A 288358-nucleotide genomic window follows, 5' to 3' on the forward strand; every position below is an offset into this window, starting at 1 on the left:
GGCAGGAATTTGGGACACCTTGAATGTCAAGGAGTTTGAATTTTATCCTATAATGAATAGCAAGTTATTAAAGGATTATGAGCAGAGTGACCAGATCAAACTAGTGTTTATCTCAAATATGTTTCAGATAAATTTAGACCTTAGGGAGCAACTAAAACAATCCAGGTATGCAAAGAAATGAATGAAAGCAGGGATTGAAAGATAATGACCTTATCAAGAGAAAGAATCAGCATTGCATTGACTAGGCTCCAAGATTTTGAGTATTGGTAACAATGAAGTATTTGACCAAAAAGGGTAATTCTATGAGAGAGGACAATTTTTAGAACAAAATGATTTTAGACAGGAAGTTGAATGATCATACCAGCTAATGATATTTATAATCATTAAAATCTCAAGTTCAGTCTGAAGACAGAAAAGCAAAAGGTTGTGGGCTGACCTTGGGCTGCAACTGTATTTATGGGTTAGAATGAAATCACTATGGAAAAGCGAAAAAAAGAAATGGTACAATGAGTTAGGTGTCACATGGGGGCCTTTGGAGAAAATGTTCATAGACGCATGATTCTTGGCTTCAATAAGAAGGCTACATTCAAAAAACAGGGAAAGTCAGGCCAAAACTATGTTTTCAGGTTTTTTAATGACTGACAAAATATTCCTAAATCAACCTTTTATAAATAAAAAAAAATAAATATGTTTCATCTGAATTCACAAAGACAAACCCTGCTGCAAATACTAAGTACAAATTATTCTGTACTGGACATGGCAAATCTGATTTAGTACAAATTCAGTTTTTAAAAGGACCCTCTTTCCAAATAGTGTTCTTATGTAACATTTAATTTTTATGCCTATTATTTCAATGACACACCTAGTTTTTGCTTTTCTAAGCACTGTTCCCTACATTTTTAAAGCATATTTTATTTCAGAGTGCAACAGAAACTAGCTTGTGGCCTATTAAGCTACTAGGAAGAGCATCGTTTATGCCACTGTATGCCTTCTTAGGCCATTTATCATTTCTCTACACTTGATTGCTCACTGGCTATTCAAAATTGGAATGTGATACAGCAGTTCTGTCTGAACGTGTACCAACCTGAAACTCACATGGCTAAACAATTATGGCTAAACTATTTTTGTTACCAATTTTAAATATTGTTAAAGAATTCTCAAAGGAGTAAGGTTAATGAGCAAGATTAAAATGGCAGCAGCAGATCCAATTGCGTTTTCTTTTTCATAAGCCTAAAAGCATCGCGGTGTGTTTCAGAGCTGCTTCCTCTACAAATTCTGCATCCACATTGTCATGTCCTTCAAAAGGATACAGGGCTGGAAAAAAATGGGGAGAGGGCAGGGAAAAAGGGTTACCATGGGTCCGTGAAACATTTATAACTTTGTGCTCACAGCTCATTAAAATCATAATTGTATTTTAGTAAAATGAATTTTTTAAGAATGTGTTCTTAAATTTAAACTTCAGCACCAAGAACATTTGCATCAACCAAATGGGCTTTAAACCTCTTGACTCTTTTAAAACTTCAGAGGTGATTATTTGGTAATTTACTCTAGGTAGTAAATTTGGTACTGCTAATGTAAACCAATTGCTATAAGGGTCTACTTGTATGTTAAAAGGATTTTGGAAAGAAGACAAAGAAGTGAATAGGGAAGGACTGATGTGTCAAGGGAAAAGTGGTAAGACCCTGAGAACAGGGGAGTAAATTACCTTGATTGGAGGACTCTATATCTGTCAGAATTTCAATGAAGTAGTTCAGAGGCAGAAATTCTACACTGAACGATGACTTGTTAATCATAGAATTCCGAGGCTAAAAGGGAAACCACTTCTGGTGTAAGCTGATTCTCCACAATAAGCACAATTTTAAAATAAAGTGATAAGAACTGTAATTGCTGTCCATACAGATATGTTGTCACGGGCAAACAGGATCCTAAAAACATTTAGTTGGCTGTGCTTTCAGAGAAACTCACCTGTTTCTTATAGTTCTGAAGCAGTCGCGTCACGTGGTTCCGCGAAATGATGTTAGAACTCATAGGATGATCCCAAAGTCTACAAATCTTCTGCCCAATAAGCTATTATGCAAATTGAAAAAAATGTAGCGAATACCACACACTATATTAAGTAAACACACCTTATATCTATTCATAATTTTAAAAGTATTATTCCAAAGTAGCTGGTTAGTCTCCAGGCCCTTGATGATTAAGGACCCTTGGAGAAATGCCATGTTCCTATGAAGTTTCTATGAGGGAGTAAATACTCTCTCAAACGCTACATTGAGGAAAGTGGTTTATACACTGATGTTGCCAAACCCTTTTACTGAAATGGAGTTTATCTGCTGCTCTTCAAAACCAGAGATGGGCATGCCAACTCTGATGTTTTGACCGGAAACTAAGGGGGGTACGCATGTTTATATCAACTTCTCTGCCATTGTCTTGCCTAGAAAATTTTAATTCCCTAAGAGTACTGGGGAAATAAACAAATTTGGAGACCAAATTAAATATTCAGCAATGTTTCCCAGAGAGATCTAGCTATGGAAAATATGCTTTGTTTTCTATTCTTGCCTTTGCTTCAGTAAGCCTGTGAGTGAGGGGCAAGGGCCACTACAGAGCAGGGCGATTAGGTCCAGAAAGGTAACAGACAGCCGTTCGTGAGAGGACAGTGCCAGAGGTGCAAGTGTGCAAGGCATGTACACAGCAGATGGAGCTGGCTAAGGCTCTCCAGGTCAGGAAGTTTGCAGAGTTAGAGGCTCGGAAGACCTTGCTGTGGAATTTCATATTTTCATAGTATCTCTGACTCTAAGTGTTGATATTCCCTTGTGTTTCTCATTCTTCTTTTGACCTAGGAATGTCTTCCTACCATGTCATATTTTCATAGTATCTCTCACTCTAAGTGTTGATATTCCCTCATGTTTCTCATTCTTCCTTTGACCTAGGAATGTCTTCCTACCATGGTAGAAATGCAGTAAGGGGAAATACAGGTCTAGAACCTTCTGTCCTCACCTGTATTCCAATGTATCCAAGTTAAATCTGTTTAAATGCCAAAAGCACGTTTCCCCTTCTCCCTCCCTCTCAGACTCAGATGTAAATATTAGTGTGGTTTCCTAAGAGGCAAAAATGGCTTAATGTTCTCACTGGACTGTGCCAAGGCAGTGCAGAGCCAGAGAGCAAGTGCTTTGTAGGCCAAGTGGGAAACAGCTAACAGAGGGCTGGGGACGGGTGGGATTTCTTGGAAGTGTTGAAAAGTGAAACAATTCAATTGACTTTAACCCAAAGCAAGTAAATGCTCTTTTTGCAAGAAGAAATTGAAGGAGGGTAATGCCAAAGCTTAGGGAGAAAATAAAATGTAACTCAGTATTACCGGAGGAAGCCGCACAATGATACTGAATTTCAGTTTTTCATTTTTCTCTGTATTATCCAGATCTACAAGAAAGTTAGAGATTAGCAAATGAAACAAATACCCATTTTGATACTTTAGCAAGTTAATATTAATACTTGAGTGGTTCATCTTGATAGGACATATCCCAACTGTGTATTCTCAAGCTAATCTAACAGCATTTTGGAAATTTTACTCTGACTCTCTGAATAAAAAGGGATTTTTCTATAACAGGCTGCCAGGTACAAAGCAATTTTATTGACTAACTTAAAACAGAAGGTACCTTGAGGAATGACAAATGCTTTCATATAAACAAAAATCATCTTAAAATACAATTGAATAATTTGAGTGATTATACTACAGAATTTAAAGTTCAAATTCATTTAATTGCCCCTCTCAATAATTTTCCTTGCATTTCTAGTCTAACTTTGAGATGACAGAGTTAATCAGCTGAAAATAAGCCATTTCGTGACATTTTCTTGAGAAACAAGCCTGCAGAGGTTCCTAGCCTCAAGTGCCCTCTTGCACAGAAAAGGAATCTAATAGTTGTATGTGGATTGAAAAGTCCCTTAGGACCTCGTGAAGGGCTCAGAAACCTTAAATTGGCCCAAAAGATGATTACAGGGAATGGATTGTGCTCACAGGACCAGCTGTATAATTTGTGGGGCTCAGCACAAAATGAACACGAGCAAGCCCTCGTTCAAATACTACTAAGAATTTCAAGATGTAATGCAGCATTAAACTGAGCAGGGCACTCTTCTGAGTGCAGCCAGGCTCTTGGTGACTGCACAGGTTGCACACCCAAGAAGCTAGCCTTGGTGGTGCTCAGGCTGGAACTAGCACTCTGGCAAACTCAGGGCTTCTTACCTTTCATGAGCCTTATGACAGCTGTTTCAGTGAGAAGCAACACTCCACTGTCAATGCAATGCAGCAGGTTATGCAAAGGGAGACACTGGACCCCGAGGATGGTGTGCAGAGTATGAAAACCTAGGATGAGAGATCTGGAGGGTAAACACAGTCAGCCAACATCTCCAGCAGCCCCCGGGGAATGGATTAGATCATGTTAATAAAGCACTTAGTTCAGTGCTTGGTGCCTGGAACCAACTGAATTTCTTGAAAACAAGGTCCAAGTTTCCTTCTCTGTATTATTCGTAACTAAATATCACGCTGGGTCTATAGTAAGTTTCCGGTAAGTATACATTCCTTGCTCCTTGGGTCTCTTCCTGCACAGAAACAGAGCAAGGGCCTGCTCAATGGTTTTACGGTTTGATATGTTTGTGATTCTACAGTAAGATAGCAAAAGAGTACAGAAGCATTTCAGATTTCGTATGTCCAGACTAAAAGGTTGTTGGGATGAGGACCATTTTGCTGAAGGGAAACAAATTTGGACCAGAAGGCAATAGTTTATATGGCTTATCTCTGGGTATGCCCTAGAGAAAGGCTTTTAGAGTCTACTTGGACTAAAGTATAGAAAAGAAAGAATTAAGACAATATGGCCAGATAGTAAATTTATAGGAATTCAATTGAGAGGCAGGCATTCTCAAGCCTGTCTCACGGGTAGAGCTACCCACAGAAACCCAGATCTCTAAGTATACTACTACTGACAACAGATAAAAACATCATGCATGGGAGAAGGTATCAGACCAGGAGAGAATCAAAACAGCTCTCTTGGAAGTGATGGCATTTGCGGGGAGCTTCAAAGGACAGATGCAATTCCTATCAGTGGAAATGAGTGCGGACAGTAGAAAAAGCCAGGTTTGGCATGAGCAGCCCTAGGCCAGAATCCAGCTGTATTACTCACCAGCTGCAGGCAACTAAGCCTTTCTGAGCCTCCATTTCTTCATCTCTAAATTGGAACCACCAGTACCTTTCCCACAGGGCTGCTTTGAGAACTAGAGCCAGGTCTGTGAAGAGCCTAGCATGCAATATAACAATAGCGACCCATACTGGACATGTACCAAGGCTTTCAACCTGTGTCCTGGCTCATCTGATCCTCATACAAAAGTATGGGGTGGGAATTACTAGATTCCCATTTCATAAATGGAAAAACCAAAAGCCAAGATTCACAGGAGCTAGGCAACTTGCCCAGGATCACAGAAATAATAATGTGTAAGTTGAAATTTGCATCAACTGTGTGATTGTAGGGTAGGCTTTCAACCATAATGTCACTGTTAATAACTGGCAGCTGTGTTAATAGAACATGAACAGAGGTCCGAAGATGAGAAAGCACAGGGCATATTCAGAAAATAGTAAATGATCCAGCTGGGTTGGAATCATATTAGAGGAGAGAAAGATTAAGAGGTAAGGTTGGAAAAGCTAATTTATTCAGCACATCCCTTCCACACACCTGGCAAGGGGCTAAGAGTATAAAAATGAGCAAAACAGGCACAACTGCTGCTCCCATACACCTTGCAGTCTGCTGGGGGAGGCAGACAATCAATTACAAAAAATAGACATTTTTAAAAATGTGACCAGTTCTGTGCTTATGAGTGCAGGTGACAGAGGTTGAATGCTGAATGATAGAGATTTATTAATTTGAGAGACTTTGAGGAGGTAATGAAAGTTTTTAAGCAGAACAGAAGATTTACCATTGGGATATTAATATGGCAACAGGCAAAGAATGAGTTGGAGTAATAATTTGCTACAGAAGGTATGAAGACCTGTAGAGAAGCTATTGCCTGAACGTGGATAAGAGGTAATGGAGGCACTGAATCAGAGAGGCATGGTAACATGTACAGGCTTTGCAACTCATTGAATGTGGGAATGACTGACAGAAGAATCATAGCCTACTCTTGGGAAGGTACCTGACAAAAGGATGATGCCCAACGAGCAGGGCTTGGATTCAGAGAAATCATGGGATTTTCTCTCTCTAAACACATGAATCACAAGCCATGGGGCACAGTCCTAAGTCCTTGTAACATCAAGGGTCAGATGAAGTACAGGCTCTGCCCACAAGCATGTGTTAATGGGCTAACAGGATGAGTCCACTAGCTTCCCTGAGTCCAAAAAAACTCCACTATTTTACTAGTTAATTAACAACAACGTTTTTCAAATGGATTTGGAAATTCTTCACAAAACTATTAGTAAAAAGTTACAAAATTATTTCTGAAGAAAAGTTTACACTAGATTATTGATGATATTGATTTTCTGGATTCAAATTTCCCTCTCCAGCCCTGTGTTCATATGCTAAAGGTCCCTGATGACCCTTCATCCTCTATCCCCAGGGCACAGTCCCAAGTTCAGGGACCTGTTCTTGGCCTCTATACATCAGCTCTGAGCAACAGAGCAAATTGGCTATAATTAGTCATCAGCTCCACCCAACTTTAATCCTCATCTTCCAGGGCTCCTGGCCTCCTCTAGCCAGCAAGTGCAATACAGTTCCTTTTTTTAAAAGCAAATGCCCTAGCTCTAAACCCTGACTTCCTTTTTGTGTTCCCCATTCTCTTCTTAACTTTAACCAATTCATGTTACAAGTCTCTGACAATCGTAACTCAAACAGTCATCATTAGTCCAATAGGCCTGGAAAGCAAGCACACTTACGCATGTGCATATAGAAACACCCTGAATTCATACAAGCATGCACATGCACACACACACATGATCCAGTGTCACCTCCCCCCTCTATTTCCATGTCACATGATGGAAATAAACATTCAAGAGAAAAGGAGAGAGCATGGAATACTATGCAGCCATAAAAGAGGATGAGTTCATGTCCTTTGCAGGGACATGGATGAAGCTTGAAACCATCATTCTCAGCAAACTATCCCAAGGACAGAAAACCAAACACCACACATTCTCACTCATAGGTGGGAATTGAACAATGAGAACACTTGGACAAGGGTTGGGGGGGAACATCACACACTGGGGCCTGTCGTGGGGTTGGGGGCTGGGGGAGGGATAGCATTAGGAGAAATACCTAATGTAAATGACGAGTTAATAGGTGCAGCAAACCAACATGGCACATGTATACCTATGTTACAAACCTGCACGTTGTGCACATGTACCCTAGAACTTAAAGTATAATTAAAAAAATGAGAAACACCTTTTCCTTACCTGACCCACAGACACAAGCCATAAGTCTACTTATAATAATTCTCGATCACTATGGATAACATCTTTGTTTTCCCTCCTTATCACTGTGAAGGAATGTGAGTTGGGTAGAAAGTGGATTTTTATGATCTCCAGGCGTAACAATGTCCCCAGTAAGTCAGTTTCATTTATTTTCAAAAGAAGCTTGAATATCTGTAATGAACAAATCTAAAACTGTCAATCCATTTCCCTACCAAATTTTTTGTGTTAACAACAAACAATTAAGAATTTAAGCCACAAAGGTAGTTTTCCTGTAATCCTTCAATCTTTCTAGGGTGTACCTCATAACTCATATTCCATTGGGATAATTTTAAACCATCCATTCCCCTCACAAATGGTCCCTTTCAACTCCTTTTGTACTGCCATACAGACAGACATTAAATAAGGTGGATGAAGAATGAAGGATTCCAAACCGTATCAGATGTGTCATAAATGCAGAGCAGCATATGCTGTAGGGATTCTTTAGGCCCATAAATAGCCCATGTTTCAACATCAACTAATTCAACTGGAATATAAAATTCAAGAAGCAGCATGGATTTTGGAGCCAAACTGCCTGGATTTGAATATCAGCTCTGTCACTTAATAGCTATGTGACTTTAGGCAAATTACTCAACCTTTCTGGCCTCAGTTTCACCATCTATAAAATGGGAATAATATTAAGTGGAACCACATGAAAGTGCCATTTTTGTTGGCCAAAAAATGGTTGGGCACTGACAATTTAATGTGGTCCAACTTAAGTTTCTACCAGTTAAAATTTTATGAAAATTAAGTGTACTAATTTGTGTGTACTTTCAACAGTACGTGGCACAAAATGAGTATCATATATATGTTGGCCTAAAATGAAGCAATGAACAAATGATGAATGGATGAATATATATGAATGAAGTAACTAAATATCAGCTGATATGTAGTTACAGCTATCATAAAGTTTAACACTCATTAGAACTTTATATGCAATAATAAATCCATTCATGTTTAGGCAACTAATCTTCAAAAGCACCAAGAACACACAATGGGGAAAGGATCGTGTATCTCTGATAAATGGTGTTGGAAAAACTGTCCATAGGCAAAAGAATGAAATGGGACCCTTATCTTTACCATAAACAAAATTCAACTCAAAATGCATTAGAAAGTTAAACATAAGACCTGAAACTGAAAAACCCCTAAAAGAAACATAGAGGGAAAGCTTCTTGACATTGGTCTTGGCAATGATTCCTTGAATATGACATCCAAAGCACAAACAATGAAAACAAAAATATGTAAGAGGGACTACACCCAACAAAAAAGCTTCTGCACAGCAAAGGAAACGATCCTGGGCCTGTTGTGGGGTGGGGGGAGGGGGAAGGGATAGCATTAGGAGATGTACCTAATGTAAATGATGAGTTAATGGATGCAGCATACCAACATGGCACATGTATACATATGTAACAAACCTGTGTGTTGTGCACATGTACCCTAAAACTTAAAGTATAATAATAAAAATATATATGTATAAAAGGAAACGATCCAAAGAGTAAAGGCAAAACCTACAGGATGACAAAAAGTGTTTGCAAACCATATATCTAACAAAGAGTTAATATCTAAAACATATAAGGAACTCAAACCTCAATAGCAAGAAAACAACCAGATTAAAAAATGGGCAAGGGACTTGAATAGACATTTCTCCAAAGATTGCAGACAAATGGCCAACACTTATGTGAAAATATGCTCGACATCACTAATCATCAGGGAAATGCACATCAAAACCACAATGAGGTATCACCTCACATCTCTCAGGTTGGCTACTATCAAAAAACCACAATTTAAGTGTTATCAAGAATGTGGAGAAATTGGAATCCTTATACACTGTTGGTGGGAATGTAAAGTGGTACAGCCACTGTGGCGAACAGTATGGAGGTTCCTCAAAAAATTTAAAAAAAAGAATCAATATATGATCCAGTAATCTCATTTCTGGATAAATATCTGTAAGAACTGAAATCAGGATCTTGAAGAGATATGTATATACTCCCATGTTTATCACAACATATTCACAATAGCCAAGATAGGGAAACAACCTAAATGTCTACTGACAGATGAAGAAAGTGTAGAATTTACAATGGAGTATTACTCAGCCTTAAAAAATGAAATCCTGCTCCATGTGACAACATGGATGAAACTTCAGGTCATTACACTAAGTGAAACAAGCCAGTCACAGGACAGATACTGCATGATTCCACTTACATGCAGTATCTAAAGTAGTCAAACTCATAGACACAGAAGGTAGAACAGTGCTTGCCAGGAACCGGGGAGTAGGGGATAAGTAATTGCTGTTCAATGGGTATAAAGTTTCAGCTATGAAAGATGAGTAAGTTCTAAAGACCTGCTATCCAACATTGTACCTATATTTAACAATACTGTATTGTGCATTTAAAAATTTGTTAAGAGGGTAGGTCTCAAGTGTTCTTACACAATAAAAAAATGAACTGATATGTAATGAGCACAAGACAGTTTATAGCTAACAGGGGCTTATTTCTCATAATGGATACTGATTTCTATGTACATCTTCCCAACTAGACTCTTACTAATCTTTGTAATTGCTCTAATTTCTAGCACGTTACCGGTCATGTCATAGTTGCTCAACAAATATTTGTTGACTAAATGAACAAATGACCAATTAAATGAATGACTGCATATACATCTCCCCAGGATGTTTTGTGGCCTGACTTGATCCTATTTAAAAATTCCAAGGGAATTTTTTAGCCTCCAAGCGTATAAGAATCAGTTCAATTCTTGGCACCAAGCCAGACCGACTTCCCAGTGTTAATCTTCAGACATCTCAATCAGATAAACTAGGCCTGGAGACATCAGAGACAGAGCTCCCTGAATTAGTTCTACTAGTTCAAATTATCCTAGAAAGCTGCATGGGGTAAGCCTAGGTTCCCTAAAGTTAGTAATAAGCTACATCATAGTTTAGTAGTCAGAGGAGCTCTGGTCAGCAGAGACCAACCTAAGGGCCCATCACTCACAGTAACACCAGATACACAATTTCTCATACACAAGTCTCATCATCAAACTTATAATGTACCAAAGGCAAGGGCCCATATGAAGAAGAAATAAATTTATTATACCAAAGGACAAAAGAGCCAACACTTACCAGGAGGCAGAGGTAAAAACAAACTGTTTGTAGCTTCCAGAATCCTGGTCATGATGTGAAAAACTGCAAATTCAGCAGCACTGCCACGACTATTGCTGGGTAAAAAAAACAAAGCAGCATGTCAGCCAAGGAGCTCATCTGTGATGCTCCATTTGTCCTAAGCAGTGGCTTTGAGTACTACACAAGGGTTCATGCTAATCATGAAATGCTATGCCTTGTAGAAAGCCCCATAAATATGAATGTGACCATCGGCCTAATGCCTAGAATTTAATCAGAGTAGGAACATATGTTACACATTGTATTAAGTGAAATTCCCCTTCTTGGCAGTACTGGGCTCATTTGTCCCTCCCCTGTCACCAACCATGTGCCAGGGAAAGAGGATGGGTAAAGTAACGGGCATAACTTTGTTTTAATTTTAGCTTTTATTATACATTAAAGGGTACATATGCAGGGGGGCATAACTTTAAATGCTGAGTATAGAATTAAGCTAGATGGTGTTGAAGCTGGTGAGAACTGATTTGAACTAGTGCATTTCAAAAGGGTTTTGCTACAACAGAGTTGTTTCCACTCTTTGTACACCATGATAAAAGTGAGAAATACTTGCGTACAAGTGGAGAACCCAGGAATGAAGATTATGTTTCCTCCAATTGGTTTCTACGATGTGGCAAATGAGATCCAGCTGGAGGGTGAAGACAGTCCATTAACCATTGCTCCATTCCTTCCCTCAAGGGCCCCACAGCTAGGCCTCCACAACTCAGATAAGCATTTCAGGGCAGCTGGCATTCAGGCTGCATCCAGACACACAACTAGCCTTTCTGAGGTCAATTCTGAAGCACTGAACCCAAAATAGAAAGACTGAAAATGTGCACCAGAAACTAACAAAGCATCCTCTGTTTGTGTGGGCAGTGCCCCAGCTCAGCCTCCCCAGCCCAGCTAACTGGCCCCACCACTCACACTTACAGACCCCCATCCATCAGTGAAGGTAAAGTGCTACAGGGTTTGCTCCAGGCCTGTCACAACGCAAGAGCCAACAGTGGACAGTCAGAAGAAAAGAGACACAGAATGGAGGTCATGATCATGAGCTGTGAAGTAAGACTGGTATCAAGTCCAGATTCTATACATTACTAGTTGTGTTACCCTACACAAGTTACCCACCCTCTCCAAATTGCAGTGTCCTCATCTGTAAAGTGAGGGGAAATATTTCATAGGGTTTTTGTAAGAATTGGTTAGCACACTGACTGGAACTAATCAACCAAAGTAGGTAGCCTTCTTTGTCTTAGAGCTTTATCCAGAAACCCATTCTAACGCTGCAACGAGTTTGCCAGCAGAAGAGCAGTCCCTATGGAGTTGTTATCAGCCACGAATCCACACATTGTGTGGGCTAAAAACGGGGCAAAGCAGAAGGATCTCCATAGACTCACAGGCAAACGCTATCCTTGATACAGATCCTCAGTTTCTCTTTGGCTGAAATTAAGTAAGTTAACATGTAACCAATATAATCAGGTTCTGCAGCAACTTCCTTGGATATGTTTTAGAAAGGATGCCAGCCACTCTCCTTAGAGGGGAGCAGAAGGCATGACTAGTGGCTGCTGGGCAGGGGCAGGGAGATGTGGCCTCAATCAGTGACTGCTGAGTCAATGTCAGGGACCTTGAGTTTTCTGAGACTTCATATGTATCGTTTCTGGGCCTATTGGTTCTACAGGCTGTTAACACAAACTAGTGTTAAAACTTATGTTATTAACAATGGAGAAAAATGACGCTTGAATGGAAACCCTTCTTAGCACTTTGGGAAGTAAGATTTCGAGTCAACAGAAATAAAGGTGATAGGTGGATGTGTTAAATCACTGTGTGTTGTGAGTTTTTTTTTTTTTTTTTTTTTTAAAGCAAGTTAATGTCAACATGGGGAGGATCAGTAACACATTCATCAAGTGAGTTCCTTGGTACAGTGCTATTGAGAAGGAGACTTAAGAAAGATTCAAATCCCTGATTATAAATATCACTACATGAGAATACTAACCTCTCCTAATATATTAAATACTATGAAACTCAAACCTTACTATAGAAATTCAAATATATTACGTAGAAACAACACTAATGGCTGCAATAAAGGCAGAAAACTTGAAAATTAAACATGAAATGATTAAATCAGGATTATAGCTAATAAATTTAACAAATCTTCCAGAGTTCAATGGAAAAATATATGTTCACACACTGGCTTATTTGCATACTGGTCTTATACAAATTTGGAGAAATAATGGAGTGTTCTTTCTCTTTCTGTGCAAACATTTTTTTGAATTTGTCAAACATTATTTCTAGACTCTAAGCAAGATCAGGCCTCAACTCTCTATGCTTTTTGAAAGACTCAAGACAACCTTAAAATTCAATCTAGTCCTATCACTACTATTTACACATACAGTGGTGTTACTAATCTGGATCACAAAATTTCAGTAAGTGGCTACCAGGTAAGGAACTGCCAATCTCAGCCTCACATGGTAGTATTAATACAAGTGAGCTAGAATCTGGCCTACTTAGGCTACTGGAACTAATTAAGATTTGAAGTTCAAGTTCTCTCCTGTCTGCATAAACCTCCATGTACAGAAATCATCTACATGGAGCTGGAAGTTGCCAAGATGAGATATTAACATTTGGCAAGCATACTAAATTCATTGTCCTATGCATCCATGGGTATATAATCAGTATTTGAAGGAAGGGCAATAAACCACTTTCCAAACCAAATGCTCTTTGTTTATGGTCCTTATTTCCCTTTTCTCAATCTACAGCACCAAATACTGATTTAAGAACGGGAGATCTCCAAAAATCTAATTTGAAAAACACATAAATGGGTTCCCTGCACCACATTTTCAGAACTATATGGGGAGTGGGGTGAAGGGGCATATGAGGAGAATAAAAAGCAAGACCAACCAGTTTTGAAATGTAGTCCAGAACCATCTGTTCAATTTTCTTCTTTTCTACACCCTGTAGGTGTCTCAAAAAATGGTCTTTTAGCTCAGACACCATCTGAAAACAGGATATGCATTAAATAAGTCACAGCCTACCCACTCATACCTGCAACTGGTTTGAATTAGATCCACTTATTAACATTCTTCATCAATATAAAAAATACTGGATCTGAAGGTCCCATCAATGGAAATGCATAACTCTCAGTATTTCTCTGGTGAGCATAAATAAGGGGTCCCCAACATTTGCCTCAAAAGGAATTACTTATGATTCACCCAAAGCCCCGTGAGCAACTGCGAGTAAGGCTCTAACTCTGACGAGAATCCTCCAAAGAAGACAGTGAAAGTCACCAACTTAGAAGTCACAGGCTTTGGGATCTACCAAAGGATTAAAGTCTACTTCTCCTAGAGTCCTGGGGGATTAACAGGAACAACTCTATATATAGAATGACTGAGCCAATGGGGGCAACAGTTTTGGGTGTTTTGGAAGGACAGAAGCAGGAGTAAATGGGAAATAATCAGGTACTTCCCTCTACACAGTGGCCACAGACACTCAACACAGCCCCTTGACATGCAAAGGTAATGAAATATTCATTCTGGTGCCTCCAAATAGGTTTGTTTCTATACTCGCTTTGTTTGATCATCCTTGGGCCTCCCCACTTCCCCAACCATTAGCATTCCCAGCCTTCCCCACCTTTTGCTTTTCTCTCTCCTCCTCCCTCCTCTCCCTTTTGCCCAGACAACACGCTCAGCAAGAGCAGGATGCCAGGACCACGTTTGTGCCAATAAACAGCCCAAGGGAGTTGTACAGCTTATATCACCCATGCACACATCTTCTATTTTAGCAGGTTCACATTACAATACCCCGAGTAAAACCAAGTCCACAACCTTCAAGGCCAAGACATAATGGTACCTTAATTCAATTCAGTCTCATGCATGTGCCAATTAATTTGGCTTTAAATAAAAGATGCTTTCTGTGTAATACATAGTGCATACTTCTTTGTGCTTTTCAATTTTTCCATGAAGATAAAAATTAAAATCACCCATAATCCTACCACCCATATTAACAATTGCGTTTTTTTTTTCCTGGCGTGCACACCCATTCTAATGTTGCATGTTTGTCGTGTAAACATTGTTTGCCATACTTTTTTTTTTTTTTTTTTTTTGCTCTGTCACTCAGGCTGGAGTGCAGTGATGCGATCTCAGCTCACTGCAACCTCCACCTCCTGGGTTCAAGCGATTCTCATGCCTCAGCCTCCCAGTAGCCGAGATTACAGGCACGTGCTACCACGCCCAGCCAATTTTTGTATTTTTAGTAGAGACGGTGTTTCACCATGTTGACTAGGCTGGTCTCGAACTCCTGACCTCAGGTGATCCACCCACCTCGGCCTCCCAAAGTGCTGGGATAACAGGTGTGAGCAACAGTGCCCAGCCATGTTTGCCATACTATTTTAATGGCTGTGCAATATTTAATTTTATAAAAGTACTATAATTATTTCCTTCTTGTATATGTGAGATTTTTCTTTTACTATTGTTGGCATATCTAAACTAACCTCTCCTAATATATTAAAAACTATGAAACTCAAACCTTACCATAGAAATTCAAATATATTATGTAGAAACAACACTAATGACTGCAATAAAGGCAGAAAACTTGAAAATTAAACCTAAACTAATAAATAGATTATCCCATTCTTAAGTCCACATGGTATTAAAAAATATCTTATTAGGCTTTCCAGATGTCTCTTTAATCAGCTTTTTAAAGGTTTTGGATTTATTTACAAATTCTGCTTTTCAATTGAAAATTTATTTTGATTCATATTTTTTTGGTCATCCTAGTATTATGACTTCTTGAGAAAAAGTACTTTGTTCTGTTGTTTTTATGTTGTTGTTTTGTGTTGTTTTCTGAGACGGAGTCTCCCTCTGTCGCCCAGGATGGAGGGCAGTGGCGCAATCTTGGTTCACTGCAACCTCCACTTCCTGGGTTCAAGCGATTCTCCTGCCTCAGCCTCCTGAGTAGCTGAGATTACAGGTGTGCACCATCATGCCCAGCTAATTTTTGCATTTTTAGTAGAGACAGGGTTTCACCATGTTGGCCAGGCTGGTCTCGAACTCCTGACTTCAGGTGATTCGCCCACCTTGGCCTCCCAAAGTGCTGGGATTACAGGCATGAGCCACTGTGCCCGGCCTGTTCTGTTGTATTTGAAACCCCAAATACAAATGCCACAAAGATGCAGCTCTTTCCTTTTTTAAAGCACTCTCAACACTATACACTCCTTTTATCATGGTTTGTAAATTACATATGTATTGGTGTGATGCATGTGTGTCTTCCCCCTTTGACTACACATTCCAAGAGGGCAGAAATCATATGGGTTGCTTACCACTGGGCACACAAGGTCCATAATGCTGGCAAAACATACTTGTGCAAAGAATAAAGAATAAGATCAGAATGAGAAGCCCACTGTAATCCTTTCCCCTTGTCTTAGGGTTCCTTGTTTGCCAGCCCCTAAAGAACCCACGTACCACTTACCAGCCCCATGAGCAGCCGCTGGTGGCTGTCTTCCTCCTGCAGGAGGGGTGTTAATCTTGGCCCTGAAATGAAACAGAGCAATAGTTAGGCTCTGAGCAGTTTTCAGGAGATGGGTTAGAAGGAAGAAGAATCAGCCTGGGTTTCCCTTCTCTGAGTCATTGAGAAAACATAACACAGGATGAAAATTTTTCATCACCTAAGTGTGACCTAGTCCTACAAGGTGAACTTATCAGAGCTGTGTGAAACAGGGAATGACCGAGAAAGAAAGAAACCAACACATTCCTCAACCCCAGTAGGCTCTAGCTTTGATTTTTGTTCAACACTAAAACTCACTGCTAAGAACCTCTGCTCCACTGGAAACAGAGGGACTTGGGCCTTCTCTTAACCCTTCTGGGGTCATAAATTGAGGGAACAGCGCTCGGTGGAAGGACTGCATGGCTCCCTTCTACTTTCTGAACCCTGTAGTTCAGTAGCCTTGGGAGTTACTGAGCTGAGGGGGCCAGTCAATTACTGCAGCAAATAATACTAACTGGCACAAGTTATCAGACTACAAAGGTAGTTAGGTAAAGGTGGAAAAGTGATATGTTAAATCAAATGGTACCTTCTCCACCATGATTTGCAATGCACACTACAGTGTAGTGGCCCTAGGGGCAGACAAACCCAGTCTTGCTGGAAAATCTGCCCCAAAGCGCTTCTAACTTCTTTGTATTCCATTCTTTTCTTCTTAAATACTTGAGATCCAGTGCCAGGCAAGAGGGCAGAACCACCCTGCTCAGTGGGCTGGCAACTCCTTCTGGGAGGGCATCGATATCTCTTGACCCCCCGGGATAAATCTTCCCTGGATCCTACACAACCCTCGTGATTGAGATGAAACAATTTAACATGTGAATCCAACAGCCCTGCATTTCACAGAATGTTCTGTTTCAGGCAGTGACATTCTTTATGGGGAACTAGTATACGCAAAGCACGTGCAAGGAAAGGGAAGAGTTTCCTAAAGTGCATTAAGATAGACTGACTAGTAACAGGATGCAAACGGCCCTGACACATACAGTAGCTCCATAAGCAGGGCAGGAGGGGTGGCACGACAGAAACCTCAGCCAGACCAGCAACGTTCCCCGTGTTGCGAAACCCCCAGCAATGCAAGGATGATAAGCCTGAAACACACACACACATGCCCGTGTCTGGCAGGGCAGATCCCCTGGCTTCAGGGATTGATGGCCTGGTAAGGCAGAGGCTGGTTCCTCCTGGGCTGGTCAGTGAGCCCAGGCTCTGTCAGCCTAAGCTGGATGACAAGTGCACTGTCACAGTTCACTGTGCTGTGTGCACAGCTGGAGGAGGTGCAGCAATGCACTGTATAAAATAGTTTCCATTAGAATCACCCAACATCCAAGCCCATAAAACAGGAGTGGGATATAAAAACAAAAGCTTATTTAATGAAGGCTGACCTTCATGAGGCACGAAAGTGTTCTTCTGGCAACTACAAATAAGCCTGTGCCTGAATATGCTCAGCATTCCCCTCCCCTGGTTTCACTTGGCCAAGTCCCCTTTGTTTATCAAGACTTAACTCACCTGTCAGCCCTCTGGGGAGCCTCTTCCAACCTCCCTCCCTCCTCCAGCCATCCCCGCTCCTAACCTATCCTCTCACTCCCCGCACCTATGGATTATATAATACCTGTCATTTGGTTTAGAAGCCACATGTTAACATTTCTTCTTTACACACTAAGGAATAAAGCAGCCACCTCAGGTACCCTCATGTGCTAAGCACTATGTTAGGTGCTATCTGCATTACCCCATTTAGTCTCATTTTCTCCTCACTCCCCTAAGGACAGTGCACAAATGGGTAAGTGACTTGCCCAGGAGCACATGGTTCACACAAGAGGCCATGCTGGAATATAAGTCCAGCTCTGTCTAGCTCTCAAGCCTGTGCTCTTTCCCCCAGAACCACACTGCTTACCTGGAAGCTCCTCATCTTTATGCCTCTAGGACCTGTGTGCCCAATTTTTAACCCAAATGAGAGGCACAAACAAGGCAAGACCCGGTAGGATCAGACAGCTAGAAAGCAAGCAGCACCAAGCCAAGGGAAATGCCAAAATGCATCCTGTGGGCACAGCCAGAGGGCAGCTCTGTATGACAGGAAATAAGGAGAACCGCAAGGCCATCACCCAGGGACTCCCATCGCAAAAGCACATTCAGCAGCTGTCCCCGGAGGTCCTGGTGCCTAGACAGACATGGGAAGAGCCGTGCGGCCACTCTAACAGCAAGATATTAAAAGGTGCTGCCTGCACCACACTACTGGAAGTGATTCTCTTGCCAACCCACAGTGGTAGGAAGAACAGTGCTACAAACAAAACACTGACTGGAACCCAGAAGGCTTTATTACAGATCTTTTCTTACCCAAATTTCTTGCTTCTAGGTTAGAAATCACCCTACGAAGAAATTAGCCATGTTATTCACAGACAGCATTGCTTTTAAAAAATTTAAAGCCACATCATACAAAGATATCCTCCTTTAAAAATTCATAAAAACCACTGTAGAAACTATTCTCAAGCTGCTGAAAACCTCAAAAACTTTGATCAATGTAGTGAAAGCCACATTAGGCAATTAAAAAATCTCAAAACCCTTTAGTGCCAACAACGGCAATAATTTAGAACAACTGTAGCTCTCAGTTATTGAAAATAATGGGGACAGAAAATAGAACAGAGGTTGGAATGGGGCCTATACTTTTAGTACTCTGAGATGACTCATATATCCAGAAAATAGGCTTTCAAAATAAAAGCAAGCTCACTAGCCCACTGACACTTTAAAAAAAAAAAAAATCAACCTACTATTTGCCTTTCTCTCCTAAAATGCTAATAGGAAATTTCTTTACCAATTATCCATTGTAAACATCTATCCGCAGGTTACAAGTCTATAAGGTTCAACATATAAGCTTTTCCCACCAGAAATTCCAGCACCAAATTCCAGAATAGGGTCCAAGTGGCTGCATTCATGAAGCTGACAATATTATTTTGCTGGGGATATGCAACAAAAGTAAACTACTTCTATAAAAGGTAGCCAACAAAACAAAGTAATTGTAAATGTCAACCATCTTACAGATATGATAACCTCTGCTTTCACTTACTTTACTGCATTATCAAGAATATTCCTCACGTATGCCGCAGACCTTCTTTTTCCTGTTTTCTAGGAGTGAGAACACGTCAGAAATGTGGAAGGTAAAGGTTTTATCGGTGACTTTTCACGTCAAGGATATAATGCAATACAGTTAAGAGCATCAGAGAGAAGAAATATACTTTCCAGGTAATCAGAACACCTAGATTTTTTTTAAAGTTTTAAGAAATATTTTATTCTGAAACAATTACAGATTCACAGGAAACTGCGAGTCAACTATATACTACACACAACAACACTAATCTACATGCAGCGATACTAGAGAGAGATGCAATGTACCCTCCACCCAGTCTCCTCAGTGCTTATATCTTACCTAACTAGAGCACAATATCAAAATCAAAAATTGACATTGGCACAATGTGTGTGTGTCATTCTATGTCATTTTATCATGTTTAGATTCATGTCCCACAATGTACCACCACAATCAACACATAGAAGTCTTCGATCACCCCCAAAGATTTCCCTGGGTCACCCCTGGACAGTGAGTCACGTCCACTATTCTCCCTCCAACTACCCCAACCCCTAATGACCACTAAGTTGGGAACACCTAGATTTTTTAATATCAATTTTTAACTACATAAGTAACCTGAGAACACATCTGAGACATGGATATTAATCATACTTCTACTATGAATGTGCTGTGTGTCCCCTTAAACTTTCTGCTTTTCAGTTTCCTCCCTAGGAGAACAGAGATCATAGAAGCATCTCTGCCCATTGAGATCAGTAATGACAATGATCAAGTCCCTGGCAATTGGGAAGAGTGCTGCACATGGAAGCCAGCCTTATGATTTAAAGGCATCACCTGGATCCAGTCCACTATGCCTCGCTGCTGGCTTTGTTCTCACTGACCCACTCATACCTCTTCAGAGATCAGGTTGTGCCACTCTCTCCTGACCACACTGTTGTTATAGTGGAAGTGTGGCTTGGCGTACTTAACATATTCTAGGTTGGAGTTCAGTTTTTCCCAGTAGCCCTTAAAGCTGAGCACCTGTAGGAGACAAAAACATCAGTGGCCTTCAGAGGCAGGCCCAGTGGCCCAAACCACCCAGTGAGTATTACACAAGCCTTATTTCCCGAGCTCTCAGGGTCCACATTTCTGAGTGAATACTTTGTACAGAAGATGGCATTCTAGACCCAATAGGGATTCTAAAATAGACTTAAAGAATCTTCTTTACCCACTTCATTTTCTGTCTCTTTTTTTTTTTTTTTTTTTTGTCGTTGTTTTTTTAAACCACATAGAGAACTGCTGCTCACTTCCCAAAACCAACAGGACTTCCCCAGATTGAGGCTTAGCAGGGAAACCTGTATTAAACACACTGAGTCATTTCCTCCCTTGAGACCCGTTTTTATGACTTAGGTGGTGTCAACAGTGCCATGTTCACTAAGAGAAAGTTCATTAACATTTGGATAAATGGAGTAGGCGTACTTTCCTGCTAAATTTATTTACTGCCCAGGACATTTTTCAAAACCTAGGAATCAAAAAAAGATAAAATGAACTAATTTTACATTGTCACATACACCAAAACAGAATTAGTCAGCATTCTATCTAGATCTTTGAATTATTGATATAATTGTACTACCCTGAAGCAAGAATGTATCCATTATATTCATTTTTAAATAATAAAATGCAATGTTAATACGTTCTTAGTGTTGACCAGGTGCAGTGGCTCATGCCTGTAATCCCAGCACTTTGGGAGGCTGAGGTGGGCGGATCACGAAGTCAGGAGATCGAGACCACGGTGAAACCCCGTCTCTACCAAAAATACAAAAAATTAGCCAGGTGCAGTGGCGGGCGCTTGTAGTCCCAGCTACTCAGGAGGCTGAGGCAGGAGAGTGGCATGAACCCAGGAAGTGGAGCTAGCAGTGAGCTGAGATCATGCCACTGCACTCCAGCCTGGGTGACAGAGCGAGACTCCGTCTCAAAAAAAATAAAAATAAAAAAATACATTCTTAGTGTTGAAGGATATTCTGACACAACTTGGTTTTAAACCAATAAAGGTAGACTTAGGATACTTTTTGCCAAAATATGTGCATTTACAAATGATTTGACTGGGGCCAGAGATGTAATGTGTGGTCATAAAACTAAGTGAACTATTGCCTGCCAAGGTGACAAGACTTGGCTGAACTGCAAGAAAAATAAGAAAACTTAAAAACAAACAAACAAAAACACCTCAATCAAGAAAAATGCCCTCATGTTAAATTATAGCACATTATTACCATTTTTATTCAAAAGACAGTCATAATTGGTTTGAAATGTGTTTTGGAGTATCAGTAAAGTAAGTAACATAATATTAAAACTTGCTCTTTCAGAAGCCTGAAATGCCCATCCAGCCAACATCCCTTCTCCCAGAGACAGAAAAACTCTTCCCAAGAAAGTCTCATGTCCCGGGGAAAACAGGAATCAAATCCCACTCCTCACTTGACTCACCTCACTCATCTTTTCTTTCCCTTTCCATTTATTTATAATGAACGTACACTTATCCACCCTTTGGGTCTTCTTTGTATTTAAGAAGAAAAAAAAAAAAAAAAAAAGACAAGACAAATCCTGCAGACGTTTGATGGAATTAGGTCCCTGACTGGAAGTCTCTAAAGCTTTCTTGCTGTCCTAATCTGGGCTCAGGCACAGGAGTGCCAAAAGCCAGAAAACTAATTGGTGTTGTGGTGACATCTAGTGTTCAGTTGAGCTATTAATTCCTCCTGCTTGGCCATAAGAGTCCCACCCACGCAGTTCACCCAGACCTTGCCCAGGACAGGATATGGGAGGGGAGAAACTCAGATGCCCTCTAACTGTCATCTGGCCCCATCCCCTCAAGTCAAATGCTATCCTGTTGTTAGAAGTCCCCACTCACTGCAGCTCCTAAGAAAAGATCTCTCCCAAATTACCTTCCTTCTTACTCCATTTAAAAAATCCCTTTCCTCATAACCTTTTGGGGAGGTAGGCACATTTTTCATAGTTTTGTTTTATTTTAAATTAACAAATAATTGTATATATTTATGGGTTGCAATGTGGTGTTTCAATACATGCATACATTGTGGATTTATCAAATCAGGCTAATTAGCATAGCCATCTGTCTGCTAAGAAGAAACAGATCAAACAGAGCTCGCCACATGTCAGTGGACAGGCTTTCCAGGGGCTCCAGCACCCACTGCCTGAATGTAAAATAGAGCATGTGTTTGTATGAGCGCTCTTCTGGGTAGATGGTCTATAGCTTGTACCAGATTTTCAAAGAAATCCATGGCCTAAAATAGACTAGAGTTAGAAGGAAAAAGATCTGAATTTAAAATAAAACAAAAATTAAAATTTACACTTAAGTAAGAAATACTGTTAGCCAAACATCCCAAAAATATTTTCACACGAACTTACATGTTTTTTAGGAGGGGGGTCACTGGCCTAATATAGATATTAGATATATCTATAATATCTTACAGATATTAAGATAATACAGAAAAATCTATATATTTCACTATTTGGTATCCACTAGAGAAGTGATCTAACTTTTTTCAGTTAAGAAATGCGGCCAGGTCATGCCTGTACTCCCAGCATTTTGGAAGGCAGAGGCAGGCGGATCACAAGGTCAAGAGATCAAGACCATCCTGGCCAACATGATGAAACCCCATCTCTACTAAAAATACAAAAATTAGCTGGGCGTGGTCGCATGCACCTGTAGTCCCAGCTACTTGGGAGGCTGAGGCAGGAGAAACACTTGAACCCGGGAGGCGGAGGTTGCAGTGAGCCAAGATGGCGCCACTGCACTCCAGCGTGGCGACAGTGCGAGACTGTCTCCAAAAAAAAAGAAATGCAGAGATTATTCTAAATTGGAAGGTCTATTTGGAAACTTGGAAAACAGAGATGGAACAGGGGAGGGAAATGGATTTGAGTCAGTGAAGGACAAGGAAAGGATATTCCAGGTGGGACTCTTTGGGTGTGAGCAAAGACACAGACTAGAAGATGGATTCGGGGCTCAGATCTGAGCCAGAGCATCAGAGTCAACAGTACTTCATTCTCTATGGTGAAGACAATAGCCTCCAGCATGTGCAACTCCCAGCCTCAGCTGCCCATTGGAACCACCTGGGTCCCATCCCCAATTAGATTTAATTGGCTTGGGGTATGCCTGAGCCTTATGAGTTTTACAAGTTCCCCCAAGGCATCCTAATGTTCAGCCAGGACTGACAACAGTGAGCATGTTCAAGTAATCCCGGGCACCCCACCCTCAAACACTTTACTCAGTCTATACACCTCTGGCTTAAAGGCTATATAAATCACCAGCTGTCTAAAGACTTCTGATTGTGTGGTTTTAAAATAGGAGATATAGTTAAAGAGGTAGTTAGGGCCAAATCTTTGAGGGATTCTGAATGCCAAGGTGATACCAGCATGCTCATTATCCCAGAGAATAAAGGATCTCCCACATAACGTTTTAGATGTTGTAACCCAGAATGGAGGGGAGGGGAGGGGAAGGGAGAGTTGAATCTGCACAATCCCAAGAGCCAAGACACACCATCGCACCACTATGCTCTAGGATGAGACTGGTCAAGAAACAACAGATGCTGGTGAGGCTGTGGAGAAATAGAAATGCTTTCACACTGTTGGTGGGAATGTAAACTAGTTCAACCATTGTGGAGGACACTATGGCGATTCCTCAAAGACCTAGAACTGGAAGTATTATACCATTTGACCCAGCAATCTCATTGCTGGGTGTATACCCAAAGGAATACAAATCCTTCTATTATAAAGCTACATGCACGTGTATGTTCACTGCAGCACTATTCACAATAGCAAAGACATGGAATCAATCCAAATGCCCATTAATGATTGACTGGATCAAGAAAATGTGGTACATATACACCGTGGAATACTATACAGCCACAAAAAGGAACAAGATCATGTCCTTTGCAGGGACACAGATGGAGCTGGGAGCCATTATCCTCAGCAAACTAACAAAGGAAGAGAAAACCAAATGGCACATGTTCTCACTTATAAGTAGGAGCTGAACAATGAGAATACATGGACACAGGGAGGGGAACAACACACACTGGGGCCTGTTGGGGGGTTGGGGGAAGGAGAGCATCAGAATAAATAGCTAATGCATGCTGGGCTTAATACCTAGGTGATGGGTTGAGAGGTGCAGCAAACCACCATGGCATGCGTTTACCTATGTAACAAACCTGCATGTCCTGCCCATGTATCCTGGAACTTAAAATTTAAAAAAAAAAAAAAAAAAAAAAAAAAGATGAACCTGGGAGCACAGGAAATCACTGTCAATCAGCTAGCAGTTATCCAACAAAGCAAATACTGTACTCATCAGGAACAACAGCACCACAAAATGAAAGCCACAACTGCCCAGGAAGCCCATCACCGGCAACTCGAAAAGAGCTAATAAAGCTTTAAAAATAAAACACAAAAATGCTGTATAAGAAACATACCCGGCCAGGCATGGTGGCTCACGCCTGTAATCCCAGCACTTTGGGAGACCGAGGCGGGTGGATCACAAGGTCAGGAGATCGAGACCTTCCTGGCTAACACAGTGAAACCCCGTCTCTACTAAAAATACAAAAATTAGCCGGGTGTGGTGGCGGGCGCCTGTAATCCCAGCTACTCTGGAGGCTGAGGCAGGAGAATGGCATGAACCCGGGAGGCAGAGCTTGCAGTGAGCTGAGATCGCGCCACTGCACTCCAGCCTGGGCGACAGAGCAAGACTCCGTCTCAATTAAAAAAAAAAAGAAAAAAAGAAACATACCCATGCCAGATGCAGTGGCTCACACCTGCAATCCCAGCACTTTGGGAGGCCAAGATGCGTGGATCACTTGAGCTCAGAAGTTCGAGACCAGCCTGGGCAACATGGTGAAAACCCGGCTCTATTAAAAATGCAAAAAATTAGCCCGGCATGGTGGTGTGTGCCTGTAGGCCCAGCTACTTGGAAGGCTGAGATGGATCACTTGAACCTGGGGAGGCAGAGGTTGCAGTAAGCCAAGAACATGCCACTGCATTCCAGCCTGGATGACAGAATGAGACTGTTTCATAAAAAGCACGGCAAAGAAAAATACCCCTGAATTAGAGACAATGTTAGAAGCAATCACATCCTCAAGGAATGACCTGGAAGCATTTTCCTACATAAAGGGGAGTTTTTTCTCTTAGGATGACCTGAAATAATTGCCAAACACAGCCCATCACAACTATTCACTGAACAAAAGAACCAGTGGGTTACATTAAGGAATTGTTTCCCATTTATGATTTGGATTGCCAATTGATCCAAAAACAAACAAAAAAAAAAGCTCTGTGGTACTGGCTCATCTGCAAATTACTGCCAGAAAAAAAATCTGCCTTTCATTTCTAAAAGGCACTCTGGCTTTGGTCCTACTTCTGCTGATTAAGCAGCATCTTCTTACAGAGAAGGCAGCCAACTCAAAGAGAACCCTTTCCTCTGTGTGCCAGGACTCAACTAGCACAGCTAAAGCATCATCCAATTTGGCTCTTCAGTGGATTCCATCTCAGTATCAGCTTTTACTTAACAACCCAGAGAAACACAGTGACCCACTACCTCTAAGCATTGACAGAATAAATAGAAAATGTTTGTGTGTACATAAAGCTAGGAAGGCACTAAACTAAGATGCTCTAAACAGGAACACTCATACACAGGGCAAATGACCAGAACTCCTGAGGCTGCCCACTTAGGGAAACGCATGCTGCAATTTCAAGGTCTCCTGAATATAATTGGACTTGCTCCTTCTTCCCCAATATCTAGCAAAAATTTCCACTTACTTGCCCATCTGGGTAGTTCTATTAGCCATTTTTAATGGATTGGATTTTTTTCTAAAAATGAAATCACTAAATATGGCTCTAAACTATTCCATCTCACAATCAGCTTATGCCCTGAGAAAGTCAATGCTAAGCTCTTTCCCTCCTCTCAGTCTTGAGAATGAAAAACACCTGTCCCCAACCAAAACTATGAATAAGACCAGCACAGTGTAGTAGGTGGTAGAAGAGGAACAGAAACAAGAATCCTCCATCCTGGGTCTGTTCCTCAATTTCATCATCTAGGAAGTAGGCTGAAGACACCTCCATTGCTACAGAAACAACAGGAATGATATCACTAGCCTCAAGCTCTTTTTTTTTGTTTTTGTTTTTTGAGACAGAGTCTCCCTCTGTCGCCCAGGCTGGAGTGCAATGGCGCAATCTTGGCTCACTGCAACCTCCACCACCTCCCAGGTTCAAGCACTTCTCCTGCCTCAGCCTCCCAAGTAGCTGGGACTACAGGCGCCTGCCACCATGCCCAGCTAATTTTTGTATTTTTAGTAGAGATGGGTTTCACCATGTTGGCCAAGCTAGTCTCGAACTCCTGACCTCAGGTGATTCACCCGCCTAGGCCTCCCAAAGTGACGGGATTATAGGCATGAGCCACCGTGCCCAGCCAGTATCATCTTATTTTTTTAAATCTATGCTAATCTACCTCTAATGAGTATTTCTTTGTTGCATCATAAAATTAAGGTTTATGGTATCCACTGGCCTCACTATAATTAACTGTTCCAGAAAATATGTGCAAACTGAACTTTGGGAAATCAGTATTTCCCACATAACCAACTAACACTGCTATTGATGCTACATCTTTGTCAAAGCAACAATTTTTTAAAATTGTAAACTATTATACTGTAATTATACCATTACTTCAGACCACTAAAAAACTTTTTATTTAAGTGATCATGGTTGTCTGTATTGTGGGGTCAAGTCTTTTGTGTTTCACTAAGCAATTAATTACATTCATGCTCTGCCCAATTAAAACTTTGTGTTTTGTTTGTGAGGTGGAGTCTTGCTCTGTCGCCCAAGCTGGAGTGCAGTGGCACTATCTTGGCTCACTACAACCTCCACCTCCCAGGTTCAAGGGATTCTCTTGCCTCAGCCTCCCAAGTAACGGGGGCGGGGGTGGGGTGGGGGGGGGGTTACAGGCGTGTACCACCACACCTGGCTAATTTTTGTATTCTCTGTAGAGACAAGGTTTCACCATGTTGGCCAGGCTGGTCTCGAACTCCTGGCCCCAAGTGATCCACCCGCCTCGGCCTCCCAAAGTGCTGGGATTACAGGTGTGAGCCACCGCACCCAGCCTACAACAGTTTAACACCAGTGAAGAAGCAGATAAACAAGTCTCTGGAGAGCAGCCCAGGTATAAACTACTCTTCTCCCAGTTGCTCAGGGGCATCAGACCACTGATAGACATTGGCAGTAACACCCTCACATCTGAGTGGCCATAAGTAGAAGGGAGCAGTAAGTTTTTGTCCTTCCCAGTCTCTGAGTCAGGTAATCAACAATCTCTAACAAGTGATGAAATACACTACAGATGTCCAACTTAAAGACTGTGGTAAAAATATCCCATTTCTCCATTTGTAGCATGCTCATCTTTTATCTTTATATTTAAGCTATTTTCCATTTTTAAAAATCCATACATGCTTCCTGTGGTTGAATAGTTTTAATGGTTTTTCTTCTCATAAAATCAAGGGCAGGCCAGGTGTGGTGGCTCATGTGTGTAATCCCAGCACTTTGGGAGGCTGAGGTGGGATGATCCCTCGAGGCCAGGAGTTTGAGATCAGCCCCAGCAACATACCAAGACCCTGTCTCTACAGGAAACAAACAAACAAACAAACAAAAATTAGCCAGGCATGGTGGCATGTGCCTGTGGTCCCAACTACTTGGGAGTCTAAGGTGGGAGGACTGCTTATGCCCAGGAGGTCGAGGCTGCAGTGAGCCACTATGGTACCACTGCACTCCAGCCTGGGTGACAGAGGGAGACCCTATCTCAATCAATCAATCAATCAAAATTTTTTAAAAATAACCATAAAATCAAGGGCAATTTTTAGCCTTTTATGAAAGTTGCCGTTTCCCTAGAGCAATCCACAGTTTACAAAGGGATAAAATCATTCTTAGGAAGGATACTCTTAATGACATTCCTTTTAAGGCAAGCACCTTGTTTCAACATATTTCCTGTTAGTGTTTTTAAAATGACTTTGAGAACTATTTATAAGATGAGGAAGTCCTTTGTCTCTCTAGGAAAATTTTCTGATTTAACCGGTTTATTCTGCCCAAGATGTTCATATAGGTCTTAGTCTGTTACAGCAGGTACACCAAAATACCATAAACTGGATGGCTTATCAACAAATTTATTTCTCACAGTTCTTCCGACTGGAGTGCCCAAAATCAGGGTGTGGTCAGATATGGTGTCTGATGAGGGCCCACTTCCTAGACTGCCATGTGTTCGCTGTAACCTCATGTGGCGGGAGGGCAAGTTGGCTCTGTGGGGTCTCTTCTATGAGGGCACTAATTGCAATCACCAGGGCTCTGCCCTCAGAAATAATCACCTCCCAAAGGCACCACCACCTAAAACCATCACCTTGGGGGTCAGGACTTCAACATATGAATCCTGAAGGGATGTAAACATTCAGACCATAGCAATATTGCAATTTATTAAACATTTGTATAGTGTTCCACTTTATACTAAAAGGAAGTGCTTCAGAATGCAGACAGAACAGGAGGAAGGTACCTATTCAGTTCCCACACACACACCCCCGCCCCTCTCCTCCCTTAACTCCTTATCAGGGCACTTATCTACTAAGGAGAAAAGAAATAAGTTTGGTCAGAGTAAATAGGGGTACCTTGGTCCTCAAAGAAAAAATGTGGAAGCAAGCACACACTCTTACGTAATTTGTGATTGAGGTCACGAGTGTCCAGAGCCACCTCCTGTTGGGTAAGTATGGCAAGAACAGTCACATAACTGAGACTAGGGAGAGAGGAGCTGAGGGTGGGACATGCTCATGCAACCAGCTCCATCCCTCTATAATTAAGTTGGGACTTGGGGGTAGAAGAAGTAGGTTAAAGGTGAAGGTAGCAGCTTGGAGTGAATGGGTGGTATTACGCGAGCAGAGATGAGGAAACAAATGAGAAATAGCAGGATCAAGTGTCCTGGGAATGAGAATCTCCTGATTAGAGTCTCCCATGCTGAGCATTTGGGGTAGGTGGAGTTGGTCAAACAAAACCCAGTACTATCTTCTCCTGAGTCCAGGGCTAGTCCCAGCAATACACCTCTGCCTTCCTTGATGGATCATGGCTGTGTGCAGAGGGTCATAGAGAGATCTACAGTGCCTCATACTTGTCCTCAGTATTAATAACTACTAGCAGATGAATACATGTGGAGCCAAAAGAGCCCCCAAGCATGTGTGGAAATGATGAATGGGAAACAACTGTCTGCAGAGCCAAATACAAAAGCTATGGGTAGAGGAGAAAAACGTGAGGAGAAAGAGGGAATGTAAAAGGAGGACAGAAACACATGGAGGACATAAAATACTCCATTTTACACACACCCACACACAGAAAACAAACAAGCCAGTGCAAAAAAGAAGCGACTTTGTTCCTAAGCAAAGCTAAATCATATTCTTAGAAAACCTAATAGGTAAAAGTTAATAGGACCTTTCCATCACTCTTTTATACTTAACTTTTTAAATGAAAATACACAATGTTGATAAGGGTATAGTAAAACGGGTAAACTCATAAATCCCTTGTAAATGTAAATTATCCCTTGTCAGGCCTCTGAGCCCAAGCTAAGCTATCATATCCCCTGTGACCTACACGTATACATCCAGCTGGCCTGAAGGAAGTGAAGAATCACAAAAGAAGTGAAAATGGTCGGTTCCTGCCTTAAATGATGACATTCCACCATTGTGATTTGTTTCTGCCCCATCTTAACTGAGCGATTAACCTTGTGAAATTCTTTCTCCTGGCTCAGAAGCTCCCCGACTGAGCACCTTGTGACACACGCCCCTGCCCATAAGACAAAACCCCCTTTGACTGTAATTTTCCACTACCCACCCAAATCCTATGAAACAGTCCCACCCCTCTATCTCCTTTCGCTGACTCTTTTTGGACTCAGCCCACCTGCACCCAGGTGATTAAAAAGCTTTATTGCTCACACAAACCCTGTTTGGTGGTCTCTTCACACAGACACACGTGACATTTGGTGCCGAAGACCCAGGACAGGAGGACTCCTTCAGGAGACCGGTCCCCTGTGCTTGCCCTCACTTCCGTGAGGAGATCTGCCTACAACCTTGGGTCCTCAGACCAACCAGCCCAAGGAACATCTCACCAATTTCAAATCGGGTAGGCAGTCTTTTCACTCTCTTTTCCAGCCTCTCTTGCTACCCTTCAATCTCCCTGTCCTTCCAATTCCAGTTATTTTTCCTCTCTAGTAGAGACAAAGAAGACACATTTTATCCGTGGACCCAAAACTCCGGCGCCAGTCACAGACTCGGGAAGATAGTCTTCCCTTGGTGTTTAATCGCTGCGGGGACGCCTGCCTGATTATTCACCCACACTCCATTGGTGTCTGATCACCGTGGGGATGCCTGCCTTGGTCATTCACCCACATTCCCTTGGTGGCAAGTCAATTGCGGGGATGCCTGCTTTGGCTGCTCACCCACATTGCAGCCCAGGGCTGCTCACTACCCCCACCCCTTCTCCGTGTCTCTACCCTCTCTTTTCTCTGGGCTTGCCTCCTTCACTATGGGCAACCTTCCACCCTCCATTCCCCCTTCTGCTCCCTTAGCCTGTCTTCTCAAAAACTTAAAACCTCTTCACCTCTCACCTGACCTAAAACCTAAGCATCTTATTTTCTTGTGTAACACCGCTTGGCCCCAATACAAACTTGATAATGGTTCTAAATAGCCAGAAAACAGCACTTTTGATTTCTCCATTTTACAAGACCCGGATGATTTTTGTTGAAAAATGGGCAAATGGGTCTGAGGTGCCTGACTTCCAGGCATTCTTCTACACATTGGTCCCTCCCTAGTCTCTGCTCCCAATGTGACTCATCCCAAATCTGTCTTCTTTCTCTCCTGTCTGTTCCTTCAGTCTCCACCCCAAGCTCTGAGTCCTTGAATCCTCCTTTTCTACAGACCCATCTGACCTCTCCCCTCCTCCCCAAGGCTGCTCCTCACCAGGCCAAGCCAGGTCCCAATTCTTCTTCAGCCTCCACTATCCCACCCTATAATCCTTTTATCACCTCGCCTCCTCACACCTGGTCTGGCTTACAGTTTCATTCCACGACTAGCCCTTCCCGACCTGCCCAACAATTTCCTCTTAAAGAGGTGGCTGGAGCTAAAGGCACAGTCAAGGTTAATGCTCCTTTTTCTTTATCCGACCTCTCCCAAATCAGTTAGTGTTTAGGCTCTTTTTCATCAAATATAAAACTCAACCCAGTTCATGGCCCATTTGGCAACAACCCTTAGATGCTTTACCACCCTAGACCCAGAAGGGCCAGAAGGCCGTCTTATTCTCAGTATGCATTTTATTACCCAATCCACTCCCGACATTAAATAAAGCTCCAAAAATTAGATTCCGGCCCTCAAACCCCATAACAGGACTTAACTAACCTCACCTTCAAGATGTACAATAATAGAGTAGAGGCAGCCAAGTAGCAACATATTTCTGAGTTGCAATTCCTTGCCTCCACCGTGAGAGAAACCCCAGCCACATCTCCAGCACACAAGAACTTCAAAATGCCTAAGCCACAGTGGTCAAGCATTCCTTCAGGACCTCCTCCCCCAGGATCTTACTTCAGTGCTGGAAATCTGGCCACTGGGCCAAGGAATGCCCACAGCCTGGGATACCTCCTAAGCCGTGTCCCATCTATGCGGGACCCCACTGGAAATCAGACTGTCCAACTCGCCCAGCAGCCACTCCCAGAGCCCCTGGAACTCTGGCCCAAGGCTCTCTGACTGACTCCTTCCCAGATCTTCTTGGCTTAGCGGCTGAAGACTGACGCTGCACCATCACCTCAGAAGCCTCCTGGACCATCACAGATGCTTTTGGCAACTCTTACAGTGGAAGGTAAGTCTGCCCCCTTCTTAATCAATACAGAGGATACCCACTCCACATTACCTTCTTTTCAAGGGCCTGTTTCCCTTGCCTCCATAACTGTTGTGGGTATTGAAGGCCAGGCTTCAAAACCCCTTAAAACTCCCCCAACTCTGGTGCCAACTTGGACAACATTCTTTTATGCACTCCTTTTTAGTTATCCCCACCTGCCCAGTTCCCTTATTAGGTCAAGACATTTTAACTAAATTATCTGCTTGCCTGACTATTCCTAGGTTACAGCCACACTCTCATTCTGCCCTTTTCCCTAGTTCAAAGCCTCCTTCGCATCTCCCCTTGTATCTCCCCACCTTAATCCACAAGTATAGGACATCTCTACTCCCCCCTTGGCGACCAATCATGCACCCCTTACCATCCCATTAAAACCTAATCACCCTTACACTGCTCAATGCCAATATTCCATCCCACAGCACACTTTAAAAGGATTAAAGCCTGTTATCACTTGCCTATTACAGCATGGCCTTTTAAAGCCTGTAAACTCTCCTTACAATTCCCCTATTTTACCTGTCCAAAAACCAGACAAGCCTTACAGGTTAGCTCAGGATCTGCGACTTATCAACCAAATTGTTTTGCCTATCCACCCCACAGTGCCAAACCTATATACTCTCCTATCCTCAATACCTCCCTCCACAACCCATTATTCTATTCTAGATAAACCTAGTTGACCCCATAGATCCTAAATCCTTTCCCCACTCTCCTTTCCATTCCTTAAAAAACAGCTCCCACACTAGCTCTCCCTAACTTATCACTCCCTTTTCATTACACACAGCCAAAGTGCAGGGCTGTATGGTTGGAGTTCTCACACAAGAGACGGGACCGTGTTCTGCAGCCTTTCTGTCCAAACAACTTGATCTTACTGTTTTAGCCTAGCCTTCATGTCTGTGTGTGGCAGCTGCCGCGCTTTAATACTTTTAGAGGCCCTCAAAATCACAAACTATGCTCAACTCACTCTCTACAGTTCTCATAACTTCCAAAATCTATTTTCTTCCTCACACCTGACGCATATACTTTCTGCCCCCCTCCACTACCTCTCAGCAAGCCGAACTCATTGCCTTAACTCAAGCCCTCAATCTTGCAAAAGGACTACGCATCAATATTTATACTGACTCTAAATATGCCTTCCATATCCTGCACCTCCATGCTGTTATATAATAGGCAAAAAGAGGTTTCCTCACTATGCAAGGGTCCTCCATCATTAATGCCTCTTTAATAAAAACTCTTCTCAAGGCCACTTTACTTCCAAAGGAAGCTGGAGTCATTCACTGCAAAGGCCATCAAAAGGTGTCAGATCCCATCGCTCAAGGCAACGCTTATGCTGATAAGGTAGCTAAAGAAGCAGCTAGCATTCCAATTTCTGTCCCTCACTGCCAGTTTTTCTCCTTCTCATCGGTCACTTCCACCTACTCCCCCACTGACTAACTTCTACCTATCAATCTCTTCCCACACAAGACAAATGGTTCTTAGACCAAGGAAAATTATCTCCTTCCAGCCTCACAGGCCCATTCTATTCTGTCATCATTTCATAACCTCTTCCATATAGGTTATAAGCCGCTAGCCCATCTCTTAGAACCTCTCGTTTCCTTTCCACCGTGGAAATCTATCCTCAAGGAAATCACTTCTCAGTGTTCCATCTGCTATTCTACTACTCTTCAGGGATTGTTTAGGCCCCCTCCCTTCCCTACACATCAAGCTTGAGGATTTGCCCCTGCCCAGGACTGGCAAATTAATTTTACTCACATGCCCGGAGTCAGGAAACTAAAACACCTCTTGGTCTGGGTAGACACTTTCACTGGATGGGTAGAGGACTTTCCCACAGGGTCTGCGAAGGCCACCGTGGTCATTTCTTCCCTTCTGTCAGATATAATTCCTCGGTTTGGCCTTCCCACCTCTATACAGTCCAATAACACACAGGCCTTTACTAGTCAAATCACCCAAGCAGTTTCTCAGGCTCTTGGTATTCAGTGGAACCTTCAGGCCCCTTACCATCCTCAATCTTCAGGAAAGGTAAAATGGACTAATGGTCTTATAAAAACACACCTCGCCAAGTTCAGCCTCCAACTTAAAAAGGACTGGACAATACTTTTACCACTTGCCCTTCTCAGAATTCAGGCCTGTCCTCGGGATGCTACAGGGTACAGCCCATTTGAGCTTCTGTATGGACGCTCCTTTTTGTTAGGCTCCAGGCTCATTCCAGACACCAGCCCAACTTGGACTGCACCCCAAAAACTTGTCATCCGTACTATCTTCTGTCTAGTCATACTCCTATTCACTGTTCTCAACTACTCATAAATGTCCTGCTCTTGTTACACTGCTGGTTTACACTGTTGCTCCAAGCCATCACAGCTAGTATCTCCTGGTGCTATCCCCAACTGCCAGTCTTAACTCCCTTTTAGAGTGGATAGATGATCTTTGCTGACGGGGTACACTCCAATACTTTCACCCTGACGAAGTCCTATTCTTTACTTTTATACTCATTATTATTCTTGTTCCCATTCTTATGCCACCCTCTACCTCTCCCCAGCTATCTCCACCACACTGCCAATCTCACTCTCACCTAGCCATTTCTAATCCTTCTTTAACAAACAATTGCTGGCTTTGCATTTCTCTTTCCTCCAAAATCGCTGAGGCCTCAACTTACTCACTGCAACAACAACAACAAAAAAAGAAAGGACTCTGTATATTTTTAAATGAAAAGTGTTGTTTTTACCTAAATCAGTCTGGCCTGGTATATGACAACATAAAAATCTAAAGGATAGAGCCTAAACTTGCCAACCAAGCAAGTAATTATGCTGAACCCCCTTGGGCACTCTCTAATTGGAGGTCCTCCCAATTATTAGTCCTTTAATATCTGTTTTTCTCATTCTCTTATTCAAACCTTGTATTTAGTTTCTCAATTCATCCAAAACCACATCCAGGCCATCACCAATCATTCTATACGACAAATGCTCCTTCTAACAACCCCACAATATCACCCCTTACCACAAAATCTTCCTTCAGCTTAATCTATACCACTCTAGGTTCCTATGCTGCCCCTAATCCTGCTCGAAGCAGCCCTGAGAAACATTGCCCATTATTGCTCCATATCACCCCCAAAAAATTTTTGCTGCCCCAACACTTCAATGCTATTTTATGTTATTTTTCTTATTAATATAAGAAGACAGGACTATCAGGCCTCTGAGCCCAAGCTAAGCCATCATATCCCCTGTGACCTGCACGTATACATCCAGATGGCCTGAAGGAAGTGAAGAATCACAAAAGAAGTGAAAATGGCCGGTTTCTGCCTTAACTGATGACATTCCACCATTGCGACTTGTTTCTGCCCCATCTTAACTGAGCGATTAACCTTGTGAAATTCCTTCTCCTGGCTCAGAAGCTCCCCCACTGAGCAACTTGTGACACACGCCCCTGCTCATAAGAGAAAACCCCCTTTAACTGTAATTTTTGACTACCCACCCAAATCCTATAAAACGGCCCCACCCCATCTCCCTTCGCTGACTCTTTTCGGACTCAGCCCGCCTGCACCCAGGTGATTAAAAAGCTCTATTGCTCACACAAAGCCTGTTTGGTGGTCTCTTCACCTGGACGCACGTGACATCCCTTTCATTGAATATCAATTTATCACAAAATAAGAATCAAATGCTATAAAAATCGTCATAGCCTTTCACCCAATGTTACCTCTGGGCTCTTAACCTTAGGGGAATAGATCAAAAGAAAAACTGTATGTATAAAAATGTTCACTTTGGGAGGCCGAGGTGGGCAGATCACCTGAGGTCAGGAGTTCGAGACCAGCCTGACCAACATGGTGAAACCCCGCCTCTACTAAAAATACAAAAATTATCCGGGCATAGTGGTGCACACCTGTAATCCCAGCTACTCAGGAGGCTGAGGCAGGAGAATCGCTTGAACCCAGGAGGCAGAGGCTGCAGTGAGCCGAGATCACACCAAAGCACTCCAGCCTGGGCAACGAGAATGAGACTCCATCTCAAAAAAAAAAAAAAAAAAAAGAAAGAAAGAAAAAAAATTCTCTGCAACATTATTTCTAACAGCAAAAAGAAATTTTTTTAATGGGGGCTAGGGACAAACTAAATGTCCAAAAAACAGAAGAACAATTGAGTTAAGGCACTGCAACCCAGCAGGGCATGGTGGCTCATACCTGTAATACCAACACTTTGGGAGGCCGAGTTAGGAGGATGGCTTTAGCTTAGGAGTTTGAAACTAGCTTGGGCAACATAGTAAGACCCTGTCTCTACCAAAAAAAAAAAAAAAAGTTTTAATTAACCAGACATGATGACATGTACGTGTAGTCCTAGCTACTCAGGAGGCTGAAGCAAGAGGACTGCTTGAGCCCAGGAGTTCAAGGTTGCAGTGAGCTGTGACTATGTCATTGCACTCCAGCCTGGGCAACAGAGTGAGACCCTACCTCAAAAAAAGAAAAAAAAAAAAGTATGACATACTTATTGTGGTGTTTTGTATGTATTAATTTTCATCCACCCACTCCTGGTTCACAATGCCCATAGCCTTTGTTACAGCCTGATGTTATAATATCGGGTATTTTAGGCTTCGGGACCAGGACTAGTCTCGGGAAACTCTCTCTCCTGCCTTCCTTTCACCTGCCCTAAGGCATGACTCTCCCCTCCACCACTCCCCACCACCACCCCCCGCCCCACCCCCCTGCCTTTCTGATTGCAGATCTTAAGACCCTCCCCTAAGAGGGTCCTGCCTCATACCCTGGAGGGAAGGAATGCTTCCATAAAAATCCCAGAAGACTGGGTTGGGGAAGTTTCCCCATAGCTGAACAGGTGGAGGTTCCTGGAGGGTGGTGAATCGAAAGAGGGCATGGAAGCTCCACGTCCCTTCCCCCATACCCCACTCTATGCGTCTCTTCATCTGTTTCCTTTGCAATATCCTTTATAATAGGCCAGTAAACATGTTTCCCTGAGTTCTGTGAGCCACCCCAGCAAATTAATCAAACCTAAAGAGGTACCGTGGGAACCCCAACTTAAAGACAGTTGGTCAGAAGTTCCAGAGGTCTGGACTTGCACCTGTTATCTGGGGGTGTGGAGGGTAGTCTTGGGGACTATGTCCCCCAACCTGTGGGATCTGACACTGTCTCTAGGTAGATAGTGTCAGAACTGAATTAAAGGACACCCAGCTGGTGTCTGCTGCTTGGTACATGAAGAATTCCCACACATTTGGTAACAGAAGTGTTTTTCTGTGTTGATGATTATTGTTGCAGTGTGAGAGAGAGGGAAAACACAGTTTGGACAGAGTTTTTCCTCACACACTTACTAATTTAAAATAATAAAAAGAAAAAGACACTGCCATCCAGTGGAATCCTATGGAGTCATTAGAAATTATAAGTTTACATAGCAACATGAAAAAATGTTTACAATAACATAATTTCTAAAATTTATCTAATATCTGTAGATCACAATTACTACTGGGTAAAATATGCATACCTATAACAAAGGCCAAGAGGAAATGGGGGAGAAGAGACAGTTGGTACATTAGGAACTGTAGAATTATGGATGATATTTCTTTCAAAATTTTTCTTCACTGGTTTGTTGTCCATTAAAAAATTATGGTCCATCATGGTGGTTCACACCTATAATCCTAGCACTCTAAGAGGCTAAGGCAGGAGGATGACTTGAGGCCAGTAGATTGAGATCATCCTGGCAACATAGCAAGACCCCATCTCTACAAAAAAAAAAAAAAATAAGAAAAAATAAGAAACTGGATGGGTATGGTGGCTCATGACTGTAGTACCAACCACTCAGGAGGCTGAGACGGGAGGATTGCTTGAGCCCAGGAATTAGAGATTATAGTGAGCTATGATCATGCCACTGCACTCCAGCCTGGGCAACAAAGAGAGACCCCATCTCTAAAAATAAATAAATAAAAACACATTATGGATTTGGTAAGACTAGTAGAAAAGGCAGAAACAATAAACAATAAATAAAATGAATGGGTGGAATCTTTTAAAACACCTTTTAAACTATTAATAAAACCTTTCTTTTCTCTTCATCTTCATATGTTAGTAGGACTTCACAGTAGTCCCATGCTTTTGCCTGGAAACACAGATCATCAGTCTATTTTTAAGGGATTCTTCTTAGGACCAAAACCTAGAACCACTAACCTGGCCCCCGATCTACCCTCTCTTGCCCCCAGTGAATCACTGTGACCTAAAATGCCACAGCCTTCCCCCAGCTGTCCAGGCCCGGCCTGCCCTTCACAGATACAAAAGAATCAAATGGAAATAAAAGGCGTCAGCACCCTGAGCTCCCTGCTGCCAGAAGTTGAGATTTCCCAGTCTACCTCAAGCTATGATTAACAGGAGGCAATGCTAAATGCCAAAAACAACAAAGGAGCTTCAAGGAAACTGTGCTAAAACACTCCCCCTAGTTTTAACTACATACATATCCTTTTCTACTCACTCCACCCCATTCTCCTATGGTACTCCAAAACTATTGTGAAGCCACCAGGTTGCAGAAAGACACTAACAGCTACAGCTTAATGTTCAGAGGTTGATGAAGACCACATAGTGGGCCAATACAGATCACTCCTGAGAAACAAAAAAGCTGTTTTTACAACCAGAAGGAAATTAGATAATCCTAGCCCACATTACTTAATGGTTTTAAGACTGGAAATTCTGTGTGTGTGTGTGTGTGCACGTGCACGTGCGCAAGCTCATTTTGAGGGAGTAATAGTGCAAATAAAGTAAAAGCAGCTACCAGCCTCTCTAAAGATCATCTACAAGACCTCCCCCAGTACAGCCTGTTCTGAGGTACAGTGGCAAGTGCTGGTTCTGGAAGGTTTAAGTTGAGCACCGTAATTCTCTCCTATCTTCAGGAAACTTCCTTCAAAGAGCATTCCTGAGAATTGCCATAATACCATACTCAGTGATCACTCACCCATGTAGGAAGGATTCTCCAGAAAACCCACCCTACTGCCTTGCCCTCCCCTCCCCTGCCAATTTGCAATCCCTTTTGGAACCACCATAATACTCAGGCAGCAGAGCTTTAGTCATGTATCTGTACTTTTGTTTCTTGCTGTAAGGGACCTACCTTCATAAGAGGCAATGCAATGTCTTCTGTCACAAGAGTTATTCCAGGAATTTCCTATAGTGGGGAAAAACACACACACACAGCTGCTCAGTGTATGAACTACCACTAGCTCAAGCTTTCAGGGAGTGTTTTCTGCACAGACAGAAGCTGAGGGCAGCTTCCAGCTTCTAACCTCTACTTTAAATAAACCTTGGAGGGCATAAATAACAGTGAATATAGCCTATCTCTTGCCTCAGGAAAGGACACATTCTTTAAAGTCACAATTATAATAGGTGACAGGGTCTCTAAAGTAAAGGAAAAGACTATTACAAAGAAATAGAGAGCAAATAGGGTATTTTTATACATTTCTATTAAAGAACGAATGAGGCAAATTATGTTTGCACCAAATGTAACGATAAAGGGGAAATGTTTCATTATCAATACTCCTTCCTCTCTCTTCTTTCACTTAAATGTATTATAGTTGGCCCCTACCTCACTAGAAGGAATCAAGACTAACAGGATTCTTGCATGACTTGACTGGGTAATTTTTCTGTACCTCATTGTCCTCTGTAATTTCAGAGGTAGGAGCCCCCCATACCCAAAGGACTATAAATCATGCTGCTATAAAGACACATGCACACGTATGTTTATTGCGGCATTATTCACAATAGCAAAGACTTGGAACCAACCCAAATGTCCAACAATGATAGACTGGATTAAGAAAATGTGGCACATATACAACACCATGGAATACTATGCAGCCATAAAAAATGATGAGTTCATGTCCTTTGTAGGGACATGGATGAAATTGGAAATCATCATTCTCAGTAAACTATCGCAAGGACAAAAAACCAAACACTGCATGTTCTCACTCATAGATGGGAACTGAACAATGAGAACACACGGACACAGGAAGGGGAACATCACACTCTGGGGACTGTTGTGGGGTGGGGGGAGGGGGGAGGGATAGCATTAGGAGATATACCTAATGCTAAATGACGAGTTAATGGGTGCAGCACACCAGCATGGCACATGTATACATATGTAACTAACCTGCACATTGTGCACATGTACCCTAAAACTTAAAGTATAATAATTAAAAAAAAAAAAAAAGTTTCTGCAGCAGCCAGGTGCAGTGGCTCGCGCCTGTAATCCCAGAACTTTGGGAGGCCAAGGCTGGCAGATCACTTTAGATCAAGAGTTTGAGACCGACCTGGCCAACATGGTGAAACCCCGCTCTACTAAAAAAAAAAAAAAAAAAAAATTAGCCAGCCATGGTGGCAGGCGCCTGTATTTCCAGCTACTCAGGAGGCTGAGGCAGGACAATCACTTGAACCTGGGAGATGGAGGTTGCAGTGAGCTGAGACTGCACCATTGCACTCCAGACTGGACGACAGAGCAAGACTCCGTCTCCAAAGAAAAAAAAGAGTTTCTGCAGTGCTATCATCATGGCAAATCTGAAAGGTGAACAATTCATTTCAAGAAGGGCAAATGATAGCATTCTGCTAACTAGTGAGTGTTAAAACAGAAATTTAATAAAAGGATAAACTTTCAAGATTGCCTTTTATTCACTATTATTTTGAAAAGTGTATCTGTATGTTAATTATGTAATTAGCCTCTCATCTGGTCAAATCAGCTTTCATTTCCTTAAAAAAAAGTAGATAAGTATATAAGAAAATATTTTAGGAGATGTAATGTAGAAATAAAAATTGATATTTGTCTATAATTTAAATGACCGAGATTTTACTGATATAGAATATTCCTGTAAAAAAGGGTATCATGGGGACAGAGAAATAAGTTTTCAGAACATGCAAACAACTAAGTTCTTCAATGTGACAGTTGAAAGCCGTGATAAGAATCTATTGTGTGCTTCATTTATCACTACAGAGGATACCTCAAAAAAAATTAAAATTTCATTACAGTTTTGGTTATAAATAGCATTTTAAAAGAGGTATAGTTGTTTGCAAAACATAATTCAGGATTATCTATGTGTAAGGGCATCACATTTTCTATTATCTTAAAAAATCCAAGTCAGTTGTCTCCTACAAAAATGTGAAATCCATGTTTTCGCCTGTGGAAACTTTTTATTAAGGTTGTAGCATTAAGAACATTTGCAGATAAGAGAAAAATAAATGATTTGCATCACAGCTAATGATAAGCATAGACTGATAGATTTTCAAGATTAGAAGAGACCTTTAAGGTAACCTAGTCCAACCACAAGAAGTTTAAAGCAACATGGCAAACCCCAAGATTAGTTCAGTACAGGGAGGTTATAACCACAGGTTTCTTTATATCGCTCTTCTTGGACTTCCTGATGTCACCCTGTGCGTGTCCACAATAGCTGCTCCACCCTGCACAATCTTGAGAAGTGCAAAAGGGAAGCGTTACCCTCAGGGTGATATTCTCACACCACATCCAATTAACATGTGGCTCAGTCTTTTAACACAACCCTGGGAACCAGTGGTCCCAGCTGCCTCCTGGACACTTTGAACACAGGACATAACAGCAGGGGGTTGGTAAGGGAGGGAGCGGAGATGTGCATTTCCTGACTCTGGGGTGGTGTAACCTGCAGACTTCCTGCCATGTGACCACAGGGTCTGCATGTCTATTCACATGTGTTCCAAAAGAAAAACGTGGGTGCCTAGAGAGGGAACAAGTTCAGGCCTTTCTTTCCCTTAAATTCTAAGGTGGGGCATAAAAGTCTAATAACCACGACAGTAAAAGACAAAGAAAAGGCCTTTAGGAAAGCACTGCCACTGTGCATACCAAAAATTTAGAAATTAATCAAACACACTTGATACATCTTTTTTAAGGACTATATTTAGACAGGGTCTAAACATAAAGTGTCACCATTTACTCTAGTACATATTTTCCTATGACTGTGTTATTTAAATTCAATTTATTTTTCTAAGTACCTTTTTGATATAAACTTCTGCCTCAAAAGCAAGCATGTAGTTCTAATATCTAAATAAGAAACATGAGGCAGAACTTTTTCAGGCACAGCCTATGTACGGTTTTCACTTGCTGGGCCAGCAAAGCTCTGTCTACTGTACCATATTCAAGAGAAAATGAGCAGTGTTTTAGCTCAGCACATCCTAATTTAAAAGGAGGGAGTCAGAACCGACAGGGAGAAAAAGTCATTTGGGGTGAATGTGCCTAAGATTGCTGACTTTTACTGATCCTGAAGCTCTAGAGTTATTACAGACTTTTTAATGGGGCTGGAAAAAGGGGTCGTGAAGGTCCTTATCTACCAAGTATGATAGCAGCAATCCACCCATTCCTCACTTATAAAAACTCAGTACATATTTTAATCCACTCTAGTCACTTAGAAAATAAAAATACCATGATAGAGGTTTAGTTCTGCCTGGTAATAGGAAGAATAATAAATACCCTGTGTACCTGCTCCTTTGGTTTTACTGTTTTTATACAAATACTTTTGGCCAATAGCAGGGATTTGCTATTACTTTTCTGCCAAAAAAAATTCAACTGAGTTCTTTATCAGTCAAAACAGTAGTGAAATCACGACCTTGATGGCTATAAGAGAGGTGTCCAACAACTGACCCACAACTGTGAATTGATTTTATTTGCATACAGCATACACAGTGTTAACTTACTGTATTCCAAGTGAGCACTGAGGAATGTGGCAATAGTTTGTCCATGTTACTTGTCTCTGAATATACACTCCAGTATGAAGAAGCTGAGTAGATTTTTTTTGAAACAGGGGGAAAAAAGATGTGGTTTAATAAGATGATGACAGCATTGTAATGCAACCAAAACACGCAAACCAACAAAGTTTTCATTGTCTTATCCCTCATCCTCAAAACGGTAACCATCATGATTTTATCTACTGACTAAAATGTTCAGGTTCTGCTTTTTACAATGAGAAGAATAACTTAGTACCATATCTACCCAAATGACATTATATCATTTCATACGAAACCAGCCAACACAAAACTGGGCTAAGAAAGTTACATCTTACTGGAAAAAAAAATCACTAATAAGGTTATAGAATCAAGATCCTATCTTGTATCTCATCAATCTCTGTACAGCCATAGTTTCTTAGAAAACCACAAGAGAATGAAATTTAATTAGCTGCTGACTCCGATAGAGTTTTGTTTTTTTTTTTTAATGTGCTCCAAAGTAGCATTTGGACAGGTTGAGGCATTCACTATCAATTTACTGCTTTCCCTCAAGCAAAAAGGTCAAGTATTCAACTTAAGCTGCAACATCAGCAACACTTACCAATTATAAATTCCTGAATGAGGTCAAATGAATGGCAGGCAGAGACATTCTCAGAAATCCACTGAATAATCTTTAAAAAGTCAGACAGAACTCTGTTGGTATTTAAATCTGCTCTCTGCCTCCACTACCAAAGAAGTACAAATATACATGAATCTTTTGCATTCTATACCTATTTTAGAATTGCCTAAGAATATACTCACTTCTATACTATCTTCAAGATACATAATGCAATTCTGGGTAGGTAAAACGGTATTTTATAAGTGAGATCCTTTTTATACATCTTTTTAATAAATCTCCTTGGCTGGAAACCAAATAAACGTTCCTCAACCTAACGTTTGTGCAAGAATAGGTCATGTTATAGCAAAGCACCAGTGGAAAGAGCCGTGGGATACAGGAAAAAAAGAAAAACAAAACCACTAGGCTTGAGGGCAGCAGAGCTGGGTGTGAATTCCAGCTGGGTCCTGGGTGTGAATACGGACACACCAGTTAACCTTTGTGAGCATCACTGTACTGCCTCCTGAGGGAGGGATAATCCCTGCTATACCATCAACTCGCTCATCTCCATAATCATCCTCACCTGCTAGAGGAATGTTTTCCATCTCAGCACTGACAGATATTATAAGGCACGCCTAACCATGGTGCACACTTGCACTTCTGCTCCTACCAGTAAGCTGTTTAATTCAAAACCGATTTATGTTATTGTACTTATTTTCAAAATTAGGTAATACGATATTACTATCGACAAGTAAAATGTGGATGCAGAGAGTGTCATTGGGTCAGTAAAAGTTGAATGCTTTGTAAAGAGTCAAAGGCATGTCTCTAAAACACTAGAAAATTAGGTTTAGGGGAAACAACTAAAAAAGATTGGGTAAAAAATGCCTGGTATACACAGCTTGCTTTGTAAGGGTCTTTAAATTACTATATCCTTAGAAATAAAAATTTTTAAAAAGTAACAGGAAGTTAGAGGTAACTCATTACTAGTGCTTTTATGCATGAAAAATGATGTTGAACTTCAATTAGCAGATGCACAAAGAAAGGCTTGAGTCAAAACATGGGTGAATAATGTACATTGTTATGTTTCAGGTTAAAATAAAACGTCTAATGTCTTTTTTTTTTTTTTTGTAGTTAACCAGCCACTCTTTGATCTTAACCACATCTGATAAAGAGATTTTTCTGACTTCACAGGATAGCTGTAAAATAACACAGAATGCACGTGGAAGTACTTAATAAACTCTAATGTGAAATACAAATGTAAGCTATTTTTATTACAAATGTAATAAATATCTGCCACCAGATTTTAGTCCTTTTGATAATTATAGATCAAATACAGACCAGGAGAAAAAGTAGATATTTAAGAAACGCATTATTTACTGAGCTCTTCATTGAAATATTACTGACATAGCTAAACTTTTATTCCCAATATGGAAAAGGGGGTACCCAAAAGAACAGAAACACCCTGAGTGTGAGACCTGGTAGGGATCCATAAAAAAGCAGCGCAAAAGATGACGATGTCAGCAGCAAGGCCACACACCTCAATTAATTGTTACTAAATAAAAATAACTCCTGACCATTTTCAACCACAAAATAAATATGTTCAGTGTCGTCTATCTGCCCATTTTAAAACATGAGCTATCTTCTCACCTGGGCTTCCAGGAACTGCGCACCTTGACCGCAGTAGAGCGCGCAGTGCAACGCAGCCATCTTCTCACAGTCTAAGCAAGTGTTCTGCAGAAGCTGTAATAAAGACGACTGGCTGAGCAGTGCTCTATAGAGCTTTCCAGAACAACAATCCAATACCAGGGACCCTGACAATGACTGTAAAGGGCAATGAGGTAGCATATCAATCATTTCATTATTTCCTGGCAAAAAAAAAAAAAACAGTAGATCAGCAAATAGAAGAAACTCCTTTCACCCAAACATAGATATTAAAGTCAAAACAAACTCAAATGGGCCACCTCTACAAGAGAAAAACTATAGCCGTACCTGTCAGAAAGAGATTGTGGCAGATCAGGTCTGGATGTTGAACATTAAGTAGGTGGAAGAAATGACCAGGTAAGTAAACAGCCACATAATAGTCTATAGAAGAGAAAGATTTACATCATCTACATGTGGTAAAAGCTGCACAGGTACAGAATGTCACATTATCCCTGCTTGTCTCTGAATATCTCAAAAGGCAAAAGTTTTACCAATGTAATAAGCTATCTAATGACAGCCCGTTTTTTTTTTTTTTTTTTTAAGACAGGGTCTGACTCTGTCACCCAGGCTGGAGTAGCGGTGGTGTGATGTCGGCCCACTGCAGCCTCAAACTCCTGGGCTCAAGTGATCCTCCCCACCTCAGCCTCCCAAGTAGCTGGGACTACAGGACTGTGCCCACAACACCCCACTAATATTTTCTATTTTTATAGAGATGGAGTCTCACCATGTTGCCCAGGCTGGTCTTGAACTCCTGGGCTCAAGCAATCCTCCTGCCTCGGCCTCCCAAAGTGCTGGGATTACAGGCATGTTGCCCAGGCTGGTCTTGAACTCCTGGGCTTGAGCAATCCTCCTGCCTCAGCCTCCCCAAATGCTGGGATTACAAGCATGAGCCACCACACCCAGCCACATTTCTCTTACTAGGTAAACCTCATTTATTTCCATCTTTGGCTAATTTTCTTCAGATATTTAGCTATGGTTATCTTAATTTATACCTGCAGTTTTGTTTCTAAGTGATTTGTGGCTTTATGTGAATCTAAATGATCTCAGAGCAAATTAGAATAAAAATATCAAGCAACACGAATTATTCCTTAATTTGATAAGCTGGAAATAGCCTATATTGGGAATTTTCTTCATAATTTCTGCCAGTTTCGGGAAGCTCTAAAATTTTGTTGCCCATGTTTGTCCAGTGATCATCATTATCATCATCAGTAGCAGGAGCATTTTGTTTAGAGAACCTTTAAATCGATATTCATCAGAATAATCTCTGCAGACACATTGACACTTTGTGAAGTACTAATTTATTTCCTTGCATATCAAGCTGACTAGAATTCACACCTTCAGTCCCTGCACTAGATATTTTTGAATCAAGAACATTTGTACTCAGATGGAGACAAGGTATAAAAAATAGGTTTCTGGAGAATGGAAGGGTGGAAGTAGCCCTTGCCAATACTTTTTCTAGGATCTTAGAAAACAGAAATTCACACAGTAGTAATTTTATATAGATGAAACATTTAGATTATAAGTGAGCCAGCTAGACTCCTTTTCCTAAGAAGTGAAGGAACACATGCTAATCATTTGCATAGAAGGCGTTCTGTGGAAAGGGAAGAGGATATAGAACTCAAACCAGTTGACTTACAAGTGTCCTTTCAGTCAACGTGGATTAAATGATGCTAAAGTGCTTAGCACAAATGGTTGCAATCATCTTATTATAGCAACACTTTACTAGAAAACCACAAACAACAATACAGTGGGACATAATGGAAAGGGTATCGGCATCAAATGACCTAGTTACCTCCCAGCTGTACCACTTAACTAGTTAATTAGGATGGCACTATGTCCGTGGGGTGGTGGCATTTGAAAATATATGACAGTGATTTGGGTTGTTAACATCATTGAGGTAGTGAGAGGGAGATTCCTATTTGGCATTTGGTGAGTAGGCTCTAGGGATGGATGTTCAGTCCCTCAATGAACAGGGAATTTTTGTCTCACCAAAAGGGGCAGTAGTATCTGTGGTAGGCTGAATGATGGCTCCTGAAGATATGCACGTGCTAATCCCCAGAGCCTGTGAATAGGGTAAAAGAGATCTTGCAGATGTGACTAGGATCTTGAGATGGGGAGACTATCCTGGAATATCCAGGTAGACACAGGTAGGCACAAAAGTCCTTATGAGAGGGAGATTTGACTAGAGAAGAGAAGACGACCATACAATGAGGAAAGTAGTTGGAACGAAGTGGCCACAAGCCAAGAAATACTAGCCTCTAGTCAGGGGTGTCCAATCTTTTGGGTTCCCTGGGCCACACTGGGAAGAAGAAGAATTGCCTTGGGCCACACATAACATACACTAATAACAGCTGATAGCTAAAAAAATTAAAACCTCAAAAAAATAATGTTTTAAGAAGGTTTACAGATTTGTCTTGGGCCACATTCAAGCCATCCTGGGCTGTGGGTTGGACAAGCTTGCTCTAGAGGCTGGAGGGAGGACGCAAGGAACAAATTCTTCCCTGGAGCCTCCAGAAGGCACTAGTCCTGCCCACACTTTGGTTTAGCCCCTTCAAGACTCATTTCGAACTTCCAACTTTACAGAACTTTAAGAGAATATTTGTGGTGTTTGAAGTTCTAAGTTTGCCATAATTTGTTACAGCAACAATAAACTAATACAGGATATGCTAACTAGCCTGATTTGATCATTCCACAATGTATATAGGTATCAAAACACCACATTGTACTCCATAAACATATACAATTACTATTTGTCAGTTAAAAACAAAATAAGGTAGGGTATTATTTTTATTGGCTGGGCACGGTGGCTCACGCCTGTAATCCCAGCACTTTGGGAGGCTGAGGCAGGTGGATTACTTGAGGTCAGGAGTTCGAGACCAGCCTGGGCAGCATGACAAAACCCCATCTCTACAAAAAATATAAAAAATTAGCTGGGCATGGCGGCATGCGCCTGTAATCCCAGCTACTCAGGAGGCTGAGGTGGGAGGATAGTTTGAGCCCAGAGGCAGAGGTTGCAGTGAGCCAAGATCATACCACTGCACTCCAGCCTAGGCAACAGAGCAAGATCCTGTCTCAAACAAACAAACAAAAAAGTTTGCTGGGAAGATTTGATGAAATAACTCTGTATAAATTTGTTATATTTTATTTGCTGACTTTTCTAATAAAGATCTTATATGGAGAAGAAAAGGTACTACACATAAGCAGAGGCTATACCTACATTCATATGCCACATGTAAAATGGATACTTCTTATAATTTCAAGAAAATACTTTAGTCACTTATATTTAGTTAAAACTTTAATGTTTGAAAACATTTAGACTGAAGTTTTATATTTTTAAAAATATATCAAAAATGCTATAAGATAAAAATCAAATTCTATGAATAAATATTTTTAAATTAAGTACTCTAGGATTGTAACACTGACAACACTAATTATCTTTTCTAGTTTGGGCAGTTATGTTGCATACCGTTTGGGTGACTGATGGGATCATTTCACTTCATTTTCTCTCAGTTTATTCTGGATTGCATTACAGAAAAATACTAGAACAAAACCTCTAAACAAAACACTTGATAAAGTTTTAGTTGAAATAAAATGCTAAGAAAACAAAAATTACAAAATGTTTAAAGAAACTATTAATAGGCTAGGCACAGTGGCTCACGCCTGTAATCCCAGCACTTTGGAAGGCCGAGGCAGGTGGATCACGAGGTCAGGAGTTCAAGACCAGCCTGGCCAAGATGGTGAAACATCGCCTCTACTGAAACTACAAAATAATTAGCTAGGCATGGTGGCGTGCGCCTGTAATCCCAGCTACTTGGGAGGCTGAGGCAGAGGTGGAGGTTGCAGTGGGAACCTTGAACCCCGGAGGCGGAAGTTACAGTGAGCTGAAATTGCACCACTGCACTCCAGCCTGGGAGACAGAACAAGATTCCATCTCAAAAAAAAAAAGAAACTATTAATAATCTAGTGTCCCTTATAAAAGACACTGAGGTAAGCCTAAGCACAGAGCTCACTCTTTCTGAGCCTCAGTTTCATTATCTGTAAAATGGAGATAATATCACCAATCAGAATTGCTGTAGGGAGCAAGATAACAAGTAAAATACTTAACATACACTATTCATTAAATAAATAGTAGCTCATTATTTATAAACATATCTTTCTTACATAGAAGTGTCTGGGGTTCATGGAAATTTTCAAAAAATTATTCTTTAATATATTAATCAATATAAGCCCATTTTAATAGGGTGACAGTCCAGGGAAATTGCACGTAATAGCAAAAAATATATTACTCAAAACAATATTGTTGTCATAAAAATTACCTGTACAGCAGTTTTAAACTGGGCTATGATTTTGTGCCTATAAAATATGCTTAAGAAGGAAAGACAACATGTTTAAGATAGCCTATTTTTACAAAGCTTATATTTCTGGCCTCTCCACACGCTAAAGACCACAGATTAAATCTTGCCTGCCCTTTGCAAGTCATTCCCAGGGGTAAAAAAAGGAAGGATACCTTTGCCCTCACAAAGTGCTGTTTTCATAGTGGAAAGTTTCCCACATCACTCTTGAGATGGGATGCTGATAAAGCATTGCTGATAAGAATCAAGTCCCAGACCCAGGAAACCTTCTATAATATTTCTCTCTCTTATCACAGGAAGCAGTAGAACCAGGCTTCCCTAAGGCAATTTCCCACAAATTCAGAGATCATGTTAAAATTTGCCCATACTGGCCCACTCAGCGTAAGTATCCAACCTCATCAATGGTATCATTCAAAATAAAAATAACTTTGCTCAGTTTCCTCACATTGCACTCTCTCAAACATGCATCATGACAGTGGATGGACTGTGGAATAGGGATGGAAAAAGATATCAAAGAATTACATGCTCTAAACCTGAAACTCCTTTTTTAAAGGAAATGTTCCATATGCCATGTTCCATATGTAAGCAAGTAAATCATTACTTAGTCTTGTGCTAAACTTTGTGCCCCACATCCTAACTGGCATGGAAAAGCAGCTTTCAGTGGGGAGGTACAACAAACCCTTTCTTTATTTTCCTCATTATACTCAGGTTCCCTTCGCCATATTTACTCAATGAAAACAACTCAAGCTGATCCATAAATCATTAATGGGACTTGGAAACTTTTCAAGATTAGCAACAGGAAATAGACAATTTCCCAGAGGCCCCATCCTCTCTATAATCAAGGGATAACATGATGTATTATTTCTCATGGGCTATTTGGGAACATCTCATACAAGTTATCATTTTTATGTTAACAAATAGCTTTTTAGGCTGCTACCAAAAAACATAAGAAAGCTCACAGCCTAGGTTCTCTAAAAAGGGAAGATACAACCCCCAACCCTTTTCAAGCCAAAGGCTAAGGAGTTGAGAGGCAAGGGTGTGTTCCAGAGAAAATCTTCTCTCATCAGATTTCAAGTGGGTCATTGATTGTCATCACAATCCGAGTCTCAAAGAGGCATGAGAAATGGGATAGTATAGAAGGCTGAGGTATACCATGCCTAGGAACAAGTGTTCAGAGCAGGGGGTGTGATCTCTCCATCACTCACCAAGGTTGAGAAAAGTAATGCCCTTTGTCATGTGTGACCCAACATTCTCAAGAGAAGTGGTGAAGGTCTTGCTGTGTCCTGCAAAGAGAGAATATGAAGCCAGAGAATGTTAAACAAAGAACTGGAACTCCACCCAAGGCAGTGACTATGTAACACACTATATTTTCAGTGACCATGAAACTGGTAAGCAGGCATCTTCAGACTTCTAGATTTCATGGTTCCCCTCATTCTCCAAAAACCAGCATTGAAGGCAGATTATCTGAGTGCAGTCACACTCCAGTAGTTGCTCTGGGCTTATTATAATCTTAGACCATGACAGGTGGATTGTTCAGGGAGGAGAGGATCTGAAGGAATTTACTTAAAGATCCAAGAGATAGAGATGACCACATGGCTCATTGGCCCACATTCCTCAAGGCTCACCGCCACACACGTGCAGTCATTAAGACCCTCTGAGACTTCTCCAAATCACTTACAAATCCCACTTTTAGGTAGGAAGGGAATTAGTCGAGCTAATAACCTCAGTATATTGGCCTTTCCTCTCTACTTTCTAACTCTTAATCTTCAGAAAAGTTTTATTTACTGCCTTTGATCAATAGATTAACCATTAGAAAAATGTGTGAAAAATTTTCCACAAAAATCTCAAACTTATACAACTTAAGTATGAATAGAATATATGTCTAGTTCTGAAGTTACTTTAGCTTCTCCATTAAGTTCTTAAACTTTTTTACCTTAATCTCTAACCTGAGGAGGTAATATCAGGTCCATCTATAGAATAAGCAGCTCTGGTGTGGCTTGGCATAATTGTTTTTAAATATTGGAAAAATCTTTATCTTTAAAAAAATTTAAATACACCCATAGTATATACTGCACAAATACTCATTTTAAGGAATTAAACAAGCAAAACAATAACTCCTTAGCATGGTTCAAACTAAAACTACTACAGGGCACACTGTGATTGACTACAGAACCAGGAGAAATTAGTTAGGCATTTGACTGCTTCTCCCTAGATTGTTTATCAATATCTTGGGCCATAGATGTGTGAAATGGAATAAATGTATCTTAGATCTAAAACCTGTTGAGGTCTGAGATCATGGATGCTTTTAACTGAAACCCTATTTAACTCTGTAAGTTAAATCTATAGATACTTTCCAAATAGCGATAACTAAAAAGCAAATAAACACACTTTGGATAAATACCTTCCTTAGGATTGGTCCACAAGCCTAGAAAAATATATAGGCCAGGATAAAAATATATGATATATAAAAATAACTAGCTAACTTGATACTCACCATTGACAACTTTCTTCAGGAAATATATATCCTGTAAGTATACAGATATAGAATGAACTGATAAAAATTGATTCCATGGTAATAATACTCTCAGCCGGGCATGGTGGCTCATGCCTATAATCCCCACACTTTGGTAAGCTGAGGCGGGTGGATCACTTGAGCTCAGAAGTTCAAGACCACCCTGGGCAACATGGTGAAACCCCATCTCCACAAAAAATACAAAAATTAGCTAGGCATGATGGCACACGCCTGTAGTCCCAGCTACTTGGTGGGCTGAGGAGGGAGGATCACTTGAGACCATAAGGTTGAGGCTTCAGTGAGCAGTATTCATGCCACCGCATTCCAGCCTGGGTGACAAAGGGAGACCCTGTCTCCAAAAAATTACTAATAACACTGTTAAGAGCTATCTAATTTGCTACTATTTGGAAAAAGTTATTATGTAAAAGTAACAAAGAAGACATGAAAAGTACCTTTATGAATGTAAAACACTGAATATGTGATTTGTCCCCAAGAGGCACACTTCGGGCTGTAACATACACACAAACTTCCTAGAAGAAAAAGGATATTTAGTAGAGTTTAACAGAATCTATGTCATAAATAAAGTTTCCTAAACCACTTAAACTTACTTCTATTCCTTTAGATGTCCTGTCTCATCTTACCTCATAGATTATTCCCAAGTCCTAGAAGTGGTCTATTAACAAGTTGCTAAGAAATTTCAAAGCAGTAATTTTTTAGTGCACACTATATAGCAACATATTGTGGCAGGCTATTGAAGGATAGGAAAATGAACACAGATATACTCCTGCATATGAAATAATGGGGTTCTAGACAGTTTCCAAAGCTTCATGAGATTCTCCTAGTAAGCATGCATTGTCCTCCCTTATCTAGCTTGTCACCTTGCAATTATTACTAACAGCTGTGAACACCAGTTTATCAAAAATGTGTTCATTTCACAGAAAGTTACCAGTCTCTAGTTTATCTTGATTGAAAGGCAAAGTGTGATCTATCTTATGGGTCAGTGAAAACAAATGTGGCATGTGAGTCCATATCCATCCGTAACTGAGTCACTGAAGGCATTGGCCCAAGGCCAAAGGAGAGCTCTTGGCATAGAGTGGCCTTTCCAGGTGAGTCTTGACCCCCTTCACTTACCCCATCACTCCAGAACACCCTCAACTTTCCCCACCTCTCTCAACGCATGAAACTGTACATTATCTCTAGCAGCTGCTGCTGTATGGACTAATGTCCATCAGTGACCTACATACAATTGAGGACAGTATGCTTAAACAGGTATGTCTATCATTTATGTGATTAACTGAAATAGGAGATTGACAGGTAGAAAGTAACTTGACAAGGAGTCAGGAAACCTGAGTTCTAGCCCCAGAGCTAACGTTAACTAGCTGTGTGAATTCAATCGCTACTCTACTTCAGTGGATTTCAATGTTTCCTCTACTTTCCTTCATTAGTTTCTTTATCAAAGAATCGTGGTAGAAAAAAAGTCAGTTTCCCCTAAGAGGGCTATTCAAGGACATTTATAAGTATTCTGTTATAATATTTATCAATTATGACTTTTTAATGACATTTAACACTGCAAAGTATTGTCAGCAGTACATTTTATTGCAATTATCTTAAACACAAAATAGCAAAAAAGAATAACTTCATCAGATAACATGGTAACAATTCTATTAGATGTAAAATGACTGTTACGGTTACTGAGCACACAATAACAACTTTTCTTTACAATTACAGCTGACTCATGACTCACTGAGAATAAAAGTAATCTATCACTAAAGTATAAACAAAATAATAATTATAAGAGTTACAAAAGTCTCATATACCACTTGGACTGCTTTCATACAGTAAACATTATCAGCAAAAAACTACTTGTTTATCCATTCTTTTATATACTATAATCACAAGGAACATGAAATTGCTTAAAAAAAAGACTTTAGATTCTCTAGTAATAAATAAAAATTAAAACAAGGTACCATAATTTTCCTTTAGAAGTAGTTTTTTAAATGATAATGAAATACTGTCAAGGGAGCATGTGCTTCTTACACAATTCTCAAATAGTAGTGAATGAGTCAACTAACACAATATCTCAGAAAAATTCTTTCACAGAGGGTTAAATATATTCATACCTGTTCACCCAGTAATTCTTTTAGGATTCTATCCTGGGAAATGAACATGATGGCAACATAGATCATAACCTCCATTCTAGCAAACTATCTGCACTCCATCCTTTAGAGAATGAAAGTTTTTCTCATTTTGAAAAAAAGTAAGATGTACATTCTCAGTAAACTATCACAAGAACAAAAAACCAAACACCGCATATTCTCACTCATAGGTGGAAACTGAACAATGAGAACACATGGACACAGGAAGGGGAACATCACACTCTGGGGACTGTAGTGGGGTGGGGGGAGGGGGGAGGGATAGCATTAGGAGATATACCTAATGCTAAATGACAAGTTAATGGGTGCAGCACACCAGCATGGCACATTTATACACATGTAACTAACCTGCACATTGTGCACATGTACCCTAAAACTTAAAGTGTAATAATAAAATAAAATGAGATGTAGAATAAATGTACCTAATTACATATTCTAAGAACCATATCCAGAACTTATAAGCAAATATTTCCAAATTGTTAGGTCATGCTTAGTTGCCCCACCCAATCCCAAAGGGAAAAAAAGACACAGCAAGTTGAAATGGTATGTACACAGGCTCTGTGAAGCTATCCAACAGAACTGTCTTTGACAATGGAAATGTTATATACCTGTATAGTCCAATATGGTGGCAACTAGCCACATGTAGTCACTGAACACTCAAAATGTGGATAATATGACTGAAGCACTATTTATCTGAGACAAAGTCTCACTCTGTTGCCCAGGCTGGAGTGCAGTGGTGCAAACATGGCTCACTGTAGCCTTAACCTCCCAGGCTCAAACAATCCTCCCACTTCAGCCTTCCAAATAGCTAGGACTACATGTGTGCCTGGCTAATTATTTTATTTTTTTTAAGAGATGGAGTCTATGTTACCCAGGGTGGTCTTGAACTCCCTGGGCTCATGTGATCTTCCTACTTTGGCCTCCCAAAGAGCTGGGACTACAGGAATTTTTTTTAACTTCTATTTTCAGTTCAGGGGTACATGTGAAGGTTTGTTATATAGGTAAACTCATATCACAGGGGTTTATTTTTACAGATAATTTCATCACCCAGCTATTAAGCCTGGTACTCAATAGTTACTTTTTCTGCTCCGCTCCCTCCTCCCACCCTCCACTCTCAAGAAGACCCCAGTGTCTGTTGTTCCCTTGTGTTCAGGAGTTCTCATCATTTAGCTCCTACCTGTAAGTGAGAACACTAGGTATTTCGTTTTACTGTTCCTGCGTTAGTTTGCTAAGGATAATAGCCTCTATCTCCATCCATGTTCCCACAAAAGACATGATCTCATTCTTTTTTATAGCTGCACAGTATTCCACGGTATGTATGTACCACATTTTCTTTATCCAATCTGTCACTGATGGGCATTTAGGTTGATTCCATGTCTTTGCTAACATGAATCACGCTGCAATTGACATTTGCATACGTATATCTTTATGGTAGAATGATTTTTATTCCTCTAAGTATATACCCAGTAATCAGATTGCTGGGTCCAATAGTAGTTCTGCTGTTAGCCTTTGAGTAATCACCATACTGCTTTCCACAATGGTAGAACTAACTTACACTCTCATCAACAGTGTATAAGTCTTCCCTTTTCTCTGCAACCTTGCCAGCAACTGTGGGTTTTTTTTTTTTTTTTTTTTTTTTACTTTTAATAATAGCCATTCTGACTGGTATGAGATGGTATCTCATTGTAACCTCTATCTGCATTTCTCTAATCCTCAGTGATACTGAGTTTTTCACATGCTTGCTGGCCACATGTCTTCTTTTGTAAAGTATCTGTTCATGTCCTTTGCCCACTTTTTAATGGAGTTGTTTTTGTCTTATAAATTTAAGTACCTTGTAGATGCTGGATACTAGGCCTTTGTCAGATGCATAGTTTGCAAATATTTTCTCCCAATTCTGTAGGTCGTTTGGTTTACTCTGTTAGTTTCTTTTGCTGTGCAGAAGCTCTTAAGTTTAATTCGATCCCATTTGTCAATTTTTGCTTCTTTTGTGATTACTTTTGATGTCTTTGTTATGAAATATTTGCCCATTCCTATGACTAGGATGGTATTGCCTACGTTTTCTTTCAGAATTTTTATAAATTTTGGGTTTTACATTTAAGTCTTTAATGCATCTTGAGTTGATTTTTGTCTATGTTGTAAGGAAGGGTTCCAGTTTCAATTTCTATATATGGCTAGCCAGTTATCCCAACACCATTTATTGAGTAGGGAGTCTTTTCCCCATTGCTTTTGTCAGCTTTGCTGAAGATCAGGTAGTCATAGGTGTGCAGCCTTATTTCTGGGTTCGCTATTCCATTCTATTGGTCTATGTGCCTGTTTTGGTAACAGTACCATACTGTTTTGGTTACTGTAGCCCTGTAGTATAGTTTGAAGTTGGGTAACATGATATCTCCAGCTTTGTTCTTTTTGCTTAGGTGTACCTTGGCTACTCAGGCTTTTTTGGTTCCATATGAATTTTAAGACAGTTTTTTCTAGTTCTGTGAAGAATATTGATAGTTTGATAGGAATAGCATTGAATCTGTACACTGCTTTGGGCAGTATGGTCATTTTAATGATATTGATTCTTCCTATCCATGAGCATGTTTTTCCATTTCTTTGTAACTTCTGATTTCTTTGAGCAGTGTTTTGTAATTCTCATTGTAGACATCTTTAACTTCCCCTCCCTGGTTAGCTGTATTCCTAGGTATTTTATTCTTTCTGTGGCAATTGTGAATGGGATTGCCTTTCTGATTTGGCTCTTGACTTTGCTCTTGTTGGTGTAAAGAAATGCTAGAGATTTCTGTACATTGATTTTGTATCCTGAAAGTTTGCTGAAGTTGTTTATCAGTTGAAGGAGCTTTTGGGCTGAGACTATGGGGTTTTCTACAGAATCATGCCGTATGCAAACAGGGATAGCCTGACTTCCTCTCTTCCTATTTGGGATGCTCTCTTGCCTGATTGCTCTAGCTATGACTTCCAATACCATGTTGGATAGGAGTGGTGAGAGAGGACATCCTTGTCCTGTGCCAGTTTTCAAGGGAAATGCTACCAGCTTTTGCCCATTCAGTATGATGTTGGCTATGGGTTTGTCATAGATGGCTATTATTTTGAGGTTTTCCTTCAATACCTAGTTTATTCAGAGTTTTTAACATGAAGGGGTATTGAGTTTTATCGAAAGCCTTTTCTGCATCTATTGAGATAAATGTGGTTTTTGTCTTTAATTCTGTTTATGTGATGAATCACATTTATTGAATTGCATATGTTGAGCCAACCTTGCCTCCCAGGGATGAAACCTACTTGACTGTGGTAGATTAGCTTTTTGACATGTTATTGGATTTGGTTTCCATGTATTTTGATGATTTTTGCATCAGCGTTCATCAAGGATATTGGCCTGAAGTTTTCTTTTGTTCTTATGTCTCTGACAGGTTTTCAGTATCAGGATGATGCTGGCCTCATAGAATGAACTGGGGAAGAGTCCATCCTCCTCAATTTTTTGAAAGGGTTTCAGTAGGAATGGTACCAGCTTTTCTTTGTACGTCTGGTAGAATTCAGTTGTGAATCCATCAGATCCTGAGCTTTTTTCGGTTGGTAGGTTATATATTACTGATTCAATTTGGGAGCTTATTATTGGTCTGTTCAGGGAATCAATTTCTTCCTGGTTCAGCCTTGGGAGGCTGTTTGTGTCCAGGAATTTATCTGTCTCTTCTAGGTTTTCTAGTTTGTGTACTTAGAGGTGTTCTCAGTAGTTTCTGATGATTATTTTTATTTCTGTGAGGTCAGTGGTAACATCCCATTTGTCATTTCTAATTGTGTTTATTTGGATCTTCTCTCGTCTTCTTAGTCTAGCATGGGTTCCTGGAGTTGTACATTTACTCACCACTTCCCTGGGTGGTGGAAGTTCCCCTGGCTCTGTGTCACTCCTAGGTGGGCTGTCATCCTGCCTTGCTTTTTGCCATTCTCCATGGGTTAAGTTGTTTCCTGGATTAGTCCCAATGTGAACATCTGGATGATTCAGTTGAAGGCGCTGCATTTACTCGCCCCTTCCCTGTGAGAGTGGCACTTACGCTTCCCTGTGAGAGTGGCTCACATTAGCTGCTTCTAATCAGCCCTGGATTTTTTTCTTTCATTTTAATTAATGTAAATTCAAATAGCCACATGTGGCTATTGGCTACCATACTGGACAACACAGCTCTAGAGCACTGGTTCTTAACCCTGACAGCACATTAAACTTACTTGGGATCACAGATGCCCAGGTTCCACATCAGAAGAATTAAGTCAGAATCTCTGGGGGGTGAGACTCAGGCATTTGTATTTTTTAAAGCTCACTAAATGATTCTAACGTGAACCCAGATTGAGAACCACTTTTGAAATCAGCAGATTTGGATGTGAGTCCTGCTTTTGGCTTACTAAGTCTATTGCCTCAGGCAAGTTAATTAAATTATCTAAGCCTCAGTTTCCTCATCTGTAAATAAAGAAAATATAGAACTTATTTCATAGGGTTCTTGTGAGATAATTAAATAAGATACTGTGTATAAAGAGATTATTATTGTTAGATTGTTAGTTGCAAAGAAGTTATATCTGGCTATAAAGGTTAGCTGGTGTTATTCCATAACAGTCTTGCTGCTATTTACAAGCTGGGGAAGCATGCTCTTAAGGGTGTATCCAGAGATGTTTAATGAAATTCATCAATGATGAAGATAATATCTCAACGTTGGCTAGCCTTGGGGAAACCATTTGGACAATGAAAACTACTGTGGACAAAGTTTTCCAAGGGAAATTATGTTATTGGAGCAATTATTAAAAGGCTCTATAAAGTGCTAAAACATAGGCCTAATCGGGAACTTGTGAAGAGCAACTCGTGCAGTTATATGAATAGGAAGGAGAATTTACACACTTCCCTACTCACTACCCTCCCAGTAGGTGGTGCACAAGAAAGAATTACAGCCACTGACTTAGAACACACAAGAGCACTACAGCTTCAGAGTTGACTATTAGGTAGGGAAATAGTAAGATATGCTTTCAATGCTTAGAAAGTCTGATTTATCCTTTTTATTAGAAAAATATATATAAACTCATGTTAAATAATACACAAGTGGCCTGACAGCAGCAGTGGCAGCAGCACTTTTGCCCACCACCAATCTCATGAGCACGCCCATCCCTAGATTGTAACCTCTAGTTCCTTGGAAGACAGCCGTCTTTATTTCTTAGTGCTGGGAAATTCAGGACAAATGTTTTCAAGAATATAAAAAGTAATGGTGAAAGGACAAAATAGCTTCTGATGACCAAAATGTGATAGCAAAATGTCAAATATTATTATATCATCATCATTAATGTAAATAGTTGAAGTAAGTTTGTATAAGGGCCTAAGTCCATCAGCATTCCTTTCATGAACCACAGTTTCTGGCCTCCATGCCAGTGAAGAATTCAGCTTTCTGCTATAGAGGGAGTCACATTTAGATTATACTCTTTGCTTCCTTCTCCTATCCTATTTTGCTGGAATAGATTTTGTTTAACAACAAAGGTAAAAAAACACTTTTGAAGAGTAATATAGGAAACACATGAACAATTTCTTAGTCAAAAAACAAAAGGTTGCTTCTCTGGCTTGTTTCATCTTAAATCTGGAAGCATCTCATTTGAAACACGTTTTTTTATTTTTTCAAAGCTGATTGTGAAGAGTGAAGCTTATTTTCTACCCTTCCACACACTGCCGAGAAGGGGAAAAACAGATTCTTCCACAATTTATGTCAGATAAACCTAACATTTTATTAAATATGTCATAACTAGCCCCATTTATAACTTACAGCTAGTAATGGTCACGAGAAATTCCTGTGGAAATAGAAAAAGGAATAAAAAGCCACACTGGATTAAAGCCAAAATGATTGTTCATATCCAATAGATTTAAAGCAAAGTACCAGGGGCCAGGCGCGGTGGCTCATGCCTGTAATCCCAGCACTTTGGGAAGCCAAGATGTGTGGATCATCTGAGGTCAGGAGTTCGAGACCAGCGTGGCCAACATGGCGAAACCCCGTCTCCACTAAAAATACAAAAAAAATTAGCCAGGCATGGTGATGTGTGCCTGTAATCCCAGCTACTCGGAAGGCTGAGGCAAGAGAATCTCTTGAACCCGGGAGGAGGAGGTTGCAGTGAGCTGAGAGAGTTCCATTGCACTCCAACCTAGGCAACAGAGCAGAGCAGGACTCCATCTCATTCATAAATAAATAAATAAAGCAAAGCACCAGGGAAGAACCCACCCTGCTCCCTCCATGTGAGCTCCGGATCCCATCCCACCTTCTAAGCAAATTCACTATACCAGTTATCCTCTCTGCTATGTATTTTCCTGTTTCCTCTCCACTCAATATATGCTGTGAGCATTCAAACATCCTAGAGTCTGTACTGTCTTAAAATATTCCCTAAATCCTATTTCCCTTTCCAGCTGCTGCCTCTGTCATGTCTACACATGCTGCTATGACTTTTCTCAATTCCCATATGCCACTTAACCCAGCATAGTCAAGATTTCACCTCAATTCCACAACACAAACAGCTCATAGTAATCTTCATGCTACTAGACACAGTGGACTCCACCTCTCACTACCTAATTCAGTCATTTCTTTGTGAAACTACCCTGTGCCTTCAGCTACTACAATACCATACTTGTTTTGGTTTTCCCTTTCTCTCTCTCCAGACATTCTTTTTTCCTTTTCGTTTGGATGTTCCACCTAACCTTTATATATTTATGTCCCCAGATCTTATTCATAAGTGTCCTCCCTCCTGACCAAATACCCCCTCCTATGCCTTCAAATGCCAGCTATAGTCTAAAAACTTCCAGATTTATTCATTGCCAGTCTTGACCCCTCTTCTAAGCTCCAGATCTTTTAGTCAACATGTCTAAAACAAAACTCACAATCTTCCTAAGCTCCACCAAAACCCCTATAACCTCAGTAAACGACACTACTGTTCACTCATTTGCTGATGCCAGAAACCTGAGAACCATTCCTCTAATTTATAGCAAATTATCTTAATTTCATCTCCAAAATGCATCCCAAACCCATCTAGTTCCTTCCACCTGTACTGCCCATCCTAGTTCACCCTTATTTCAAACACAGGACTAGACTTAACTGCTCATCTTCCCACTTTTTCTCTTGCCTTCTCCAATCCGTCCTCCATCTTTTTTCTTTTTTTTTTTTTTTTTTTTTAAGACAGAGTCTTGCTCTGTTGTCCATGCTGGAGTGCAGTGGTGTGACCTCAGCTCACTGCAACCTCCGCCTCTTGGGTTCAAGCGATTTTCCTGCCTCAGCCTCCTGAGTAGCTGGGACTACAGGCACGTGCCACCACACCCAGCTAATTTTTTTGTATTTTTACTAGAGACGGGGTTTCGCCATGTTGGCCAGGCTGCTCTCAAACTCCTGACTTCAGGTGATCTGCCCGCCTCGGCCTCCCGAAGTTCTGGGATTACAGGCGTGAGCCACCGTACCCGGCCCAATCCATCCTCCATACAGCAGCCACAGTGATCTTTTGAAAATATGTATCTAATCATGTTACTGCCTGCACAGACGCTTCAGTGAAGGAGTATCAGTGAATCCTAAAACTGACAGGTGAAAAGCTGAGAATAGAATAGTCACATGGTGACAAAGTACCATCCTATAAATTACTAATTCAGAGGTTAAAATGTGCCCTCATAAGGGAGACATACAGTAGTTACCACTTAACCAAATGACCAGACTTAGCATCACTAACAGTAGGATATTCTGACATTATAGGCCTCCTGATCTGATACAAATGAAGTTCACAACATCACCTGTGAAGTACTCTCACTAAAAATGCTTAACTTATGTCTAACTGTGCCTTTACTCAGTTGTGTGTAGCTTCCAATTTACAAATAATGTATAAAGGAAAAAGTTAAATGCCTATGTAAGTAAACAATTGGATAAATCCAGAACGTGGATCATTCTACAAGACAAATGGCCTGGACTTTTCAATATGTCAATGAAAAGAAAAGAAAGGCAGGGAGTAGGACATGAGAATTGTTGCACATGTTAATGCAAGACTATGAAGATTTAAACGGCCAAATGTAATGTATGAATCTTGATGGAATCCTGACTTTAAAAGTTATATACATACATATTTATTTATATATACACACATGACGTTTTTCAAGAAATTATGAAAATTTGAATAGAAAATAAAGTTTATTGATTAATGTGATTAATTTATTTCAGTAATAAGGGAACAGATTATGTAGAAGAGTGTCCTTAATCAAAGGAGGTGTGTACTGAATTATCTACTGGTTAGGTGTTATGATGTCTGCAACCTATTTTTGAATGGACTTGGTCAAAAAATAAAATGATACATATATATATAGTGAGAATGATAAAGCAAATACTGTAAATGATATGATTGTATAAGTAAAAGGTAAACGGATGTTCATTACATTTTTGAACTTTACAGCGAGCTTGCGCATTCTCAAAATAAATTGTATAGTAACAAAAAATACCCTTCAATGACTTCTCATCACTCTTAGGATAAAGTCTAAAATCCTCCCATGATCCACAAGGTCCCACATAGCCTGGCCCCTGCCTGCCTCTCCAGCTTTCTCTCTCTCACTCACTCTACTTCAGTGACATGGTCTTAGTTCATACATATCCTTCAAGTCTCTACTGAAATACCACGTCCTTGAGCTCCCTAGGACTGGTGTATGAAGGGATGAGTACAGCTGAGGGATACCTGGGATGGACAGGAAAAAGAGGAATGGATTATGCAGGAGTGAAGTGGGAAAGGGGGCCATTTTCAGGACTAAGAATGGAATGGGATGGAATATCTTGGAGGGAGGCAGAAATGAGGATGGACTGGCTGAACTAGAACATGGTTGAAGACACTAATATCTTCTATTAAACCTCCATAAGTTTTCATGAATTCCTATAATGCTCATTCATAATATGATTCTATTTAAATACTAAGTGTGCACTTATGTAATGTCTAAAATCTGTGCCAAATAGTAACCTTTACGCTAATAAAGATTAGGGCAGTTTTACTTATCATATCCCCAACACCTAGCAAACAGTAAGTCCTCAGTAAATGTTGGCCTAATGGGTGAATATCCCACAATAATTTGGCTTTAAAGGAATACAATTTTAGTCCAAATGCTACTTAACTCAAGTAGTAAATGTCCATTAAAGTTGGGATATTAAAAATGGCTATTACATGCAGTTATCAGAGCTGATTATTTAGATGATTATTAAGGTTAATGAGCAGTTTTTCACCAGATTTATTGAATGTAATCATATTCAACTTCTCTCATCTTTAGGTATTTTTCTTTACCCTCTGCATTTTTTCTATCTATGAAAACTGGTATTAAGGAACAAAATATTTCACATTAATAACTTTATGTCAAGCTCTGATTGTTACATTGGTAGGCTGCAGCATGGCTCTTAAAGCCAGGTACGTAAGTTTAGAACCAAACACATCAGTAAGCCTGACACAGAAAGCACAGCCATCGCTGTTAGTCATTTGTTAAAAGATGAAGCAGGTGAGAAAATGTAGATTGGTTAAATACAATCCATTTTCTCTGTTAGAACCATACAAATAATAACTACTAGAAGAATAACTCTGCTGTTAAGAATAACTGTGGCTTCCTCAATACAGACAGTGTATATTTAAAATTAATGAAGATTTGATACATGACAATCCATATGATCACCGACATAAAAATGTAGCTCTGTTCTATTTTCAGACTCCATATAGCTAAACAATGAGTAAATTTTGTCTAGAACTCAAATACGGTTGAATAAATTGATAAATACAACCCTAGTTTACCTGTATGGTTGGTAAAAACACACAGAGTCAGGTGTTTGGAAAATTTATCTCGGTATTGATGATAATCACATCCAAAGTTGACAAGTCTAAGAACATAAAGAATGAGAAATTATTGAATGCATTTAAAAATACATCCCTTCATAAAGGATGTGAGTAACCACTAAATAATATACCCACAGAAGTAGAAACACATTCCTGAGAAATTTAAGTAGATAACTTTTTTTGGTTAATAAATTCTGTAGTTTTTTCAAAATACATGGTATATAAATGGCATCAGCCTGATAACAAGGAAAAAATATTACTTTCATCTTACATTTTTATAACTTTTCTGATATAGAGTAATGCACACACTAGTTTCAAAGTAAGCACAGCTAAATGTTCATATATGATGAAATAAAGCTAGTGAAATACTTAACGGTTCAGGATTATCATTACTCTAATTTAGGAAGATTTTCATGTCTTCTACATATTGATGGCCTTATGCTTATTTTTTCAGAAGCATCTCATGTTCCCGCTACATGTAAAATAGAGTGGGAAAAGGAAAAAAACCTTGTCTTTTGTGTAAAAAGGAAAACAGAAAAAAAAAAAAACCAATTAATTCAGCTGAGCTACAAGTGGATTGACCTGTGACATCCTCTTTGATGTCAACAAAAAGGGTTTTGATGTTTGATTGTCAATGTAGCTCTCTGAACCATCGAATCCCTCTATTTAATCGCAGGGAGAAGGGTATATCCTTATACCAAAATAAATGGAGATGCACTACAGAAATAAATGGCTAAGAAAATCATACAATTGACCTTATATGTAAAATCCTGGGTTCATGTTTGATAAAGTTGTTTATATTTGCTATGGAGAATGGGAATACAAAAAAAGATGCACACAGAATATCAAACTCTCTTTTTATCTGCATAATATAATGTACGAATAAATATAATCATTTTGCCCACAAGTATCTATAAAAATTAGTAACAACCTATGAATAACTTACTTAAATCCTGAGTTGCTTAATGATATGTCCAAGGGTACTTCAAACTGTCAAAAAAATCAAAGAAAATGAACCCAAAATGACAGAAAGTGATGACAGTTCTGAAAACCAGAGCAAGCCCAAGTAAACCAGAAAAATATTATGTTTGCCTAATAATGATATTTAACCATCATTGTCTTCAGAGGTTATTATACTCCAAATCCATTGCATAGAAAGTCCATTGAAAATACTCTGGAATTTACATATAATCATGAGCTTGATGTTTGTTTATTTCTTAAAGGGCTAATGCTTGACAAACTTTGTCTTAGATTTGAATATCAAAAACAGGTTGTACAATAGGCCAATTGGAAGCAACCATCTTTTACAAGACATAGATGACTGAGTAAGGAAGGAAGGAAGGCCTGGGTGTCTTTAGAAGGAGAGCAGAGGGCAGGAGGGGTAAGTGCAATTCTTGCAATGGCATAACAATCTGTATTAGATAGCAACATTAGTCCTACTCAAGAAGAATAGGCCGGCATGGTGGCTCACGCCTATAATTCCAGAACTTTGGGAGGCCAAGGCAGGTGGATTGCTTGAGGCCAGAAGTTCAAGAACAGTCTGGCCAACATGGTGAAATCCCATCTCTACTAAAATATAAAAATTAGCTGGTCATGGTGACAGGTGCCTGTAATCCCAGCTACTAGGGAGGCTGAGGCAGGAGAATTGCTTGAATCCAGGAGGCAGAGGTTGCAGTGAAGAGAGATCATGCCACTGCACTCCAGCCAGGGCAACAGAGTGAGACTCCGTCTTAAAAAAAAAAAAAAACAAACAAAAAAACAACCACCATATTGTTCATCACAAAGATATTAAGAACACTTCACCACAATTCTAATTTTTTTTAATCTTTTTTTAAAAAATTCAAGTTCTTAAATTGAAATTTTCCTATTTTTAGAAGTTTTTTTCCACTGATAGAACACAATGCTAACATTCCAAATAGCTTTTTCAGGGGTAACGCTAGATTTTGGTTAAACTATACCCTCTCATTGACTTGTCTCTTTATTCTCAAATCCACCATCCTCACAAGTCCTTTTGGGTCAAATAACTTATAACCCCTTAAAGCTATCTCTTACAGACCCCATCAATTATTAGGTTGGTGCAAAAGTAACTGCAGTTCTTGCCATTACTTTTAAATGATTAGAAACTGCAATTACTTTTGCACCAACCTGACACCTTCTACTAATCCCCACTTACACATTTTTCTTTGATGTGAAGCATTTAGTTACTGGACATTTCTGGTGTGTGTTCTTCTAATGACCTACATTAACTGGATTTGTTATAGAGTGGAAACCTGGAGGTGGCAAGAACTAATTTTACTTGCTCATACGAGTAACTAACACAACCATCAGGAATGCTAAAGCGCTGCTTATGATAACAATTCTCTTAAAAGAGAGTAATCTATAGGCTGGGCGCAGTGGCTCATGCCTGTAATCCCAGCCCTTTGGGAGGCCGAGGCAGGTGGATCACGAGGTAAGGAGATCAAGACCATCCTGGCTAATACAGTGAAGCCCTGTCTCTACAAAAAATACAAAAAAAATTATCTGGTCGTGGTGGCGGGTGCCTGTAGTCCTAGCTACTCAGGAGGCTGAGGCAGGAGAATGGCGTGAACCCAGGAGGCAGAGCTTGCAGTGAGCCGAGATCGCGCCACTGCACCCAGCGTGTGCGACAGAGTGAGACTCCATCTCAAAAAAAAAAAAAAAAAAAAGAGAGTAATGTATCATAAACTTTCCTGTAGTGTGATCATTTTCTGGACTTACCATTAAGTTATAGCTCTCATCAGCATAAAACTGGATACATTTTAAGATACTCCTTGATTTCTAAAAGAGAAAACAGAATGGCATATTAAAAAACCAGGAAAAAAAGAAAAGGAAGCAGTCAAGAAGCAAAACTTCACTATTTCCATCAATGAAAATGTAATGATTAGTGAACTGCAGTAATAATAATGTCAAAATCAAATTGTTCTTATAAAAAAGAGTGCTGGGGCCAAGCACTATGGCTCATGCCTGTAATCCATGTTTTAGGAGCCTGAGGCAGGTGCATCACTTGAGCCCAGGAGTTCAAGGCTGCAGTGAGCTATGATCACACCACTGCACTCCAGCCTCAGCAAGAGAGCAAGACCCTGTCTCTAAAAAAATTAATATTTTTGTAAAAAAAAAAAAAAAAAAAAAGGAGTGCCCGTGAACTAGTTTTTTTACCTTCAGGTCAATGTAATATAATCTCTGTTCTGACATATCCCACTGAGCCCAAACGAAATCCTCAGCTATTCTGTCTCTTGGGAGATGGCCAGAATTTTTAATCACCTAAAAATGCAAAAAAAAAAAAAAAAAAAAAAGTATGAATAACTTTTAAAGGAGAACATATCTGGAATTCATAATTATTTTCCATGTCTATCTTTATGATACATGTAAATATTTCCACAGTTCACTGTTAGAAGCTCCCCACCCCTAGTATACACAGTCTTTCCAGAAATGTTTTAAGACATAATTTCATTGCCTCCTCTTCTTCCCACGTATAATATATGATTTTATTCCTGCTCTTAGTTTAGCAGACAGGCTGAGGCTGTTGAAGACAACACCACACCTCCCACAAATCAATAGCTGCATTAATAGAAGATTCGGAACTTACTGTTCTGTACCTAACTCTCTTAAGTCAAGCCTCTGCAGACAAGAGCCCTCCACTACCAAAGACAGAGGCTGTGATGCCAAGGAAAAACTCAGGCCTGACAGTGGAAAGTAGTAGGCAATGACCCCAATTTGGCCATAAACCAACCATGCAGCTTTGGGCATGCCTCTCACCTTTATGTCTTCCATGATGAGTATGATGATATTGCCCATCTCTCAGCAATACTTAACTACTCATTCTTCAAGACCTGACTTACACATTGTGTTCTACACAAAGCCTTCCCTCACATCCCCAAGATGTAGTATAATCCTCACCTGTTTTCCAATGGTGCATTGGCATGCTGCTTTGACAATTACATTTTAATTAATGCTATAAGCCTCCCCCAGTGAGTACGCACTCTTCTACAACACGTTTCTATTACCAATGCATTGACTGTTTCTAGCATGTAACAGTGCTCAAGGAATGTTTGTTTGGAAGGCGGAAAATGGGCTGGGCACAGTGGCTCATGCCTGTAATCCCAGCACTTTGGGAGGCCGAGGTAGGTGGATTACCTGAGGTCAGGAGTTCAAGACCAGCCTGGCTAACATGGTGAAACCCCATCTCTACTAAAAAAATACAAAAATTAGCCAGGCATGGTGGTGCATGCCTGTAATCCCAGCTAATCAGGAGGCTGAGGCAGGAGAATCGCTTGAATCCAACAGGCGGAGGTTACAGTGAGCCAAGATCCCACCACTGCACTCCAGCCTGGGTGACAGAGCAAGAGTCCATCTCAAAAAAAATAAAAATAAAAAACAAAACAAAAAACAACAAAAAAAAACAAAGGCAGAAAATGAAATAAGGTGTGCAAGAGTAAATTTGAAATATTTGTTTACTAAGTAACAAAGTCAGAACTATGGAACATTAAAATCAGGAGATTCTAGAAACCATGCAATTCAACCCCTTAACAGGTAAGAAAACTGAGGTCCTGAGCAGTTAGATTAGGCTGCATAGTTAGTTCTGCAAGGTCTGGAATCCACGTCCTGGAATCCTCCCAGTGCCCTTTCAGTGCATCAGCTGACCTCGAAATAATTTAACAGAAGCAGTTAAGAATTAACTTTCCTCAAAATGCTTATTAAGCAAAAGTAATCTACATTGAGGTAGATGAGTAAAGAATAAGGACAGGTTAGGGTAGAAGAAATGAGGAAAAAAGGAAACACCAGAATGGTCCATATTCATGCCTAAACCCTCCCTAATCCTAATAGGGATTTCTCCACCGATGGTAACTTGCAACTTGAGGGGGGCCATGTGGCATAAAGAGTTGTAAACCACTATTTCCGCTTACCCTGTCCATTATATTTAGACAAGAGGAAAGTGATGCCAGAGAAAAGATCCAAGAGGACCTGTCTGTCTCTAAACCTTGGACAATCATTTTTCTGAAATTTGTTGAGTTGGAGTAGATCTGAGAACCGTTCCAGGTAAAGGTATGTACTAACAAGAAAATGAATGTCAGATTGTGGCATACCCAGGTTCAAATCTCAGTTTTGTTCCTCTCTAGATCGAGTCACCTCACCTCTGTGAGTCTTGGTTGCTGTCTTCTCTGTAAAAATAGGGATAAGCCTAATACCATCTCTATCATGCAGGGATGTTGCAAAGAATATGTGGAATTGCATATTCTTTGCAACATCCCTGCATGATAGAGATGGTATTATACTTATGCTGTGTGAAGCTGTCATCTAAGCCTTTAAGAATGAAGGCAGAAGTACTTCTTGGAAGAACACATGTGAATTAAGGAATGCTGAAGCTGCACCATCCTGAATTGCAGAATCTTTTCTGGGCTGCTGACAGGTGTCCCCACCATCACTCTTCCCAGTGTGTGTCTGTCTGCCTCTCTCTCTCTTTTTGCTCTCAAGCCCTCTTCTAACCAGCCAGTCCCCTGTCTATGCTCACTCTCAGTTCCTGACCCCAACTTGCTGATTTATTTCTCTCCTAAATTCTCATCACTGGCTTTGGGATTCAGCCTTGATCTTTCCTCTTGGGCTTGACCCTCTTCTGACTCCTGGCCCTCTCTGTCCTTGTGCTCCCATCCGTCTGTCCTTGTTCTCCCATCTACTTAGCCCCTGCGGGACAATGGTAGCCCAGAGCTCCAGTGACATACTTTCTCCTGGCAATTTTCCAGCCAGGCTTCTTGATTTGAGGCTTTCAATAGCTGATACACAATTGATAAATTCCATTTTCTGTTTCAATTTGTTCACTTAACTTTAAAATCTTCAGAGAAATGTTAAAATCTTCAGAGACAATTTTGATGCAGACTAAATATTGAAGAAAATCATTTTTAATATCAATAACATATTAAGATCCTATACAAATTATCAAGAAAAAGACAAGCCAGTAGAAAAACAGATAAGGATGCAACTAAACAATTTTCAAAAAAGCAAATCAAATAGCCAGTAAGCTTAGGAGAAGATGCTGAAATGCATTAATATTAAGGGAGACACAGACTAAGATAATATGCTATCAACTTAGACTCATCCAATTGGAAATTTTTTAAAAGGTAAACATACCTTTTCGTGATATGAATTGAGGGAACATGTACTCTTACATTTTGCTTCTAAAACTGTCAATTGTTAGAAGTTTTTTTGGAAAGCAATCTGGAAAAATCTGTTGGAATTTATTAAATGCATGTACCCATCGAACAATCCATCCCTGAGGATTTAGCTCAAAGAAATACATGTACCAATACATAAGGCTATAGGAAAAAAAGGTTTAAGATGATTTATAATTCAAAAGCAAAACCAAAAAACTGGCAATTTAGTGAATGTCTATCCACACCAGGGTCTATTATCTACTTCTAAAGAGACTGAATTGGAGCTATTCTAGTTTACTTGTAGGTAATGCCACAAAGCTGAATGAGTAAAAAATGAATAATAAACCCCTGGGTGGGTAAGAGGTGGGGGTAGGAGATTAGTATTAGTGTGGAAAAAAGTATGATACATACCAGGTTGTGAACAAAAGAGATTAAAAAAAAAAGTACATGTGGAAAACAAGCAAAAAAAAATTATACTCTATGAAACCCATATATGGCATGATACATAGTATGATTGTATATATGGTATAAATATATGGTATGATCCCATGATATGCATATACGTACATATGAAAATTAGAGTAAATAACCAATTAGTTATATCTCTATTTTAGTAACCCATAGGGATACTCCTGATCTTTTTACCTGCTAAGCAAAAAGTAAACACAAAAGCAGCAGGTAAATATATGTATTATGATTCTACTTTGGTAAAAACAATTGAATCCCCACATATGTGCATCTAACCTTGCATAGGTTTGCACGAGCAAGGTAAAAGCTGTGGAAAGACACACAGGCTGTTATTAGCTACCTCAGGATACTGAGATTGAGGGTTGAGGTAGAGAAAAAGGGGATAATTAACTTCATACATATTTGTATCATTTCACACATTAAAACAGCAAGTCTATACTTCAAAAGTCATCAAATAAAGAAAACATTATATATCAATAACATTATCTTTAGCAGTCTAGTAATGTACTTCTTTGTGGGGAAAAAAAAACCTATGAAGCGAAAAGAATTTCAAATCTTTACCACTCTATTTCCATCTTCTTGGGCGACATGGATACGAAATTGTTCAATATCTTTAAAAGAAAAACAAAGAAAGATAATTTAACCTTAAGGAAATATATGAGTACTATTTTTGCCTAACTCTTGTAAAAACATTGTTATAAAAGCAATGCAGATTGAACAACTGGCCAGAAAAACAACACTATCACAAACTGTAATCTCACAACAGAGGTTCAAAAACTTTTTAAAACCCATTTTTCTCCATCCTCCCTTTACAGTTAATTTCAAGTCCTGCATTTATTCTGCTCCTCAATATCAACAATACATGAAGTATTTAGCCCTCCTGCTTCCCTGGGTTCCCTCAGCAAGTACTTGACTCCCCTATACCATCAGCGTTATATAGGGCTAACAAGGGCTTACTTAGCAGAGTTTATTCTTCAATTCCCAAATACCAAACACTTGTTTGTATGAACATACCAGATAAAAAACTCATTATACAAGACATTTTGGGGAAGCATTTTAATAGAGGTCAATTTCATGTGAACAAAACCCTGAACACTAAAGACAATCTGTGTAGATGGTCTCTTTCTATCAGTAACAATTTGAATTCAGCCATATTTACCTTCTGCTGGTCCTAGTTACAAAACTGAGCAAGAGCTTAGAGACTGAACAAAGCCTTACCCCTCAAGCCTGTCCTTCCAACTATAAACTAGCAGTTTCATCTTGTAATGCAAAAGACAGCTTACTAGATAAGCTCCACCAGTAAATTCTGTCCTTCCTCTCCCTCTCTAACTTGAAACCATCATGGAAGGACATAACCTTTTATGTCCTAAACTTATTTGCCTCTACCTGAACCTGTCTAAGTTAGTAGGTCTTCTCAAGTTCTGCCATGGGATTCTTCTAGCTACTAAAATCTTCCCCTCTCTCCATCCAAGCATCTCCATATTATAGTTATCCACTATGACAGACATCCAAAAGACAGATGAACTAAAAATGACAAAAATGACCCATGCAACTTTCTACAAACATTCTACCATGGGACAAAATTGCAGATCCATGTATGCAAGAGCCCATCATTCCCAGGATGAGAAAGCTGAACACAGCCAAAGGGAACACCACTTGGGGGCCAAAGGAAAAGCCCTTCCCAAGGAATTCCAGGTCTCATATGGACATCAAAGCTTAGCAGACCCTTGGCAATGGCAGGTGGATATCTAGAAGATTCAATCATGTACCACACTAGGAGACGATATGCCATTCATGAAATTCCCATATTCCACCTAAAGATACACTTACATTTCTCTTCTGAAATCAGTAACAGATGGTTCTCTGGAAGAGGATGACTTTCAATATGTGGGTAGAGAAACTGTAAAAAAGAAATTAATCATAATTGTAAGCAACTATCTTGCTTGAACAAGTATTTCCAAAGTTGTGTTTGATGACTGTACTATTACATACCATTGAAGAAACTGGGAATCACAGAAGAGTTTAGGGGAATCACCTGCACACACACATTGCAGGTCAAAGCAAGCAAGAAAACAGAACACTTTCAGAACCTCAGTTTTCCAGAGGGGAATTGATCTCAAATACAACACTATCTTCACTTATTTTAACAGTAAGGCTTCTGGCTGGGCACAGTGGCTCACACCTGTATCCCCAGCACTTTGGGAAGCCAAGACAGGCAGATCACTTGACCTCAGGAGTTCAAGACCAGCCTGGGCAACATGGCAAGACCGCATCTCTACAAAAAATACAAAAGATTAGCCAAGTGTGGTGGCACGTGCCTGTAGTCCCAGCTACTCAGGAGGTTGAAGTGGGAGGATCACTTGAACCCAGGAGGTTGAAGTTGGAGTGAGCCAAGATCATGCCACTATACTCTAGCCTGGGTGATAGAGCAAGACTCTGTCTAAAAATAAAGTAAAATAAACAGTAAATGTTAAGGTTGAAGCTAATTCTAGGGATGGTACTTCCTATTTGGAATATTTGATTCTGAAACCAATCAGAAACAATGCAAACAACATTTATACAAAATGTTCTATTTCACACACACACACACACACACACACAGAGGTCGATATAGTCGTTGTGCAACTAAACCTAGTATATAATTTGAGAGCCAAGTAAATATATTCCCCACGACAGCTTCCAAAGTTCCACATCCAAGAGACAAAGCACAACATAACCAGAATTTGTCAAGAAAGAACAGTGAGTCATGGTGCCACATGAGTTGAGAATTTACAAGTCTGAAAGCACAGAACGACTGTCACCAGGAAGAAAAGGCTTAAATCCACCCCATTCCTCCTTCTCTGTGCTCTCCCATATAAGCCCACCACTATGTGTCTGTTTGCAGGACAAAGTAGGCTGCCAGCAACACAAGTCCTGACCCCGTCGGCTGTGATAATGAGGAAAAACTGGTCACAGGATGACTCAAAAGGGCAATTGTAAACCAGCCATTTCATTTTGCAGCATGAAAGACCCGTGAATTTTGTTCTTTTCCTCACCCAAAACTTGAAAGTAATATAAAAGGGCACAACTTTTATGTCCCAATCTCCGAGTCATTAGTCTCACTAAACTTAGGACAATTTTTTATTATTTCCTAGTGTCCTACCTTTGCATAATATCAGATTAAAAATAGTACTAGTCAAATTTTGGAACATTTATAGTTGAGTTCCCTTTTAGAAATGAAAAGCAAAACATATGCTTCACAGCAATAAAGTCAAAATTATAAAATAGCAATGCAGAATTCAGCTACAAAAATAATACAGAACTAATTGTCTCATAATTTGTAAAATGTCACACATCAAACAAGATACTTTGTATACCAGAGTTGAGGAAAAGCAGAGATGAATGACACCACATATAGGATGGGAGAACAAATGTTCAGTGCCTCAAAATATGGAGATATCTGCTGCTATGGAAGATGGTATGGCCTCCCGGTCTACAGAGGTGGCCAGGGCATGCCTGCTTAGGAATGTGACATGGACTGAGGTGCTGAAGAGGTGTAACTGCCAACCTCTAAACCTCTGCCTGGTCTTCCTGTGACAATCAGGGAGAATGTTATTTTAAAAGTCCCGTTCAGGTAGGTGTTGTTTTTCTTTCTATTATAAGGTGGTCCTAGAGTAAGGCCTGGAAGCCAAAAGTAGACAGGATTCAGACACAGCTCTGCAAAAGCACTCAAGGTTATTTTTTTTGTATTGTAAGTAGGATTCTATGCAGATTATATTTACTTTGAAAAATTTATCTTCACAAATATGGAGCTAGACTTAGAATGAATATTGGTCTTTGGAGGTCTGTAGTCTCGGTGTGTAGAGGGTGTGTAATTACCCACTGGAACTATCTTGAAGACACACCTTGTGCTGGAAGGAAACACTCAAAGGGTCCCGGATTGGGATCCAAGCCCCACCTGCCACTCCTGCTGAAGCTCCTCTGTGTAGGTTGTCAAGACTACACATGCAGAGTTAGGGAAATGTGCTGCTGGAGATCACCATGGATGTTTTTGTAAGAAAAAGGAAATTGATCCCAGGGCAAGACCAACTCAATGGACAGTAGATGTCATTTCTCTAGAGGCAGGAGGGAGAAGGCGGGGATTTGCCACTGGGGTTTAGAGGAGTTTCTCTCTCCAGAGGCAGAGACATGGGGGCAGAAGGCAGGGCTAGGGACTAAGATGGGTCCACAGAATTAGTACAAGTTTTACTTTATTTGGGTTGGGACTTTTCCTTTGGCCTATAGATGCTGTCCTGTTCCATGTACTTCTAACTTTTTTTTTTTTTTTTTGAGATGGAGTTTCGCTCTGTTGCCCAGGCTGGAGTGCAATGGCACGATCTTGGCTCACTGCAACCTCTGCCTCCCAGGTTCAAGCAATTCTCCCACCTCAGCCACCCGAGTAGATGGGATTACAGTAGCATACCACCACGCCCAGCTAATTTTTATATTTTTAGTAGAGATGGGGTTTTGCCACGTTGGCCAGGCTGGTCTCAAACTCCTGAGCTCAGGCAATCTGCCCTCCTTGGCCTCCTAAAGTGCTAGGATTATAGGCATGAGCCACTGCGCCCAGCCACTTTTAACTTTTTAAAACTGAGTTCACATAACATAAAATTTACCATTTTAACCACTTTAATATATACAATTTTTGGTAGATTTTAATATATTCGCAATGTATACAACCACTTGCTTTTAAAAACTTTTCCCCTTTCTATGCTCCAATTCCCTTTAGTTACCCCAATCCTTCAGTCATGTCTCTACCATCTATATGGCCCTAACAAGATGCTAAGGAAGCCAAAGAACAGACCAGAAAAGAGAAGTGTGCTCTGTCCCCAGCCTCCCCACATTGATGACAGTGTAGACGGAGTAGCTTCCTGAGGGTAGGAGAATGCAGCTTGGGAGCTTCAGGCCAGGCCATATCTGGAATTGAGGAGCGACCACAGTGCTGTCAGGAGTGGCGGGGAAATGCGCAGCTGAAAGGACTGGCTGACAGGGGAGGACCCTGGGAAGAGAGAGACAACCCTCTCCCCTAACCCACTGGAATAGGGAGGCCCATAGGGTGGAGGCTGGTAATAGCTTGGGGGACAAAAAGGCAGATACTTTGAGTGGTGCAAATTGACTCTGGCTAGACCAAAAGAAATGATATTTTGACCCTGTAACAAAATGTGAAATTAGGCGAAAGGAAATTATGCTGTAGCACTGTGTGAACACACACAGTTCATTCAAATTATTTGCAGTAGTTATGTTCTGTAAAGTCACCACAAATGTCGTATACTGAATACTGAACCATTGTTTCTAGGGAAATACAAAGGGAGTTGATCATAATCCTGAAAGACACAATCCCAAATGCCATAATCCTAAATATTGAAATCCCAAAAGATCAAAATCCCAAAAATATAATTCTGGAAGAAAATAATTTTAAAAATTATTTAAAAGATGTATTGACATTTTTAAAAGAAGACTTATCTGAGAAGCAAAACACAAAAGAACACTTCATAGTCCACTTTATACAATAAAATAGGCAATAATAACATACACAGTTTTGAAAGTATAGACACTCGTGTATACTAACTATCCTGTGATCATGGCTTTTGGGACTGTAGACTTTTGACCTTTCAGGATTTCAACATTCAGGATTATGGTGTTCAGGATTGTCTTTTGGGATTATGATCCAAACCCAAACAAGGATAAATTCTTGGAAGCCTCTAGTCACAGCATGTTTGTCAACAGATCAGTATATAATTTTGTTTTGTGTGTTTCTATTTAAAGACACTCCTTAACCTCATGGCCAACAGCATAGTAACTCATGCCTGAATGAAGCTTATCTGAAACACATGTTTTCTCCCTAAGGCATCTGACAGCCTTCTTGCACTTAGGAACACTAGACGGTGCCTCAGCGCTATTCCTGGAAGCCGTTTAAACTGTGAAATCGCCAGGAAAAAGCACAAAAATTGAAAGATGGAACTAGGCCATGAAAACAACTGTCATTTTAGTATGAGAGCTAAAGCAAAAAAGGCAGGGCATCACCGTGTTCAACCTCAATTGCGAATGTGCATGTTGGGTGACAAATTCTTTCACCACTCAGCATGTATCTGCAAATAACTGACGAAGTACTATAAGTGTTTAATTTAGGGGTTACAAATAAATTTTAGGAGCAGCAGAATATGCAAATATGGAATCTGCAAATAATGAGGAATGACTGTATCTATGCCACCTACATTATACATGCAGTTTCTGCATCAACTCATGAAGTTGATAAATTCAGGGATTAAGCCATTTAACCATAGATACTTAATCTGTCAACCATGCAAATACATTATATTGACCATTTTAAAGCTTACCTTAAATGTGTTTTAATATTTGATATTTTATCATGAGAAAATATTACATTACTAAGAAACAAACAGAGTTGGTGGAGCTAGCTTCGAGTTCTTAATTTCCATGCTTGCAAACAAAGAGCGGATACTTCCAGCCATAGTAGTCTACAAGACTGTTCTGAGGATTAAATATGATAGAGTGAAAGTACTTTGTAAACCCCAATTCTTCTAGGCTGCATGCCTTTTGATTAATGAGATAAGTGATAAATGGCATGCTTACTTACCTGAACCCAAATATAGCTATCCACAGCCTTTAGAACCTTCACATTGTTAACAGGGTGGATTTCAACCAACAAAGTCAAGCACTTTGATCCTACAGAGAAAAGAAGGCTTTTAGTAACGAAGATTGTAATATCACACATTATTTTTTCCAAAGCAAGGAGTAAGAACAATTTCCGGTAAATCCTACTACAGTGACTATAAACTAATAAAACAATTCTACCACCATCCTAGAGTCCTGTGAGGAGACTGAAACTGTAAATCTGTTCCCAGTTCTACTCTCTAGGATGTGTAGCGGCTCCAGGACCCCAAAAGAGCAATCAGCCCAGCAAAGGACCTGCCTTCCACACCCTCAGGAGCCCTGAAGAAGCTGCATTTTATTATGAAAACCACAGGATACTCAAGAAATGCAAATGTGAAAAGGGAAGTCTTTGAACAGCCCTGGAAACAACAGTAGATACAAGGGAGACAAATTTCAGATTATAAGAATTCTGCATTTACAGAAAAGCATCACATTTAAAACACAAGTGGCTTCTGAATTCAAAGATCACTGTATATTACTTTGCACTCTCACCAGCAACATATAAGAGGGCCTAACGGGTTTCTAATGGATATCATTTTTCCCAATTATCACAATTCTATGATTTGCAAAAGCAGACATGTCTGAACTTTCTGAAAATATAAATATGCTAACTATTGTATTAGCTATTCTACCAGGGGGAAAAAAAGGTGATTTTCTTAAAGTTTGACTTTAAAGTTTGACTTTGACATTTCTACAAATTCAACAGAGACACAGAAAAGATCTCAAGGGAGAAATCAATGTGCACGGAGTGAAGAAGTTGTTTGTACTCACTCCATGCCATTTTTAGCATAGCTCCACAAGCCCTCTAGGCTTTTAAGTCTAAACAAACACAGTGCGATTCTCTGTCACTCCAATTCGGCAGCACAATGGCAAATATTGTTTGTGTAGGAAAATAAAAAGATTTCTGATACATGAACATGTTAAGGCTGACAGTATCTATCATTAGGACACAGGCTGGGTTTCCCTCAGGGACAGTGGTATAGCACTGATAATGACCCACTTACTTCTTCAGTGTCACATCTGAGCAAATGCCATAAAATACAGCAATCAGGAGGAAGTCCATGGACACAGGCTTCCCCGCATGGAGTTACCAAAGATATCTAAATTTAGGTCAAGGTTCCCCTTCCCCCAAGATTACACCGTAGAAAAGAAGGACTGGCCTTATATTTGAGCTTTTATTGAGACTCTAATATGATCCAGTGTCTCTCAGTGACTTCACTGTGAAAAATAATATACAAAATTTGGGGATGGCACAGAAGCGTGGAATTTAATCAGTGTTAGTTTTCAATATTTAAGAAAGCAACCTGAGAGCACTGCTTTATTTTTTGAAAAAAGCAAAGAACGTAAAACAATTTCTGAGCTATGTCCTAACAACTGGAAGGTCTGGATCTATCTATAAACATGCCTTTTAAATATTACTTGAAAAAGACAGTAAGTGAGTTATTATATTGAATCATATAATATACATACTACAGAACAAATGGAAATCCAATGTTTGGTAAATGGGTGCTTGTGGCTTAGGATGAAAATCCTAGTGACAGGATCTTACAACCAAGGGTATGGATGAGTTACTTTGGGAATCTACTTGATGACTCAAAAAATGGCTCCAGGAATAAGAAAGACATTGGTGTCAAAGATATTTGTGAAGAAAAATAGAATAGAAATGCTCTGTTGAGAGGTGAGTATGTGGGGGGGAAAATGAATTTTTCTTATTGTTATCTTAAATGTGTATGACTAAATTAGTATATTAAATAGCACGAACTGACATTTTTTTGACCTAAAAGTATGCGTGTGTGTATGTATGTGTGTGTGTATATATATATATTTTTTTGACCTAAAAGTATGTGTGTGTGTATATATATATATATTTTTTGTTTGTTTGTTTTGTTTTGTTTTTTGTTTCCATCCTGGTTAACATAGTGAAATGCCGTCTCTACAAAAATAAAAAAAAAAACGCGTCATTTAGCATTAGGTATATCTCCCAACGCTATCCCTCCCCCCCTCCCCACCCAACAGTCCCCGATGTGTAATGTTCCCCTTCCTATGTCCATGTGTTCTCATTGTTCGATTCCCACCTATGAGTGAGAACACGCGGTGTTTGGTTTTTTGTCCTTGGGATAGTTTGCTGAGAATGATGGTTTCCAGCTTCATCCATGTCCCTACAAAGGACATGAACTCATCATTTTTTATGGCTGCATAGTATTCCATGGTGTATATGTGCCACATTTTCTTAATCCAGTCTATCATTGTTGGACATTTGGGTTGGTTCCAAGTCTTTGCTATTGTGAATAGTGCCACAATAAATGTATGTGTGCATGTGTCTTTATAGCAGCATGATTTATAATCCTTTGGGTATATACCCAGTAATGGGATGGCTGGGTCAAATGGTATTTCTAGTTCTAGATCCTTGAGGAATCACCACACTGTCTTCCACAATGGTTGAACTAGTTTACAGTCCCACCAACAGTGTGAAAGTGTTCCTATTTCTCCACATCCTCTCCAGCACCTGTTGTTTCCTGACTTTTTAATGATTGCCATTCTAACTGGTGTGAGATAGTATCTCATTGTGGTTTTGATTTGCATGTCTCTGATGGCCAGTGATCATGAGCATTTTTTCATGTGTTTTTTGGCTGAATAAATGTCTTCTTTTGAGAAAGTGTCTGTTCATATCCTTCGCCCACTTTTTGATGGGGTTGTTTGTTTTCTCTTGTAAATTTGTTTGAGTTCATTGTAGATTCTGGATATTAGCCCTTTGTCAGATGAGTAGGTTGCGAAAATTTTCTCCCATTCTGTAGGTTGCCTGTTCACTCTGATGGTGGTTTCTTTTGCTGTGCAGAAGCTCTTTAGTTTAATTAGATCCCATTTGTCAATTTTGGCTTTTGTTGCCATTGCTTTTGGTGTTTTAGACATGAAGTCCTTGCCCATGCCTATGTCCTGAATGGTATTGCCTAGGTTTTCTTCTAGGGTTTTTATGGTTTTAGGTCTTACATTTAAGTCTTTAATCCATCTTGAATTAATTTTTGTATAAGGTGTAAGGAAGGGATCCAGTTTCAGCTTTCTACATATGGCCAGCCAGTTTTCCCAGCACCATTTATTAAATAGGGAATCCTTTACCCATTTCTTCTTTTTGTCAGGTTTGTCAAAGATCAGATAGTTGTAGATATGCAGCATTATATCTGAGGGCTCTGTTCTGTTCCATTGGTATATACCTAAGCTAAATGACGAGTTAATGGGTGCAGCACACCATCGTGGCACATGTATACATATGTAACAAACCTGCACGTTGTGCACATGTACCCTAAAACTTGAAGTATAATAATAAAAATAAAAAATAAAAAAATACAAATCAATTACAAAAAAAAAATAGCTGGGCATGGTGGCACACGCCTGTAGTCCCAGCTACCCGGGAGGCTAAGGCAGGAGACTCGCTTGAAACCAGGAGGCGGAAGTTGCAGTGAGCCAAGGTTGCGCCACTGCACTCCAGCCTGGTGACAGAGCGAGACTCCGTCTAAAAAAAAAAAAAAAAAAAAAAAAAAAAAAAAAAAAATTAGCCGGGTGTGGTGGCACTCATCTGTAGCTACTCGGGAGGCTGAGGCAGGACAATCACTTGAACCCAGGAAGCAGAGGTTGCAGTGAGCTGAGATCACACCACTGCACTCCAGCGTGGGCAACAGATGAGGCTCCGTCTCAAAAAAAAAAAAAAAAAAAAAAGAAAAAGAAAAAGAATAACCATATATTTGGCTTTTTTTTTTAAGCAGGAATTTGTACCCAAAGGAGACAGCCAGCTATCAGCAAGATTTTCTTACCTTTAAAATGGGAAGATCTTTGAAGGCAGAAAACACCTTTCTACACTAATTTTTCCCTTCTCAAGTACAACCCAGACATTTGACTAATACTACTAGCATAATAAGAGCCAACCTTTGCAAATAGTAATTTCTCTCAATAACATACCATGTGCTTTCACAGTGAAAAAGGAAGCATCGTGAATTAAGATTCTAGAGACATCAGTTCTAGTTTCAGTTCTGCCATTATCCTGGTATTTACTTCACAGCAAATCACCAAGCTTTCCTAGGCCTCAATGCCTCATTATTAAACATAATAAAACATGCAGGGCAAGGTGCTCACGCCTGTAATCCCAACACTTTTGGAGGCCAAGGCAGGAAGATCATTTGAGGCCAGGAATTTGAGACCAGCCTGGGCAACATAGTGAAACCCCATCTCTACAAAAAAATGAAAAAAATATTAAGAACAAGCTGGACATGGTGGTGTGTGCCTATAGTCCCAGTTACTCAGAAGGTTGAGGTGGGAAGATCACCTGGGCCAGGGAGGTCGAGGCTATAGTGAGCCATAAGAATGTCAGTGCACCCCAGCTTGGGCAACAGAGCAAGACCCTGTCTCAAAAATAATCAGAATAAAATGAAAGACCAAAGAACCAGATTACTTCTACAATCCCTTTCAGCCATAAAATCCCATTATTCTATGAGGTGCTAAATTAAGAATTTTGATGGCCGGGAGTGGTGGCTCACACCTGTAATCCCAGCACTTTGGGAAGCCAAGGCGGGTGGATCACCTGAGGTCAGGAGTTCGAGACCAGCCTGGCCAACACGGGGAAACCCCGTCTCTACTAAAAATACAAAAATTAGCCGGAAGTGGTGGTGGATGCCTGCGGTGCTGGCTACTCAGGAGGCTGAGGCAGGAGAATCTGAACCTGGGAGGCGGAGGTTACAGTGAGCCGAGACCACACCATTGCACTCCAGCCTGGGTGACAGAGCAAGACTCCATCTCAGGAAAAAAAAAAAAAGAATTTTGAGAATCAAGATATCAGTGGAGACTGGACACAGTGGCTCATGCCTGTAATCCTAACATATTGGGTGGCTGAGGTGGGCGGATTCCCTGAGCTCAGGAGTTCAAGACCAGCCTGGGCAACATGACTAATCCCCTCTCTGCTAATAACACAAAAAATTAGCCAGGCGTGGTGGCGCACACTTGTAATCCCAGCTACTCGGGAAACTGAGGCAGGAGTATCGCTTGAACCCGGAAGTTGGAGGTTGCAGTGAGCTGAGATCACACCACTGCACTCCAGCCTGGGTGACAGAGCAAGGCACTGTCTCAAAAAAGAAAAGATTATCAGTGGAGACTGGGAGACCATCACTGAAGGGGAAGACAAGACCAGGCAATATCTGGATACCACAAGGAGAGACAGCAGGATCAGGCAGAGGGATAGACATGACATGAGGAGAACGGAGGTGAGCAAAAGACCATGGTGTGATCCAGGCACATGCTGTGAAATGGTGACAAGGATGGGAGAGTTCAATATGGCCTGGTTCTGAAGGAGCTCTGGTTATTCAAGCTCTTGAACCGAATCACAGCTTCACAGAGCATCTGTGACACTTGACTGTCTATGATGGTGAGAGGGAGTTCTGGAAAATCTCAGTGGCAATGGGGCCCCTGACCCATATGGTCACCCCAATTGCTGCCCAGTGGAAATCTGCTGTGACTTGTGGCAAATGCAACTCCACAGGGGAGGATGAAGGGGACAGCCAGAGCCTGGTTTCCTATGGAAGTCCATTTTCTCAGTAAAATATTCACTCTGCCATCTCTACAGCCAAGAAAAGGAGCATTACTGATTAAAAAAAGAAAAAAAAACTGCATTGTAAAGTATGTGGATCAAAGAACCCTGTTTACAAAAAAATGGTACAATTTGTCTCATCTACAGTGGAAAAATCTTATTTTAAGCAACAGTGTTAAACCCCACCTGAGACAAACCACATCTTATAATCAAATGGCTTGTAAGGCCATTTGATGGACAGACAAAATAAACGTTTCCAAAATATTCGTTCAAATAAAACATTCTAATAAATCCTATAGTGCTTTCTGGTTACATCATCTGAAATCTTTACTGAACAAAATGAAACCTTCCCATGATGAGCAATACCTTTCATATACTGATGACTCCTAAATGTGCCTCTCCAGCCGTGACCTCTTACCTGGCCTTCTGACTCATCTCCAAACTCCACCTCACATCTCCACTGGGATGTCTATTAGGCATGTCAAACTGAGCAAGTCCAAAATGAAACTCTTCCTTCCTGCCCCTCCCATACACACATACACACCCACATGCCCTTCTACCTGTTCTAGCCAAAAACCTTAAAGTGAGTCACGCTTGACTTGTCTCTTTTTCTTATGTTCCCATGAAATCCGGCGGCATGCATGCATATATATATACATATATACTTTCTTTTTTTTTTTTTTTTTGAGACAGAGTCTCACTGTGTCACCCAGGCTGGAGTACAGTGGCACGATCTCTGCTCACGGCAACCTTTATTTCCTGGGATCAAGCAATTCTCCTGCCTCAGCTTCCCAAGTAGCTGGGATTACAGGCGTGTGCCACCACACCCGGCTAATTTTTCTATTTTTAGTAAAGACAGGGTTTCACCACGTTGGCCAGGCTGGTCTCAAACTCCTGACCTCAGGTGATCCACCTGCCTCAGCCTCCCAAAGTGCTAGGATTACAGGCGTGAGCCACTGTGCCTGGCCAAGCAGCCAATCTTGACAAGTCGATCTTTTGAATACAGCCAAACACAGCCACTTAGCCCTTGCTTCACTTTACCAGTCCAAGCCATTAGACTGTAATAATTCTCTCCTTGCCCTGCCGCAGTCCATCTTCCACGCAGCAGCTACAGCAATCCTTTTATGAAGCAAGTTAGATCATGTCCCTGCTCAGTATGCGTATCTCTTCCAATTTTACTAGGAATGAGGGCCACACCTTTACAATGGCCTCCTTGAGTCTACGTGATCCATCTGCACCTCACCTCTTTTTTCCTTTGCCCTCAGTTCCTACCACTCTGCCCCTTGTTCACTCCACTCATCTCACTGACCTCCTCACTATCCTTGAACAGCGAGTCTACCAAGTATAGTCCTGTGATGACTGTTTGATCTGCCAGAAATGTGCTTTCTCCATAGCCTCGTGCTTGTTCCATCCCCACCTTCAGGTCTCTGTTTAAACATTCCCCTAATGGCCTTTCCTAGTATCATTCCCCAGATAAATTAATTGGACTCAAATCTCTGCTTCAGGCACAGTTATGGGGAAATTCACACTAAGATAAGAACTTATCTCAGGGAGCAATATAACTCTAGGATCACTCTAGCCAGCATTGGCATAAGAGACTGGGAAAAATGAAACAGGGAAGAAAAGTATACCAGTAAATGGGGCATTATCAAATTAGTGACCACCTTGGATTTTAAGCTGCTTGGAGTACACCTCACAATTACCCACTTTAGAGATGGAAAGGAAGACCATTTATCTTTCAGCTCCTTGCCACCATTGGTCATGGGTTATTCTCCTGGGCATCATGCCCAACCATACTTCCAAGCTGTACATGTGTAGGCAGTAAATAGATTTTCCCAAGTGCCCTTGGCAGAAAGCAAGACACAGGTAGGGCAGCTGAGGCAAGGCACTGTCTCACTACACCTAGGCAGAGCTGGCCAACATGATAAAGTTGTGAGGTATCCAACACAATAACCAATAACGTTCATTGCACTGTTTCTAAAGATGCAAGCAGATCATCTCACTATAAGTGCATCAAACTTACAAGACTGAGCAAGCATCCCTGAATAGACTTTAATGTTGTAATCAGGTAAAATTTAAAATTGGCCTGAAAGTAAATTTTATAATCTACATAATCATAAAGGACTACTGTTCTGTGTGACAGTCAGGCATAGATGGTGAACAATAGACAGATGTAAAAAATGTAGTTACTACTCAGTTTCCCAACACAATAAAGAATTTTTAAGGCTAAAAAAATAAGGCTCAAGAAGAACTGGGAGGCACAGGAGCCAACCCAAGTTTCTACACAGATGCCCACCCTCACCACCTCCAGGAACACAGCAGCTAGGCCTTTCCTCTTCTTGGAGAAATGGGTCTATTAGCCCAAAGGTCACAGCCATATCCTGGGGTTTTGCCCATACCCTTGTTTTAAGGGTCAGAACACTAATGTCCCAGATCGTATTTCACTTAAGCTATTCCAGTTCCATCTCCTCTGAAGCAAGCCCTGCACTTAATTCTAAAAGGAGCAGAGAGTGCTGACAGTACTGGGAAAAGGAGGACATGGCACCAAAGACGGAAGGGGTTGTTCTCAGTATATCATGGCAGGGGGAGGGTAAGGATGAGCAATACAAATGATGAGATTTCAGATGAGCCTCCTGCCCACCAAATCTCCCATAAACAACTTTACTGAGGCCCCCAAGAAGGTCCCTTGCAGACTAGGCTCTGGGGAAATGTGTGTCATGAGAAGCCTGGGAGTGCCTCACAAGCCTCATGTGGAAAGTAAGTACAAAGGGTTTTTCCATCACATGCAATGGCAGGAAAATACATCTGAGTGGGAACTATGCTAACAAAAGAAGTAATTAAAGAAGGAATTTAAGTGTCAAATAAACAGAACAGATGGAAAGCACCTGGGAGCAGAATAGTAAGAGATTGATAGGAGACCCACTAGGCCAGAAGTTGACAAATGGTAATCACAGGCTGGCTCCAGCCCACAGGTGGTTATTATTGTCCCAAGTACGATTTTTAAATAGATTCAAGCCAACATTTACAAATTCGATCTTTACAAAAAGCTCCAGACTTCCCTTGATAAATTGAAAAGCCAGTTCCACTGGACTTGCTAGTGACAACAAAAAGCTAGAGCTGAGTAGTGGCTCCCCTTCTTGAAAGTCCCCCATGGGGCATCCCTACCCTACTACTAGTCCCTATATCTCTTGAACTTTTTTTTTTTCGTTAAAGAAAAAAAATATTTCTTGGTTTCTATGTTAAAAATGGAAAAAAAACAAAGACATTCTGCTGGTCACTTGATTTTTTTCTTACATTCAATCTGCTTCACATATTTACATGGTCTCTCTGGCCAATGTATGCATTTGCAATTGAAACCCCAGACTAGACTGAAAGCCCCATGAGGGTAGATGCCTATACCTCTCTTACACACCATTGTATCCCCAGTACCATGCATAATGCCTGACCCCCAGCAGGCACTCAATACTGTTGAGTTATAGACAGAGGGATGACTTACAGCAGTTTTTAAAAGGTGGTGGGGAGGGGCCAGGGAGCATCACATAGCTACAAAACTATAAAGTGGGCCTTGGCAAATGAGCAGAATTAATCTTTAGTATTGGTGTAGTACTTACAATGTGTTAGGTATTAATCAATACCTAACCAGATATAAGAAAAGATGCATTCTTGACTTTCCCTATCTTTTATACCAACATCTGACCATAGGTTTCTACTTCAGCATTTATTTAGCCTGCAGGTACTAATTACCATCTTAATACTTCTGCTGAATCACTGTTAGAACATTGTCTGTCCTTTTCTGTTTGCTTGAAAAAAAAATTTTTTTTAAGTCTTTTTCATGCTTGACATGACCTTTGCCTTTTATTCTGAGATACGATAAGGCTATTTCTAAAGATGCTTGAAATTTGATTTGGTAGTATAATAAATCATCTACCAATAACCTTCATCTACCCATAGGTACTAAAAAGTGTAATTTCATTACCTGGTTGAAGTTCGTTCCTTTTTCCTTCTTTAGTAGACTGAACTAAACTTGCAGCTAATGGAAAAAGAAAAAAAATCCATTAGCAATTGATCCATATGGTAGCTTGTTAAAGTTTACCAGTTTAAACCTGAAATAGATGAGGGCTCAAAGGATATGTCAACGGAAGATAAGGGCAGAACACAAAGCATTCTTTTTTGTAGGTATATCCTCTACATTCTTTATTTCAAACTTAACTTCTCAAGAACATTTCTTTCCTAGGAAATTATTGTTATAGAATAATTTAATACTGCAAAAATCTAATACTTTGAAACTCTTGAAAGATGTAGTTCAGTTCTTGACATGTAGCAATAAGAGCTCAACTTACCAAGCAAAGTCCTTTCACTGTTGACAGAGCAACTGAAAACTTGCAAGTCTTTCTCAAAGGTATATAGAAGCTATTAAAACAAAAATATTTTTTAATTTGAAGTTTCATACATTAAATAACAATTGTATGAACATAAATTCCCATTAAGCTCTGTGCTAAGTATTACTGGGGCAAAATATTTTGGTAAAGAATCAAACTAGTTTAGCTATGCTGACACATTCCAGAGTACTCTTTACCAAAAAAAAGTTTGCTATTGTAAGCCATGTTGGCACCGATATTTAGCCATGAGACAACCAAGTATAGTGGTTAACAGCATAGACATTGGAGCCCAGCTAGATCCAGGTTCAAACCCTGACTCTATCACTTGCTAGCTGCGTGACCTTGGATAAATTATTCAGCTTCTCTATCCCCCCATTGGTAAAATAGGAATCATAACATCTACTCATGGGATTGTTAGGAGGATCAAGTGAGATAATCTACATGAAGCACTTAGTGCAATAAGCACTCAAATGTTAGCTATTGTAATTACTGAGGTAATTAATTACCTCAGTAATCATTAGTTTTCTTAGCCACTGTCACAAGTGCATCTCCCATAGGCCTTTCATATTTAGAGGACTGGGAAGGTAGACTTCTTTAATTTTTTTTCCTTGTTGTTGTTTAAAATGTTCAAAATATTCCAAGATTCCATTTTCTTGAATATTAAAGAAAATGAAAATGCCCATGCAGGAGGATGTGATGTAGAGATTGAGGAACTAGAGAACACCAGTTCTATTAGGCAGGCTCTCTTAAAGAACACCCAGAGGATAAGGGAAAGAGACAGTCTTCGACCTCAGAAGAGAACCGACTAAGAGAAACAGTAAATAGTGTAAGTATTAAGAAGGTTACTAGTATCTGCACACTAAAAAAGTATCGAAAACACACCAGACCCCTATAGCTAGAAGTTGATGGGAAAAGCTGGGAAAGTTAGGGAACAATTGATTACAGAAAGTGAACTTTCAGTTAATCAGATACTGAATTCATGTGAGAATTGTCGGTTTCCTTTGACTCTTGCTCTAACTGAGGGATTCTAAATTATTACTAAGAAGAATCTAATTCTAAATTATTACTAAGAAGAATGGGTATATACACTTAATTTTTAGTTTGTTATCTTTTAATTACAAAGATAACGTAAGTATAATCTCAATGTTTAAAAGATTCAAACACTATCAAATAAAAAGTCAAAGCCAGCCTGGACACCACGACAAAATCCTATCTCTACAAAAGTTTTTAAAAAAATATGCCAGGCATGGTGGCATGCCTGTAGTCCTAGCTACTTGGGAGGCTGAGATAGGAGGATTACTTGAGCCCAGGAGGTCAAGACTGCTGTGAGCCGTGATTGTGCCACTGCACTCCAGCCCAAGTGACAGAGTGATACCCTGTCTCAAACAAAAAAAAAGGTCAAAAGAAATGACAGTCTTTTATACTCAGCCAATCCCAACTCTCTTCCAAAAGGAAGCATGTTTATAAATTTTCTATATTTATGCACTTATATTACACAGTTACATTGCAAGTTTTTTAAAAACATAAATGGAATGTATTATTCTGACAACTTGCTTTTTTCATGTAACAACATGTTTTGGAGAGACTTCTGTACCAGTAACATTTACAGACTTCTTAATCCTTTAATAGCTGTATCAATTTCCAAAAACTTACTGATGGGCATTTAGTTTGCCTCCTACATTTAGGTAATATAATAATCCAATGAACCTTTTACATAAACCTGTGTGAATTTGTGCAGATATTTCTGTAGAATCAAAACCTCAAAGTGGAATTTCTAGGTCAATAGGTGTGCAAGTATCAGAAGTCTTTAACTCCAAGCATCAAAAAATCTTCCCCAAACTAGCTTAGGCAAAAAGACAATTAGTGGCTCATGAAATTGAACAGAATGGGGTGTTACTTCAGTATTGGCTTGATCCAGAGCTGGAAATATACATTCTCCTAGCTTTCTGGGTTCAATACATTTGTCAGCTTCCACACAATAGAGCTCCAAGTTCTATTCCCCAAAGCCACAGCAATTCCAACCCAGTGAATTCACTTATCACCAAACCCAGTGGAAAAGAGAAGAGTCCATGTCCCAAATTACCAGCAAAGTATTCTCTTGTATCCAACCAGTTTAGGTCATGTTCACTCTTGTATGCACTACCAGGGAAGTCCTACATGACAGAAGGTGGGAGAAAGAGGTAGAAGAGGGTGAGGAAGGAAAGCTATTGGGACCGTGCTTATGCTTATCCCATTACTTATGCTAATGGGAAGCATAAGTAATACACTGCTTCCCATTTGCATATTGCAGGGTGAGACCATTAACTCAAAACTTGAGGTGGGGGGGGGCGGGGCAAAGTGAAGTCAACCCACTTGTCCCTATTGCTCCCACCAAGTACAGTTTTAAAACCCTGGACATATATTTTTTAAGTTTCAATGACGACTCTGAAATGCAGAGAGAAGGCAGCAGACTCTTTAGGGACCTCAGATCCTGATGAATGACATACTGGTGAGTTCCCTGGGTTTTCCTTTTGTGTCATATAGCCTAGACTCAGAGCTAAAGAGGTGAAAACAGCAGAAATACTGATGGGAGCGGACAAAAACAAACACACACCCATGCTCTCTAGCCAAAGGAACTGGAAAGAGGAAACATAGCAAGAGAGAAACTTTCTTACTATAACCACCCTAAGTCCAGCCAAACACCACAAAAGAAAATGCAACCCCACTCCCATCTCTACCAGCAAAGGCTGCATGGGGAACTTAGACTCCCACCTTTGCCCAGCTGTTAACAAGGCAGCCTTCCCCCTTCTGCGAGAAGAGTATCAAAGAAGACCAAGTAGGAAATCAGGACTTTCAACCATTCCCAGTGGTAAACAAGCTTTCCCCCACCAAGAGTGAAAGCAAATCCACGTGGATCCTGGACTCCCACCCAGACCCAGTAGTAAAGAGTTCCCTTTCCACCTCCTCACTGGGATGGTGTCCAAGGTGGCTGAATGGGAAACCAAAACTTTCACTACCATCTAATGATAATGAGGCCTTCACCTACCTTTCCCCCATCCTGCTCCTCTGCTGTGGTATCAGTGGAGGCCAAGTGGGGAGACTGAAATCCCACCTCTGTCTAGCCATAACAAGACACTTCTCTCCACTGGGGTGTCCAAGTAGGCCAAGTGGGGAACCTGGACCTTCCCCTGGCACAACCTAGCAGTAGTAGGTTGTACCACCAACCCCGCTAATTCCCCAACAGGTAAATTATCACAGGAGGTATGCTAAAGAGAAGACTTAAAAAACATCCAGAGTTTCATAATGCAGTACTCGAAATGTCTAACATACAATAGAAAACCTCATGTCATACCAAAAACCAGGAAGATCTCAAACTGAATGAGGAAACAATAGGCACAAACACTGAGATAACAAAGATATTGGAATTTTCTGACAAAGATTTTAAAACGGTCATAAAAATGCTTCAATAAGTAATTACAAGCATGCTTGAAGCAAACGAAAAAAAGTCTCAGCAAGAAATATATAAAGAAAAATACAAATGGAAATTTCACAACTGAAAAATACAATTACCAATTTTTTTTTTTTTTTTTTAACAAAACCTCCATGGGTAGGCTCAACAACATAGTGGAGAGGACAGAACAATCAGTGAACTTGAAAACAATAGAAGTTACCTAATTTAAACAACAGAAAATCAAAAAATAAAAGAAACAGAACCTCAGAGATCCGGGTGACTGTAACAAAAGATCTACCATTCTTGTAATCAGAGTCCATAAAAAGAAAAGAGAAACAGATTGGAACTTTAAGAAAAAATACTTCAAGAAATATTGGCTAATGACTAAAAATGTCCCAAATTTGGCAAGAGACTACAGATTCAATAAGCGGAGTAAACCCCAAACAGGCAAAATCCAAACAAATCCACACCAAGACACAGCACAATCAAACTTCAGAAAACTAAGGAGAAAGAAAAAAATTTTTTCAAAAACAGCAAAGAAAAAAGTGACATCTATATGGGGGGGAGAAAAATTCAAAAGACAGCAGATTTCTCATGAGAAACCAGAGAACCCAGAAGGAAGTGGCATGTTTTTCAAGAGAGGAACAAAAAGAACTATGAATCCTGAATTCTACACTTGGCAAAATTATCCTTCAGGAATGAAAGGAAAAAAACACATTCTCAGATGAAGAAAACTATGAAAATTTGTCATCGGCATAGCTACCCTAAAAAAAATGGTTAAAAAAAGTTCTTGAAAGAGAAAGGACATGATAAAAGAGGAACCTTAGAACATCAGAAAGAACCATGGAAAGAGCAAATATATAGGTAAACACAATAGACTTTCCTTCTCCTGTGTTTTCTAAATTATGTTTGACAATCAGGGCGAAAAGTATAACATTGCCTGATGAGGATCCTAAAGAATGTATAGGAAATATCGAAGACAATCAAAAACACAGAAAGGTAAAGAGACTCAAAAGGAGATAATAGTTCCACACTTCATTCGAACTGGTAAAATTTCAACACCAATAGATCTTGTAGAAATGGAATAACTCTTTCTCGATTGCAGTGGTAATTACAAGAATCTACACAAGTAATGAAATGGCATAGAACCATATGCACACATTCTACCGACATTAATTTATTGGTTTTAATATATTATCCTATAGTTACACAAGATTTAACAATTGAGAGAAACTGAGTGAAGAGTACACAGGACATTACTCTACTAGTTTTATCAAATTTAAAAAATAAAAACTTTTAGAGAAGGATGGGTAAGCATTAAGACTCAGACACTGTTATCCCATCCTGAAGCTCAATTACCAAGAGAAAGATTTTTTTTTTCTCTTGATGGCACCATCTTTCCTCATGGTGGCACCTTTCCAAGGAAAAATACAGTACTTGAAAAGAATCTTAGGCCGGGCACGGTGGCTCACACCTGTAATCTCAGCACTTTGGGGCTGAGGCAGGCAGATCACGAGGTCAAGAGATTGAGACCATCCTGGCCAACATGGGAAACCCCATCTCTACTAAAAAAAAAAAAAGAAAAAAGAAAAAAAAAATATATATATATACACACACACAGAAAAAAAAGATTAGCTGGGCGTGGTGGCACACACCTGTAGTTCCAGCTACTTGGGACGCTGAGGCAGGAGATTTGCTTGAACCCAGGAGGCGGAGGTTGCAGTGAGCTGAGATGGCGCCACTGCACTCCAGCCTGGCAATAGAGTGAGACTCTGTCTCAAAAAAAAAAAAAAAAAAAAAAAGAATTTTAAAGCCCATCTAGATTTGGTATACAAATCCATTCCTTCAATAAAACCATCAAAAGGTCCGTAAAAAAAAAAAAAAACATATGGGCTGTAAGGGTTGTGCCTACGTGGAGAAGAGATGGGAGAAGGGGAGGGTTTGTTTAGCGACTACGGTTCAGAAGAAAAATTTGCCTGTTTACAAAGCTAGTTTAAATTTCCTATTAATTTATCCTTTGGCCAATTTATTTTCTGGACTAACTTTCACATTTTGGAATTCAAAGCACCTTTGTCACTGGAAAATTTTTGAAAAACAGCCACTCTGGAGGGAACCTATCACTATCAATCCAGTGAAAAACATTCACTGTACTCCTACCACTCACAGGCAGTAAGCTAAAGGTAACGGGGATAAAACACATTGGTATGCAAAGTGCTCCTACTGTCAAGTGCTCACAGTCTTGGGAGAGAGGAATATGACCACAAAAGATAGCAGCAGTCACCACAACTGGATTGACAGAAGACAGACTATGATGTCTCCTCTCAATCCACCTTTTTAGAATACATGCCACACAGAAATTAAGCTAACAATTGCACTGAAAACTTGAGATTTTATTCTCTTTCCCTAGACTGTGTATTGTGAGTTTATGTTGATCATCACTGTGTCTCCAGCACCTGACAGGGAAAACACTCAATGCTTATTTGTTGGATCAGTGAATGGGTGAATGAATTAATGAATAAAGGTGAAAGGGGTGGAAGAAGGGAAGAGAGAATTAACCAAGCAGCGTATTGGAACCCTGAAGAGTAAGGTGACCTGTAAAAAATTTGTAATGGATAAAGGACATTTAAGTTCAAAGATGTCTAATATTCAATTCTAAATTGTTTTTACATAGGTACAAAATTACTCCCTCCCATTTGCTCCCAGAATTAGACAAAGCCTGTCACATCAACCAACGCCTTATGTGAGTAATTTGGGGAAAAAAATAAGGAAAGGGGTTCCTTGTCTGGATCACTAAGAAATAATGAGAAACAAGACATGTGAAGGTTAAGCAGAAGCAGAAAGAGTCAGAGGTCATTATAGGATGACCTGGGAGTACACAAATCTCAAGAAGGACATTGGACCTCCTACTTTCTTAGAGGATATTGAATAATTTGTTTGAGCCAATTTTACTTAAATCTCAAAGGTCTAAGAGACCTCACCTCACTTTGTGGTCCAATAGTCCTTGCATTTTTTGTTTAGGATAACAGGACCAAGAGATCGTTAAGGGAGAAGAGAAGGAAAGCAAAGAAATATAATTTTTTAGAAAATAAAGTTGGTATTCCCACTCCTAGATACACACACAAAAGAATTAAAAAATACCTATGTATACAATAGTGTTCATAATAGGCAAATATTAGAAACAGGTGTCCATCAACAAATAAATGAATAAAACTGTTGCATGTACTGTGATAACTGATTACAAGAACTGGAGTTATTCTGTCATACTCAATCGAGTTAAATCAAGAGATCAGGAGAGGAAAAAAGCAGCACACAGGGCACAAGGGCCTGCCCAGGTATTGTGCAAGCCAGCTGCCAAAATGACCAAATGCCATAAACTTAAGAACAGCTTCACCTAGTAGCTGCTGAAACAAACTGCCATGGCTCTAAAACTAGTTTTACCTACTGCTTTCCCACACCGATGAGATCTGCCAGCTCCTGGAAACTTTCCTATTGCCAATGAGTTTTCTTTCAAAGCCATGTGTAACATTTCTCTTTCTGATAAAACCCCCAACCTTTCTTAGTTCTTTGGACATACCAAAGACTACCCTGGTCTGTGTGTATGCCTCAAATTGCAATTCTGTTTTTTCAAATAAAATGTTTACAGAAAAAGAGAAAATAAAGTTGGAATTTATATCTAGAAAAAGGAGGAGACAAAGAAAACTCTAAAGGCAGTAAAGTAACCAATGAGTAATCTATGATTTTTACCTCATTTTGTCTGGTTTGACAATCATATAATCCAAAGACGACATTTCCCTTATCATCCTAAAAAAAATTAACCAGATGTTTATTAAATGTCATTGTTTAGGAAGTTAGAATGTTACTAGTTTTAAAACCAACCTGCAATAACTCAATCTTAGCAGTAAGCACTCTAAAAGAAGCTTTCTGTGCCTGTCAGAGGGGGACTGAATCCAGTTCAGCTAGTCATTTGGGCTCAAAGAATGAAATGGATCAACAGTGTAGAGCTCAGTGAGTTTGGGGAACTGTCTAGTAGGACTGAGCATGGTGGGCGTAAATCTTTTTATACTTCCACTTATGTCTTTGAAAACACACACATATGATAGATAATAGGGATGACTAGGACAAGTCCGTAACATTCTTATAAGTAAAACATTGTGAATCACACAATTCCTTAAAGGTACCATTCTAAGACACAACTTAAAATAATTATTTTTACTTTAAAAAGTACAGTGATATAACTGTGCAAAGCAAACTGGCCATTTGAATTATTCATGTGTGCTTATTATAGTAAAGTTAAATTTTCCTTAGAACACTTGACATTGAAAACACATTGTTAAATAACATGCTTCACATGCCTATAGTCCTAGCTACTGGGGAGGTTGAGGCAGGAGCTCAAGGAACCTACTTGAGCCCATGAGTTTGAGGCTGCAGTCAGCTATGATTGTGCCACCACACCCCAGCCTGGGTGACAGGGCAAGACTCTGTTTCTAAAAACAAAATAATAATAATGCTTCGAAAGTCCTAACATATCTACGTCTGAAGAGAGTAATCATATTTAATATTTTCTCCAATGATAAAATGTTAACATATTAATTAGGTTTAAACATTTTTACTTGGCATTTTTTGTCTAGAAAATGAAATTGTTCATTGATTCAAAATTTGAGTATTATGTCAGATATGCCTGTTTAGTTTTATTTTAAAATGAAGAAACATTTAATATTTAAAAAAATTTTTTTTTCTTTTTGAGACAGGGTTTCGCTCTGTCACCCAGACTGGAGTGCAGTGGCACCATCTCAGCTCACTGCAACCTCCTCCTCCTGGGTTCAAGCGATTCTCCTGCCTCAGCCTCCTGAGTAGCTGGAACTACAGGTGTGCGCCACAACACCCAGCTCATTTTTGTATTTTTTGGTACAAACGGGGTTTTGCCATGTTGGCAAGGCTGGTCTCGATCTCATGACCTCAAGTGATCTGCCCGTTGCAGCCTTCCAAAGTGCTAGAATTACAATTGTGAGCCACCATGCCCAGCCTAATACTACTAAATTTCAATCACTTTATTCAGTCTCACACACACAAAGTCATATGTTAAGATTAAATGCCAACAAGTTTATTCATTACCCTTCAATAAGATACAGTATAGAATTCTGTAAAAAGAGAATATAAATGATTAAAAACAGTAAATTTTACATCTTACCACAATAAAAAAGAATATAGACATACCTTATAGGTATAAATAATATTTCCATTTCTTTCAACATTTAATACATGTAAGCTCTCATAATCGTTTTCTAAAACATCTGAAATGATAATAGGAGGTTAATACTCAGCAGAAGATGGTTAAAAACATATCTAACCAATATATTAGTGAAGGAAGCCAAATATAAATATATACTAATAATTCTATTATATAAAACTTAAAAACAGGCAAAACGAATCTCTTTTATTAGAAGTACAAACAGTAGTAACCTTTAAGGAAGGAGAAAGCCATAGTCATTGAGAGGTATCTCAAGTGAGCCTTGTTACGTGTTGGTAATGTTAAATGTTTTGGGTATACTGATATACTCTGCAATAACTCACTGAACTGTATACACTCTTTTCTGTGTGAATGTTATACAATAAATTTCAAGTATCTATTAGTTTTTGCTTTATGCATTTTGAGGATATATCATTAAGGGCATACGAATTTGGAATTGTTATAGCCTCCTGTAGATTAACCACTGTTAGGCTCTAAGCTGAGCTGCCAGGTGTCTGAGTACTCAATTAAAACAAGATTAAAAAGTTAATATTAACTTTTTAACAGTCAAGCTTTTAATCACTTACTGTGATGCTATAAAGCAAGAGGCTAAACAAGAGAAAGTGCTAATGTCCCTGGTCTATTTTCTCCCCATGGAATGGTGCCATTAGCCAAGGGTCAGGTGAATCAGCACAGATATGGAGCTCTCTTCACTATCGAGGGACCCTCCCAAAAAGGTTCCTGCAGGATCACGGATACAGGAGCCGAGGGTAGGGAGAGGGAGAAGAGCTAGGAGTGGAAAAGTATTTCACTGGAGTAGAGAAAAAACAGTCTTCGAAGCTCCCCTCTCCCCGCTGCTAAGGCGGTTTTGGTGGTTTAGAGGCACCTGAGAAAGGTCTCTGCTAAAGGCCTCTGATAAAGAGGCCTCTAAATGAAGAACCCGGGCTAGGGATGCAGCTATCTGTAAGAGTATGGCTGGCCAGCGGGGCCTGAATCACAGGCACAACTCATTTCAGGGACTACAGGGCATTGACCACACACCAAGTCGGATTTGGGGAGGGCAGCTTTCTCCCATAAGGCCTGTCAGATAAAGTCTTTGTAACTGCACATAGTTGGGTCTGAAAAATTACACATAAGTTTTTAATATAGGAGCTGGATTAGCAACCCTTTATTCATTATACAATGTCCTTTATTTCTAATAATTATTTTTACTTTAAGGTCTACTTTGTCTGATATTAGTATAACTACATCAGCTTGGTTAGTGCTTGCATAACTTTCTGTTATTAATCTTCCTGTGTCCTTATATTGAAGATATGTTTTATAAGCAGTATCCACTTGAGATTTTTTCCTCCAATCTGACATTCTTAATCTTTTAATTGGGATATGTAGTCCATTTTTACATTCAATGTAATTACTAACATATTGGGTTGATATTTATCATATTACTATTTGTTTTCTACGTGTCTCACCTGTTTTACTACTCTTCTAAGTTTATTATTTCATTCTATTACCTATTGTCAGTTATATGTTTTTGCTATTCTTTTATTAGTTATACTAAAAGTTGTAACAGGCATCCTTGACTTATTATGTTTTAGTATTATGTGATGCAAAAAAAATCTGAAGCAACTGAAACTCTCATACATTGTTAATGGGAGTATAAATTGGAAAACTGGCAATATCTAGTGAAGCTGAACACATGACTCAGCAACTGCACTTGTACATATATCTTCAAAAGAAATATATACATATATTTAGCAAGGGACACATAAGAATGTCTATAGTACTGTGGTACATTATTGCCCAAACCAGAAACCCAAACTATCCATTAAGTGAAGAATGAATAAATTGTGTTATATCCAAACAGTGGAATAGTACAAAACAATGAATTAATATTCTGCAATAACACATGTGAAACTGAGCAAAAGAACCTTCCCCACCACCAAAAGAAGGTACAAATTGTATGTTTCAATTCATACACAAGTTTTCAATAATGGGCACAACTAATGTACAGTGTTAGATAAGTGACTGTTAGAAAGGAGCATGAAGGACTTCTGAGGTTCCATTAATGTTTTCCTTCCTGTTCTGAGTCTTAGTTGCATAAGTGTGTTTCACTTGGTGAAAATTAACTAAGCTGTGAACTTATAACTTGTGTCCTTGTCTATATGAAAGCCCTATTTTGCTGAAGGATATACAGACTCTTTACACAAAACATTTAACCTATAAGTTAACTGACCATCTTTCTTCTAAAATTTTAGGATATTTCTCCTAATTCTACAGTTAAAGGATTTAAACACTGGTAGATTCACCATTGTAATTATCACTAATTGGGCAGAAGTGTGTACTTTCCCAATTTCCTCAAAAGTTATCCAAAATTATGGCCGGCACAGTGGCTCACGCCTGTAATCCCAGCACTTTGGAAGGCTGAGGTAGATGGATCACTTGAGGCCAGGAATTCAAGAGCAGCCTGGTCAACATGGTGAAACCCAATCTCTACTAAAAAATACAGAAAATTAGCTGGGCACGGTGGTGCACACCTGTAATCCCAGCTACTCAGGAGGCTGAGACAGGAGAATCACTTGAACCCAGGAGGTGGAGGTTGCAATGAGCCGGGATTGAGCCATTGCACTTCAGACCAAGACTCTGCCTCCAAAAAAAAAAAAAAAAAAAAAAAAGAAAAGATAAATTGCTTAAATTTGACTCATTTTTCCCATACAGGAATAGTTTTTACATGTTAATTACATTGATTATGACAAATTCTAATATTCAGACAAAACATATGCAAACTATCTGTAACTCAGCAAATTTCTGTCTGTATTCCTAAAAGGAAAAGACAAGATAAAAAATAAGGATAATTGGTGAGCTGGACACCTGCACTGGAGCTGGAGGTGGGAAACATTTAGAGAGAGGAAGACCAGGTTTCACTGAGAACTTAGACATCATCCTGAGATCTCTCTTCCCCACCCCTCACAAGCAGCAGCTTAGTGGGTCTCCTAGGGGCAGGGCAAAGGGATAGGGCAAAGTGTTTTCTATACATGGGTATAAACGTTTGTCAGTATATTGACATGTATATGGAGCTGTCAGACTCACTTCACACTGAAGGATAATAAGGATAATAATTTGGTCTCTTAGGAGACTAGGATTTAAATAATCAGTTCATGGGCCAAGCATGATGACTCACGCCTGTAATCTCAGCACTCTGGGAGGCCAAGGTGGGAGGATGGCTTGAGCTCAGGAGTTCAAGACCAACCTGGGCAACACAGCAAAACCCTGTCTCTTAATAATAATAATAAGCTTATGGCTAAGTAGGCCTTCACAATTTAGAGAGTTCTCATTTCTATCTCATCTGCATTGTATAAGGTATTCCAGGCCTACTATACTTTTCAATGAGATAATGATACTTGACCAATATACAGTGAAAAGGTGGCGTAGACTGAACTCAAACCTAGAAAAAGGTAAACAGAACAATGGACTGAGTGTTCTGTATCAAGCTTACAATGAGAAAATGGGTAATTACTCAAAAGTCCTTTGAAAGGCAGATATTGTAGACATCTAAAGAGAATTTCAGTGAGTTTGTTCATCCTGTACACGACTCAAAACTTCTGGAATGCAATGTGTCAATATTTTGAGAAGTATTTTTTTTCTTTCAAGATTATAAGTATGCGAGGAGAGATCGTCGCAAAAGTACAGTTAAAAGGTTTCGGCTAAGATAAGAACTCCTTCACAAGAAATCTTGCTAAATCCAATTTACTTGCAAAAGCGTATCTATTTTCAGATTACTATAATACTAAGAGAAAAAATTCTCCAACAAACGCAGATTACAATAAATGACACATTTTTATCCCATTAAACTAGTGGTTCTCAACTCTGGCTGTCTTAAAATCATTAAGGGAGCTTTTAAAAGAACACTGATGCCCCAAGCCATACCCAGGATATTCTGATTTTATTGAGCTGGTGTGGAGCCCACTCTCTGGTGTACATGTATGTGTTTTAGATTCCCTGGGTGATTCTAATGTACAGCCAGGGTTAAGAACCATTGAACTACAAATGTACATTACATATTAAGCAATATTTGTTAGAGGGCATAACTTGGACCATCTTATAATATAACCATGGTAGACAGAGAGTTGAAAGAAATAAAAATAATGTTTTCATGGGAACATTAGGTAATAACTGCAGGGCTGAATACCCTGCAGTTAAGTACACAGTTCACATTTCAAGGACATGTGAAATAGACAAATTTGGTAATGTTGCAAATCCAGAGACCAATGTCTCACCACATACTATTAAGCCATCGGCTCTTCCTCCCTGGACGAGTTGCCCATGTCTTAACACACCCTTTTAAAAGAAGTATTCAGTAACCTCTTTGCTTATTCATTCTGACTCTTCTCCCAGTAGTTCATCACTGGAAAGTCCAGAGGAAGAAGTTTTGCAATTTCAAATGAGGAAATGTGGCTTAATTTCACAGTTTAGTATATTCAGTTCTCATGAATAAAACAATGTAGCATTTTGATAGATACTTGCATAGGTAAACCTATAAAAGAAACGAGAGTACCTAGATATTAAAGATATTGGCAAGGCATAGCTCTTGTAAAACAAAAGCTGGTTGGCCAGATATTCTCATTCGTTTCAATCTATTCTTTGTCAAACAAAAGTGATTTCACTTTACAGGAATAGGGGTTCTCAAATGTGTACATTTTATCCCAAACTGCTATGAGACAAAAATTAAAGTATTTGTCTTTCCAATGACCATATTTAAGGAGAAAAACGTCATTCAGCCTTATACAAAATTTTGAACTAGTTCCTAATACATACATCAAGAGGTGACAAAATATGATTATACCTATAACATTCCTATTCTGTAAATAATTCATATAAATCCTCAGGCTCAAGATGACCAGTTATTATAATTCCTAAACCTATGCAGTAAACATTATGTGATTTATATTTCATATTCTGAGTAAAATGAAGTTAAGAGAGAGATGAGAATTAGAAGAGGAGACTAGGAAAGAATTAGCGGAAAAAAAAGTAAAAAGGACAGATAGTGGCAAGAAAATAGTAAAAAAAAAAAAAAAAAAAAAGTGAAAACAATGTGATTAAGGTAACCCTCTGGCCCCCAAATCAATCTAGGAATACATAGGAGGCAACCAAAAAAAGTATTATTCTTGAATCAGTCACTTGGTAAAATATACCACTTCCCTGGCAAAGATTACAATATTTGAAAGACAAGTCAATCTGGTGTATCATAAATCCAAGACTAATAAAAGCAGGCAAGAAAATCTACATCCTTTCCAGTCTTAAATATTGACATTTAAATGTTAGAAAACTTACATATTGCAGATCTTATTTTCTTGAAGATGTGATCAATCCCAACAAGGGATTAAGCACGGGATACAAAAGTCAACATATAAGATCTATCTATTATAGTGCTATATACCAGCAATAGTTACAACATGTCATGTTTTTAAGTGTGCTAGTTATGAGAGCAACAAAAAAATAACCTAGGATGAAATCTAGCAAAACATGTGCAGAACCTTCATGGAGAAAATTCTAAGACTTATTAAGAGTCATTTAAAAAGATCTAAATAAATAATGAGCTGTATTTTGTTCATAGTTGGAAAGATCCAATATTGTAAAGATGCCAATTCTCCCCAAGCTGATCTATAGAGGCAATACAACTAAAGGAAATCCAAATCAACTTTTTTTGTAAAATCTGACAAGCAGATTCAAAAATATATATATGAAAAAGCAAAGGGCATACAATAGTTAAGACACTCGTGAAGAATACTAAGGTGAGGGGACTTACCCTACCAGTTATCAATACCTACCATAAAGCATAGTTATTAAGATGTTGTCATGGCCGGGCATGGTGGCTCACAACTGTAATCCCAGCACTTTGGGAGGCCGAGGTAGGCCGATCACCTGAGGTCAAGAGTTCAATACCAGCCTGACCAATATGGTGAAACTCTGTCTCTACTAAAAATATAAAAATTAGCTGGGCGTGGCAGCATATGCCCGTAATCCCAGCTACTTGGGAGGCTGAGGCAGGAGAATCGCTTGAACCCGGGAGGTGGAGGTTGCAGTGAGCTGAGATTGTGCCACTGCACTCCAGCTGGGTGACAGAGCTTGACTCTCAAAAGAAAGTTGTCAAGTTGAGATAATGAAACAAAATGAACTCAGAAAAGGAGACCTACATAAGGAAGCTTGATGTGACAGAAGTGGTTTTGTTGTGAGAACTAAAAGGACTGTTTGATTGATAATATTGAAACAATTAGCTATTAATTTTTTTAAAAAAAATTGGACTCCTATAAATCACATAAAAATAAATTCTAGGTGGATTAAAATCAAAAGGTGAAAAAGTCATAAAGCTTCCAAAAGTTAATACTAAAAATGTCTTCACGACTTCAAAACAGGGAGGATTTAAGAGATCCAAAAAGGAACAAACTATAAAGAAAAACTCCTAATTTAGACTACATTAAAATTAAGAACTCCTGTTTATCAAAGGCACCATCACAAACCGAAACAGAAGTGACAGATTGAGAGAAAAATATTTGCAACACGTGATAAAGAACTATAATCCCAAAAACATAACCCCTAAAATAATCAATTAAAAAAAATAGGAAAGTGGACAAAAGGATGAATAGACATTTCACAGGCAGGGAGATTCAAGTGGCCAGTAAATACATAGAGATGCTCAACCTCGGAGCACAATGAAATAATTAATCCTACCAGTTTGACAAAAAAAAAAAAAAAAAAATTAAATTTTGAGCTGTCACGGGCTTGTGAGGATAGTGAGTATCAGAAACATTTCCACACCACAAATCAGAGTGTTAATAAGTACAACACTCTGGAAAACAATTTGGCACTGCCCAGGAAAGACGAAGATGTGCACAGCCTATGACTTAGCAACTCTACTTTTAGACGTACATTCTAGAGAAACATATGCCTGTGTGCACCAGGTGGTTAGTAAGAGTACTGACCATACAGCAAACCCCAGAAACCCCCCAAAAGCCACCCACTGGAAAAATAAGTTGGGTTCCCCAGGATGCACTCTGAGACAGAGTTTAGTACCCAGTATGTTCATCAGGGAGTGCTCAGGAAAGTGGGATTAACACCCTTAAGAGGAAGGAGAAGGAAGCAAGTCCTGGTAGGTGAGAAGTCCAGTAGCAACGCAGGCCCAATATCCTCAGGTGACCTTGGGTCCCTCAAAGAGGAAGCTTCGGAACTGAAATGGAGTTGTCCCATGTTCAGTCAAAATGGCCAGGCCTTTAAAGCCCACTCAGTTTCACGTGGTCCATACCCAAAAGGAAGTGAAGTTGGGTAGGGCAGCCCTCTTGGCAGGCAATCCCTGAAGGGGCTGACAGCTGAAGACTGCCTGCTGACTATACTCACAGCACCTGGGACAAGCTGTTCTTTGAAAGGAAAATCTAAGGGGTGCATCTCCATGTCCACCATCGTGTTGAATTCACACTATGGAACACTATATAGCATTAATTAATACAAATTAATAACCTGCAGCTAGCCAGTCAATATGGGTAAATCTCACAATATTGAGAAGGAAAATAAGCAAAAGGAATGCATACAGTATGTTTAAAGTTCACAGGCAAGCAAAATGAAATATTTTGCCCATACATATAGGCTAAAACTACAAATAAAGTCAAAGTAATGTTAAAATATAAAAATGTAAATGGTTGCCAACCTAGGAGGTGAGGATGAGAGAAAGAAATAGAATCAGAAAGGAGCACATAAGAGACTTCAAGAGTCTTGACATTGCTCTGTTTTTAAGCTGGGTAGTGGATACACGGTTTTACTTCGGTGGTTTTTTTCTTTCTTTTATCATTTACAGCTACCTGTTAAAATATTCTTTTATGTAGTTGTTTTGATTTTTAACAAATATCTTCTTTTATTTCAGGAGAAACTGTTTTCTCAAAAGTTCAACCCAGAACCAGGAGCAAATGCAGTAACCAAATCTGTTCTCCTTCCTCCTTGACCCCTTATTGACCAAAATGCTTACAGGCACAGAATTTCCATGGCTGACTCAGCCCAGCTCTCTGTTTTGCCAGGAATATATCATACATATCTCATGAGAATTACTTAGCACCTCTAAGAAAACTTCAATTGTATTTGTTGATGTAAAAACATTAAGGCTTCAAATTCAGAAAGCAAGTATGCATAGAGGAGGCATTACAATGGTATAGTAATTCATAATTTACATTTGAAAAGCCAGAACTTTGAAAGGATAATGATTTCCACAAATGTGTGTTGTAACTGCTGTGCTAGAAATGAGACAGAATCCCAGATTTCCCTGCCACTGCTATAAATTACAGAACAGGAATTAATTTGTGTGGGGGTATTTTTGAGCTACCACCCACTGGTGATTATCAGAGGTGATAATTCTCTTAGTATAACAGGGCTAATATCTTACCAAGATATTTGCTCTGAAAGAGCAAAATACTACCAGTATCAGAAAAGCTAGTATTTCCAGAAAGTACCTTCTGAGGACCTAGAGCTATCTGTTGTTTAGTGGAAGGTCAATACACAAGTTTATATTTCTTCAGAGATGAGCGAAAGATACAAGGAAGCCAGGTCCCAGTGGGTCACACACAGCTTTTCAAGCACGACACACATTACGGAAACATAAGACTGTGGCATTTCACACTCATCTAACTTCTCATTTGCAGACACCTGCCATTTAGCAAAATAAAGTGGGAGTCCAGAAAAAGGAGTACTTGGTAGTAGAAGACAGAGCTGCCTGTTGTATTTCAAAAAGTTAAGCCTTCAAAAACTTTTCAGACATGTGGGCGACTTTTTTTTTTTTTTTTTTTTTTTTTTTTTTTGAGACGGAGACTTACTCTGTTGCCCAGGCTGGAGTGCAGTGGCGAGATCTCGGCTCACTGCAACCTCTGCCTCCCAGGTTCAAGCGATTCTCCTGCCTCAGCCTCCCGAGTAGCTGGGATTACAGGAGCGTGTCACCACGCCCAGCTAATTTTTGTATAAAATTCTTCCTTGACCACCCTCTCCACCTCGAAAAAAAGTAAAGCCTTACTAAGCATGACACTAATGCAAACTCAATGCATACGCTACACAAACATATAACTCCTTATTTGGAGCTAATAATATTCCAAGCCAAGGAAACCTACAAATAATTTCGCTATAGTCATAGGAGAGTGTGAAGATACAAGATAGCAACTTGATATATAACTCACATCAAGAAAACTTTCACCAGCGTTTAAGGGAAAGGAGTTGTAGATGTGGGTCATTTAATACCCACTTCCAAATTCACTGAAGTGGACAGCGCCCTACACACAAGGTGAGACCTACAGGCATCATTGCTTTGAAGCTGCATTTAAGCTCTGAAGCTCCAATATTTATAGAAGACTTTTAAAACTTTGTAAGAAATCACAAAGTTCCCCTTCTTTAAAACAGATCAGTGCTGGGAAGGCTCAAAAGTCACTTTCACTCCCTTACCAAATCATCAAAAAGCCCGGAGTGGCAGGGCCGGGAGCCGAGCATCTCGCGCGCAGCCCCAGCCTGCACAGGTGCGGAGCTCGGGGGCGGCTGGGGGCTCTCGCCCCGCCGCGCGCAGCCTGGAGGCGGCCCCTGCCCTCTTGCGCCTCACCGCCGAGGCCCATGTCCCCTGAGCCACGGACACGGTTCAACAGACACATAAACACGTCTCGCAAATGTGGGGACAAACTGTTCCACCGTTAGGTATAGGGTGGTTTGCTTGGTGGTCACGGATTCTTTCTCAAAACGTGAAGCTTCCAGGAGCACTCCTGTCTTGGCAAAGCCCCTGCGCTGCCGATGAACCCCCCGGGAGGTGGGATGCGGCCGCTGAGCTGAGCACGACCCTCTGCCCTCGCCGTGAGGTGATGCTGAGGGAACCGCCAGCGGCCCGGCCCCTCTGCCAAGGGCGAATTTCCGCGGGCCGGCAGCGAGCCAGGCGCCTCAGGCCCCACGGCGACCTGGCCCGGGCTCTGCCCCCAGACCTTCCGCCGTGGCTGGGTGTGGGTGGCAAAGCCAAAACAGCCCTCTGAGGAGGGGAGCGACGCCCTCGCACCAGCCTTCTCAGGGCGGCGACGCCCCGGGTTGCTCCCCACCGGGTCGGAGTCCGGGGGGTATGAGGGACTCCCACTCCCCGCCCCCACCCCTCTCCGCAGCGCGCCTCCCGCACCTGCGCCGCCGCTTCCGGCCCCGCTGGCCTCCGACACTGCCCGCTGCGCCCGCAACCACGGGAGCACGTCCTTCCCGAGGTCGAAGTCGGCGACCAGGCGAAGAGCCATCGCCCGGACACGACCACCGGGCGGCTCTGGGGCCCCGCACCGCGGGCATTCCCGGCCCCGCGTGGCCGCCTCGCCCTCGCGTCCCCGCTCCCGCCCCCTCTTTCCTCTCCCCCGCCCCCTGCTGCTTTCGGTTCTGCAGCGCCCTGGCCTGAGAAGCTCCGGCACCAGCTCCTCCCGGCCGGCGGCCCGCACCTGAGCCGGAGCCGGAGCCGGGCACGGCGGGTAGCGGTGGGGCGGGGTGGACCAGGCGCCAGGACCAGGCCCGCCGGGGCGGGAGGCCTCCGCGCGCACCTTCGGGGCTGAGGATAGAGGGCGCAAAGACGTGGGCGCTTCAGGGCCTTGGCGAGGCCGCTAGCCCAGTGGCTTCCAAACCTGGAGGGTCGGCCTATTTTCTTTATTCTACAAGTGCCTCCACTGTGCAGCAAAGTGTGGAAACCACTTGGCTTGAGAGAGCTGGGTCCTCTGGAGCAGTTCAGGGTCACCACAGAAGTAGGCCGTCTCTTGGGCCTATTCGCCCCAGCTTCGAGGTGGTGGTGCTTTATTAGTGTTATTAAGGTAATGAGTAGCAACTGGGAGCGTATGACGAAGGTGATCCCATTGTAAGAGAAACGCTAAAAGGGGTTAATGCGCTTGATACAAACAGCGTCCTTTTTGCCTTTTAACTCTAGTACATCTCATTTGATGCCTTGAGACATGAAAACTGAATCTTAAGTCTCCACGCAAACCCTCTGCCTCCCACCAGGGTCTAACAGAGCACTCTGGAAGGTGCTCGACAATTACTGAAGAATGAGTGAATACAGTAATAAAGAATGCTTTTTCACATGCTTCCGAAATTAAGGTCTGAAAACTACTTGTATTGACGTCATCTGGGGCACTATTTTACAATGCAGACTCCTGATCTCTACACCTGGACAAGACCAGAAACGTGCATTTTACCCAGAGCCTCGGGTGATTCTTAGGCTTACTAAGTTTGAAAACTACTCCAACCAAATGTAAAAGAAAGTCTTGAATTTTTTTCCCTCCTAGAGACATGTTTCTCCAACTGAGGTAATGGATGATTTCAGGTAGAACTCCATTACTCACCACCATATACAGAGGAAAGTCCTCCCACCCGGGAAGTGCATGCAAATTTAAGATAAATGCCTAATGAAGCTGCTAATATTATCAGTGAATAAAAGGAAGGCCACTGGAGCCCCCAAGGAGCTAATGCAACTATTTCATATCAAATAAGCTTGTTGCCTTTGTCATACAGAAACACTGTTGGCCAATTTTTTAAAGTCAGTACATTTCCATTGTTTTTATTTTTGCAGTTAACTTCTATTTTTGCCAGGCAGGACTGATTTTATAGTCAAGCAGTGATGATATAAAAAATTCTCTTCAAATTAAGTGAAAAAGCCAATGTAAAGAAGGTGAGAAACAATAAGATAATGATAGAAAGATGTGGCCAAAATCATGAGGGTGCTATATGAAGGCATGTGTATCAGTTAGGATTAGATTCTCCAGAAGTTAATAAGAACTCAGATTAACAGTAAATTAAACACACAAGTTTTATTCTGTCACCTAGCTGGACGTAGGCAGAATAAAGCTCTTAGGGCAGGTTCCTGAATTTATCAGGGACCCAGGCTCCTTCCAGTTCTTTGCTCCACCTGATCCTGAGTGTACCCTTGTCCTCATGATCAAAGAGGGCTGCAGAAGCTTCAGCCTTCACGTCTGCATTCCAGAAATCAGAATGGAAGAAGAGGAATAAAAAGAGGATGCTACCTCTCTTTTAAGGATACTTCCCGGAAGTTCTACACAACATTTCTACGTATGTTTCACTCACCAGAATTTAGTCACATGGCCAAATGTAGCTTTCAAGGGAGGCAAGGAAATATACCTGGCCATTGCTGTGCCCAGATAAAAATCAGGACGGTATTACTGAAGAAGGTGGGGAAAGTAGATATTCAGAAGCAATTAGAGATCTCTGTCAGAGTATGATACCCGATTCCGGCCACTGAGTTGTAAGGAAACCTCTGCTATGACAGATTTCTCTATTCTTAAAACAAGAGACATGGGAAAAGATGGTCCCTTTCAGTCTTTAACTATTTCGGGATCTAGATATGATTGCTGGAATTTCAGCCATCTAGCACACTGAAAATGGAGTCATTGGAGTCAGGAGAGTCCAGAGAACTGCAGAGAAGAGAAACCTTGGTAAATTATTTTTGGAGCCATCCTCTGCCCTTTCTGATATTAGAGATGTTGAATTTCCTATTGTTTAAATGATATTCAGTCAGACTTTTATTTTACTTGCAACCAAGGGTTTCAATTTTAAGGAGTGATCATTTCAAAATTTAGGGCACAGGCCAAAGAGCACTATAATAATAGGTTTGTGTTTGAACACTTATTAGAACACATTCTATATTTTGTATTGTTAACATAAAATGAAGTTATGTTGAGGGAGTAGGCTTACAGGAAACAGCTCAGATAAGCAAAAAGAGTTTGTTGCAAAGCCCTGAAAACCTAAGGGCCTCTGGATTAGATCACCTGAAAGTCATTCTACGTATCATGCAAGCCAGTTTGAGTTGGGTTTTCTGTTACTTGTGCCAAAAGCATCTTAAATCAGGGATTTTCAAACTTTAATGAGCATTCAAATCACCTAAGGATCTTGATAAAAGGTAGATTCTGATTCAGCAGGGTGAGGTGGTGCTGAAGAGTCTACATTTTAACGAGTTTCCAGGTCATGCCAAAGCTGCTGGTCCACAGATGACATTTTGAATAGCAACATTCTGCTACTTAATGTGAGGAGCTTTCCACCTCTGTATTGCTGCCTTACTGTCCACCATAGAGAGGGCCAGGTGAGGAAATGCATGAAATGGCTAGCTTTGAAGATATACCAGAGCTAAAGGTCGGTATGTGAGGAGAAATCTAAAATGGAGGTAAATATTGATTCCAGAAGTTTGAACCACGCCATGAGTCACAAGTTTTAGTAGCAAGCCACAGAGAATCAGCTAAAGGGAGGAGATAAAGGTGCTTACACTATAGTAGAGATGCAAGCACAAGGCAAGAAAAGAGGTGAAGCAATGCAGAGAATCAGAATCTTCAAAATTATGATTCTTGTGCACACCGAAGTTTGGGGAGCACTGGTCTAGCTATCTGGTGCTTTAAATGGAGGTGGTTTTCTTTCCTTCTCTTCGTGACTGGATTACTGAGTTTCAAGCCTGTGTTGATTTGTTGCAGAGCAGAGACCTCACCAAGATGCAGTAGGCAAGAGGGGAGAGGAATATGAGTCCTCCGAAACACACACTCTGTGCACAGCACAACACAGTGATCCTAATAAAATAAATAGGCATCCTAAATCAAGGTGATCTACTTTACATATGTTCACTAACTTTTCAGTGTTCTTCTTAGTATAATTTCAAGAATAGTATTAAAGATTTATACAAGAGAAGATGAAAACAGTTGTGGTTTTTCTAGAGAATTTTTAAAACTACATAAGATGTTCAAGATGAATAATTCCTGAATTGCCAATTCCAAGTGCTGTTATAATAAAGATGTCTTTGCAGTCATTTCATAGCAGTTTTTTATTCTGTCCTAAAAATGAAGCACATTGACACCCTACATATTTTCTTCATCTAACAGTTTTATTTAGATATTTTTTTAAAATAGAAGATATAGTCCTATTTCTTAACAGTTACAAGTGGAATTCCAAGGACTTTCCCAACTCCTAACTGTTAACAATAGTTTTCTGTGGGGAACGTAACTCAGTGAAGGTTGTTTTTTGTTTTTGTTTTTGTTTTTGTTTAACGTTAGGCACATGTTAGCTTTTCAATTTTAAAAACTAGCTTAATTTTTAAAAATGTATCTTCACTCAGATTTTGACTATAAAATTATTGTTCAGCCTTTAAGGGACCATCTTCCTGACAACTTCGGCTAATTTTTGTCCTGTGTAGTTACATAGATGGCTACATGCTCAGGGCCATCATATATTGTTGTTTTTTGTTTTTTTTTTGAGACAGGGTCTCACTCAGTTGCCCAGGCTTGAGCATAGTGGCGCGATCTCGGCTCACTGTAACCTCCGCTTCCTGGGTTCAAACGATTCTCCTGCCTTAGCCACCTGAGTAGCTGGGATTACAGGCACGCGCCACCACACCCAATTAATTTTTGTATTTTTAGTAGAGACAGGGTTTCGCCATGTTGGTCAGGCTGGTCACGAACTCATATTGTTTTTATTTGTTTTCTTAGAAAGCTGACACTGAGTTTAGCAATGATTAATAGAATAACTCTTTAAATCTGCTTGGTTATTATTTATGATGTTAGAGTGAAAGCACTCATCCTGAAATTTGTTGAAAAGAAGACTGACACAGATTTTTTTACGGAAATTTTCTGTGGAATGATAGCCCTATGACTTGGCAGGAAATAAAGAACTGCCATTTGACAAGATGGGCTAGACAACAATTCAAATATTCTAAAGGAACTACATCTGATTTAATCAAAGGAACAAGGAAGAACTGAGGTGAAAATAGAGTACTAAACATTTCTGAGAGCAAGAATGCTTCACTAAGTTCCTTTTAAAGTTTTGTTGATGAACAAATATTAACTGTATGGAGTTACTATATCTCAAATAGAACAATGGAATGTACAAAATATAAAGAGATCATCTGAGAAATACATAATCATATGAAAGTTATGTTGCCATCTATGATAACTCATTTCACAGGATAAATGAATACATGGATTTTAGTATCATTTGTAATGACCAAGAAAGAAAGGATGTTATATTCTATATCAGTCAGAAAACACTCCATTTTAAGTGGCTTGATTCTTCTCTTATTAAAACTGTATCATTTTCAAACAGAAACTTAATCTTGTGACTTCCACGTAAATGTTCTTCCCCTTTCCTCCTTTTCCTTCCTACTTTTCACGCTTTATTCCTTCCCCTTCCACTTCTAAACAATTCCATCCTAAAACTACCAGATTAGACAAAGAAAAGCAAGCCTCTGCACAGGGGTTTGGAGCAAGGTGTTGACCAAAATTTGGATGTCAGAACTCAAGCAGGGAGAAGAGGTTATCCCTGGGGGATGGTGTGGGGACTAGGGAATGGTCACCCAGCATGAGATGTCAGAGTCTAAGTAGGGTGAGAAGGGTGTCCATGTGGGCCATGTGGGTGGATGAGTGGGCAAGGAGTGGTTGTCCAGCCTAGGGTGTCAGATTTCACGTGGCTTAGAGAGGGCATCTGCCAAGGATGGGAGTGGGAGCTGAGACGAGGTTGAATTATTTAAGTGAATGTGTTAAGAATAATGTGACCCATGTCTCTCACTGGCAGGCAAAAGAGTCACAAAAAAGAAAAAAAATAGCTGTAGTGTTGGATTGGAATTATAAATATTGGGGTAAACATAGTTTTTATTTATTTATTTATTTTTATTTATTTATTTGTTTTTGAGATGGTGTCTCTCGCCCTGTCTCCAGGCTAGAGTGCAGTGGTGCGATCTCGGCTCACTACAACTCCTACCTCCTGAGTTCAAGCGATTCTCCTGCCTCAGCCTCCCGAGTAGCCAGGACTACAGGTACGTGCCACCATGCCTGGCTAATTTTTGTATTTCTAGTAGAGACAGGGTTTCACCATGTTGGCCAGGGTGGTCTCGATCTCTTGACCTCATGATCCACCCACCTCCGCCTCCCAAAGTGCTGGGATTACAGGCGTGAACCACCGTGCCCAGCCAACATAGTTTTTAATACACAGATGATGATAGGGAGATAGAGGGGTAGATATCATAATAAATATGCATATGCATGTATGCACATACACACATATATTCTTTAGTTCTGTCCACTGAACATCGGGGAGCAGCAATGCCCCTATATCAATCAACACGTCTGGCATAAAGAAAGATGAACCTGGAACACCTTGTAGTGCCAGAAAGCAAGAACATGCTCAAAGAACCATGAGGACATGTCAGAAGGACACAGCAGCCAGTGTGAATGAAACCCCTGTCGCAAAAATTATAACAGTGAGAAAATTATGACAGTGAAAGAGATCTGACCTAATTGACTCCAACTTGCTTCAAATCTCCAAGCTGTCCTTGTTCATTCCTGGATGTAGGCCAAACTAACTTTGAGAGGAACTTAACTTTAACTTTGAAACAAAGATGATAACAGCCTTTTCCCAAAACATACCCCCTTCTTGCCTGGGGACCAGACTGCCTTTGTAGGACTAACAAGTTAGATACAAGATCAGAAATTATGGTTTAAGAGTCATGCAGCCAGAAACCCCAAGATCACTAACCCCCCCAATTGCTCCTATAATAACATCAGTATTGTAAAACCCAATATTGGTGTTTGAGGTCTTTTTCAGACCTTGTACTCCATGGATCAGCTGGTCCCACCCAGATCAATAAACTGGCTCATCTGGTCTTACAACCCCCACCCAGGAACTGACTCTGCACAAGAGGACTCCTTATGATTTCATCCAACCTGACCAATCAGCACTCCCCACTCCCTGTTCCCCAACCTGCCAAATTATCCCTAAAAGCCCAAGTCCCTGAATTTTCAGGGAGACTGATTTGAGTAATAATAAAACTTTGGTTTCCTGTTCAGCCAGCTCTGCATGAGTTGAACTCTTTATTGCAATTCCTGTGTCTTGATAAATTGACTCTATCTGGGCAGGGCAAAATGAACCCATTGCGCAGTTACATGAAGGAGCTTCCAACTGGCCAGATCTGGGACAATTTGAACATCAAAATACACAACGGCAATAAAGAAGTATAACTTATTAAAACAAGAAACCATAAGTCCATAGGAATATAGATACATATATATGTATATGCATATGATATCTGTATATATACAGATATATATGTATTAAAATATATACATATATTAAAATACATGTAATATATGTATTAAAAATACATATATATACATTGAAAGTTTGAGGAACAGGACATCTAGTTTCCAAATACTATCCCACAAAATACTTATTAAGCCTGCTATACATCACTTTAATTAAGTGAACATCATCAGTAATAGGACAAATGGAAATCATAGGATACAACCTCTTCCAGAAATGAATAACCTTAATCTAATCATGAGGAAACAGCAGACAAAACCAATGGAAGGACATTCTACAAAATAACTGAACTGTAATCTTTTGAAGTGTCGAGGTCATGAAAGCCACTGAAAGACTGAGAACTGTTCCAGAAAGGAGACTAGAGAGACATGGCAGCCAAATGCTCCACATAATCCTGTCCTGGATTCTTCTCCTACAAAGGAAGGGGTCTGAGGATTAGGTGGTAGTACTGAATCAAGGTTAGTTCCCTGATTTTGATGTTTGTACTGTGGTTATATAGGAGAATGTTCTTTTTTTTTTTTTAATAGTTTTTTCATGTCAGATGGGTAATGTCCCAACATTGTACCAAGATTCGAGGGTGGCACATGTCACATATGAGCATGTGAACACCCGATCATCATGCTTATGAACTACGAAAGGATCAGAGAATATTCCTGTTTGTACAAAATACATCCTAAAGTATCTGGGAGTAATGGGACATCAGATCAGCAGTTATTCTCAAATAGCTCAAAAAAACATGTTTCCTATATTAAACTCCCAACTTTTCTGTAAGTTTGTGATTGTTTCAAAATGGAAAAAAAAATTTTTTTTTTGAGACAGGGGCTCTCTCTGTCACCCAGGCTGGAGTGCAGTGACATGATCACAGCTAACTGCAACCTCCACCTCCTGGGCTCAAGCAATTCTCCCACCTCAGCCTCCAGAGTAGTTGGGACTACAAGTGTGTACCACCATACTCGGATAATTTTTTAATTTTTTTGTAGAGACAGGGTCTCACTATCTTGGCAGGCTAGTCTTAAACTCCTGGGCTCAACTGATCCTCCCAAAGTGTTGGAATTACAGGCAAGAGCCACCATGCCTGGCCTGAAATAAACATATATACTTTTTTTTTTTTTTTGAGATGGAGTCTCACCCTGTCTCCCAGGCTGGAGTGCAGTGGTGCAATCTCGGCTCACTGCAACCTCCGCCTCCCGGGTTCAAGCAATTCTTCTGCCTCAGCCTCCTGAGTAGCTGGGACTACAGGCACGTGCCATCGTGCCTGGCTAATTTTTTGTGTTTTTAGTAGAGACAGGGTTTCACCGTGTTAGCCAGGATGGTCTCGATCTCCTGACCTCGCAATCTGCCTGCCTCGGCCTCCCAGATTGCTGGGATTACAGGCGTGAGCCACTGCGCCCAGCCGAAAAATATTTTTTAAAATCATAAATGTTATCAGAAGGACTGGTATTTCTGAAGTCTCATAAAGTTTTTTTCTTTTTCCCCCACGTAAGGAACTATCATCTCCTATTGTGCTGTAGGCAAACTTGAGTGACATGGGTAAGTTTGATTTAAAACACTGAATTAAAAGATGCAAGGGCTTTACATTAGATTGCATTTTCCCCCCACTGTACTGCAAACCCCTAATGAAATTAACCGCATTTATTGGCCTTGTGCTGTATGAATTTAATTCTCCAAAACTGGCTGAAATAAGCCATAGTCAAATAACAGAAGAAGCTTAATGAAAAGTGTTATTTTTACCTTTTAAATGACTGTCCTTTCCTCTATAATAAGAAACTTCCATTAACTGGTCTCAGGAAAAAAATTACTAAAATCAAACTTTTTTTGCAAAATAATCATATGACTTAATTGCACAGGCAAATTCATGACAAGGAATAAATAATATCTATTACAGAAATATTTTCATTAAAATATACACATTGACTTCCTGAAATCCTTTGTGAATTTCATGAGTAGCACTTAGCCATTTTAAAAGAAATGTATGACAGATACTTGTGTGTGTGGCAGATTTTTAATGTCCAACTGCCATGTGTTCTGTACATAGATTTTTTTTCTCAAATTTCTAAACACAGTGGAAGCCACCAGAGAGAATATCTGAAGCAATTCATTAAAATCTTGGCAGCCAGACCCCAGCTCCCACTTTCCCTGAAAGCTCCCTTTAATGAAGCTGAACGCTGTCCCAGCAATTCCCTCCACAGAAGACCTACTGTCACCACCTCTGGAGGGGCAATTCCTGGAGGAACCAAGTCAGCCAATCGAAGGTCCTGAATAAGCAAAAACTAAGTAAATAAATTACCATCTCGAAAGTGATGGGTTAGTGTGCTCTTTTGAATGCCCCGTAGGAAAATAAATTTGATTAAAATTAAATATTTTGTTGTACGATGTAATGCTCAAATTCAGGGGATTCTGGTGTCCCTCTGGACAGTGTCAGTTGTTGGGGGAGGAGGGAAATGCCAGCTGTCCTATGGCTGTTGAATCACAAGAGCTTATTTTCTTTGATAGGATTTTACTTTGAAAATATGTTGTAGGTGATCATAAATGAAGGATGTGCCGCCTTGCTAAGAACATTACATTTTTCTGCATTTTTCACCTGTTTGTGGCTTTGCATGTTGTTTTTTTCACTGCTGTTCCCTCCAGCCGGTTTTGATAATGAGGGCTGGGAAATTTTTCCTGATTCCAGTGCTCCACAGGAGCCTCTTGCCTCCCTCCGGTCTCCTCCCAGTGGCTATCTCTTTGGTGTCTTTGTTCTCAACACAAAATAGTCCCTGCTAGCATTGACCAAACTTCTGTGAATACTCACTGACTCATTAGCTACTTAAAGATCTTCGTTAAGCAGCTTCTTTTTTAAAATTTCAATCGTGGTTTATTTTTTATTTATCTTAGCATGAATCACAATATACAAAAGAAACCTGACTTAACATGGGTTATAAAAGAATTACCATATCATAGAAAATTGTTTTGAAAAAGATTTTATTGTGCAAAAAAAAAAAAAAGCAAACCTCTGAACCTTTCTTTACATGAATGCTAATAATACAGACGACTTTAGAGAAATTGAAACTAGCCCAGCCTGTTCGAAAGGGGATCCAAGCAGTTCATCACCAAAACGGCCACAGCTCAGCTCTCTTAAAACCCGTTATTTTCTGAAAATAATCTGTAGAAGTATTGAGATTCGTAGGCAATATTTTAAACATTTTATGAAGGATTCCATTAGTTTCCCTCTTGTGTTTAATTTTTTGAACTATGTTTAATTTAAACCCTCTTCATTCTCAAAAATCTACATCTTTCCCAGATTTTAAAAGAGGCTACCTCCTCCACCACAGAATTTTTCTTTAAGAAGACAATCAGCACGTCTATCTTTTTAGTCAAGATCCATCTCTGGATCTGCTAGAAGAGAGACTATGGAGACAAATTAGAGTCCATGGGAAAGCGATATCTCTGTCCCCTGCGTGGAAGCAGCATGCCATCAGAATGCTTAGTATTAATCGCAAACTGAACCCTGTAATGTGTCACCTTTCTCTTCAGGGCCTCCAGCTTTCCAAATGTCCATCTAATCTGTGTCCACCCCCGGGAGCAGATAGTAGTTTCCCGTGTTCTTTGATAGTATCAAAACTTTGTCACTTAAGAAAAAGCCTGATATTTACACCAGGTTGGCCAAATGCTCAGCTGAGTCTCAAGAGGGTAAAGAATTTCAGGCATTTAAAAAAAAAGAAAAGAAAAAGGCCAGCAATGGAGTCATGTATTTAGTACTTGACTCAGAGTTAACAGGCCTGGATTCTTGAGGCAGCCCTGGCATGAACAGGCTCTGTGACCTTAGGCAAGTTGCTTAACTTTTCTGAACTTGGTTTTCTCATTTGTAAAATAAAAGAAGTTGAACTATGATCCCCAAGGCCCCATTTGCTTAACAGTGCTGATTCTTAACTACAGTAGCAATAAGATCATCAAAAAAATTCACTTCCCAATCCCTGTCACCAAGTTCATATGCAGAGAGACAGAGGGGCTTAGGAGAAAACTGCAACCTAGTAACCAAGGAAACATGAAAATTTTAACAGTGAAAGACATCCTGTGTAGCAAATTCTACAAAGTGAACCAGGAAAATAGAATTAAGGATGAAGAAATAGGCTGGGCGCGGTGGCTCACGCCTGTAATCCCAGCGCTTTGGGAGGCTGAGACAGGTGGCTCACAAGGTCAAGAGATCGAGACCATCCTGGCCAACATGGTGAAACTCTGTCTCTACTAAAAATACAAAAATTAGCTGGGTGTTTTGGCACGTGCCTGTAGTCCCAGCTACTTGGGAGGCTGGGGCAGGAGAATTGCTTGAACCCGGGAGACGGAGGTTACAGTGAGCCAAGATTGTGCAACTGCACTCCAGCCTGGTGACAGAGCAAGACTCCGTCTCAAAAAATAAAACAGGAAATAGTAGGGAGAGTTTTCAGAAACTCTCCTCTACTCCCCAACTTACCCTCAAAAATCAAATTGTAGGTTTCCCCACAGATCTCTGGAAAAAAATGCTTGATAGTTCTCTGGGGTAAACCCTTCTATTTGATCTAAGATTCAGGTAGTGTTAACTTTTGCTTCAAATGCCTTAGTCAAGATTGCTTTTACTGTTAGAAAAATCCTAACTCCTTACATACTGATTATATGCAATCTAGGTAAGTCAAGCCTTCTGCCCTGTCTGCCATTCAGAAGTCTCTTTCATGTATGTAGCTGAATAGTAATCTCATAAAATAATATTGGAATGAATAAAGACCCAGATGTCTCAGGTCATTCCATCCACGCAGTTTCCTCTTTCTCCTTCCTATATTTACATATTAATTTTAAGTCACAGGTGAAAATTAAAGCTTGCTGTCTCTCAGTCTCTCTTTGATATTGCAAAGAAATGTTACAAAGCTTCCTAAGGGAAGGTTTCTTGCAGGAAATAGTGACTCCCAGTATGATTAGTCCCCAAATCTGCCTGCTAGGCTGAGTGAAGAGGACTGAAATGCTCTGTGGGTCACAAGGTCATAAACCTCAGGAATCTGGCCACACTGTCAGGCATTCTCCGCCAAGGACTGGGGGATGTGGGTTCCTATTAGAAGCCAGGTCACCACCAGCTGAAATTGAAACATACATCATAGTCACATCCTGTTTAAGTGAAAACTAACTTCTATTTCCTGGAATTGCTTTTTGTCTGAGGAGAGGGAGTGATTGGGGTGTAGTTAAGGGTAGCTAAGGTGCATGTCATCCCTTGGAATGGGAAGCACGCAGGTTAACGGGGGATGTGGGGACTGCCCTGGAGCATCTTGTCTCTCAGCCATCTCTAGCTCACGTCTCACCCTCCCTTGTTCACCTCTCCCAAGTTCTCGAGTGAGCATTCTGGGCACAGGGAGGTCAAGAGGAAAATGGGGGAAAGTAGTGGGAAGGGTAAGTGAGATGAGAGATGGTAATGATAGAGATCAAATCCTTTTTAGGCCTCCTGTCCCTTGTTTTTCCATCTTGGAGATAGGCTCAAGCTCCGAAATTGAGGGCTACAAGAGCAATAGAGAGAAGCTTTGCTTTCATGGCTGGCACAAAATATGAACCACAAGTTAGAATATCTCCTATTTGAGCATTTATCTGGAATGAGCTCTGAATCCCAGAGGAGGAGTTTCTCCTCCAAGATACAAGTCCTGAACTGGCTCAGAAAGAGAAGCACCCTCTAACGAGTTGGTGGGATAAGCTTTGCGCTGTTTGTGATCAGCCACTCCCCGTACTGCCCACAGGCTGGCCCGCCCGTCCCAACCTTGCTATCACCCTGTGGAATGCCAATTCTAAGAGGCACTTGTATAGAGGGCTTATTAAAACACTGATTGCTAGGCTCCACCCCACAGCTTCTGATTTGCGTCTCTAACAAGTTCCCACGTGATGCTGATGTTGATGATGCTGAACCACACTTGAGAACCACTAGCCCAGCACATCGTAGGCATTTAACCAACATTTGTCGTTCATTTCACAATGGGAAGTCAAGGATGAGTGCTGCGGAACTGAAGAAGATAGGAACCATCTCATTCTGGATCTCTGAGTTTAGAAGTATTTGTTGCATGTTTCCTGCTTCCCACACTGTTCATGCAATTTTAGCAATTTTCAGGAAACAGCTGTTGCTTTCCACCTTGAGAGACAATGAAAACTTAATAATAGGTAAAACGACATTTTGGAAGAAACTGACGTACCTTATATATCTGGGACAGCCTCGCCTCTTACATAATTAACGGTAGACATTGTAGGGATTATGTAAATTGACTTGATTTTCTTTTAAATCTTTAGGAAGACTTATCAATTAAAGAAGTCTAAGTGACTTGCCAGGCTTTACACAAAAACCTTTTTTTGGTCATAAGCAAACATTTCTCACCTGAAAATTTTTTTTCTAACTCAAGTGATCAATTTTGATCATGAGTCAGAAAAATATTGGGGCAATGTGGGGTTTAGGATTGCTGCTTACTTCACGCCATTTCTTCAGCTCATCTCCTTTAGCTTCAAGGCTGAACACAAATGAGTTAAAAGGAAATGGATTACTTAAAACCTACATTTGTGGCTCATTTTCCATTCACCAAACTCTCTCCTCCTTCCTCTTAGACATACACACTTTGGGAAAACCTCACAGAGCATGAAGAGCCAGCTTTTTTTGTTTTGTTTTGTTTTGTTTTTGAAAACAGTCTTGCTCTGTCACCCAGGCTGGAGTGCAGTGCAGTGGCGGGATCTCAGCTCACGGCAACATCTGCCTCTGAGGTTCAAATGATTCTTGTGCCTCAGTCTCCCCAGTAGCTGGGATTACGGGCGCACCCCACCAGGCCCGGCTAATTTTTGTATTTTTAGTAGAGATGGGGTTTTGCCATGTTGGCCAGGCTGATCTCAAACTCCTGGCTTCAAGTGATCTGCCTGCCTCGGCCTCCCAAAATGCTGGGATTACAGGCCTGAGCCACCGCGCCCGGCAGAGCCAGCTTTTATTTAATGAAACTGAATAATGCGTATTCATCAATATATCGATAACTGGAATTAAGATTTGCAAGGACCACTGCAACGACAATATATATTCTTGCAACTATACTCCTCCTTGCTCAAAAAGCTTTATAGGCTTTCAAAATGAATGCCTGTAACATCCCTCTGAGGTAAATGAGGAGCAGGTGTAATTATCTTCTCTTCACAGATGGACAGGCAGACACAAAGGAATGGACTGAATCAGCCAGGAAGGGAATCAAGCTAAGGACCTAAATAATTCTAATACAATCTGCCTGTCTTGTCAGTGCTGCTTTCCTTCGATGCATGAAAATCTGTATTGTGGGAAACTCTGAAGGTATTGTTTTTGTATTCTTTAGTGATGTAAGAAACAAAACTCCGCACAGACACCTAAAGAGAGGAAGTGATGGGACTGGTAAATATGGGTGGCAGCAGGGCAAGTCTATAAAAATCAAATTTAATTTTGCTGGATAATATGATCAAGGCCCTTCAATGCTGGATTCCATCAGCATCTGATCAGCCAGTAGCATGCTGCTATTTACATAAAAGCACGCAGAGAAGGGGTAATATTAAACTAATAGACATTATCGTATGGCTACAAACCTCTAAAAGTATTCAACATTTGGGAAGTACTAAGCAACTGGAAATTTTTTCAATGACAATAGTTTTCGGTGCAACAGGCTTAGAAATCTACTGTCTCTGGCCAGAAGCCAGATTGCTGACACAAAACAGCAGAGCCACAGACCCCAGGGAGAGGAGAATAACAGTAGCCCCAAAACTGGCACTACTAACCCTGTTTCATATTATGCTGTTTTGTTAAGAAGAAATTCATACTACAAAAACAGGGTCGTTTAGGAATTATACGTTTTAATGATCTCACCTTTTAAGCAATGGACACATTGACAGGATCATCAACCAGAAGGCCTGGAAGAGTCTCCACACTGCTGCCTTCCGCGTGGCCCCTCCGCATACCCCAGCATCTGAGGTCATCTGGCAGCAAAATCCCCAGCTTACCAGAGACCTCATTATTCCTGTCCCTCAGACACAGTTACCTCCTCAAGGCCAGCGACCTCCATGAAAGCTCTCCTGCCCAGATGCCTCCATCCCAGAGGTCGTGAGACTGCAGGAAATGAAAGGCTGCAGCAGGGAGAGGCCTCAAACTACAATGGTTTGGGGTTTTCCTTTTCTATAATACTGTTCTTTACCAAGTGGAGTACATTTTGAAGTGCAGAATTCAATTCAAGGATAGAACAGAAATACACAAAGTTCTCGAGAGAGCCAGAGATTATAATATGGGTAAACTGCTATTCTAAAAGGTACTAGGGTCCAGGCATGGTGGCTCATGCCTGTAATCCCAACACTTTGGGAGGCCGAGGTGGGTGGATCACTTGAATCCAGGAGTTTGAAACCAGCCTGGGCAATATGGTGAAACCCCATCTCTATAAAACTACAATAAATGAGCCTAGCTGGGTGGTGCACACCCGTAGTCCCAGCTACTCGGGAGGCTGAGGTGGGAGGATCGCTTGAGCCTGGGAGACAGAGGTGGCAGTGAGCCCAGATCATGCCACTGCACTCCAGCCTGGGCAAAAGAGTGAGACCCTGTCTCAAAAATTAAAAGTTAAAAAATAATAAAAAGTATTACCCTTAAAATTCAAACAATAAAAATAAAGGAAGGGTCTTATCTATACAGTTCCTTCTAATATTTTGAGGTGGATAAGGTAACATAATACATATACAACTACCTACAAAGACTGATTATGTAAAGATATAAATAGGTATTTAAAGGGAGAGTTACAGTTCTAATAAAATAAAACTTACAGCTTAATCAAACACATCTGATGTTATACTTAGTTGTTGTGTTACATGGTAAGAAGATACAGCAGTAAGGAGATCACTGAAATGACTGGAATTAGGGCTATTTTACACTGCCTTAGGTTTTTTCAGGAGTTTTGTTGTTGTTGTTACCTTGATAGTTGAGAATCTTTACACCAGCAATATTATTAGTCCATCAATCAATATTACCAGCTTTCCATAATACCATAAATTTTTTTGATGATCATCATTCACACAGATGTATTCACATTGGGGGGGAAGAAAACAGGGCTGAATCCAATTTCTTCTTACCCAGAGATTTCCTTGTTCCTCCCCCACAACTTCTGTCCATGTACCTCATGGGTCTTCATTCTGCCAGCTCTCACTATGTACATTAGCAATTTTTCTTAAAGTTGTCAGGTCAAAAAAAAATCATCTAAAGAAAAAACAGGCTGGGCACGGTGGCTCACGCCTGTAATTCCAACACTTTGGGAGGCCCAGGCGGGCAGATCACGAGGTGAAGAGATTGAGACCAGCCTGGCCAATATGGTGAAACCCCGTCTCTACTAAAAATACAAAAATTAGCTGGGCGTGGTGGCATGCGCCTGTAGTCCCAGCCACTCGGGAGGCTGAGGCAGGAGAATCACTTGAATCTGGGAGGTGGAGGTTGCAGTGAGCCAAGATCATGCCACTGCACTTCAGCCTGGCGACAGAGTGGGACTCCGTCACAAAAAAAAAAAAAAAAAAAAAAAAAAAAAGTAAAGAAAAAACAAACAAAAAACTTTCAGGGCCATTCAATTAGCTAAATCAGAATATCCAAGGGAAAAGCTTAGAGAATCTGTATATTTAACAAGCAGCACAGGTAATTCTTATTAAGTGAGTTCAGGCAATACCGTACTATAGGGTCCGTATTTTCTGAGTCAAAATCAGAGCTCGCGTATTTTTTTTAACTAGTTAGTGAACTTATTTACAAAACAATCTCCTAAGATATACTTACCTCAAATACTTTTATAAATAAGATGGAATACAAATAAATGGTTTAAAGATGATAGATATTAAATTGCATTTTGGCATATTTTATAAAACTTCTTTTTTTTTCCCAAAAGAAGAAGATGGCTTTACCTGAAATGAGAACCATCTTGAATGTATAGCCCCTTTCTGGCCAGGAGTTCTGAAGTGGCGGGGATCAATGCTCAGAACTCCCCAGGGGAGCTGGGTACTAGTAGGTGAGACAGTCAATCCTGAGCAAGGGGGTGCGGGGCGGGGAGCCTGACGGGGAAGAGCAGGCCAAAACGGTGGCACAGAAAAAAGGAAAGGAGAATAAAAACAGATTGGATCCCAGACATCTGAGAGGGAAAGGGATAAAACATGTCAAAATTAAGGAAGGGGCTAAGACTGTGTTGGTGGTGCTGCAATCACCACTAGGTATTCACCACCTTCCAAAGAATATACACTCTGAAGCTGTGACTACTGTCGTTTATCCAGTATACCCTTTGGATACAAAATAGGGTTAGAGAAGACAAACACCATGTCTTCAGTTTCTTAAGTTCCTTCTCTAAAAACAACCAAAGAAGATTTATTTTTAAAGTCACCTAAGATATAATTGGCTGTAAAAACAGCAAGATGGACTATGCCCAAAGAAATATACATTCCCCTAGGAAGGAAGAAAGTATTATTTATTATGTACTTGTTCTATGTTAAATACTGTGGAAGGTACTCTGATGTGTGGGTCTGATATTCATTCCACAAATTCTTCTCAAGGATCTGTCAGGTGCTAAGCACTGGTTTAGGAGCTAAGAATATAGAACAAAAAAAGGATGGTCTGTGCCTTCATGAAACTTACAATCTAGGGAAGACAGACATTTAAAATAAACATATATGAGATCTCAAGCGGCAATAAAAAATAAAAATAACTAACATAAACACATAAATGTGAGTGGTGTGGTGGGTTTAAAATGTATGGCCATATCCCAGATGTGCTGGAATATACTTTTAACTTTTCTGATGGCATTCAACTTAACTCTTGCATCCCCTTTCTGCTAATGAAAGGAAAATTAACTCAGTCTTGTCATTTGAAGATAACTTAGCCTCTTTCAGTATAAAATGAGTAAGTATTCAAAGTTCTCCTCTTCCTTCTTCTGTTTCCCTTTTTCGGGAGGATGGCCCAATTTCCTCTAGAAAGCCTTAACTATCCTCCAGCGTCAGGGCACAAGGGGCTTCTATGGTGTGGTTGTCCACATGGCCCTTGCTGGGTCACATACGTGCATCAGCTGAGGTGCAGTTTATCACAAGTGGTATCTGGCATTCATTGCTGGTGTTCATGGTCCCTGCCATTGCTTCCAGCCCCAAAGTCCACACACGCCATCTTTCCTCGTTCCATGGACACCTTGGCATTTTTCCACTACCCTCAAATCCCTCAGGACTCAGAACCTTTCAACAATTTCCCCACACTATCCTGGAATGTGCAGGGTTCTGTAACGCTGTCCTCGGCCCATCTGCATTTCAAACTTGAGATGTTCCTAAATAAGTGCGGTTATTACAGTTACCTCCTTTGGTTTTGCCCCAACAGGAAACAGGGTGCTGGGGGCTTCTCTTCAGTATCTACTAGCATCTGTACTCTCACCTTTTCTGAATCTCTTCTTCCTATCTATTTGGAGGACTGACCACACTGTTAATACAACAAGCCTATGAAATGAAGAAATAGCCCAAACCTCAGTTAAGGGTGAGAATCAAGTAAAGAACGGCATACATATGGGATAACCTTTGCCCAGGAACCTAGTTCTTCTTCCCAGGGGAGGAGAAAAGGGGAAGGAAGAATTGAATTTGACTTGGTGCTTAGTCACAAGAGAAAAAGTTCCCATCTGGAAATGAATATCACAAATTGTCAAATGTATATTTTCCTATTCCCAGCTGGAAACCATGCTTGTGGTTTTATACAGAACTCCCTTGTGCTCAAAGTTACATTCATGCACTCCTGACTTTTCTAACTATAAAAATGTCAAAGTCTGCTACAGTTTCATCCTGACAATTGCTGGGAAGGAAAAGTAGCGGGTATTCTGAAAAGATACAGCAAGAGGTCCAATTTAGATTAGAGAACAGGAAGGGATTGGGGCAAGAGAGACAAACTTTCTCAGCCTGATAGCAGCTAACCAGTCACAGCGCCCACAGGCAGCTGGGATCCACCAGAAATGCTGGTTTCTCTGACTTCCAGTTGTTATCATTAGTGTCCAAAATTAACCAGCAAAATTAAATGAAATCTGATAATAATATGCATGAACATTTCCTTTAATGTTTCAAGCTGGCTTGTAACTACACCATGGGCATGAAAGCAGCAAAATCCAGACTGCAAGGAAAGCTACAGCTCAAAAATCTGTTTTCCTCAACAAATAAATTACAAGGAGAATACAGAGAGAGAAGTAACATGTAGATCAAGGAGAAATCATCACAATGTGTGGCACTGGAGGCTGATTTTCTTTAAAGTAACTTTAAAAGTTGGTGTTTTTAAAACAATGGGAAAATTGAATACTGATGGCCTATTTGATGATTGTATGGAATTTGCATTACAATTTTGGGTATGATAATTAATCTCGTGGTTTTTTCTGAAAGTTTTTTAATCTTCTAGACAAATATGCTTCAACGACAAGGCACGGTGCCTCACGCCTGTAATCCTAGCACTTTGAGAGGCTAAGGTGGGCGGATCGCTTGAGCTCAGAGTTCGAGACCAGCCTGGCCGACATGGTGAAACCCCGTCTCTACTAAAAATACAAAATTAGCCGGGTGTGGTGGCGGGCGCCTGTAGTCCCAGCTACTCAGGAGGCTGAGGCAGGAGAATGGCGTGAACCCGGGAGGCGGAGCTTGCAGTGAGCCGAGATCCCGCCACTGCACTCGGGCAACAGAGCCAGACTCTGTCTCAAAACAAACAAACAAACAAACAACAACAACAACAAAAAACAAATATTAGGCCGGGTGCGGTGGCTCACGCCTGTAATCCTAGCACTTTGGGAGGCCAAGGTGGGCGGATTGCCTGAGCACAGGAGTTTGAGACCAGCCTGGGCAACAACGGGGAAACCCTATCTCTCCTAAAATACAAAAAATTAGCCAGGCCTGGCGGCGTGCGCCCGGAGTCCCAGCTACTTGGGAGGCTGAGGCAGGAGAATCACTTCAAACCAGGAGACGGAGGTTGCAGTGAGCCAAGATCACGCCACTACACTGCAGCCTGGGCGACAGAGCGAGACTCCGTCTCAAAAAAAAAAAAAAAAAAAAAAAAAAAATTACAAATGTTAGCCTTCACTGTGGCGGGCGCCTGTAATCCCAGCTACTCAGCAGGCTGAAGCAAGAGAATCGCTTGAACCTGGGAGGCGGAGGTTGCCCTGAGCGGAGATCGGCCGAGATCACACCACTGCACTCCAGCCTGGGCGACAGAGCAAGACTCTGTCTCAAAAAAAAAAAAAAAAAAAAGAGAGAGAGAGAATATGCTTCAAATATGTAAACAGGAAATGCTATGATGTCTGTAAGTTGCATCAACATAATACCAATGACAGAGTGGATGAGGGGATGGACAGGAGAGGATTGGCCTCAGGTTGATGGATATTGGGGCTGAGTGGTGGCTACATAGGAATTAATTGTGCTATTCTATCTACTTTTCTGTGTATTTAAAATCCACCACAATTAAAAATTAAAAAACGAAAAAAACAAAAATAAAATCTGCCTTGTAATTCTCCTCTTCATACATGACTATGTGAACAGACAAGTACCACCAGGCACAGTGTGTCAGTGGAAAATAGTTGTCATTTTTCTTTATGACTGTGTATTAATATATACACACATATGCATTTAGTCTTACATACACTTACTGCCTGTCATCAGTCCAGTGTCATTCAACGGACCTAGGTTCCTGGGTTCCACTTTGCTGCTTCCATATTTGTGTGTCTTCAAGCATGTAGTTCATGTTTCTCACTTTGAACTCCAAATGGTGACGTTGTTGCTTTTAGGGTGGTATTGGGAGAACTGGTGATGGAACATTTAAAATAGTTTAGCATTATGCAGTATAATAGAAGGATGTTAGGGACTAGGGCTGGTTTAAGATCTGTTATTAGTCCTGGCTCAGCCATTGGTCGGTCATGTGAAGGTGCAAGTTGGACAGCTCCTTTAACTTGGTTAGTTCTCAGTTTCTTCACCTGTAAATAAAGTGCTGAGCCTGCTCTCCAAGGTGCTTTAGGCTCCAGTACTCCATGATTCATTAAATTTTATTACAGAATATTATAAAAGCTTATCATATAAAATATATTGCTTTTTTGCTCATAAAGGAGAGCATGGTATATACATATATATAGATAGATAGATAGCCTGAACAGCATAAGTTAAATATATTCTTTTTTTGTTTTTGTTTTGGTAGAAAGTGATTCTTAGTCTTCTATAAATAAAGAAAACAGAATAAATAATATTTAGCAGCAAATGACAATAAAAGTTAAGTTCATATCACACTGTAAGCTAATCAGGGTTATGACTAGGGTTTCAAGACTGTGAAATTATATGGGAACATAGAAATTAAATTACTCTTATTAATATCCATAAACACTAGAAAAAGTTCAAGGAAACATTTTTTAAAATAAACTAACAACATAATGGTTAAAACTGAAAGAAATGATGATAGCAGCATTAACAATATTAATAATTGTGGTAGCAAATTTTTATTTCACTCTTGCTGTAATATAGTAAGCACTATTTTAAGCAGTTTGCATACATTCAACTTGTTTAATTTTCATAACGATCTTAGGAGTGGTTATTATTATTTTCCTCATCTCTAAAGTGACGACCCTTGCCCAAAGTTATAGAGTCGGTTTACCTGCAGGGTGTTCTGTGAGTATCAGATAATATTTGTGAAATAGTGTATATGAAAATGCTTTGTAAGCTGGACATGGTGGCATGTGCCTGTAGTCCCAGCTTCTTGGGAGGCTAAGGCAGGAGGATCACTTGAGGCCAGGAGTTTGAGGCCGTCATGAGCTATGATCGAATCTGTGAATGGCCACTGCAATCCAGCCTAGGCAACATAGCAAGACCATGTCCCTTAAAAAAAAAAATGCTTTGTAAAGTGTTAAATGCCAAAGTGTTAATTATCATTATTAGAATTAGAGGGAAGTTTAAATGTTTTAAATATGTTTAATAATGTAAGAAGAAAAAATAAAATATTTTTAAAACATTGGAAAATCTCATTGCAAAAAGAGACAAGACATGCCTAATGAAATAATAGACTAGGCAATGATCATCAATGGCAGCCAAGGCAACTAGGCGAAAAGCCAAAGGCAAATTTTATAATGAATGCATCTGGTAAAAACTCTTAAACCCACTAATAAATGTTAACATCAAAAAGAGAGATAACCAGACATTATGCCTTCTGGTGGAGATACACAACCCCACCCTTTGATGAAAAACCAAAACCTGAATCTGATCAAGATCCTAGACCTATCTCTAGTTTGCAGGAAATACTGGGGACAGAAGTACATGAAACTGTTGCACAAACCAGAAGAATAGAATCAGCCAAATCCAGAGAATGAGAATCATTATAGGACAAATGTCCTTGTTTCTTCAACAAATAAATTCCAAGGGGGAAAAAAGGAGCAGAGAAAAGACTTGTTGTTTTAAAAATATTTAAGAGGAATGTCTAAAATGTATTGTGTGTATCCCTTGTTTGTATCTTTTCATTTTTAAGTTCTTAATGGTGTTTTCTGAGTATTGTAAACCACTTTATTGGGGGTATGATTGGCATATGAAATGCTGTACATAATTAACGTATATACCTTGATGAGCCTGGAGATAAGTACACATCTGTGAAACCATCACCACAACCTATGCCATACATATATCCATCACCTCCAAAAGTTTCCTCCTGCCTTCTTTATTTATTTATTTAGAGTGTGTGAGAGTGTGTGTGTGTGTGATAAAAACACGTAGACTTGTTTGGATCTTGATTTGAACAAACCAATTGTTTAAAAAACTATGGGAAATTTAAGTACTAACTGGATTATTTAGAGATACTAAGGAATTATTGTTATTTTAAAATGAGATATAGCATTGTGGGGTATTTTTGGACAAGGCCTTACCTTGTCCAAAGGTCTGGTGTTACAGACATATTTACATATGAAATAATATATTTGTGTTTAGCTTCAAGAAATTTAGTGTGGGAGGGAAGTGAGTATATAGATTTTAAAAGACTGGGCATGGGCCAATTATTGTTAAAGCTAGGTAATATGTACATGAGATTTCATTATAATACCCTGTCCATTTTCATATATATGTTAATTTTTCTATAATAAAAAGACAAGAATATAAAGACAAACAAGATGAAATGGTTAAAAATAGTCCATAGAAGCAGAAAATAATATTATTATTTTGAAATTGAAGATACTGCAGCTAAATTTCACTTTCTGTAGGTGAAGTGAGAAATTGCATTGCAAAGTACTGTTTTAAAAAAGACAGAACCATTAGGGATTTGTCAACTTTGTTTCCCTTTCTGTGTTTAATTTAGGAATTAAGAATTTTTTTAAAAAGTCTACATAAATCTATTATTTAACAAAGACATTTCCTGAGCACACACTAAATGCCAGACTCTTGTCTTACTGTATATATTTGAGGAATTTTAGTTACAGTGTGAAATCCAGCTGGAGATGCCAAGACAACACCCACAAAGCAATTAGAAATCAGAACAGGACAACATTGTAACAAAGCTAGCTACTCCCCAGATTTGTGCTTCTCTTCCATAGAGAAGAGTAGTTCCAGGGATATAGACACCCAGCCAGGGGGTACATTTCCCAGCACAAGGTGGAGCCCTGTGCCTAGTTCTCACCAGCGGAAGTGTTATGACGTGCCACTTCTGGACGGAGGTGGCAAAGAAGCAGATAGACTGTCCCTTCTTTCCAACATTCAGCAAATACCAATGCCTGAGGCAACTCTGGGAGCTTTGTGTTGAAGATGGCAAAGCCTCCATCACCCTGAGTCTCTAAACGGCTGCAAAAAGCACAGCGCTCCTTTTCCCCATCCCTGCCCCCAAAGCATCATGAATTATACACTCTCACCTATGATCAGCAAGTATAACTTCTACGGTGTTGGGCCACTGAGATTTTGGAGTTTTATCTCTTATAGAGGTTAGTTCATGTATCAATTGCTAAGTGGGATGTTACAGTGTATATTTGGAGATTAAGAAATCACTGTAATCACAAAATGTTTCAGGGGGAAGGTGGAGCTTGAGCCGGAATTTTTTTTTTTTTTTTTTTTTTTTTTTGAGACAGGGTCTTGCTCTGTCACCCAGGCTGGAGTGCAGTGGTGCAAACTTGGCTCAGCTCACTGCAGCCTCTGCCTTCCGGGTTCAAGCGATTCTCATGCCTCAGCCTCCTGAGTAGCTGGGACTACAGGCGTGCACCACCATGCTCAGCTAAGTTTTGTATTTTTAGTAGAGACTGGGTTTCGCCATGTTGCCCAGGCCGGTCTCAAACTTCAGACCTCAAGTGATCTGCCCACCTCAGCCTCCCAAAGTGCTGGGATTACAGGCATGAGCTGGCACCCCTGGCCTTGAGCTGGATTTTGAACAATGAGTTGAAAGTGACTAAATGGAGAGGATGGGGAGTGAGTGGGTACCAGGATAAGGAACCAACATAAGAACCACAGCACTAATTCACATGCAGCTAGAGGAGAGTGAGACCATCTTGATGAGTAGATGCAGTTGGGGAACAAGGGAAATAAGGATGAAGAGGCAGGATGGAATCAGAGCATGGAGATCCTTGATAATTCAGGATCTGATTCAATGACGACCACTTCTGAATTAAAAGGATGAAGCTTCTGGAGTAAAAGGATGATTTATGAAAGGTCTGTATTAGCAAAATCAGTGAGACAAAATAAAGGAGATGGACCGGAGAGAAAAAAGATTAGGCTACATGACTAGCTAAGAGGATGTCGCAGCAATCCAGTTCTGATATAATTAGAGACCACATTGGCAAACTCAGTAGAAAGGAAGGGTGAATGTAATCATCATCCTAAAGAACAAATCCACAGGGATTGACAGCAGAGAAAAAAACATGAACTCAAACATTTATTAAACCAGAAGTATGTCTAGTTCTAACACTCAAAATTGTGAGTTCTATTATTTGGGGTATTATTTAATCTCATTGAGTTTGTGTCTTCTGTCAAATGAGAGGAAAGAACCAAATGACCCAAAAGTTCTTTTCACCTGTGAAAGTCTATGGCTGTAAAGTCATGAGTTTAAAAAAAAAAAAAAAAGTAAATGACATATTCAGTAGGAGGAGGCAAAGAAGGCGGAGTATACTAATGTATGACTGAAACATACTCTATTTGAACTGGAACTGGTCCTCTATACTGGATGTTTGAATTGTTACTAATCTTTTGTATTACAAACAATGTAGCAATGAATGATGGGAAAGTACTTTAACTTTCCTAGATTTTCAATTACACCTGGTTTTAAGAACTAAGTCCTGGGCTGTGCAAGGTGGCTCACACGTGTAATCCTAGCACTTTGGGAGACCAAGGCGGGAAGATTGCTTGAGCCCAGGAGTTAAGAGGCCAGCTTGGTTAATACAGTGAGACCCCATCTCTACAAAAAACACAAAAAATTGGCCAGGCATTATGGCATGTGCCTGTAGCCCCAGCTACCCGGCAGGCTGAGATGGAAGGATCACCTGACCCTGGGAGGTCGAGGCTGCAGTGAACTGTGATCTGTGGGTGACAGAGTGAGACCCTGTCTCAAAACAAAAATTAAAACTAAAACTAAAAACTAAACCCCGAATATGATAACTTGCCACAACAGTTACACTAGATGCAGTATTAATTCCCTCTTAGAGATGAAGATAACTAAAGATTATTTCCTAATTATAAAGATTTAAAAATGTGAAAGTATTTGGGGGAAAAAAATGAAGACTTCGCAAATATAAAGTATTAACATCAACTTTGTTATTACCATCAAGCACAGGTAACACTGGCTACTTTTTTCCCTAGATAACTATGTATAAAGTAGCATTAAAATGTGTTTTGGGGTGGGCACAGTGGCTCATTCCTATAATCCCAGCACTTTTGGAGGCCGAGGCAAGTGGATCGCTTGAGCCCATGAGTTTGAGACCAGCCTGTACAACATATCAAAACTCTGTCTCCACCGAAAAAAAAAAAAAAAAAAAGCACAAATTAGGCGAGCATGGTGGCATGCACCTGTAGTCCCAGCTACTCAGAAGGCTGAAGTGGGAGGATCGCTTGACCCCAGGAGGTTGAGGCTGCAGTGGGCTGAGATCACACCACTGCACTTCAGCCTGGGTGACAGCAAGACCCTGTCTCAAAAAAAAAAAAAAAAAACTTTAGTTTTCTGTTTTACAATTACTCTTAGGCTTGTTTCATTTTGTATTACTTTATAAACAGACCCCTAGATGAAACTGTTAGTAAACTAAGAAAGTGAGCACTATTTTCCATCCTGAAAATAACAACTAATAAGGGCAAATAGAAAGTATAGTCTCTGACACTCAATAGTTTTCTGGTACTCCACCATTGCCTTGCTATGTATCAAAGAAAGATACCACCTAGCCAGTATGTATTTCACAAACTTATAAGGATCTTTACACAAGCTATATAGACAGTGCTAGACATGGGTTCGATTATACTACAGAATGAAGACCAAGATGGATGAAATCAAAGAAGAAATTGATTCACAAACATATATCGGACAAGAGACTGGTATCTAGGGTATATAAATAACTTCTATAACTCAATAACAAAAACATAAAGCATCCACTAAAAAGTGGGCAAATATTTTGAACAGACACTTCACAAAGAATGGTCGATAAGCATATGAAAAGTGCTGAACATCATTAGTCATCAGGAAATGCCAGTTAATACCACAATGAGACACCATTATGCATCCACCAAAACAGTGAAAATTCAAAAGACTGACAGCCCCAAATGTTGGCAAGAATGTGAAGCAACCAGAACATTCAGACATTGCTGGCAGAAGTATAAAGTGGCATACTCATTTTGGAGACAGGCCTGGTAGCTTCTCATAATATGAAGCACACACATATTCTATGACCCGGCAATTTCACTCCTAAATATTCAAAAGAAATAAAAACATAATGTCCTCAAAAACACTTGTATGGAAATGCTCTCAGAAGCTTTATTCATCATTGCCGAAATCCAGAAACCATTCAGGTGTTCACCAATAGGAAGATGGATAAACCAACTGTGGTGTAATCAGGTAACAGAATATTACTCAACAACAAAAAGGAACTATTGATGCACACAAAAACATGGATGAATTGCAAAAACATTATGCTGAATGAACAGTCTTACCCATAAAAGCGCATACTTTATGACTCAATTTATATGAAGTTCTAGAACAGGCACAGCTAATCTATCATGGGAAAAAATTAGAACACTGTTTGCCTGGGGCTAGGGGAGGGTAAGAGAGGATTGACTGCAAAGGGTCAGGGGAAACTTTCTGGGGTGATAGTAACATTCTGTCTTGAGAGGGCATTAGGATACACAGGTGTATACATTTATCAAAACTTGGCCAGGCACAGTGGCTCATGCCTATAATCTTAGCACTTTGGGAGGCCGAGGTGGGAGGATCACTTGAGCCCAGGAGTTTGAGACCAGCCTGGGCAACATAGTGAGACCTCTACTCTACAAAAAATAAAAAATTAGCCAGAGGTGATGGCACATGCCTTCAGTCCCAGCTACTCAGGAGGCTGAGCTGGGAAGGATCACTTGAGCCCAGAAGGTTGAGGCTGCAGTGAGCTGTGATCGTGCCACTGCACTCCGGCCTGGGAAACAGAGTGAAACCCCATCTCAAAAAAAAAAAAAAACAACCAGCTCTGTGACTGGTAAGCTTAATATTTATACAGATCATATTACTTGAAGAGAAAAAAGAGCAATACAAAAATCTAGTTAAAGGCCAGGCACGGTGGCTCACACCTATAATCCCAGCACTTTGGGAGGCTGAGGCGGGCAGATTGCTTGAGGTCAGGAGTTCAAGACCAGCCTGGCCACATGGTGAAACCTTGTCTGTACTAAAATACAGAAATTTGCCGGGAGTGGTGGCACGCACCTGTAATCCCAGCTACTAGGGAGGCTGAGGCAGGAGAAAATTCCTGTTCTGATCAGGAAATTGTTAGCCATGTAAGCCTTTCCAAGCCTAATAGGCTTCTCTAGGTCTGGGAGGGACTTGAAAGCAAAATTTAATTTGATTTGAAGTGACCTCATGGAGAGAGAGCTGCAATGAATAATTGTTCTTATGATGCCCAACTAACACTGGGCTCTTTAAAAATATGCCTGCATTTGTGAGTATCCACTTCTGTGCCTGTTGTTGAGGTCTTTGAGAGGCAGCATTCCAATGGAGTTAGGGCTGTGCAGCTGCCACTGTGACTAAACAGCAGAGAACACTCCAACGTACAAGGGAGCAATTTCAGGGTCACTCCCCCTCCTCCAAGCAGAATCTTTCCCATTCCCACCCCCCCAGCCAATCTGAAGTACACATAAACACAAACACATTTGTACACTGGGAGCTCCTGCTGTGTGCTGAGATCTCAGTGTGTGCTGAAAGATCTCCTTCCATACTGCAAGTGAAAGCTGTCCCTTCTCCCAGCTACTGAAGGCTACCCCTTACGCTGAGCACAACTTTACAGCAGTATTTCTCTCTCCTCATACAAAAAGTCCGATAACCAAAAATACATTGAAAGAGAAGAAACTAAAAATCGCCTTTTTATCTTAAACTCACAAAAACGCTATTTCTGTCTTAAACTCACAAAACTATCTAAGGTTTCTATCTTAAACTCACAAAAACAAAAGCCTCAAAAATTATGTGGAGGCTGAAAACTAGGAATCCTGACCTGGAAACTGAGGTCTAACGTTGCCAATATTTGGATGGAGGTGAGCTTGCACAAGATCTAAAAATTGTTACATTTAGCAGGTGCAGGCCTGAACCAACAATGACAGTTTTTTCTATGGAGAAATATAATCTGACTGTCAAATAACCAGTTTGCAAATTTTGGAATACAACTCATTTGTGAACACTCTAATTCGATAAATTGTAATGTTAAAATTACAGGATAGATTATCATTTATATTTCAAACCAGTGTCCATTTTGCTGTATGATATTTGGTAATCTAATCATTAAATGTTTGTTGAGCATTTACTATGTGTCAAGCACTATGCTAGGCACTAGGTACAGGGAAGTAAACAAAATGGACATGATCTCTAATGTTATAGGATTTATTATCTAATCTAGATAAAAATAAGCACCAAATTAATACATAATTAGAAATTATGACAACTGATAATGAAGGGAAAGGGTCAACAAGAGAGACTCCTAAAATCATAGCAGGCTTTTCTGAGGAGACATTTAGCTGAGAAATTAAGAGTAAGTGAGAATTAACCTCAGGAAGGGTAAGGGAAAAGACGTTCCTGACAAAGGAACGTTTCCCAAAGCCTTGGACTGGGAAAGCATGTCGTTCCTTCAAGAGTTGAAAGGCCCGGCACGGTGGCTCATGCCTGTAATCCCAGCACTTTAGGAGGCCAAGGCGGGCGGATCACCTGAGGTCGGGAGTCCAAGACCAGCCTGACCAACATGGAGAAACCCTGTCTCTACCAAAAATACAAAAATTAGCTGGGCGTGGTAGCGCATGCCTGTGATCCCAGCTACTCGGGAGGCTGAGGCACGAGAATCTCTTGAACCCAGGAGGTGGAGGTGCACTGAGCGGAGATCGCGCCATTGCACTCCAGCCTGGGCAACAAGAGCGAAACTTCATCTCAAAAAAAAAAAAAAAAAAAAAAAAGAGTTGAAAGAAAGCCAATCTGAGCAAAGGGGAGAAGCCCAAGATGATGTTGGGGGAAAAGGCAGGAGCAGACTCTACAGAGCTTTGGAGAACGTGTTAAGGAAACTGTAGGTTCTAATAAATGCGATGGGGATCCCAAAAAGAGGGAGTGATGCCATTTACACTCTTAAAACCATCTTTCAAAAGGCCGGACGTGGAGAATGGATTAAATGGAAGCAAGAGTCATGTCTCTTTCTCTGTAAGCTCCCCATTCGGAAAAATGACAACTTCCAATTTACAACCATGTTAATGTAGCATACTTAAAGTTATTTCTTTTAAATAATTATAAAAACTTAACTTCCCGGCCAGGCGCAGTGGCTCACGCCTGTAATACCAACACTTTGGGAGGCCGAGGCTGGCGGATCATGAGGTCAGGAGATCGAGACCATCCTGGCGAATATGCGAAACCCCATCTCTACTAAAAATACAAAAAATTAGCTGGGCGTGGTGATGGGTGCCTGTAGTCCCAGCTACTTGGGAGGCTGAGGCAGGAGAATGGCATGAACCCGGGAGGCAGAGCTTGCAGTGAGCTGAGATAACACCACTGCACTCCAGCCTGGGTGACACAGTGAGACTCCATCTCAGAAAAAAAAAAAAAAGTTTAACATCCCACACATTTTTTGCTTACTAGGCAACTCTCTCCCAAGAAAATATACTACCACTAAATGAGTGAAAACTGCAATCTTTTCTATTTGGGCAATATAAATTCCAATATTCATTGAGAATGAAGATAAATTACCATTCAAGACAGAGGAAGGGGTAAAAATAAATGTCTTTTTATGTGACATTGCATTCAGAATATTATCTCTATTTTATAATCAGAGGAAACTCTGCATTTCATTGAAGTTGCTGGGACAGAAACAGCCAGAAATAGATATTCTGCATTCTTGACTTTATTCTGTTTTTGTTGCCTAGTACCATTTCTTCCTGTGGAGCATATAAGAGCAGCAGCCAGTCCTTCTCATCGTTCTCATCAAATTTGAAGGTAGGCTCCTGGCAAAAGTGAGTATGTGTGTAACTGGGTAATACAATACTTTTTTTTCCTTTTTGTGGAGAACGGGATAACCCTATATTGCCCAGGCAGGTCTCGAACTCCTGGGCTTAAGCTCTCCTCCCACTTCTGCCTCCCTAAAAGCTGGAATTACAGGCATGAGCCACCGCCTGGCCTCCAATACTTTGAAAATAATACGGTCTTCTCTTACTGCTCTGAGAACAAGTTCCTTGACATGTTATTTCATGCTATTCGTTTCAGGGGAGAGGGCTGAAAATAAGCATATCTTAAGAAATACAAAGACAAAAGAAATACTCAGCTTCTTGCATTCAAAATAGGATCATGTAACAATCTAGGTTATCTTCCAAATACCTTATTTCCTCCCCTCTCCCTGACCAAACCCACAAGGCTCATTCTCACTGCCTTTTTGTTTGTTGGCTTGTTTTACATGTGTTGATATAAGGGTTCATGCTTTATGGAAGTAGGATGCTACGTTAGGGGAAGCAAAAGAAAAGTTTGCTTCTCTCAAGTCCCAGGAAATTGTGAAAAGAAGAAAGAGAAGTAGCAAGAGAGCAAAAGAAAAGAAGAGTTAGTCAGACATATATTCTGATTTCGCCTCTCTGTGAATTGGATTAAATCTGTGGTTCTCAAACTTTAATGGGCCTCAAATCACCTAGAGTGCCTTTTAAAACACAGTTGTCAGAACCCCACCTCCAGAATTCTTGATTCATTAAATCTGAAGTAGGACTTGCATATCTCACAAGTTCCCAGATGTTGCTAATGCTGCTGACCCAGGGACTATGCTTTGAGAACCACTGTGTTGAAGAAATCCAAATAATGCCAAGGTTAAAGGAGTCTCCTTGATTTTTTCTTTTTTTTCCCCCCTTGATTTTCATGTAGTGCTCAGGAAAGACATCATCAAACCTGGTGAGCAGCCAAATCTCCCCAACTCATCCCACATCAGTGGGGACATAAACCACAACCCTCTTCCCTTCACACCAGGGCATCTTCTTAGGGACAGAAACAGGATGGGTGAGGGCATCTCAGAGACTGATTATTTTTTTCCTAGAAAGACACAGCATTCCTTAGGAGCCTGTTTCAGTCCCAAAATCTAATGACTCTTAAAACATTGGACAGCTGGTCAAGCTTCTTTCCCTTTCATTCCCTGTGTCAGGTTTCATAAGGCCTTCTGATTCCCTCTTCTCTTTCTCACAGACTGCAATGTGAACGTGTTACAGGAAAAGGGTCCGAATCCAGACCCCAAGAGAGGGTTCTTGGATCTTGCGCAAGAAATAATTCAGGGCAAGTCCATAGAGTAAAGGGAAAGCGAGTTTATTCAGAAAGTAAAGGAATAAAAGAATGGCCATTCCTCAGGGCTGCTGGTTGTCCATTTTTATGGTTATTTCTTGATTATATGCTAAACAAGGGGTGGATTATTCATGCCTCCCCTTTTCAGACCATATAGGGTAACTTCCTGATGTTGCCATGGCATTTGTAAACTGTCATGGTGCTGGTGGGAGTGTAGCAGTGAGGACAACCAGAGATCACTCTCATGGCCATCTTGGTTTTGGTGGGTTTTAGCCGGCTTCTTTACTGCAACCTGTTTTATCAGAAAGGTCTTTATGACCTGAATCTTGTGCCAACCTCCTATCTCATCCTATGACTTAGAATGCCTGACCATCTAGAAATGCAGCCCAGTAGGTTTCAGCCTTATTTTACCCAGTTCCTACTCAAGATGGAGTTGCTCCGGTTCAAATGCCTCTGACAAACCCAGTTGACATGGCAGTGAGCCATCTTCAGTAGTGTGGATGATGAAGACAACACCTTCCAAATGGTAACACCACAAGTTAGAAGCAGCCTTGGGTCTAGACACTGCCAAGCCACCTTACAGACCTTGGACTTTTACTTGTTTGTCATTGTATGTTGGCCCCATTTGATACAACAGTCTAATCTATATCTCAGTCAGATCAAATGGAATGAGAGGCATAAGTGATGTGAGACTAATATATGAAGTCATTGCAGTGCTTACAATTATAACATCCTTTTTCTATGTTATACTTTTTTTTTTTTTTTTTTTTTTTGAGATGGAGTCTCACTCTGTCACTCAGGCTGGAGTGCAGTGGCACCAGCTCAGCTCACTGCAGCCTCTGCCTCCCGGGTTGAAGCGATTCTCCTGCCTCAGCCTCCTGACTAGCTGGGAGTACAGGCATGCACCACCACACCTGGCTAATTTTTGTATTTTTAGTGGAGACAGGGTTTTACCATGTTGGCCAGGCTGGTCTTGAACTCCTGACCTCAGGTAATCTGCCCACCTTGACCTCCCAAGATACTGGGATTTACAGGTGTGACTGCTGCACCCGGCCTTCCTATGTCATACTCTTATTGACTGATGGTCAGTGATCTCTCCAGGGCTTCGGCTAGATTAATCCTTTGATGTTTCACTTTTCTTCTCATTTCCAATTATTCTTCCTTTTCTTTCTTGACTATTGTTTGTCTATATCATTGCATTTTCTCGGGTCTAGTGATCTGTGTAATTTTACCTCATGTTTTAGTAGCATTTCTTCTACAACTGCCTTAAGAGTTGTTACAAACAACTTACACATTTTTTTACAGCTGTTAATACTTTGAAATATCGGAATAAGTCAATAAATAATCAAAATACTACACTTTTTTTTTTTTTGAAACGGAGTCTCGCTCTGTCACCCAGGCTAGAGTGCAGTGGCACGATTTTGGCTTACTGCAACTTCCACCTCCCGGGTTCACCCCATCCTCCCACCTCAGCCTCCCAAGTAGCTGGGACTACAGGCGCATGGACTTCAGGCCACCACGCCTGGTTAATTTTTTGTATTTTTAGTAGAGATGGGGTTTAACCATGTTAGCCAGGATGGTCTCGATCTCCTGACCTTGTGATCTATCCACCTCGGCCTCCTAAAGTGCTAGGATTACAGGCATGAGCCACTGTGCCTGGCCAAAATCGTACACTTTTGAAAGATTTTCATTATCAACCTTTCACTTCTAAGGTTAACATTTATGAATTAACAGGTATGATTTGATTAAGGTAATAATGCAAAAATTATATCCAGTAGAATCCTGGGCCAACATACCTAAGAATAAATAAATAAATATATTTGTGTATGCGTGTATGTTTCCCTGAAATTTTATATTTGTATACATATGTATACAATAGACACAGATGATTTTTATTGAATAAAAACTCATATAATAGATACAGGCTCACATTCTTACACATTTAATAGTCAAATATTTTTTAATCAAGTTGGTTCCTTTGTAAACTCAATATGCATTCAGATTATGTTAAATATTCTTAAAATTTCTATTTTTTCCAAAATAAAGTATTTTTTTGTAATAAAAATTACCTCCTAGACATTGGGGCTATATCAGATACTATATCAAAGCTAAGATTCAGTCCTGAATGAATGCCAATTTTGAAATATTTTTCACTGTAGAAGTCACAGTCCTTCAGAATATAAGTCACCAGTAAGTGCTCCGAATTCCTTTCTGAAGTGTCACATCACTGATTTAGTTAGACCAAGAATAAAACAATTTGAGAAACAAATACACATCTCAATTTATCTCATCCCTTAGCCAACAATATAATATGATTTTGTACCTCCCTCCATTCAAAGCACCAATAGCCAGAGAGTCCTCTTTCCAAAAGAACAAACATACAAACAAATGCAGCTTAAAAAGTAAAATAAATACTCATAGCATCATCAATAAAAAATTATAAAAACAGGGCAAATTTTATTTCAAACATTTTACAGTGCTTTTAAATATTGTTTCAGAAGAAGGAAATAAGCGTATGTATTCTGCTAAGATCTAATGCTTCAGGAACCCACAAAACAGTTATTTTATCACCCTAGCTAGCTACTGATCATAGACATGGGATCAGATGCCATGATAGAGACCAAAACAATGAAGCTTTGTGAACAGCTACAGGACTGCAGCAAACCCAGAGACACTGACATTGCCTGGAAACCAGTGGTCAAGACAGAGCCAATAGTTAGAAGTCAAAAGAGCTTTCATGAGTTATGGAGCACACACATCCAGGAGTTCAAAGCAAGCCTTGAATCACATGAATAACGAAGGCCAAAAGAAAGCATAGAATCAAGACAAGAAGGGCTGGGCGCGGTGGCTCAAGCCTGTAATCCCAGCACTTTGGGAGGCCGAGACGGGTGAATCACAAGGTCAGGAGTTTGAGGCCAGCCTGGCCAAAATGGTGAAACCCCGTCTCTACTAAAAATACAAAAAATTAGCTGGATGTGGTGGCGGGCACCTGTAATCCCAGCTGCTCAGGATGCTGAGGCAAGAGAATTGCTTGAACAGGCCTAGGTTGCAGTGAGCCGAGATCGCGCCACTGCACTCCAGCCCAGGCGACAGTGAGAGACTCTGTTTCAAAAAAAAAAAAAAAAGACAAGAATTCAGAACCATGCATATGAAGCCCCACGCTGACCGTCCTGTGCGTTAGTCATTTGAGTGAATATAGCTGCAGCAAGAATAGTGTGTGTTAGCTGCAGATAAATTAGTCCCAGCCATTCCTTCCATCATAGTTCCATCATAGTGGTTTTCCCAGACATTGGGAATTACATATGTCATTTATTTTTCCCACTATCCACAGTTAAGGACTCAGGAGGAAAGCCAGATTGGTTATAAACTAAATAAAGAACTTATATTTTATCTTCATGTCTAAGTTGCATTGTGAGTCAAATTCCCACCCTGCTAATAGCTAATGAGCTATTGGCTGGACTTCAAGTAGAATCAAAGAACAAAGTAAGTCTGAAATTTGGCATGGGAATCTCCAGCTAGCCAGAAAAGTACCAGGAAACAAAATTACATATAAAAAAAATACCCATTCTTTTAATTTGTTTACAGCTTTATTGCAATATAATTCACAGACTGTACAATGCACCCACTTCAAGTGTACAATCTGATGGCTTTTAGTATATTCACAGATTTACACATCTACCACCACAATCAATTTTAGAACATTTTCATTACCTGAAAAAGAAGCTCCACTCCTCCCACCATCATTGCAGGCAACTGCTAATCTATTTTCTGTCTTTATAGAGTTACCTATCTGGGCATTTCATATAAACAGAATCACACAACATATGGTCCTTTGTGACTCGCTTCTTTTACTTAACTTGTTTTCAAGGTTCATCCATATTGCAGCATGTATCAGTATTTCATTTCTTTTAATTCGTGAATAGTATTCTATTTTATAGACATACAACATCCATCCATCAGTTGATGGAAATTTAGATTGCTTCTACTCTTTGATTATTATGAATATCACTACTATGAGCATTCATGTATAAACTCTTCTATGGACGTATTTTTTGTTTGTTTGGTTTTGGTTTTGTTTTGAGATGGAGTCTCGCTCTTTCGCCAGGCTAGAGTGCAGTAGTGCGATCTCGGCTCACTGCAACCTCTGTCTCCTGGGTTCAAGTGATTCTCCTGACTCAGCTTCCCAAGTAGCTGGGACTACAGGTGTATGCCACCAGCCTAGCTAATTTTTTTTGTATTTTTAGTAGAGACAGGGTTTCACCATGTTAGCCAGGATGGTCTCGATCTCTTGACCTCATGATCTGCCCGCCATAGCCTCCCAAAGTGCTGGGATTACAGGCATAAGCCACCATGCCCGGCCTGGACATATGTTTTAATTTCTCTTGAGTACACCTAAGAGTAGAATTGCTTGATCATATGGCAACTCTATGCTTAACTATTTGAAGAACTGCCAGACTGTTTTCCAAAGTGGCTGCACCATTTTTCAACCCACCAGCAGTGTATGAGGGTTCCAGTTTCTCCACATTCTCATCAACACTTGTTATAATCTGTCTTTTAAATTATAATACCCCATTCACATTTTACAAAATCTTACGCAGTTCTTCTGGCTCTTTGGACCTGTTCATTGAACTAGTTTCCTAGTTAGAGAAGCCCACTTAGAAAAGGCAAAATACTGAGCACATTCTTGCCTAATGGGCAAGCAGGAAAGAAAAGGCCAGAGCTGGCAAAATGTCTAGGGGAAAAGAGGGGATGAAGAATACATAAAGCAACGCCCAGTCTCCCCGAATATAAACACAAAAGAGGCCTGGCATTGCAGCTGCTTCTACCTGAACTCATTCCAGGAATGACTAGGGCAGGATATGCAGGTAGAAAAGATGAGCAAGAGTTGGAACTTCACTCAAATTAACTGGAGAGGGAATATGGAGCCAAAGTTAAGCTCAAACTATTCTCTCCCCAACTCCTATTTGGTATTTTTTCACCAAAGAGCACATACTGAAACGCTTTGGGGGTCTCTTCTAGCTTTAAAGTTCTATAATTTCATGATTTTCTTCCTGTAAGTATACCTTAAGTTAATTGTGCAGTGTATCCCTTATATAAACAGAAGACTGTCTCAGTAAGATTCCTTTTAAATGTTTTGAATGAATTTTTTAAAATATTTTTACTTTTAATGTTTCCTGAAGCTACACTGTCTATAGCACTGGTATTCCCCAGAAGTCACTAAAAGCTCCTGAAAGTCCAACTGACAGAAAAGATGGATTTGATTAAAAGGAAAAAACACAGAATATAGTCCTTGGAAAGTATGCTGATTTGTTATTTAGCCAGTTAGAGAATTGTGCTGTTTTGCTCTTGGGAATTGTACCATGGAATAAAATAATTCTGTTGAACTGCAATATAATTACAACATCTGAAAATACAGGAAAAGATGAATTAGAAAGATGCAGGATTCAAAATAAGGAGGACCAATTCCAAACAAAATACCAAGCAACCAAATTAGAAGATATTAGAAGGTGTTACACATGCTCTTCCTATTTAACATGGAAGGAAACTGCAAGTAGTATTGCACTAATAAGGCACTTCCTCGTCCCTAAAGTTACTAGTTCTTCAATTCAACAGATATTTTTGTGCACCCACTATAAGCCGGGAACTTTGCTTGTCTCTGAGGCTGCCAAAATAAATAAGACAGCCTCTGCCAGAGAAGAGCAACAGAGGGCTCACCCTCTGCTAGGCAAATGAAAACTTGTTATTCAGCTGCAATACCCTGAGATCATTCCACAGCTGTGAGAGGAAAGAATGAGAGTTGAAATTGTGAAAAGAAATGATCTACAGTTGCCTAAGCTGGGGGTGAGAGGAGAACCTGGAGAGGGGTGGCAAGGGAATTGGAGGGAGAGGACCTGATTCATGAACTCCACCTTGTAAAGAACTAGCAGGATTTCACCAAGCAGAGACGGGCAACAGGCATTTGTGGAAAGTACTGTAGTGTCACAGCAAAGGTTTTGGAGATTTATAAGTTTTCACCATATCAAACTATCAATAGTCAACAATTTTTTGGCCTAGAAAAATATATATTCATATGGTCCAATCGAAAACAAAATAATCCCCTTGAGTGTCCCAAATGAATGTTTAGAAACTGTAGGAGAATTAGTTAGAAAAGTAGTTTGAGTCAGAGTTGGAAGAGCTTTGAACTGAAGTAGTTTCAGCTTTATTCTATAGGTGATGGAAAAGGCAATTCATAAAATAACTTTGAACAAATAACCAATAAACGTATGTTTAAATGTTTAAATAATTTCAAGTTTAAAGAAAACTATGTATCATTTTCAGTGCCACAAAGGAAAACAATTTAATGTTAACATTCAATGTCAATAAGGACTCAGGAAAACAGGATGTTTCCCTCCGTGGCTGGGTGTGTAAATTGGAATAAACTTTCAGGAAGGCGATTTGAATACACCGTGACCTAGCATTCCACTTTGAAGACTTTATCCCAAGGAAAAACTCATGGATATTAAAAACAAACAAAACAACTTGGAGGCCGAGGTGGGTGGATCGCTTGAGGCCAGGAGTTCAAGACCAGCCTGCCCAAAATGGCAAAACCCTATCACTACTAAAAGTACAAAAGTTAGCCGGGTGTGGTGGCATGCACCTGTAGTCTCAGCTACTCGGGAGGCTGTGGCAGAAGACTTGCTTGAATCCGGGAAGCAGAGGTTGCAGTGAGCTGAAATCACACCATTGCACTCCAGCCTGAGCGACAGAGCAAGACTCCATCTCAAAAAAAAAAAAAGTTTAGCCACCAGGATTTCCTTGATGTTCTACAGTAGAGAGTTGTGTAAATAAAACATGAATCATCCTTATAATTGAACATTACACAGCTACTTTAAATGCTTAAATAAATATTTAATGACATGGAAATGCTCAAGAAATTTTGTTACATGAAAAAATTAGGTTGCAAAACAGTACGCGTATCAGTCAAGGCTCTTAAGAACTAGATCAGACTGACTAGGTTTGAGTTTCAGAGCTACCAGTTATAGTCATTGGACCTTGGACAAGTAACCTAACCTCCCTGTAACTGTTTTGTCTATAAAATGGGGATAACACCAGTCCGTAACTCATTAGAGTTTTGTAAAAGATTAAATGAGTTAATACACATAAAGTCCTTAGAAATTTGCCCGGCACATAGTAAGCACTACCTAAGAGTCAGTTATTGTTAATATCATTAGTATTTGTTACCTGTGTATGAAGTCAACTTTGAAGCTAATTTAAGAAACAAAGGTGGGAAGAGAACTATCCAGGCAAGAACCATACCCAAAGCCTTCTGCAGAGCTGGTCCATGAAGTCACCACTCCAGCTGCCAAGCACTGACCCCATGGCTTGCACTGCCAAGTCTTTGGGAGCTGGACCCTGCATATTGCCTCAGAACAGCTGTGTCTGCTGCCACTGGGAACCAGATGCAGCTGCTATTGCTGCTGTGGCCCTGGCCAGAGCGGATTCTGCATCATCCCTGATGCTCTGAGTCACCAGCCCCGAACCAAAGTCAACAGAGGATTCATCTGCTTGGCTGCACCAAGTCCCCAAAAGCAGCTAAAGAGGTTGAGAAAAAAACAGCATTGGGTGTTTTTATTCTATAGAAAAGGCAAATTTTGGCCGGACATAGTGGTTCATGCCTGAAATCCTAGCACATTGGGAGGCTGAGGCAGGCTTGAGCTCAGGAGTTCAAGACAGCCTGGGCAACATGGCGAAACTCTAAAATATACAAAAATTATATATTTTACAAAATACAAAAATTGGCTGGGCGCGGTGGCTCATGCCTGTAATCCCAGCACTTTGGGAGGCCAAAGTGGGCAGATCATGAGGTCAAGAGATTGAGACCATCCTGGCCAACATGGTGAAACCTCGTCTCTACTAAAAATACAAAAATTAGCAGGGTGTGGTGGGGCGTGCCTGTAATCCCAGCTACCCAGGAGGCTGAGGCAGGAGAATCGCTCGAACCCAGGAGACGGAGGTTGCAGTGAGCCAAGATCACGGGCCACTTCACTCCAGTGCAGATGACAGTGCGAGACTTGGTCTCAATAAATAAATAAATAAATAAATAAATAAATAAATATTAGCTGGGCGTGCTGATATACACATGTAGTCTCAAGCTACTCAGGAGGCTGAGGTGGGGAATTGCTTGAGCCTGGGAGGTTGAGGCTGCAGTGAACCATGATTGCACCATTGCACACCAGCCTGGGAAACAGAGTGAGACCCTCTCTTTAAAAAAAAAAAAAGAAAGAAAGAAAAGGTAGATTTTACTTTATAAGATGGGGGAGTCAACAAACTTAGAAAGCAAATTTATACATTAGGTAATTTAAAGAAGATAAAGGATCCTTTTTGGTTTTAAAAATACAGATACAACATGAATGTGTATTTTCACTCAAATAAAGAAAGGAGTAAAAGGATACACATCAAACTGTTCATGATTGATTCTGAATTGACCATTATGGCTGATTTGAGTGTTTCATCTTCTGTCTATAACTTTCCAAATCTTTTGTGACATAGAAAAAAACAAGACTGAGCAATATCAGATCTCTATTCTTGAAAGAATTGAGTCTTTCTTAGATATAGCTATGGAATAGAAAGTGGAAGACTAGGTTCAGATGGACATCATTATCTTAGAGCAGGACCTTGCTACTCCAAGTGTAGTCAATGGACCAGAAACATTAGCTTGATACAGAAACATATTAGAAATACAGAATCTCAGGCCCCGTCCCAAATCTAATGAAAGCAAAAAAGGAAATGAATCAGCTGATATTCGAGAAGTATAAGCAACAAGGCTTGACAATATGAAGAAACTCATAAAAGATTACAAGCCTTAAAAACATTTCCAAATTTAGAAGTAAGCAGGGTCATTAACAGAAACGAATTACTGGAACAGGAGCCAGTTTTTTGTTGTTGTTTTTGAGACAAGGTCTCAGTCTATCTCCCAGTCTTGAGTGTCGTGGCATGATCACAGCTCACTGCAGCCTCAACCTCCTGGACTCAAGTGACCCTCCCACCTCAGCCTCCCAAGTAGCTGAGACCACAGGCACACACCACCACGCCCAGCTAATTTTTCAATTTTTTGTAGAGACGGGGTCTCCCTTTATTGCCCAGGCTGGTCTTGAACTCCTGAGCTCAAATGATTCTCCCAAAGCGCTGGGATTATAGGCGTGAACCACTGTGCCCGGTTGGTTTAGACATAAAAGGTTTGAGAACTTGAAAGATGGCCCAGCAAGGGAAACATAAAATTAGGGCCAATAAGAAATGTCAAAATTAGGCTTATAAATATGAGCATAATCTAAGACAAGGAGACAACGGAAGCCATAACAGTTGATACGACTTCTAACAGAGAACATGCAAAGCAAGATAAGAAATCCAAGCAAGATCCTTTGGTAATATGTATATTTTGGAGATGGGGGAGAAAGAGAAGTCAGAAAATGAATGGCCAAAACTAACATCATCAAGAGATTAAAGTGTCAAAGAAAAACGAACAACAAGTATTTCATTATTATTCAATTCTTTCCTCCTTTCGTGACAAATTGTGAGTGGTTTACACAATTATACTTAAAAGAACAGTAATGGATTAAAATAGATCTCAATTCTAGAAACATAGAATGGTCAAAATGTTTGGGAGGGGGAGGATATGAAAGAGAAGGACACTAATGCCTTGGATGTTATAATAGGTCTCATTATTGGAAGATATCAAAAAGTTCATAGCGTTTTTTTGTTTTGATGAAAATTTCACAATTTTTATAGTGTTGCAAATCAAATAAGACCACGACTTATCTTTGTTTCATTCATTCATTCAGCTAACATTTATGGAGCACTTGCTACAAGCCAGGAACTCTTCGGGGTGTTGAGGATACAGCAGTTAACAAAACAGACAAGACCCTTGCCCTCATGGCCTTACATTCTAGAAAGGCAGACAGACAATAAACAAAAGAAGTAAGTAAACATATTGTGTGTCAGATGGTGATAAGCACTATAGAGGAAGGGATAAAAGGTGGGGTGAGAGCTGCCGTTTTAACAGATGGGACAGAGAAGACCACTGGGGAGATAATTAGACCTGAAGGAGGTGAATAAGCTACTTATTCAAGTATCTGAGGAAAGAGCATTTCACAGCAAGGCTCTGAGGCTGACATGGCCCTGGTGCGGTCAAGGAGGCCAGTATGGCTGTGCTGAGGGAGTCAGGAGTGGGGAGGAAAAGAAGACAGAGGAGTAAAGGCCTTCGGAGGTTTTTGAGCAGATAAGTGACATTATCTGACATGGATTTTATCATTCTGGCTGAATCTATTCATCTATCTATCTATGTAACTATCTATCTATGAATGATATATCTATACCTGTATTTATATAGATATAGATGTATTTTTTTGAGACAGGGTCTTACTCTGTTGCCCAGGCTGAGTGCAGTAGGGTAGTCTTGGCTCACTGCAGCCTCAACCTCCCAGGCTCAAGCAATCCTCCCACCTCAGCCTCCCAAGTAGCTGGTATTACAGGCACACACCATCACAGTCAGCTAATTTTTTTTTCTCTTGTAGAGACACGGTCTTGCTTTGTTGCCCAGACTGGTCTCAAACTCCTGGACTCAAGCGATCCTCCCACCTCAGCCTCCCAAAGTGCTGGGATTTCAGGTGTGAGCCACCGTGCCCACTGGTTGCTATTTTAAGAACAGATTGAAGTGGGAAAACCAGATAGGAGGCTATTGTAAATACCTAGCCAAGAATAATGGTGACTTGGACCAGGTACCTTTGACAGTTTTATCTTTTTCAGATAAGCACCTTTTTTGTTTTTCTTCTAGTATATCCTAAGAAAGTGGGATGGGAAGAGGGATGAGAGACTGTGTGTGTAGCAGAGAAAGAAGTGCAGAACTCTCAACTCTTCTAGTTACATAATTCTATGTATTTCGCAATCATCCTCAGCCACACAGAATAAAATGTGTAAGCAACTTAAACATTTAATATGTCTAAATATTTAAATCTTCTAAATTATCACAGCTTCAAGGAAATGTTAAAAACAAAAACTAAAAACCATTATCATCACTATGTCAATAAACGTATAGTTAGGCCAAGGTAACAATAAAAGAACCCGATCATATATTTTAAAGACATGAGCAATCTATTTGAAATGTAGAGTCACTAAATAATGAGTAGTTCTGAAAGGTGTAATTTTAAACCTTCCACTCTTTCAATGCTATAATTAAAACAAAAATGAAGCAGGATCTAGAGAGTCCACACACAGACTTGGATCACATCAGGACATAGAATTTGCTTTTTCTATGGATCCGAGACCAAAGGCTTCGTTTATTTGCTAAAGATTAAAAGGATAAACCATTATTTCTCATTTTAAAGTACACAGACAACCAAGTCAAGTTAAATGTTGATTCAGAGAAGAGTTGTCAACACTGCATTAATATTACCTAGTTCTGTAGGGTGCTTTATTGTTTACAAAGCACTTTAACTACCATTACTTCATTTGAACCTCACAATAGACCCATTAATATCATAATTCTTAACTTACAGATGAAGAAACCCAGTCTCAGGGAGGTTAAGAGACTTACCCAAGGGCATCCAAGCCACTAGCAAGAGCCAGAGCTGGAAACAGAACCCTCACTTCCTGGTCCACTGCTTTTTTTTTTTTTCTTAACTAAGTGTATTTTAATGCTATAGCAACTATCTTTCAGGATCAAGATAAAAGGCGTTTCAGAAATATTTAAGATTGCTATTATTTAGCAATTAACAACATAAATAAAATAAATGTCATTAATGCATTAAATCATATACAAACCCAATAAAATTGTAGTATTCTTTCAAATTCATTATCTCCTTCAATGAAACAAAGCTTCCTATGCCAAGTTCCAGCTTAGGAAGGATTTGTCACAAAATAAAAGTACATTGTTGATCTAAGGAATAGGATCGAAAGGACTCTGAAGAGTCAAGTGATGGAATGGCGACCTAAACACCCAACACGATGGAGTCCACTGCTTTTTATACTGTACCAACCTGCAGTCTTTTCCAGGCATAGAAGAGGCCACAGTAGGAGAATGGTTTCCTTTGTGTGGGAATTAGCCAGGTCTGCAAGACCAAAGGTAGAAAGCAGTACCTATGGAAAGGTACCAGCTTGGGAATAATAGTAAATATTGGGAATTATGGTAAATATTGTTGTCCCTATTTAACGTTGGAAAAAACAAGGAACAGAGGTTTGTTCTAGGTAAACAGTGGCTCTTCAATTATTCAGGAGTGGCTTGCCATTTAGGCTTACCTTGATCTTTTTCACTATTCTCTTTTATGGCTCTTGCTTATCTCCTGGCCTGATGGTTAGCACCTCCACCAGAGGGCAGGAAGAACAGGAAGAGAAGCATTGCAACCGGTTTGATCAAAAAGTTGCAATAAGAAAACGTAAGTCATTATCTTAATTTAGGCTTTGGAGTCTTTTAGATTTCAGTTACTAATGTGACCTTTGCCAACATTCTCCTAGATAAATCTACAATAATCAATGCAGTAAAATGATTTCCTATAAATAAAAATCATCTACTTCTAATTGTATTGTTCAATACAATATTACATATATTGAACCTTATATAACATTCAAATTTATTTAGAACTTATTACATGCACTAACTTTGTATAACATTTTTAACCTGTTTGGAATTGGTGTGAACTTCTCCAAAGGCATATCAAAAGCTCCGGAGCTTAGAAAATAAAATCTATCCTGGCCGAGCACGGTGGCTCACACCTGTCATCCCAACATTTGGGGAGGCTGAGGCAAGTGGATCACCTGAGGTCAGAAGTTCGAGACCAGCATGGTCAACATAGTGAAACCCCGTCTCTACTAAAAACACAAAAATTAGCCAAGCGTGGCGCTTGAACCAGAGAGGCAGAGGTTGCAGTGAGCCAAGATCGCGCCGCTGCACTCCAGCCTGGACGACAGAGTGAGACTTCGTCTCAAAAAAAAAAAAAAGAAAGAAAAAAGAAAAAAAGTCTCCTCCACAGCAACTTCCTCAGCATTTCAAACAACAATCAGGGACTTCTGTTGTTGTTGTTAAGGGCAGTCTTCTAGGCTTCAAGCACCAACAGATGTTCCTCCTTCATGGCCTTGAAGGTTGTCAGTTTGCATGTATCAGAAGTGCAAAGGTATATTAAAATAAAGAACAGCACATTTAGAATTAAGGAAAGTCTGGATCATTTAGTGTTCTGATTCCAGGTGACATCTGGCACCCATTACCGTACCCGTGCTTTACTCTGCATGGAGAGAAAGTGCTGGAGTGAAAGTCTGGCCCTGGAGGTGCAAGAAGGTGCCCTACTGTGCTGCTTCTGCCTGACAGAAGCCTTGAGGGGCTGAGGGTGTGGTTTTTGCATTCCTGTGGAGTGGTTCAGGCTGACCTCAACTGCATGAAGGACCTCTACACAATGAGTACAGACTAGGGTACTTGATGAATCTTTATGGTATGGATTTTGCTATTCAAACCAACCTGGAAATTTTCAGGAAGCTCAAGTCATTAATGGGTGGAAACAACCTGGAAACTGAGACGATGCTAGTCAATAAGGAAGAAAAGTGGAAAAGAGGGCATGCAGTTATTAGTGGAAAGCTGACAAACATGGGGACTGTCAAAATGTGTCCTCCACTCGAAACATCTCTTTTTTCAGGCAGTGCCTATTTTGTGGTCAGTAGGGAGGACGTGGGGTATATGCTAGAGAATGAAAAAAATTTAAAAGTTTATGGAGTAGGCCCAAGACACATACAGCAAGTATCTCTAGGCCACTGTTCAAAGGATTCCCGAAGTCCCCAGCTCACTCTCCTTAAGCCGTAAGTATGACTCTTCTGACATGCATGCAGCTTCTAGGTTTGTCAGGTGGCAGCACTTTGAAGCACTCTTTACCCACCTGCAGTAGGGCCCATGTGCGCTCAGTGTGCCTTTTCGGAGCTGGCACCTTGAACTGGACACTGTGCAAGCACCATTTGTTTGCCAATAAGCCTGACACGGGTGGTGACCTCTTTGCCATCCAGTGTTTAGATGAGCATCTGAGACATACTTTGGAGACTTTAAAACACTGGCCACTATAGGCAATTTTAGTAATAAGAAGAAGAATGCGCAAAATTGACACTATCTGGTTCCTCTTATTTGTCAATAAGCACCAGGAAAATTGTACAGGGCCCTCTTTGGAGCAAGGACTCTAAGTCTTTGTGTCAGAAAAGCTGCCTGGTTTCTGCAGAGCACAGTTGGCTAGAAAGGTTGGAGCATTAAACTTTCATCTAGAGTTAAAGTGAGGGGGAAGTATAATAAAAGTAGCTGTGAAGCCAGGGCCGGTAGCAAGTCATTCTGAAGAGAATGGGCTGAGGCGGCTGGAGAAGAGGCTGACACAAAACAATCAGCCTGTCGAAAGAGCTCAGGGGCTGGATGCAGTGTCTCACCCTGGTAATCCCAGAACTTTGGAAGGCTCAGGCAGGAGGATTGCTTGAGCCCAGGAGTTCTAGTTGCCAGCCTGGGCAACACAGGGAAACCCTGTGTCTACAAAAAAATTTGTAAAAAATTAACTGGTCATGGTGATGTGTGCCTGTAGTCCCAGCTACTCAGGAGGCTGAGATGGGAGGATTGCTTCAGACCAGCAGGTTGAGCCCCCAGTGAGCAGTAATCATGCCATGGCACTCCAGCCTGGGTGACAGAGACCCTGTCTAAAAAAAGAAAAGAAAACGCCAGGTGCAGTGGCTCACGCCTGTAATCCTACCACTTTGGGAGGCTGAGGTGGGCAGATCACCTGAGTTTGGGAGTTCAAGACCAGCCTGACCAACATGGAGAAACCCCGTCTCAACTAAAAATACAAAATTAGCCGGGCGTGGAGGCGCATGCCTGTAATCCCAGCTACTCAGGAGGCTGAGGCAGGAGAATCGCTTGAACCCAGGAGGTGGAGGTTGTGGTGAGCCGGGATTGCACCATTGCACTCCAGCCTGGGCAACAAGAGCAAAAACTCTGTCTCCAAAAAAAAAGAAAAGAAAGAAAAAGAGCTTAGGGACTTAACAACGTTAGAAGATTTCACCTGTGCCAAAATTATTTAGAGAATTTTAAATGTGACAATTGTCCTGGTATGAATACATTTACAGCAAAAAATAATCATAAAGATATAGTTTATCTCATATATTTGTTAAAATAGAGATTTGATTTTACTCTAAACAATCCTTGTAAATAATTTCTTTTCTGCTATACCATTGTGCTGTGTAGTGTGTCTCTGTATATCATCCCAGAAAGCTTAAATTGGCTTGATTTAATAGTAAAGAATTTTTTAATTAAAAAAATTTGAACTAACAATTGTCATAATTAATCTCATTTTAAAGTTAGTCCATGTTGAACTTTTCTGGACTATTTATGCATTGATTATTTTAGCATACATTTACAGAATGCCTACTGCGTGCCAGGCATTATAATAAGTGCTGAGGGAAAAAGATAAAGAAGACGCAGATCTTTCCTCTAGAAGGTCTCAGTCTAGAGAAAGACAGACAATTGCATTACAGAGCAGTGAAGAAGTTAAGATTTAGAGTAAGACGAAGTATGCAATGGTGTATGCATCAGAATACGCAACAGGCATAATGGGCTAACACCAAACCGGAGGAGTGGGTACAAATCAAGAAAGGAGATGGTCGCTGAGTAAAGGATGAATAAGAGTTTCCCACATGAAGTGAGGAAAGTCAGTCCAAGAAAGAGGGGCAGTATCTGCAGAGTTATGAAAGTGTGATGACAAAGCGAGGTGAGTATGGGGAAGTAAAATTGGTTCAGCATGACCAAGAACTTATATTGGGCTGGCACAATGACTCACGCCTGTAATCCCAGCACTTTGGGAGGCCAAGGCAGGCGGATCACCTAAGGTCAGAAGTTTGAGACCAGCCTGGGCAACATAGTGAAACCTTGTCTCTACTAAAAAATACAAAAATTAGCCAGGCATGGTGGTGAATGCCTGTAGTCTCAGCTACTTGGGAGGCTAAGGCACAAGACTCGCTTGAACCCAGGAGGTTGCAGTGAGCCGAGATCACGCCATTGCCCTCCAGCCTGGGCAACAGAGTAAGACTCCGTCTCAAAAAAAAAAAAAGTTATATTGAAGCGAGGAAGCATGCTGGCAGATAAGGCTAAACAGAAGGGCAGATGTCAGATGATGAAGAACCCTTTATGTCATGCTAAAGATTTGAATTTTGTTCTGAAGGCAGTGGGAATTCACTAAAGGTGTTTTAACAGAAGAAGGTCATGATCAGATTTGTGTTTTAGAAGGTCAATTTGTTGGCAGAATAGAGAATCAATATTGGAAACAGGGAAACCAGTTAGCAAGCTGGTGCAGAAACTCAGGTAAGAAATCACAATGGCCAGGTCTTTCTGGTCATGGTCATTATAAATGCTTGTGAAAATGTTTAATCTCCTTCACTGCAGTAAAATTCAGATTCAAACAAATAATACTCATTTTTATTTTTGAGTCCTAACATTTTAAGTTGAACTCTTCCCACCCTCTTGAAAGCAAAATATTCTGATAGTCTCGTCTCAATATTTAGCATATCTTTTTCTGAATCATAAAACCACCATTTGTTAAGAAGGTAACAAAAAAATGGGGATGTGGTTCTTTAAAATTACAGCAATTTCACATATCTGCACCATAATCTACTACACCTGTTCATACACCCACCTCCTGCCATTATTAATAGTCTTTTGCTTTTACAATTTTCCATTCAAACCTCATTTTTAAAAACTAGGGTGACCACCAAATTGGGCGAGTCACTTTTACAGTCAATTCTTCTGGTTAGTAGAATTTCAGTTCTCAGTTTTGTTTTTAAATAGTAAGAGTTATCCTAAGTGTCCAAAAATGTAGTTGAGTAGTATCATCATCTTTCTTAAGCGTATCAGAAGAAGGCAAGGAATTTTAACGCAATATTAATTCAAATTTAGGACTTGAGTTATGTACTATGATAGGTGTGATTGGAAGTAAAATGTACTCACAAATGTCAATTTGCCTAAGTTTGAATCAAATGGGAAAGGCATAACTCAATAGACGTTATGGAGATAAGTTGTAAACAATACTACATTAGTGGGAAACTTCTGCAAGTCTATTAAGTTCATTAAATGAGACATATTTAGGCATGCTTTTAACTTGAACCTTTTGTTTTCTCCATATGCCTTGACTTTAATGCTAAATTACTGTTGTCATAATAAATATTTATAAGTCTATTACCAGTGGCACTTAATGGTAAAACTAAGAAATGATGAGAAATAGAGTTTGGGAAATTCCTCACTCCACTAACAACTTCATAAGGAGAGATTCAGAATTTCCAAGACAGAAATTTGGGCCTTGGTTTATATAATAGATGAGTTCCTGTAATTTGCATTTACAGGAGAACTCCTGGAGATTACTTTGCTCAACTCCCTAATATTGAGAAAGTGAAGACTAGAGAATTTTCTGATGCAACCAGTGTGACAAAACTTATTGGTAACTGCCCTAGAATCTGGGACAGAGGTCTTCCCAAGCATCCCTGCCTTCTTTTCCAGGATCTTATAACCAATTTAGTTAAGGCGGAGAATTCCTCCTAGAGAAGGAATTCTTTTTTTATATAAAGTTAGTAATCATACTAACTTTATAAAATTATACTATAAAAAATATAAAAATTATACTGTATTTTCTATAAATTTTGACAATAATACCTCTATTTAGTATACCCATGGGAAAATACATTCAAGCAATTCATCCATCAAGTTTGAATTAAAAGAGTTTGGAGGTTGTGTGAGGACGTAACCTGAATTGATCAAAAGAGTTAAACCATAAATAATTTGGAAGATTTTTTTCTTGTAAATAGCAGTGAGACTAAGCTGACCATGTCTTGTTGCTCATAGACTTAGAGATCCCATTTTAATAACTGAATGGGGGTAATGGGTAATCAATCAGATGTCTAAGCTGAGTTGTTCTATCTTGCCTTGACTCAAGGGGGTCTAAAGCCCAGCCACTTCTAATTTGTGATTTTGGAAGTTCTAATTATGATATTACTTTAATTATTAAAAATTTCCAGCAAAGGGAAAGTGGAGGCCTTACAGGAAATTGCACCAGAGGCTTTCAGTGGAGCCCCAAATAGGAACATTCCCTGTCTCATCTTCTTCCATCAGTATGGACTGTAAAAAGAAGTGGGGAGATTATCATGCTAAGGACATGACATACAAGAGTCCTTGGACTTATTGAGAATCTTGGTCTCAACACACAATATTCAATTAAAATGGAGAAAGATTTGGCTGCTTAATGGTATTCATTTTCATATGGGCTGGGTGGGGTCCTCATGCCAAGGGAAGTCTAAGTTATAAAACAATTACTCAAGCTCTTGTGGCTGAGCCATTATTGTCCAAGAATCAGGCTATTCATTAAAGAAAAACTTACCTTTTGAGTCCTAGTCACACTAAAAATCCCTTTCATTAAAGTGGTGGCAACTCCTCGTCAATAAGGGAAGGGAACTGACATTTGTGCACCTGCAATATGTTTTGCATGTTTCCTCATTTTCACAATAGCTCTGTCAGACATGTATTACTGCACTTCACAAATGAAGGAACAAATTCTAAGAAAGGAAGAAAGTGACTCCAGGTCACTTTCAGAAGACTGATCTGTCTGAACTCCAGATGAGCTGTCTGAACTCAGAGTTCAAGTCCATTCCACCATACTCTGCTCTTTACCTGATATAAGAAGAGCCAGAGGATCCCAAAACCTCCATTCAGAGTGAAAATATATTGTAAAATCCCATATCCTTTGGGTGTGAAGACAGTTGGCCTTGCTATGATGCCATATTATGCCCTGTGCATTTTATCTGCAAAATCTGCTGGCTATACCAAACGGCCAGAAAATATCTCCAGCTATGATTAACTAACTCTAGGGTGGGTGCTTAACTAAGAAATGCAATTTGATTGCCAGGCGCGGTGGCTCACGCCTGTAATCCCAGCACTTTGGGAGGCTGAGGCAGGCGGATCACAAGGCCATGAGTTGGAGACCAGCCTGAACAACATAGTGAAACCCCACCTCTACTAAAAATACAAAAATTAGCTGGGTGTGATGGCACGTGCCTGCAATCCCAGCTACTCAGGAGGCTGAGGCAGGAGAATCACTTGAACCTGGGAGGAGGAGGTTGCAGTGAGCCGAGATCACGCCATTGCACTCCAGCCTGGACAACACAGCGAGACTCTGTCTCAAAAAAAGGAAAGAAAAGAATTGCAATTTGATGATGCTGGGAACATTTGTTTCACAGCTATCCAACGAGACCTAATCCCAGCTTCATTGTTTTGAGATTGTCAGATGCCAAAAGTAGTGAAGACAAGGGGCCAAGGCAGATGTTACAACAAATTAACAAGGGATGCTGCAGGCCAGGGAAGAGTTGTAAGTGTTTGAGGCATACGTTCAAGTCATCTAACCTTGTTGACTAAAAAAGGCTGTCAGAAAGTAAACAGCCACAGAGACAAGACAGCTGAGCTCCCAGCAGTATCTGGCTTTATCATCAGTAGCTTCACTGCTGTCTGGCTAAGCGTTTGGGCTGGCTTTCCCATGCAATGGGATCATGTAAGACGGAACATTAGGTCATGTCCAGTTTACCAGAGCCAGTCAAGTGTGTTCTACATTTAGAAAAAGAGGAAGAATCTCTGGGCCCCCACCCCCTTACAAGGCCACAGAACAGCCAGCCTAGGGTCAATTAGAATGACCATGTCTTGTTTTTGTTTACCCCACATACACCAGGAAACGTCTCTGGCACTACATAGGCCACATTTTTTTTTTTTTTTTTGAGACAGAGTTTTGCTCTTGTTGCCCAGGCTGGAGTGCAATGGCGCGAACTCGGCTCACTGCAACCTCTGCCTCCCAGGTTCAAGCGATTCTCCTGCCTCAGCCTCCCGAGTAGCTGGGATTACAGGCACCCACCACCATGCCCAGCTAATTTTTTGTATTTTTAGTAGAGACGGGGCTACACCATGTGGGCCAGGCTGGTCTCGAACTCCTGACCTCAGGTGATCCACCCACCTCTGCCTCCCAAAGTGCTGTGATTACAGGCGTGAGCCACCGCGCCCAGCCCATAGGCCACATTTTTATGTTACTAAACTTGGAATAATAGTAGTAGGGTATTTTTTCATCACATTCACAAAGGTAAATATATAGACCTGCCTAATTGTGAAGATTCATACACATTAGATACATTCAGTGGGAATTATCTCCAAAATATGCCTATTATAAAATACAGTGGTGTATTAAAGGGTCTTCCAAATGAATGTGTTAAAATATAAATATGTAAAAACTGAGAAGTCTTACCAAAAACCAAAGGACGTGCAAACAGCATTTTTAGATGGGGGAAAAAAATGTTCACCATCACACTGATAAGAAAAAAGATGTGCAAAACAAAATTGCAATGAGATCTTTTTTTTTGCTTCTAATATTTAAAAAATTACAGTATTCAATGCAAGAAAGGGTACGCTGAGAATAGACTTTCTTGTATTCAGCTGGTAAAAATATAAATTGCTATGAGCTCTCCAGAAAGAAATTTACCAGTATATTTCAAAAGCCTTAAAATGTTCATACTGCCTCTGAAAGTACAACGGTATTAGAAACTCTGGGGCGGGTCCAATCCACCTGTGTTTTAACAAACTATCCAAGTGATTTTGATGCGCACTTAGGTTTGAGAACCACTGCCCTAGGGACTCTCACCCAGTCCCATGGCTTAATGGCTATCTGCTAGATTGAATGTTTATGTCCCCCCAAAATTTATATATTGAAACCTAATCCCCAATGTGATGTTATTTAGATGTGGGGACTTAGGGAGGTGATTAGGTCATCATGGTGGAGCACTCATGGCACTAATCTGTTATAAAAGGAACCTCAGAGAGCTCCTTTACCCCTTCCATGATGTGAGGTTACAGTGAAAAGGCACAGTCTACAAACCAAGAGGCGGGCTCTCACTAGACACCAAATCTGCTGGTGCCTTGATCTTGGACTTCCCAGTCTCCAGAACTGCAAGAAATAGATTTCTGTTGATTATAAGCCAGCCAGTCTATGATATTTTCTTATGGCAGCATGAACAGACTAAGATACCATCTCTAGGCCAATGGATCCTAAATCAACATCTGTACCCCACATATTTTTTCTGAATTCCAGGCCCAAATAACCAACTTCCCACTTGATATTTCCATTTTATATGTCATAAATACTTCAAAATAAACATTTTTAAGATTAAGTTCAGACATTTCTCCTTAAAATCTTCTCTACCTCCAATGATCCCAATCTCCACAAATGGCACTATCAATTCTGCTCAAGTCAGAAACCTCAGTGTTATCCTTGACTCCTCTCACTTTCTTCCACTTCATCCCTATATCCAATCAAGCACAGTCTCCTAAAGGTTAAGATATTACTATGCATCGAATTGTGTTCTCCCAAAATTCATATATTGAAGCCCTAACTCCTAAAATAACTCTGTCCGGGGTCTTTAGGAGATTATATAATAAGGCAAAATGTGGGGCCCTAATCCCATGGGACTGTGACCTTATAAGAAGAGAAAGAGATTTCTCTGTTTTGCTTTCTCCCTGCCATATGGGGCCACAGCAAGAAGATATCTGAAAGCCAAGAAGAGAGCTTGACCTACCGTGCCAGATGTTAATCTGGGACTTCCAAACTGGGAGAAAATAAATGTCTATAGTTTTGCCACCAGTCTATGGTATTTATTATGGCTACTTAAGAAGACTAAGACAGATATCTATAAGCTGTCCATTTCTGTTCACCTCCACTGCTACCATCCTATAGATGGAAACTCCACAGTTTCCCTCTAGATCAGTCTCACACTCTTCATATCATTCTCTATACCAAGCTAGAGGGATATCATCAAGTCAGGTTTCTGTTTAAAATCCTCCAATGGCTTTCCATTGTCTTTCAAATACGGCCCAAATACTTAACATAGATATGTCAGGATGCTACAAGAAATAGTAAGTGGTGGTCCCCAACCCCACTCTATTACACTGATCCCTTATCTCTCCTCCTCTAAACACTTGCTGCCCTTGGTATTTGCATCATTTCACCAGCAGGGTCCTGGTCAGCCTGCTCTAACTTGGAAAACATGGCTCCTCTCCCCAGTCCACTTGGGATCATCTTTAACTGTGAGACTGTGCTCAGGTCCAACTCTCAGGCACCCCATGAAGGCCCTGTACTATAATCTTACTCAGTGAGTATACTGTCCAAATTTTTCCAATGTCTAGCTTGTTAATTTTTTGTTTTAAACTTAAAAGCCAAAAAATTTAAGTTTCTGTTCTTGGCTTTCTTTGGGATACTTCCTTTGCCTCTTAGGGAAAAATACCCCTTGGCTTACAGCCCAAGTGGTGAAGGGTTTAAGGTTTACAAAGTTCTGGGATTAAAAAGACATCAGTTAGGGCTGGGCACAGTGACCCATGCCTGTAATACCCTGTAATACGAGTGCTTTGGGAGTCTGAGGCAGGAGGATCACTTGAGGCCAGGAGTTCAAGACCAGCCTGAGCAACATAACAAGACACTATATCTACAAAAAATTTAAAAATTAACTATTCATAGTAGCAAAGACAGGGAATCAACCTTGGTACCCATCCATAGTGAACTGGAGGATAAAAAATATGGTACATGTATACTATGGAGTACTACACAGCCATATTAAAAAAAACCACACACACACACACACACACAAAATCGGCTGGGCGTCGTGGCTTGCACCTGTAATCCCAGCACTTTGGGAGGCCAAGGCAGGCGGATCACTTGAGATCAGGAGTTCAAGACCAGCCTGGTCAACATGGTGAAACCCCATCTCTACTAAAAACACAAAAATTACCCTGGCGTGGTGGTACACGCCTGTAATCTCAGCTACTTGGGAGGCTGAGGCAGAAGAATCACTTGAACCCAGGAGGCAGAGGTTGCAGTGAAGCAAGATTGTGCCACTGCACTTCAGCCTGGATGACAGAGCCAGACTCTGTCTCAAAAGAAAAAAAAAAAAAAAAGAACAAAATCATGTTCTTTGCAACAACATGGATTCAGTTGGAGGCCATTATCCTAAGCAAATTAATGCAGAAACAGAAAACTAAATACCCTATGTTCTCACTCATATGTGAGAGCTAAACATCGGATGTATATGGACATAAAGACAGAAACAACAGACACTGGGACTACAGTAGAGAGGAGGGAGGGTGGCGAGGGCTGAAAAACTACCTGTTGGGTACTATGCTCACTACCTAGGTGATGGGTTCAATCATACCCCAAACTTCAGCATCAGGCCATATACTCTTGTAACAAACCTGCACATGCACCCCTTGAATTTAAAATAAAAGTTGTTAAAAAAAAAAGAGGTTAAAAAAAATTAGCTGGCCATGGTGGCAGCCTATAGTCCTAGTTACTCGAGAGGCTGAGGTAAGAGGATTGCTTGAGCCTAGAAGTTTGAGGCCGCAATGAGCTATGCAATGAGCCACTGCACTTTAGCCTGGGCAATAGAGTGAGACTCTGTCTCTAAAAAAACCCATCAGTTAGTACTCTACAAATTACCTTAATGCATTGGCTAAAATGCCCTATACTATTTGGCCTCTATGTACAGCTCACCACTCTCTTCAGCTTTATTGGGGGAAAGCCATGTGGAATTTTAGTTCCTCGAATAGACTGTGCTCTCTCCCACCTTTCGGCCTTCACACATACTGACCCATCTACCTGGAATACTTTTTTTCCCCTTACCTCTGCCTGTTCACTCTCCATGTCTCCATCTAAATATCATTTCCTTAGGAAGAACATCTTCGACCACATTTATATAAGATTAGTTTCCCTGTCAAACATTCCCAGCATACTTAGAATTTCTTTCAACCTGTAATTTATATATTTATTATTACTTACAATTATTTGTTTAATATCTATCTGTCTATGTCTAATGGAACTTAAGCTATAAATTCCATGTGTCTGTTTTGTTCTCTAAAATAATCTCGGCGTCTAAAACATACTAAGTGTTCAGTGAGTATCTATGACTGACACCAAGGGTAAATTATTTTTGTGTAGATTTCAGAATTAGGGTTCTCATACCACATCTGTTTATCTGCAGTATCCTAAGACTGCAAAATATGTTGTTAAAAAAAAGTTGCAAATGCAAAGTATCCTGAATGGATCAGAATTTTATCAATATTATGCAACCAATACAAATCGGGAATAAACTTGTTTGCTTACATATAATCATTGCCCGTATACCGTAGTTTTACACTTTCATCTCCGTCAAAATAGTCTCATTGTTCTCATGGAACTCAGGCAACAACTTTAGAATAAATAAATGGTATATATTTGAAGTTGATCAAGTACAGGTGCAGTAATGAAATACTATTTCTGCATAAGATTTCACTTGAAAAGAGAGCTTGAAAGCTACTTTAAACAGTGGCTTTAACTCCTAGAGAAAGCAGAAACAGGACTTTTACAGTAAGGTTGGAAGAAAAATCTAGAGTTCTCCTTTCCACAAAGACCTGTGAGACATCTGCAGGAGCATCATTATTTTTATCTGAGCTGTTTTGTGGCCACCTGAAACATTTACAATAATACTCCTAGTCTTAGTTGTTATTCTTCTCTATTACCCTTATCCTACATAATCTTTCCTTCTCCAATTTACACAACCAAGATACATTTCTCAATGGGCTGGAGAAAAGGAGAGGAAGGATTAAGAGGGGGAAGGAGAGCCCTAAGGGAAAGAGCTGGGCCTCAAGCATCTCCTAGGCAACCTATAACATGGACTTTCCTGCCACAAATCTTTTCACTTTTCTGCTTTACAACCCAGTAAGAAATATAAAGTATATTAGACTCCATGTCATACTGGAAATGATACTAGGTTTGTTTTCTGTTGTTGTTGTTTTTGTTGTTTTACCGAGTCTCGCTCTGTCACCCAGGCTGGAGTGATCTTGGGTCACTGCAACCTCTGCCTCCCAGGTTCAAGCAATTCTCCTGCCTCAGCCTCCCGAGTAGCTGGGATTACAGGCACGTGCCACCACGCCTTGCTAATTTTTGTATTTTTAGTAGAGACAGGGTTTTACCATGTTGCACAGGCTGGTCTGGAACTCCTGACCTCGTGATCCGCCCGCCTTGGCCTCCCAAAGTGCTGGGATTACAGGCGTGAGCCACCACATCCAGCCATGATACCAGTATTTATGTCATCTTCAGGATGACCGTGGTTCGAATCACATTAATGAAATAATTTAGCTACAGCAGTGATTCTCTGAAGTCTCAACAGAGAATCCATTACTAATCAACTTCCAGACCTGAGTCATCAAATCTATTACTAGCTACCAACAATGTAACAACTTCACTTGGATATCAAATCCAACGTGTCTCAAATGGAACTCGTTATCTTACTCCACAGATTGGTTTCACTTCTTAATTTCCCTGTGTGAGCTAGTGCTAAAGTCATAATCCCCGTCAGGCGAGTTTACAACCTAGCGGCTATCTTTAACCTCTCTCTTTTCCCATTCTCACAGTACAGAGAAGAGGGAAGGAATTAGGACCTGCTGTCTGTTCTACCCACTAACATGGGCTAGACACTGACATCAGAGAGTTGTCAAGGTGTAGACCAAGGTCCTTGTGGGTCAGAATGCCTTGTGGCTCTTGTTAAAAATGCAGACTTCCCACCACACTTCAAACCTACTCAATCAGCATTGGGTTGGGGAACTGACATTTTAAATTAGATTCCCAGGAAGCTTTTAAGGCCAACTAAAGGGAAGCAGTACTCTACAGGAAATGACCCAGTTATAGAGAGACACATGTGGAGGAGCAGCAAGGTCAGTAAGGCACCCTGTCCAAAGGGCACAACAAAGATTCGAGGGGAAGCCCTCATGTCCCAAGCAGGTGGATGAAACATAGAAGCAGAAAATTGGTAGGTAAGGGGTCAGCCCTTCTTCTTTTTTTTTTTTTCTGTCGCCCAGGCTGGAGTGCAGTGGCATGATCTCGGCTCACTGCAACCTTCGCCTCCCAGGTTCAAGTGATTCTTCTGCCTCAACCTCCCAAGTAGCTGGGACTACAGGCACGTGTCACCACACCCGGCTAATTTTTTATTTTTTGTAGAGACAAGGGTTCATCATGTTGGCCAGGCCGGTCTCAAACTCCTGACCTTAGGTGATCCCACCCGCCTCAGCCTCCCTAAGTGCTGGGATTACAGGTGTGAGCCACCACGACTAGCTGGGGTCAGTACTTCTAAGCTCACATTTACATCTGTTTGTGAATAGCCTTCACCAGGGTAGGGCAGGAGAGACTCTAGTTCCCCAAAAGTTGGACCAATCAGAACAAGTCATGCCAGAGCCTAGTTCTGAGCATTAAAGCACACAGGGGAGGAATAGTAGCAACTCAGGTAACGATGCGGCATTCCAGGGTTATCACTGGCTGGTTGGATCCCAGCTCTCTTAGACAAGAAAGAGACTTAGGGAACAATACAGGAAGCAGGGCGCTAGAAGGAATCATTGAGGGTTTCATCTGTATCAGCCAGGATTTGGTTGCCAATAAAAGAAACCACTTTAGCTACTTTAAACTTATAGAGATTTAATATAATGAACTAGGAGCTTTCAAAATTACTGGAAAGGCTGGGGAAACAGGCTCCAGGCTGAGCTTCCAAGAATAATTGCCAGAAGTGCCTACCAAGGTAGCTATTTCTTGTGCCATCCTCAGAAAACCGAGGACTGATCAGAAAGCACTTCAGCCTGGCGACAAGAGCAAGACTCCATTTCAAAAAAAAAAAAAAAAAAAAAAGAATGCCTAACCTCCTGGGAATGCAGCCCTGTAGGTCTCAGCCTTATTTTACCCAGCCTCTCTTCAAGATGGAGTCACTCTGGTTCAAACAACTCTGACAATGTCACCCTTGTACCACTTCTCTTGTCCAAATATCATACTCATACGTTTGTTTGGCAGAGGCTGGGTCACATATGGAATCTGACAGAGTCTGAGAAATGAAGGCTGCAACTCTCTGTCCTGTAGCACGCTACAAAGGAAAGAGGGGTAGAGTTGTATAGGCCATATATGATATCTCTCTAGGCATCTAGTCAGCTATAAGTTTCTCCACTAGAATGAAAGTTATCAGAAGCCAGGGACCTATTGTTTACCATTTTAGGGGCCCCAGTAGTTCACAGAATGTCTGATGAATAGTTGGAGTGTTGTGGGGGTGAAGAAGGAAAGAAGGAAGCAAGGAAGGAAAGAAGTTCAAGATTAGGTCAGGGCAGAGTCTACAGGCAGAAAACAGGAAACTCAGTTTTGATGGTATTTAAAACCTAAAATGAAATGAAGCAGGGATGGACACTAATAATTCTTCTTTCCTAGTAGTGTTTGCTTTTAGTCTGTTTCTCTTCATTTCCATGCTGATGAACTTAATACAGTTGAAATTCCTTAAGTCTGGAAAAAATCAATTGTCTCCTAACTGGTACCTTGCCCAATTTATCCCCATTCTTCCCCATTCTAGTCCATTCTACACACCAATCTCTGGACTGGGTTTCCTAAAACATGATCTTCCAACTTTTTACTTGCAAACACTTCTAAAAGAATTTTGTAAAGCTTGTGTCCTCTTGCACATTTTTAAGCTGACATCTAAAATTCTTCATCCCATGTTAAAATAGTTGCAAAGGATGTAACTTCCAATGTTCTGTAAATATTGTCATTTTAAAATAAAAATATTATAGCACTTTAAAAATATATCTAATATAATCTAAATACCACATCATCCCTTTTTAAAAAATACATGAACAAGCTGTTCTTTAATAATCAGAAATTTTGTATTTTTCCTTTTCCTCCTTGAACTCATATTTCTATTCTGCTTCCACCAAAAAATTGTATCCTAGTATGATATTTTTATTCCTAAAAGTCTTTTTATCAATTATCTTAATTATCACAATAAAAGTATATATGTTGAAATTATTTCCTGTGACCATGAAGCTATGTTTAAGAATTATCCTGGATTGAGATATCATCTCAATTATTATTATAATATTATTGACAAAAACAACATGAATATATTACAACTGTTGATAAGTAATTATTAAACAGAAAAAGTAAATTTTTATTTAAATCTATCTCTTAACTAGCTGGGTGGAGCCTGGCTGGTTTTGCTAAAATTAAGTCAGGTATCTTAGATAAAAATTACTTACTATATTGAGACATGGTTCAATCTGTTTCATTCCCCCCACCTTTTTCTGTTTTATTATTAATGTAAATGCTGGGAAAATTTGTTTGCATAAATAAGTAGGTAGGAATAGAAACAGTGCTCTCAATTCTTTGCACTCTGTCAGAATCATGTCAAAAATCTTGGGGCAATCTGGTATCAAAAATTATTTTTTAATTATCTATCAGGTGATGACTCAATTGCAGACGTTCCTACAAAGATCTATAAATCGCTTATTAATAGCAAACTAGGAAACCATCTAATTGCAAAAGAATTTGTTATGCATTTATTAATGTGACAGCAAACATGGATGGAATTGGAAGCAATTATCCTAAGTGAAATAACTCAGAAATTTAAATACTCATGTTCTCAGTTATAAGTGTGAGCTAAACACTGGGTACACATGGACATATGGAGTGGAATAATAGACATTGGAGACTATAAAAGGTGGGAGGGTGGGAGGAGGATAAAGGTTATTACCTACTGGTAATAACCAATAGGGTAAATGAGGTATCCATCACTTTAAGCCTTATTCTTTCTTTGTGTTACAATCATTCCTATTACACTCTTTTAGTTATTTTTAAAAGTACATTAAATTATTGTTGACTCTGGTCACCCTGTTGTACTATCAAGTAGCAGATATTATTCATTCTAACTATATTTTTGTAGCCATTAACCATCTCCATTTCCCCAACCTCTGTGGCCCCCCCTACCCTTCTCAGCCTCTGGTAACCATCATTCTGCTCTCTATCTCCATGAGTTCAATTATTTTAATTTTAAGCTCCCACAATTGAATGAGACCATGCGAAGTTTGTCTTTCTGTGCCTGGCTTATTTCACTTAACATAATGACCTCCAGTTCCATCCGTGTTGTTGCAAATGTCAGGATCTCAAGGAATCTACATTTTTAACAAGCACTCCAACTGATTCAGATGCAGATGGTCCTTAGGTTCTACTTCAGGAAACATTCACCTAAAGGGGGAGTATACTGGAAAATGTAAAAGTTGAAATTTGCAGAGGTGGTTTATAAAACGAAAAAATTAACAACTAGAGTGTGTTAATTAAGCTGGATTTCGGGCAAGGAGAACCACTACAAAGTGCGTATGTATGAATTCAGTGTCAATTTAAACAGAAGCACAACTTTGCCTATGGTAGTTATTCATCTCCAAGGGATCTCTGAGGTCCAAAGGTGAGCTCACCCTATGCCCTTGAGTCTGTGTGCTCTCCTGGGGACAAAGAGGACCTGCCAAGTCGCCTTACCATTCTTGTAACAAAACATTTTATATACTAAAGAAGGGCTAAAGACATCACACTATATAAGCTACTTTACAGGCTAAACAATTTGAATTAAGGAGGAACCTGATTTTAGCAAGCTCTTTACTGTCCAAGAATGCCTGGAGTTCTTTAAAAAAAAAATTTTTTAACAGGTGGTGTTGGGGTGCTATAAAGAAGATAAATCAACATAAAGTGACACATTGTAACAGAGAGAAAAACATCTCTACATTTACATTTGTTAGTATTTATTGGTTTGGTTTTTTTGGGGGGGCAGGTGGATGGAGTCTCGCTCTGTCACCCAGGCTGGAATGCAGTGGCATGATCTCAGCTCACTGCAACCTCGGCCTCCCGGGTTCAAGCAATTCTCCTGCCTCAGCCTCCAGAGTAGCTGGGATTACAGGCATGCACCAGCATGCCCAGCTAAATTTTGTATTTTAGTAAAGACGGAGTTTCACCAGGTTGGACAGGCTGGTCTCGAACTCCTGACCCCAGGTGATCCACCTGCCTCAGCCTCCCAAAGTGCTGGGATTACAGGTGTGAGCCACTGCGCCCAGCCACGTTTGATAGTATTTATTCACTAGTGTTCGTAGTATAGTTGTGCTATAAAATAAAAAACAGTAACAGGCTGAAATAAGAAGTGACAAACGCTTAGGGGTAAAAGATTTCTGGCAAACATGAACTTATTAGATTTGTAGTATATGTTTGTCTACTTACCTTTAGAATTACTAAAATATTATTTATCTACATATAAATATATGTTAAAATTTTTTTACAGGAAAGGTATAAGGTCTTTATAAACATTCAAATTCTCCTAACCTATGGAGTGGATAATAAACTGATTATTGTGTTTTGTTTTGTTTTTTAGAGACGGGGTCTTGCTTTGTTGTCCAGGCTAGAGTGCAGTGGCATGATCGCAGTTCACTGCAGCCTCAATCTCCTGAGCTCAAGCAATCCTCTGGCCTCGGTCTCCTGAGTAGCAGGGACTACAGTCATGTGCCACCATGCCCAGCTAATTTGGGCGTCCCACTATGTTGCCCAAGCTGATCTCGAACTTCTGGGCTCAAGCGATTCTTCCACCTAGACCTCCCAAAGTGTTGGGATTACATGCGTGAGCCACTGCACCCAGCCTAGGTGATTTTTTTTTTTTTTTTTTTTTTTAAGACAGAGTCTTGCTCTGTTGCCCAGGATGGAGTGCAGTGGCGTGATCTCGGCTCACTGCAAGCTCCGCCTCCCGGGTTCACGGCATTCTCCTGCCTCAGCCTCCCGAGTAGCTGGGACTACAGGCGCCCGCCATCATGCCCGGCTAATTTTTTGTATTTTTAGTAGAGACGGGGTTTCACCGTGTTAGCCAGGATGGTCTTGATCTCCTGACCTCGTGATCCGCCAGCCTCCCAAAGCCTAGGTGATTTTTTTAAAACATTTTGTTTTTAAACATTTTGTTCTTAAACATTTCAAACATATGCAAAAATATGCTAGTACAATGAAACTACTCTAGCTTTAGATCCTTAATTTACTTCGGACACTGGGGATTTTTTCTTTCTTTTTTTTCCAAATTCAGCTGTGTATACATTTTTGTTTGTTATATTGTATCCAGCATTTCTAGCTATATGCTGGAAAGTCTATCTATATATGTCTAGTATTATTTCATCTGTACTCCCCGCATTGCCCTCTCCTCCCCTTACTGGATTATGTTAAAGCAAATCTCACATCATCATTTTTATCCTTATTATTTTAGTATATATCTCCAAAAAGTGACTTTCTAAAAAACATAACCACAACATCATTATCATACCTAAAACATTAACAATATGTGACTATTTTAAAATACACTGGAGCTTGCATATCCAAAGGAAGATTCTCTTCAAAGAATCATCTTAAAAGGCTATAATTTCCCAAAACATTTTTGGATACCTCTCAGGATTACTTTCAGGACTAGCAATATATTAAGTATCCCGAATGGTGACAAATCTTCACTCTTCAAGGGTAGACTGGACTTGAAAATAGCTGAAAAGTCTTTAGGAATAAACCCTAATGAGCGGTTGGAGTAATCAGACTGGTTTTGTTAGAGAGTAATATACACAGAGGCACAAGGTGTGTCCATTTCATGAAAGGAGTCTGATGCTTGTAAACTAGCTCAAATTACCTACTGGATGACCAGAGATGCAAGGCTAGAGAAAGAGGAGCTCTATTGCATCAGGAGCTGAGGCAGGAGAGGATCCTAAGAGGAGAATGTGAGAGGCAGCTGAGAGAACCAGCCAACTGGCAAGAGGGAGTTATGCTTAATCTTTGTACCCTAAATTCCAATGATTCCAGGCCACTTTCTGGATTTATCTTGCATTTCAGGTCTCCTTCCTTTTGCAAACAATGTTCCCTGTGATTGGAATGCCTACTCCGGCTGGGTGGACCCACTGGATGAATCTCTAGTCATCCTTTAAGATCTTGATCAAATATTATCACATTATTTGACTCTCTGGCGCAATAAGTTGTTCCATTTTCTGGCCCAGTTGTACTTTGTAAATGTCTCTTTTAACATCTCTGTGACTGTTTCATATTATTCAGATTTGTATATATTCCCCCAATAAGACTGGGAGTTTCATTTTTGTATCTTTGGCATATAGACAGTGACTGGCACATAGTGGGGCTTCAGTAATCATTTATTACATAGATATGATTAATAATCTGCATATCTTTATATGGGTTAGATCTTGAAATATCCTCATAATATAACAAAGCAGTTGTGGGCTCTAAACATTATAGAACAAAGCAAAGAAGAAAAACCTTATGCAAGAGCAGTATTTCAACAGAATCCCTAGAAGTTTCAGATCTTCACAGTGGAAAATTACAGCACAGAATTGCCCAAAGATATGTTGGCAATTTCATTCCCTCTCTTTCTTTTTTTTTTTTTTTTTTCCGAGATGGAGTCTAGCTCTGTTGCCCAGGCTGTAGTGTAGTGGCGTGATCTTGGCTCACTGCAACCTCCACCTCCCGGGTTCAAGCAATTCTCTGCCTCAGCCTCCCAAGTAGCTGGGATTACAGGCACCTGCCACCATGCCCAGATAATTTTTGTATTTTCAGTAGAGACGGGGTTTCACCATCTTGGCCAGGCTGATCTAGAACTCCTGACTTCGTGATCTGCCTGCCTCGGCCTCCCAAAGTGCTGGGATTACAAGCACAAGCCACCGCACCTGGCCCTTTCCCTCTCTTTTTAAAAATACATTTTCCAAATCCATTTTTTTGAGATTAGACTTATTCTATTTTTCTTTAAGGGATTAATGTTTGAAAAGTTAGTGAATTAAGGCCAGGCGCGATGGCTCACACCTGTAATCCCAGCACTTTGGGAAGCCGAGGCAGGCGGATCACGAGGTCAGGAGTTTGAGACCAGGCTCGACAACATAGCTTAACCCCGTCTCTACTAAAAACACAAAAATTAGCCAGGCATGGTGGTGGGCACCTGTAATCCCAACTACTTGGGAGGCTGAGACAGGAGAATCGCTTGAACCCGGGAGTTGCAGGTTGTAGTGAGCCAAGATCATGCCATTGCACTCCAGCCTGGGTGACAAAAGCAAAACTCCATCTCAAAAAAAAAAAAAAAAAAAGGAAAGTTATTGAATTAAGTACAAATTGAAATTGAGTTCAAACTTAGTTGATTTACATTTTTCTCAAAATAGATTTAGAAGGCAGAACACAAAGCATAAAAATAAATCATCTGGCCGAGCGTGGTGGCTCACGCCTGTAATCCCAGCGCTTTGGGAGGCTGAGGCGGGTGGATCACCTGAGGTCAGGAGTTCAAGACCAGCCTGGTCAACATGGTGAAACCCCGTCTCTACTAAAAATACAGAAAGTAGCCAAGCATGGTAGCGGGCATCTGTAATCCCAGCTGCTTGGGAGGCTGAGACAGGAGAATCTCTTGAACCGCAGAGGCGGAGGTTGCAGTGAGCCGAGATTGCACCACTGCACTCCAGCCTGGGCAACAAAGAGCAAAACTCTAACTCAAAAAAATAAATAAATAAATCATCTACTTCAGAGGAAATAGATGACTATCAGTCATTGTGTTAAAACTATAGAAATTTGATAGAGTTCAAAATAACATTTAATATGCTGTCTTGTCAGGACCATTCATATACTCCTCTTTCACTCCCACCTTCTGCCCTAGATCAAGAACAACCCCATTCACTCCTAATCAAATGACCAACCTGGCCTTTGGCCTTAATAGGAAGTAAAAGTGTCTCTTCCGGCATTGTATCAGTGGTATGTGCCGCACCTACCACACCTGCAGCATAGTCTTAGGATGAGGAAGAAGTTTGTGGGTAGCCCAGGTGGGTAGAAAGGAGATAGAGAGAGCCACATGTAAAGAACAGTTGCATCTGATGTCACCTGTTCCTGGCTGAACCTGAATTTTATCAAGACCATAAAGTCCTCTGAGCCCTAGCTGGTTCACAACATATTTTCAATCTAGGTTTTTTTTTTTTTTTTTTATCACTAAGTCCACAGAAATTTTTACAATCCTTGTCAGGTGGTAAATATTCTATTAAACCGTGTTTGTATGGAAATAACCTGATTTGGATATAGAAGAAACAGAATTGAATTAGTTGAGCAACAGGTTTGCTTGGTTCTCATGGTTACATTGCACAACCTGGGCAAGGCATCCCATGACATAAAAGATTGTTATAATTCAACCCGGAAATCCGGCCAGACCTCCCAGGTACTTACAAAAGCAGTTCAGCCTCCACAACATAGGAATGATTTATCTGATTTCATGACACATGGCCTCTTGGATCCTGTGACCATTTCTCAACTGGACAATATATTAAATAAATTAGCACTTGCTTTTTGATAGTTTCATAAAGAAAATTTATTGGTTTTTTAAAAATAAAAACAGAATCCAAAATCATAACTTAAAATGAATGCATGCACACAAAGTTGAAAACATAGAAATGATGCAACAAGTAACAGTACCATTTGTATGTTGTTTGAAAGAATAGCATATTTTAATTATTACATGTAAAAAATTTCACATTCCTAATAAAGAGGGTAAAAGTGAAACATTCAAGACCTCCTTTTATCCTTTTTTGTCTTTTTGAGACAGGGTCTCTTGCTCTGTTGCACAGGCTGGAGTGCAGTGGCATGATCACAGCTCACTGCAACCTCAACCTCCCAGGCTCCAGCAATCCTTCCACCTCAGCCTCCCAAGTAGCTGGAACTACATGCAGGTGCCATCACACCCAGCTAATTTTTTTATTTTTTTGAGACAGAGTTTCATTCTTGTCGCCCAGGCTGGAATGCAATGGCGTGGTCTCAGCTTACTGCAACTTCTGCCTCCTGAGTTCAAGCGATTCTCCTGCCTATGCCTCCCAAGTAGCTGGGATTACAGGCACCCACCACCACGCCCAGCTGATTTTTTTTTTTTTTTGTATTTTTAGTAAAGACGGGGTTTCACCATGTTGGCCAGGCTAGTCTCGAACTCCTGACCTCAGGTGATCTGCCTGCCTTGGCCTCCCAAAGTGCCGGAATTACAGGCGTGAGCCACCATGCCCTGCCAGTGAAACCCCTTCTCTACTAAAAATACAAAAATTAGCTGGGCGTGGTGGCTCGCGTCCGTAGTCCCAGCTACTCGGGAGGCTGAGGCAGGAGAACCGCTGGAACCAGAATCTCAGAGTGAGCCGAGATCATGCCACTGCACTCCAGCCTGGGAGACAGTGAAACTCCATCTCAAAAAAAAAAAAAAAAAAAAAGAAAAAAAGAAAAAGAAAAGAGTCAGGAAAGTAGCACATTTTAAAATGAGTCTAATAGTGTTACGTAGAAATAATATAAAATTTACCAATTATGAGGTTATCCTTCGTTGGTTCTCAGTATTGGTTAGGGCTTAGTTATAGCAATGTTTCTGCTTTGACTTTTCACATTTAAAAATGTACACATTTTACAGAAATATAAGAAAAATAAATGCTTGTAGATACGGTACAGATTAATTGGAGATTCCGGGAAAAGCAACCAAAATCTTCAAAGGACATATAATCAGACCTATAAGAACAAATTTTAAAAACTGAGTTTCTGCTCTACTCTGCATTTCAGAACTGTTAGCATGAACTGTGATAAAACAGAAAGCTTTTCAGATGAAGCTATGCAAATATTTATAGAATCAAAGATAATTTGGACTATAGTATCTAATAGTAATAATAGACATTATTGGCTTCATGAATATAATCTGCTAAACACTTTATTATTACTTTTTTTTTTTTTTTTGAGACGGAGTCTCGCTCTGTCGCCCAGTCTGTTAGCGCAGTGGCGCGATCTCGGCTCACGGCAAGCTCCGCCTCCCGGTTTCACGCCATTCTCCTGCCTCAGCCTCCCGAGTAGCTGGGACTACAGGCGCCCGCCACCACGCCCGGCTAATTTTTTTTTTAATTTTTAGTAGAGACGGGGTTTCACCGTGTTAGCCAGGATGGTCTCAATCTCCTGACCTCTTGATCCACCCATCTCAGCCTCCCAAAGTGCTGGGATTACAGGCGTGAGCCACTGCACCCAACCTTTTTTTTCTTTTTGACTGAGTGTCACTCTGTCGCCCAGGCTGGATGTAGTGGCGCAATCTTGGCTCACTGCAACCTCCACTTCCGCGGTTCAAGCTATTCTCCTACCTCAGCCTCCCGAGTAGCTCGGACTACAGGCGCATGCCACCACGTCTGGCTAATTTTTTGTATTTTTTTTAGTAGAGACGGGGTTTCACTGTGTTGGCCAGGATGGTTTCAAACTCCTGACCTCAGCTGATCCACCCGCCTTGGCCTCCCAAAGTGCTGGGATTACAGGCGTGAGCCATCGCTCCTGGCCCTGTGATTTCTTACAAAAGTGTTCTGTAGTTCTCCTTGTAGAGATCTTTCATCTCCTTGGTCGTATTCCCAGGTATTTTATTCTTTTGTGGATATTGTAAATGGGATTGTATTCTTGAGTTGGCTCTAATTTTTAACATAATTGTTGTGTAGAAATGCTACTGATTTTTGTACATTTAATCTTGTATCCTGAAACTTTACTAAAGCCATTTTCCAGTTCCAGGAGTCTTTTAGCAGAGTCTTTAGAGTTTTCTAGGTATAGAATCATATCGTCTGCAAAGAGAGATAGTTTGACTTTTTCTTTTCCTATCTGAATGTCTTTCTTTCTTTCTTTTGCCTGACTGCTCTGGCTAGTATTTCCAGTACTATGTTGAATAGGAGTGGTGAGAGTGGGGATTCTCGGTGAGAGTGGGTATCCTTGTCTTGTTCTCAAGGGGAATGCTTCCAGTTTTTGCCTGTTTAGCATGACGTTGGCTGTGGGTTTCTCAGAGATGGCTCATTACTTTAATGTATGTTCCTTTGATGCCTCTAGCCTGTTGAGGGTTTTTTAATCATGAAACGATGTTAGATTTTATCAAAAGCTTTTTCCAAGTCTAATGAGATGATTATACGGTTTTTGTTTTCAATTCTGTTTATGTGGTGAATCACATTTATTGATTTGCATATGTTGAGCTAACATTGCATCACAGGAATGAAGCCTCCTTGATCATGGTGAGTTAACTTTTTGATGTGCTATTGGATTTGGTTTGCTCGTATTTTGTTGAGGGTTTTTGCGTCTGTATTCATTAGGAATACTGGCCTGTCGTTGTCTTGTTTCCTTGCGTCTTTGCCAGGTTTGGTATCAGGGTGGTGCTGGCTTCATAGAATGTATTAGGAGGGAGTCCCTCCTCCTCAATTTTTTGGAATAGTTTCAGTAGAATTGATACCAGCCCTTCTTTGTACGTCTGGAGAATTCAGCTGTGAATCCATCTGGTCCTGGGCTTTTTTGATTGGTAGATTTTTTTATTACTGTTTCAATATTGGAATTCAATATTGGTCTGTTTGGGGTTTCAATTTCTTCCTGATTCAATCTTGGGAGTTTGTGCATTTCCAAGAATTTATCCATTTCTTCTAGGTTTTCTAGTTTACGTGTGTAGAGATGTGCACAGGAGTCTCTGAGGATCTTTTGTATTTCTTTGGAATCAGTTGTAATGGCACCTTTGTCGTTTCTGATTGTGCTTATTCTAAACTTATTTCTAAGCAGGGCTGAAAGGAGGCAATATTAGCCCCAACTACTAATATTATTCAGTAAAAAGCATTTTATTCCTTAATCAATAGGGGCTTACTCTAAAAAGTAAATACTTGGGGAGAAAAAAGTCTTTTTAAAATTATTCATAGTTAAATGGAAAATATTTAATTAGATAATCACTTTTCTCCACACTTAATAGCTAATAGTAGTTGTTTTGCTGGGGAATGTGAGGAAGAGGGCTACAATAAATTGGGAGTACTAAAATCTCCAGGAGTGGCCAGACTGAGCTGGGCATCAGAGGGGGATTACTGTCACTTAAAGGGCATGGTGGGCACATTACAATTTGTCCTGGTACTTCACATGGCAGTAGCCAATCCCTTGAGAGTTTGGTAAGGTTCCCTAGTAACTGAATTTTGTCTAGCTTGTCCCAGTGGCACAGCAAGCACAGCCAGGAGAAATGTGGTGGATTGTATATGGTAAACGCAAAGATGAACTTCCTGATTATAAGGATGAGAAACACTGGAACCAGCTCCTTAGAGAGAGGGAGTTTGTAGAATCTGTATCCTGGAAGAAGTGGCTCTCTCACAGGAAAAAGTTCTTTGATAGAAGGTAGCTTTGTGGAGTGTGTACACTTAACTGGACATGACTGAAGATAGTAGGGGAGGATGAGCTTTGCTTTGAATGAGAAGCAAAGGAGTTGCCCTTTTTTTTTTTTTTTTTTTTTTGAGACAGAGTTTTGCTCTTGTTGCCCAGGCTGGAGTGCAATGGTGCGACCTAGGCTCACCGCAACTTCCGCCTCCTGGGTTCAAGTGATTCTCCTGTCTCAGCCTCCTGAGTAGCTGGGATTACAGGCGCCCGCCACCATGCCCAGCTAATTTTGTATTTTTAGTAGAGACGGTTTCTCCATGTTGGTCAGGCTGGTCTCGAACTCCCGACCTCAGGTGATCTGCCCACCTCGGCCTCTCAAAGTGTTGGGATTACAGGCGTGAGCCACCGTGCCAGGCCAGGAGTTGTTAAAAATGAAATACCATGAGTAAAGTATTCATTTCTGTCCAAAGCAAAAAAAGACCCTATCACATTACAAATGATTTTTATTCTGCAAGAGATCTAGTAAACAGACCATCTAGAGAACCTTACAGTTCAGGCTTACAGATCTACTCATATTTCCTTTTAATGGGCAATTTCTTGTAATTGTTTTTGATAACAAAAGTACTTCCAACTGGAAACTGGTAAAGAACAGGCTAATTTGGGGGAACTGCATACTCCTAAAATACACCTTTATGATTTCTCTAAACTCCCATGTTGCCCTCAACAGTTTATAAGCATATGACAGGAAAATAGGGGAACTATGAGGAATGTGGGTGGGGAGCCCAGTATAGCACAAACACCTGGATCTTGTTCACTTCATTCACTGATCATTAGCCCACTGCCAGCAACATCCTTCTGTCCAGATATTATCACAGCATCCTCTTCTTTACTTACTAAAATGTGAATACCTACAACACACTCAACAAAGAATTCAATTGAACTAATACTTTCACATCTTATCCTCATTTGAAAGCACATTAATATTATTGTACTTCAGTTTCTACATATGTAAAATTGGTGTGCTGGAGGAGTTTGAACAAACTAGATGATCTATGAAGTCTCTTTCAATTCTAAGATTATAAGTTTCCTTTTTTTTATTATTTTTCAGACGGACTCTCACTCTGTCACCCAGGCTGGAGTGCAGTAGCACAATCTCGGCTCACTGCAACCTATGCCTCGCGGGTTCAAGCAGTTCTCTACCACAGCCTCCCGAATAGCTGGGATTACAAGTGCCCACCACCACGCGCGGCTAATTTTTGTGTTTTTAGTAGAGACGGGGTTTCACCATCTTGGCCAGGCTGGTCTTGAACTCCTGACCTTGTGATCCACCCGCCTCGGCCTCCCAAAGTGCTGGGATTACAGGCGTGAGCCACCGCGCCTGGCCAAGATTATAAGTTTCTGTAGTCTTTCCAGGCTGACAGTGCTGCTTTTGGACTATGGAGTTAGAACTGGCTCTGCCACTTTCTTAGTGAGCGACTTTGGGGAGGTTGCCTAATCCCCTTTGGAAACAGTTTCCTCATGTCATTGCTATCATTATCACGCCCACTTGGTGCACTTTGTTGGCCAAGTTACTTAACTTGAGATGCTGTGGATGGGATTAAGAATGCACAAAGGTTGGCCGGGCGCGGTAGCTCATACCTGTAATCCCAGCACTTTGGGAGGCCGAGACGGGCAGATCACGAGGTCAGGAGATCGAGACCATCCTGGCTAACACGATGAAACCCCGTTTCTACTAAAAATACAAAAAATTAGCTGGGCGTTGTGGCGGGTGCCTGTAGTCCCAGCTACTCCGGAGGCTGAGGCAGGAGAATGGCGTGAACCCGGGAGGCAGAGCTTGCAGTGAGCCGAGATTGCGCCACTGCACTTCAGCCTGGGCAACAGAGCAAGACTCCGTCTCAAAACACACACACACACACACACACACACACACACACACACACACACACACACACACACAAAGGTTGAGCATCCCTAATTTGAAATCCAAAATTCTCCAAAGTCTGATACACCTGACCCCAAGTGATGGATCACAGTAAAAATGCAGGCATACAACACAGAGTTTATTCAATGTCTCCAAGGGAAAAAAGACCCTTCCACCCCAGTTCAGCTGCAATATATATTTTCTGTGCATGACCAAATTCCTCCATGAAAGCACACCCATAAAACGTAATAAAATAGCACATGTGCAGACTGGATGTGCCAACAGCCGGTTCCCCAAAATGCCCTACATGTAGTAAAGACCTACATGCATTGCTCCTTGTGTTTTCTTGTTTATTTTCTACCCTGTGGTGTAAAGATGTTGCTGAAAAAATGTTCAAAAGGCCTGCAGATACCAACAAAAGAGGAAGCATTTATGTTTATAGGATAGCACAGAAAGTCAAGCTGTTGGAGAAACTGGACAGTGGTGCGAATGTGAAACATCTTAATAGAAGAGTATGGTGTCAGAATGACCACCATATATGACCTGAAACAATAGAAGGATAAACAGTTGGAGTTCTATGCTAAAAATAATGAATAAAAATTAGTAAAAACAGAAAAACACTGCATAAAACTAAAAATAATGGTCTTGATCATGTATTGAAAAATTGGATCGGTCAGCGATGCAGTGAACACTTGCCACTTAATGTCATGCTGATAATGAAATGAGCAAAGACTTATGATGAACTGGAAATTGAAGGGAACTGTGAATATTCAATATATCTGGCTGCATACATTTAAGACACAACATTATTTTTTTTACAATTTGAGGTGATAAAGCATCTGCTGATCATAAAGCAGCAATGATTGATGAGCGTGCCCAAGTTATCACTGATGAAAATCTGACACCAGAACAAGTCTATAATGCTTATAAAACATCACTGTTTTGTGTTACTGCCCCAGGAAGACACTGACTACAGCTGATGAGAAAGCCCCTATAGGAATTAAGGATGCCAAGGACAGAATAACTGTACTGGGATATGCTAATGCAGCACACAAACACATTGTAAACTTGCTGTGACAGGCAAAAGCTTATGTCTTCACTATTTTAAGGGAGTGGATTTCTTACCAGACTATTATTATGCTAACAAAAGTGCACAGATCACCAGGGACATATTTTCTGATTGGTGCTCCAATGTTTTGTACCAGAAGTTCATGCTCACTGCAGGGAAGCTAAACTGGAGGATGACTGCAAGATTTTGTTACACGTGACAACTGTTCTATTCACCCTCCTGCTGAAATTCTCATCAAAAATGTTTATGCCATCTACTTTCCCCAAAATGTGACTTTATTAATTCAACCATGTGGCCAGGGTATCCTTAGATCAATGAAGAGTAAATATAAAAACACTTTCCTGAACAGCATGCTAGCAGCAGTGACAAGAGGTGTGGGTGTGGAAGGTTTGCAAAAAGAGTTTAGCATGAAAGATGCCATACATGCTGTTGCCAATGCTTGGAAGACAATGACTAAAGATACAGTTTTGCATGCCTGCAACCTCTAACCTGTGACTATGTGCAGTGATGATGATGATGAACTAAGTAGTGACTTTGAAGGATTTCATATGTCAAGTGAGGAAAACATGAATGTCTGACCTTATATATGCAAAATAATAATATATATGCATCAGTAAGCTGGAAGAAGTAGATATCAAAGAAGCTTTTAACATTGATAATGAGCCTCCAGTTGTTCATTCATTGACCAATGGTGAAATAGCTGAAATTGTTCTGGATCAAGATGATCACAATAATAGTGACGATGAAGATGATGTCATTAACACCAAAGAAAAGGTGCCTATAGAAGACATGGGTAAAACGTGTGATGGATTATTGAAGGACTAGATCAGTGTACATTCATAATTGAACAAATCATGTCAGTTTATAAAATGAAAGAGAAAATTCTAAGACAAAAAACCATTGTTAATGAGACAGATAACTCTGGAGGAAATTTTCTAAAAAGCCATTTTGCAGATTGCCTCCCCATCCCTAGAACACCCACCTTCTGGTCCTTCAAGTGCTTCTGATGTTTCTTCTCACCTAAAAATAAATAAAATAAAATAAAATACCTGTACAGTGACTTTTTGTTTGTTTTGTTTTGTTTTTTGCTTTTTGTTTATTTGAGACAGAGTCTCACTCTGTCACCCAGACTGGAGTGCAGTGGTACGATCTTGACTCACTGCAGCCTCCGCCTCCTGGGTTCAAGTGATTCTCCTGCCTCAGCCTCCTGAGTAGCTGGGACTACAGGTGCGCACCACCACACCCTGCTAATTTTTGTATTTTTAATAAAGACAGGGTTTCACCATGTTGGCCAGGATGGTCTTGATCTCCTGACCTCGTGATCTGCCCACCTCTGCCTCCCAAAGTGCTGGGATTACAGGTGTGAGCCACTGCGCCCAGCATACAGTGACCTTTTAATGAAAACACAGCATCATAGGTGGAGACGGCAAGCATGCTGTTGTTTGTAGCTGCTGTTGTTTAGCAGCCAGTACAGATATTCTGGTGATGCAACTGTGCTGCTTTGTTATCCTGAACACATTATTTTTCAGTGTATTAATGGTAAGTCATTTTTTTTTACTGTTAAGTATTTATATGTGGATAAGTATAAGAAAATGATGGCTTTTTGGTAGCATATAAATTCAGAGTCAGGAACAATGGTGATGCCAAACAACCACATATTTCCACATGAGTGGCTGAGATGGTGACACCTTTGCTTTTGCATGGTTTAATGTATACAAACTTTGTTCATGCACAAAACTATTTAAAATATTGTGTAAAATTACCTTCAGGCCATATATATATATATTATACATACATATATATATATATATATGGTGTTTATGAAACATAAATTAATTTTGTGTTTAGACTGGGGTCCATCCCCAAAATATCCCTATTACGTATATGCAAATATTCAAAAATCTGAAAAAAATCAAAATCTGAAACATTTCTGGTCCTAAGCATTTTGGATAAGGGATATTCAACATGTAAAATCTATTTAAAATGTTGGGAGGCCGAGGTGGGCAGATCACCTGAGGTCAGGAGTTCAAGACCAGCCTGGCCAACATGGTGAAACCCCGTCTCTACTAAAAATACAAAAATTAACAGGGCGTAGTGATGGGTGACTGTAATCCCAGCTACTTGGGAGGCTGAGGCAGGAGAATCACTTGAACCCGGGAGGCAGAGGTTGTAGTGAGCCGAGGTCACGCCACTGCACTCTAGCCTTGGAGACAGAGTGAGATTCTGTCTCAAAACAAAACAAAACAAAAAACAAACTATTAAAAATGTCCAGCATAATACCTCATACTGTCTCTCATAGGAGAGCCTCATTAAAGTTAATGTCATCCTTTTTGCTGACTGTCTTTGGAGAGGCTCCTCGTCTATTTCAAAGTAACATCACACAAAATTTACCACAAAAACAAGGGACAGGAGTTGAGAAAATTGTTAGGTTTATGCTTTGGGGTTAAATATAGGTCTTGCATTTCAACATTTTATTTTTCATCTTTTATTACCCATTATGATCAAAACTACCTGGCATGTACAAAACTATGGACTATGGAGTTAGATCCACATGCACTACCTGGCATGTATAAAACTATGGACTATAGAGTTAGCTGTCTGGGTTCCCAAAGCCAATGTTCAAAATAAATACATATGAACTTGACCAGAAGCACCTGCTTTTATCAGAAATACAAATGGCTGGTTTAAATAGCCAGATACATTTTATGAGAGTCTGAAACTTTTTCTGAATTTTTTTGGGGGGATGGAGTCTCGCTCTGTCACCAGGCTGGAGTGCAGTGGCGCGATCTCAGCTCACTGCAACCTCCGACCCCCTGGTTTAAGTAATTCTCCTGCCTCAGCCTCCCAAGTAGCTGGGATTACAGGCACACACCACCAGACCCAGCTAATTTTTGTATTTTTAGTAGAGATGGGGTTACACCATGTTGGCCAGGATGGTCTTGATCTCCTGACCTTGTGATCAGCCTTCCTCGGCCTCTCGAAGTGCTGGGAATACAGGCGTGAGCCACCGTGCCCGGCCTTTTTCTGGATATTTTAAATCCCTTGCCTATCATTATTTTAATTGTTTGTATTATTAACAATATAAAATGTTCTTCCCAAACTAGACTCATATAGTTTTCTTTTTTTAATTTAGACAACAAATATTTACTGAACAACTATAATATGAAAACAATGACAATAAAGATGAACATGGTATTTCCCTTTGAAGATCTCATTATGAACAAGCATTCAAAAAAAAAAAGGAAAGATCATTTTGTGACCAATTATTGTGACCAATTATTTTGGAGTTAGGATGTGTGTTTAAGGGAATAACCTGTGTGACTAATTTTGAGATGAGCAGTTAGGGAAAATGCGACTATAATTCATCCCTATAACTTTACAAACTGCGTTTATTCCTGTTGCATCTTACAATGAATGCTGTGCAGTTCCTTCTATCTGACAAGCATGGATGGATACTAGTCAAACATGCATTCACTCCAAATACAGCTTGCTAGTTACAGAAATAATTTTAAATAATAATTTAGAAAACATACAAGTGAGTACTACACTTCACAAAAAATCTTTCTCAATAGATATCTGAATAAATAGTAAAAAAAAAAAAAAACCTGCCCCAAAGTAATTTATGTTTTCAAAACAAAATAATAATGTTTTAAAGTGCTAAAACAAAGAGACAAATTAAAGAAGAGACTTCATGGAACGCTCAAGCTGTCTATTAGAATCTCTGCAGGAAGAGTCATTCTACTGAAATGGTAACCTAAGCTATCCCACAAAATTCTCATTTTCACTACCATGTTTTAATTTTCTCCATAAAATTTACCACAGTTGTCATAATACATATGGCAGCTGATATGGTTTGACTGTGCCCCCACCCAAATCTCATCTTGTATTGTAACTCCCACAATTCCAATGTGTTGCAGGAGGAACCCGGTGGGAAGTAATTGAATCATGGGGGCAGGTCTTTCCCATGCTGTTCTCGTGATAGTGAATAAGTCTCACAAGATCTGATGGCTTTAAAAATGGGACTTTGCCTGCACAAGTTTTCTCTTTGCCTGCTGCCATCCACTTAAGATGTGACTTGCTCCTCCTTGCCTTCCACCATGATTGTGAGGCATCCCCAGCCATCTGGAACTCTAAGTCCAATAAGCCTCTTTCTTTTGTAAATTGCCCAGTCTCGGGTATATCTTTATCAGCAGCATGAAAATGGACTAATAAGGTAAGTTGGTACCAGTAGACTGGGGTGCTGCTGAAAAGATACCTGAAAATGTGGAAGCAACTTTGGAACTGGGTAATAGGCAGAGGTTGGAAAAGTTTGGAGGGCTCAGAAGAAGACAGGAAAATGTGGGAAAGTTTTGAACTCCCTAGAGACTTGTTGAATGGCTTTGACCAAAATGCTGATAATGACATGGACAATAAAATCCAGACTGAGGTGGTCTCAGATGGAGGTGAAGAATTTGTTGGGTACTGGAGCAAAGGTGACTTTTGTTATGTTTTGGCAAAGAGACTGGCAGCATTTTGCCCCTGCCCTAGAGATTTGTGGAACTTTGAACTCAAGAGAGATGATTTAGGGTATGTGGCAGAAGAAATTTCAAAGCAGCAAAGCATTCAAGAGGTGACTTGAGTGCTGTTAAAGGCATTTAGTTTTATAAGGGAAGCAGAGCATAAACGTTGAGAAAATTTGCAGCCTGACAATATGAAAGAAAAGAAAATCCTATTTTCTGAGGAGAAATTCAAGCCAGCTGCAGAAATTTGCATAAGTAACAAGGAGCTGAATGTTATTCCCCAAGACAATGGGGAAAATGTCTCCGGGGCATGTCAGACGTCTTCGTGGCAGCCCCTCCCATCACAGGCCTGGAGATCTAGGAGGAAAAAGTGGTTTCATAGGCTGGGCCCAGGGTCCCCATGCTGTGTGCAGCCTAGGGACTTTGTGCCCTGTGTCCCAGCTGCTCCAGCCGTGGCAGAAAGGGAGCAATGTAGAGCTCAGGTCATGGCTTCAGAGGGTGCAAGCCCCAAGCCTTGGCAGCTTCCATGTGGTGTTGACCCTACGAGTGCAGAGAAGCCAAGAACTGGGGTTTGGGAACCTCCAACTAGATTTCAGAAGATGTATGGAAATGCCTGGATGTCTATGCAGAAGTTTGCTGCAGGGGCGGGGCCCTCATAGAGGACCTCTGCTAGGGCAGTGTGGAAGGGAAATGTAGGGTCGGAGCCCCTGCACAGAGTCCCTACTGGGGCACTGCCTAGAGGAGCTGTGAGAAGAAGGCCACCGTCCTCCAGACCCTAGAATGGTAGATCCACTGACAGATTGCACCACGCACCTGGAAAAGCAGCAGATACTCAACACCAGCCCATGAAAGTAACTGTGAGGGAGACTGTACCCTGCAAAGCCACAGGGGTGGAGCTGCCCAAGGCCATGGAAACCCATGTCTTGCATTAGCATGACCTGGATGTGAGACATGGAGTCAAAGGGGATCCTTTTGGAGCTTTAAGATTTGACTGGCCCACTGGACTATGGACTTGCATGGGGCCAGTAGCCCCTTTGTTCTGGCCAATTTCGCCCATTTGGAATGGCTGTATTTACCCAATGCCTGTACCTCCATTGTATCTAGGAAGTAACTAACTTGCTTTTGATTTTTTTACAGGCTCATAGGCAGAAAGGACTTGTCTTGTCTCAGATGAGACTTTGGACTGTGGACTTTTGAGGTAATACTGAAATGAGCTAAGACTTTGGAGGACTGTTGGGAGGACATGATTGGTTTTGAAATGTGAGGACATGAGATTTCGGAGGGGCCAGGGGCAGAATGATATGATGTGTCCCCACCCAAATCTCATCTTGAATTGCAACTCCCACAATTCCAATGTGTCGTGTGAGGAACCTTTTGGGAGGTAATTGAATCAATGGGGGCAAGTCTTTCCCATGCTGTTCTTGTGATAGCAAATAAGTCTCATGAGATCTAACGGCTTTAAAAATGGGAGTTTGACTGCATAAGCTCTCTCTTTGCCTGCCACCATCCACATAAGATATGACTTGCTCCTCCTTGCCTTCCGCCATGATTGTGAGGCATCCAAAGCCATGTGGAACTGTAAGTCCAATAAACCTCTTTATTTTGTAAGTTGCCCAGTCTTGGGTATGTCTTTATCAGCAGCATGAAAACAGACTAATACAGCAGCCTATCATAATGATTAAGAGTACTGTGTAGAGCCTCCTGGATCATTTAGATGAACATACTTTGATTTTCAATGTGAGTGAAAGAGGAAGCATTAGAGGGTTCAAGTAGAGAAATGAAGTGATCTGACTTATAAAAGGATCACTGGATGCTCTGTGGAGAATAGATAGTACTGAAGCAAAGACAGGAACAAGAAGACCAAGCAAAAAATGGTATGATCAAGAGGTGGTGATGATTTGGAGCTGGGAGTGGCAGTGGAGGTAGCAGGCAGTGGACTTCAATCTTTAGCATCTGAGGCAAAGACAGCAAACAGCCTATAGAGAATGTTCAACCAGCTCCCACAATTACAGAAGGTCAGATCCCTTTAATAAATCCCTTTCTTAATAAATAGAAGAGGGAGAGAGGAGTGTGGGGGGGACAGGAATAGAAGATGGGAAGGGAGAGGGAATATTTATGTGTGTATATATATATATAATACATATTATATTTATGTATGTATGTATCTCTCCTCATAATTCTACTCTCTGGATCCTGAATGATACAGGAAGCGAGGAAATAAAAGAAAGATAATCTAATCACTGATTTGCTGGGAGTAGGGAAGTCTAAAGGAGATGGAAGAATTAGGCATGACTGAATTGGATGACTGGATGGATGGTGGTGGCATTCATGACTCATGTAGTTTTGTTGAAGCTTTTTACTTTTAAAGTGCATGTCTTCACCTCGCTGTAGGTAAAAATTATCTATAGATTTTATGAAAATTTTAGTTGAATATAGAATTTAATGTGTATACATCTCAGAGAGTAAATTAATAGTAAGTATAACCCTTCCTTAGGGCAGGTGGATATGCACGTTATATATAAATACTTAAGGACCATCTAAAGATGAGATATGTTCATGAAAATTCTAGGGCATGTACAGAACAGGCATATATGTCATAACATCAGTAAGTACTGCCTGAATAAATGAAAATAAGAGATCTCAGAAGGTTTGTGAGTCTTAAAAATGTGTTGTATTCTATATATATATATATATATATATATATATTTTGTTTACTACATGGGATACTCCAAGAGGGACAGAAATTACTAAGTCTGTTACTGTTCACATTACCCCAAAATGACAAAGTCAATCTGCATTTCTTCAGCTTTCATAGAAATCTATTTAACATTATGTTCTTAAACTTTTGCCAAAAGCCTATGTGGAAATGACCACATGAGGAATGCTTTGGTATTTTTTATAAAATTGCAATTTGATGATAATTGTGTTTGTTCAGCGTCCTTAACAAGATCTATGTGGTAAATTCTTGTTAGAGTTGAATGCTAGGCAATATTTCTTTCTTTCTTTTTTTTTTTTTTTGAGATGGAATCTTGCTCTGTCACCCAGGCTGGAGTGCAATGGCACGGTCTCGGCTCACTGCAACCTCCGCCTCCCGGGTTCAAGCAATTCTCCCTGCCTCAGCCTCCCAAGTAGCTGGGATTACAGGCACCCACCACCATGCCCAGCTAATTTTTGTATTTTTAGTAGAGACAGGGTTTCGCCACGTTGGCCAGGCTGGTCTCGAACCCCTGACCTCAGGTGATCTGCCCACCTCGGCCTCCCGAGGTTTTCTGCTAAATTTTAACAGCCATTCACTCTTAAGTTTTCAGGTTAGTAATTCACTATCCCTACACCTTCCAGTCCTACCACCTTATTCCTAAACTGAATGTTGTTCTTTTTCTCTTGTGTTTTTTTAAAAAAAATGACTCTATATTTTATTATAAACTACTTCAAATCTTTTCAGAATGAATACAGATAAATAATTATACATTGTGAAACTTAATCTAAATTAAAATTTTCTTAATTTAGCAATTCTTATAATAGAAGCTAAAATTACGTCTGGGTACATAATGTTAAAGCTTAAATTTGAAGAAAACTCTTGATAAACAATACTCTAACAGAAGAGGTAAATGCTGGGAATGTCTGTTTATTTAGTAATCTACTGCCATACTGTAGTGGCAGTATAATGGTTGTTAACGTCAAACATGTCAAACAACTCCGAATGGAAATATGCCCACCGTTAACAGGATGCCACGTATTCCAAATACTCTATTTCTTTAGTTATTGCTATAAATCATTTTATTTTACACCAAAATTTTCAAAAATCTTAATTCTTCCCTGGATTTATAGTAGAAAAAAATAAATCTGAAATATTTCTGGGTGTGGTCTCTGAAGGTTTTATCTGGATGTAGTCTTGTGAGGTTGATTTTGATTAACTGAATATTTGAAGCCATCTTGAAATATGATCCTTGTCTGTCCAAGAGCTATGTAAATTTTTGTTGTCCTTGAGAACACCCCAGTGATCACTTTATTGGAGCATTCTCCTCGACTCAGCCTTAGTGACATGCATGCGTCAGAAGGGCTTTAGGTACAGAAGCCACTGTGTAAGAACTAGAGCACCTGTGCACTCACACGTAGACATTTCCATGATACTCTTGGTTCTAATAAAATTAGAAGTCAAATCTTCTGATCACATCATTTGTGAACTCTGAACTGGCTACATATGAATAAGAGAATATCAAGCATTAATACGAGTGGTGGGAAGTATAAATGCAAGAACAAAAATGAGAAGAAATTGCCCTCTGAGTGCTGACACCAGATCATTTTTGGCCTCTCTTAAATAAGCTAAGCCTCTTCTGGGCCAGTTCCAAGAGCACCATGAAAGAAGGCCAGTTCTAAAATTAATACTCTGCTGATCATTTAATCATTTCATAAAAATTGAATGATCAAGTGATTGAAAATAAATGGGCCAGGCGCAGTGGCTCACGCCTGTAATCCCAGCACTTTGGGAGGCCGAGGCAGGCGGATCACGAGGTCAGACAGAAGATCAGAGACCATCCTAGCTAACATGGTGAAACCCCGTCTCTACTAAAAATACAAAAAATTAGCCGGGCGCGGTGGCGGGCGCCTGTAGTCTCAGCTACTCCGGAGGCAGAGGCAGGAGAATGGCGTGAACCCGGGAGGCGGAGCTTGCAGTGAGCCGAGATCGCCCCACTGCACTCCAGCCTGGGCGACAGAGTGAGACTCCGTCTCCAAAAAAATAAATAAATAAATAAAAATAAAAATAAATAAATAAATTATCTTCATTTTCTTTTTGGCTTTCTATTCAGGAACCCATGTTACTTAAGCAACTCTATTCTTGCAAAAGAAAGTCAATCATACCCCTGACTTAGAAAATCATTAAAACACATACATGTGCTGAGAAAAGTATGCTGGTGAGGAATACCTGAAAGATATGATATCAATTCATTCCTTTAGATAAGCAGTCACAGACACGGATTAATTTAGCCCTTGGAATTATTTTGTTTGACCCACACAGTATTTAAAAATAATTTAGCCAACACTGAAAAATTGAGGTGTCAGATATAGAAGATCTGGCAACATTGTAATGGTATCCCCACACGGCAACAACTGCTGGAGCTAAAACATGGCTGCTGCTCCATTTAGTTAGGGCCGGGGTTTTCCAGTGGTCACAATCCGCATACACACACTCATACACACGCACATGTACACCATCATCTCATAGGCAGCAGGCTTTACTCACTAAATTACTTACCTGGCCCCTGTAGTCATCTGCATTTGTGATTCCTATAAATATCCTAGTCAGTCAGATCAGCAGAGAACTGCATGCCAGGATCACATCATGCTGCTGCCGTTTGTGTCAGTATTATTTTTACCAGTTTTACTCTGGTGGTTTTCATCAGCCTATATTTAGGGATATTAGCAAACAACCTTAAAACCTCTGTATTCAGCTATAGTTAGTGTAGACTGCATGTTCTTTACAAAGCAGTATCTTCTGTGAGAATCTTCAGGAGAAATTTTCTTCTGGCTTTATTAAGAGTACTAGTTACGCTTGTCCACAGCAATTTGTTTGCTTTTCCCTCATAAAATGTGTATCTTGTGTATCTCATCAGCTTAGTCTCTTCTTACAGATTGCTAGAAAGTCTAGAGGCTAATTTGCAGCCTATTCTTAGCAAGTGTATAGGGCTCAATGGTGTATGTGCACTCTTGGCTGCATCTTATACCAACTCTTGTTCTTTGCTTCAGTCTTTTCTCTCACTGTATTTAAAAAGCAACATCATATTTTAATAGAAGAAAATAAAAAGAAGACAGCAAAAAATGAAAAACCTAGAGAATTGTTTTTACTATTTAGTTTTTAAAGAAAAGTAATACATAGCAATAGTTAGAAGATTCAAATAGTATAAAGAATAAATTAAAAATCTTCCCCCCGTTCCTTTTCTCAAAGGTAACCACCTGCAGACACACACACACACACACACACACACACACACACACACACACACACATTTATATTTACATATCAAAGCATAGACACATCCTCAAGGGAGCAAAAGAAGTTCCCTTTCAAATTTTTAGCATTTTATGGGAAATAGTTTAGGTATATTTTTAGGAATGCTATTTTCTTGCTCTGAATATTATAATTATTTTATAATAATTCACAGTACTAGATTTTCTTTCAAGTGAAAAAATATTTCATGAAAATATTATTTATAGGACAATTAGGAAAAGAAGAATATTTGATAATACTAAAAAGTTACTCTTGTTTTTTGGATCTGCAAAATGACAGTATGATTATGTTTCAGTGGTGGAGTCCTTGTCTTTTAGATAAATGTACTAAATATTTTCAGATAGAATATGCTACTTAGGACTTCAAATAATCTGAAGTACAGAGAAAACAAAATTAGTCAGTTGATCATTGTTGAAGCAGAACAATACATATATGGGCTTTATTATACTGTTCTAGCAGAGTATATGTTTGAAATCTTCCACAATAGAAAGCTTAAAAACTTCATAGGTATATTACATTTATTTGAAATGTGATAAAATTGAGTTCTTAAAATATCACCTATAACTTCTCTGAATATATATTTTTCACACTACCCAAGAAAAAAGTTTTTCAAATTATAGAAGGTACTAGTTTACAATCCCAGAATGCAATTTTTTTTTTTTTTTTTTTGAGACAGAGTCTCACTGTGTTGCCCAGGCTGGAGAGCAGTGGTGCAATCTCGGCTCACTGCAAGCTCCGCCTCCCGAGTTCACGCCATTCTCCTGCCTCAGCCTCCCAAGTAGCTGGGACTACAGGTGCCAGTCACCACGCCCGGCTAATTTTTTGTATTTTTAGCAGAGACAGACTTTCACCGTGTTAGGCAGGATGGTCTCAATCTCCTGACCTCGTGATCCGCCTGCCTCGGCCTCCCAAAGTGCTGGGATTACAGGCGTGAGCCACCGCGGCTGGCCCCAGAATGCAATTTTTTTAATAACAGTTTTGTCGAACTATAATTCACATACCATGAAAAATGCACCTTTTTCAAGTGTATCTCCAGTGGTTTTTAATATTTACAGAGTTACGCAACCATCACCACAATCTAATTTTAGAACATTTTCATCAACCCAGAAACCCCATGCCCATTAGTAGCCCAGCACTGCAATTTGATTGCAGTATCACTGCACTGTCATCTGTCTTTTTAAATTTTTTTTCTCTACTCTTCTGCGCTGATATCTAATTATCTTTAAAGCATTTGTCCTATCAGAAGAGTAAGATCTCAACTGTGGCAATTCCTTTCTTCTTACCTCTTCATCACACCCACAACATAAAAAGAACAGCCACCTACAGTAGGCTGCAGTGAGTGTTCCCAAGTATAGGCTTCCTAAAAGAGGATTATGTAGGGAGTGGCCATATGTCATGCATTGGCCAATGGAGTGTGAGCAGACATGATACACAAAATGTCTGAGCAGTAGTTTTGTAAGACATTGTGAGTTTCTACCAGCCCTCTTGTTTTCATTTGGTTAAAATGTCAACCTTAATTTCACTTGTGAACGTGGTTATCCATTGGTGGCAGCCTGGTTATTCAGTTGCTTGATTTTTTGGGTGGGAAGGGAACAGGAGTGTGGGGTGAGGGTGTCTGCTATGCTTTTCTCATTGAAAAAATAAAGGAAGTCATGCTTTTATCCTGGTTCCAGTTCCTGTTTATAGGCTAAAGATGGAATTGTCATTATGCTGTGGAAACGGCTTATGTATTCTTTTCCTTCCACTCTTTCATGAACAGGATATGGCATAGAGGGATTTTTGCTTAGTTCTGGGATGTTAGAATGTTTACATGTGAACAACTATAATCAAAAGTGAATTTCAGGGTAAGTTGGTATGGCTTTTGTGGAAGGCAATTTGGTAGTATTTAAAAGAATTTTTAAAGATACTATTTAACATAAATTATAGAAATTTATTCTATAGAAACACTTTTACATTTATTCAAACATCTATAAGTAAGAGTATTCACCAAAATGAAAAGATTTAAATGTCTTTCAATAAGAGTATGGTTTAATAAGTTATGGTACATTCGTATTGTGAAATACTGTATGATGTATTATTTTGAAAAAGATGTAGATTTATATGTGCTGAAAAATTTTTAAAACCCTGTATGATTTTTGTATATTTACACAAATATATGTGTTGACACATACATACATATGTGTGCATGTATAGATATATACACATACATATATATGTACAGAGAGATATATAACATTTATAAATGTTTTAAAAACAGATTAAAAAGTATCTGGAAAAATCATATTAAAGCAGAATTGAATGGGAGGTTAAGAGAGATTTTCACTCTTTATGTATTTTACGTTTTTTTAATTTTATTTATTTATTTTTGAGACAGAGTCTCGCTCTGTCACCCAGGCTGGAGTGCAGTAGCCCAAACACAGCTTGTGCAGCCTCTACCTCCCAGGCTCAAGTGATCCTCCCACCTCAGCCTCTCAAGTAGCTGGGACTGCAGGTGTGCACCACCATGCCTGGCTACTTTAAAAAAATTTTTTTTTTTTTGTAGAAGCAGGGTTTCCCTATTTTGCCCGGGTTGGTTTCGAATTCCTGGGCTCCTTCCTCAACTTCCCAAAGTGTTGGGATTACAGGCATTAGACACCATGCTCAGCCTTTACATTCTTTAAAAAACTATTTATAATGAGTGTATTTTACTTTATTTCGTTCATTGAAAATATATGTAGAAAGCGAATGACCACTGGCATGACTGAGCTGGGTGTGGTGGTGTGCAACTGTAGTCCCAGCTACTCAGGAGGCTGAGACAGGAGAATTGCTTGAACCCAGGAGGCGGAGGTTGCAGTGAGCTGAGATCGCCCCACTGCGCTCCAGCCTGGGCGACAGCAAGACTTCGTCTAAAAAAAAAAAAAAAAAAAAAAAAACCGCGATATGATCTGTGATTGCACACAAGCACACTGTTTTTATCTAAGTAAATCTGAAGTGATTTGGGGGGGGGGATTCCAATAGATTTTAGGGTCTTCAAGTTTTATTACATAGCAAGCTCATTTCTATTTAGATAGTGTGTTTACTTATTTAGACGGTATTATGTTTAATATGGCTGGGTGAGGGCTGACAGTAGGAAGGCCTCCTCCAGCCACTCCTTGGCACTACCTGTTTCATCACTTTGGGCAAATTATTTTAACCTCTTGAAGCCTCAGTTTCCTCATCTGTAAAATGATGTTAGACTACGTAATTTTAAGAACTTTTGCCCAGCTTTCAGATTCTATAATTCTGGTATTTTGTGACATCCAAAACTCAAATGAGGAAAACATTAGTTAGAGGGGCATGGTTATTAATTGTGATTTGTGACTGCACTTTACATAAACTCTGGATTTAAAAGATGCTATTAATTTTACATTTCCATTAACAGAAGGGAATACTGTTGTGAATTATCCAGAATAGCATAATTTAAAAGTCATTTATAGTTAGCTTTAGCATATCTTAAAGTATCAGATGATTTCTGAGCAAATATAATAATTTTTATTATGTTTTAATATTAAAATGATTCTCCATTCTCTAAGTGACATTTGTAGGCAATATGATAAACCTGTAAATGTTTTGAATAAAATTAAAAAATGTAGAAAGCTAAAAGTTGACTTAACCTAGAAATGTTACCAAAAATTGCAAATACCTTGTTCAGTGTTGAAACACAACTGTGAATATGTAGGCAGCACTTCACGGTGATTAACAGCATCAATGTTACTGTCAGACAGACCTGAAGCTACCTCATGTAAGTTATCTAAGCTCTTTGAATTTTAGTTGCCATATCTATAAAATGGGACTGAAACATTGTACCTATTTTGTAGGAGGTGATTTGTAACAGGTGATTTGAAAATTAAATTAAATTAAATTATAAGGCTAGGTGCAGTGGCTCACCCCTGTAACCTCAGCAATTTGGGAGGCTGAGGTGGGCAGTTCACCTGAGGTTGGGAGTTGGAGACCAGCCTGGCCAACATGGTGAAACCCTGTCTCTACTAAAAATACAAAAATTAGCCAGGCGCAGTGGCATGCACCTGTAGTCCTAGCTGCTTGGGAGGCTGAGGCAGGAGAATCGCTTGAACCTGGGAGGCAGAGGCTACAGAGAGCTGAGATCCCATCATTTCACTCCAGCCTGGGCAACAGAGCGAGACTCTGCCTCAAATAATAAATAAATAAATGAGATAATATAAGGAAAGCACCCAGTACAGTGTTTGACATATGTTTGCTCAAAACAGCTGATTTCTTTCTCTCTTTTTTTTTTTGTCCTTAAACACAGTATTTACTCGACTCTTCACTTACAAATAATATACTGGTATATTATTTAGTATATGTTGTAAATCGAAGGTATCATAGGCTTTATGATTAACAGTTCAAATTCTAAAATTTAAATGCCTGTGTCTAAATGTCAACTCTGCCACTTGCATGCTATGTGACCTTGGATATCTGTAAATCAGAATGAATGATAATTAATTTATAGAGTTGTTATATGTATTAATTCAAATGAAATAATGCATATAAAGGATCAAAAATGTTAGCTACTATTACCATTCATTAACTATAGAAATCAGTCATCTAACATTGCATTTAGTGGCAGACCAACATACAAGAGAACATTGTTCTCTTTCTACTTCTTCACCACTCCTGTCTTATTTTGGTCTGCAAAATATCCTAAGGTGGAGGTACATCTTCATTAGGCCATGGGATCCTTTCTTTGATGGGACTTTAACAAGCATCTTTGAAGAAACACTCATGAAACTAAGTTTATAACAATGACTTTTTTTGTTAAGTGATGAACCCAGCAATATCTGTTTGCTGCCTTTTAAAAAAGTCTAATGAGCTTACCTGTAGCAAATAAAAACACAAAGAGCTGACCCAAGGACATTGAAGGCAACTTCTCAACAGGAAAATCTAGACAAAAATTATTATTATTATTATTATTATTATTTTTGAGACAGGGTCTCACTGTTGCACAGGCTGGAGTACAGGGGTGCGATCTTGGCTTATTGCATTCTCTGCTTCCCAGGCTCGGGTGATTCTTCCACCTCAGCCTCCCCAGTAGCTGGGACTACAGGCAAGCACCACACAATCAGCTAGTTTTAAAAAAATTTTTTTTACAGAGATGAGGTTTCACCACGTTGGCCAGGCTGGTCTCAAACTCCTGGACTCACGCAGTCCGCCTGCCTCAGCCTCCCAAAATGCTGGGATTACAGGCGTGAGCCACTGCTCCGGCCTCACTCTAATTAATTTTAAAACCTCATCACATTGGCAGCATTCTTTTTCAAAAATGATAACCTTTGTGTACGCCCAATGCAGAATAATCCATTCATTTGTAATTACTTTCTTAAAAACCTGTATTATGTTAGTAGATTCCTACCCATTCTTCAAAGCACAGCTAAGATAATATCTCCCCTGTGAGACTGGCACCAATATTTCTTCCATTTCCCAGAAAGAACTAGTCCCTCCCTCCATTTTTACTTAAATGGTAACTCAGAATTAGCAGTATTTATTTATACAGCACTTAACATCAACAATCATTTCCTTGTTTGTTTGTTTTCTCCTGTTGGAATGGAGCTTACAAAGGATGTCTTATTCTGCAGAATATTCTTTGTATTTAGTTTTGGTCCAACTGATTTCTATTTTGTGCTTGGCCTGCCCTCCTTTGTAGAGTCTATGCTTTTCCCATTTGGGACATCTTTCCCTTTTTTGAAAGAAAGATTGAAACTACAACTTGGCTTCTTGAGTCTGTCAACTACATGGCTTATTTATTCATTTTCTTAACTCAACTTGCTTCTTAGCACACATTTATTTTAGATGGTGACCTTTATTTTTTTTATTTTTATTTTTATTTTTTGAGACAGGGTCTTGTTCTGTTGCCCAGGCTGGAGTGCAGTGGTGTCGCAGCTCACTGCAGCCCCGACCTCCTGGGCTCAAGCAATCTTCCCACCTCAGCCTCCTTGAGTAGCTAGGACTACAGGCATATGCCACCATGCCTGGCTAATTTTTTTATTTTTAATTTTTTTGTAGAGATGGGTTTCTTTCTGCTGCCCAGGCTGTTCTCAAATTCCTGGGCTCAGGCAACCCACCCACTACAGCCTCCCAAAGTGCTGGGATTGCAACTGTGAGCCACCACGCCTGGACTGATGGTGACATTTTTAAAAGCCTCTTGGCTTTCTTTAGTTTGGAAATTGAGGAAGAGATGGTTAGTTGACTCTTTACACCCTCCCTCGTATGACAATAGAAACTCCAATTTTCAGTGAGCAATTGATGACCCAAGGAAAAGACTGCTTTTCTCAGCAACTCCTGCAAATGAGTATGACCCTGTAACTAATTTATTGCCAATGATAGATGCGTGTCAATGCCCTCCACCCAAAAATCACAGGAGTATGCTAGTGGTTGAATAAGGTGGGTTTACTCCTTGTTATGAGAGAGAACATGCACCATGGGGAACTATGGGTGTCTCAGTAAAAAGAGTATTAGAAAGGCTTTAAATAAGATTTGCCTTGCTTTAGGTGGTTTTAGGAAGGGCTGAAGGAACCAGGGCTTTACTCTGGATTGGATGCCATCAGGAAGCAAGGGCAATTCTATGACTGGGTATATTAAAACATTGTCGGGGAAATGAAACATAGTCAAAGCTGTAATTGGTAACAAACCATATTAGGCAAAATAGGGAGATGTTTGGTCACTTTACAGTTTGGACAATGTTCATGTTTTTGTCTGTATTCAGGCATAATTATGGTGTAGTTTTGTGTTTATATCGATCCATCATGGTCACAGAATGGCTTTGTCAAATGTTGGTATTCTTTGCAATTGCATATATTTAATAGGACAACACCAAGTTTTACTGTGACTGCTCGGGCAGCTCTTAGATGTCAGGTGCTGTTTTTCTCATTCATTTTTTGAGACAGCATCTCCCTCTGTCACCCAGGCTGGAGTGCAGTGGCACACTCACAGCTCACTGCAGCCTCGACCTCCTGGGCTCAAGTGATCCTCATACTTCAGCCTCCCTAGTAGCTGGGACTACAGGTGTGTGCCACTACACCCGGCTAATTTTTATATTTTTTGTAGAGACAAGGTTTCACTATGTTACCCAGGCTGGCCTTGAACTTCTGGGTTCAAGTGATCCAGTCACCTTGGCTTCCCAAAGTGCTGGGATAAGCATGGTGAGCCACTGTACCTGGCCATGCTTTTCTCTTTCTTATAGGTAAGCAAAGTATGGCAGTTCATGGAAACCGTCTTTATAAGAGAGCTGATGGGTCCTTTGCCCCCGATTATTCTTTTCTTCCTTCAGACAGACTGGAATATGGTTGTGATGGCTGGAGTAGCCCAGCTGAAACAAGAGGTGACCTTGGGAATGGAAGCTACAAGAGTACCAGGCCACCTCAGCTCTAGACTAAGCCATTGTTTTTTGTTTTTTTTTTTTTTTTTTTTTTTACTCACAGCTGAAGCTATTCCTGACTGATACAGGAATCTAGTGGTAAGTTCTTTTTTCAGTGGGTTTAAGGTTGGTTTCATATCTTTAAGCTGGACAGATTGTCAGATAAATGACTTAAGAGTCAGAACTAATTACCTTTGTACAAATGGAAGGACATCATGAATCTGTATCATTGTAAGTAAAATACTATGACTTGATGATGACTATTTGCTGAGATACTGTGACTTTTCTAATATATGATGATAATAACAGTAATGACACTTATATTCTCCACGGCTGTTGAGATTAACACTTTTGGCCATAGTACATTGATTTAGGTTTTAAAACATGACACTAGAAAGACTAAAATAATTAATTTAATTAATAAGTTTAAACATGAGAAAAAACAAACTAGTTAAATTTACTCAATTTGGTCAAAATGTCTGTTTTCAATATGCTATATCCCTTGATAGTTTTCTGTTACCTGAAGATATTTTCAAGTTGTCTTTTTATTTTTTTAATTACAGACATACATAGTTGTTTTATAGTCTGTGGATCTGTTTCTAATATCTGCTGTTTCCTTTGAATCTTGCTTACAGGGCCAGACTTCCTTATGTACCTCAATATCTTTGTGCATTGCTCATTGTAATTGAAAATTTGTTTTATTTTTATTTGGGGGGGGGGGCGGGGTTAGGCTCCATTCTACAAAACAGAATGAAAAGGCCAAGATGGGCGAATTACCTAAGGTCAGAAGTTTGAGACTAGCCTGGCCAACATGGTGAAACCCCGTCTCTACAAAAGATCGAAAACTCAGCCAGGCATGGTGGCAGGTGCCTGTAATCCCAGCTACTCGTGAGGCTGAGGCAGGAGAATCACTTGAACCCAGGAGGCAGAGGTTGCAGTGAGCAGAGATCACACCACTGCACTCCAGCCTGGGTGACAAGAGCAAGACTCCATCTCAAACAAAAAAACAAAATATCAACCCTGGCCAGGCACAGTGGCTCACGCCTGTAATCCCAGCACTTTGGGAGGCTGAGGCAGGCGGATCACGAGGTCAGGAGATCAAGACCATCCTGGCTAACATTGGTGAAACCCCGTCTCTACTAAAAATACAAAAAATTAGCCAGGCGTGGTGGCGGGCACCTGTAGTCCCAGCTACTCAGGAGGCTGAGGCAGGAGAATGGCGTGAGCCTGGGAGGCGGAGCTTGCAATGAGCTGAGATCACGCCACTGCACTCCAGCCTGGGCGACAGAGTGAGACTCCGTCTCAAAACAAAAACAAAAACAAAACAAAAAAACAACCCCATTAAAAAATGGTCGAGTTTCCATGGTGAGATGGTCAACAAGCCTGTAAGTTCCTCAGCTACGACTACCAGGTACCTCGGGTTCCTCCCTCCTCCGAGAGACCGCCGAGGTGCGGGCTGTGAGAGAGGGAGCGTGGAGCCTCCGAGGCCGAGGACTCGGTCCCAGTTTGGACAGATAGAAGATCCTGCCGAGTGCCTGTGATTGCAGGCACGCGCCGCCACGCCTGACTGGTTTTGGTGGAGACGGGGTTTCGCTGTGTTGGCCGGGCCGGTCTCCAGCCCCTAACCGCGAGTGATCCGCCCGCCTTGGCCTCCCGAGGTGCCGGGATTGCAGAGGGAGTCTCGTTCACTCAGTGCTCAATGGTGCCCAGGCTGGAGTGCAGTGGCGTGGTCTCGGCTCACTACAACCTACACCTCCCAGCCGCCTGCCTTGGCCTCCCAGAGTGCCGAGATTGCAGCCTCTGCCCGGCCGCCACCCCGTCTGGGAAGTGAGGAGTGTCTCTGCCTGGCCGCCCATCGTCTGGGATGTGAGGAGCCCCTCTGCCTGGCTGCCCAGTCTGGAAAGTGAGGAGCGTCTCCGCCCGGCCGCCATCCCATCTAGGAAGTGAGGAGCGCCTCTTCCCAGCCGCCATCACATCTAGGAAGTGAGGAGCGTCTCTGCCCGGCCGCCCATCGTCTGAGATGTGGGGAGCGCCTCTGCCCCGCCGCCCCATCTGGGATGTGAGGAGCGCCTCTGCCCGGCCGAGACCCCGTCTGGGAGGTGAGGAGCGTCTCTGCCCGGCCGCCCCGTCTGAGAAGTGAGGAGACCCTCTGCCTGGCAACCACCCCGTCTGAAAAGTGAGGAGCCCCTCTGCCCGGCAGCCGCCCCGTCTGGGAGGTGAGGAGCCTCTCCGCCCGGCAGCCACCCTGTCCGGGAGGGAGGTGGGGGGGGTCAGCCCCCCGCCCGGCCAGCTGCCCCATCCGGGAGGGAGGTGGGGGGTCAGCCCCCGCCCGGCCAGCCGTGCCATCCGGGAGGGAGGTGGGGGGGTCAGCCCCCCGCCTGGCCAGCCGTGCCGTCCGGGAGGGAGGTGGGGGGGTCAGCCCCCTGCCCGGCCAGCCGCCCCGTCCGGGAGGTGAGGGGCGCCTCTGCCCGCCCACCCCTACTGGGAAGTGAGGAGCCCCTCAGCCCGGCCAGCCACCCCGTCCAGGAGGGAGATGGGGGGTCAGCCCCCCCACCCGGCCAGCCGCCCCGTCCGGGAGGGAGGTGGGGGGGTCAGCCCCCCGCCTGGCCAGCCGCCCCGTCTGGGAGGGAGGTGGGGGGGTCAGCCCTCCGCCTGGCCAGCCGCCCCGTCTGGGAGGTGAGGGGCGCCTCTGCCCGGCCGCCCCTACTGGGAAGTGAGGAGCCCCTCTGCCCGGCCAGCCGCCCCGTCTGGGAGGGAGGTGGGGGGGTCAGCCCCCCCCCCGGCCAGCCGCCCTGTCCGGGAGGGAGGTGGGGGGGTCAGCCCTCCGCCCAGCCAGCCGCCCCGTCTGGGAGGTGAGGGGCGCCTCTGCCCGGCCGCCCCTACTGGGAAGTGAGGAGCCCCTCTGCCCGGCCAGCCGCCCCGTCCGGGAGGGAGGTGGGGGGGTCAGCCCTCTGCCCGGCCGGCCGCCCCGTCCGGGAGGCGAGGGGCGCCTCTGCCCGGCCGCCCCTACTGGGAAGTGAGGAGCCCCTCTGCCCGGCCACCACCCCGTCTGGGAGGTGTGCCCAACAGCTCATTGAGAACGGGCCAGGATGACAATGGCGGCTTTGTGGAATAGAAAGGCGGGAAAGGTGGGGAAAAGATTGAGAAATCGGATGGTTGCCGTGTCTGTGTAGAAAGAAGTAGACATGGGAGACTTTTCATTTTGTTCTGCACTAAGAAAAATTCTTCTGCCTTGGGATCCTGTTGATCTGTGACCTTACCCCCAACCCTGTGCTCTCTGAAACATGTGCTGTGTCCACTCAGGGTTAAATGGATTAAGGGCGGTGCAAGATGTGCTTTGTTAAACAGATGCTTGAAGGCAGCATGCTCGTTAAGAGTCATCACCAATCCCTGATCTCAAGTAATCAGGGACACAAACACTGCGGAAGGCCGCAGGGTCCTCTGCCTAGGAAAACCAGAGACCTTTGTTCACTTGTTTATCTGCTGACCTTCCCTCCACTACTGTCCCATGACCCTGCCAAATCCCCCTCTGTGAGAAACACCCAAGAATTATCAATAAAAAAATAAATTAAAAAAAAAAATGGTCAAAGGACATGAACAGAGACTTCTCAAAAGAATATACACATGTGGCCAACAAGCATATGAAAAACACTCAGTATCACCAGTTAATAGAGAAATGCAAATCAAAATCAAAACCAGGGTGAGATACCATCTCGCACCAGTCAAAATGGCTATTTTTAAAAAGTGAAAAAATAACATGTTGGTGAAGTTGTTAAGAAAAGAGAATGCTTATACACTGCTGGTGGAAATGTAAATTAGTTCTGCCACTATGGAAATTAGTTTGGAGATTTCTCAAAGAACTTAAAACAGAACTACCATTCAACCCAGTAATCTCATTATTGGGTATATATCCAAAGGAATATAAATTATTCTACCATAAAGACACATTTCCTATCTCAAAAAAAAAAAAAAAAAGACACATGTACTCACATATACTTTGCAGCAATTTTCACAATGGCAAAGACATGGAATCAACCTAGATGTCCATCAACAGTGGACTGGATTAAAAAAATGTGGTACATATACACTGAGGAATACTACAGAGCCATAAAAAAGAATGAAATCATGTTCTTTGCAGCATGGGTGCAACTGGAGGCCATTGTCCTAAGCGAATTAATGCAGGAACAGAAAACCAAACCCCAAATGTTCTCATATATAGGTGGGAGCTAAACAATGAGTACACATGGACACAAAGAGGGGAAAAACAAGACACTGGGTTTTACTTGAGGGTGAAGGATGGGAGGAGGGTGAGAAGTGAAAAACTATCAGGTACTATGCTCACCACGTGGGTGATGAAATCATTTGTACCCTAAACCCCAGCAACAAACAATTTACCCATGTAACAAACCTGCATGTGTACCCCCTGCACCTGAAAGAAAAGTTTGAAGAAAAAAAATTTACTCTTACATTGTAAGTCTTGAAATATTTCCTTTAATTATTTTTATTGCTTTCCGTGCTTGTATTTTAGAGGTCATGCTTCTTTCATTACATTGTAAATGCCAACTTTTTGTGAAATTTTTTTCTCGTCTCTAATGAATTCATAGATATGAAAAAAAGAACTATTGTTTGACATCACATAGTAGCTTATGTTATTATCTTTTTCATGAATGTGTCTTATTTCCTCTATTAAGTATTAAACACCTAAAGGAAATCATGTCTTATACATCTTTGCATTCTCCATAGTATCCCACTCAATTTATTGGTGGGTTAATTGTGTTTCCAAAGTTTTGTGAAACTCTGTGACAATTATTTCAAGCATAAAACCAGTTTAGCAAGCATTGTGAAAAATAGAACACACTAATATGTATGGAATAACAGGAAGACATTGCCACGCTATGGTTTTCCCTCCTATATGTACTCTACATTTTGAGTGTGCTAGATACTTTACAGAATGAAGAGCTGATTTTCATGAAGTTAAGATTATTCAGTGCCTGAGTATCCAATTTGAAGACTACCTATGTCTTTTAGACATTATATTTCCCATTAATACCTCCAGTGAATGTCAGCTGGGAAAATGAGAGGAAACTCAAGTTAGCTGATGGAAGCTTCCTATTAATAGCTCTGTAGAAAAGTATGGTAGGGAGTTTGAAATTATTATTGAAGATGAAAATGAGGAAATACCCATAGATCGATTAGCTGTACTTGAGACGTGTTTATTTAAACATGTACATTCTAACGATAGTATTTTTATTCAGAGGGACCTTTGATAAAAGAGAACCTAGATGAGACAACAAAGTAATTTTTATATCCAGTGACCATACACTCCTGATTTTTCAGAACAGTTCCCATTTTAAATATTATGTCTGTTATTAATGCCCAACATGTCCTACCATGTATCCTGATTTATGACATAAATATGTCACAATATTTATAGGAACATTTGAGACACTTTTGAAAGGTCTCCTGGTGAACTTCATCTAGGTACTTCCAATAGACATTAAGTGGATTTTAGCAATTGCTCCACAATCCTTCCTAAGAAATTTTACAACTTCATATAAACATATAGAATAAAACCTCTTGTGCTATCCATTTGGAGTTAATGGAACCACCGTTCATTCAGTGGGAAACTGAGAATCATGAGTCCTCCCTCTCAGCCTCTTCACCCAGTAAGTCGCTTTTTATAGCTTGAATGTTTGTATTCCCCTCAAAATTCATATGCTGAAACTCCAACCCCCATTGTGATGGTATGAGGAGGTGGGGCCTTTGGCAAGTAATTAGGTTTAGATGAAGTCATGAGGGTGGAGGCCCCATGATAGGATTAGTGCCCTTATAAGAAGAGGAAGGGAAACCAGAGCTCCTTCTCTCTTTAAGGATACAGTAAGAAGGTGGCCATCTACAAGCCAGGAAGAAAGCCCTCACCAAGAATTGAATCTGCTTGTGCCTTGATCTTGGACTTTCCAGCTTCCAGAATAATGAAAAATAAATGTCTGAGTTTAAGCCACCCAGGCTATGGCATTTGGTTAAGGCAGCCCGAGCTAAGACATTTCTATATCTTGTACCATCCCTTCCCAATTGGCCTCACCATTTATCCTCCACAGTAAGCCAGAATGGTCTCTGAAAGAGCAAATACGTTCATGTTAACTCCACCTTAAGATAATCTTCCATGACTCCCCATTGCTGCAGCAGGGGGAGTAAGCTCAAATGTCTGCAGGGATAGCTAGGTAACCTAAATATGGAGGGGTGAGCCTGAGGAGACAGAAGACTAGAGAATGTACGTCTTTTTAAAGACATTCAAATTCAAGAAAAAAAAACCTACATCAAACAAAGAATATTTGTGGGCAAGATTCCTCCTGTGGGGTGAGAGTTTTAATTATTTTAACTTGTTAGCATAGTAGAACAAGTATCTTCATTATCTGGCTCCTATAAACAAAGATAATCTTCCGTGACTCCCCATTGCTGCAGCAGGGGGAGTAAGCTCAAATGTCTGCAGGGATAGCTAGGTAACCTAAATATGGAGGGGTGAGCCTGAGGAGACAGAAGACTAGAGAATGTACGTCTTTTTAAAGACATTCAAATTCAAGAAAAAAAAACCTACATCAAACAAAGAATATTTGTGGGCAAGATTCCTCCTGTGGGGTGAGAGTTTTAATTATTTTAACTTGTTAGCATAGTAGAACAAGTATCTTCATTATCTGGCTCCTATAAACATACATCATCCTCTCCAATTATTCTCAGTTGTGTGCTCCTCTCTGAAATTGCCAAGCATTTTTGCCCATGCCTCTTCCTCTGTCCAGAATGTCCTACTGGTGAATTTCTACTCATTCTTGAAGGCTTATTACCTCTGAGAAGTTTTCCTTGATATACCTAAGCTGAAATTAGTACTTTTCTTCTGCATTCCAGAACACATATTCATATGCTGTTTAGATATACAACTTATCTCACTGCTGTAATTAGCTTTTATGTCTGTTTCATCTAAACACCACACACATAGCTCATGGTGAGTGTTGAATTCATCTTGATGTCCCCAGCATTTTACGTGGTACCTACGCACAGGCACTTGGAAAACATGCTGGATAGACAGATGGCCTGCTTAACTAAATGAAATGATTGATCCAAACAGTATTTTAGAAGAAGTGCAGTTTTCAACATTTCAAGTGTACAGAGTAGGTCCACTCGCCTACAAAGTGTTGCCAAGTGGAAGCCACTGTCAGAAATGTATTAATGACAGACAAGTCTTAGGTATGATTGGCATCCTCATTTATGTGAAGAAATGAAGCCAAAGGAAAGCACCCTTAGACCAACCTTCTTCCCTCCCCAACCACATGGAAAGAACTTGCATGCTAATGGTCAAAAGTTGGAGCTGGGAGTCAGAGATTCCTGGTAGAATTTCAGCATTACCATCTAGAAACAGTGAAACTTCAGGCAACTTACTTAATCTCTCTAAATCTGATCATCTTGTTTGTAAAATAAGCTTGATAATAGTACTTAATGAGAAAAAATATGTAAAGCATTTGGTATAGTATCTGGCACACAGTAAGCACTCATCACATATTGATAATTCTGGTAGGATGGTATTTTGAGATATTCACATTTTTTCTCCCTTCATTTTCCCCTTTCTTTCTACATCTCACAAAATTCAAAGAGCTAGCCTTTTGTTCACTGTCTCAGGGGAGGCATTACAACATGGTAGAAAGAAGACAAGCTTGTAAGTTTTCTGCCTTTTATTTCCGAAAGTCCTGGAGAGGTTGAGAAGATTCAAGTACAAAGTATCATGGCCAAAAATGAGGAGAATTTCCCCAAGATAAAAACAAAATATCTGCAGGCTGAAGATGAAGAACAGGAGGTCTACAAATAGGTCTGTATTTCTAGGAAAAGAGGAAACTTAGGCTTTGCTTCCTGAGCAGAGACTGGTAGAAAGGTGCAAGTCCAGTGAAGGAATAACTACATGGTGTGTTGGGGCAAACAGGGACAGAGGCAACCTCACAAGAATTTCCATACTCAAGTGCTTCATGAAACAGCAGGATTCCTGTGCTTCTGGGGTATCATGTAAGCAAAAGACAACATTTAGACCTAAAGGAGCCATGCTTTATTAGTTACATATTCTGTATAACAAATTACCACTTGAAAACTTAGTTAAAACAACAAACATTATCTCACATAGTTTCTGTTGGTAGGGAATTCAGGAGCTTCTTAGCTAGGTTGTTGTGGCTCAGTCTCTCATGAGGTTGTAGTCAAAATATCAGCCCTGGCTGCAGTCATATGAAGGCCTGACTAGGGCTAGAGAACCCACTTCTAAGATGGCTCATTCACATAGCTGGCAAGTTGGTGCTGGCTCTTGGTAGGAGGCTTCAGTTTCTCACCATGTGGATCTCTCCATAGGAATGCTTGAGTATCCTCATGAAAAGTAGCTGGCTTCACTCAGGGAGAGACATCCAAGAGAACAAGTCAGACATCACCGTGTCTTTTCGGATCTAGTGTCACAAGTCACACACCATCACTTCCCTGAATTTTATCACAAAGACCAACCTTGGTATGACATGGGAGGACACAACACAAGGGTGTGAATATCAGGAGGTGAGAATCACTGGGGGCTATCTTGGAAGGCACCACACATGACAAATGGGGTGGCAATTGTCTCAGTTGTACTGCTTAATTAGCTGAACAAGATGCCATAATAATACCTGACAGCTTGGCCAGGTGTAAGGGACCAGAACCTAGAATAACTGGGGGAGGACAGAGGCATAAAGGATTGCTCTTTTTTTTGTCAGTCAGGTGGGATTATAGGCACAAAACAGAATTTAAACAATTAGAGAAAGTAATGTAGTACTTATTGCACATTTTAGTTTATGAATAATAGTAGCAATTATCATTATTATTATAAATGAAGGAGTAACTGTATTGTTGCATCATTTTTCCCAAGTGGTTCAGGGTGACTCCAGTTCCACTAGGTCAGTAATTCTCAATCTTGCAAATATAATAGAATCAACTGGGAATAGCTTCTGATTTAATTGATTTGGAGCAGGGCCATGGAGCTTCCGATTTAACTGATTTGGAGCAGGGCCTGGGCATCAGTATTTTTTTAAGCCCCATAGTTGATTCTAATACGTAACCAAGACTGAGATCCAATGCTTTATGCAAATTCAAGACCTTCTTGCTACTTCAACCATCTATGATTCTATCAGGAGCTTGCCATATAGGAAGCTGGCTAATTCTCCCTATTAACTGCCTGGGATTGTTTTCTTCATAAACACTGGAAACACTTGTCAGTAACAGTCTACTTGAGAGAGCAGAGCAAAGGTTAAAGTTTGCTAAAAACAAACAAAACAGAACCAAGGGGATCTCAGTTGGCATTGTATTCTCTAACATAATGCAACTCTGCCTCTTGTCCCTATCATCTTCAGCAACTAGTCAACATTTAAGCCTTGCGCATCAACAATAATCTCATAATCTCTCTCCCACACACGCACACCTCCATGCTTCCTCCTCTTTTATTGCATTCTTATTTGACTTCTTTAAGGTATCCGACACTTAAAATATATTTATCTCCCTGGACTTACAAGACCTATCTCTAGTTCTTTCCCTACTTCTCTGACAACTTCTTATTGTCCTTTGCTAGCTTCTCTTTCTCTACCTGCCTCTTAAATGATAGTGTTCTCTAAGATTCTGTTCCTTGTTCTCTTTTGATCCCATTCTATATTGTTTTCCTTGGGCAAAACTCACTCCCAGCAGTTCCATCTACCATCTATTTACTGACAACTCCAAGATCTTTATTTTCCAGTCCATACTTTTCTTGTGTTCCAGACCTGCATTTGTAGTTTCCTGTTAATTAAGCTACCTCAAACCCTGAATGCTCCTTCAGGTTCTCCACGCCACCTCTCGAACTGCTTCTCCTCCTTTAATTCATATCTGAATAGCACAATACTTCTTATTTTTTAACCTGATGGTTTTATTTGCTTGTTTTTTCCCCCAGCTTTATAGAGATATAATTGACAAAAATTGTATATATTCAAAGTGTACAATGTGATGTTTTGATATATGTATACATTGTGAAATAATTTCCACAATCAAGCTAATTAACATATCCATATAAGCATATGGAGAGATCTACTCTCTTAGCAGGCACCATGCTTCTAATCATTTAAGGTAGAAACCAGGAATCACCCCAGAACAGAGGTGCAACCTGCTTATTTACTAAACTTGTTTTTATTTGGTCCAGGAAGTACTTTTAAAAACTTTGGGCCAATATTTAAGATTTGGGAGATTTCACATAAGAATACAGGTTTAGGCTTCTCTTTAAAAAACAGAAGATGATGAGGCAACACTTCATCCTACCTGCATGGAACAACTGGCTGGAGATGAGCAGCAGATGAGCTCCTGGTTCATGTAGTCTTCACAGTGACCATAAAGGATGCTGAAGCTCCTTTCATTCATTTATATACACTTGCCTGGCTCTTGAATATATCTCAGATTGTGACTTCTCTCCTTACTCATACCTCTCACCATAGCTCCCTCTACAATTGATTAGGAAGCCCTACAGATTCTAGCACTTCTCTAATCTGTCTTCCTCCTCTTCATCTTGATTGCTACGTTCTTAGTTCAGGATCTTGACTTTGCTTATATGGAGTATGTAACAGTCTACTTCTAGCTCCGTCATTAATCCATTGCTTATAAACCAGTAAAATGAAGTGATGTTATTATCCTGCCTAAAGGCCTTCACTGGTTCTCTACTACCTACAAGATAAAGTTCAAATTCCTCTAGTACATGGTACCAGGCCATCCATGCCCTGACCCCTGCCCACCACTCCAGCCTTATCTCACTTCATTCCCACAGTAGGTAGTCTATGCTTTACCCCTGCCAAACAATTCTGCTAACCAGGTGGATTATTTCAAATCTCTGAATCATGTTGCTCTTTATGCCTTAAAAAATATCTTAATGCTACCTACCACCCACTTGGCCCACACAACCACATTCTTAACTTCAGAGATTTGGTTCAAGTGTTACTTTCTCTTTAAAGACTTTTCTACCTCATTCCCAATCTCATAGGTAAAAAGACCATTACACTCCCACCTCCATCCCCGACCCCGACCCCCGTCCCCTCTAAGACTGCTATCCTGGCGACTATAACATATTATTGTATCTACTTGTTACTTGTTTGTATTCCTTTCTATTAGAAGGCAAATTCCTTAAAAGTAGTGGCTATCCCTTATATATCCTTATATTTCTAGATCCATGCTTAGCGCATATAGCTGCTTAATAAATATTGCCTGAACGAATTAAGGATTACTTCAAATGATTACTTACAAGTCAGTTGTTGTCTTAAATAGGTTGATCATCTTTCTGTAATCATGTTTATACTATATCACGGATCTGCTTTTACTCAGGGATTATGCAAGGGTAAACATTTTAGCTCAGTTCAAGCAAATTAACTCAATTTTTGAAACAGTAGGAGTTCAGATCGATGACATATATTTTATTTGTGTTAACAATGTTTCACCAGTTTTATTCTTTTTTTTTTTTTTTTGAGATGGAGTATTGCTCTGTCGCCCAGGCTGGAGTGCAGTGGCACGATCTCGGCTCACTGCAAGCTCCACCTCCCGGGTTCACACCATTCTCCTGCCTCAGTCTCGGGAGTAGCTGGGACTACAGGCACACACTGCCACGCCCGGCTAATTTTTTGTATTTTTAGTAGAGACGGGGTTTCACCATGTTAGCCAGGATGATCTCGATCTCCTGACCTTGTGATCTGCCGGCCTCAGCCTCCCAAAGTGCTGGGATTATAGGCGTGAGCCACCATGCCCGGCCTTACCAGTTTTATTCTTAAGAAAGATATCACATATTGCCCCTAATACCTGGGGGCAATATGATTGATAAATAATTTTATAATTTAGGCTATTATACCATATGTAGGAGACATATCAGTGTGACTTATGGGTATGGCTTATAAATAACACTAGGTCAGAGCTGTCAATTCTCTTAATGAAGAAAAGAATACAACAGAACTTGGCTGGGCACAATGGCTCACACCTGTAATCCCAGCACTTTGGGAGGCTGAGGCGGGTGGATCGCCTGAGTTCAGGAGTTTGAGACCAGCCTGGCCAAAATGCTGAAACCCCATCTCTACTAAAAATACAAAAATTAGCAGGGTATGGTGGCAGGTGCCCGTAATCCCAGCTACTCAGGAGGCTGAAGCAGGAGAATCGCTAACCCAGGAGGCAGAGGTTGCAGTGAGCTGAGATCGCGCCATTGCATCCCAGCCTGGGCGACAGAGCGAGACTTCTTCTCAAAAATAAATAAATAAATAAATAAATAAATAATAAAAAATATAAAAATTATATATATATATATATAGAGAGAGAGAGAGAGAACCTAATATGTGCTGGCACTGTTTTAAACTCTAGGGATGCTGCTGCCTTTCTAAACAGGCCGAGGGGATGAGGGAAGCGAGTACAATATACCAGCCTGGAAAACATGAAAGGGAGCCCAGGGCTGATTATGTAGCATGTCAAAACAAATGTCATTTTGCTGAGGAATTGGACAATTTTTTTTTCACCAGTACCAACCCATATGTGGCGGCCCTGCTCATGAAGTTTAAATTTCAGTGTGTCTGTAGGGGTGAGGTAAAGGGCAGGTCAGCAGGCAACCAAAAAATAAGTAGTTGTCCAGGGATCAGTGAGTCCCCTAAGAAAAATAAGACAGGGAAGAGATATTAGGAGTACCGGGGGACAGAGGTACAATTTTAAATTGGGTGATAAGGCAAAGCCTCACTGAGCAGGTGGCATTTAAGCAAAGAGCCGAAGGAGGGGAGGAAATGAGCATGTGGATACCTGATGGAAGAGCATTCCACAGAGAAAACAAACAGCAAATGCAGACAGAGGTCCAGGGGTGGGCATATGCTGGAGCTTGCATGGAAAAGCAGGGAAGCCAGTGGTTAGTGGGCAGAGCAAGGGAGTGGAGAGCAGAACAGCCAACAGTAGATTCAATTACTGAGGAAATCTAGGAAAAGAAAGTGGCTGGGTCAGAATATGTAGGGTAGTGTTTCTCTAGGCTAACAGACCCAGTGCCCCTTTTATATAATAAATATTTTATACTTTTCCCTTCATATGCTGAAATTAAATTTATGGATATTATAACTATATACAAAACTAACTTCAAAATAACTAATATAATGCTAAACCTGTAATATAAATGAGAAATGCATGAAAGCAATTTATAATAATATATATTTTAATATGTAAATGTGCAGACATGAACACCATAAAAGATATAATGAAATAGGTGTTTACACCTTTATGTAGAATCACATAAATGTGGTAGCTACAAATGCAGACTGATAGAGGAATGTTGACTTCTTGTCTCAAATGCCATGAATAGTGAAGCTGATGCTGTCTCTGACATGTTTTTCCAGAATAGCAAACCTCTGACAAAATTCTGAACAAAATACCATTTTGTTCTCAACTTACATCACAGTTACATTTCTGGAAAATCAAGTGTACATTAAAACTATGCTAAAAATATTTTGTGTTTATATATATGTAATTAGTTTCTAGGCTCAGATATTTATAAACAGGTTTTTCACCTTCAAGAATATCCAACGGGCTATTCAAAGGTCATGCAGAAGGCACATGAGAGAACTTTTTGTGGTGATGGGAATGTTTTATGCCTTGATTATTGTGGTGGTTACACAGATATATAAATGTGTCAAACATCAAATTGTACACTTAAAATGGGTACATTTTACTTTTGATAAACCATACCTCAAAAATGGATTATTATTATTATCATTATTTTTTGAGACAGAGTTTTGCTCTTGTTGTCCAGGCTGGAATGCAATGGCATGATCTCGGCTCACTGCAACCTCCACCTCCTGGGTTCAAGCGATTCTCTCCTGCCTCAGCCTCCCCGAGTAGCTGGGACTACAGGCACGCACCACCACGCCCATTTAATTTTTTTTTGTATTTTTAGTAGAGACGAGGGTTCACCACGTTGGCCAGGCTTGTCTCGAACTCTTGACCTCAGGTGATCTGCCCGCCTTGGCCTCCCAAAGTGCTGGGATTACAGTGTGAGCCACCACGCCTGGCCAAAAATGGATTTTTTAAAAAACTCATACGGGAGGATGAGGGACAATTCTTTATAGTGAGGGAGTATGTATAATGGTCTAGCAGCCCAGACCCCCACATACTCAATGCTACCACTTAATTATGGTACAACCAAAAATACTCCCACAAATTTCCAAAACATACCTTAGCAATACCACTTCTACTGAGAATATTGCACGCCATGTCTTAGTGAGATGGGAAGCCAACTGGAGGGTTCTGAGCCAAGAAGTGAGGTGACCTGACATGTTTTAAAAGGACTGCTTTAACTCTTTCAGGCAGAGGCAGGAAAGGGCTGATGCAGAGAGACCAATCAGAAGGCTATCATGAAAGGCAGGTGAGAGATGATATTGGCTTGGACAAAGGCAGTTGCAGTGGTCATCATGAGACATATCAGAAAAGAACTTCAGAAGTTTCGAGTCCCAAAAGACATGTTGGAAACAGAAAGAGTTCAAAAAATGTGTATTAGATTACAAGAAGTAAATAGCAGTAATTTTCAAGATTCTCAACAATCCTCACGTAACACTACTTCATTATTAAATGAAATTAAATGAAATTAAAAAACACTTTGGGATTCTAGCTGTGTCATTTTACATCCAAATATAATGAAACGTTATTTTCTGGAAAAATGAGATTCAGCAAAAATGTCCTTTTGAAAAATGTTACCATAGGCCGGGCATGGTGGCTCACGCCTGTAATCCCAGAACTTTGGGAGGCCAAGGTGGGTGGATCACCTGAGGTCAGGAGTTTGAGACCAACATGGTGAAACCCTGTCTCTACTGAAAATACAAAAATTAGCTGGGCATGGGGGTGAGCGCCTGTAATCCCAGCTACTTGGGAGGCCGAGGCAGAAGAATCACTTTAACCCTGGAGGTGGAGCTTGCAGTGAGCCGAGATCGCACCACTGCACTCCAGCCTGGGTGACAATAGTGAAACTCTGTCTCAAAAAAAAAAAAAAAGTTACCATAGAAAAGTATACTTCCCACACTAAAATTTAAATTTAATAAGCAGGGTTGCAACATAGGAAGGTTCTGGTGAAACACTTCATCTTGGCTGTTTCTGTGATAATTTAGCTCTTGCAATACCTTGAGTTCAGTGTAATGAATATCAGTTCCTCATTTGAGTTTTTCAAAGTGTAGAAGTTCAGAAAATTATGCTGGATTTGTTTTAAGACTAGAACCTATTACGTTGAATTTTTTTAAGCTCCGAGATGGCAGATAATTTCTTCCAATTTGTCCTGTTCTCTTAAAATTGGAGGATAGTTAATTGAGGGTTTCAGTTAGTTAACCTCAGGTGAACTAAAGTTCTATGTTTAGTACTTCAAATCCTTCCTTTAAAAATGTCAAAAGTATTTATGTATGTATAAAATGATTTCTGAGGTTTGCTTTAAAATAATCCAGCGGGGAGAGAGTGGAAGGGATTTAGATGAAACCAGATTGATGCTGTATCGATAATTATCAAAGGGTGTTCATTTTACGATTCTCTTTACTTTTACACATTTGACATTTTCCATAACAAAAAGTTTTGTTTTGTTGTTGTTGTTGTTGTTGTTGTTTTGAGACAGGGTCTCACTCTGTTGCCCAGGCTGGAGTGCAGTGGCGTGATCAAGGCTCACCACAGACTCAACCTCCCCAGGCTCAGGCGATCCTCCTACCGCAGCCTCCCAAGTAGCTGGACTATGGGCGCATGCCACCAAGCCCAGCTAATTTTTTGTAGATATGGGGTTTCACCATGTTGCCCAGGCTGGTCTCGAACTCCTAGACTCAAGCGATCCGCATGCCTCAGCCTCCCAAAGTGCTGAAATTACAGGCGTGAGCCACCATGCCTGGCCTTCACATTCTTTAAAAGTTTTTCTTTTTCTTTTTTTTTTTATAATTAGTGTATTTTACTTTAGCTATTTTGTTCACTGAAAATATATGTAGAAATTGTGGCCAGGCACAGTGGCTCACACTTGTAATCCCAGCACTTTGGGAGGCTGAGGCAGTTGGATTACTTGAGCCTAGGAGTTCGAGGCCAGCCTGGGCAACATGATGAAACCCTGTCTCTACAAAAATACACAAAAAATTAGCTGGGCTTGGTGGCATGTGCCTATAGTCTCAACTACTTGGGAGGTTGAGGCTGGAGGATTGCCTGAGCTTGGGAGGTTGAGGCTGAGGTGAGCCAAGATCGCATTACTGCACTCCAGCCTGGCTGGCAGAGTATGACCCTGTCTCAAAAAAAAAAAAAAAAAAAAAAATTAAATGCAAGTTCTGAGATTTAGTATTTTTTGAGTATTACTATGTACCAGACTTTTACTATGAACTTGGGAGAGATTTATTAGCTACAGGGATAGATCTCTACATTAAGGAGCTCATAACCTAGATATATAAACAAACCAGTATAAGGCAATGTAAGGACTAAAATATTGTGTTAAATGTATAAAGTGTTACAGGAGGAAAGAAAGAGAGAAATAGGCAAAGGGCTGAGTAGACATTCCTCCAAAGATATACAAATAGCCAAGAAGCACATCAAAAGATGCTCAACATCATTAATCATTAGGAAAATGCATATCAAAACCATAATGAGGTACCACTTCGTACCCAGTAGGATGGCCAAAAATTTTTTAAAGGAAAATAACAAGTGTTGGCAAGGATGAGAATAAATTAGAACCCTTGTACAATTTCTGGTGAGAATGTAAAATGCAGCTTCTGTAGAAAACAGTTTGGTTCTCCACAGAAAACCATGATCATAGGAACACTATTCACAACTCCTCAAAAGTGAACACTGCCCAAAAGTCCATCAATGGATGAAAGAATAAACAAAATGTAGTATATACTTATAATGCAATATTATTCAGCTTTAAAAAGGCAGAAAATCCTTTCATACGCTATAACATGGATGAACCTTCAAGACATTACACTAAATGAAATTAGCCAGTCACAAAAAGACAAATAAATGTGAGCCCACCTGTATGAGGTATCTAAAATAGTTATATTCATAGAAACAAAGTAGAATGGTAGTTACTGGGAGCTAGAAGGACAGGGAAATCAAGGAACATTGTTTAATGAGTATACATATTCAGTTTTGCAAGATGAAAAGTTTCTGGAGATCTGTTGCACAACAATGCAAATATATTTAACACTAATGAACACTTAAAAATGGTTAAGATAGTAAATTTTGTTATGTGATTTTACCAGAATTTTTTTAAAGGCAAGATACTACTCAGCATAAAGTTATACATGCACTGGAACAATAAAAATTCTAAATACAAGATAATGGTTATTTCTGGGGAGAGAAAGGAAGGACTCTATAGGCATCTCAACTCTATCCATACTGTTTTCTTACTGAAAATCTGAGGCAAATATGAAAATATTAAGATTTGAAACAAAACATTATGCAAGTGAAAGAAGCCAGACACAAGAGGCCACATACTATTATATATGATTCCATTTTTATATGAAATATACAGAATAGGTAAATCCATATAGACAGAATGCAGATTGGTGATTGCCAGGATGTTAGGGGAGGAAGGAGTAGGGAGTAACTGTTTAATGGGAATAGGGCTTTCTTTTGGGGACACGAAAATGTCTTAGAACTAGATAGATGTGGTAGTTGCACAATATTGTGAATGTACTAAATGCCACTGAATTGTTAACTTTAAAATGATTAATTACATATTATATAAATTTCACTTCAATTAAAACAAACTAAGGAAAGGGAGAATTTCAAGAAGGAATGGTATTCACTGAAAAGGGTCAAATGCTGCACAAGGGTTAAGAAGGATGTACACTAAGAGGTCATGAGATTTGGCAAGTAGGAAGTCCTTTAGGAGATATGTGCCAGTAGTCAGACTGTTGTGGGTTGCATGAGATGGGCAGTAGTTTGTGGGAGTCTTGAGCATTTTGTAGGATAAGGAGAGTCACTGAAGGGGAAAAGACTGACAATAAAGGAGAGGAGATATTTGTACAGCAAGAGTAGGAAGAGACATAAAAGGGTAGAGAGGGTCAACAGAATCCTAATAGTGGAGAGAAATGAGTAAGTTATAGGGGTAAATTTGTGATTTCCCAATTTCACTTGGAAAGGAGAAACTGAGTTAAAACTTGATAACTCCATTTTTCTAAGAATGAAGAAGCAGGGTGTAGGGCTTGAAGCGAGTGATAAAGCCATGGGAGCTGACCAAAAATGGACAAAAGGGCTGTCTGAGCAGCTTTGAGGGCTTTAGTAGAAATCATAAATATCTCCCTCGCACACACAAACCCACAATTAAAAAGTTCAACTGTTAAAGGTATTGCATGATTAATAGTATGTCTCACAAATTGCTCATTAGAAATAAAACCACTGCCTAGACTCATCTGTATGACACATGATACTGGATTTGTGAAATATTATGAATATACTTAAAAATAGTATTCATGTAACACAACAGAAAGATCACTCAGTGAGAACTACAGAAAGATAGCAAATTGAAATCTACTGAAGAAATATTAAATACCAAACATTCAGCTAGAAAAAGAAATGAAATATCTCTAGGAGACAACTTACTACTGAAGAAAGATATAAATAAATATTTCACCAGAATTTTGAAATAATGGAACTATTTAAAAATTGACAAGGAAAGGGCAGTTGATGATTGCCTTGATAAATTACATAGTTAATTTCTTTGAAAAAAAAAAAAAAAAGGATATGCCCTAAAGTTTAAAATAAACTATTTTAAAAGTATACTTTTAAAAAGTAACTGGTAGAGCATATTAAATGGAAATTAAAAACAATTTTAAAACCATAAAATGCTTGCTAATTGAAAACTAAGACTAATCGTAACTAGCTATTAACAGTAAATACCTTTTAACAAATTTTCAACTACTGAGCCAGGTGCAGTGGCTCATGCCTGTCATCTCAGCACTTTGGGAGGCCAAGGCAGGCAGATTGCTTGAGCTCAGGAGTTTGAAGCCAGCCTAGGCAACGTGGCGAAACTCTCTACAAAAAATACAAAAATTAGCTGGGTGTGGTGGCGTGTGCCTGTGGTCTTGGATACTCGGGAGGCTGAGGTGGGTGGATCACTTGAGTCCCAGAGGTCAAGGCTGCAGTGAGCCATGACTGTGTCACTGCATTCCAACCTGGGTGACAGAGTGAGAGACCCTGTCTTAAAACAAAACAAAAACCAAAGTTTCAACTACTGAATGAACTTGAATATAACTAAAAAATCGGCAGGCGCCTGTAGTCCCAGCTACTCGGGAGGCTGAGGCAGGAGAATGGCGTGAACCCGGGAGGCAGAGCTTGCAGTGAGCCGAGATCATGCCACTGCACTCCAGCCTGGGTGACAGAGTGAGACTCCATCTCAAAATAAATAAATAAATAAAAGAAATGTGATATTCACTGACAAGGTAAGGTAACCATCAAATGATGACATATAATATGCACATTAGGTGCCTTCTAGAATTCTATGGGCATTAGAAGATTTTTGCATAATATTACAGCAATTCTTGGAAATGAAATTTCCCTCTATAGATTTTAGTTTAGACTTGTATAGCTGCTAACGACACCAATTATTTGTTTGACTATAGGCTAAATAACAGAGTTGAAAGAAATCTCTGCTTTCTAGTTGCCAACACAGAAACATGAAGTGCAAGATTTTCACAGAATAGTGAATATGATAAAAATATAAAATCATGGAACTTTAAATATACTTTTTTAACTGCAGTACAATATATCTAACATAAAATTTATCATTTTAACCATTTTTAAGTGTATAGCTCAGTAACATTAAGTACATTCACATTGTTGTGCAACCATCACCACTAACCATTTTTTATCATCTCAAACTATATATTTTATTTATTTATATTGTGGTGAAAAACACATACATTTGCCATCTTAACCATTTTTAAGTGTATAGTTTACTAGTATTAAGTATACCTGTATTGATTCACATTGTTGTGAAACAGATCTCCAGAACGTTTTTATCTTGCAAATCTGAAAATCTATGCCCATTAAACTCCCCTTTTCCCTTCTGCCCCCAACCCCTGGTAACCACCATTCTATTTTGTTTCTATGAGTTTAACTACTTTAGATACCTCAAATAAGTGGAAGCACATTTTTTTTAATCTAAAATTATTAGTGGTCACTGAAGAAAAGGGATTTTTTGCTTGTTTTGTTTTGCTGATAGTTTGGCCTGACCTCAATCAATAAAGTGAATGAATTTTATATGGCACAATTATATTTCATAAGCCTTGTTAATGATCCATTCTTGAATACAGAAACCAAATGTCATCATGTTGAAAAACGACTAATTAGATGGTCAGGTAGTATTTGACTTTGAAGTTATTTATAAAATTTTAATTTTTCTTTGAATGTTAAATGAAACAGCATAAGAAGTATGAGATAGAAAGGTCAGAGAACAGGGTGGATTTAATGACTGTATTCTCTTGCAGTTAGCATTAATTATTACTGTATGTAGCCTTTGTTGTGTAACACTCTTAAGTTTTCATTGAGTGGAGAATTATCTGGGTTTTAGTTCTAGTTCTGCCATCTATGTGATCTTGGGCAAATAATTTAATTTCTCTAAAGTTATGCATTATTATCCTTACTAGTATTCTAATGCATATATAAAGAATATAGGGTCGGGTGCGGTGGCTCATGCCTGTAATCCCAACACTTCGGGAAGTTGAGGCAGGTGGATCACCTAAGGTCAGGAGTTAGAGACCAGCCTGGCCAACATGCTGAAACCCCGTCTCTACCAAAAAAAGAAAAGAAAAAAAAATTAGCCAGGCATGGCAGTGCACACCTATAATCCCAGCTACTTGGGAGGCTGAGGCAGGAGAATCACTTGAACCCTGGAGGTGGAGGTTACAGTGAGCCAAGATTATACTACTGTACTCCAGCCTGGGGACAAAGAGAGACTCCTTCTCAAAAAAAAAAAAAAAAAAATATATATATATATATATATAAAATAATACCTGACCTACCTACTTAAGGGTAGAGTTATAAGGATAAACAGGATGTGATATATGAAAAAGCTCTGACATATTAAGCTTTGAAATACACATTGAATATTAGAGAGATTTCATCCCTTCCAAACTTCTCTTCATTTTTATGTGTCTTCTGAAAATTTTATGTTACCGTAGGAAACTAAAAAGTTATGCTCCCTTACTGCCAGTTTCCTATTTATTAGATGACACATTTCAACAAAAAACTCAGATTAAAAAATGGTCAACATTTGCTGTGACTATGGCTAGAAAGAAGGAATAAATAGGATACCAGGATAAACAAGAATTTCCCTAGCTTCTCATTCACTCTCTCATAACCTCCCACCCAAAAGTCTATCTTAAATATAGTTTCAGAGTATGGAGAGGACTGAGGAATGCAGAATGAAATGACAGGTTAATATTAGAAATGCCATTGTGGGAGACTCTCAGGAATGATTTCAACCTTCACCTGCAGTTTCACTTAAATCACACCAGGTATAGAATCATTGTGACTCAGTGGTTTATGCAACAATCTGGAAACTCAGGACCTGTAAGCTTTGGCCATGTGTCTGACATTTGTTTTCCACAAGTAAGCTAATCATGTTCACTCACTGTGCTTCATTTAGCTTTTATCTATTAATGAAGAAAATGATATGAAATTACTTCCCAGGGTTGTAAAAAAAAAAAAAAGAACAGAACTCACAAAGAGCTATAAAATGCTGTGAAAGCCATAACAAAGGTAGCTTGTATGAGTATAGATGTGAAAACACCCCAAAAGTTAAAATTTCCACACATTTAAAGCATTAATTTTACCTGAGCTAAGGGAAAAAAAAGGTAATATGAACATGAAACAAGTAGATCATCCTGAAACCTCTTTTGGATTATTAGTTTTAAATTCCTTCCCACTCAGACCTTCACAAAAGTAGTAAGAAGAGAGATTTTTTTAAAAATGAAATTTAGCTTTCTTCTCATTCCTCCTGTATTTACCCAGAGTGATGTAGCTAGTGAGTAGGAAAAGGGCCTAAAGAGATGAGGAAGGAGGTAAAAAAGCACAAGACCCAGAAATCATTAACGGTCTTTAACCAGTTATTATTTTGTGTTTTGTTTTTCTTTTCTTTTTGAGACAGAGTCTTGCTTTGTTGCCTAGGGTGGAATTCAGTGGCATCAGAGTTCACTGCAGCCTCAACCTCAACCTCCGAGGTTCAAGCAATCCTCCCACCTCAGCCTCCCAAGTAGCTGGGACTACAGGTATGCACCACCACGCCTGGGTAATTTAAAAATTTTTTTTGTAGAGACTGGGTCTCACTGTGTTGCCTAGGCTGTTCTCAAACTCCTGGGCTCAAGCAATTCTCCTGTCTCAGCCTCCCACAGTGCTGGGATTGCAGGTGTGAGCCGTTGCGCCTGGCCTATTTTGTGTTTTCTATGAGTAAGTATATAGTACACCACTGCTGAAACATTATCTCATTAAGCCAGCACCAGGTGGCTTTCCTAAAAGAGGAAACTGATGCTTAGACAGCTTAAGTGACTTACCCTGAACAAGAAATGGAACAGGTTTTTGAACCTTCATTTCTCTGACTTCAGAGCCCACGCTCTTTATTACTGCCCTATTCTGTTTCAAGAAAAGCAAAATTTACTTATGGAATAAATGTCAACTGAACCTCTCCTAAAAGTTTATCGGAAGTCAGGTTACTCTGGAGATTCTCCCCATCTCCCCCATGGCCATATGGGTTATGTTGTGACATACCCACATATTGCTGCATGTCTGCTTAATGTTCTTTTCTTTCCTTTAAAAGTTTATTTTATTTTACTTTATAGATACGGGGTTTCGCCATGTTGGCCAGGCTGGTCTCGAACTCCTGGCCTCAAGTGATGTGCTCGCCTCAGCCTCCCGAAATGCTGGGCTTACAGGCGTGAGCCACTGAGTGCATCCTAATGTTCTCTTCCTAATCAGATTCTTTATACTTTCTACTCTCTCTCAAGGCTTCAAATCGCTAATTCTACCCCATGGCATACATTCAGCTTCTGCCCTTGCTGCATAATGACTTACTCTTTCTAGGTTTCCAAATTCAGATTCCTAAGAGTGAGAACTGATTGGCCCAGACCATCTTCTTATACCAGGACATAGGTTGCTGGCCAGTCTGTATGGGCTGATTAACTTCTCAACTGCCCAAACACGTGGCTGTGACAGAGGATAGGCAGAGCAGTAAATTTCCCTGAGACTATAGTATAGGTAGGTGAGCTTTCTAAAGCTGGACCTACCATGTGCCATTTTTAAAAATCTCCCAAACAAGATCTGCCTCCTTCCACCCAGCTTTTTTTTCTGAGACAGGGTCTTGCTCTGTTGCCCAAGCTAGAGTGCAGCGGTACAATCATGGCTCACTCCAGCTTGGAACTCCGGGGCTTAAGCAATCCTCCTGCCTCAGCCTCCCGACTAGCTGGGATTACAGGCACACATCACCACGCCTGGGTAATTTTTGTATTTTTAGTAGAGACAGGGTTTCATCGTGTTGGCCAGGCTGGTCTCGAACTCCTGACCTCAAGTGATCTGCCCGCCTTGGCCTCCCAAAGTGTTGGGATTACAGGCGTGAGCCAGGGCACCCAGCCTGCATTTCTTACTTTTTATTTTATTTTTTTTGAGACGGAGTCTTGCTCTGTCACTCAGGCTGGAGTGCAGTGGCGTGATCTCAGCTCACTGCAAGCTCTGCCTCCTGGGTTCACGCCATTCTCCTGCCTCAGCCTCCGGAGTAGCTGGGACTACAGGCTCCAGCCACCACGCCCGGCTAATTATTCGTATTTTTTTTTTTTAAGTAGAGACGGGGTTTCACCGTGTTAGCCAGGATGGTCTCGATCTCCTGACCTCGTGATCTGCCCGCCTTGGCCTCCCAAAGTGCTGGGATTACATGCGTGAGCCACCGTGCCCGGCCACTTCTTACTTTTATTTTTGTTGTTTCATGTATTGGCTCCTAATATCTCTCATTCCCTTCTCTCTCATTCACAATTTATCAGAAAAGTACCAGATTACTATTTTCCTCATTTCCATAATTTTGCTTCTATCCTCAGAAACCTCTTGTGGCTCCCATGCCTACAGTATCAACATTCTCCAGAGCCTAGTCTACTTTGGAGCTTTCACATCTATACAAATGTTCTACTTCAAACTTCTGCTTTGCTGTCTTCATGCTTATCACTTCTCTTGCCTGGGCGTTCTACTTCCTGTTCAAACCTAATTTAACTTACCCTTTAAGGTCTACCTCTGTGACCACCCCATGCTGACAGCCCGGTCCACAATTCTCTCTCCTCAGAACTGTTAAATCACTTATTATCTGTATCACTCTTTCACATTTATTAACTTAAAGTAACTAAGAGTTTATTGTTTTTCCTGTCTCCTGAACTAAGATATTCATTCCTTAGGAGTAGGAGCCATCTCTATAACATTTTTGTATCTGACACACACAGCATAAACCCTCATATGTTGATATGTTAAAAAGCCATATGTAGATTGAAACAAGACCTAAATGTATTGAAAAGAAGAAAAAGCCACTTTGAGAGGCCGAGGTGGGTGGATCACGAGGTCAGGAGATCGAGACCATCCTGGCTAACATGGTGAAACCCTGTCTCTACTAAAAATACAAAAAAATTAGTCAGGCATGGGGGCGGGCGCCTGTAGTCCAAGCTACTCGGGAGGCTGAGGCAGGAGAATGGCATGGAACCCGGGAGGTGGAGCTTGCAGTGAGCCGAGATCACGCCACTGCACTCCAGCCTGGGCGACAGAGTGAGACTTTGTCTCAAAAAAAAAAAAAAAAAGAAGAAGAAGAAGAAGAAGAAGAAAAAGCTAGCAAGGTACCAAGGAAAGCACTGCTAAGCCTTTCCAAAGAACTGAAATCCTGGCGGGGCTTGGTGGTTCACGCCTGTAATCCCAGCACTTTGGGAGGCCGAGGTGGGTTAATCATTTGAGGTCAGGGGTTCGAGACTAGCCTGGCCAACGTTGTGAAACCCCATCTCTACTAAAAATTCAAAAAAATTAGCCGGGCGTGGTGGCAGGCACCTGTAAGCCCAGCTACTGGGAGGCTGAGGCAGGAGAATCACTTGAACCAGGAGGCTCAGGTTGCAGTGAGCCGAGATCGCGCCACTGCACTCCAGCCTGTGCGACTAAGGAAGACTCCATCTCAAAAAAGAAAAAAAAAGAAAAAAAAGAATTGAAATCCTTGGAGATAGTTTACATAAATTTTCCCAAACCTAGCAGTAGATGCCAAAGGTAGCCGCTGAGAACTCAAGAAACTCTCAAGTGTTGCAAGAAAGAGAGAGAAGCTTGCCAATAAGACGAAACATTTTAAAAAAGACTAAAAACACCAGCCAAAATGGGACTCAATACCTTAAACAAGTAACACTTCTTACCCAACACTATACCAAACCGTACTAGACTGTTACACAACTTGTTCAGCATATCTTCTTTACCGATCATTGTCTGGTTGGTACATTCTTTTGAACCATCAAAAGCAGAGGCACTTCTGATCATCCTTCCATTTCTCTTCCTACAGTCGAATTTCTCTCCCATTTCTGAGGGGAAAGGGCCATCTACAATAAGCATGATCAAGCCCTGATTCTGGCATTTCCTCACATCCCGTGAAACTCAGTCTCAGTATCTGGTTAAAGTAAAATACTGCGGGCCCTTTTTTCAAATAAAGTTTACCTTAGAAATTAAACTATTCCTCTAAGTGAATTTTTGAAATACAGAGCAAAACTGTATCTCTTTGCATGCACACACATATATAAATGCATAGGAAAAAATTTGGAAGGGCATAACTTGAAGTGCATTTTTTTCTTTTTTCTTTTTTTTGTTTTTTTGTTTTTGTTTTGTTTTGTTTTGTTTTTTATTGATCATTCTTGGGTGTTTCTCACAGAGGGGGATTTGGCAGGGTCATAGGACAATAGTGGAGGGAAGGTCAGCAGATAAACAAGTGAACAAAGGTCTTTGGTTTTCCTAGGCAGAGGACCCTGCGGCCTTCCGCAGCGTTTGTGTCCCTGGGTACTTGAGATTAGGGAGTGGTGATGACTCTTAATGAGCATGCTGCCTTCAAGCATCTGTTTAACAAAGCACATCTTGCACCGCCCTTCATCCATTTAACTCTGAGTGGACACAGCACATGTTTCAGAGAGCACAGGGTTGGGGGTAAGGTCACAGATCAACAGGATCCCAAGGCAGAAGAATTTTTCTTAGTACAGAACAAAATGAAAAGTCTCCCATGTCTACTTCTACACAGACACGGCAACCATCCGACTTCTCAATCTTTTCCCCACCTTTCCCCCCTTTCTATTCCACAAAGCCGCCATTGTCATCCTGGCCGTTCTCAATGAGCTGCTGGGCACACCTCCCAGACGGGGTGGTGGCCGGGCAGAGGGGCTCCTCACTTCCCAGTAGGGGCGGCCGGGCAGAGGCGCCCCTCACCTCCCGGAAGGGACGGCTGGCCGGGCGGGGGGCCGACCCCCCCACCTCCCACCCGGACGGGGCGGCTGGCCAGGCAGAGGGGCTCCCCACCTCCCAGTAGGGGCGGCCGGGCAGAGGCGCCCCTCACCTCCCGGACGGGACGGCTGGCCGGGCGGGGGGCTGACCCCCCCACCTCCCTCCCGGACGGGGCGGCTGGCCGGGCAGGGGGCTGACCCCCCCACCTCCCTCCCGGACTGGGCGGCTGGCCGGGCGGGGGGCTGACCCCCCCCACCTCCCTCCCGGACTGGGCGGCTGGCCGGGCGGGGGGCTGACCCCCCCACCTCCCTCCCGGACGGGGCGGCTGGCCGGGCAGAGGGACTCCTCACTTCCCAGTAGGGGCGGCCGGGCAGAGGCGCCCCTCACCTCCTGGACGGGGCGGCTGGCGGGCGGGGGGCTGACCCCCCCACCTCCCTCCCGGACGGGGCGACTGGCCGGGCGGGTCTGACCCCCCCACCTCCCTCCGGACGGGGCGACTGGCCTGGCCGGCGGCTGACCCCCCCACCTCCCTCCCGGACGGGGCGGCTGGCCTGGCGGGGGGCTGACCCCCCCCACCTCCCTCCGGGACAGGGTGGCTGCCAGGCGGAGACGCTCCTCACTTCCCAGACGGGGTGGCTGCCGGGCGGAGGGTCTCCTCACTTCTCAGACGGGGCAGCCGGGCAGAGACGCTCCTCACCTCCCAGACGGGGTGGCAGCCGGGCAGGGGCGCTCCTCACATCCCAGACGGGGCGGCGGGGCAGAGGCGCTCCCCACATCCCAGACGATGGGCGGCCGGGCAGAGACGCTCCTCACTTCCTAGATGTGATGGCGGCCGGAAGAGGCGCTCCTCACTTCCCAGATGGGATGGCGGCCGGGCAGAGAGGCTCCTCACTTCCTAGATGTGATGGCGGCCAGGCAGAGACGCTCCTCACTTCCCAGACGGGGTGGCGGCCGGGCAGAGGCTGCAATCTCGGCACTTTGGGAGGCCAAGGCAGGCGGCTGGAAGGTGGAGGTTGTAGCGAGCCGAGATCACGCCACTGCACTCCAGCCTGGGCACCATTGAGCACTGAGTGAACCAGACTCCGTCTGCAATCCCGGCACCTCGGGAGGCCGAGGCTGGCGGATCACTCGCGGTTAGGAGCTGGAGACCAGCCCGGCCAACACAGCGAAACCCCGTTTCCACCAAAAAAATACGAAAACCAGTCAGGCGTGGCGGCGCGCGCCTGCAATTGCAGGCACTCCGCAGGCGGAGGCAGGAGAATCAGGCAGGGAGGCTCTTTTTTTTTTTTAGAGACAGAGTTTCGCTCTTGTTGCCCAGGCTGGAGTGCAATGGCGTGATCTCGCTCAATGCAACCTCCGCCTCCTGGGTTCAAGCAATTCTCCTGCCTCAGCCTCCTGACTAGCTGGGATTACAGGCATGCGTCACCACGCCCGGCTAATTTTTTGTATTTTTAGTAAAGACGGGGTTGGTTTCACCATATTGGCCAGGCTGGTCTTGAACTCCTGACCTCAGGTGATCCGCCCGCCTCGGCCTCCCAAAGGGTTGGGATTACAGGTGTGAACCATCGCGCCTGGCCTTTTTATTTTTATTTTTTGAGACAGACTCTCGCTCTTTCACCCAGGCTGGAGTGTGGTGGCACGACCTCGGCTCACTGCAATCTCCGCCTCTCAGGTTCAGGCGATTCTTCTGCCTCAGCCTCTGGAGTACCTGGGACTACAGGCGTGCACCACCACACCCGGCTTTGTATTTTTAGCAGAGACAGGGTTTCACCATATCGGCCAGGTTGGTCTCGAACTCCTGACCTCAAGTGATCCACCCAACTCGGCCTCCCGAAGTGCTAGGATTACAGGTGTGAGCCACTGCACCTGGTCTGAAGTGCATATTTCTGGAGTGGATGTATTAGTTGGATTATTTTAACAGAAATATTTTCCTTTTTTTGAAGAAGTAAATAAACTATATCCTGTTACACCTATTTTCTTTTCTTTTTTTTTTTTTTGAGACAGGGCCTCACTCCCGTCGCCCAGGTTGGGGTGCAATGGTGTGATCACAGCTCACTGCAACCTCCGCCTCCCGGGTTCAGGTGATCCTCCCATCTCGGCCTCCCAAAGTGCTGGGATTACAGGCGTGAGCCACCGCGCCCGGCCTACACCTATTTTCTTCAATGAGTTTTTCACTAAATTCCATAGTGCTCCTAACTTTCATCTGAGAAAGTATTCTACCACTGATATTTCCTATTATAACCAAATTCGCTGACCAATCTGCTCTGTAAAAAAAGGTTTGTGGGTATAAATGACGAAAGTCAGTTCATGGATCAAATCCTTCAGTTCTGTCACATTGTGAGAGGCCACTGTTGTGAAAGTAAAATAACTTCTAGTTACGGCTCTGCTAAGAATACGCTGGGGGATGTCAGGAAGTCGCTTTATTTGTAAAATGATGAGTTAGACCAGAATATATTCTCTGATAGAAGTTTACAAAGATGAATAAAGATTTATAGGCTAGGCGCGGTGGCTCACGCCTAAAATCCCAACACTTTCGGAAGCTGAGGATCCCTAGTGCACAGGAATTCGAGATCAGCCTGGGCAACCTGGTGAGACCCCCTTCTCTACCAAAAATAAATAAATAAATAAATAATAAATTTTTAAAATGTATTAGCTGGGCTTGGTGACGTAGTGAGGCAGGAGGATGCCTTGAGCCCAGGAGTTCAAGGCTGCAGCGAGCCGTGATCATAGCACTGCACTTTGGCATGGGAGATAGAGCAAGACCTTAGCTCTAAAAAAAAAAAAAAAAAAAAATTAATAGATTTATAAAGTCCATTCTATGGAGGAAAGTCTCTTATTCAGTTATGAACTGCTGCGAACCTAAAGGCAGGAAGGCAAATTCCCTTCAGTTCGGCAAACACGAAGACCCCACATTCGCGTCGTCTGTGAAGAAGGCACTCCGAACCTCAGGCGCTCACTCGCCAGGTTTAAGAGGATGAGCAAAGAATAAAAGTCCTCTCACCCAGGAAGCGTTTCGCTTCCCTTAGCTGGAGCCACGCTCCAAGGTGCCAAAGCCTAATTGCTGTCCACTCTCACCAATCCGTTAGCAAGATGAGCATCTACCTGCTGCGAACGTGGCGGTGACACTACTACAGCTCCCAGCCTGCCTCCCGCCCGCCCCCACTCCTGGACTCCACAGACCGTGACTTGTAGTCCCAGCCCACGGCTGGCGGCGGTGCGGGACTCCTGAAAACTGCTTTTCCTCCCTAGTAGGCGGTGAGACCGCAAATTCCATCAGAATCCTACTCTGACCCACTAGGGCTTGGCCCGCTCAGAGTCGCATTCCCTCCTCCAAATGAACCAACTCTCCTCCCAGCGATACTCCGACCTCTGAGCACCCCGGGCGGGGCCACGCCCCGGAAATGGAGTCAGGTCTCCAGGCCGCCCGCTGAAGTGCCTTCCAGCCACTCCAAGCGGGGCTGGGGCCGGCGGGGCGGGCTTGGGGGCGTGGCCGGGAGGCGGGCGGGGATGCATCTGCGGGCGCAGCGCTTGGGGCGGAGCCGCAGCGCGAGGCCGCGCATCTGGGTGGCGGCGGGGACGCGCCCGTGGGGAGAGGCGGCTGCGGCTGCGGCTGCGGCTGCTGGCGGGGGGTGGGGGGGAGGAGGAACCGGGAAGGGGGGGCAGGGCGAGCGGAGAGCTAGCTGTGTTCCTGAGGCGGCGGCGGCGGCGGCGGCGGCGGCGGCGTCTCCGACGGAGGAGGAGGGCGGGGAAGGAGGATGGAGCAAGCTGGGGGTTGGGGTTGGCGCTAGCGCAGCGGCTCGCCTGGTACTGTGGGAGAGCGGCGGCTGCTCCTGGAAGTTGTGGTGTCGGGAGCCCAGCCGGTGCCGCCGCAGCCGCCGCCTAGGGCGGTGGGGAGGAGGAGGGAGCCGCGGGGCTTGGCGGGGTCGGGAGGGAGGGACGTGCTGGGGGAACGAGCTGGGGAAGACGGAGCGGGCTCTGTGCCGGGCGGGCGGGCGGCGGGGGGGCCAGCGACCGCAGCCGGGGGGACGCGGGAGGATGGAGCAAGTGGAGATCCTGAGGAAATTCATCCAGAGGGTCCAGGCCATGAAGAGTCCTGACCACAATGGGGAGGACAACTTCGCCCGGGACTTCATGGTGAGTCTCTCCCCTCGCTGTCGCGTTTTCTTGCCGGCGCCGGAGCCCATCGCCGCCTCTCCCGGCCGGGCCGCCAGTGCTTTGTGTACCTCTGTGAGGAGAGGGGCGGAGGGGGCGCGCACCAGCCGGGTGAGCCGGGTGGTCTCGGAGGCCAGCGGGAGGCGAGAGCGCCTCCCCCCGTGGCCTCCTTTCTTCTCCCATGTTCGCGACCCCCGCGCGGGTTCCCGGGACGCGAAGGGAGCGGCCGCGCGGCCGAGCCCGCAGCCTGCACCGTGGCTCGCGACCACCTATTGTTTACCGGGCCGGGAGCCGTAGGCAAGTGAGGTGCAGGCCGGGGGGGGGGGCTCGCGTTTCCACACCTCCCCGCGCAGTTCGCTCCTCCCAGGAGGGTCGAGGCAAGGTATCTGGCTGTGACCGGGAGGAGTGCAGATCGTGGCTGACAGAGGAACGGGGGTATTGAGGTTGGCACTAACTCCTGGGATCCCTTTGCTCTAGCTGGTCTCAAAGCGGGCAGGGTAGGACTTAGGCCGTTTCTGGGGTCGCAGTCATGATCTCCAACGCTTGGGAAAGGATTGCCCATAAGGAATCTCATGGGTTTACCTAATTTCCATTTACCCGCGTCCCGCTTCTCCTCTCCTGAGGCCCAGGTTTGAGGTGGTCTTGGGGTCCGTGTGACTATAGGTTCAGGGGATAAGTGTGGGTGGGGGAATTATCCTGAAGGAAGCCAGCCGACTTCGGACTCCCCAGGGGATATTGCCGAAGGCGGAGGGGATGTGACTATCACTTCCTATCCGGGGTGGGGGTGGGGAACTTGGGAACAATAGTCCTGGTGGGGCGGAGGCGACGCTACGGGCCGAAGCCCTGAACTGGGAGATAACCTTCCCAGCGCCCCCCCGCCTCCGCCACCCCCTACTTTCCGCCCTCTGCTTGTGCAGGCAGTCTTGAGAGGAGGTGAAGGTTAAAAGTCTTGTTCATGAAATTGCTCTAGATACACTATTGCTTTAGCACACTGTGAGGGGGTCAGATCCGAAGGCGTGAGACCAGAAGTCGACTTCCTACGTTACCCACCCCCCCAACCCCCGCCCTTTTTATTTTTCTGCTGGACAATGTTCCCTCTAGGGTTGTTTCCCGGCTTAGGAGGCGGTGGTTGCGGCTGCTGCTCCTACGGATATTGCGCAAGACTGGGGCGTTGGAAACCCTGTAGGTCTGGGGAATGAAAAAGGAAGTGGGACTTTGGGAAGTGGTTGCTCCTTAGTCTTGGCGGGGGTTGGGAATGGGAAATAAGCTGGGGAAAATTTTTATCTTGGGTAAGGTACACCTCGAAGAATAATCACTTAATTCTGAAATCTGATTATGAGAAGGATACACAGTTAATGCCTGTAAAATGAATGGGCAGCAAACATTGGCTAGTTTTTATTTTTTGTTTAAAAAGTACAGTAGTTTTTATGGTGGAGGTGATATGACTTAGTAGTGAATACTTTTTCACGTTTTAAAGAGACTGGTCTAGTAAAGCTTTAGCGTTAAATTTTTAACAGCTTATAAAATAGGCCCTTGACCATACACAGTATTATACTAGCATCGTTGAGCTTTGTGATTCCCGCCTCCCCAGACCAATAATAGAGGACGGAAGTAAAGTTTTCTCAGTATCTTTTGAAGATTGAAAATATAAGTTAAATAATCTAACTTATTCCTTATTAAAAATAAAAATATTGCTTATATTTAAACATTTGCTCTTGATATTTAGCCTATGTATTTTTGAAAAATTACTTTTTGATCTGAAAGGGTTAAGGAAAACGGCATTTTCCCTTTTTACTATTGAGAGTTTTTATTGTCTTGGTATCTTTTGAATGGTGTCATTTACAGCAATTGGATGGAGTCCCTTTTTTACTACTTTCTAGCAAAAGTAGAAGAAAATACTTTGAATATTTAAGATGTTTAAAACTAGTTTTTTTGGGTTTTGTTGTTTGGTTGGTTGGTTGGTTGGTTTTTTTTTTGAGACGGAGTCTCGCTCTACGCTCTGTCGCCCCGGCTGGAGTGCAGCGGCGCAATCTCAGCTCACTGCAACCTCTGCCTCCCAGATTCAAGCGATGCTCCTGCCTCAGCCTCCTGAGTAGCTGAGATTATAGGCACGTGCCACCACGCCCGGCTAATTTTTGTCCGAAGTAGCCGGGACTACAGGCGCAAGCTACCACGCCCTGCTAATTTTGTATTTTTAGTAGAGATGGGGTTTCGCCATATTTGCAGGCTGCTCTCGAACTCCTCATCTCAAGTGATCCATCTGCTTTGGCCTCCCAAAGTGCTGGGATTACAGGCGTGAGCCACCATGCCCGGCCTAAAACTAGTTTTTTACCGTCTTACTTTGGTTATGGAAGAAGAGATGGTGTGGTCCCTGGTCATTTCTTGTTTGCATGCTAGTCACCTTGTTATCCCTAGGCATATACCGTCAGGAAGGAGCATTGTTTGGTGATGCGGGCCATCAGGACAGGTTGCCCAGCCTCTGAACTCCTGTACTGGAGAAGTGGCCTTAGGGTTCATGCTTTGGGGATGAGTCAGGGATTCCTATTGGAGAGTTCATTTCTTTCTTTCTTTCTTTCTTTCTTTTTTTTTTGAGATGTAACACCTCGCTGTGTCGCCCAGGTTGGAGTGCAGTGGCTCAATCTCGGCTCACTGCATCCTCCACCTCCCAGGTTCAAGCGATTCTCCTGCCTCAGCCTCCTGAGTAGCTGAGATTACAGGCGCATGCCACCACGCCTGGCTAATTTTTGTATTTTTAGTAGAGATGGGATTTCACCATATTGGCCAGACTGGTCTTGAACTTTCATCTGACTGACTTTGTGATCTGCCCGCCTCAGCCTCCCAAAGTGCTAGGATTACAGGCATGAGCCACCGAGAGTTCATTTCTCCAAGAGTAAATGAGTTTCCTTTTTCTTCCATGATACCTAGGTATAGCTAGGTGATTCTACATTAGAGATTTGATGACTAAGGCTATTCTTTTATAGGGCTTTTTTTTTTTTTAATTTCCTGACTTGATAAGCAATAGCTGTAATTAAGACAGCCGGTAGTTGGTGCTGCTTTTTCCCCTGACTGGAAGGCTGGAGAGGAACTATGTTCTCCTGGCATGGAAAGAGAAAAAAAAGATTAGCTTATAGATTCTATTATTTTTAAATTCTGATGTCGATTAAAAATGCATTTTAAATTCTTAACATTTTATGACTGAGCCTTAGAGATAATGTAGCTGATATAACTGTTCCATCATAAAATAATGTTTATTCCAAATTTGGAAATTAATAGAATAATAATAATGCCTTACACTTAGACCACAGTTCAAATGAACACTCCACTTGCCTGACTGGTGATGATGCTCTTTTCGCTCTATCCAGCTGTCCTACAGTCCTGTCATTTAAAGGCTACCTCTGTTAATATTTTTTGGTTTTGTTTTGTTTTGTTGTTTTGTTCTGTTTTTGAGACAGGGTCTCACTCTGTCACCCAGGCTGGAGTGCATGGTTGCGATCCTGGCTCACGGCAGCGTCGGTCTCCCTGGGCTCAGGTGATCCTCCCACTTCAGCCTCCAGAGTAGCTGGGGCTATGGGCCCACCCCACCAAGCCCTGCTGATTTTTGTATTTTTTGTAGAGACAGGGTTTCCCCATGTTGCCCAGGCTGGTCTCAAACTCCTGGGCTCAAGCAATCCACCTGCCTCAGCCTCAAAGTGCTGGGGTTACAGGTGTGAGCCACCGTAGCCGGCCTACTACTTGGTAACTATCTTATATCTTAATTTTGTTTCTTTATGTTTGAGTATTTAGGTCATTCTACTTTCTGCTGTTACATATAGTAATTCTGTGATTAACATTTTTGCTGAAACTGACATTTTTCACTGTTGCATAAGATAGCTTCCCAGGAGTACTAGGTAGACGTATATAAACATTTAATACATGTTCATAAACTTGAAAAAGTTTTGTCAGTTTATACAACTGTCATAATGTATGAGTGTTCATATTATAATTTTCTTGATCTTTATTTGATGGTTGAAAACTGATATCTTGTTTTAACTTGAATTTCTTGATTACTATTGAGGATAGAAATTTTCCACCTGTCATTACTATTCTATGAGTGTCTATTCCTGGCCTTGGTTGTGCCCCATACTGTTAAAGAGGAGACAGCTAAGGTACCCAGACTGTGCAGAACTATGTTGCCTAGATGGTTATTTGCATGTTGAAAACATGCTAATTTTGCTAATAAATTAGCAAATAGCTAATTTGTGGCTGATCCAGAATTTGATCTCAATTATCTCTACTTTTAATATTTACAAAATGAGAGATAAATGTATAAAGTAGGGTGGTGCACATTCATGTTTGACAGACCTAGGTTTTAACTCCACACAGACTCCCTCTGATGGCTGGGGGTTGGGGAGGTGGTCCTGGACCATACTTTGAGAACCAGTGAGCTAATACATGGTAAATGATAAAGGTAATGCTGGGAAAGTTAGGTAGAGGTCTTTTTGTGAAGGATCTTACATCTATGCTATACTTAGATTTTATTCTACAGACCGATAATAGCAATTCTGGACAGTCTGCATTGTAACTCCTAGAGACATGGAGAAAGTAGGGAGGTGTTAAGAAAATAGACATGCTGGTCCACTCCAGCGTCATTCCCCCATCTCACCTTCTCCAGCCTGCTCCTTGAGTTGTACTCTGAACCTTCACTTACTTAGATAGGTTCTGGTAGAAAAGGTGAGAATCATTAGTCTGGGTTTCTGGAGCACTACTGAGTCTTTTAAGAAAGGTAAACAGTCATTTGTGTTTTACAAAGTTGAATCTGATAGCAGTATGAAGGGTGGCATTTTGGAAGCTGTTGAAATATAAGAAGTGAGATGTGAGGGCCTGAAGTGAACTGAGATGGGGAAATAGAGTGTATACAACACATCTGATAAGAATTAAGAAAGGAGTCTCAATGATTCATTAGATGTAGGTAGTAAAGAAGAAAAGAGTATAGTGTTATGACTCGCAAAATATCTAGCTTGGTATCTGTCACCCAAGCTAGAGAATACCATTTGGTAGAGTAAGGAGTGAGGGAGGAGAAACAAGTAGAGGAGACCAAACAACATTGTAGGAGGAAGTTTCAGGGGGAGAAGAGGATAAATTTAATTTTCAACATGTTAAAACTGCGGTGCCTCTGAGACATCCAGTAGAAATGTAGAGCTCAAGATTTCTGACAGGACGGAGTTAAAGATGTAGGCATCATAATATAAGCATGTAGGAGATAGTCGACAGCATGGGAGTGAATGAGCTTATTCCAACAAACTTATAGAGTGACCAGCTTTAGGTTGAAGAACATCAGTCTTAAAATAACAGCCAAAAGAAGGATATACTAGTGATTGTTCCTGAGAAGGTGTGGTCAAGGAGGAGGGAGGAGAACCAGAGATGTCAGAAAAGCCAGGGAGAGTTTCAAGAAAGGAGTTATTACCAGAGTCAAATAATGCTGGGAGGACCGGTAAGGTGAGGTTGAGAAAGTACCTATTCCATTTGGCACATAGGAGTGCTTTGGTGACTAGAAAAAACAGTTTGGGTTGGGGTATGGGAAGAAGCTAGATTATAGGGTGAAGGGTGGGTTTAGTGTCTTTCCATTTTTTTTAACATTTTGAAAGTAGATGGTAGGAGCTAGAGGAAGATTGGTTGAAGGAGAGTGTGCCCCTTCCACTGCCTTTTTTTTTTTTTTTTAAAGAGAGAACTAGAGAATATTTTTCTTATTATTTCTTGTCTATGTGTATATCCTCTTTAGCCTGGGAAGATCTTATGTTGCAGTCTTGATAAATATAAAAATTTTAATCATTTGTTTATTCAGTGTTGTAGCTTATAGGTTTAAAAAAACTAATAATAGCTTTATTGAGATATAAGTACCTACCATAAGATTTATTCATTTAAAGTCTATGATTCACTAGTTTTTTATTACATTGATGAAGTTATGCAACAATAACCATAATCAATTTTAGGACATTTTCTTCACTTTCTGTACCCATTAGCAGTCACTCCCCGCCTTCCCATAAGCCCCAGGCAACCACAAATCTACCTTCTGTTTCCATAGATTTAAGTATTCTGGACATTTTATATAAATGGAATCATACAATATGTGGTGTTTTGTGACTGACTCCACCTAACATGATGATTTCAAGTTTCATCCATGTTATAGTATTGATCCGTAGTACTTTTGGCCTTTTTATGGCTGAATAATATTCTATTGTATAGATACCACATTTTGTTTATCCATTCATCGTGTTGATGGGTATTTGAATTGTTTCCACTTTTTGGCTAATGTGAATAATGCAGCTATGAACATTTGTGTACAAGTTTCTGTGTGGACACATTTTCAGGTCTCTTGGGTATATATCTAAGTGTGGAATTGCTCAGTCACGTGGTAACACTATGTTTAACATTTTGCGGAACTGCCAGACTGTTATCCAAAGCTGCTGCACATATTACATTCCAATCAGGAATATATGAGGGTTCCAGTTCCTCTACATCTTCACCGATACTTGTTGCTGTCTTTTTGATTATAGGCATCCTACTGGGTGTGAAGTGGTATCTTCTTGTGGTTAGCTTGTAAGATTTTGTGTGTCTTAATTTGTCTTTCAAAGCTAGAGTGATAGGAAATATTTTCCAGTCCTTGCATTTGAGCTAATCTTAGTGCTTACCCAGTGCCACTGGTTTAGTTATGGTTTTCTTATCCATCCTTTGATGAGTATTCACCTAAACATATTTACATCAACTAACTTCAGAAGTGGAAGTGAACTTTTAAGTAACTCTCCAGACATGGTTCACTGAGACAGTAAACTAAAAATTTACTTTAAGCATTCTCAAGAATGTTTTACTTTATTTACTTTCAAAATATATTAACTTTTTTCCATCAATATTTGATATTTAACTTGGAAAAAGGATTTTTAAAGGATGAAACTGAAAGTAAGACATTAACATTTAGGTGGCTGTAGGTTTTTTGTTCATATGTTAAATACTTCTGTGTTTCTGTAGCACTGAGTTCATTAGATTCATAAATATTTACATTTCTGTCTTCCCCAGACTGAACGCCTCCCAGGCTAGAGACTGGGACTTAATTATCCCTGTATCCCCATTGCTTAATATAGTGCTTGGCATTTAATAGGCACTAATGTCCATTGCATGTGCAGACATTGTAGACAAACTTAATGCTGTAAGACAGATTTATTCTTCAGGTGAATTCTTCAGTGGTCCAAGGGTTTGTCTTCTAGACGATCATGAGAACTGCTTCTTCCCCTCCTACACAGATGTGCTCACATAACTCGTTGTATTTTCAGTATCCACTGAAAAAGAAAATACAAGATAAGAGCTACATTGAATTCAAATATTTTAAATAAATATGATTTTATTAGCTGCAGTTTCTTAAGGTAACTTCTGTATTTGTGCATCCCACACCCAATGGATCATACTTTGTTGACATTGTCTTAGAGTATTAATAAAATGTCTTTTAAACTTTTGGCTTTGGACTTAATAAAATCAAGATATCATGTCATCGGTATCTCTTCAAAAATAGTGAATTTGTGGGTATTTAGAGAGTGATTACAAGTGATATCTGTTGTTCTCTACTTGCCTCTAGTTTCTTTCCTCATCCAGTCCATTCAACACATCATACTCACTTTCAAGTGGCAGCATCTGTAGGCTAATGGAAACCATACTGGTTGTACAATCAGGAGATGTGGGCTGCACTGGAAGCATGGTTTAATTTTTATTATTAAAAATATAAGTTAAAAAAACTCATTGCTCCCTTTGATGACCATTACAATTATTGGAAATTTTAAATGTGTATTTTGAAAGTCAATTCAAAACATATGATCCAAGTGCTGCTCCTTTTTCAAACTGTAATTATGTCTGTCTCTCTTTCCAGAGAGATTTGATTCCCTGATTTTTCCCTTCTCAGCTCCCTCCAATTTTAAATATATATATATAGTTTTTTTTAATAATTAAAAAAAAATACTTCACCTGGAAGTTTTCATCCAATTTTGTAACTTTGGTCCTAGTTGAGAATCACAGGCCTATAGGATAAAGTCTGTACTTCTTAGCCTGGCATTCCAGAACCTTCTTAACATAATGTCACAGTACCTTTCCAGTGTTAAACTTCTATACTCTGGTATGTATCCTCTCTTCTTTTTGAAGGAAGCTATTCCTGGTCCTTGAGCATACCTACTAAATGAATGAAATCTTGCTTATCTGTGGTTGTACTGTTGAACATACTTTTTCCCTCAGAAAGCTTCCCTTTTATTTTATTTTATTTTATTTTTTTGAGACAAAGTCTTGCTTTGTTGCCAGGCTGGAGTGCAGTGGCACCATCTCAGCTCACTGCAACCTCCGCCTCCTGGGTTCAAGCAATTCTGCTGCCTCGGTCTCCTGAGTAGCTGGGATTACGGGCGCCCGTGACCACACACAGCTACTTTTTTTATTTTTAGTAGAGATGGGGTTTCACCATGTTGGCCAGGATGGTCTCCCCTTTTATTTTATAAACCAGTACTTGGAAGATGAGAAAGCTAAAAATTTAAAATGACTTCACCATGTTCACCAAAAACTCAGAAGCAAAAATGTGATTAATTCTCACCTTCTAGAATAAATATTTTAGCACAGTTAATCTTAAAGCACTTTTTCTCCTTTGTAAAGTTTGATCTTTAATATCACAAGAAAAAAAGCCTTTCATTAGATTTGAGTTGAAAACTTGATAAGGTAAATCAGGTGATATGCAATTTCTAAACCACTAGTCTTTTCCAAATATGAGTTGAACTCCTCTTCCAGCATTTTATATTTCCTGTAGTATTTAAGTTTCTTTAGATTCATGCAGTCAAACCTTGACAATTATCTCCTTCCTTCTGAAATCACACAAAAATCTTGTTTGCATTTGTACAGTATTGTAGGGTCTGTAGCTGGCCTATGGCAGATATAAGAAGCAAACAGTAGTTGCTCCCTAAAAGTTTTTTTTGGAGAAAGTGGAGTGTGGACTGTATTAGTCCATTTTCACACTGCTATGAAGAACTGCCCGAGACTGGGTAATTTATAAAGGAAAGAGGTTTAATTGACTCACAGTTCAGCATGGCTGGGGAGGCCTCAGGAAACTTACGATTGTGGTGGAAGGTGAAGGGGAAGCAAGGCACCTTCTTCACAAGGTGGCAGGAAGGAGAATGAACATGGGAGGAACTACCAAACATTTGTAAAACCATCAGATCTTGTGAGAACTCACTATCAGGAGAATAGCATGGGGGATTATAATTACATAGGGATTATAATTCAAGATGAGATTTGGTGGGGACACAAAGCCTAGTCATATCGTGGACCATGATAATCTCAGAGGCTTTGGGAAGTGTGCTAATATCTACATTTCCTGTAATAACTTTTATATCTAATCGGCATTTAAAAAGCTATTTTAACAACATTTGAGTGACTGTCCTGATAGGCTCTGAAGGAATGCAAAGATTTGTCTCTGTCATCCATCCATGGTCTCTGTCATCCATCCATGGTCTCTATCATTTATCCATTCATACAGAAGGTATTTATGGAGATACCTGAGTGCCCACTATGCCCTAGGTACTGTGTTTTTGAATTGACAGTTGAAAACATGGCAGTACTCTGTTCAGGAAGTTTACTAACTGAACAGACCTGTGAGAAGCAGCGGGACTTTTCCTGGGGGCAGTGGGTGGGCTTCAGGGGAATCTTTGAACCCTTTTAAATTATATATAATATTTTTTGTGTGTAAGCCCATTTTAGGGGGAAGAAAGTTCATAGCTCTTAGTTTCTCAAGGAGTTTGGGTCCCTTAGACTAGTGGAAAGATAAGGAGTTTAGGAGCTATACAGTCATTAATTTCTATCCTGGCCCTGCTGTGATTCTGAGCAGATTATCTAGAGAAGTTGGGGCTCTAATACCTACCTGGAAAGAACAAGATAATATATGTAAAGTTTCTAACATAGTATATAGAAGGTAGTCAAAGGAATTTGAGATGACATACTGCTCCAGTGGAAGTATATTCGGAATATAAGCCAGAGAGACAGGAGAGCCTAAATCTGTCTGAATAGATCATGGACAGTTTCCACAAAGATGCTACATTTGAGCTGGTTTTTGAAGGAAGAGTTTGTCAGGTGAACTAGGTGAGTAAAAGGCAACAACACTTTCAAAGACTTGGAGATAAACAGAGATAGAACTGTGGGTTTTAGATGGGAAGAACAGGGTCAGTGTGTATAAAATAAGAAAATCTTATGTACCCAAATAATAGGATTTCCAAAGGAATATCAGCTTAAATGCTATTATGAAATTGGCCTGTGTTCCTGAGTGTTTTGATGAGGAGTGTTTTGATGTTCCATTATTATGGCATAGTTGTTTGATCTTACAGTAGGACCTTTTAAAAATTGAGTCCTTGTCACATGGTAAATGTTCTTAAATCTGGTAATTTTACTTTATCTCAGGTATATAAAGTAGTACTCTCTCTGTTTACACAGTTCTTAGATGACTAGATTAGTGTTTCTCATTGGCATCTATCAGATATGTTTAAAGTGCCCTGTAGAAAGAAATTACATTTAAAAAGCCTTCAGGACTAAGGCAGCTTATTTATAATGGTGGGTCTCTTGCTTAGTTTGGATTCCTCAGCGAATTGAGTTTTCCATAAGATGACTCTGAAGAGGTTTTGAGACTGCATTTGTGACCAGAACCAACGTGAGAAAGGAAGGGAGTTCTAGGTCACATGCTACAAAACCATGAAGAATAACTTCTCTAGACACCTTCTTCCCCATTGTGTATGTTGGTTTTACTCCTGACGTCATAAACTCTTTAGTGTTAGAAGGAACATAAAAACTGTTTAGAAATTAAGGAGCTTGTTACAGGTCTTGCCATAGAAAGGTGGTGGAACTGGGTTAGACCCAAGTTAGGAAAGCAGATGCTTTTTATATGACATGATGCTGCTTAGGCCAACATTTTCAGTCTTAGGGAAAAAGTCAATAAAGCCCCACTTCCTACCCCCCTAGAGTAGAGCATAAATATCCTCAAAATTACAAAAAAAGTTTTCTGTCAGTATAGATTTTTGGTTGCAGCCTACTTCCAAAAAGTAGCTTAAGTGAAGAAAGAATTTATTGCAATGGAATACTGCCCTTGAGCAGGTTGAAGCATCAGAACCAAGAAATAGAGAGCCTGGGTGACTCCTCTCTCCATGCCAGCCTCTTTGTCTTTCTATGGTTTTCAAGTTTCCATGTCTCTGGGGCTGCTTGGATACTTCTCTTTGCTTCTCTGCACACCTGCTTTACTATTACCTCTCTCTGCATTTTGACTTTCACTGTTTTGGCCTGCATGTGCTGAATAAAGACATCCCTTATGGTAATCTAACCTGTCTCATTCACTTTTATCTCAAATTATGGAAAGAGCTCAGAATGACTAGAATTGCTACATCTTGTTTTCAATTTCCTGAAGAAAATAACCAACTTGCCAGTGAGATGGGTGTTGTATAAGGTGGTGAGCTTATTCATATGTGTATGGAAGGAAGGAACTTTTTTTAGAGAAAGGAAGGGATGGCTTGATAACTAGGCGGGCAGTCCAAAGAGTGTCTAGTAGAGAATCCTTGAAGCAAAATTGAAAAAAAATTTACTATTTTAAGGTTTCAGCTCCATATGAACTCCACCCACCTTCTTTCAGAGATGGAAAAAGCACAAAGAGTCCTTGTGACTTGAGAGAACAATTTGTTGGCTCTGGCAGAGCATTATTTCACATTTACAGTTAGACATTAAACATCAGGCAAAATTTTAAGGTTTCTGTGTAGCAAACTAAAATTAAGATTATCTATAAGCTGCTTATTTATGGTACCTAAATTTAAATTATAATTTTTCAACATTAAAATATGGAACCTTCTTGCAAGGAAATCCTGTTTTAAAGTTTGGGTTTTTGTTTGTTTGTTTTTTTTTTTTTTAAGAGATAGGGTCCTGCTTTGTCACACAGGCTGGAGTGCAGTGGTGTAATCATAGCTCACTGCAGCCCTGACCTCCTGGGCTCAAGTGATCCTCTCACCTCACTCCTGAGTAGCTAGGACTACAAGCATGTTGCCACCATGTCCTACTAATTTTTTTACCTTTTTTGTAGAGACGAGGTCTTACTATGTTGCCCAGCTGGTCTCAGACTCCTGGCCTAAAGCAATCCTTCCATCTTGGCTCCCCAAGTGCTGGGATTATAGGTGTGAGCGACTGTGCCTGGCCCTAAGGATCACTTTTATCAAAGTAGTCACTATGATTTACTCCCTGATCATATGTCAGAAATATATCACTATCTGAAAAACTAACATATTTTCTTCACAATAGGTTTTGCATTGTTAAAATTATCCTAACTATAGTTCTTTTAGTTCATGAATCATCTAAAATTTATGTGTTACTATATTCATTGTGTTTGCCTGGCTATTAGTGTGCCTGTCTTTGTGCCTGTGTGTCTGCCTGCCTGCCTTTGTGCCTCCCTTTGAAATTCTATTTGCCTACTCACCTTTCTCTACCTACTCAGTCAGTTGGTTGTCTGTGCCCAAGATTTATTAATGTGTGTTAACGTGTGGGTAGTAGAGATAGACTGGAAGGTACTTTGTAGTTTAGAAATGTCTGTAATTTACACCTAGTTGTTTGTAATTCATCTAATACGGTAAATAGATTATACAAGGGGACTTCAAAAAGCTCATGGAAAAATGGAATTAAGTAAATAAATGTTATTTATTAATAAATTTATAAATAGACTAAAATTAAAATATAAAGTTAATTTCTGAACATAAACTCCATCAGTTTACTTTTATAAGTGATGATACACCAACCATTTTGTTTATCCCTAAGAACTGAGGGTCCTAGAAATTTAACCATTTCAATGCAGTTTTTTTACATTATTAACTGAAGAGTAATGAATGCCCTTTAAAGATTTTTTTGAGATTAGGAAACAAAACGAAGGCAGAAGGAGCCAAATCAGGACTGTAAGGTGGATGCCTAATGGCTTCCCATCTGAACTCTCACAAAATTGCCCTTGTTTGATGAGAGGAATGAGCAAGAGGCATTTTTGTGGGTAGAAAAGGACTCTGGTGACGCTTTCTTGGATGTTTTTCTGCTAAAGATTTGGCTGACTTTCTCGAAACACTCTCATAATAAGCAGATGTTGTCTTTCCTTGGCCCTCCAGAAAAATCAACATGCATAATGCCTTGAGCATCCCCAGAAACTGTTGCCATGAGCTTTGCTCTTGACTGGTCCACTTTTGCCTTGACTGGACCACTGCCACCTCTTGGTAGATTGCTTTGATTGACTTTGTCTTCAGGATCATACTGGTAAAGCCATGTTTCATCTCCTATTACAGTCCTTTTAAGAAATGCTTCAGGATCTTGATCCCACTTGTTTATTTATTTATTTATTTATTATTTTTCATTTTGTTTTTGAGATGGAGTCTCGCTCTGTCACCCAGGCTGGGGTGCAGGGGCATGATCTCTGCTCACTGCAGTCTCCGCCTCCTGGGTTCAAGCGATTCTCCAGCCTCAGCCTCCCAAGTAGCTGGGATTACAGGTGTGCGCCACCACACCCAGCTAATTTTTGTATTTTTAGTATAGACAAGGTTTTGCCATGTTGTCCAGGCTGGTCTTGGACTCCTTACCTCAGGTAATCCACCCGCCTTGGCCTCCCAAAGTGCTGAGATTACAGGCATGACAGTTTAACATTTCCATTGAAAGCTCTGCTCTTGTCTGTAGCTATCTGGGTGCAATCATTTTGGCACCAACTGAGTGGCAATTTGTTCAGCTTTAATTTTTCAGTCAGAATTGTGTAAGCTGAGCAACTTAAGATGTCTGTGGTGTTGGCTATTGTTTATGCTGTTAATTGCAGGTTCTCTTCAGTTAGGGCAAGTGACAAGATGAATTTTTTTCTCAAAAATCAATGTGGATGGTCTGCTGCTACAGGTTTCTTCAACATCACGTTGTCCTTTCTTAAAAAGAGGCATCCATTTGTAAGCTGCTGATATTTGGGGCATTGTCCCCATAAACTTTGCTTCACCATTCTTCCATCCAAGCTTTGCCATAAATTTGATGTTTTGTTCTTGCTTCAGTTTTTTAGCAGAATTCATGTTGTTCTGATAGGGGCTCTTTTCAAACTGATATCTTATACTTCTTAGTGCTTCAAATGAGATCCTGTTCATCAGACATGTTATAAGAAGTTAGTATGAGTTTATTTTGGTGCAAAACAAAATTGAAATCCATGCATAGTTTTTTCCATGGTACATATTTTCCATGAACTTTCTGAAGACCCCTTGTATGAATGCCAAGGAGAAACATAGGGTGGGTGGTTATTAGTAATAGGATTTTGCAACTGAAATAATTAAACATGTTCAGATATTTATCTCCACACCCATTCACTGACATTATTAGATGGTGCACAAAAGTAAAAAGTTTATTTTAAAATTACTTTATAATTTAGATAGAAGATTATTAAAATTCATTTTTAAGAAACAGAGTCTGTCTCTGTTGCTCAAGCTTGAGTGCAGTGGCACAATCACAGCTCACTGTAGCCTCAAACTCCTGGACTCAACAGATCCGCCTGCCTTAGCCTCCTAAGTAGATAGGACTACAGGCATGAGCCACTGCTCCCTGGTGGATTACTTTTAAAGTATGTTTTTTTTTTTTTGAAAATGCAACTTAAACTAGAAGTACAGGATGAATATTTAACCAATACATTTAATTTCTTGTCATTGCTTTATTAGATGCTGTTTTTGTATTGTTTATAAGGTCTCAGCATCATATGTATGATATTTTCAAATATGTTCTAAAATGACCTCATCATTTATTTCTCTAGTTGTTAAAGAAGGTATAGAGGTTTTATCATTTTTTAAAATAGGATGTAGGTTGGATTAGATCTATAAATTATTATTTTGCCTTTAAAACAGGTTATAGATAAAAGAGGGAAAGGTAATCTGGTGATACTACTGGGCAGGAATCTTTAAATTATTTAAAGAGGGTGTAAACGAAGGAATGTACAAAAGTAAAAATAGGCAGGGAAGAAAAGACCTGATGGAAGTAACATATCTTTGTTAGGAATTTGAGTGTCTAGCATTATAGTGGACAGTCCAATGATATGGTTTACAACAGTTATATAGGTATTAGACCTGGCCATTACTTACTATGTAATGTTGAGTACATGATTTGAACCACTCTCAATCTTAGCTTCTTTATCGTTAAAACAGAAATAGTTTGTAATGTTTGAATTAGTAAGAATAAAGGACACAGTGTCAGATGTGTCAGAAGGAAGCATGATTAGGGCATTAAGTGAGAAGTTAAATAAATAGGAGGGGAAAAAGGCCACCCCTTGCTCTTTTTCTCTTTTGGACCTTTTTGGTGACAGAGACAGAAAGAATGTGTATAGTATATTTAATTATCTGAAAATACAGAGCTGAGCATCCCTAATCTGAAGTTTAAAATGCCCCTACATCCAAAATTTTTTGAGTGCCATTATGGTCTGAGAGCAGACATTGTGTATGATTGCTGTTTTAAATTTGTTGAGGTGTGTTTAATGGCCCAGAATTTGGTCTGTCTTGTTGAATGTTTCATGTAAACTTGAGAAGAATGTGTATTCTGTAGTTGTTGTCTTAGGTAGTCTATAGACGTGCATTATATATCCAGTTGATTGATGATGCTGTTAAGTTCATCTGTGTCCTTACTCATTTCCTGCTTGCTTGATCTGTCCATTTCTGATAGAGGAGTACGGAAGTCTTCAACTATAATAGTGGATTCAAATATTTCTCCTTGCAGTTCTATCAGTTTTGGCTCACATATTTTTATGCACAATTGTTAGACACATATGGATTAAGGATTATGCTGTCTTCTTGGAGAACTGACCCCTTTATCATGATGTAAAGCCACCCTATCCCTGATAACTTTACTTGCCATGAAATCTGCTTTATCTGAAATTAATAACTAGTCTCATTTTATTTTTGTGTTAGCTGATATATTTTTTTCCATCCATTTGCTTTTAATCTGTGTGTGTTTGTATATTTAAAGTGGATCTCTTGTAGACAGCATATAGTTAGGTCTTGGTTTTTAATCCACTCTGACAATCTTTTAATTGGTACATTTAGACCATTCACGTTCAGAGTGATTACTGATAGCATTGGATTAATGTCTACCATATTTGCCACTATTTTCTGTTGTCATTGTTCTTTGTTCCTATTTTTTTTTTTGTCTTCCACTGTTTTTCTGCCTTTTGCAGTTTTAATTCAAAATATCATATGACTGTCCTTTCTTAGCATGTCAGTTTTACTTCTTTTTTTTTTTACTTTTTTTGTTTTTGGTCTTTTCTAAAGAGACAAGGTGTCGCTTAGTTGCTTAGGCTGGAATGCAGTGGCATGTCATAGCTCACTGTAACCTCAAACTTCTGGGCTCACGTGATCCTCCTGCCTCAGCCTCCTGAGTAGCTAGGACTACAAGTGTGTGCCACCAACCCTCAAGTAATGTTTTTTATTTTTTGTAGAGAGAAGGTCTTACCATGTTGCCCAGGCTGTCAAACTCCTGGCCTCAAGCAATCCTCCTGCCTTGGCTTCCCAAAGTATTGGGATTATAGGCATGAGCCACTGTGCCCAGCTGGGTGTTTTCACTTTTTTAAGTGGTTGCTCTGGCATTTGCAATGTATATTTCCAGCAAATCCAAGTCCATTTTCAGGTAACACTGTACCACTTTATGGATGGTGAGATTACTTTATAATGACAAAGTAACCCTAATTCTATCCCTTGTATCATTGCTGGCATTATCTCACTTACAAATAAACATACACACACAAGCATATATAACCAAATACATGTTTGCTGCTATTCTGAATAAACGTATCAGATCAATTAATAAGAAAAATAAAAGTTTTAATTTTACTTTCATTTATTCTTTCTCTCATTTCTTCTTCCTTTCTTTATGTAGATGTGAATTCCAGACTAGAATAATTTGTCTTCTCTCTAAAAAATTTATTTTAACATTTCTCACAAGGTAGGTCTGTGGCAACAGATTCTCTTAATCTTTTCTGGGGGACAGGGTCTTGCTCTGTCTGTCATCCAGGCTATAATGCGGTGGCATGATCATGGCACACTGCAGCCTTGACCTGCTGGGCTCAACCAGTCCTTTTGCCCTAGCCTCCGGAGTAGCAGAGACTACAGGCATGCACCGCCATACTCACTTAAGTTTTTTTTTGTTTCTGTTTTTGTAGAAACGAGGTCTCACTGTGTTGCCCAGGTTGGTCTTGAACTCCTGGGCTCAAACCATCCACCCACCTCAGCCTCCCAAAGCATTAGGACTACAGGCATGAACCACCTTGCCCAGCCTTAATTTTTGTTTGTTGAGAAAGTTTTTATTTCTCTTTGGTTTTTGAAGGATAATTTTGCAAGGTTCAGGATTCTAAGTTGGTGGGTTTTTTCTTCTCAATATGATATTTTGTCACTCTCTTCTTGCTTGCCTAGTTTCTGAAACAGAGTCAGATGTAATTCTTATTATACTTGCTCCTCTTTAGGTAAGATGATTTTTTTTCCTCTGGCTTTTTAAACGATTTGTTTATCTTTTTTTTTTTTTTGTAGTTTGAAAGTGATATGCCTACATAAGTTATTTCTGGCATTTATTCTGATCAGTGTTCTCTGAGCTGCTTGGATCTGTGGTTTGGTTTCTGACATTAATTTGGGGAAATTTTCAATCATTATTTCAAATATTTCTTCTGTTCCCTTCTTCTCTTTCTGTTATTACCCTTATGCATATTTACATCTCTTGTAGTTGTCCCCACAGTTTTTGCATATTCCATTCTGTTGTTTCAGTTTTTTTCTAGTCTTTTTAATCTCTTTTCAGTTTTGGAAGCTTTTATTGAGATATCCTCAAGTTGAGAGATTCTTTCCTCAGCCATGTCTAGTCTACTAGTAAGCCCACCAACAACATTCTTCATTTTTGTTACAGTTTTTTAAAAAAATCTCTAGCGTTTCTTAGGCCGGGCACGGTGGCTCACGCCTGTAATCCCAGGACTTTGGGAGGCAGAGGTGGGTGGATCGTGAGGTCATGAGATCGAGACCATCCTGGCTAACACGGTGAAACCCCATCTCTACTAAAAATACAAAAAAATTAGCTGGGCGTGGTGGTGGGCGCCTGTAGTCCCAGCTACTGGGGAGGCTGAGGCAGGAGAATGTCGTGAACCCAGGAGGCGGAGCTTGCAGTGAGCCGAGATCACACCATTGCACTCCAGCCTGGGCGACAGGGCGAGACTCCGTCTCAAAAAAAAAAAATCTCTAGTGTTTCTTTTTGGTTATTTCTTTGAATTTCTGTCTCTTTGCTTATATTGATTGCCCATCTATTCTGGCATACTGTCTACTTTATCTGTTAGAGTTCTTAGGATATTAATCATAGGGTGTTTGTTTGTTTGTTTGTTTGTTTGTGTGAAACAGGGTTTTGCTTTGTCTCCCAGGCTGGAGTGCAGTGATACAATCATAGCTAACTGCAACCTCCGCCTCCTGGGCTCAAGCAATCCTCCCACCTCAGCCTCCCCAGTAGCTGGGATCACAGGCATGTGTGAACATGCCTGGCTAAGTTTTCATATTTTTTTGTAGAGAAGGGGTTTCGTCATGTTGCCCAGGCTGGTCTCGAACTCCTGGGCTGAAGAGACCTGCCTACCTCTGCCTCCCAAAGTGCTGGGATTACAGGCATGAGCCACCCAGAGCCAAGGTCTCAGTCTTTTAGTGAGCTTGTTTATGGATTTTGAACTATATCCTGTTTCTCAGCGCCTCACCCCCAGGATGGCTTGAATGACCTGTAGTTGGGTATTTCCCTTACCTCATGTAAATAAGGCTCTGTTAAAACCCCAGCAGGTTAGGCTCAGGTTAAATCATTTCTCCGCAGGGCAGACCTTGTTAAGAAGAATGGAATATTCGGCCAGGCACAGTGGCTCACACCTGTAATCCCAGCACTTTGGGAGGCTGAGGCTGGTGGATCACAAGGTCAAGAGATAGAGACCATCCTGGCCAACATGGTGAAACCCCGTCTCTAATAAAAATTAGCTGAGTGTTCCTGTAGTCCCAGCTACTCGGGAGGCTGAGGCAGGAGAATCACTTGAACCCGGGAGGTGGAGGTTGCAGTGATCCGAGACCGCACCACTGCACTCCAGCCTGGTGACAGAGCAAGACTCCATCTCAAAAATAAAAAATAAAAATACAAAAAAAGGGATTTTCTCTAATACTTACTATGAGAACCTGGTAGAGCTCCTGGAGGTAAAACAAAAATGTGGGGTCCCCTTTGGATTGGGTACACCAGGAGTTTTTGTTTGTTTGTTTGTTTTTGTTTGTTTTTTTTTTAGAGCGGTCTCGCTGTTGTCCAGGCTGGAGTGCAACGGCACAGCCTTGGCACACTGCAGCCTCAACCTCGTGGCCTCATGTGATCCTCCCACCTCAGCCTCCCTAGTAGCTGGGACTACAGATGTATGCAACCACACTTATCTATTTTTAAATTTTTTGTAGAGGTGGGGTCTCACTGTGTTTGCCTAGGCTGGTCTCGAACCCCTGGGCTCAAGAGGTCCTCCCGCTTCCACCTCCCAGAGTACTTGGATTACAAGTATGAGCCACTGCATCCAGCCTCCCCTGGAGATTTTAACCCTCATAGTTGTTCACACTGAGCCTCTAGCAGTTCATCAATTACAGTTCAGGTTTCTTATGGAAGTTTGCTGTGTGAGTGTTTCTGCTCTGATTACTCGTGATTCTCCGTATTCACCTTCTGTCTCTCCAGTTTGGGGGCAGCTGTTTGACCTGTGACTTAACTTCTCTTACAGATCTAAGAAAAGTTGTTGATTTTTCAGTTTGTTTAGCTTTTTACTTGCTCTTAAGATTGAGTGACAGATTTTTTTTTGCATTTTTTTATTGTGATAAAATGTATTAATACAAAACATTTATCATTTAAGTGTACAGTTCTGTGGCATTAGATACATTCACACTGTGCAATTAGGACTCTTAAAAGGAAAAAGTCACATACTGTTAGAAGGGTCATACAAGGCTTTATAGAAAGGATTTTTAAGATGAGCTTCTATATATCAATTAAAAGAACATTTCAGTAGAAACATGGGCGTATGGTATGATAATTACCAGAAGACAAATGCAAATAAGTGCTGAACACAGGAAAAAAATAATCAACCTCTCCAATAATCAGAAAAATTGAAGTTAATCATCATTAACTGTTGGGGGAGTAGCTACCAAATTTGATAAAAACTCAAAAATTCGTAATAATTCAGAAATTGAGAATAGCGGCCGGGCGTGGTGGCTCACACCTGTAATTCTAGCACTTTGGGAGGCTGAGGCGGGCAGATCACGTGAGCTCAGAAGTTCGAGACCAGCCTGGCCAACATGGCGAAACCCCATCTCTACTAAAAATAGAAAAATTAGCTGGGCCTGGTGGTGGGCGCGTGTAATCCCAGCTATTCGGGAGGCTGAGGCAGGAGAATCGCTTGAACCCATGAGGTGGAGGTTGCAGTCAGCCAAGATCACGCCACTGCACTCCAGCCTGGGCAATAGAGCAAGACTCCATCTCAAAAAAAAAAAAAAAAAGAAAAAGAAAAAAGAAAGAAAAAGAAAATGGTAAGGATATAGAAAACTAGTGTTTCTAGGTCCATTAAGGGGAGGGTAAACTGGTGAAGCCTGTTTTGGAAGGCAGTTTGGCCACTTCTAATAGAATTGATAAATGTACATACTCTTTGATCCAGCATGTCAACTTTAGGGATCTTTCCGTAAAAATACTTGCATATGTGCATAAAATAGTATGTCCAAGTATGCAACAATTTTTGTGAAACAACCTAAAATAGCTATTAGTAAGGAGACTTTGCATAACTGGTTACCTAAAAGGAAACAGATGTGGAGGGGAGAGAGTTTGGCTTTTTCATTTTATACCTGTATGCAGAAAAGAGTAACATAGCAGGCCTAAGACTACTATCCTTAGAAAGGCCTGCTTACAATGTTATCCCTTGGCTGGTGTCTGGGAACTTAGACTTTTGGGAGAATTTCCATTATCCCCTGATAAGAGTGGTTCACTGTGCCCAAACTGTACAAACAATGTGGTTTATGAGCTGGGCCCAGTGGCTCAATTGTGTAATCTCAGTGCTTTGGGAGGCCGAGGCAGGAGGATTCCTTGAGGCCAGCTTGGGCCACATAGTAAGACCTCATCTCTACAAAACATTTTTAAAAATTAGCCAGATGTCATGGTGTGCACCTGTGTAGTCTTAGCTACTTTGGGAAGCTGAGGCAGGCAGATAACTTGAGTCCAGTAGTTCAAAGTTGCAGTGAGCCTTAATCATGCCACTGCACTCCAGCATGGGTAGCAGAACAAGACTCTCTCTCTGAAAAACAAAAATAAAAAATAATATGGTTTATGTTGAACATCTACTTTTTTTCTGGGAGTCTGGAATTTTGGTATATTCTTAGGCAGAGTGCCTGTGTAACCAGCCTCCAATAAAAGCCTTGGGCACTTTATTTCTAATGCGCTTCCCTTGTGGACAACGTTTCACACATGTTGTCACAACTTATTTCTGCAGGAATTAGAGGATCGTGTGTAATTTCATTAGAAGAGGATTTTTGAAAGCTTGTGCCTAGTTTCTTCTGGACTTTGCCTCTTGTGCCTTTTTCTTTGCTGCTTTTACTTTGTATCTTTTAGCTGTGATAAATTATAGCTCTGAGTATGGTTATATTCAGTGATATGTTGGATCAGTTGATATGCTGAGTTTTTTACATGTGTGTATTATCTAACCCCTTTATTGTGCACATTTTCCCTTGATGGTAAAACAGTGAAAGCTTTCCTTGGTAACATTGTAGGTGATATAATAAAGAAGTGAATCAAAAAGTGAGTGTCTTTAGGTATGTTATTTAGGACAAGGAGATACTACTTTAGGTAAATTATTTTAAATTACACTTCCAGTTTTTATTACCTTCATATGTCAATAGGATGCTAAACCACAGATGTTAAATTTCAAATAGCATTTTAAGTTTTGCTCTCTAGTTTTATAAATCATATTACATAAACTTACTGAACTAAATGTGAAAATAGGGTGCCAATTCACTGACTATGTGATGTTCCGAATGGGTTATCAATGTCTATTACGTCTAGCAGACTTGCCCTGCTTTGTTGAATGTGTATTTGGAAGACACTAGGCTCTGTGGGGGAAGAAAAAGAAATAGGTTATTATCTGTGAGGCAGTGAATTATAATCTTGGGTGATGGCGGCATTGGTAGTGATGGGATAAAATGTGTAAACATGATGGATATTAAAGGCAAGAATGACAAGTACTATATGACTAGGACATGTTTTTGGAATATATGCCTCATTAGAGCAGGGATTTTGTCCTGTTCATCTCTTATCACTAGCACCTAAAACAGTCCCTGGGCATAGGATAGGTTAGGTGGAGTTAATGTGAAGCCAGTCGTCGTCATAAAAGTGATAATTGAGTTTGAAGAGGAAGTTCTTTTTATTATAAATCTCTGAATCCAGTATGTCAGCAAACTTAAAAATATTTTTTGGGAATATCATAACAGTTAATTCATGAATAGGTCAGAACTTTCTAATGTTGTATGAATATTATGTGACCTGGTAATCTGAGACACTTTAATGGCGCTTGCCTGCAACTAGCTGTTCTTTTTGATACTGGATAGGACATTTAATTCTGTACAAACAACTACTAAGGGTTTCTTTCCCTTAAAAAATTTTTTTTAATTGTGGTAAAATACATGTAACATGAAAACCTATCATCTAAGCCATTTTTAAATGTACAGTTCAATAGCGTTAAGTACATTCACATTGTTGTATAACCAATCTCTAGAACTCTTCTCATCTTAGAAAGCTAAAACTCTGTTCCCATTAAACCACCCTCTTTATTCCAAACTCATTCTCCTCCTTCCTCCAACCTGTAGCACCATTCTATTACACTTTCTGTCTGTATGGATTTGACAATTCTAGGTGCCTCATATAATTAGGATTATAAAATATTGTCTTTTTGTGACTGGTGTATTTCAGTTAGCATAATGTCCTCAGGGTTCATCCATGTTGTAGTATGTGTCAAAATCTTCCTTTTTAAAGGGTTGAAAAATACTGCATTGTATGTATATACTACATTTTGTTTATCTATTTGCCCATAGCATGACACTTAGGTTGCTTCCACCTTTTGGCTATTGTGAATGCTCCTGCTGTGAACATGGTTGTACAAATATCTGTTCGAGACCCTGCTTTCCGTTCTTTGGGGTATATACCCAAAAATGGAATTGCTGAATGATATGATAATTCTACTTTTACTTTTTGAGGAACCACCGTACTGTTTCCTATAGTAACTGTATCATTTTACATTTCACAACAGAGCACAAGGGTTCCAGTTTCTCCATATCCTTGCCAATACCTGTTATTCTGGCTTGTTTTGTTTTGTTTTTTGTTTTTTGTTTTTTATAGAGTTGAGGTTTTGCTGTGTTGCCCAGACTGGTCTTGAACTCCTCAAGTGGCACAAGCGATCCTCCTGCCTTGGCCTCCCAAAGTGCTTGGGTTATAGTTATGAGCCACTGTGCCCAGCCTATTTTGGTTTTTTGATAGTAGCCATCACAATGGTTCGAGTGGATTGCTAAGTCATACAGGGATGTAAAATTGTGTCTGTTGAATCATCTATATGAAATACTTCATAGGAATTGAAGCTATTAAGATTTTGATGCCTGTTGGAGATTATTGGTGACTTGCTAAAAGTAATTTTAGTAGGGTAATAAAGGGAAAAATGAAATTTTCAGAGGGTGTAGGAGTTAGTGGTTCACCAGGAAGTGTAGTTTCTCTTTAGAAAGTTTGGTCAGCTGACCACAGCACTGTGGCAGTCTCCGGCCTTGCAAAAATAACTTTTTTCCATATAGCGGTCAATAAGTATTGAGGTCTCTTAAACTACACAAGTGACTCTTCCTGTGCTATATTTGTTTTTGCAGAGAGAAGTGTGAATTCTGAATCTCTGCTACTAATTTGGGAGTCTTTGTTTTATATTTGTAATCGGAGGTAAAGAGAATTGATGTAATTGTGGCTTAATATGTTAATACTAGAACTTAATATTCTCAATTTTACTGTATGTTTTTAATTAATTAATTAATTAATTAATTTTATTTATTTATTTATTTATTTTTGAGACAGAGTCTTGCTCTGTCGCCCAGGCTGGAATGCAGTGGCACGATCTCGGCTCACTGCAAGCTCCGCCTCCTGGGTTCATGCCATTCTCCTGCCTCAGCCTCCCAAGTAGCTGGGACTACAAGTGCCCATCACCACGCCCAACTAATTTTTGTATTTTTAGTAGAGACGGGGTTTCACCGTGTTAGCCAGGATGGTCTCGGTCTCCTGACCTCATGATCTGCCCGCCTCGGCCTACCAAAGTGTATTTATTTATTTTTTGAGACAGAGTCTCACTCTGTTGCCCAGGCTGGAGTGCAGTGGTGCAGTCTCGGCTCACTGCAACCTCTGCCTCCTGGGTTCAAGCGATTCTCCTGCCCCAGCCTCCCGAGTAGCTGGCATTACAGGCGCATGCCACCACGCCCAGCTAATTTTTGTATTTTTTAGTAGAGATGGGGTTTCACCACCTTGGCCAAGCTGGTCTCAAACTCCCAACCTCAGGTGATCCACCCACCTCGGCCCCAAAGTGCTGGGATTACAGGAGTGAGCCACTGCTTCCGGCCTGCTGTATGTTTTTATTATATACTATGAGATAATGAGATTAGTGATGGATTGCTTTGTAATACTTTGGGAGTCTGGGTTTGGCAGAGTGTGCCCCTATGAAGACTAAGTGGGACTATAATGATTGTGTTTTCTTAAATCAGAATCAGGATGCATAACCAGATGAAGGAAGACATAGTCGGGAGCCATAGTTTTAATATCTAGATTTTGGAATTTTAGGGTGATTTACTATAGGGACAAAGTATTTGAAATTGGGATTGGCGGAACATCAGTGGAACCAGCGATTGCTAAGTTAAATATATACAGGGACATTAGATAATGGATGATGAGGAAATGGGTAAAAGAAAGTGAGGGCCTTGTGAGTTGAAACAAAAATAATCAAACCTGGAACACTTTCCATTTATTGTATTAGATATCTTCATTTCAATAAAATTAATGTATATGACAAAATTTTATTGTCCTCCTAGTTCAAGTGGTATTCTACTTTTATTTCCATAAAAATATACTTTCAGGATAGGGAAAGGGTAAACTTGCATTATAAGTTTGTATTTTCTCACGAAGGGACAGGAGAGAAGAAAAAAATCATTTGCTTATTGTCTAGGCTATGCAAAAAAAAAAAAAGAACAGCCTTGTTTTTTTATTACATTTTTTCATTTAGTTTATGATTTGCCATATTTATTATTTTAAAACATGAAGTCTGTAGTACAAGGTTTTATTTAAAAACATTCTCAAAATCAAGGACTATTACTACATGCATTCAGGGAAGATTATCTAGCTATATTGGAGAGATCTCCTTCGCTAGTAATTGATGAAACCTAGGAATTGAACCCCAGCTTCTCTGACTTAAAGCTGCCCTATTGTGAAGTAGAAATGAAGTGTAAGCAATATATTCTTAAGTATACTGGTCAATTCTGATTTACATAGAAGACCTAACAGTTTATTTACTCCCTACTATTTGTTATGGGATTATGCTGATAGTAGCTATTACTAATAGAAGATACGGTCTAAATCAGGGAATTCGTGTTCTATCAGGGATGGCATATGTGCATATCTAAATAATTACTGTACACTGGGATATGTTCTAGATAAGAGGTGTATATAAAGTAGATAGAGATGAGGAAGTGGATGATGGGCCTGTATGCCAGTACTACTATCAGGAAAAATTTCATGAAGATGATTTCTGTATTGGGCTAGTAAAAAGCAGGGAGTTTCTTGGCAGACAATTAGGGGAATAAGTGAAGCATACATTTTGACATGAGCAAAGCACAGAATCATTTTATTACTCCAAGACTCATAAGACTGGCCCTGTTTACTTCAAAGTTACTTTCTTTATTATCAATCCTGAGTTGGCTTCAAATGAGGAGGCATAGCCATGCATTTCTGAAAAAAAAGGGAGAGAATTAGTCTGTTAGGCAGCAGTGGGTGAACAGTGAGCAAAGATAGGAAGATGAATTTTGATAGGCAGAGTTGCATATTTTGCAACTAAAGGTAGACATTGCAGTTGTATAGTTGAAAGACCCTTTGGTTATTTTAGCTGCTTATAACCATTATCGTTAGTGATGTGCATTTTTTCTTTTTTTTTGAGATGGAGCTCTGTCGCCCAGGCTGGAGTGCAGTGGTGTGATCTCGGCTCACTGCAACCTCAGCCTCCTGAGTAGCTGGGACTACGGGCACACACCACGAGGCTTGGCTAATTTTTGTATTTTTTGGTAGAGATTGGGTTTCACCATGTTGGCCAGGCTGGTCTTGAGCTCCTGACCTCAAGTGATCTGCCCACCTTGGCCTCCTAAAGTGCTGGGATTACAGGCACAAGCCACCGTGCCCAGCCCATATACATATTTTTATGTAAGTATGTTTGTAAAGTTAGAGATAAAATAGTGATAATACAGTGTTACTTTGAGATAGTATAGTGTTACTTTGGCTGGTACTCTAATTTTACTGTATGCTGCTATTAATTTATATTTGGGGTTTTAAGAAATTTTGGTTTGGTTATCATGCAGTTTGTAGGGTTAAATTAATACTATTAAGATGGTGTGGTTTTTCTTACTGAGGACAGTTAAAATTTTCAAATATAAAGCCAGATGAATTTATTTATTTAACAATGGTTATTGAATGTGAACTATGTCCCAAACCTGCTACCGTTTAAAATTCAGATGAATTCTCCAGTAATTGCCTCAGAAATTTTCCGGAGCAATTAGGTAAAAGGAGTATGATTTTATGGGTTAGGTAGCCTTAATATTTTGCCACAGTATAACTCTTAAGCTTAAAGTAATTTCCATTTTTATTTACTATACAAAGTATAGTTTTAATATTTGTATATTCTTATATGCATATTTACTAAAAGTTGTGCCTTATGAAACTCATACTGTGTTTTGTTGTTGTTTTTTGTTGTCGTGTTTTTTTTTTTTTTTTTTTTTTTTTTTTTTGAGACGGAATCTCGCCCTTGTGCCAGGCTGGAGTGCAGTGGCACGATCTCAGCTCACTGCAACCTCCGCCTTACTGGTTTAAGTGATTCTCCTACCTCAGCCTTCCGAGTAGCTTGGATTACAGGCATGCGCCACCATGCCCAGCTAATTTTTGTATTTTTAGTAGAGATGGGGTTTCACCATGTTGGCCAGGATGGTCTCGATCTCCTGACTTCGTGATCTACCAGCCTTGGCCTCCCAAAGTGCTGGGATTAGAGGCATGAGCCACCGCACCCAGCTGAAACTCGTACTGTGTTTTAAGTGTTATAACATTGAGGAATTTGAGGCAGTGGTGTGTGGTCTAATAACAGAGCATGAGAGAGCTTCAGCTTTGATACTTAATTTCTATATATCCCATCTTATTCCGAAAGGAATTTCAGTTAGCTTAATTTCCATTTTAGTGCTGTTTCTTTTTGTGTTAATTTATTGTTTTCTTAATTGTGCTGATTTAAAATCCAGCCAACAAATTAATTTAACGCTTGTCTGTCTAAATGTATTTTCACTTCAAAGTCTCTTCAGTGAATATGAAGACAATTAGCTATATTTTTGCTAACAAGATTTGCTGATGGGGAGAAGAGCGAGATAAAGGAACAAATCAAGGATGAGTGTTAGGTTTTTGGCTTGAACTACTGTTGAATGGTGGTGGTTTTTGGCTTGAACTGCTGTTGAATGGTGGTGCTATTTGGGCATGTTTGTGATGCCCATTACACATCCAGTGGACAGGCCAATAGACAGCTCTTTGACTCTGGAGAGATTTAACAAACTTTAAACATTCTCAGGAGCTTAGATGAACAATGAACTGTTCCACTCTTTTAAGAACTTGAATCTTGACACACAAGTGGGTATCTTAAAGTCACATTGCATGTGATTTTGGAGGCTTTTGAGAATCCATTTATTGATTTAGGATTAGGGGAATACAAATTTAGTGTTTTAGGAAATTGTTTAAAGCAAAGTGAATATTAAACTCGAATTTTGTTTGTATCAAAAATTCTAAGTATTAAAAATGTTTCTCTGACTTGTCTGAGAAGGCTCAGTAAATAATTCTTCAATTTGTAATGAGAGTTTTGCTTTGCATTAGCTATTGGTCTATAAAGTCCAGTAAGATAGTCTAATCTCTGCCTTCAGTTTTATAGATTAGTGGACGAGACAGACAAGTACTGAAATACTTAAGAAATACTTTTCACAAGTGGCAATAGAACAATGTGTTATGGACTCATTGCAGAAGGCTGAGGAGCAGTAAAGGAGGGAAGGTTCAAGAAAGCCTTCAAAAAGGAAATAACACTTTAGCCAGAGCCCTACTCACCAGTAAGAGCAAAAATTGTGCAACTTTGATATTTAAGAAATGGAGGGTTACTGCTAGTCATAGTGGTGGTGAGTAATTCTATATGACTAAAGCATCAAACTCTAATAAGAGCATTATAAAAAGAGGCTAGAAAATTGGACAGGCAACATTCAACATATCTTATAATTAAAGATTTGGTAGTTTATGTTAGAGGTGATAGACACATAGGAGAGTTTTTAAATGTGGGAGTAAAATGGTCAGACTTGACTTTTTAGAACAGTAATAAAGGAGTGCAGTTATTTTTGGAATTCATTTATGTGACTTTTTAAAGACTTCTGGGGTAGGCTGGTGCAGTGGCTTATGGCTGTAATCCCATCACTTTGGGAGGCTAAGGTGGGCAGATGGCTTCAGTCCAGGAGTTCGAGACCAGCCTGGACAACGTGGCGAAACCCCATCTCTACAAAAAATACAATTAGCCAGGCGTGGCGGTGCGTGCCTATAGTCCCAGCTACTCGCTAAGGGACGCTGAGGTGGGAGAATCACCTGAGCCCAGGAGTTTAAGACTGCAGTGAGCTGTGATTGCACCACTGCATTCCAGCCTGGGCAACAGAGTGAGTCCCTGTCTCAATAAAGATCTTTAGGGTAGACTTAATTGCAAATGCTTTCTTAAAGGATTTGTTTGTTTTCTTAGCTTTTTTTTAAAAAGTCACACGATAAAGGGTGTGGTGGGTACCTATAACTTAATACGGACATCATTTAGCTATATTTTTGCCCAGTTAATACAGTAAATGATTAAAAATTCTTTCTTGCTTTAGGATTATATGAAATAATTAAATTATATAATAAATGAATTATTTTATTAATGTTTAGTGCTATTCTCATACAGTCTATGAATAAGGTTTCTTAGTATATTATGTTTCTCAATAATACAGAATTTTTTTGTTTCTTTCTTAGTAATAGCTTCATCAGAGACAATAGAATAGTGGTCGGGAAGTTAAAATGAAATTATATGTGTAGATAATTCTGTTTCATAGAGTTTAAATGAACTTTGGTGCTACTTCTATTCAGGAACTATTTAGACATTAATGTTGATGTGTTAAAAAAAAAAAAAAACCTGCTCTAGGCCAAATCAGATCTTAATCTGGTGGTAATTTTGTACCCACAGAGTTTATTGTTTAACAGGGCAAATTAGATGTATTCTCTTTATATATTTATCATAAGAGTAAGAAATGTAAGTGTTCTAAAAGTACATATAAAGGTAAAACAATTCAGAGGGGAAGATTATGTCTGGAGGAAGGGCATCAGAAACTCTGTAGGAGCTAGGGCTTAAAATTAAAAGATAAGTAAGCTTTGGAGGTGTGCAAGTGGGGAGACCACCAACAAGCAAAGAAAAAGCATACACAAAGACACAGAAAAATGATTATCATGGGATTTTTTTTAAAGTAGAATCTTAGCAACTTTTAAAAAGACAAATTATCAGGCAATTACCACCTCAGACCTACTGAATCAGAAACTACTGGGATGAGGCCCAGCAATGTGGCCCTCCAGGTGATTCTGAAGCACACTCAAATTTGACAAACTGCTTTGCAATTTCAGGCAGATAAATTGACCTGGAATATGCAACTCTTTCTGATCTTTGATCTAGGAAAGGTTTTAAAGAAATAAATCTGAAGTAACAACATTTAAAGAGTTCCAGTAATTAGTTCAATAATAATAGTTAACATTTATTGAGCCATTTTATGTACTAGACCTTTTGCTGAGTAAAGGTTATTATCTCAGTTTTATAGATGAGACACAGAGAGGTTAAATATGTTAATTGTCACACAGCTAAGAAAGTACCAGATCCAGAATTTTAATTTATGTAGCTTACTATAAAGCTGACATTTTTTGGTGGGAAATAAGTTCCAACTTGTAGATACCTTTTTAAAGTACAAAACAAAGTTTTTACTTGTTTTATGGACCACTTTTGTATCTCTGATGGGCATGAAAATTGCTAAGAACACTATTGTAGATTTTTATTTTAATAGAGCATTCTCCATTTTAAACTTTAATTATAGAAAGCATTTTAAGAAATGGCATGCTAGGCTTTAAGAAAACTGGATAAATGAAAATCCAAACTTAAATAAGATAAATATTTGGACGCAAAAGTTCTCAAGGTTCATTATGAGAAATGTAGTCATTTCACATAAAAGCTTTGTTTTGCACATTTCTCAATAATGTAATTTGTCATGTAAAAGAAGAAAAGTCTGGAGTGGGCCAGGCATGGTGGCTTACACTTGTATTCCCCAGCACTTTGGAATGTTGAGGCAGGAGGATTGCTGGAGCCCAGGAGTTCGAGACCAGCCTCCGCAACATACATGGGGAGACCCCAGCCCTACAAAAAATAGTAATAATAATTAGCTGGGCATGGTGACATGAGCCTGTGGTTCCAGCCACTTTGGAGGCTGAGGCAGGAGGATCATTTGAACATGGGAGTTTGAAGCTATGGTGAGCCATGATCATGCCACTGCATTCCAGTTTAGACAACAGAGTGAGACTCCGTCTGTGAATGAGTGAATGAATGAATGAAAAAGAAAAAGCTTAGAGTGATTGTACCAGGCATTCCTGAGGTACATTCACATTTTATAATTAAACTCAACCACTCTTTGTACTAAATTTTTTCTCGCTGACATTGACCTAAGATATATTCCTTTCCCCTCTGTGTTTCTGCAACTATTTAAGTTGATATCCTTCTCTAAGTCAGATTCAAAATAATATTTTGAAATGCACTGATACTATAAGTATCTAAAAATACATCTTTTCAGATGCTTAATCTTTGAGCAGAGAAAATACAAACATTCTAATTAAATGTGCAAGATGCGTATATAAGTAACCATGAGGATCTTTGTTAATATGGAGTAACGACATCATAAACAATCTTTTCTACTGTCCTTTTTTATTTACGTTCAATTTTTTGAACAGGCAATACAGTCATACAATCCAAAAGATATGAAAAGACATAATAGTAATGTCTCATTCTCATCCGTTTCCCTTAGGTACCCATTTCCCTTCCCCACAGACACATACTTTGTTAATAGTTTTTCTTCCAGAGATGATATATGCATATGTACAAGCAAATGCAAATGTTTTTATTTCTTTTTAACACCAGTAGTAATATATTACATATATACATACTGCACTGTGTATATAATGTACACTATTGTTTCCTGCTTTTTACATTTATACTTAATATGTATTTTTCAGATACTGTCATCTTACTATATATAAAAAGCTAACTCATTTGTTTTTCAGCTCTCTCATATTTGATGGTATGAATAAAACAAATTTAGCCAGTTTTGTATTAAGAGGTTTCTTTGATTGTAGTTTTTTGCTGTTACTAACAATGCTGCAGTGGTTGGGCGCGTGGCTCACACCTGTAATCTCAGCACTTTGGAAGGCTGAGGCGGGTGGATCACCTAAGGTCAGGAGTTCAAGACCAGCCTGGATAACATAGTGAAACGCTGTCTCTACTAAAAATATGAAAATTAGCTGGACCTGGTGGCACGCATCTGTAATTCCAGCTACTCAGGAGGCTGAGGCACAAGAATTGCTTGAACCTGGGAAGCCGAGGTTGCAGTGGGCCGAGATCGCACCACTGCACTCCAGCCTGGGCAACAGAGTGAGATCCTGTCTCAAAACAAACAAACAAAGTGCTGTGGTATGTAACTTTGAATATAAATCATTTCATGTGTGTCCCATTTTTATCTGGAGGACAAAGTTGTAGAAGTACAATTCAGAGACAGGGTCTTGCATTGTTAAGCAGGCTGGTCTTGAACTCCTGGCTTCAAGCAGTCCTCCCAAAGTGCTAGGATTACAAGTGTGAGCCACCATGCTCGGCCCCCACTTGCTTTTGAATACAGTTTTTCCTCTGACACATGTATATATTTGGAGAACTCTATTACCACAGGAAATCACAAGAAATAGCATCATAAATGTGGGGAATTTTACTTTGACATTGTGCCAGTGCAGAATAAGATTCTAGTAAATCTTTATCATAAAGAAAAAAATGTATTCCTGTTGTAGGTCTCTAGTATTGTGATGATAAAATTTAGTCGTTTTTCAAAGAAAAAGAAAGGTTTATAGGCAGTTTTAGTTCCTTAAATATCAGTATCACAAGTAGCAAAAATTAATGAGAAAGTTAAATTTTATCAGATTTATTTTTCATTTTATTTGTATTTAATAATTTGTTGAATGGTAAAACCAGAATGCTTTTAATATGTCTTGAGGCCTGAAAGAAAGTTCCTTTGAAATTAAATTTCAGCAATGTAGTTGTGTAGAATTTGAACAATTCACAATACTGACTTTCAGTGCTTCTGAAAGCAGGAAGTGTATTACTGACACGCAGAAATATTCCAGCCCAAAGAACATCCCTACTGCCATATGTGGTAAGAATTTGTCACTAACCCACAAACTAGTTCTGTAATGCAGTGAATAAGCAGAATTGGTCTTTGTTGGACATTTCCAATTCAATATGAAAGAACTTTGTTTTGCAGTGTCTTGTAAGTAATTATTAGCTTATGCCTTGGGAGAAAGCCTGGCACATCATGGGTGCGTGCTCATGGTTTATTGAGAGAAGAAAATTCTTTTAGGCATGTTTTTAAAACTTGGTTATTGTGACCCTTAGTTAAAACACTGAAATTACTCGAATATGTTAAAGACTGAGTTAAATATTCTGACTCAGCTTATTAATGATATCTTTAAATTATATTACTTTTATTCTGTTTTCCCTCTTTGCTGCTCATGTGAAATAAATATGAATCTTATGTTTGCACTTATGCTATAAAAGAAATTATCCTTGGGGTTAATTATTAAGGGATGGGGAAATTAAGAGCTAAGAGACAGGAAAATGAGTTGTGAGGAATTGGGGTCACCAGATTTCATTAAAAATTTGAAAATATCACTGTTTCTCTAAACTTTAATTTTTATTTGTTGTATTTTAAGCGGTTAAGAAGATTGTCTACCAAATATAGAACAGAAAAGATATATCCCACAGCCACTGGAGAAAAAGAAGAAAATGTTAAAAAGAACAGATACAAGGACATACTGCCATGTAAGTTGGAAATGCCCTTGATAAAATACATAGAAATGCTAATTAGCCTTTTGTAACCTAACTAGTTTTATTCTTCCTGAGTTTCACTGTTAAGGAAGTAGTAATTAACCTATCTTTCAAAGTACATGGAAAGATAATAATTCATAATTGTGCTTTTTGTTTTTCCTTCTGATCCTAATTTTTGTTTAATTTTTTTCCTGTAAGTATCACAGTTGCTCTAATACTAAATTACTTTTAAATACTGTAAATCCAAGTGAAAATATCTTCTGTCAACTCTCTGTTCAAAGATGTTATTTCATTAAAATAATAGACAACTGAATACATTTTATAAAATGCTAACAATGTTGATTTTTCATATATCTATACATAAGAACCTTAATTGATTAATTATGCATGAGAAAATGAAGCATAGGATGACTCAAACATCTGTGTGTCTACTATTCTCAGCAGTCTGAATATGTGCCTCTAAGTATATGTCTTAGACTGATTGCATTACATTCTAATGATATTTTATTTATTTATTTATTTATTTATTTGTTTGTTTGTTTGTTTAGAGGTGGGGGTTCTCACTGTGTTCCCCAGGCTGGTCTCAAACTCCTGAGCTCATACGATCCTCCCACCTCAGCCTCCCCAAGTGTTGTGATTACAGGTGTGAGCCACTGCGCCCTGTCTGTATTCTTAAATAGCACAGTTTTCTGGCAAGATAACTTTAACTCTGAAAGTATACTTAAGGTGTGCCATCACTTTATCCAGTAAAAGCTATACGTCATACTTGCTATCTTTTAAAGCTGCCGTCGTTTTTCTTTCTTCATAAGTATTTTGAAATATCTACATTCCATCACATCATTTCCTCAATTCTTATTCAGTCTTAAAGGTTGTTCTCTCTAAAATGCCTTTAAAGTTCTTGGTGACTTTTTTTTTTTTTTTTGTGACAGTCTTGCTCTGTAGCCCAGGCTGGAGTGCGGTGGTGGGATCTTGGCTCACTGCAACCTCTGCCTCCCAGGTTCAAGCGACTCTTGTACCTTAGCCTCCTGAGAGCTGGGACAGCTCTAATACAGGTGCCTGCCACCATACCCAGCTAATTTTTTGTATTTTAGTAGAGACAGGGTTTCACCATGTTGCCCAGGGCCCAGTGGCTTTTTAATTGCCAGATTTGGTGGTCTTTTTTTACTGTTTATTCTAACAGGAAGAATATTGATTATTCAAGAATGTTGAACTATTTTGATGCCATTGATCAATCCCTATTTTTGAAATTTTCTTCTTCCATGATAACTCTTTTAAAACACCTCTTCCCTCTCATCTCTTTCCCTCTTTTCTCCACTAACTTCTTTGCCTCAATTTAATCCTTCATCCTTTTGTTGTTCTACATTATTATCAGCTGTGGGATATGTGGATAGCCTGTGTTGGCAGAATTAACAAGTGGCAACATAACATAATGGTATAGTGTTCTGATTCTGGAAGTTGAAATCCTGACTCCACCAGTTGCTAGCTATATGACCTTGGACTGATCCTCTCTGTGCCTTGGTTTTGTCATCCTTAAAATGGAGATTATAATAATACTTTTTAGGATTATTTGCACAATAGGTTAATATTAAATGCTTAAAAGTGTACCCAGTGGCCAGGCGCGGTGGCTCACGCCTATAATCCCAGCACTTTGGGAGGCCGAGACTGGTGGATCACGAGGTCAGGAGTTCGCGACCAGCCTGACCAACATGGTGAAACCCCATCTCTATCAAAAATACAAAAATTAGCCAGATGTGGTGGCACGTGCCTGTAATTCCAGCTACTCAGGAGGCTGAGGCAGGAGAATTGCCTGAACCCAGGAGGTGGAGGTTGCCATGAGCCGAGATTGCGCCATTGCATTCCAGCCTGGGCGACAGAGTAAGACTCTATCTCAAAAAAAAAAAAAACAAAAAAACAAAAAAAACCAGTGTACCTAGCACATAGTAACCAATCATTAAGCTTTTGCAAAATAACCAGTATACCTAGCACATAGTAACCAATCATTAAGCTTTTGCAAAATACACTCCACTTTTCTCACCTGTTGTCTTAGTCTGTTCAGGCTATTACAGAAATACCATAAACAGGGTTGCTTATTAATAACAGACATTTGTATCTTCAAATTCTAGAGACTGGGAAGTCCAAGATGAAGGCACCAGCAGATATGCTGTCTAGTGAAGGGTCACTCTGGCTCATAGATGGTGCCTTCTCACTGCACTTCACATGGTGGAAGGGGCAAACAAGCTCTCTCGGGCCTCTTTAGTAAAAGCTGGTAATCCCATTCACAAGGCATAATCTAATCATCTCCTAAAGGCCCTACCACTTAATACTGTTGCATTGGAATTTATGTTTTAACTTATGAATTTGGGAAGGACACAAATATTCAGACCATAGCACCAGTCTGCCTCAGAATAGGGGATGACATGGCTTTCTGGATACTTCGTATTAAGCAAGATAATTTTAAGGTGATCCTACATTGCTCTGGAATTATTCATGCACACATTCAAAGAGTTAGCCTGTCCACTTTCTTTTTCTGTCGTCTAGCCGTAGGTTTCTCTTTTCATATGATGTTTCATTTTCTTCTTTGTTTTTGAAACGGTGTCTTGCTCTGTTGCCCAGGCTGGAGTGCAGTGGTGCGATCTCCGCACACTATAACCTCTGCCTACCAGCTTCAAGCTATTTTCCTGCCTCAGCCTCCCAAGTAGCTGGGATTACAGGCACCCGCTGCCACATCCGGCTAATTTTTGTATTGTTAGTAGAGACGTGGTTTCACCATGTTGGCCAGGCTGCTCTCGAACTCCTAACGTCAGGTCATCCGCCTCCCTTGGCATTTACTCATTTTACAGAAAGCTTCTGAGGGTGTACTGTATGCTGGGAATGCAACAAAAAACAAACTGGCAAAAATCCCTGCCCTTGTGGAGCTTATATGTTAGTCAAGGTGATGGACGATACATATTAACATATATGGTCTGTCATGTGGTGGTAATTAGTGTTATTGAGAGTGTGGTTCGAATGAGGGATAGGGAGAAAGCAGAGAATAGAAGGGTAAGTTTACAGTTTTGGCTGGGGTAGTGGGAAAGGTTAGTGGTGTAGTGTTAAACTGGTCCTCTGAAAGTTCTGATTTGTATTGTTTGCTGATTTCTGTGATAAATGGATTATTTACCATAATCATCACAGCAAAACTCTGAGGTAAGTACTGTTATGTGCCATTTTGCAAACAGGAAACTGAGACAGAGAGGTTAAAAAGCTTGTCACACAGTTAAATATTGTGGGGTAAGAATTTAAACACAGGCGGTTTTAAAGCCTTCACTAGGGTGATTTTGCCTCTCAAGGGACACTTAGCAATGTCTGGAGAGATTTGGTTGTCACAACTGGGGTATGGGAGTGGACAGGCTGCTAATGGCATCTAACAAGTAGAGGCTAGGAATACTGCTACACATCCTGCAGTGCATAGGATGCAGCCCCCTTCCCCAAACAAAGACTTCTCGCCAAAATATATGAGTGTCAGCGTTGAGAGACCTTGTCCAAGAGCTTGAGTTCTTAATTACTGTGCAGTAATCAGATTGACAGTGCCTTTTTTCCTTTAAGTTATTTAAAGTTTGATAAGTAGGTCTCCAGTAAATTTCTAGTTATTTTGACTTGGGATTTTTTTTTCTTTTTTTTGAGACAGAATCTCACTCTTGTCGCCCTGGCTGGAGTGCAGTGTGGGATCTCGGCTCACTGCAACCTCTATCTCCCGGGTTTAAGCAATTCTCGTGCCTCAGCCTCCCAAGTAGCTGGGATTACAAGCACCTGCCACCATGCCCAGCTAATTTTTTGGTATTTTTAGTAGAGACAGGGTTTCACCATGTCGGCCAGGCTGGTCTCAAACTCCTGACCTCAGGTGATCCACCCGCTTCAGCCTCCCAAAGTACTAGGATTACTGGTGTGAGCCACTGCACCTGGCCTGGAAATTTATATTGAAAGTAATTGTACTGAGAGATATGTGCTTATTTACTGTTAGATAACTATTTAATTCATTGCCCGGGCACAGTGGCTCATGCATGTAATCCCAGCACTTTAGGAGGCCAAGCTGGGCAGATTATTTGAGCTCAGGAGTTCAAGACCAGCCTGGGCAACATAGCAAAACTCAACACACACACGCACGCACGCACGCACACACACATACTCTCTCTTTCTCTCTCTCGTGTGTACACTTGTGGTCCCAGCTACTCAGTAGGCTGATGTGGGAGGATCACTTGAGACCAGGAGGTCAAGGCTGCAGTGAACTATGATTGCACCACTGCACTCCAGCCTGGGTAACAGAGCGAGACTGTCTCAAAAAATAAGATGGAGAAGAATTTAATTCACTAACTTCCTTTGCATGTTTTAACATGTGCAGTGCTTGCAGAAATAGAATTTTTAAAACAGGTTTGAGGTATAATTTACATACCCATGAAATTTATCCATTTTAATTGTGCAATTCAATGATTTTTTTAAAGTAAATTTATAGAGTTTTGCAACAATTAATACAATCTAGTTTTAGGACATTTCCATCACCCCTAAAAGATCTGAGTCTTCAGCCCTGGGCAGCTGTTAATCAGCTTTCTGTCTGTATAGATTTTCCTTTTCTGTGAATTTAATATAAATGTAATCATACAATATATAGTCTTTTGTGTCTAGCTCTTTTAACAGTTTTTTTTTGAGATGAAGTCTCATTCTGTTGCCCAGGCTGGAGTGCAGTGGCATGATCTCGGCTCACTGCGACCTCCGCCTCCCAGGTTCATGAGATTCTCCTGTCTCAGCCTCCTGAGTAGCTGGGATTATAGGCGCACATCACCATGCCTGGCTAATTTTTTGTGTTATTTTTAGTAGATACAGGGTTTCACTATGTTGGCCAGACTGGTCTCGAACTCCTGACCTCGTGATCCGCCTGCCTCGGCCTCCCAAAGTGCTGGGATTACAGGCTTGAGCCACTGTGCCCAGCCTCTTGTTAACACATTTTAAAGATTCATTCACGATGTAGCATGCATCGATAGTTCATTCCTTTTTGTTGTTGAATAATATTCCATTGTATGAATGATGAACATATTGAATAATGCTGCTATGAACATGTCATACAACTCTCTGTGTGGACCTATGGTTTTGTTTCTCTTGGTTGGATAGCTAGCAAAACCATGGAGAGGAATAATTGTTTTCATTTTTTTGATATTTAGATTATTTCTAAATATGCTTAATAAGAGCACCAATCTGGCAGGGCGAGGTGACTCATGTCTGTAATCCCAGGACTTTGGGAGGCCGAAGCGGGCAGATCACTTGAGATCAGATCAAGACCAGCCTGGCCAATACGGTGAAACCCCGCCTCTACTAAAAATACAAAAATTAGCTAGGCATGATGGCACGTGCCTGTAGTCCCAGCTACTTGAGAGGCTGAGGCACGAGAATCACTTGAACCTGGGAGGCAGAGGTTGCAGTGAGCCAAGATGGTGCCACTGCACTCCAACCTGGGTGACAGAGCCAGACACTGTCTCAAAAAAAAAAGAGCACCAATGAAGAATATTAAAACAGCCACCCAAGTTCTTTCTCGCTACTTCTAGTTCCCGGCGCTTTGCCGGGTGTTAATGGTGGCCCAAAATCATGGGTGCTGTGGCTTTCTCCCTAAGGTGTCACAGGAGCTAAGGGTGCCACTTAACAAACTGCAGAAGATGCAGGCAGGTGAAGGACACCCAGTCTGCTGTGGCAGTGGAATGTGGCAGAAAAGCCAGCTGGGAGGGCGGGGAGCAATCCTGGAAGGCCTGGCTGACCCCACAATTGAACAGGGTTTGGTGTGTCATTGCTTTTAGGCCTTTTCAGTGGACAGAACTGGGGTGGATATACACTCATTTATTTGAAATCATGCATTTGTTCCATACTCCAATTCCAGCCCACCCCTTCTTTGCTCTATGGTCAAGTGAGTGAGAACAGGCGGCTACATTTTCAGCCTTGTTGCTCACCGCTTCCTTCCAGTAGTCCCATGTTGCTTCATATCTCTTCAGTACATGTATTATTTAGACCCAGAGCCTTGGCTTTTAAATCAGGCAGCCCCAGTTTCAAATGTGTCACTGCCATCTCAGTTTTGTGATTTGGGCATACCTCTGTCTGTGCATAGCGATATTAACTTCTATCTCCATGGGTGTGTGGTGAGGATAAAATTATGTGCTTAGAGGAAACGTTCATTCCATGGTAGCTATTTTTTATTAATTCTATACTTTTGAACCTATTATGCTACCTATAATGCCCTATTTTTTTTTTCTTTTTAATCATTGGCAAACTTCTCATTCCCTGAGACCCAGCTTGTCACACCTCTGAAGACTGCTGATATCCTCAAGATGTTCCTTACTCCCTTTCCTTGCTACTACTTTACTATGGATATATGAACAACATTATTGTGCTTATTACATGCAATAAATATTTATTGGATGAATGATACTAAAATTCACATTTAAAATGCCAAAATCAAAATACACATGATATGCTGTATAAGTAGCATAATGTTGATTTTTAAATCTAATGTGCTGTGGGTACATAGTAGAAAGCAGTGACTACCAAATTTGCCTGTGTTTTAGAATTTAAATGGGGAGTTTTAAAAAGGGTATTTCTGTGCCCCATTTTTAATTTACTGAATTGAACTTACTACAAGATGTAGTACTCCAGAAATCTTGGATTTTAATTTGCTTTCCCCAGCTGTTGAATGATTGGGGATAGATGAAATAAGATTGGCAAAATGTTGATAATGAAGCTGGGTAATGGATATACAAAGATTCATTATACTGTTCTATTTTGGTGTATGCTTAAAATTTTCCATCTTAGAAAATTTTTTAAAAAAAGAAATTACCAGCCTGCATGTAGCCAGCCTGGCACCAGTCCTAACTATCATTTGGGAGCCACTATTCTCATTTGGATTTACAGTCACCAGAAACTTTACTGAGGACCCAGTGGTAAACCAGCTATTGTATTCTGCCTTTGAGATACTTTGAATAGAGGCTAATATGTCATATGAATAAGGGTAATTAACTGAGACCCCTTATTACTGGCAAACATGGTAAGAGGAAGCTTCCTGTAGTTATTCAGCCATCATTATCCTAACCACTGAATATTCTATTCTCATTTTCCAGAGTCATAGCTTTTTTTTGTATGTGTATTTCCTATCCCAAATGGCATATAAAAAGGGGGATGGGACATGTAGGGTGGCGTGAAATAAATGACAGAGCATTGACAAACATATTTTAAACATTCTGTTTCTTAGAATACAGTGAGGAGATGAATAATTTTCACCAGAAGCAAGTATATCTTCCTTATATGTGTCTTCTACAAATTTCTAAAGAAGACTTTTTTAAAAGTAAATTTATCAATTAAATTAGCAGAACTGGGCCTTTAGTGCTATGTATAAAATTTGAGCCAATGAAAAATAAATTAGTTACTATTAGTTGTTCTTTAATACTTTGCTAAGAAGTTTATTCATGTCTGTTAACATTTCCGTATTTCCTTTTGTATTTTTACTGCCTTTGATACTCATTCATGGATTAGAAGGGATTATAATTTGATAATAATAATGGCATTTTACATGTTATATGTTATGGTCCCTTCTAATCCAGAAACAATGAATACTAGGCAATTCTACTTTAGGATTTCATAATCTGAAAGCGTCTAACCTCAAATACTTACTAACTATAAAAGGGAAAGGCAGTAACTTTCCCTTTTGGTAACCAAGCAATACCATATTAACCAAGTGACCAAGGTTAACATCACAAGTACTAAAGCATATGTATATCATGTATCCTCTGATGTGTTGTGCTGAGAAGGACACAATATCGTTCTGTGGTATTACCAAAAATTCATAACTTCGTTCCAGTCATTTAAAAAAAATCAATCAGAGAAACTTTTTTAGATTGAAGGAGACTAAGGAGAAATAAAAATTATTATTATTATTATCTTGAGATGGAGTCCCACTCTGTCACCCAGGCTGGAGTGCAGTGGCGCGATCTCGGCTTACCACAACCTCCGCTTCCTGGGTTCAAGTGATTCTCCTGCCTCAGCCTCCCGAGTAGCTGAGATTACAGGCATGCGCCACGATGCCCTGCCAATTTTTTTTGTATTTTTAGTAGAGATGGGGTTTCGCCATGTGGGCCAGGCTGGTCTCAAACTCTTAACCTCATGTGATCCGCCCACCTTGGCCTCCCAAAATGCTGGGATTACAGGGGTGAGCCACTATGCCTGGCCACTAAAAATTAAATTTAATATGAGATCCTCGAAAGAGAAAAAAGATTAGAAAACACTGACTTGTATAGTCTTGTTTAATTAATAGTTTTATAAGTGTTAATTTTGTGGTATTATTGATCATTGTCTTATGGTTATATAAGATGTTACTATTAGAGGAAGTTCAGTGAGAGGCATGGGAATTCTCTGTACTATTTTTACAGTTTTTCTATAAATCTAAAATTAGTTCTAAATAAAAAGTTTTAAACATCAGCACAAACTGGAAAAAACTATTTGCACTTCCTGTGACAGAGGGCTGATTTTTTCTTTTTACATAGATCTCATAAAAATCAGTAGGACAAAACAGACGTGGAAAAATGGGCAAAGGATATAAACAAGTGGTTTATGGAAAAAGAAGTACACAGAACCAATAAATAGATTAAAACATACAATCCTTTGCATAATTCAAGAAATGGAAATTAAAACAAGATATTTTTACTTTTTGGTTTGTCAGTGATGAAAAGTTTGGTAATACCCAGTCACCCTTATTACATAACCCTGTATAAATTGTTTCATACCTTTTAGAAGGCAAGTAGCAATTCCTCTGTTAGGAATTTACCCTACAGCAATGCTGGTAACAGCTATATATACATTAGTGTTCATTGTAGTAATGTTTTTAATAGGAAAAAAATGGCCCATCAGTAGAGTAGCTAAATAAAGAATGAAACATTCACATGATGGAATTCTCTGTTACACTAAAAAGAGTGAGATAGCCTAGTGCAAGCTGAGTGCAATGGTTCACACCTGTAATCCAAACACTTGGGAGCCTGAGCCAGGAAGATCTGTAGTCCAGGAGTTTTAGGTTCGAATGAGCTATGATTGCAGCACTGCACTTCAGCCTGAGTGACAGAGTGAGACCTTGTCTCTGTATTTTAAAATAATAGTAAAAATAATAAAGTAAATCTTTCTGTGCTTTGGGAAGAGTTCCAGGATATACTATAAACTGAAAAGTAATGATACAGAACAGCATGTATAGGATGCTTGCATTTGTGTAGTAGTTTTTCAAAGTATATAACTATATGTGTAATAAGTACACTTGGAATGGGAAAAGTAACTTTAATATAGTATCTTGATGGGAGAGAGCCCTGGAATTGAAGGGCAGGGGAGGCTTACTTTTCACTTTATACCTTTCTTTAAGGTCTAATTTTTAAAAATTATATACATATTCCTTTAAAAGAAATCAATAAAAACTTAAAAGAAAAATATACTTCATAAAATTTTTTAAAGATTTTTTTACTCTATTACCTAATAATAACTATTATTAGCCAAGAGCAGTGTTGAACACTTTTTATATATAATCTCAATTCATTAATTTGTTATAATTTGCTTTTTATAGTTTCTTGTGAAATATGAAAGTTACATTTTTTAAATAAGAATTTTAGCATATGGGCTTGTGTATCACTGGTTAGTATTCATCAGCCACTTGGTATGTTTGTTAAAAGCTGCAGAGGCTGAAACCCTAGACTCTGCTCTAGTAAATCAGAGATAATGTCCTGGAATTTGAATTTTAAAAGAGTTCCAGAGATGATTCTTATTGCAACTTTAATACACTGCTTTACGTCACTGGTGGTGGTGTTTTTTTGTTTTGTTTTGTTTTGTTTTGTTTTTTTGCTGTTGTTGTTTTGTTTTAAGACAGAATCTTCACTCTGTCGCCCAGGCTAGAGTGCAGTGGCGCAATCTTGGCTCACTGCAACCTCTGCCTCCCAGCCAGTTTCAAGTGGTTCTCCTGCCACAGCCTCCCGAGTAGCTGGGATTACAGGTGCCTGCCAGGTGGTGGTTGTCTGAAAATTTATTTCATTTCCTTTCAGTTTAATGTTAGAAATTACCCTGCTGGTACCTAGAGTCCATTTTCATCCATTGTTTTTTAAAATAAATGTTCTTAAGCTGTCTATTTAACCTTACTTACGCTTCATTAGAAAATACCTGTGTGTCAACCATACATATTTTATGAATTTTTTTCTCGTAGTTGATCACAGCCGAGTTAAATTGACATTAAAGACTCCTTCACAAGATTCAGACTATATCAATGCAAATTTTATAAAGGTATGTACTAACTTTAAATGGTGTTTCTCTGCCATATTAATGTCTTTCTACATACTAGTTTTGTAAAAACTTTTTGAATTGCTCAAACATGATACCAACAGCAAAAGAAATAAAAATAAAGCCACTGCCCTGGCACAATGTTTTTATATGCTTTCCTTCTAGCCTTCTTATTCATATAGATAAATAGTTTCTACTTAGTTTTGTGATAGCAGAGATAACATTTTCTTTTTTATTTCTTCTTTCCCATGGAAGTCTTACCTATTACTAAATTATTTTCTCAGTTATCCCTTTGGACACAAATGAACATCATCAATCCCCGTTGTTGACCCATATAGGTTGTTTCCAAATTTTTAAAATGATAATATTGCAGTAAACATCTTTGTTGTTTTGAATAATTTCTTAGGATAAATTACTAGGGGTGGGATTACTGGATAATACTGATTTAAAATTCTAGAACATAGCTTTAAATGTAAAACTTTTGGCAGTTGTCACTGTTTCAGGTGGCAACCCAAAATCCAAGATTAAATAGTCTCTTTTATAACCTTTGTTTGGATACCCTTTGATGAAAAGCAGTCAAGTTCTTTTTTTTTTTTTTTTTTTTTTTTTTTTGAGACGGAGTCTCGCTCTGTCTCCCAGTCTGGAGTGCAGTGGCGCTATCTCGGCTCACTGCAAGCTCTGCTTCCCGGGTTCACGCCATTCTCCTGCCTTGGTCTCGATCTCCTGACCTGTGATCCACCCGCCTCTGCCTCCCAAAGTGCTAGGATTATAGGCGTGAGCCACTGCGCCCAGCGTCAAGTTCTTTATGGTAGCAGTAGAGATAGATGCAAAGTGCTACTTGATTCAGTTTAAATAAAAGGCTTTTTTTCCATCAGCTAATCTGTGATTTTTAATCTTTCAAGTGATATGATAGTATAATTTTCATTTATTTTATATATGGTGTTTATACATATTTTCATGTTTTTGTTGATAAAAATGTTAACTGATAAAAGTTTATGCCAGGCCGGGCACGGTGGCTCATGTCCGTAATCCCAGCACTTTGGGAGACCTAGGCGGGTGGATCACCTGAGATCAGGAGTTCGAGACCAGCCTGGCCAACATGGGGAAACCCAGTCTCTACTAAAAATACAAAAATTAGCCGGTCATGGTGGTGCATGCCTGTAATACCAGCTTCTCGGGAGACTGAGGCAGGAGAATCGCCTGAACCCAGGAGGTGGAAGTTGCAGTAAGCCGAGATCGTGCCAATGCACTCCAGTCTGGGTGACAGAGCAAGACTCCGTCTCAAAAAAAAAAAAAAAAGTTTATGTGGTAAAATTATTATCTATGTCAATATTCAGCAGTCATGGTTTTAAATAAAAATTTCTTTTTTTAACAAAGTTAAAAACCAAAATGAATACATTAAATAAAAACTAATAAATTGATAGTTTGCTATTTCAGATGTTGTCAATGTTCATATTCTTTTTTTAAGGCTGTTTGTTAAAAGTTATAGTTTTTACTTATGCTTAATGACACTGATTCATTGTATGAGTCAGTTATGTACCAGTTTAGTATTTTAGTCAGTGACATTGTTTGGTTTATATTCTCATGTTCATTATTAAAAACCTGTATAGTAGATGCTTGATAAACTTTTGAGTTGAATAGATAATGGAAGGTAGCTATGGAAGAAACTAAGAAAGAGCTCTTCACTAGTTTTAGTATTGTTTTAGAATCAGAGCATGCTCTGTATTTCTGCCAGTTAGCTTTGTTGAGTAGGTATTAGGGCTTTTGTTATTAATGCCTAGATAAGTAATAATTTTTAATTAGCATAAGGCGGTTCTTAAATACCTATTCTGTGCACCATATCCAGTAAACACAAAGTAATAGCAGTCATCAAAAGCTTAAGTGAATTGAATATATTTTGCCATGCTTTAATATACTATGAAAGACACATTATTTGGAAATGGTTTAAGTTAAAACAACAATATTACTAATACAATTTGAAACCTTATATTTTGGGTAATGAAATATTTTTGGTAATCAAAATAAATGTGAAATTTGCTTTTAACCATTTTTAGGGCGTCTATGGGCCAAAAGCATATGTAGCAACTCAAGGACCTTTAGCAAATACAGTAATAGATTTTTGGAGGATGATATGGGAGTATAATGTTGTGGTAAGTAATTTACTTTTCACAATAAATTTTGAGAAATACTTATGTAATAACATAGGCTATTTTACTGAATAAGGAATGAGGGGATTTTTAAAAAATCCATAATTATGTTTACTTATTGCTGATGTTTACTAAAAAGATGGACCCATTTTTAGGATGTCTCATTAAATTTTTACAAACTAGGCTAAATATTTTAAGAAGGTGTGATAATAATTTAAATCTTGTCCTAAGTCAGTAAGTAATGATACAGCTATCAAACAACTTATAAAAAGCAGAAAAGGATTAGTGCTCTAATAGGTCAGTAAAATACTTGATAGTACAGTTATACTCATTTGAGTCCCTCTTCTCAGGAAAATATATATAAACACATAACTATAAATAGACTATAAATATGCAGTATAAGAGAATTTCATCTATCCCTGGAGTTCATTCAGTGCCCTCTTGTTCTTTTGGATGAAGGGAAATAATATGCCCTTAGATTTAGAAGCAGAGAAATTAGAATACTGCGAAGAGCTACCCTATACTGCTCTGTAGTATTCTTGAAACCTAACCATGTGCATTGATACTTTTCATTGTGTGGATGTGGAAAATCAGTAATGTGAAACTTTCATTTTTGTCTTACGGCTTTTTAATGGAATTGTAATGATTCTAAAGCATTGACATGCTCTGGTCTTTGAAAGATTAATAAAAGGGGGGAAATTTTCCAGTTATTTATATTTGCTGTACTTCACTTTAAAAACTAGATGTGCTTGGGGATTGAGAAAGAGCATGAAGAAACTTTCTGGATGATGGGAACATCCTGTATCTTGATAAGATTTGTGTTGCACAGATGTGTGTATTTGTCCAAACTCGGAGAATGTTCACTTTAGGATTTGTGCATTTCATTATATGTAAAATTTGCCTCAAGGGAAAAATACTGGAAACAATATAAAAATTATGTTCTAGATTGGCCGCGTGGGGTGGCTCATGCCTGTAATCCCAGCACTTTGGGAGGCCGAGGTGGGCAGATCACGAGGTCAGGAGATCGAGACCATCCTGGCTAACACGGTGAAACCCTGTCTCTACTAAAAATACAAAAAATTAGCTGGACGTGGTGGCGGGCGCCTGTAGTCCCAGCTACTCAGCAGGCTAAGGCAGGAGAATGGCGTGAACCCGGGAGGCAGCGCTTGCAGTGAGCTGAGATAGCGCCACTGCACTCCAGCCTGGGCGACAGAGCGAGACTCCGTCTCAAAAAAAAAAAAAAAAATTTATTGTGTTCTAGATAATAATATGCATGCTGAAGTATTTTGGGGAGAGTGTACTGATGTTCACAACTTACTTTGAAATGCATTTTTAAAATAAGATGGATTGATAGAGGGATAGCTATGTGATAAAACATGGTGAAATGTTAATGATAGAATATAGGTGATGGCTATACAATGTTTACTGTAAAATTCTCAACTATGCTGTGTGTTGGAAAGTTTACATTATAAAATGGGAAAAAGCAGGTGTGATCAACTTTTAAAATGGTGTTAAACGCATTCAATATTTAAATAATTATAAATATATTTTTAATTAATAGTGCTATTTATAATTAGGTAAATATCCTAAAAGTGATATTTTAATATAATTTCAGAAGTCACAAAGTAAATCTGTAAGATTTACATGATTTAATTCAAACCAAAAACATCATGTTAATTGGAACCAATTTAATTTGTTGCTGTATAGTTAGCCCTTGTTTGGAAAGTCTAATTTTGATAATTTCTTTAACTTACACATTTAATATTGAAACTACTTTTTTAGGCAAGCCAATTATACTTCTCGGTGCAAAATTCTTGAAATCTGTATTTTATTAAAAAGTAAAATTGTGTTTAACTGATACGTTCTTTATCTCACTCCCCACCATCACTTTTTAGATCATTGTAATGGCCTGCCGAGAATTTGAGATGGGAAGGGTATGTATAATCTATTCCTCTTACTATTTCATTTTTACGGATAAATATTCTTAGTCTTTTATTATTATAGTCTTAACATAAGCGGTTAATGTAGATACTTCTTTTATTTTGGGGTACTGCTGTTGCTTTTATTTCATACAAGGGACAAAATAATCTCTCAAGCATGTTGTTTTCTTTTATATTTTGTAAGTATGTTTTATCACACACAGGCATACCTCAGAGATATTATAGGTTCAGTTCCAGACCACCACAATAGCGCAATTCAAACAAATTTTTTGTTTTCTTAGTGCATATAAAAGTCATATTTATACTGTATTATAGTCTGTTAAATGTTCAGTAGCATTATACCTATAAAACACTTCATGCCTTATTTTATTTTTTTATTTTTTCTAGACAGAGTCTCGCTCTGTTGCCCAGGCTGGAGTGCAGTGGTACAATCTTGGCTCACTGCAACCTCCGCCTCCCAGGTTCAAGCGACTCTCCTGCCTTAGCCTTCTGAGTAGCTGGGATTATAGGCATGTGCCACCACAACTGGCTAATTTTTGTAGTTTTAGTAAAGATGGGGTTTCACCATGTTGGCCAGGCTGGTTTCGAACTCCTGACCTCAGGTGTTCTGCCCACCTCGGCCTCCCAAAGTGCTAGGATTATAGACGTGAGCCACTGCGCCTGGCCTTCCATGCCTTAATTTAAAAATAATTTATTGCTAAAAAATGTTAATGATCATCTGAGCCTTCAGCTAGTTGTAATCTTTATGCTGGTAAAGGGTTTTGTTGACGTTGATGGCTGCCGACTGATCAAGTTGGTATTTGCTAAAGGTTGGGGTAGCTGTGGCAATTTTTGATAAAATACAAGACAGGACCAGGAACGGTAGTTCACATTTGAATCCCAGCACTTTGGGAGGTGGAGGTGGGAGGATCACTTGAGCCCAGAAGGTTGAGGCTGCGGTGAGCTATGATTATGCTACTGTACTCCAGCCTGGGCAGAGGGAGACTCCACCTATAAAAACATAAAATAAGAAACAGTGAAGTTTGCCACATTGATTGTCTCTTCCTTTCATGAAAGATTGCTCTGTAGCATGCCATGCTGTTTGATAGCAACAGCAGTTGCTGTTCTACCCACAGTAGAACTACTTGGCAAATTGGAGTCAGTCCTTTCAAACCCTTCCACTGCTTTATCAACTAAGTTGATTTAATGTCCTAAATCCTTTGTTGTCATTTCAAGTGCTCACAGCATCTTCACCAAAAGTATATTCCATCTCAAGAAAGTAGATTCCATCTCAAGAAACCACTTTATTTTCTTATCCGTAAGAAGCAACTCCTCATCCATTCCAGGTTTTATCATGAGATTGTGGCAATTCATTTCCATCTTCAAGCTCCACTTCTGATTCTCTTTGTTGTTTCCACCACATTTGCAGTTACTTCCTCTACTGAAGTCTTGAACCTCTCAAAGTTATCACGAGGGTTGGAATTAACTTTTTCCAAACTCGTGTTAATCTTGATATTTCGACCTCCTCCCACGAATCATGAATGTAATTAATTGCATCTAGAATGCTGAATCCTTTCCAGAAGGTTTTCAGTTCACTTTCCCTAGACCCATCAGAGTAATCATGATTTATGGCAGCTTTAGCTTTACAAAATATGTTTCTTAAATAATAAGACTTGAAACTCAAAATTACTCCTTGATCCATGGGCTGCAGAATGGATGTTGTATTAGCAGGCATGAAAACATATTAATCTCCTTGTACATGTCCATCAGAGCTTTTGGGTGACCAGGTGCGTTGTAAACGGAAATATTTTGAAAGGAATTTTTTTTTCCAACCAGTAGTCCCCAGTAGTGAGCTTAAAATATTCATTAAACCATGCAATAGGGATGGGCTGGGGGTGGGGTTGAAAAAACAAAAACATGCTGTAAACAGATGTGCTGACATCCAGGCCTTACTCCATTTATAGAGGACAGACAGAGTACATTTGGCATGATTTTTAGAGCCCTTAGGATTTTCAGAATGGTAAATGAGCATTGGCTTCAACTTAATGTCACCAGCTGCATTAACCCCTAACAAGAGAGTCAGCATGTCCTTTGAAGCTTTGAAGCTAGACGTTGACTTCTTTTCTCTAGTTCTGAAAATCCTAGATGGCATCTTCTTCCAATATAAGGATGTTTCATCCATACTGAAAATATGTCATTTAGTATAGCTTGTTTCATCAGTGCTCTTAGCTTAGATCTTTGGATAACTTGCTGCAGCCTCTAAATCAGAATTTGGTGCTTCATCTCGCACTTTTATGTTATGGGGACAGCTTCTTTCCTTAAACTTCGTGAACCAGCCTTTGCTAGCTTCTAACTTTCCTTCTGCAGCTTCCTCACACTTTATAGAAATGAAGGGAGTTAGTGCCTTGCTCTGGATTAGGCTTTGGCTTGTAGAAATGTTGCAGCTGGTTTGATCTTCTATCTAGACCACTAAAACTTTCTCCATGTAAGCAATAAGGCTGTTTGACCTACTTAATTTTTGTGTGTTTCCTGGAGTAGCTCTTTTAATGTCCTCCAAAAACTTTTCCTTTTTGTTCTAAACTTGGCTGATTAGTACAAGAGGCCTACCTTTCTGCCTATCTCAGTTTTCAACATGCCTTCTTTACTAAGCTTAATCATTTTTAGCTTTTTTATTTAAAGTGAAAAGTTTGTGACCCTTTTCACTTGAATACTTTGAGGCCATTGTAGGGTTATTAGTTAGTCTAATTTCAATATTGTGTCTCAGGAAATAGGAAAGCCCAAGGAGAGGAAGAGAGACTGTACAAAAACTTGTCAATGGAACAGTGAGAATGCTCACAACATCTGTTGATTAAGTTTGCCATTTTATATGGGAGCAGTTTGTAGCACCCCAAAACAGAGTAGTAACTTCAAACATCACTGATCAGATTACAATAACAGATATCATCATAATGAAAAAGTTTGGAATACTGCAAGAGTTTCCAAAATGTGACACAGACCTGAAGTGAGCATATGCTGTTGAAAAAATGATACCGATATACTTGCTTGGTGCAGGGTTGCCACAAAACTTCAATTTGTAAAATATGCAGTGTCTGAGAAACACAGTAAAATGAGGTATGCCTGTACTTAACAATAATTAATTAGGTATTGTTACTTAGTAAACTTCAAATATTCAGTGGTGTTGTAACTAGAATGCTATCTATGGACTGAAATAGAGAGGTATTTTTAAATAGGAATAAAATTGAACAAGTGGAAATACATTTTAAAAATCTGGTTATCATTAATATATGGTTTGAATTTTTGTTTGTTTGTTTGTTTTGAGACTGTGAGACAGAATCCTGCTGTGTCAGTCAGGCTGGAGTGCAGTGGCGCGATCTCGGCTCACTGCAACCTCCATCTCCCGGGTTCAGGTATATTTCCTGTCTCAGCCTCCCGAGTAGCTGGGACTACAGGCGCCTACCACCATGGCTCAGCTCATTTTTGTATTTTTAGTAGAGATGGGGTTTCACTGTGTTGGCCAGGCTGGTCTCGAACTCCTGACCTCAGGTGATCCGACCGCCTTTGTCTCCCAAAGTGCTGGGATTACAGGCATATAATCCCATGTAATCCACCGCACCAGGCCTGAATATCTTGATTAGTCTGTTTGTTAATACCACAGTATGTTTTGTTTGTTTCCTATCTTCAAAACTGAGAGAAGATAATTTCTTACCCTGATTTTCTAACATTGGTATTTTTATGCTATGTCGAAGTAAAATTTATTTCAAAGCTATTCTGGTATCCTACAGCATCATATTCTGTCCTCACTGTAGGAGGTAATGATATATTTACAGATAATTCATATTTAAATAAAACTTATAAAGTGTGGTCTTCTATAAATATGGCATACAAATCAAACTTACAAATTACATAGTGATTTTATTTGAAGTTTTTTAATACTAATGTAGTTAATATATTTAAAATTATCTTTAGTTTGTAAATATGTTAATTTTTTCAGTAAGCAATATATTGCAAAAGATACATCTTTCAGTTATATTACATAAATAATTGGGAAGCCTTAATTTATTCCATTACTCCCAACTATTTCCTATGTCAGTATTAAGTAATGTTGGACAGAAAGTGAATAAAATGAGAAAATATAAAAACTGAGAAATTATTAAGTAATCAAGTTATCTATTTAAGGGTTGTCAATATATACATTAATATTATTAATCAATTGTCTAAGAGAATTTAAATGTCATTCTCCTAATGTTTTAAGTTACTGTTAAGGTTTAGGATGTATTTCTCTTTTCATTATATTAGTAAGCTCATAGTATGTATCAAGTTATTGATGAAAAATCAAGTAGCATTGAGTACATAATTTTTTGAAGCGAAAGGTTTTTGTGATTCACTGTGTCTTATTAGTAATAGATTATGAGCAAGTTAGGAACTATGAAATTATCTGATAACCTTGACTTTGATCTTGACTTTGAATGTGACCTGGTGGAAAAAGCATAGATAATTAAATCAGACAAACCTACCTTTTACAAGCATTTTGACCATGGTGCAGTACAGTTCACTCTGAGCTTCAGTTTCCTCACATTTGAAAGGAAATAATACCCACCTTGCAGTGTTAGAGATTATGTATGTATGATATTTAACACATAGTTTTTGATATCATTATTAGTTTTATACCAGGAATATAAGTACCAATATAATCTTATTACTGCTCATCTGAATGAGGGGCATTGTTAGTCACACCGCTTTCTATTCTTAACTAAATTAATCTCTTACAACTTGTTTTCTATCTGTTTCAAAGTATTAAAGTTTTGTCAGGTAAAAGATTAAAAAAATGTTTTTTAAACTCTCAAAAATAATTTAAGGTCCAAGTGTAAGTATAGTGGCTCACACCTGTAATCCCAGCTACTTGGGAGGCTAGGGTGGGAGAATTGCTTGAGCCCAGGAGTTTGAGACCAGCTTTGGCAACATGGCAAGACCCCATCTCTATTTTTTTTAAATCTTTTTTTTTTTTTTGTGGGGAGAGACAGTCTCGCTCTGTCGCCCAGGCTTGAGTGCAGTGGCACAATCTCAGCTCTTTGCAACCTGCATCTCCCAGGTTCAAACGATTCTCATGTCTCAGCCTCCTGAGTAGCTGGGATTAAAGGCATGTGCCACCATGCCTGGCTAATTTTTTTGTATTTTTGAGTAGAGACAAGGTTTTGCCATGTTGGCCAGTCTGGTCTTGAACTCCTTGCCTTAAGTCATCCACCCACGTTGGCCTTCCAAAGTGCTGGGATTATAGGCATGAGCCACCACGCCCGGCCTCCATCTATTAAAAAAAAAAAAAATTAGCCGGTTGTGGTGGCACACGCCTGTGGTCCCAGCTACTCAGGAGGCTGAGGTGGGAAGATCACTTGAGCCCAGAAGGTAGAGGCTGCAGTGAGCCGTGATTGCACCACTGCACACTCCAGCCTGGGTGACAAAGTGAGACCCTATCTAAAAAAAGAGAGAATTTAATTTAATCATTTTCTGTAAACATCTCTTGGAAAATGAGATTTGGAAGTTACCTGTGTTTTTAAGCCTCTAAAATGTTAGCTAACCCAACATACCAGACAGTTCTACTTTGTTTCTCTGTGAGCATTACTGTCAACTTATAGTTCATTCAGCCTATAGGTAATAACTCCATTTACTGTATTTGGAACTGTGAAGATTTAATTAGGAATTCATTAACCAATGCATTTCCCACTGCTTAAAAGGTTTATTTAAGCTAGATGGTCACTTAGAGACTTTGATTTTATTGGGCCTTGATACAAATTGCATCATTTCTTAATACCTGAATCATTCTATTTTCCATAAAGTTAGGCTTTTCATTCACTTAACTGATTTTCTAAAATGATGAGGTGCTTGATATTAGAAACTGATGAAAATTTATCATTCTTTTTCTATACCTGTTTAAAATAGGAAGGTAAGAGGAGAAATTATTTGACTACACTTTCTGTAATCTCTAATAAAATTGAATAGTTAATACATCATGTTTGTGTAGGGCTTTTACCATCTGTGGTACATTTGAAATACACTGTTATTTAACAAACATGCAACAACTCTGTAAGATAAGGATTATTATTCCTATTTTTACAGATAAAGAAACTAAAGGTCAATAAAGGAGTAGAATTAGTACTTGCAAAATTCTTCTGATTCCAAGTAGAATATTCTTTCCACTTCATCACATATTTTACATTTAATGAGAATTCAGCCAGATATTTGTAGAGATTGTCATGTTACAAGCAATACAACTTACCTAGCAACCTTTATACCAAATACCTCCTTGTACCAGACACTTTTTTAAAATTAGTTTTTCTTGTCTAGAGGAGGATCTTTGGTCTACTCTGTAGACCTGGCAGATAGCAATGAACAGTTATGCACTTAAGTCAGTAAGGTTCTTATGACTATTCTTGGAGAAGACACAGTAGCCTATTTTTTAAAACAACTGGGTAAATCTAAGCTCTCTCAGCTCCATGCCTGCTAATGTGGGTTTTTCTGTTTTGGGGAAGTAGAAGTAAGCAGAACCTCAGGACACAAAATATTTATAACAGTTTAAGAAAAACTTACATGAATTACTTACTAATTTTTTTTTTTGGATGACAGAAAAAATGTGAGCGCTATTGGCCTTTGTATGGAGAAGACCCCATAACGTTTGCACCATTTAAAATTTCTTGTGTAAGTATCCATTTTTGTAAACACTTTTTTCAGAAAATTGGCATGCTATACTGATGAATAATTAAATTATAATGTGGTATGAACCCAGGCTTATAGACGCCAAGGACTCACAAACCTATGCTTACATTTAAAAAAATTTTGTTTATATACTGCTTTTAAATTTGGAAGCTTTTGGGTTGACTTCATAAATGCATATTTTCCTTGTATCTTACTATATTGATTGTGTGTTAGTCTTTGTATATCAATTGATAGTAGGTGTTTACATGTAAATGAAGTAACTGTGCTTTTAATATTTGGAAATCGTGTATTCATTTCAAATTGATTAAATGGGAAAGACTTGGTAACTGGAGTACAGTGTATCATATTAACCCTTCATATCTAATTGTGCTCTCAAAAATTGTTATAATTATATATAAAGATAAGTTTAAGACCTACCATACTGGAAGTAAAGATTGGTCCTGTCTGGCAGATTATTTGATATGAAACTTAAAATGTTTTCTTAATATGTAATGACCTCTGGAAATGAATTAAATTCAAGCTCAAAAGCTAACACAGCAAAAATCTGAGAAAATGAATAAAAAAATGAAAACAGTGAAGGAAATAGGAGTAGGAAAAAGAAAGGCATGGACAAAAAGAAGGAAAATATAAGTGAATTTTAAAATAGAACCAAGTTTTCTTTAGGTGCCATAAAAAGACTGTAATTGAACATAACCTAAAAATCAATTAATTTAGGCCAGGCACAGTAGCTCATGCCTGTATCCTACCACTTTGAGAGGCCAAGGCGAGTGGATCACTTGAGGTCAGGAGTTCGAGACCAGCCTGGACAACATGGCAAAACTCCTTTTCTACTAAAAATACAAAAATTAGCTGGGTATGGTGGTGGGCACCTGTAATCCCAGCTACTTGGGAGGCTGAGGCACGAGAATTGCTTGAATCTGGGAGGTGGAGGTTGCAGTGAGCTGAAATTGCACCACTGCACTCCAGTCTGGGCGACAAGGGTGAAACTCCATCTCAAAAAAAAAAAAAAAATTAATGAATTTGCCTATATTAGGGTTCTCCAGAGAAGCAGAACCAATAGAATAAGAGTGTGTGTGCATGCGTCTGTGTGCATGTGTATACATTTAAGGAGATTTATTACGAGGAATTGGCTCAGGCAGTTATGGAGGCTGGCCAGTCCAAAATCTGCAGGGTAGGCTGGAGATCCTGGAGAGCCAATGCTGCAGTTTCAGTCTGAATGCTGATAAGCTGGAGACCCAGGAGAGCTGATGTTCAGTTCTAGTTGGAAAAGTCTGTTGTAGAATCAGGATGAGCCAATGTTGCAGATGAAGGCAGCCTGCTGGAGAATTCTGTCTTGCTTCAGGAGGCTGGTCCTTTTGTTGTATTCAGGCCTTCAACAGATTGGATGAGGCCCAACAACATTATGGAGGACAGTTTGCTTTACTCAGAGACTACCAGTTTAAATGTTAATCTTCTCCAAAAACAGTGTCACAGAAATAACTAGAATAATGTTTGACCAAATATTCTGGGCACACTGTGGCCCAGCCAAGTTGACAGATAAAATTAAATATCACATTCCTTATTCAGAGTTTCTTGTTTTTGACTTTGTTTTCCATGATTAAACGAAATATAATTTCTGTGGTTTTACTTGTCATTGCTGAGTTCTTGAACTCCATAATTTTATGACTTAGTTATACTCATGACTTCTGAATTCCTCTCATACATACCCAAAGTTTAGTGCTTTCTAGGTTGACATAAAAAAGGACAGGACTGTATCTGTATTATGCTGTCTACTTTATAAATCAATGTTGTTTTTATAATGTTAACTATAACTCACCATTGAACTTTTTGGATGTAGTATTTAGTCAATATTCTTAAGGTGCTGATTAGAATTAACTATTTGTGGGGTAAATGTAAAAATTTTAGGCCAGGTGCAGTGGCTCACACCTGTCATCCCAGCACTTTGGGAGGCTGAGGTGGGGAGGATTGCTTGAGCCCAGGAGTTTGAGACAAGCCCGGGCAAAATAGTGAGACATTATTAACATTTTTAAAAACGTTAAAAATCCCACTGCATTTCCTTTTATTTGGCTTGAATAATACCCAATACACACCACACTGTCTACTTCAGTGGGGAAATACCAACCCTCCTTCACCAATCCAGAAAGAAATCTGTAATATTAGATTCCTCGACAGTGTAGAAACCTAGTTCTGTGTAGTATGGTTGTTTTGGACATTTGTAAATTTATTTTTAAAGTTTTATTTGTATATATCTTTTTGAGACAGGATTTTGCCCTGTCAGCCAGGTTGGAGTGCAGTGGTCTGATCATGGCCCACTGCAGCCTCAATCCCCCAGGCTCAAGTGATTCTCTCACCTCAGCTTCCCAAGTAGTCGGGGCTGCTGGCATGGGCCACTACTAATTTTTGTCTTTTTGTAGAGACGAGGTCTCCCTGTGTTGCCCAGGCTGATTTTAAACTCCTGAGCTCAAGCAGTTTGCCCGCCTTGGCCTCCCAAAGTACTAGGACTACAGGCCACCACACCCGGCCAAACATTTGTAAATTTAGATGTAATAAGATAACTATAGTGAATATTATAATTCAAGAGAAAATACAGTGCTTAACATCAACAACAAACCAACTTGAAATTTTTGAACATTTGAGAGTCAGGAATAGTAAACAATTTACAATAATGGATATAAGGCAGAATGCAATAGTTTATAATGTAGAAAATGAATTGATTCTTGGGGGATGGTTTTTCAATTAAACTAAAAGGTATATCTCTATAAATGGTTCACAAAGAAAAAACAAAACATGGAGAAAGATTTATTAAAAAGAAAACAGATAACTTGAAAGGTCTCTAGATAAGTGGTTTGGTTTGATTTGATTAGTAACGACTTGGTTTAATTTGTCAGCGTCAGGATTGATCCATGCTGAAGAAATATTTTCTTTGATAATTTTAAAATGGAAGGTAATTTGTTTGTCTTATAATTGGTTCAGACAACTCGGGATTTGTTATCATTGACTTAACTGCAAAGAAAAATCAAATTTATAAATAGCATGTTGGTAAAAATATTCGTAGTAAGTCATTTGACTACTTGGCAGTCAGAGTTTGAGACTGAGAAATGACTGTCTTTTCTAGAGCTCTCTCTCGATGTGGGATGAGGACAAGGGTAAAGTGGTGGTGAAAGGGTGAAGACTGGTTAGCAGGAGCTCAATCACATGTTGCCACATGTAAGCACTTAGACTGGATGTCAGCACACTACCCATGGCTCAGATCTAGCCCACTGCCTGTTTCGTAAATAAAGTTTTGTTAGAACACATCTATATGCATTAATTTATGAATTTGTCTATCACAATAGCAAAGTTGTGTAGACAAAGACTTTGTGGCCCAAAAAGCCAAAAATATTTACTATCTGGTCCTTTACAGAAATATTTGAAAAAGTTCAAATATTATTTGAAAAGTTCAAAGTAAATTACTGTAATTTTAAAAATTAAAGCAGGTATAATAGTATTATTTTTATTAATAAAACAACATACACTGTTGTTCTTCATAATCCTTGTTCTAAACTATCTGTAGTTTTAACCAATAAGGCAAAAAGAATAATTTGCTTAGTGATAGACTGATGTAGATTAACACTTTGACTAAATCACAGTAAGAGACCTTTAAAGTGGTTATGTTATCAACAACCACAATAATAATAATAATTTGGGGTGTTCTTCCCTCTTCCTTCTTCAGTTGCTATCCAGTTAATTGAAACTTGAATGTTAGGGAAAATCATGTGTTATGGAAAGGTAAAATGGTTGAAGATAGGATATGGTGGTTGGTACTGAGGAATGACATTCTATGTATATTTACATGATTCTGGGGGTGGTTACTACTTTGCAGATATTTTATTGGGTGGTAGATGCTTAAGTAATTCGTTTAGACACTTTTTTTTAGGTATAAGTAAAACTTACAAAAGCAAATTGATGTTTTTTTCTTTACTGTCTATACAAATTTTTTTAATGAATTTTTTTTCTTCAAGTTTCTTAGTTTAGTAGGTAACTTGATTCCCAAATTCACTTCTCTTATTTGTACATATTGTTTGGGTCTATCTGTTAGGAGACTTTATCTGATAGGAGACTTCATTTTAAGGTTTTTAAAAAAATTTTTTTTTTAGTGTTTTTTGTTTTGAGACAGGGTCTCACTGTGTCACCCAGACTGGAATGCAGCGACGTGATCGCAGCTCACTATATAGCCTTGGCCTCACTGCTGGGCTTAGTGATCCACCTACCTCAGCCTCCCAAGTAGCTGAGAGCACAGGCTTACGCCTCAATGTCCAGCTAGTTTTTGTATTTTTTTGTAGAGACAGGGTTCTGCTATATTGTTCAGGCTGGTCTTGAACCCCTAGGCTAAAGCGATCCGTCCACCTCAGCCTCTCAAACTACTGGCATTACAGGTGTGAGCCACTGCCTAACTTTTTCAAGACTATTTTTTTTAGAGCAGTTTTAGGTTTACAGCAAAATTGAGAGGAAGGTACAGAGATTTCTTATATACACCCTGTCCCCACACATGTAGCCCTCATTATCAACATTCCCTACCAGAGCAGTCTCTTTGTTACAATTCACAAACCTACATTGACAAGTCATTATCACCAAGAGTTCACATTTTACATTAGGGTTCATTCTTGGTGCTATACATTCTGTGGGTTTGAAGAAATATATGATGACGTGTATCCACCATTGTGGTATCATACAGAATAGTGTCATTGCTCTAAAAGTCCTGTGCTCCACCTATTCATTCATCTCACCCCCTTCCCAACCCTAGGTAGTCATTATTTTTACTGTCTCCATAGTTTTGCCTTTTTCAGAAGTCATATAGTTTGTTTTTGTTTGTTTGTTTGTTTGTTTTGAGACGGAGTCTTGCTCTGTCGCCCAGGCTGGAGTGCGGTGGCACTATCTCAGCTCACTATAACCTCTGCCTCCTGGGTTCAAGCAATTCTACTGCCTCAACCTCCTGAGTAGCTGGGATTACAGGTGCGCGCCACCACACACAGCTAAGTTTTGTATTTTCGTAGAGATGGGGTTTTACCATGTTGGCCAGGCTGGTCTCGAACTCCTGACCTCAAGTGATCCACCTGCCTCAGCCTCCTGAAGTGCTGGAATTACAGGCATGAGCCACTGCTCCCAGCTCAGAAGTCATATAGTTTGAATCATACAGTATGTAGCCTTTTCAGATTGGCTTATTTCACTTAGTAATGTGCATTTAGGGTTCATCCATGTCTTTTCATGGCTTACTAGCTCTTTTTTTCCTTTTATTATTTTTAATTGACACATAGTATCTATACTTATTAATGGGGTACATGTGATTTTGGTACATGTATGTGTAATTTAAAATGTGGAGTGACTAAATCAGGATAATTAGCATGTCTATCACTTCAAACATTTCAAATGTTTGATGACTTTTAGAATTTTTTTATAATTATCAGGTACATCTGGAATTTTAAAGATTAATTTTATATTGTGGACTTTGATACAAGTATTTTATTTGTTTTGATGTGTCTTTTTGTTTTAACGTTTTCACTGACTTAGAAATGTTTCTCTTTATTTAGGAGGATGAACAAGCAAGAACAGACTACTTCATCAGGACACTCTTACTTGAATTTCAAAATGTAGGTACTTACCATTTATAGACTATCTGTAAGAATAGTTTTCAGGCTGGGTGCAGTGGCTCATGCCTGTAATCCCAACACTTTGGGAGGCTGAAGTGGGAGGGTGACTTGAGTCCAGGGGTTCAAGACTAGCCTGGGCAACATAGTGAGATCTTGTGTCTACAAAAAGAAAAAAGTTAGCCGGGCATGGTGGCATGTGCCCATAGTCCCACTCACTCAGAAGGCTGAGCCCGGGAGGTTGAGGCTGCAGTGAGCCATGATTGTGCCACTGCACTCCAGCCTGGGCAACAGAGGGAGACTCTCAAAAATGGTTTTGAGAATAGAGAATAGTTTTCAAAGAGAAGACATAGAGAGGGAGGGGAGCGTGGGCTGAAAAACCACCTATTGGGTAGTATGCTCACTCCTTTGGTAAGGATCATTTGTATTCCAGACCTCAGCATTATACAATACACCCATGTAAGCTGCACATGTACCCCTTAATCCAAAATAAAAGTTGAGGCCAGGTATGGTGGCTCACTCCTGTAATCCCCAACACTTTGGGTGGCTGAGGTGGGTTGGTCACTTGAGGCCAGGAGTTCAAGACCAGCCTGGC

At 40.2% G+C, this 288358-nt stretch overlaps 2 protein-coding genes, 2 long non-coding RNA genes, 1 other non-coding gene and 1 pseudogene across 45 annotated transcripts in view, besides 21 other annotated features; 3 read left to right on the forward strand and 3 right to left on the reverse strand.

Moving 5' to 3' along the window:
• Window positions 1-615: 615 nt before the first annotated feature.
• On the reverse strand, window positions 616-106495 carry GSAP (gamma-secretase activating protein). Of its 29 annotated transcripts, NR_146937.2 has the most exons (32): window positions 106078-106214; window positions 95894-95970; window positions 94424-94480; window positions 87211-87280; window positions 86847-86900; window positions 77225-77313; window positions 72439-72508; window positions 71170-71219; window positions 67151-67255; window positions 66713-66772; window positions 64923-64966; window positions 63935-64020; window positions 52448-52525; window positions 50689-50766; window positions 45420-45512; window positions 45078-45295; window positions 43437-43506; window positions 42809-42891; window positions 39216-39269; window positions 20104-20232; window positions 19198-19256; window positions 18471-18502; window positions 16077-16138; window positions 13512-13607; window positions 11198-11268; window positions 10590-10684; window positions 7421-7609; window positions 4235-4354; window positions 3353-3414; window positions 1966-2067; window positions 1706-1805; window positions 616-1314 (listed from the first exon to the last, which is right to left on the reverse strand). NR_146937.2 is itself a non-coding variant. In XM_047420491.1 (31 exons), the coding sequence occupies exons 9-31, from the start codon at window positions 67184-67186 to the stop codon at window positions 1223-1225; spliced, it is 1974 nt and encodes a 657-aa protein (XP_047276447.1). In that variant the 5' UTR covers window positions 67187-67255; window positions 71170-71219; window positions 72439-72508; window positions 77225-77313; window positions 86847-86900; window positions 87211-87280; window positions 94424-94480; window positions 95894-95970; window positions 106478-106495; the 3' UTR covers window positions 616-1222. The 29 variants fall into 29 exon arrangements, 24 of the variants coding, with proteins under 24 accessions (XP_047276447.1, XP_047276449.1, XP_047276446.1 ...); XM_047420491.1 differs by lacking the exons at window positions 7421-7609; window positions 106078-106214 and adding an exon at window positions 106478-106495 and having other exon boundaries at window positions 43437-43560; XM_047420493.1 differs by lacking the exons at window positions 7421-7609; window positions 106078-106214 and adding an exon at window positions 106379-106433.
• Window positions 5957-6458: an enhancer, noted in NCBI's record as "NANOG hESC enhancer chr7:76945409-76945910 (GRCh37/hg19 assembly coordinates)". NCBI's record gives its function as "activates a minimal SCP1, AML or CMV promoter by ChIP-STARR-seq in naive H9 embryonic stem cells {active_cell/tissue: H9 hESC(naive)}" and the evidence as "EXISTENCE:reporter gene assay evidence [ECO:0000049][PMID:30033119]".
• Window positions 37898-38472: an enhancer, noted in NCBI's record as "NANOG-H3K27ac hESC enhancer chr7:76977350-76977924 (GRCh37/hg19 assembly coordinates)". NCBI's record gives its function as "activates a minimal SCP1, AML or CMV promoter by ChIP-STARR-seq in primed H9 embryonic stem cells {active_cell/tissue: H9 hESC(primed)}" and the evidence as "EXISTENCE:reporter gene assay evidence [ECO:0000049][PMID:30033119]".
• Window positions 82408-83607: an enhancer, noted in NCBI's record as "P300/CBP strongly-dependent group 1 enhancer chr7:77021860-77023059 (GRCh37/hg19 assembly coordinates)". NCBI's record gives its function as "activates an origin of replication core promoter dependent on BRD2, BRD4, P300/CBP, MED14 and CDK7 cofactors, with strong dependence on P300/CBP, by STARR-seq in HCT116 cells {active_cell/tissue: HCT116}" and the evidence as "EXISTENCE:reporter gene assay evidence [ECO:0000049][PMID:35650434]".
• Window positions 105063-115309, forward strand: LOC101927243 (uncharacterized). Its single transcript, NR_110073.1, has 5 exons — window positions 105063-105213; window positions 111632-111729; window positions 113319-113470; window positions 114497-114542; window positions 115076-115309. It is a non-coding gene; the product is annotated as an uncharacterized LOC101927243 (long non-coding RNA).
• Window positions 105380-105669: a silencer, noted in NCBI's record as "silent region_18320". NCBI's record gives its function as "represses an Ori minimal core promoter by ATAC-STARR-seq in GM12878 lymphoblastoid cells {active_cell/tissue: GM12878}" and the evidence as "EXISTENCE:reporter gene assay evidence [ECO:0000049][PMID:35858748]".
• Window positions 105730-105939: a silencer, noted in NCBI's record as "silent region_18321". NCBI's record gives its function as "represses an Ori minimal core promoter by ATAC-STARR-seq in GM12878 lymphoblastoid cells {active_cell/tissue: GM12878}" and the evidence as "EXISTENCE:reporter gene assay evidence [ECO:0000049][PMID:35858748]".
• Window positions 106160-106509: a silencer, noted in NCBI's record as "silent region_18322". NCBI's record gives its function as "represses an Ori minimal core promoter by ATAC-STARR-seq in GM12878 lymphoblastoid cells {active_cell/tissue: GM12878}" and the evidence as "EXISTENCE:reporter gene assay evidence [ECO:0000049][PMID:35858748]".
• LOC124901830 (small nucleolar RNA U13) lies at window positions 113548-113653 on the reverse strand. The gene has a single exon (XR_007060666.1). It is a non-coding gene; the product is annotated as a small nucleolar RNA U13 (small nucleolar RNA).
• Window positions 114941-115639: an enhancer, noted in NCBI's record as "OCT4-NANOG-H3K27ac hESC enhancer chr7:77054393-77055091 (GRCh37/hg19 assembly coordinates)". NCBI's record gives its function as "activates a minimal SCP1, AML or CMV promoter by ChIP-STARR-seq in naive H9 embryonic stem cells {active_cell/tissue: H9 hESC(naive)}" and the evidence as "EXISTENCE:reporter gene assay evidence [ECO:0000049][PMID:30033119]".
• Window positions 115640-116337: an enhancer, noted in NCBI's record as "OCT4-NANOG-H3K27ac hESC enhancer chr7:77055092-77055789 (GRCh37/hg19 assembly coordinates)". NCBI's record gives its function as "activates a minimal SCP1, AML or CMV promoter by ChIP-STARR-seq in naive H9 embryonic stem cells {active_cell/tissue: H9 hESC(naive)}" and the evidence as "EXISTENCE:reporter gene assay evidence [ECO:0000049][PMID:30033119]".
• Window positions 117037-117733: an enhancer, noted in NCBI's record as "NANOG-H3K27ac hESC enhancer chr7:77056489-77057185 (GRCh37/hg19 assembly coordinates)". NCBI's record gives its function as "activates a minimal SCP1, AML or CMV promoter by ChIP-STARR-seq in primed H9 embryonic stem cells {active_cell/tissue: H9 hESC(primed)}" and the evidence as "EXISTENCE:reporter gene assay evidence [ECO:0000049][PMID:30033119]".
• GCNT1P5 (glucosaminyl (N-acetyl) transferase 1 pseudogene 5) lies at window positions 151292-152198 on the forward strand (annotated as a pseudogene).
• Window positions 153674-153753: a silencer, noted in NCBI's record as "silent region_18323". NCBI's record gives its function as "represses an Ori minimal core promoter by ATAC-STARR-seq in GM12878 lymphoblastoid cells {active_cell/tissue: GM12878}" and the evidence as "EXISTENCE:reporter gene assay evidence [ECO:0000049][PMID:35858748]".
• Window positions 169203-169403: a silencer, noted in NCBI's record as "peak6615 fragment used in MPRA reporter construct". NCBI's record gives its function as "represses an SCP1 promoter by STARR-seq MPRAs in K562 erythroleukemia cells {active_cell/tissue: K562}" and the evidence as "EXISTENCE:reporter gene assay evidence [ECO:0000049][PMID:32103011]".
• Window positions 198551-199526: an enhancer, noted in NCBI's record as "H3K27ac hESC enhancer chr7:77138003-77138978 (GRCh37/hg19 assembly coordinates)". NCBI's record gives its function as "activates a minimal SCP1, AML or CMV promoter by ChIP-STARR-seq in naive H9 embryonic stem cells {active_cell/tissue: H9 hESC(naive)}" and the evidence as "EXISTENCE:reporter gene assay evidence [ECO:0000049][PMID:30033119]".
• On the reverse strand, window positions 204947-226814 carry LOC124901681 (uncharacterized). Of its 3 annotated transcripts, XR_007060395.1 has the most exons (3): window positions 226236-226814; window positions 224074-226146; window positions 204947-205295 (listed from the first exon to the last, which is right to left on the reverse strand). It is a non-coding gene; the product is annotated as an uncharacterized LOC124901681 (long non-coding RNA). The 3 variants fall into 3 exon arrangements; XR_007060394.1 differs by lacking the exon at window positions 226236-226814 and having other exon boundaries at window positions 224074-226149; XR_007060396.1 differs by lacking the exons at window positions 224074-226146; window positions 226236-226814 and adding an exon at window positions 209709-212554.
• Window positions 215439-215940: an enhancer, noted in NCBI's record as "H3K4me1 hESC enhancer chr7:77154891-77155392 (GRCh37/hg19 assembly coordinates)". NCBI's record gives its function as "activates a minimal SCP1, AML or CMV promoter by ChIP-STARR-seq in primed H9 embryonic stem cells {active_cell/tissue: H9 hESC(primed)}" and the evidence as "EXISTENCE:reporter gene assay evidence [ECO:0000049][PMID:30033119]".
• Window positions 215941-216440: an enhancer, noted in NCBI's record as "H3K4me1 hESC enhancer chr7:77155393-77155892 (GRCh37/hg19 assembly coordinates)". NCBI's record gives its function as "activates a minimal SCP1, AML or CMV promoter by ChIP-STARR-seq in primed H9 embryonic stem cells {active_cell/tissue: H9 hESC(primed)}" and the evidence as "EXISTENCE:reporter gene assay evidence [ECO:0000049][PMID:30033119]".
• Window positions 226240-226289: an enhancer, noted in NCBI's record as "active region_26205". NCBI's record gives its function as "activates an Ori minimal core promoter by ATAC-STARR-seq in GM12878 lymphoblastoid cells {active_cell/tissue: GM12878}" and the evidence as "EXISTENCE:reporter gene assay evidence [ECO:0000049][PMID:35858748]".
• Window positions 226460-226679: an enhancer, noted in NCBI's record as "active region_26206". NCBI's record gives its function as "activates an Ori minimal core promoter by ATAC-STARR-seq in GM12878 lymphoblastoid cells {active_cell/tissue: GM12878}" and the evidence as "EXISTENCE:reporter gene assay evidence [ECO:0000049][PMID:35858748]".
• Window positions 226750-227049: a silencer, noted in NCBI's record as "silent region_18324". NCBI's record gives its function as "represses an Ori minimal core promoter by ATAC-STARR-seq in GM12878 lymphoblastoid cells {active_cell/tissue: GM12878}" and the evidence as "EXISTENCE:reporter gene assay evidence [ECO:0000049][PMID:35858748]".
• The window catches only part of PTPN12 (protein tyrosine phosphatase non-receptor type 12), a 102775-nt gene continuing 41576 nt past the window's right edge, over window positions 227160-288358 (forward strand). For 2 of the 11 annotated variants that reach the window (XR_007060120.1, XM_047420673.1), the window contains exons 1-7: window positions 254643-259659; window positions 260943-261051; window positions 271292-271368; window positions 273420-273515; window positions 275408-275446; window positions 282050-282121; window positions 287707-287766. Coding sequence is in view for 10 of the 11 variants with exons in the window: in XM_047420673.1 (XP_047276629.1) it covers window positions 259480-259659; window positions 260943-261051; window positions 271292-271368; window positions 273420-273515; window positions 275408-275446; window positions 282050-282121; window positions 287707-287766 (633 nt within the window). In the remaining variant the exon portion in view is untranslated. Of the gene's footprint in view, window positions 227511-227907; window positions 227972-254642; window positions 259660-259792; window positions 260387-260942; window positions 261052-271291; window positions 271369-273419; window positions 273516-275407; window positions 275447-282049; window positions 282122-287706; window positions 287767-288358 lie in introns of those variants that run through there. The other 9 variants (NM_002835.4, NM_001131008.2, XM_047420676.1 and 6 more) reach the window with 9 other exon arrangements.
• Window positions 227300-227509: a silencer, noted in NCBI's record as "silent region_18325". NCBI's record gives its function as "represses an Ori minimal core promoter by ATAC-STARR-seq in GM12878 lymphoblastoid cells {active_cell/tissue: GM12878}" and the evidence as "EXISTENCE:reporter gene assay evidence [ECO:0000049][PMID:35858748]".
• Window positions 227650-227699: a silencer, noted in NCBI's record as "silent region_18326". NCBI's record gives its function as "represses an Ori minimal core promoter by ATAC-STARR-seq in GM12878 lymphoblastoid cells {active_cell/tissue: GM12878}" and the evidence as "EXISTENCE:reporter gene assay evidence [ECO:0000049][PMID:35858748]".
• Window positions 229833-230414: an enhancer, noted in NCBI's record as "H3K27ac hESC enhancer chr7:77169285-77169866 (GRCh37/hg19 assembly coordinates)". NCBI's record gives its function as "activates a minimal SCP1, AML or CMV promoter by ChIP-STARR-seq in naive H9 embryonic stem cells {active_cell/tissue: H9 hESC(naive)}" and the evidence as "EXISTENCE:reporter gene assay evidence [ECO:0000049][PMID:30033119]".
• Window positions 246061-246675: an enhancer, noted in NCBI's record as "OCT4-NANOG hESC enhancer chr7:77185513-77186127 (GRCh37/hg19 assembly coordinates)". NCBI's record gives its function as "activates a minimal SCP1, AML or CMV promoter by ChIP-STARR-seq in primed H9 embryonic stem cells {active_cell/tissue: H9 hESC(primed)}" and the evidence as "EXISTENCE:reporter gene assay evidence [ECO:0000049][PMID:30033119]".

This window comes from Homo sapiens, chromosome 7, assembly GCF_000001405.40.
Source record: "Homo sapiens chromosome 7, GRCh38.p14 Primary Assembly".
Classification (NCBI taxonomy): Eukaryota; Metazoa; Chordata; class Mammalia; order Primates; family Hominidae; genus Homo; species Homo sapiens.

Excerpts from the sequence above, each read along its gene's own strand:
- GSAP (XM_011516325.3), bottom strand. The coding sequence starts at position 106,186 with ATGGCTCTTCGCCTGGTCGCCGACTTCGACCTCGGGAAGGACGTGCTC. Across the intron at positions 45,513-50,688 it reads CATTACTTTTCTCAACCTTG|ACTATTATGTGGCTGTTTAC; the intron begins GTGAGTGATGGA and ends TCTCTTCTATAG. Across the intron at positions 45,296-45,419 it reads CCACAATCTCTTTCTGACAG|GAAATAATGAAATGATTGAT; the intron begins GTACGGCTATAG and ends TTTTTTTGCCAG.